Here is a 243,215-nt window from a genome sequence, read left to right on the forward strand (position 1 = left end):
GAGAGACCTGCTTGGTGTGAGGAGCATCCCAGGGAGATGCTGTCACTTTGACATATGAGCTGTTTGCACAGATTTGACATGAAAACAAGCACTGTTTTTTGGGGGTCTCACAGCTGCTGTGCCTCGATTTCTAAACACAGGTGAAGCCCAGACAAACTGCCAGGGTTTATAAAACAAAAGCCCCGCTGCTTTGAGCCCTCTCTAATGCCAGTTTGTTTCCAGGACTTTGTGTACAAAATACCACGTGGGGAACTGCAAGACCCACTACATCCCTGGGCAAGAGTCCTGCTGCCACAAGGTGACCTGGCTGAGGGGTTAGGGGCTGCAAACAGCAGTGTCAAGCCACTACCCAAGACTCAAACCAGCCCCATTTAGGGGAAATTAGCAAGAAAAGAGAAAAGGGGCAAAACTTGGGGAAAAAAGCCTGTGTGAATTATGGTCATGTTGTGAAATCAGTCAGTGATGGGAGGAGTGGCAGCTGGAGGCAGTCAGTGTCTCGGTAAAACCCTGGGCACTTTCTTTCTCTGCTTGATGGTTCTGCATGGTTGTTGCACAAAATACAGCAAAGAAATTTGGAATGAGTGGCATTACTTTTAGAATCCTGTTGTGGGAACAGTTCTTGTGCTAAATGACTCAAACTTTCAGTCACTTCAGAAAGTAGGCTCAATTGTAACAGTAAGGATCAGTTCAGGAAAGTGACAGGTTTTGCCAATGCGGTTTCAAGAAGAAATATCTAAAAGACTGTGTGGTTTCATAAAGGAATGTAATGTAGCAAATAGTTTTCTTGTCCTTTTCATCTAATAATCCTGAAATACTCAGGGATTAGGCATTCCATGTAATGCCTACCTACAATGTTCAGTTATTTCATGAAAGAACTGAGCAAAACAGCTGTTTAGTGACAACATCACTCTCTTTTCACAATGACTGTGTTTATAACATACATGCCATATTGGGTGTAATGTAGGGAAAACTGTGAAGTCTAACATGATTGTTGGCAAACCTTCCCATGATCTCAGAGCACCCAATAAATATGCCAAGGGCCATGCACAGAACACTTGCTGAAGATTGTGCAGATCAGCAAGGGATCTTACACTCCTAAGATACCTCCCAGAGTTGGCTTTGGCTGTTGGAGTAGAGGCAGATGCTGCAGTGGCAGTGCCATGCGCTCTGCATGGGTGACGCTGCAGCACGGGGGCTTACGCTGCTGCATCTGGTTCAGGGGCTGGTGGAGGGTGGCTCAAAATGGTGGAAAGAGGTGCTGGGAGGTGCTGCCCAAATCCTATCTTTGGTATTGGCATCCTCAGCTGTCTCAAACAACGTTTAATCACAGTCTTTCCGATAAAGCTTTGAGCCAAAAGGTTTGAACCCAGCCCTCAGCATCAGGCAGCTCAGGGCATTTTGTGGACAGAGGCTGCCAGGAGTACATTTGGAACAGTGCGAGGTTGTGAAGTTTTGGGGCCAGTTCTCTTCACCAAATGGGGGGAATAAAACACCTCAGCTCTTTGTACAGCTTGGATGTAAGCTTAGATTTTTTGCCAGCTCAACTCATAGCCTAAATTAAGCACACGTTGTGCCTAATTCTCATTTAGAACAGTAATGGAGGTAACAAAACAGCTCTTGATTAGAAAAGTGTAATGATATCCTTGTGTGGAGTTAATGGAATGAAAGCTGTGGTGAAGCTCTGGACCCAGGCAGAGTTGTGGGTTTTTCAGCCTGGAAAGGTTGGGTCCCAGGGCATCTATTTTCTTCTTCCCATTGTTAGATCCCTGGGCTATAGAAAATCCTTCAAAGCACTACAGTGTATCCAATGTGTATGAGAACTGTGAATGTTAATTTAGAATTTTGTTTGCTGTTGCCTTAATTTTAGTAGTATACATCAAATTATGCTTATAGTTGCGCCTACATAAACCCAGAGCTCTTCTGCTGCAGCTACTGGGCTGATTTCAGATTTTCCTCTTCTTGTTCCTCCATCCTCTGTCAGTGCAATGCCTCCATTGTTTTGCCATCGTCACTACTTCCAAAGGCCCAGCTAGCTCTGGAGGCCACTCTGGGTGGGGGGTCCTGGCTCCACACACCGTGGTGTGCCAGCTGTCCACACTGCCCAGCTGCACTCGCTGTCCTGGGAGGGCAGAGCCACGGGCTTTGCCTCCCCCGAATTCGGAGGCACTGCTGGCAACAGAGCAGGTTGCTTGGTAACTGCAGCCACATTTCAAAAATGTACCCTTTTACAGCCAGCTTCCCAAACTAATGTCTTTGAAAGGAAGAGTTGTTCTTTCAGGATCGTTTTAATTTTGTTCTTTCTTAAAAAAGGGGAAAAAAAAAAAAAAAAGAAAAGAAAAAGAGCCTTTCAGCTCCAGCTTTGCTTTTCTTCTCTCCTCTCTTTCCTCGCATCTGGTCCCACAAAGGGGAGCAGTGTCACATGCCCAGGAGCGAAACCCTTTCATCCTCCTCTCCTTAGGGTTCAGCCGTTATCATTTCTGACTTTCAGGCTGAATGGAAGGAAATGTTGAGCACTTCCCATAACGTCTGCATTTAGCATCTTCTCTTTCCTCTTCTAAGAGTTCTATCTTTCACCGTCCCCATGATTGACAGGTCAGTGTGGAAGGTGGGACTGGTGTCACAGAGGAGTTTGGTGTCTGTTCTCAGCTCTTGTGGTGGTTTGTTGGACACGCCATGTGGTCCTCAGGCCTTTCTGTCCCTGTCCCCAGAGCAGCCTGGTGACCTGGTGCTGTGCCCCGTGCCCTGCGAGCAGCCAGGCTTCAGGCAGCTCAGCCAGGGCATTTCCATCCCAACGTGGGGTGAGGCTGTCAGATCCAGCTGGGGCTGCACCTGTAAGAGTTGCATCCATGGTACACCACAGGCAACCAAAACCCTTAACTGCCCTGAGAGCAAACTGCTGCTGTTCAGCTAACGGCAGCTGTCTGTTCCTCATTAGCCTAATGAACAGTCAGTTCATCCCCACAGGATGTGGCTGGGAGTCACTGCAGCATCCACTGAGGTCAGCAGGCATGAGCCGTGGCCTTGGCTTTAATTTCCATTTTCCTGCCTGGGGAGCATCTCTACCATGAACGGTGCAAGGGCTTCGATTCAGTGGGAAGCTGAACAATCACTGTATGTCACTCACATCGCAATTATTCCCAAAGACACCGTATGGAATTGGCCTTAGAAATTAATTTCTAGACAATCTTAAGTTTTTGTGTGGCATCAGTACTGGGACATCTTCCATGTAATTGCTCTTACAGTGCTGGTAGTAAATTCCAGGAAGATGATCTCTCTGTCCTGATCCCTTGATTAGCAAGTTAGAAACTTTCCAAATTGTACACACAAGGGTACAAAATCTGACATCTTTTAAATTGCTGGGGATGGAGAAGTGGTTCTGCAAAATAATCATAGTTCACTGGTGTAATGAAATATAAACCTTTATCATCAGAGCAGTGAGAAAGTGTGTTTGGTGTTTTGATGCCAAGGCAGGTTTTTCAGGTTTTAAGGATAGTTCCACAAGCTGTAATGTTCCTTGGCTGCCCAAATGGCATTCTTCCTACCTCTGAAAACATCAAAGGCTGTTGTTTTGAATTTCAGTCCAGCCTTCAGTAGAGGTGGTCACAGAGCAGGGAGCAGCAGTTCCAGTGTCAGTGCTGTGCTGGGAGGGCTCCTGAGCAGAGATGCACAACCCCTGTGCAGCAGTACCCCAATCTCTGACTGATGGCCAGTGGAGGTAGTAGGACAAGTTAGATCATCCCTTGTGCTTTGAAGGACAGTGCCATGTCTTGGGCTCAGAGGTCAGTTCCGCCGTCGTGCTGAAGCTGTTTAGTGTGTCTGAAGAGCTGCCTTCAATTCGTGCTGGCTCTGTTTGAAAATTGAAATGACAGCGTCATAACAACACTCGATGTAGGCTGTCACTTTTTATTCACCACTGCTGCCCCATCACGTAGAAACACAAACAATTGGAAAGGAAGTGCAACATCCAGAGAAACAGGGCGCTGGCACAATGGGAGTACAGGACACAGACAGAGCCTGAGAACACGAGCTGGGCCTGCTGGGCATGACGGGCACTGTGCTAGCTGGGCAGAGAAACGGGAAAGCTAGGGTGATGAACGCGGTGTGAAAACAGAGCTGGCAGAAATCATGAGGAAAGGAGTGAGTGCTGATAAATACTGCATTAATAACAAGAAAGGATGACTCACAGCTCAAGCTGACTGTATGCTCATCTCAGCTTTCCCAGCGAGTTCGGAACCACGCACTCGTTACCGGGCTTTGTTCTGCCTGTTTGCTTTTAATTTCTGATTCTCTGTTCTGGATGGCTACAGTCATCTGAACCTTTGGATGCATTAATATTTAAGCAGGATGGGCAACAGAAGGCAGTGAAATGTCAGTTGTGTCTGAAAATCAAAAGGGATTTGGAAGTAGATGATGGGTAGGTGGCTGTCTTAATTCAGCAGTGTAACAGCAGAGCTAACACAGACTCCTTCCTCTCTCTCCTCCCCTCCCACATGCACTCACTGAAAGGAAAATAAAAGACATTTGCGTTTGTTGGCAGCTGGTGATGCATTCAAAAGGATCTTTATTGAGCAGATAAACAGTCATGTCTCTCTCCCCTTCCCCACATTCTGGGTTGATGACTAGCTTCCCTTTGTTTCTTGGATGGATAAGGTTCTTCAAAACATGAGCACTGATGTAATAAATCAGAGAAAGGAAAAAAGTGCACACTCATACTTCTGTATCTCATGATTTGCTCAGGGCTGAAGAGCTGAAGTCAAATGGCAGCTGCTCAGAGCTGGCATTTTCAGAAACCTGGAGTCAGACCTTCCAAGTCCACTGTTAGTGTCCTTTTAAGAGCTGTTCATTTATCAGGGTATTTCATATAATCTGACAGGAAATTATATTTACGATGCTTTTAGCTCCATTTGGGACATTTTTTTAACACTACTTCTGGGATGTAAATTATTTAAAAATCATCAATTTAGTTCTTCACTTGAAGAGATGAAAGCTTAACTAAAAAGCTTCCTTGTTCATGGCAGTCTTAAATTCTCCAGCAGATCTCTGGATTTTTGCTTAATTGAACACCTAAAGAATAAAAAGAGCTTGGCCTCATAGCACTTTTAGTAGAAGTAAATTTTAGATTTATTTAGCCCCATTGACTTTTGAAATACAACCACTAACAGCATCTGTTTAAGCACCGTCCTTCAGAACGGATAAAGGGTTTATCACCAGGCATTAAATTCACCGCTGGAGCACTTTATGTACCCCTCTGCCCCTTGCACAGCTCTTGTGGTTGCCCCCGCCTGCAATTCCCAAGGGATGGGTAAAGCCACAGGGAGGTGTCTGTGGCTGCTCTGGCCCATGACGGGGTGGCCACGGACCCCAACCCCTTTCTTAGACAGCTGGGCACACCAGAGCTTAGTGTCCCCAGCTCATGTCTCTGGCTGCAGCCCAGGGCTGTGCTTTGTGCCACCCCTGGGCAGGATGCCAGCAGGGCTTGTCCTCTAGTCCAGCCTGCTGCTCACAACTCCTCCTCAGGTGACACTTGTGGCTGTGTGTGATTCCTTTGTCTTGACAATACTTTCAAAGAACTAAGGTGAGCAATGACTAGGAAATACTTGAACTCCTGACAAATGTATTTCAGATGTAAACAACCTCAAAGCCCAAAAATAAATGTAAATGAAATGAAAATTGAAAATAAAAGATGTCTGTGTGGATGCCATTTTCCTCCCTGAACAGTTCCAGCCCTAAACCAGTCCTCAGGAAGATGCAGGATGAGGCCACAAAACCAACTGCTCCCAGAAAAGGGGCCACTCTAATCTCACAAGGGAACTGCAGTGAATGGTTTTGACATTCTTTTAAAACCAAAATACATCTGTCTTGCATAGGAGTGTGGAAACTTGCTAAATATTCATGAATCTGGGATTCCTTTGTTCCAGTTATGCCTGGGGAGTATGGGATGTTTCCCCCCTACCAATTACTGGCTGTTTGATCCCTGTCAGTGCAAATCGGAGGCAGAGGGACACGTTTCACTTCAAGGTACTGTGCGTGATGCTAACCTTAAAATCAATATATGAAAAGTTGGTGGTTGCAGGTGAGTGACACTACAGATGCAGTGGAGACACTGGGATTCCCTGTCGTAATTAGCATCAATTCCCCTCTGGTTTGGGAGCTTTGTTGTCTGTGAACTCATTAAATTGTGACCTGCATGTAGGACTTGCATTTCTTCCCTGGAAAAGTCAGTGGATTTGCTATTGGTTATTACACTCCTGAGGCTGCAGTTGTTTAAATGCATGCGATGAGAGGACTGTTGAGAAATATTTCAAGTAAGAACTATAAAAGCAGGTTCCAAGGGTACTTTTTTTACAGCCAGAATCTGTTCTCTTGCCTAAATGTGACACACTAAAAAAGCAGCACTCTGTTTATCAAACCAGTGTGGAATTTCAATGCCTGCAGTCATTGTTCCTGATGAATAGAGGGTGGCAACAGCACTGGTGGAGCTTACTTGGAGGCTGATTTGGCTCAGTTCTTGCTTTCTGTAGGAGGACTTGACTCTTTTTTTGTCCTGTTTTGACTTCCGAGTGAAGCTGGAAACTCCAGGTCCAGCAGGAGGTGCAACACATCAGTGGGGCTCTGCGAGATGCTTTCCCTCAACTTCCAGAAAAGAAACAGCCTTTGTAGAAGACTAAGTTATACAGTTCCCCAGCATTCCTGATATACAAAAACTGGACTGTTTTAGTCTTGAGTTTAAGCACTCAATCACCATGGCTGGTTTGATGCTGAGGCCACTGGAGTTTGCCTGCCAATCACCGTGTGGTAGCTCCAGACTGACTGAACAGACAGAGCTCTTACCAGACCTGGTGCTCCCAGCTCTCTCCATGTGCTCATGTGCACGTCAGTGTTTTGTTCTGAGTTTGGGGACTTTTTTCACTGTTGGATTCAAAGCAGAAATTTCACACAGTAAGGCCATTTATTGTCCCCATGCTTAGGCCAGTATTCTCCAGGGGGCCAATTAAAATAGTGCCGTGCTTGTTAATAATAATTCAAAGTGACTTTTTGGTTCGGTTTTGGTTTATTTCAGGATGCACGCTGGGACACAGCCAGCACTCTTCAAAGGACTGAGCATACAGACCTGGTGCAGGTCAGGATCTCCACTCCTTTAACCATGACTTATCAGGGCAGCTAAAGGTCAGTTTTACTGACTCTCAGTGGGAATACTGATAATTTAAGGAGAAATTAGCACAAAGTTTATATATTGTTTGTGTTCCACTTGACTCCTGAGCGCTGAAGTGGAATTTCAGTTAAAAACCAGTGTTCTGGTTCTTTGCAGCTCTGATGGACAGAGTCTCGGTATTAGTCAATATACCACCTAATAAAACCCTGGCATGATTTACATACTTTAGGCAGTAAATGGACACCCATCTGTAGGTCTCATAAACTAGTGAAGCTCCAGTGACTTTACTCCTACAGTTAATGAGTTGCTGGAATTAATTACAAATTTGGTTGATGATATTCATCTATATGTAGCTCTATTTAAAACTCTCCCCTCCAAAAAGTAAGCATGCACTTGCATTACTTGTCCTCAAGAAAACTTTGATGTGTGTTTTAATTTAGAGTACTGATTAAATCTCAGTGATCTCAGTGGGGTCCTTTATTGAGAAGAGGTGGCATTGTCTTAAATGTGGATGAATCTGTACTTTTGAAGTAACTGTGTCAGATCAGAAACTAAAGAGAATTTGAAGATTTAAACATTTTTCCTTTAGGCCTACTGATACAGCTGGCAAAGGCAGATGGCTTTGGGGTGCTCCAGGCCCCTCTGACCTGGAGCAGGAGCCCAAGGCACATGCTGTGTAAGTGCTGAGAAAAGGCTCTGCTGAGGCTGCCCTGCAGATTGATCAGTCTCACGGGGCTGGGGCTCGTTGGTGGCCCAGGTGGGAGCACCTGGAGCCTGAGAGGGGCTTGGCTGAGATCTGCTGTGCAGTGGAAATGGCACCTCCAGAAGGCAGGAAGCAGCACGTTTCCAAAGCTGGAGTTAGTGAGACATTTGGATGAAGTGTCAGCTTTTTGCTTCCCTGGGAACACAACCTCCCTCAGGGCTGTGACCTGGACCCCTCAGAGTCCTGTGTCCATAAGGTTTATGTGACATTTGCTCTGTGAGCTGGTGTTTAGTTACTCCGCAAGGGCACATCATAAGCTGCACCATTTTGGTACACTGATAATTTTCTTTAAAAAGTGTCTCTAAGTGTGAATTTAATCTACTTTTTTTTGATGTCCAGTGAAGCTTTAGACAGCAATTTAATCATTGTTATTGGTATTGTACAGCTGCTCCCTGGAGGTGCTTAAACCGTGTCAAAAAGGGAACCAACATAATGAGTCTGACAGAATTTCAGAGGGAGAGATTAGATTTAGGATAATGAGTTCTGCTGCATTTTTAATGTTATTGTAACAATTCACACCACTGCATCCTGTTCATCTCTGGACTCAAAACTGAAATGTGCAAATGGGAATTGGGCTGTGCAGATATGTCCTTTTTCAAGTCTTTTCCTCTTATAAAAATTAAAAACAAGACAAAAGGAACACTACATCTCTTGTGAGATGGGGTGGAATAAATTCTGTCTGCGTAGGAGCTGGAGCAGCCTCTTCTTGCTTCCCTGAACCAGATACCAACACACAGATTAACTTGAGCTTGTGAACTCCTACCTGTGGATTTTTGAAGCTCAGTGGTGACTTCAGAGCCCGGTGGCAGTGGAAGGTGCGTGCGCTCACACAGCACGAGGCAGGGGTGCCAGGGGAGCTGGCTCCTCCCACTGGGATGAGGGTGTTTGTCTATAGCCAGAGCTCCAAGCAGAGTTTGGGGCTCAGAAGAGCTGACAAAAGTCGCCTTTTACTGGTGGAGTGTTACTTCTGGAATTTTTATCCCTCACCCCTTTCTCCTGACAGGAGCAGCATCATTGTTTGGTATTGAGAACAATAATTCCCTTATCTTGGGAGTTTAAAAATGTGATATAGTTAATAGAAGTAATGACGATTTATTCACTGAATACCAATTAGTGTTCAGCTTTCTAGGGGAATGGAGATTGGGAATGGAAAACAGGTTGGATGATACCAGATAAAGAAACAATTTCTTTGATGTAAAAGACATTAAGAAGGTGTTTCATCCCCAACAGGATGAAAAATGAAGCAAGTTTTGTGGCAACTGTGAATATTTTCATCTGTCAGTGTTCACTGTTGAATGGACACACGAGCACAGCCCCACACAAGCACCTCAGTGCCCATGGCCTCTCTCAGGGTGGGCTCTGCTCTGGGGATGCCATCACTGGAACTGGATTTCTTCTGTTGAAAAAGATGCCCTGGTGACAGAATGGAGAAAGCACAAACCAACTCAAGTCTATTATGATAAAACAGAACAAGTAGCCCCAAATTACGTTGTTAGTTTGGTTTAATCAGCCCATCCCGCTGCTCCTGCCCTCACAGAACAGCAGTCACTGAACCCATCTGTGAAATGTGGCATTGGAGCTGCACTGGCTGAGAATGCATGACACAGCTAATGGTTGCTTCATCTGATGTGTATGTTTTTATGGTGTGCTGAAATGCCAGGGTGGAATCTGGAATGCCTCATTTATTAGCTCAGTATTAGGAAGAATAAGGATGCAATTAGGGTTTGAAAAAATTAAGTTAAATACCCATTTCCTGATACAGAGAGATTAAGGCTCCTCCTGTTTCATATTAGGCTCCAAACTGGAGGGCAGGCTGGACAGCAGCCCTGTAATGGGTGCAAATAGCACAGGATGTGCTTGGAAGCACCTCAGGAGTTGGACTTCAGCTCATCTGACTCCTGGAGAGTTGTAGTTGCACATCCTCAAGCTTTCACTACATTCTGGACTGCTTTGTCCTCTCTTCTGTTGTCTAAGTCCCATTTACAGTTCAGGTCTCTCCAGCTTCTTGTCAAAAGGGTTCCTGACAAATCTCGACTGCTGCCTGTCCTGCTCCTCTGGTTCTTCTCCATCCCTTTTCCCAGTCCCTCGCTTATCCCTCAGAGGTGTTCCTGTTTGGTCTCCAATGCTCTGGCACATGAAAGGAACTCGGTGCTGTTATGAGAGGCGGCATGCTGCCCCCCCTGCAGAACCATGAAACGGCTTCCAGGAGTCAGCAACCATCACTTTGCAACAAAAAAACCATCCTCTGTGAATCTCCATCGTATTTCCTCTGAAATACTGATGAGTTGGCACAGCACTGCTGCACTGATGAAGTTTCACAGTTATTTGGTCCCCAGGTAATTGGACTTTACAGTAGGACAAAGCCTTTGTCCCAGACAGCACTTTTAGAAAATATTTTTTTTCTTGAAACTACAACTATAAAAATATCCCTACTTTTCACTGTGTCCCCTGGCAAATGGAGCGTGATGTTTAATGGCTCTTTGGAAAGCATTCCTGGGATAAGATCATTAGTATATAAAAATGGTTTCTTAACAGAGGCAGCTTTTGTTGAAAAACCTTCGTTGGTGGTAGATCAGGAGTAATGTTATGTTCTGCTAAATGCAAGTGGTGGAGGTTCTACACCGAAGTGGAAAAATCAAATGAAAATGAGAAATAACCTTTCCAGTGATTTATACAGAAAGTGAATCTCCAGTGCTGGTTTGACTCCAGCCATACAGTGGCATCCCAGGGGACAGGCAGTCCTGTGGTGACTTTTGAAACCTCTTAGAGACACACAGAGATCAGAAGTTAAATTTCATGTCTCTTCTATGGCTGCTTTATAATTAATTTCTCTGAACAAGTTTGTTTTTCTGCTGCCAAACACTTCAATGATTATATGTAAATTATCAGCCGTCTTTCCTTAGAAAGAATACAAGGCAATCATCAGATAAAAGTCATTACATATTCACAGCTATTCTGCTCCACTGATAATAAAACATTCTTAGGCGAAGGTGACCTTTTTACAATAGATTTATTAATGTCAGGACTTCAGAATTGTCTTTTCTCATTACAAGTCTTACCAAAAACATTAAAAAGAGTGAAGTTTATGATCTTAAAGATGTGTCAAAGCACAGCCATTAAGGACATTTTCACAGAATGTTATTTATGTAACTCATTTTTTGTATTTTATGTGGGAAATATTGAGAGAATACAGACATTCTTGACAGAACTCTGCGTTCATGACTTCTTTGGACTTCTGATCATATTCTAGAGATTTCAGATAAGATTTCTAGCACCCATGTTTATGGCCTTGGAAATCTCCCTGGCTCCAAGAAAAAGGTATTCCCATACACATGAGAACATCAGCTCCTTTGAATGCAGAAATATTTTTGTGTTGTCCTGAGTTTGTGCTCCCAGTGGAGGGCAGCTCCATTAAAATCTAAACTATCCAAGAATTTCCATCTGCTTTTCCCGGTCTCAGTCCCACCCTGCGCAGTCGGTGATGCTCATCCTCCAGCTGCTGTGCCAGCAGGATTCAGCCCCATGTGCCTTCACTTTGGTATCTTTCCAAAATCAATATTTTAAAGAAACTTAAATTATTCCTCCTACAGGAATCATGATTCACGCAATGATAGCATCAATATTAATACAATAATCGAACTTTAAAGTCGGCTGCTAAGCAACCTGTCATGCCCACGGAGCAAACTGGACTCAAACCAGAACAACTGGAACTGGAGAAATCTTAACGTCAAAAAAAAAATATTAAAGGAGGAAAACGTCAGTCAAGTATCAGATTTTGCAGAGCCACCCTCTGGGCTCGGCTGGAGACTGAGAGCTGCTCAGTCTCATCCTGGATGATGTTCTCATCCTGTACCGTGTCCAGTGTGGAGCTCAGCCCCAGCACTGCAGGCTCTGGGCCGGCCCCGCTCCCCACACGCGGCAGTGCCGGAGCCGCTCTTGGGAAGGGCTGCATCCACTCTGCTCATGTTCTCTGGAAACAGAGAATCAAGAGGTGATCGTTAAAGAAAAAAATCTTATCCTCTTGCTTTTTTCTTCCCGCACACTTCTGAAGACCCATTCTGTGTTTTCCTTCTGGCAAACTCTTTAGTCAGAGCAGTCGCAGAGGCCTCTGTTTCTGCCCTGTGGAGGTTATCAAATGGCTTTCAGTATGGCCAGTTTAGGATGTGTCTTGATGTGCAGGGAGCTGGGATTAACAGAATAGAGGGAAATTACTTATTCCAAAAGCTTCCCAAATAAAAAAGCAAGTTCATTTGAGAGAGGAAAGCCCGTGCAAAGTGTTTCCATTATGCTGGTTTTTTCATTATCTTGAGAAGCCTGAAGAAGTCTCTGGGAAATGAGATTCTGTTTTGGTAGAAGATGCAAGTGGAGGTTGGGAAAGGGTATCAGAGCCAGCTGGTGCAGAAGGAAAAGAGAAAAGAGGTCATTCATTATGATTTTTTCCCCATGGTTGCCAGCAAAACACAGGAAGAAACAAGTCCTCTGGGATATCCCAGATGGCAAGAACATCCTTAAAGGCTGAATTCCAACCACACCAGCAAACAGAAAAAAAAAAAATTAAAAAATCCTGGAGACCTACATATTTGTGGATTCACCAGTGTATTGGCGAGCACCCTGGTTGTTTTAATCTCAAGAGTTCCATGGTGATGTAAAGTGGAAAAAGATAGGAGCTCAGCTCTAGGAACAGACCCAAATTGCTGTTGCTTTTGCATTTCAGGACTAAGCAGTGTTTCTTTGCCTTTTCTTTCTCCTTTGCTGTGCTTTCCTCCTCCTAAAAAACCTGTTGGCCCCGCACAGTCCCTGCACTGAGCACAGCTGTGGCCATGGAGGGACGCCTGGCAGGTCTGGCATGGGCAGCAGGATGTTTTTTTTCCTTTCTCAGACATCAACTACCTCACTTTCCACTGACTGTAATTTCCTTCTTGTCTCTTTAATTAGCTCACCTAATGCATTGGCTGCAAACAGTGACCCAGGCTGCTCTTTCTTCTTTTTACATATCGATACATCATCTGCTGTGACTGATAATTTATGCAGCCCCAGCTGTCCCACTCCCTTGTCTTTCCACTTGCTCCCCGAGGTTTGGAACTGCTGGATGGAAGCTGCCTGGCAGCAGGGCTGTCAGCTCGTGCTCAGCACCAAACACACGCTGAGCTGGACCTCAAACTGTACAAGTCCATTTCTGGGTCAATAGTTGCCAAAGGGCAAGAACTGTCTCTGGCACCTGTGTGTACAAAAAGCAGTTCAGGCAAGTCTCTGTCACTCCTGTGAGTCTACTGGTGCTCCTGCAGAATTGCATTAAATGGTCTTCAGTTAGTCATTGCTTGGAAACCTCAGCCTCACCGGGATGAGAGGTCAGTGTTCACCCAGATTTATTGCCACTGCAAACAAATGAGATGCTGTGGAACCCTTCCTCTCTGCCATGCTGCCACAGCTGGTGAGCATTATGGGTGGCTGTCAAATCAATGTGGATGTTTTTGTGCTAATCACCATCAGATCTCATATTATTTTTTCTGCATGTTTTTGGTCTGCTCACAAACTGTGGGTGTTGGCAGAGGTGCTCAGTGCCATCCCCTGAGTCCGACAGGAGGTCCCACAGCATGTGCGAGCCTGCCATCAAGTGAGAGCCCAGGGACCTTTCTCAGGGATATTCTCCTTCAGAGCAACCCTGGTAGGCTCCATTCTTACCTCTGCGCTCCTCAGAGGTTTCCCTGCTCTGCTGTGATTTAGTGTCTCCATGGCTCTGCCACAGCTGGAGCTCACAGGTCTCATTTCTAATCTGTATTTCTCCTTAAAGATGTGATTATGTGTTTTATCACTGCCAGCACCAGGTCCTCAGGAGCCACTTCAAGCCCACTGCCACCCTCAGGTGGCTGGCTACTGTCGTGTCTGATTTTGTCTGAGTGCTGGTTCTTGAAAATCCTAGTCCTGTTTGTGAGATTTGGTCCAAAGAAATGAGAGGGGGCTTGCAGAAATTTACTTGATTTGGAAAAAAAATAATTTTAATGTCTTAAAGTCCTGGAATTCAAATTGAAGAAGGAAGGGGATTAGATTCACTTTGTCTGGGGAGTATCCTACTAGTTCTGGTTTGGTTTTTTTCACTCGATTTGGTAATTTTTCTTCCAAAGCACAGTTCAGGAGCATTGAAGTCAGTGAAAATTCTGTTGTTGACTTCAGCCAGAGCAACATGATGCCCTTGATACAAGTTTTGGTTACTCGGGGCTGGAAACAGGGCTGCTGCAGAGAACAGGAAGGAAGGGGGAGGAAGCGTCTCACCTGTGTGCAGGTGTGGGTCTTTGGGCAGATGGACAGATCCTCTCCCTGTCAGAGAGGAGCACTGCTGCAGTCGGTGCTGCTGAGGGAGAATCCAGCCTCTGCTCCTGCTTCATGCCCAGGACTGGAGCACCCCGGCTGTCCGTGCCGGAGGGTCCCCGTCCCGCTGTGAGCGGTGCCGCTCGCCGCGGTGATGTGGCTGCGGTCAGTCCTCCCTCGCTGCGGTGCCGGGCAGTGGTGGCTGGTGATGGAGCGAGGGCAGAGCTCTGTCTGCAGCAGCCCCCGCTGAGCCACGGCGAGTTTCCTTCGTGCCCCGTGCCCCGCCCGGAGCCGCAGCCTCACGCTGCTCCCGGGGAGGGTGCGGGTCGCAGCGCCCCTCGAGCCCCTGTGTGACCCTAAGCTGTGTGCTTAGAACTGATCCAGCGTCCTGCACACCAGGCTGCTGGAGGTGTAGGAGGCAGCGAGGGCAAAGGCAGAAATTGCTATGAAGCACACAGATTTTGCTGACTTTCAATGGGTGTCAGGTCCTCCAGTGCCTCTTGTGCTTTCCCAAAAATAAAGGGTTTTGATTAAAGCAAGCACAAGAAGAGTAAGCCAGCGTTTTGTAATTGCAGGGAATCTTGACATGGTCTTCTGAACATTGAGGGCCATCCATGGGAAATAACTTTGATTGCTGCCTCCATTATTTGGCCTTAATCCTAACTTGGTACCTTCAGATAGGTAACAAATTCTCCCATTGTAAACAAATGGTAATTTTTTTACCTCTCACTGCTGAGGGGTTGGGTTGTTCTTGCCAATATGATTTTTGGAAGTGGTCTTCTCCACCTTTTCTGTCAAACAGTGTATTTTTCATGGTTCCAGTTTTTCTGCAGCTATTTATTTTTCCTTTGATGGAAGGAGAAATAATACCTAAATAATCACTTTGATTTTTATTTGAGGCAGCTGTGCTGGGACAGAACCTATTGTTCAGATCCGTTACCTTTTACACAACAGAGATAAATTAATTACAGGGCTTTCCCCTGACATCCAGGCTCTTGCCTGCAAATGTTCACATAAAAGATGAATGACAATGAGGTTCTCATTACAGCTTGATGAATTAGCCTTTTCACTTCAGTTCCAGGAAAGTCTACTTCATGGTCAACACTCTTGTTTAGGCCCTGCCATGTATTTTCTCTCACTGAATTCAAATTGTGCAGCTGCTGTCAAATCACCTTTGTTGGAGCAATCCATTATTTTGCACTGCCCTTTAGAATTCTTCAGTTTCCCAGGGAATTTGCCACATTGGTTTGCCAGGTACTCAGCAACAGCATCTTCCTAATTTTGCTTTGTGCACATCACGGACCTGGGGCCGCTGGAAGAAGTGTCAGCTTTCTGTAAAACAGTGAAAGGACCAGGAGAGCATCACCTCCTCAGTCCAGGGCATGATCCTTGTGTTCAGGGTAAGCCAAGCTGCTTCCCCACACTTCAGTGTCTCCACAGGCAAGGCAGGTGGCATAGGTGGGAGGGGAGATGACTGGGTGTGCCTGTGGTTGTTGCTGGCCCTGACACCTGGGGCCATGCCTCTGGTGTGCTTGGGCTGTCATCTTAATACTGTGCATCTCTTGCCTTCCCGAAATGTGTTTGGGAATCACCCCTCTCTGGCTTCAGGACCCAATGTCTCTTTTGTGCTCCCCACCTTTGTTCCTGCACAGTGATGTTCTCTGCCTACTGCTACCTTTTTTTTCTTCCTTTTTTTTTTTTTTTTTTTTTTTTTTTTCCTTGAGTAGCAGAAGCTTAAAATACCATAAATATTTGATTTGTCTGGGATGGATGCTTTCGTACAAACTAGGCATGTCCACACAATGATCTTGTTGGCATGTAATGCACAGTTTAATTAAAACTGGAATATATGGGACAGGAGGGAAATGTGCAGAGGTGTTTGCTAGGAGTTGCACACACGTGGATTCATTTCCAGTTTGTGAGAGGGTGGGACAAATGATGATGAAGCTCCCCTGTGTCCCCCACGTCTTGCGATGCCCGGAGCAGGGACACCCTGTGTTCAAGGGCACGAGGGCTATTTTGCCAACCCGTTCTGCTCTGAGAGGCCAAATGGATTACCTGGGTAATTTGAAGGCTGTTGTCTACATGAAGCAAAGTCGAAAGACCCATCCCTGCCAGGTGTTATTTCACAAAGAAAGAACATTGTGTTTCTTGCTCGCAGTCCTTGGCAGTTTATCATGTTCCTTTGCTTGTATCTTTAAGTGTCAACACCTTGATCAATTTTATTACACCTGCCTGCGGTCAGAATATTACTAATGGTGGCTCTGGTTGGTGTCTGGGGACAGGAATAAGTTATTTCTAATGACTGTAAGTGAAAACATCAAAATATTGGTAGAAGAATAGTTGCAGTAGCATGAAGCTATCGTTATTGAGGTAGCAACATTTACCCTTACATCTTTTCCTAAAGATTCCCAGACCACACTGACTCTTCTGGCTTCTCCCAGCTTTAAGAGGTTTGGGTGCTTTTGGAAGTGCTATCCGAACAGGATTGCAAGGCAGAGGGATGGACATGGTCACCCAGTGACTTCTGCATTGGGTGGCAGTGCCTGTTCTGACTGCGCCGCTCCCTCACTTGAGCAGGAGGGGAGGTGAGTGTCAGCAGCACTTCTTTGAGGAATTGTCCTCAGCTCCTGCACAATTCTGTGTCCTGGTATGCCACTGCTGCTCCAGAGCCCTCTCATCCTCAAGAGCCCAGCAGGAACTCTTCTCCTTGCAGTTTGCTGCTAGAACAGGAAAATACCGTGGGAATTTTGTCTGCTCTGCCTGCCAGCTCTTCAAGGAAAACTCTGATCTCTCCAACCATGAAATAAAATCGAGCAAAATATCACTGAGCCATATGGACACCAAGCAGCATAACGCCCTGGTGGAAAGTCCTCCTGCTGTCTCTGGTGCCAATTATCAATGCAGCTTAGAGCAAAGCTGAGATTTTTAATGCCCCAAGCGTGGTGCACTCCCCTGACCTTGGAAATTATTTTTATTGCTATTTTGGTTGGCTCTGTCCTTGGCAGGTTGCTGGACTATAAGCAGGTGCAACAGAAATGGTGGAGACAGCTAATTTCAAAGGTACACAGAGTCCTTTCATAGCACACAGGAAACATGTTTAATGTTTGGAAATCTCCTTCTTGTAGCATAGGTTAAATTTGGAACTGCAAATGGTACAGCAGGAATTCCTTCAGTCATCAGTTCTGACAGAAATTATACTAATGTCTCTATTTACATTGTTCTGTGGTACCCATGTTCCTGCTGCCTGGGCTTCTCTATGGGTTTTTTTCCCCAGTAGTGGTGATGGACAGAGTGTTTTGGCCAGGGGAGCACACAGCTGAGCTGGGGCTGCTTGACCTGGAACGCTTGCTCCCTGGGCTGCAGAAGCTCCAGGCCCTTACACTTCTTTATTTCCTCTTAAATAGATGTTTTCCCCAAAGACAATCTTTTTAAAGCAGTTCAGACAGGTTTTCAATTACTTTTCATCACATTAGTCTTCTGTTCTAAAAATCTCAATCTCAACATCACGTCCATTTCGAGAACTTGGGAAAGAGATTTTTTCTTCCTGTTCTATTTTTGTAAGATGAGCATTTGAACAAAGAGCTTTCCTTTCTCCTCTCTCCGCTCAGAAAACCTCAGTGAATTACTCAAAAAGAGGCCCAGTCTCTCTGCTCTAATAACAAGATGCTCTTAACTCTCCCAGTTCATGCTCTGGGTCCTTGCTGACAAATGACCTCATGTGAGAGAAGACTCAAACATTTAGGGTTAGGAAAATATTTAAATACAGGGACTTCAGAGAGGTGCCTCACATGGAGCAGGTCCTAAACCTGTGCTTATGCTGAGTTGTATCCCAGACCACATTTAAGCAGGTTTTCTGAAATCAAGGCTCACAGAGCAGGTGTGGCCCAGACGTGCGTTAATGCTTGGGTATCTGCCAGGCTGTGAGGTGGGATAATAACTTATATCCCATTGTTTTAAATCCTGAAACAATCTAGGAGTAAAGCACATTACTGAATAGTCATTAAATTTGGGACTCTATTGTGGTTGTTTACTTGCAAGCCTACAGAATTGAGTTTCAGTGGTACCAGTGTTAATTAGAGGTCAGTTCTGGCAATTGCTCCAGAAGTGTTTCTATTCCCGTCCAGACATGGAATGAAATCAACTCCATGTCACTCCAACAGCCAGTCTTGACGAAGTAATCGCCATTCTCATGCAGAATATTCAAATAATTCCCTGGAGTGCCATGTAAAGAAAAAAAACCAAAATAAAAAGAAAATTGTTATTTGCTGTTGGACTTCTCACAAATCGGAAGCTGAGCTGCTCTTCACACCCCTGTTTTGATGTGCAAGCCTTGCCCTCATGAGGGTGCAGACACTGGTGCAGTGCAGCTGTAAGAAAGAGCCCCTTGTTCAGGCACAGGCCAGAGGCCGCAAGCCCCTGGGCCAGGAGCTCACTGGGGGTCACTGACCGAAGGACACATCCCCTCTACGTCCTCACCCTGTTTTCTGAAACTTGTTACATGGTTAATATTTGCAAAGCTTCTGATTTCATTGTTTAATATAATTTTATTCAGTAAAACTGCCTCATTGCATAAAGGTCTTGGTATTTAATATTTAATAGCATAAATCCCACGTGAGTCCCAGGCAGAGGATAAAAATTACATTTTAAATTAATGTGCACTCAATGCCTGCTGCTCTTTCTGCATTTAAATGCCAACGGCCATTTCAAGCCCAGCACCAACTTCCAGGGGCAATGCCTGTGTTCTCTGCCAAAATGGCCAGTCACCATCACAGGATGTGTAGCAGTAGCTCTTTAAATGCTGAAACAGGGTGAGTGGGAGGTTTCTGGTGCCGTTGGTGGTGTGTGGGCAGGCACTTTTTTTCTCCTTTATGGGTGCTGTCAGTTGCCTTCAGCTGGGAGCCTGTGCTCCACAGTCATTTCAGCGTGGACACCTGGGATCCATCCACACAATCTTTTGTCACTCCTTCAGTCTGGCAGCTTGTGACAAAGGACACTGGAGCAGTGTCCACAGCAGAGACCTCCTGCATGGCCTCAGGTCTCCGTGGTGCTCAGCTCACTGGCACCAGTGCAGGACAACCTGGGACACACAGGGTTCAAACAACGTGTACCCCACATGTGTGGCAGTAATCATCAGGCGCTGGGCTCTGCAGTAAAGGGGTTTTGGCCAGCTAGTGCAAGGATTCAGCATGTAGCACATACCTGGAATTCCACACTCGTTTACGTGTTTGGCTCTTTATGCTGCTGCTTTCGCAGGAGCTGGACTCGGCAGGGATAATTTCTTACTTTTTCTCTGATGACTTTTAACTTTCCTTTTTCCTTCTGCTGGGAGAAGGTTTGAGATGGAAATCTGCACCTAAATTTTTGTTCTTGAGACATAGCAGCCAAAAACATGTTCAACTTGCACGTGGTTTGTAGACCGACCCTCCAGCCAGCAATACACATTGTCCCTGAGATGTAATGTCCTGTTGCCTCAGTGAAATTGATATATAAATATATAGACATATATAACATTTCAGATTATATAATGCCACCATCTGCTGCTTTACATAAACAGTGCTCAGCTTCCACCTCTGCTGCTTTATGCAACTGTGTCCCCAGCCAAGCCACTGGGGCAGAGGATGGAGGAGGGACTGTACTGTTTGTTCTCCTCTAACTAAATACCTCTCCCTTCACCTAGGGCAGAGGTGGGGAACTTGCAGCCGTAAACACCCCCTATTGCAGCAATGCCCATTGTTTCCCACTCACTGTCCTTACTCTTCCATATGCAAACCAGGCAGCTTGTGTTTACTTTGATAGGCAAAGTTACTGCAGGGTCAAGTGGAAAGAGAAGATTGGCAGGAAAGGAGCAAATCCTCCTTAAACAAAACTGTCTGCAACAATTACAAATGCTGCAAGAATGACCTGATGAACAAGCAAAAGGTAAGAAGGGAAAGGTAAGCTTCAGGGCAATTAATTAAGATGGTAAATGAAAAGCAACCTGAAATTTCTGCAAGCCTTTAGCAGATGGGAGGGTATACTGGGAGCATGGTATTTATCCAAGCAGTGAGAAAAAGCTGGAAATACAGGGATTCAGGACCATTTTTAAAGAAAGTAATTTGTTTTCCAGGAACAAGCCTCAAGGAAAGCAAGGCAACACTTGATTTCTTTGCCTGCGTTTGTATTTTTGCTGTTCAGGGAGTCCAAAGAAATGGAAGTTCCTTTGCAAAACTGAACGCCCACACCCAGCTCTGCTCTTCCAGTGCAAGTGCCAAAACAATGCTTTAATTAACCTGCAGTGCAGCACACCCGAACTGATGGGTTTGGGATGTAACCTGTATCCTGCTGTGGAGCTGAGCCCTATTGCCTGTCCACTCTTCGGGAGGTCCCTTCCTGCCCACCCGCAGCCCCAGAAGGAGCCAAGTGCTTGTGCTGGTGCCTGAGTTCCCTCTGTAACACAGAAATGTGAGAATGGGCCAAGCCCCAAACCCTCAGATGGGCTCAGTCATCCTCCACACCTGTCAGAGGAGGGGAGGGATTAGTGGGTGGATAAATGCAGGGAGGTGACTCCCCCTCTTCCTTTGTCCCTTTCTGTCCTGAAGTGATGTAGCAGGCTGAGACTACACAAGAGATTGGGGTAACTGGAATCTGGCTGGTGAAGGGGGGCTGGGCTGACACCATCATCATCTAAAGTTCTTCTGAGGACTCTTAAAAAACTCACCTCTAAACTGTCTCCAGAGCTTTCTTGCTCCTAACCCTGGGAGAAGTCTTGCTTTAATGACTATATCATCACCCCAGGTTATGTTCTTTTCATGACTGAAGCACATTTGACTTTTTGGAGTGGGCAGCTTTGTAATAGTTATTGTTAAGGAGTGTGGGGGGAAAGGGATGGGCATTGCTCCATACAGGCAGGGCTGCCTTCTGTATTTCAGTTTTGGGTGGGTTTATTTTTGATGAAGAGCAAGGGAGTGATGTATGTTATGAGGAAGTGATCAATTACCGGGCGTGTCTGGAGCACTGAGGGTTTTATCACATCAGGATGATGGTGATTGTTTTGTTGGTTTTTTTTTTTTAGATCTGCAGCAGAGCAATCTCTGGATGCCTGATTGCAGCCAACAGGTAAACTGTGGAGCCAGCTCACCAGTAACTGTGACAAGCCTCCCTATCTCCTGTCCCCACTTCTTTTCAGACTGTAATGGCTTGATGAAGACATGCTGTCAGGGTGATAGAGACCCAGAGATTATTAAATGAGGACACCTTCGACTTGCAGAATTACTTTAATCTTGCAGGAGGCTCTATTAGCTCCTACTGGCCCCCCTTTGAAGGGGTTAGAGAAGAAAGCAAAGGAGGCAGGCTGCAAAACTGCAGCAGTGTTTGTTCTCCAGAAAAGTTATGGCAGAGCCCAGGAAGAAAAGTGGGAATTGCACCTGGCTTTGTCTGTGTTGCTGGTACCATGCTGGGCAGAGGATTGATTTAATTTATCCCAGCAGGTATTGGGTTATTGGCTTTGGGGGGTTGTGAAGCACAGCACATTTGGTGTCTTGTCCCTCGCTGGTCTTGGAAATGATGGAGAAATTATTCTGCATCGGGCTGCTCTTCCCTGTACCCGGTTGTGTGGGCTCCACCCTGCTCCAAGGGAGGAGAGGGCTGTGGCATAGGGGCTGGAGTTTGTATCCAAAGCTTGAGTAGCTGTTTCTCTGAAAACAAGGCTGCAGTTGCAATTTGTATAAAACCACTCTTTGCCAAAAGGGATGATGGAGCTGGTTTGGACTAATCACAGAGCTGTTCCACTATCGTTGCTGTGACAGCGTGACGTGAAATCCTGTGTGCTCTGTTTGTGATCACCTGTAGGGTGAAGAGGGAAAGAGGCACAAAATAGCAAAGGGAGCCCAAATTAGGCAGGAAGGCACTGATAAAGGAATGAAGCCAAACAGAAGAAGGGAAAAGGTCTGTTTGAGGTGCAACCAATGCAGAAATGCTGCTATCCTCAGATGACACTCACTATGGATGGGAAGGATGTACCTGCATACCCAAAGTGAAGCAGGCAGTAGTCTGTGAGTGGTCAGTGAATTGTTACATTAGTTGGCTGCTTGCTGAATTAAGTTCTCTGTTGGTTGGATGTCACCACAGAAAGGGCAGTGGTCAGAGCTGTCATTGGACTGTGGATGTCCAAGACGTGGTTGCTCCACTCTACACTGAAGAAGTGTGCTGGAGGAGAGAAACTTCTCCTTGCCAGGTGGGACTGGCCATACAGACCGTTCACTCAGAAATGGTCCCAGCTCCCGAGACCCCTGAGTGTTTTAGGGTAAATGCTTTCTGGTGAGTGAACTTCTCAGTGTGGGTTAAAAGTGGCAGCTGAACTGAAAGAAATATTACATGTGGTTCAATCTCCCTTCCTCTTCCCTAGTGTCTATACAATTAAAAAAGCCCTAAACAAACAACCAAAAAAACCCCAAACAAACAAAACACCTACACACCACTGAATAGCCTCTGACAAGACTGGAGTTAACAAAGCTGAATTTTTAAAGAAGATCTTTGCAATGAAATGAGCTGATTGCCAGTAGGGAGAAACTTAGTTTATTATCTGATTTTTAAAAGCTTGAATAATTTTAGCCATTGGCTTTATCATCAGGTAAAAGAACTATTTCAATTATTATCTTTAATAACTTTGGAGGAAATCTTTTAAGTTCTTTTCCATGAATCCTACTTCAAATGCACCTGCAGAGATAAAAGCAGCAAACTTAACCCAATGAATAACTGATAAACCAGAAATATCACTGCCTTGCCTCAGAACATCACAGCTCCAAGCTCATCCCGTGCATGCAATCAGTGTCTGTGCTCTCATTGGCCTCTATTGGCGGCAAAGCTCTTTTATGATATTCTGTCATTTATGACAGCTCCTCCAGAGAGTTCATTAAGGTGAACATTAATGTGGCTGAATCCAGGAAACTGCTTTTCCTGACATAATGCCAACATCTATTACAATGCTGTGCAGTGCAGGGGGGAGCTTTATGGTTGTTTAATGTGCGTGTGTGTTGCAAATGGCATCACTTTTTAACTCTCTCCGTAAAGCAGTGTCTGTTTTCTGGATTGCCACCACTATAAATACATGTAATGGGGAGCCTGAGCAGCTGTTGTGTTCAGCAGTTGTCTGTGATGATTATGAATTCATGGGTTGTGGTTCCCAGTACTAGAGAGACACAATTAATCTATACCATGCTGCAGACCATCAACGTGAGTGCTTGTGTTTCCCTTCTCTATTGGTATTTCTTAGAGTTCCATGTACATAAAATCTGTATTAGGAATTGAGGCAAAAAAAAAAGCAGCAATGGCAAAGAAACACCCAAGGGCTTTCCCTTCTTCCATCTATCTCCACGCAGTTGTGTTGTGCAGGAGCAGCCACTCACAGTCTGAAGTTGGATCAGTCGTTTCAAGCATAGGCATGGTGGAGTGTGGAGGGCTGGTAGGATGGATGCTATGGACTTGCTGCTTCCGTGCAGAGCAGACCTTGGTGTGCTTGGTTTTAAAGGAAAAACAAGAAAAAGAAAAACTAAAACCCCCAAGTCCCCAGAAGAAAACAGTGCTTATGACAGCAGGAGAAACATCGGGCTGAGGATTATCATTCCTTGCATGCTTGGCTCAGATGGAGAACACTGGAGCTGTAAACTACCTCATGCTTTTTCCCACAGCCTTATTCTAATCTTCTTTCTGGGTCAATTCCCAGGTAAGAGAGCTATGCCATTCCATTTTTAATTGTTTTCAGCTCAGTCTCCTGACTGCCAGCGTGGGGCTGGCAGAGCTGCCAGGACAGGCTGTAACGCATCGTGTACAAGCATCTTATCTGCTCAGAGCTGCCGTGGCTACTGTGCTGAGGAGGCTGCCACGGATACGGGCATTCATCTTAGTCAGCTGTAATGAGCCACGGCTGCTGGGGGGAGAGGACAGCTGCAGTGGATCCAAATTGGCTCCGTCTGTTGGCTGCCTGCCCTGTGGGCTGGGATGGAGGGGTCTGAGTGGGACACTGGGCTGACAGGCAGGAGTATGACTTTGGGGAAGGAATTCAGGGCTGTGAATTGCTGCACTCAACATGAGATGAGCTTGGGAGTCTTAGTAGCCTTGTGGGATGCTGGGAACCCCAGGAATGTCCATTTGTGGTTTATCAAGTTCAGATCAAAGAAGCAGCGCATTAGGAACTGCTGATGGCTGCTGAGGAGCTGGGGCCCTGATACTTGTGTGTGGGTAGGAGACTGAGCACAGCAGGTCATGTAGGATCGCCCAGGAGATGGGACTGGGAGAGAAAGCCTGTGAATCCTGCTGCAAGATGTGAACCCGGAGCAGGATCGTCCCAGGGAGCACACAGCTTGTACGGACAACCCCTGCTTTGAAGGGGCTGTGGCTTCAAGGGAGGCGGAGCAGCTGGGAAATGGGAATGGCAACAGATGGGGAAGTGAAATCTCAAAGGAGCATGAGAAAGTCCTGTGCCTGTACCTGGGCCATGCTAGTGCCCAGCAGAACCATTTTGGCCACTGCTGCCGAGAACTGGGCTGGGGGCACAGCCAGGTGTGTCCACTGTGTTGGACTGGAAAGGAAGACCAAGCTTGGTTTTCTAACTGCCCTCTGCAGCGCTTCCAATTTTATCAAATGGATTTTATTTCCTCTTTCAAGTCTAATGATGTCAGGAAGAGGCAGCCAGGTTATAGCTCTATCTTTGATAATTAGGAAGATTGGTGCAGGACTGTGGAGAGGTTTTCAATAGCTAGTTATTTCTTTAAACAGTCTGGATTAGTATCCCATATAGCTGATGAATATACTGGAGTGACAGGATTGATTGATAGTAATTTCAGGATGTGACTGGGAGTTCAATTATCTCTTAAAAAATGATGAAACAAACAGCTTAACCTGAGTTGGTTTTACGGGGCTTCAGCAGCCTTGAGATTTTTTTCTCCATCCTGGAACAAAACAACAAAACCCTCAGATTTACTGGGCTATTAATGTTTTAAAATTATTTTGCTTTGCTGTGGAAAAATCATTTCTGTTCAGCTAAATCAATGCTTCAGTCATTTGTATTTTACATGAATATTGATATCTGCCCAGCACAGGGGTCTGGCTTGAACCTTGTGTTCTCTGGTGGTTTGAGTGATAACTAACAGCACAGTTGCCTTCAAAATAAGAAATGCTTCAAAGCCAGCCCCCTCCAAATCTCCTCTCCAATGTAATCCAAACAGAACCATTTGACAGGTTCCAGGTACTGTATTTTGAGGGTTTTTTTCTGGACAGGTGTGTTTTAACCAGCACTATCGGGAGCGCTGCTGGGTGGCTCGCGGCCCTCGCGCTTGGCAGCAGCAGCACCGGGGGGTTCTGGGGATGCACACACGAGGTGTGATGGATTCACACGCTGTCAGGGCCGGCTGCCAGGCTGGGGAGGAGGAAAGGCACAGCCCCACATGTCCCGGTGCCAGCGCTCCCACTCGGGACGCAAGCGGAGCCTGCGCTCCCCGCCCTGCTGTCCTGGAGAGCTGGGGAGAGGCAGAGAGGACAAATACCAGAATAAAGAAACACGATCAGTTAATTGGTGAAATCCTCTTTCTCTGGTTTACTGTGTTCATTCTGACAGGAGCCTCTCCTCTTTCTCTGGAGTGCTCTGGCAAGTGAGACTCTTGCAAATAAAGCAAAGGATCCGCTGAATGCACAGCCATGCATAATTTAGGATTGCTGGAGCCTTCTGCGCATCTCATCACAAAATGGCATTCAGTAAGTGCTAACACAACTCCTTTGTGGATAGGCGTTTCTGTGAATTTCTTGTTTTTCAGTAGGATTTGGACATCAGACACCTGCCAGGAATTAAAAATTGACCATCAGGAAGTACTGTAAGCAGGGCTAACACTTAACTGAGACATTTGTTCATGTGTGCCCACAGTACAAATAAAGAAATGATTGTGGATTCTTGGGTGGGTTGGCTTTGAAGAATAGTATGAATAAATGATGGAAGACTACATTTTCCTTGAATTCACACTTTTCACCCATAAGTCATAAAAACGAATTTGATGCTAGAGAAAATAGCTGGAAGGGGGAGACAAGGACACGTCTTTCATTCTAAGGGTGTGGAGGGAAAGTGTTTTATGCCTCTGGACCAGGTGTGTGAGAGCAAAGAGCCATAGCTCTTTAACTTGTGTATCTGTTCCCATCAGGTAGATGTTTCATGCAGGGAGAAAGACCAAAAAAAAAATTAAAACTGGTGTTGATATTTACTTGCACTAATAGAATGCTGTGCAACATCACCTGAATGAAAATCAAGTTTGTGATTAGTAGGTGGTTCATCCTGGTCTAACAATACAGAATGATTAATTCTTCTTTTTCATGCCACAAATAGTAATTAAAGAGAAATATTACATAGCTGCACCTGGTTTTCATTATACAGTGTGTAAACCAAATCTTTTATTGATGAGAAGAGCCATAAGTTTGAAAACTGAGTGAAGAGCATGAAAACCCCTCTGAGGCTCCCTAGAGACATGTGAGAAATCTGAAATCATTAAAACATATGGTGGCACATACTGAATACTGACAGCTCCTGCTGTGGCTGTGAGCCCTCATTTCTCTTTGACTTCCAGTTTTTCTAAGGATCCTCAGCTTGGTTGGTTATTCCCCTTCCTTTGGTAAATCTGCTCTGACAGGGAAGCTCTGCCCTGTGCCATGGACAAGTGTGGCCCAGCTGATGGACTGTCCTGCTGCAGGGACAGTTTGCTGGTGTCCATTCAGTAGCGTGCCCTAAGCCCCATCTCTGCTGGGCAATGGGCAGTTTAAAGTCCCACTTACCTGCCCAGTCCCCTGAGTCACAAGGCTTTATTCTACTGCAGCTTTAAAAAACCACTGTTGTGTATCTGATATTAAAGCTGAGTGTTTACACCTGGTATTTGGGCCCCAGGGAGGGAGGGAGTATATTTGTGTATCTGGTTGATATATTTCTACTGTTTGCCAAGTCCCTGTGTGCAAGAACGTTCACCACCACTCATTGGCCATCATCTACTGCTGTTCTTTCTTTATGCACACATATATATTTATTGATGCTGATTAATATTTATTTCTCATAAATAACAGATCACTGCGATTTTGTGTGTGCCGTTGCAAACAGTGCAGGAATATACAAAGGTAATGAATGTGGTGGTAAAGCTGCTCCATCTGGCTCCTGCCCTCACATTAGCGGCCCTGCCCACCTAGTTCTGGGTTCCAACGCAGCCAAGCAGATCCTGCTGGTGTCTGAGCCCTGCTGCTGCCTGCTTTAGGAGGAAAAACTCTTTCCTCTGCCCCAGCTAGAGCCAGCCAGGAGGGAACGTGGCAGCAGCTCACTACATCAGCTGCAGGTGGCTGGTGCCAGGCTGCAGGGACACCAGGGATGGAGTTCTGTCACTCGCACAGGCATGAGCTGGGTGCTGCCGTCCTGGTGCCTCAGTAGTGCCATGCCCTGCTGGCACACGGGAGCCAGGGCTGGAAGCATGGTGCTAACAACTACCGCTTCTCTGAACAACTCGAGTTTTTCACGTCAGTACCTTATTGCCCAGCAAAATGGGAAGATTCTCCCCAGATCTCGCAGCCCCATTGTGCCAACTGCAGCATGAGTAAACAAGATAAAAGCTGAGCCCTGGGAGAGCCCCTGGGCCCAGGTTCAGTCAGCTCTGACGGGAGGGAAGGAGGGAAACAACATTAAGAGGTGAGGGCATCAGCAGCTCCTCCACTGGGAAAAGTAGGTTATTTTGAAGCAACAAACAGCAGAAACATAAAATGAACAAACAAAAGAAGGAGAAAAAGAGATGGGATTTGGACAGAGAGTGGTTTATCAAATTCCAGCTGAACAGTGATACCAATTCTGGGAGAGCTCTGCAGGGCGTTTGGCACTGTCCCTGTGCTGGGATTGGGACCAGCCCCACTCTCCCCAGTGAGTAGCTATGTGTGCCCAGCTAGGAAATTCTGGAGAAAACTGGCTGTTCCCAATGGAATTTCAGGGGCTCACAGCTGAATCCTGGGCATCCCTGGAAGTCCTCATCTGAGTGATTACTTGCCAGAAAACCCCAGTCAGTTAAGTGCAGCCCAGTCCTCTACCCTGGTGGTTGCCATTGCTGTGCAAACTTTGGTATTTGTTGGAAAAGGCTGATGGTTTGCTTTAGGAAAAAAACCACCTCGATAAATGGCACTGTTCTGCTTTGTGTAACACGGTAGGGCTGGGGGCACAGCTGGAGCCTCTTATCGTAGCAGGGGGAAGGCTGACCTTGCTGTAGCAGAGCAGCCTTGCTGGCAGATTCTTTTTTTCCTCCCCTTTCCATTGGTGAGGATACAAAAGGATGGAGGGTTCTGTGCCAAAGCCAGGATGCTGAGCACTGGGGAGTTCTGGTTTGGCCCCTGCCCTAATCCTGCTGATCTGTTCTTAAGCGTGTGCTTTGATGATCAAAAGGCAGTTCCAATATCAAACAGCACTTTGCTGCTCCAGGTCTCCAAATGCTTTTTAAAGAGGACAGGAACATGTGTGATGCTTATGGCATGGGTTCAGGGAGCTGGTTGGTGTGGGAAGTCACTGTGCAGACCTGAGGCAGGATGGGCACTGAGGGTGTCTTTACTGCAAATGCACGAGAATGCCTTCTGCATAGCCAGGAACGTGTTTTACCAAACAGAGTGGTTCTTCCAGGCACAACCTGGGGGTTGTTAGTACATGGTTATATGCAATAAACACAGAGGACTCTATGTCCCTGCTTTTGGAAACTTGTGTAGTCTCTTTTCTTGGAAGCACCTATAAAGTCAATTATGTTACTGACAGTCACTGCCTGGTTTGTCACGTGGAGTTATCTGCCACCGCAAAGGGGCTGGGAGTTGCTTTTGCAATGATTTTCGCTGCTCCATCAAAGTTCCTGGATCTAAATCAGTTTGTATCAGCTGAATATCATCTTTTACAGATGATTTTCAGCAGAGACTGGTTTTTGCAAAACAACTACTTCAATAAAATCCATCATTTCCTCCCTTCTGGTACCGCTTTGGTCAGCCCCAGAGCTGCTGTCCCTTTATCAGACAGAGCACTTACCCCCTTCCCATACCACCCAGGCTTTCTCTTGGTCATGGACAATGGGCCCTGGATTTCTACTTAATTTAGCGCCCACTGCTTTTCTGGGTTTGTCCTTGTACATTTGTCTTATTTCTACACTTGTCCTTAGTAACCTGACCCAGTTTCCACTCTCGTGTATTTACTCCCTACGGCAAACCCCAGAGTCCCCAAGACATCAAAGATGGTACGTATCCTCTTCCAAATCTGTTGTGAAATGATTGTCTGGAGGCAAATGATAATTTCCTAAGACTGCAAAAGATTGAGAAAAGCCCTGTTTCAGATGGCAGCAGCCTCAGCTCTGCAGTAATTGCTGTCTTTGGCCACTCTGCGTAAGCTCCTGATGGTTTCTGCTGCCTTTGTTTTTCTGAACCACTGGCTAATAGTTGCAGCTTTGGCAGGTACTGTGTGATGCTCCAGCTTTGTCCCTGCCCCATGGCCACAGAGAGGTCTTCTAGGAGAGGTGACACAGAGCCCTTGGTGCTGCCTTGCCCAACGTGAAGAGAGTTTTAAGGGCTGGGTCCACAGGGGCAATGTTAAGAGTCAAATGAGTAAAAGGAGATTTTACACCAGTGGGAGTTTCTTATGTATCTGATGTTATTTAGAAAAAAATGCAGAGAGATTCTCTATCTTTAAATAGAGTTGCATATTTTATCTATCAAGTGAGCAAATCTGGTGTGTCAGAATATGTAAATATGTTGGGTAGCTCTGAGGCTGGCAAAAGAGCCAATATTTAAAAAAAAAAAAACAGATTTGAATCTCTGGCTGCCTCATATCCTCTGCTGCAGATGCCTGCCTCCTTAGGAAATAAAAGATTTTGTTTAACACACTCTGAGCTGTCACAGTTAAGTTCAATACCTCCACTGTCTAGTGCTCCTGGGTGTAACTGGGATGCTGTACATTTTCCTAGTCATTACTTGGGAATGATGCTCTACAAAGTCAAGCTGAAAATCAGTTGGAGAGCTGACTTCTTGCAACTTCCACTGCTTCTTTTCTTTTCTTGGTAGTTGAAGTATTTTCCTGCAAGAAAATTGCATTGACTGAATCACTGTGCTTCCCTGTTATGTCTTGCTTTCTGAGTTCATAGCTGCTCTATCTTATCAGAGTGGATTTCATTAGGGAACTTTTGAGGGTTTTTCTTTTAATTAAAGGAGGTATCATACTTCCTTGGTCAAACTACAGCTGCTAATTCCCAGCTGTCCTTGCGGCATTTGTTTAATTAAGAACAAAATTATCTACATGACTGGAGAACCATGAGACATGAGACAGATTTTTGAGCATTTACAGGGTGGGAGTTGTTGCTGGGGTAAATCAGCTCCATTTCAGGTCCATGGAAAAAGAGCACCTTCTACTGACTAGGGACAGACTGGAGTAGCAGGAGAGGGGAAGACAATCCCACGTCTTCCTTGGCTCTGAGCTGAGTGTTGGGCATTGCTAACAATGCTGGTACAGATGCCTTCCCAGAGACCTCTTCCAGTCCAAGATGCACCCTTCCCTTGCTCCCATTCTTCAAGGCAAATTTTTTGAAGGAAGAAATCCCCCCAAAAAACCCCACTGGTGGATGGGTGGGTGCTGCAGGGCTGCTGGGGGATGGGAGCAGGCAGCCTGGAGATGGCCCAGCTCTCCCCTGCCTCCAGCAGCTCTTCATGTTCATGGGATTCATTTGGGCACAGGCAGGACTGGCAGGTGAAGCTGGATGAAATGGGACACCAGGAGAGTCTGAGGTGTTCCTCACAGCTGTGCTAAATGGGAAATTCCTGAGTGACCCGAGGTGATGATTTCTCATAACCTTCCTCTTTTTTTTTTTTTCTTTTTACTGGATAGACAGAAAGGAAAATTGATGAGTGCAAACCACACTTTTATCCTGCTTCTGAGCAGACTGCTGAATCCACTTGATCATAGAGTTGATGTATTGAGTTTGCCCAGACCTTCATTCTCTGCTGTCAGAGTGTCTGGTTTGACTTGAAACCATCTCCAATAAATTCAAGGCTGTAAAACTATAATAGGACCCCACAGCAACCTCCAGTTCCTTGAAGTAAAAGATGTTTTAGAGATTTTTGGAAGGTATTGATCTTCAGTGTGCTTAATGATCATTATTAACCTCAGAATTATGTATGGTAAAATGAGAAACAGAAGGAAGGAGGGAGAGACAGAGAATGTTTGCACTGCTGAATGAGAAGACTGTTCTGGGAAGAGGCTCCTGTCATCTGCTACCCCATCATGTGTGGGTGTGGGGCCAGAGGGTGCAGGGACAGTGACACAGCCATGGGGCTTCTGCTGTGAGTCCCCTTGGCTGCCCTTCACTCTCTGAGGAATCATGTCCCATGTAGGGGCACAGGAATTTGGGCACAATTCTGCTTTGTGAGAGCCATTGGGATGAAAACAGCACAGCAGTGAGAGCTGGGGTGCTTGGAGGGCTGTCTCCTCCTCGCTTGAGGTGTTTTTAAAGCCTGGAAAGGTATCAACCCATTAAAAATCTCATAACAAAAGGTGAAAAATTCAGAGAAAATTTGACCTGTTAATAAAGGATTTAGCTAAATGTTTGTGTAAATATTTATACTGCTCTACACCATTAGCTTTTCCACTTAATCTGCTTTCTGTGCTAAGGGCTCTGAGTAAAATATGCTCCCAGAGTAGTGTACAATAAAAATTAGTGCTGTATCTGGCCTATTACTCTTATTCTATAAAAGATTAAAAAAAGATAGATGCAAAAGTCTATTTCTGAGGGGCCTTCCCCCCCCCCCCCCCCCAACCACTGATCATTTTTCTCTCTTATGGAAAATAAAACCACTAAAAGGCAGTGGAAAGGATCCGTTTCTGGGAAGCCTGCTTGGTTTGCTTGTCATTTTGCAAGGCAACTTCTATTTGCAAATGGAAAATTCTTAAGAATTTAAAATGTCACTTAGAGCATCTGCAATTGCCCTGTAGAAGAGTTTGTTCACCTGTCAGCCTTTATAAGCATATGAACATGAATTTCTTTTACTCCTGGGAAATCTTGTTCAATTCTAGCACTTTTCGGTGTGGTTGGTGAGGGGGTAGCCTGAAGTTAAACACAGGAATATATTAATGCATTTGACACTTTTCACAAACGTTGTGCTTAGTGTATTCTGAATATTGAATGTGGAGGACAGGACTTCAGCCCATGGATAAACCTGGTTCATGCCAGGAGTCCAGTTAGGACCAGCAGAGCAGCTTCTGGGTGAGAGGCTGCTGAGGACCAGCTCTGGGCTTCTGCCCCAGAATAGTGAGATGCTGACTCACTTGCATGAGAAGAGTTGAGCACTGGCCCCTTTGCTTCTCTCTTGCTCTGTGCTCAGCTCATGAAGCAGATACCGACGGCTCTTCTGGTGTTACAGGGCTGGGTCACAGCACCACTGAAGATTAAACCTACCAGGGCCCATGTAAAACCCTTTTGTTTTCCAGATTCTGCTCAGTCAGTCACAATTACTGGTTGAACAGGAGTATATATTTTTAGAAATGCTAAGACTTATAAAAATCCTGTGTCACAAAATCACCCAGGGATCACTGGGAAGACTTTCTTATGGCCACAGAAGCATGGGAGGTGAGTGCAGCCAAGGTGGATGAGGTGGTAGAACACATCCACGTGAGAAAGAGCACCAAGGGATCCCAAAACAAGGCATGAAGACATTTCCCCCTCCCTTGTCAGCTGGAGGGGCCGCCACTACAGACACCATAGCACTGTACAGACATGGTTGAAAGCAAAAGGTCCTGCTCAGTCTGCCTGGAGCAAGAGTGTCTGGGGAAAGGGACAAGCAGGGAAGAACAAAGGCAAGGAATTTGTGGCCCCTCAGACTTGAAATGCTCAATTTTGAAGTATCAAAGTATTCTTATAAGTGATGCCATGGCTCCAACCACAGCCCTTTGGTATCGCGGGCTCCCTTGGCATTGACTGTGCTGTTGCAGCTGAGCCTTGATTTTCCCCCCCCGGGCCCCCAAAGACAGAAAGTGGCTCCCAATTACACCTGTCTGTACTTCCGAGGTTCAGCCTGCAGACCCTAACAGCAAGAACATGAACTGAAAACAAATGCTCAGCTTGAGTCATCACTGAAAGCAAACACTGCAGCTGCACCTGCAAGAGGCACCCTGCGTTCGTTCGGTGCTGGAGGGATCTGTGTGGGGCTGGATAAACACGTAACTTAGCAACAAGGAGCAAACTGTGCGGTTGTGCAGGGAAATGTCAGAGCACAGGGTTTACATCAACTCACACCTGTGTGAGGAGATCCCTCGCTCTGCCACGGCATCCCCGCATCTGCCCCGTGCCAGAGGCTGCCCTGTGCAGGGCTCTGACTTAGCTGGCTGCTGTTTTCCTGGGCTTATTCGGTCCCTTCCACTTTTCCACGGGTCAAATAAAAAGTGATTATGTCCATTTCCTGTCAAAAGGACCCGCCATGAACAAAATCCTCCGTGTCTTTATCCACCTCTTTCTCAAAGTAATGAACAGCCCATTGAGCCAACAGCTTTGCACCATGTGTCTGCAGGAATTCTTGTAACAGATGTGCTGAGGCTTGGAAAAACTTATTTTAGATAAGCCAAATAATCTTTTCAATTATCTTTTGCTGAAAATATTGTATTTTTGTAGGCATTCAAGAGTGTTATGGCATAAAATACTGGCCTAATTATCATTATCTTCTCTATTATGTTTGCTGAAATATTTTTTGGAGTTGTCAAATATGCAGCTATTTTGTTATTTGGGAAGGAGGCTTTAGCAGCTGGATAGTTTATTTCTTGATTGTGTAATTTGAGCTACATATTTCATTTCAAGAAGATGTTATCTAAAAGGATAGCAGCAGCAGCTCATACTCGTTTATTAGGATTGTTCCACCACGGCAGGAACAGCTTCCTCAGAGGGGTCCTGCAGTTCCCAGGGCTGGCAGGTCGGGTGCTGGGGGGCCAGGGCAGTGTTACCCCTCCCTGGCACCCTGCTCAACCTCCCTGGCTGGTGACGCACAGGCGGGTCCAGCACGGATCTGGGCTCTGCTTGGAGCCAAGCCCGGAATGAGGGAGCAAGGCTGTGTCCTTGCTTCACAGTGCATGTGCACATCTCAGACTCCCTGAGCTCCTACCCAGCTCCTGGCGCACTGAGCTCCTCATGCTGAAAAACAGGTTTTTCCCACAAATTTGGTCATGATGTGCAAGGCTGATGGAAAATCCCTCCAGCTGCTGTTGCAAAACACCATTCCCCTGAAATGAAGGGAAGTTTTATTGCACCACAGAGCCAGCAGAGGGGATGCATTTACAATTCATCCTGGTTCCTCCAGGAAATTCTATTTGGCTCTGGCGTGTCAGAGCTGTGACCGCTCTGGGGCTACTGAGACCTGTGAGAGAGGTACTGCGTGTGTGGGTTCACAGGCAAGACGGGGGGTGAAGCAGTGTGCTTCGAGCACTGGTGTAGCCATTTACTTAAATTATCGCTAAACCTAATGTCACCCCATCTCCTCCATTGCCTGTTATTGAGTGCTCCAGCTGGGTAATCTCATTAGAATTTGTCTCATTCTCACCTCCGGCAGCAGCCATGTACACAGCCTCGCAAAAGGTTATTCACACAATATTGTGTGACCTTGATGAAAGGCTAATTTGATAAGAATTCAATTTAAAATTCCATTTGTACTGACAAACCAGGATTTTATTGATGTCACAAATTTTCAGCAGTGGAAGTGACATTAGGAGCGAGACTGCCTTGTTTGCAGGCCTGGAGGTGGACAAGGCGGAGGATTTATATCAAAGGGTCAACGTACCTTGCAGCAGTTTAGTCTAAACGCTTCAGTAAACTGTTCTTAAGTTTTCTTTCCTTTATTATCCTATTTTTCTTTCCCGTTTACTTAAAGAGATCTTTGCAGTGGCAGGGATGAAGCAGCTGCTGATAAGGAAGGCTGTTTCCCCGTGCATTTCAAAGCTCATTTCCTACTTGCCCTTTCATCCTTCGGTCTCTACCAGGTTGAGCCAACAGACAGAATAAATAACCAGCCCGATCTGCTCTCTGAGCGGGGTGTTGATGCTGTGGGTACAGGCGGTCCCTGCGCTGGCGGGAGCCGCGGGGTGGCTGCGGGCACACGGGGCTGAGGCGGGCGTGGGCACCGGTGTCTGTCCTGTCCTACGAGCGGATGGGGAGCCCCCTGTCCAGCCAGTGACACAGTCCTTCAGCTGCTGCCGTCCGCCAGCTTCGTCTGGTGTTGAGAACCATGTTTAACGCTTCCCAGGTGTGATCAGCAGCTGCTGATCCTGCCCGCCCTCCCGTGTCCGTCACACTGCCTGCATCCCTCGTTAACCTTTCTTGACGAGAAGGCTGCGTGAGGCATGGCAGAGTGAAGGTGGGGCTGTGGTGGCCCACTGCCAGGGGCACAGGGACGGCTGTGCCCAGAGATGGGAAGGAGGGGCGCAGAGAAGACAACAGCAGGCTGCCAGGGGCTGTGGGAGTCAGCGAATGCAGAAGCAAACAGCGACTGAAGTCGCAGCAGCCGTGACTGTGCTGCAGACCCAGCACGGCTCAGCCGCGTGGCTGGCTGGTGCTTGTATGGTGTCAGTGCGAGGCCGGGCGGGAGAGCCTGGCAGAGGCAGCTGGAAACAGCAGTGCTCCAGCACAGCCGAGACGCCTGGAGAGGAGCGGGGCCGGCACCTGGCAGGGGCTCCTCGGTCTGCGCCTCCAGCCCGGCCGGGTCAGTCCTCGGGGACAGGACACCGCTCTGTGCCGCAGCTCCAGGCGGCAGGAGGTGGCACAGAGCAGGACACAGCATGGGACTCCCACCCCAGAATGACAAGTCCTGTCACCTGCTGCCATAAGCTGCGCATCAGCACATGCTGCAGTCACAGCATCAGGAGAGTCACAGCTCTACAGCAGATCCAGTATTATAATTACTCCGAGTTAGTACCTTGGAAAACTCAAATGTGCTGTGAAAGAAACGATATCCTCAGAAAAAAAGCCCATGCAAAGTAAAAAGCCAGCCTTATCTGACTTAATTTCCTTTTGCTTTGATAGATCTTGCAATAAATTACTTATTTAATGGATAGCATGAAACATCACACAGCGATATTTCAAACATTCAGATGCCTTGATCATTTAATACTATTTTCCCTTCTTTATTATGCCATAGGCAGAATTTTAATTATAATATTTATGCAAATTATGTTTGTATAATCATATTTGAAAGACTGTGTGGATCAAATTTTCCAGCCAATTTATCTAAATACAAGCCTTAAACTTTCCCTTTATCACTGTCACAAACACTCTTCCTCCTAATTTGTCATTTTAGGCACTTCCTATTACACTATCACAGAAGGCTCAGTGTCATTTGTGGTCTCCAAAAAAATAAGAACTCGGGAATCATAGTCAGAAAACCCGAGCCCATATTTGGGTATGTGGGGGAGTAGAAGATCTGAGCTCTGTACACAAAATTACTTCATTTTGAACCACTTGGTTTTCCCTTTCCCTGCTCGCTATCTGAAAAAGCTCACTGCCCATAACAATGATATCTTTCCCCTTCTAAATCTGCTCAGTGCACCATGTAAATCCTCCCCTTGGTGTTAGTGGGTGACGGTGTTTGTCAGCAAGTGACTGTCTAAATGAGAAAAGCAATTAGGCAGATTTGTGAAGGACAAAACTTGTATCGATTAATGCAATGATGACACATGCAGAATAATTTTGGACTCGAACAGAAAGTAAAGATCAAAAGGATGGGAAAAAAAACAGGTGTCTTCCCATTAGGGCATAAATCAACAATTAGGAGCTTTCTCTGACTGCCTTTTGAAACTCCTGGCATTAATCACTGCTGCTCTGTGCATAACACTCCAAAGAAAGGAAGCAACCAATATTTTCACATAATTAAAGGAAATTATATATCCAATACCTTTTAATGTGATTAACAACGATAGGATGCAACTGTTTAAGAGCAGCAGTTAAGAGGAGTATTAGCTGCCATTATGGCTGAGCTGAATATTCAAGGTTTTATCTACCCAGCTGTGAATTTGGAAGGTTTGCCTGGGAGGTAAGATAAAACTCATTGCTCAGATAATGAAGCAAGTAGTACCTGGGAAAGATCATAATTGGTGCTGTGAAACAGGGCCATGGTGGTATTCAGTTACCACCTTTCCCTGGGGTGAGCAGTGAATGTGCACAAAATGTCAGTACATCACAAAGATGCCAATATATAAACCAGACAAGTTATTCTGCAATAAAAAATAGATCCACTTCTACATGCATTATGCAAAAGAGAGAAATGAATGTAGGACTGAACTGTTCACTTGGTCACAGCCCAGTGCTCTGCCCTGGTTTCTGAAAGTGTGTGGAATCGACAGAGAAACCAGCCCAGCAAGGGTTTTTCCCAGAGCTATTTTGGGGAGGGGCTGCTGCCCTGGGGAGGCACACCAGGGTATGCCTGAAAGCCACTGTCAGGGCACAGAGGGCTGGTGGGGAGAGAGGGCTGGTGGGGGGACAGACAGACCACCTGGACTGGGTGTCCTGTGCTTGTGCTCCTCTCTCATGACCTGTGCTCCAGGCAAGGAGTGGCCCTGCCCTGGCACCTCTGGGCTCTGCAGGCCCTGGGAATGAGAGAGGCTCACCTGTGCCCTGTGGAGCCCATGAGTCTGTGGGGGCCCTGCTGAGGGAAGCTGAGCCAGAAGAACAGGGCACTGCGAGTCCTCATTCCAGTGGCTGCCAGCAGCTCTCCTCCCTGCGGAGAGCCAGAGCATCGCCCTCTGCCCTCGGCATCTGACCCTGTGCTAAATCCCATCATCACTGCTGTCCTTGGCAGGCAGGAGAGAAAGCATGTCACTGGGTGAAAGTGGACCTCTGGATAGTACACTTATATTTTCTTCTTAACTGTCTGTATGAAGACACATCACAGAGAGGGACAGAACATGAGAATTTTTGTTGCTGTGGAGCGCACGACAGCACACACATAGATGGGTTTTCATGGGTGGGTCTATTAAATGAAACAGTTACATCCCGGCACCAGCTCAGTTTTCTGGAGGCATAATTTGTTGTATGAATGTGAGGACCTGTTAAATTAACTAAGACCCAATAGATGAAGTATAAATTAAGAACTCTTAAGTGCCCTCCTGTTCTCTGTCTCTGAGAAGGCACCAGTGACCTCACACAGAGAAGTGCTCCATTAGAGCTTGTTGTGCTTCAGTGAGGCAAGAGGACGAGAGCGCTGGTAAATCCGGGTTGGAAGATAATTGTGTTCCTGTCTCCAATGCTCAGCAGTGTTATCAAAATCCTGGGTAATGAGCTGTTCCTTGAGTGACCAGTGTGGAGAGTGTTACAGCTCGGTCTTTGGTGCCCTAAAGGGCTCAGTGAGGAGGATTCTGTCAGCTTGCAGCAGCACTGGGTAAAGCCATTAACCCCAGCCCTGGCAGGTGGGCGAGCACCTCGGCCGTGAGTTAGGAACACAGGCATGGGGCCGGGGAGGAAAGAGCAGCAGAGAGCTGCTTCATGCAGAAATGTCTGGTCATGCTGGATCCTAATGACAGCAGCCTAAATACCAGTCTTTAGTCATTTCCTGGTTTAATTTAGCAGAACCAGACAGCTGATGATTTTTATTTTAATTCAAGCAGAAATCCTTCCCCCATGCCTGAATTAATGCCAGCCCAGCGGCTGGTCGCACAGATGCTGGAGTGCTGGTTTGTTTATCTGGACACAAAGCCTCCACAGACTGGGTGTGGATGATTAGTGACTGCAAATCTTTGTTCTGAAAAATCTGCTGTGTAGTTTCCTGTTGTCCCCAGAAGTCTCTGAGTCGAGGACCAGAGTGGACAGCACTTCTGTCCGCCGGCACATGCTCCACTGGGCACTGAGCTGAGCACTGCCCCAGCAGTGTGAGCGGGGATGTACAAACTTTCTCCCTCATGCTGATGACAGGCATAAAGGAGGCAAATGCTGATGCTGCCAGGACAGTCCAATGTGACTGACAGTGTGCTCTCCAGGGCTGGAGCAGGTGCAGATGTGTCCCCGAGGTGACACTGCAGTTACAGGTTGCACCCGCAGCAATTAGGAGCAACCCTGCGGAGACCTGCTCGGCCTGGGGACAGCCCTGCACCAGGCTGCTGTAGCTCAGGGTTCCACAAAGGTCCCCAGGGTCACTGGGAGCCCCTTTTCACTTCTCAGTCTAAAATACCCTAATTGTGTGTCCTTCCAGGATCCATACCAAAAGGCAGGTGGGGAAGAGCAGGGCTGCCTTAAACCTGGAGGCTTCAAGCACCCCGAGTTTTTCTCATGTATTTTAAAACACTCTGTCACCTTAATGATGTTTTGATATGTGCCACTAAATTACCTTTGCAAACCCTCCACTAAAATTTGGTCTAAAAACATGGAAATCAATTCCTGGATAGTGAAATTTGCCCAGTCCTCTTCTTCTAAGCAGTTAAATGACTGAGTAATAGATCCATAAATGAACACCTTACTAGCCTAATCCTGAATGGAAGAATACACAAATCAGCCATTTGTTCAGTGGCTATCATTTAAACTTGCCATCCATCTTAGTCAGAGGAGGTGCCGAGTTTAATTTATCAGTGCCTGGCCAAGAACTCCCAGAGAGGGAAGGGGGGAATAGCAGCGTCCCACTGGTGCTCTCCTGCTGTGGATTAGCGTGCCTGTTGTTTAATTGCAACACACTGAAATGCAGGGTTTCCAGCAGCTGTGAGCTGTCCTGCTTCCATGGGAGGAGCAGTGGGGTAAGCAGGAATATCCAGTTGTCAAAGGGCTGGGCTTGTGCTGTGAGGGCAGCCAGGAAAGAGGAGCAAGCCCTGTTTGAGCAGGGTGAGCACAGTGGTGAATTCAGGTGGCAGAGGTGTGGGACAGAAGCTGCTCCAGACCCAGCACTCCTTCACCACCTCCCAAGGAGCAGCTTGCCTGGACTCTGTGGTGTCCTTGACAAAGCCTGAAGCTGAACAAGAGACTTGTGCTCTCTTTAAAATTGACTGATTGAGACATCATTTGGATGCAAAATTTGTCATCAGTATTAATGTCCTCAGTCTCCGATAGCTTTTACTGAGCCAGATTTGAAATGATCGGAAATCGGAAAGCGGCAGGTTCTGAGCCAAGACTTAGGAGGTCAGGCTGGACTTTGCAGAGGTCTCTGCCCAAGAGAGCCAGAGCCTGGCCATGCAGAGGATTTGTGGGTTTGTGGGTTTTTATTAAGCTATGTGGTTAATGAAAGAAGAAGCAGTTGTACAAAAGGGATGGGACGATCACCTTTGGCCAGTGTTGGTAACTCTGAGTAAAGCGTGCAGTTTTTCTCCAGAATCAGTATTTCATCAGGCGTGATTTAAATATCTCTGGTTGCAGTAAGCCCAGAACCGTGGCACAAAGCACCCCCTTGTCTCGTGACTACGGAGCCAATGTGTCTCTGCTGTGCATGAGGGCAGAGTCTGTATTGGTGGTTCCAGACAAGATCCGTGGTTCCCGCTCCTTGCACTGAGGCAGGAGCAGGGCAGAGAGCCCACGGTGCTCACAGGCATCCCAGGTGGAAGAGACCAGCCCCTCCACCAGGCGCTGCTACCAGGGCTCGATTGCAAGGCACGTTCTGGACACAACGGCTTCCATCCAGGGCAGGCAATTCTGTGACATGTGACAGGACCTGTCACCAGACTATTCCTCTGCAGCCTGCAACCTCCCTGCACCCTCCAGACCCACACATTCCTTAGCATAAACCCATTTTAAGTGTTGGAAGCTCATGACACAAGGATGTGCTCATTCCCCAAACTCACAGCATTCTACTGGGACTCTACTGAAAACAGAGCTCTGGTGTGGTTTTAAAAATACCTCTGGAGTTGGACAGTGCTGGTTGGGTTTGTTGCCCCAACAACAGGTTTTGTTAAAACCTGAGTGAGAGGAACCTGACAGCTGCGGTTTGAGGAAGAAAGCTCAACTCTCATGTGTGCGGTCTGCTGCTCCCAAACAGCCTGAATGGTTTCAGTTGTTGAAAACCGGATAAAATCCTGCCTTGGGCTGCGTGTGCTGGGATCAGAGCTGGAGCCGCAGTGTGGTTGCTGGGCTCCCGGCAAGGCCCTGCCAGCGCCGCTGGGCTTCCCTCGGTTCTCGAGTGGGTTTATCCAGATATAACTCAAATCATAAAGCAGCTCCTTAATGTTGCTAACTGTGTGATTTAGGCTTTTGATCAGCAGAATAGAGTGATCCCGAACACTTTTAATGAACTATATATTTATCTGGGGAGTCGTACCACTTTCATCCTCCACACAGCTAATAACCATAGCTCAAAAGAGCACGCTGGCTCTGCATCTCATTTTCAATTCGTGCCTTTTTAAAGGAGATAATCACACAAAGAAAAATGCAGGAGTTTGGGGAAATGGCTGTGCTGTGTCCATTAGTGGGAGAGGTGGGCAGGATGTGGTGAGAGCTGGCTGGATCCTCTGCAAACCCCACGTGGGTCTCTGCAGCCTCAGAACAGGAAGGGACGGTGGAGGCAGAGCGTGGGGGCTGCAGGTGATTGTCTGTGTCACTCCAGTTGTTCCAGGTCTGTGTGAGCCGTGGAGGGCATCAGCAGGAAAAGGAACAGAGAACCAGGGGCAGTTAATTTCCAGGTCTGAATGCTGCCAGGAGCCGCCCAAGCAGGAGGCTCCATCCTCCCCCTGCTTTCAATACCACAGTTTTCTTTTAACTTTTCCTTTCTCCATAAAAGATTTTTTAGTGCAAGTTAGAAGTTGTTCAAACCAGGCCAAGAGTTTTAAACCATAATATCAGAATCACAAAGAGGCATGGAATTACTCTCATCATTATTTTCATTCCAATACATTGTGGTGCCCAAACCCTCTGTGGAATCAGGGTAGTTCTTGGCCTCCATTTGTGACAGAGACATGACTTCATGGCAGTGCCACAGGCAGAGTGGGCTGAAATTCCTCCCTGTCCTGAGCAGCCCTGTCCCAGTGATGGTGGCACAGGTGGCTGCTGGCCACTGGCCTCCTGCAGCCCCTCTAGTCTTTCAGAATGGAACAAGAGGTCCAGAGGTGGGGGAGGCAATTGCTGCCTCAAGACCATGTCACAGAATGCTTCAGTTCTTTATGTATTAAGCTTATTTGAACAATGTGCTTTGTTCATAAATCACTGGTGACAGAAAATGTACAACAATGTGTATCACATGCTACAGAGGGTGATAAACAGGAGGTCTTAAGTATCTGAGGAAATTTCATTCCTCTGGCTGGTATTTGGGACCATTTTAAAAATTGTTCTTTGCCAGTAAGAGCTGCAAAGAAATTACCATCAATCTAAAGCATCTGGGGCCCAAGCTCAGGCTGGGGTTAGTGGCTATTTTGCATTATATTGACCTGGTAAAATGCCAGTTGGTTTTTCTGAAATAAAAACAGCAATAGCCAATAATTAATGTTCCCATAGTTAATTAAATTGGTCCAGCTGGTAAAGTGAAGCCATACACTCTGGCCTCAGAGATTTGCTGCTGTGGGTCATGTCCACCCACATGCCTCTGAGGGCTGTGTGAGGGCTCAGGCCGTGCGTGAGGTGCCCTGCTCAGCCCTTGCCATAGCAGCTCCAGTAACACCAGTGACATCCTCCAGACCACCCTGGCAACTTGCTGCTTTCCCTTTCTGGAGCAGCTGAGCATCACTGACCTCTCCCCCTCCTGTGCCAATTCATCACTCATTTGTGGGTTTATTAGCTGTTTATGAACCTGCTCTAATGTTTTAGGGAACAAAGCTGACCTTGGCTATGTGCAATTACCCTGGCTCAGTGCTGTGTGTGACAGTGCAGAGGGATGTGTGCACCTCAGGGACATGTCCCCTCCCCTCGGGGGCAGGAGGTCTTGACCAAAAGAGGTAGAAGAAATAATGACAGTAAGTTTAATGGGATGATGCTAGTAGTACATGAGTGGCTCAGCAGTTCCCTTAAAGCCCCTGTTTAAGTGCAGCAGGACAACTTCTGTTCTAGCAACAGTCTGGTGCCACTGGATTACAGTTTGGGCCATTTCTGTTTGGGTTTTAGCTTTAAATCTGTTGCATTTATTTTCTTCTTGCTGCTCATCAGGGCTATGTTCTTGTGCTGTAAGAATGGGACTTCACAGAGCCACTACAAGGCTTTCAGTTCATCAGTTTTTAATTAAATTTGAATTGAAGATTCTTTTTCCTCTAGGCTAATTTTCAAGTGACAAACAAAATCCCCTTAAGTGCCTTTTCTTTTCTGCCATAAACTAGTAAAGATGCTGTCAAATTCCCTCGGAAACCCAACTTCTCCAGCCCCATAAGAGTGCAGATTATTGTTCCATTAGAAACAGAAGAGAGCAGTTGTGCCTTTCTGTCAGGGCTGTTGGAGGGATGCAGGTCTCTTATCCAAACATCTCAAGTCCCATTTAGACACCTTTTGTGATTCTGAGTTCCCAAATAACTGCAAAACATGGTCCTGGAACTGTGGTGGGTAGCTCTGGCAGGGAGCCAAAGGATGTCAGCAGCAGAGTTCTCTGCTGGGGCTTGGCCAGGTGTCCATCCCTCTGTCCACACCCCAAGGAACTGGGAAGCTGCATCTGCCCACAGCTGCAGGGCTTTGCTGCTTATGTGTAGCTCAAATCTAAATACAGTGCTGGTATAATGATGTATTTTTACATCATTATTGTGGAATTAATCAGTGCTCTGAGTCCTCAAAGTGAGTTCATGCCATGGTCACGTCCCTCCTCAGGGGCTTTGATTCTTCTGCATCAAACACTATTTCCCCACAATAAACAAGGCAAACTGTAAGTACTCTCTTTCTTGGAATTACAATCACCTTGCAAAAAGAGGTAGAGAAGGGGCCATTTGCTCTCATTAATCCCCCCCAAAAGGTGTCAGTGAGAGGTATCGTGTCACTGGAACTCCATTTTAGTTTGCCTCTCAAATAACTTCATTTCCTATAATCTATCAAATGACCCAGAAAGTTAATCTGCAGCCCAAAAATGGAGATCATTTGTCACAGGATGTCACACAACCTCCCGATCCATCAAGGAGACAATGGTGCTGTACATCATGTTCTGGTGCCATCCTGTCTTACGGTCCATCTCAATGTCAAAAGAAGGATTTACAAAATATTTTGGGATATAATTCATGTGCTGACTCAGACTTGACATTCCCTGTTAGATTAATCAGCACAAGTAGGAGTTACAACTGAGGGCTCCTAGAATTTTGCTGTATAACTCCCCACCCTGCTTTCTAAACCCCCTCTGCTCTAGAGCTTGTTCTTTGTGGATGCTTTCCTTTTCCCCCCAGAATTATGCTTAAACACATGGATCTCCTGGATTCTTAAGCAAAAACTGCTTTTTGTTCTAAAATTGACTTGTCTGGTCACCTTTTATCTGTATCCAGGAGTTTCTAGCAGCTATGTGCATCACTGCTCCAAAACACTGGCCTTCAAGCACTGCTGTATGGATCCTGTGAGAGATAAAAAGTTTGGTTTGGATTACAAATCATGTTTGGTACCTCCTGTACCTCCTACCCACTGATGCTCAATGTTACAGCATTGATGCATCTGGTACAGTTGTGTTAAAATTGCCGATAATTACCTCCATCTCATTGTGTTTCAGTTCTCGATAACAATGAGCAACAGCTCCGTGACATTTCCTTTCTTCCCAGTACACACCAATCTGCTGGATTCATCTTTCCAGAAATACAAGCTGAAGATGATAAGGATAATTGATGATTCCCTTCTGGACCAGGGTCATTATTAATAGCTGTGCTCACTTTGGCTGTCAGCTAATCTCTGCTGCGAAGGGCTTATCTTCATGCCCGTGTGCAGAGCACGCGCTGCTTGCTGCGCTCTCTGCTGGGTGTTGGAGTGTCCAGGGGAAATGTGTGCTGTGCACAAATGACATAAATTCTTAAGCTCCCATTTGGTTATTCAAATTTGAAATTTTTGCTTCAGCCAGACAAACCCAAACTCTCAAACTCATCCCACCAGCATAGCTGGAGCTCCCGGCAGTTTCCATGCCAGAGTCCGTATTTGTTGGTTTTTATGGTGCTCGAATAACCCATGTTCCCATGGCATCCCAGTACCTCCTAGTCCTTACTCTGACACCCTTCCCAGAGTGTTGGAAGGCAGGACAACTTTGTCCCAGGTGATGCTTTTGTCCTTGAACCAACTGTAGCAACTGAGGCAGAACCAGGGTCTCTGGGGTGGGCTCCCCCCTTCAGCACCTGCCCCGTGCACCCACAGAACATGAACACCCTTCAGTTGTGTTCATGGCTGAGGGGCAGCAGTTCCAGATTTTTCACCACCCACCGTGACAAATCTCCTTCCCTCCCTCCCCTTGCACCTGCAAGAGGTTGTTCTTTTTATTTGTGAAATAGAAAAGTGATTTTTAAAAGGTGAAAGAGTATTTCTGACTTTGATAGCATGATTAGCTGGGCTCAGAATATTGTTATGGCTTATCTTGCTCTTCTGTGATAACTCAGAAAAACAATAAATGTCTTCTTACAGCAGACTGACATTCAGTATTGAAATTGGTCTCCTAATCTTTATGTGATTGCTTTCTCTGTGATAGAAATATTGCCTCTTGTAGGGTATTTATTGTCTAGTTCTTTTCAAAGTATTGACTTTATGTAACAGTTTGATATACATCAAATCCCTTAGAGATTTAATAAACTCTTCTGGTCAGTCTTCTGTTGTAAACACATTGAGATTTATGGTCATCTCAGTGGAAAGCCCTTTTTCGCTGAAATTCTCTACTTCCAGATATCAAAAGATATGAATGGGAGCATAGATCACTGTGGGAATCTTAACTCCCAGCTGTTGCATGCTAGTCAGGAGCTGTTGTTGGTTAAAGGCTGAAGTGTGTGTGTCAGATGATGGTGCAGCTTCCAGGGCTGGGGTAGAGGCTCCAGGACCCTCCTTTGCTCCCTGAGGGGGTGGCCTGGGGCTGCAGGCCAGCTGGGCTCATCTGTCCCTGGCACAGCTTGGCTCCAGCAGCATTCCCATGGAAGAGCAGAGGGAAAGTAAAAATTCACGGTTATCCAGTTACACATAGAGTTAATGTATTGGTGCTATGCTGCAGCACTCGGAATTGAAAAGAATGGAAAACTGTGAAAAGAAACATAGAAGCCACATGTGTGTCATCTCCCTGCCAGGTTCCTTGTGCTTTCCCACCCTCCCACTCTCCGGAGCCACTATTTTTTATTCTGAAACCAGACCAGAGGTATTTCAGTGTGATACTTAAATAAGTGTCCTTTGCTTTGGGCTTGGAGAGGGGAGGAACACACTTGTTTTTAAGAAGAAACTTTTCTCCATACAGGGATCAGCTTTCCAGGGACAGCCTGCAAGAATCCAGCTGAGCTCTTCAAATTCACTCATTAAATGCAAATACTCTCTTTTTCCTCTTACATTAACCTGCCTTTAATGGTGTGAAAATGTCTTTTCATTTCACAGCTCAGCATTAAAAGACTATATGGTGAGAGGTTTCTGAAGTGTTATAAATCAATAGCAGCTAGAGAACAGAGCAGGTTCCTGCTTTGCTTGCACAGGGGAGGAGCTGCCATTCCTAAAATGTCCAAATCAATCCCCTTAGGCTGGCAATGCATCCAAACCCTGCTCCTACCAGCTGCTGGAGATTGGGGTCTGGGGTCTGGCTCTAGAAAGTAAGTTCTGGATTGAGGCTTTCCTCTTATTTTGGTGATATTCAATTTCAATTTGCCTTCTGATGATGCAATTTAATGGAAAAATGCAGTTTGCAGACACCTCTCAACGGACTTTGCATTTCCTGTTGTTGTTGTTGTTGTGTTCCTGCCCTTTGTCTCCTCTCCCGGGCAGGAATGAGGGGCAGCAGTGAAGATAAAATGTTTTTTCCCACCTGCCTGTCACAGAAGGTGCCTGTAGTGCTTCTCTGGCTGCTTCATGGCTTGGGGACAGGTAATTAGCTGGGGCGGTGATGAAACCCCAGACAAATGGTGTGCTTCCATGGCTTCTCTGCTGATGGGAACACTTAATGGGAAACTTACTGGGAATGATAAAGTGATGTATTTAAACAAGCTGAAAGGAGAATTTGGGTGATGTTTTGAGGCAGCATGAAAACCACAGCTCTCTGGCAGCTCAATATTTCCCACTCTGCAAACCCAAACCTGGAACTGAAGGCTGGTGTGCACATCACCGTGCCGGGGGCTGGACCTTGGCAACAGCAGGGAGGGGGCTGTTCTTGTCCCTCATTTGTGCCCAATATTGCAAGGCTGGAATCTCCCTCAGAACTAATTTTGAGAACAACTCCCAGGGTACTGCCAGGAACCCAGTTTGCTCTTTTGCTCACCAGGTTGTTGCCAGTGGAGCAGCAAGCAGAGCATTCATTCGGAGCTGAAACCTTGCAGTGTTATTTCATCTCCATTATTTTTCCCTCCTGATCTATTGAGATATAACCACTTTCAAAGACAGGGACAGATTATGGTCATGGAGATGGCTTAGTTGGGACACAGCTAGTCATTTTTCCTTGCTGATATTTTATTAATATATGTTATTAACCTTGATTCTCCTTCCCCAAAGAGCTTTATCATCTGAACTAATTAATTCTTCTTGCAAGATGTACAGGGAAGGGATGGGCATGTAAATGAGATGCATCTCCAAGTGGCAATACATGGCACCAGCTGAGGAGGGGACCTGGCACCCAGCAAACAGAACCCGGATACATGTACCTGTAGATTGGCTGAATTCGTCCTGTCCCTTTTAACAGGCACAAACGCTGACAGAGATGATACCTGAAGGAATAACAAAGCTGGTTTTCTGGTTTTTTCATGAACATGAGATATCCAGGAAAAATAAACAGTTTATTTGGTTGGTCGCTCCCAGCCAGCACCGTGTGAGGATGTGCAGCACTGACTGGTCCTCTAGATCCCACTGTCCCCTCTCTGCTGTCCCCGAGCTGCTGTGGGTGATGCTCACCCCCAGCTCACCCCCGGAGGGCACAGCAGGATGTGAAGGGGGCTGTGGCAGAGGGTCCCCACTCCCTGTGGCCACGGGGCTCTGCCCCTCGCACCACGGTGCTGCCGGAGACTCCAGCCCCAGGAACTCACCAGCGACTCTGTGCTCCCAACAGCTGCTATTAACACTTTTCTTCCTTTTCTTTCAATTTTTTCTCCCATTTCTTGTTTTATTCTTTCCTTCTCTCACACCTCCCTGCTCCAGGGCTGACATTTGATAATAGCAGCACGTTCGTGAGAGAAGCAGTGAAAGTCTGAACGAAACTTTGTGCCTGCTATAGCCTGGCAGGGTAAACGTAATCCTGTTAGCAAGATGAAAATACCATATGCCAGGGAGAGATGGAAGGAGATCAGAAAGGATGACTGTGCTTACAGAGGGCAAAAGAAAATACGTACACAAATTCATTCTAAACTAAATAAAAATTGACTGGATTTGTAAACAATCTTAATGTCCTGAAAATGGCTCATCTGATTCATCTCACCAAGAGATCTCATTGCACTGAGTGACCTCTGTGTTCCCAGCCTGGCTTTACTGCTCTTTATCTGCAAGCTCCCTGGTGCTGGTGAGAAATGGCATTTCCAAAACGATGCATTTGCTCCTGAGCCACAGCAGGGCTGTGGTACCGGGGAGAGTCATGTGTCCCACGGTCTGAGGGGCTGTTTTTCCATTCCTGCTGGGAAATTCAGAATCTCTAAATGCTGAAGGGGAGAGAAGATTCCAGGGAGACCTTCCTGAGGCTTTTGATACTTCTTTATATTCAGCAACAAAGTCCTCACTCGGATAAGCCAATGCCATCAGTTCCGCCCATCGCTGTCCGTGCATCCCGGCCAGGGATGGGAATGCCCACGTGCCGTCACAAGCTGATGTGGGTGGGAAGAGGGAGCGGGAGCACATGTCCTTGATGCCAGGAGAGATCTGAAATCCAAATGTTGTTTCAGGGAGAGCATCTCCGAGAGCAGCCTGCAGTGTTTTACAGGCATTTGAGTGTTCTTCCCTTTGAACTAAGCTGCAATTTGTCTTTGTAGATGTCTCTAATACATTAATACAAATGGTGTAGTAGTGGAAATGCATTATAATACTGCGCAGTGTTGCTCTTAGTAATTCTCCTCCTTCAGCAAGTGAACACTTCCTCGCTCATTTGTATTCATTGTTTTGATGCTTAACTTGAAAAATGTATATTATACAACAGGCTGAAACCCATGACGAATAAAAGAAAAGAACCCAAGGGGATAATAAGCATCTCAGCACTGCTGTGATGTCTCCTGCTGCTACCATCAAAGCAACCAAAGGCAACACTGCTGTGTGCAGAGGACAGGGTGCATTCCCTGGAGTTCCATCTCACCATAGGGACGGGGACCCCGACACCAGGGAGAGCAGGGAGCACCACCAGGGCCACCACTCGCAGGGGCTGGTCCTTCCTGTCCCGCTGTCACCGCAGCTGGGTCACGGCCCTGCGGCTCCTGTGCTCTGAGCCGAGACTGCTGCCTTCCAGACAGCCACACTCTAGTCCTGGGCTTGTCCCAGCAGGACCTGGCTCTGTCCCCCACCGTGCCTGACACTGTGCCCTGCCCCTCAGCCTGGCTGTGGCCATGGGAGCTCATTGTTTGCTCTGAGTGATCTGGGCTTCGGTGCTCTCGAGGAGCAACTCTCCATGAAATCTCTGATATTTAAGGGAAGGTTTGGGCTATTCCATATATTGTTGTCTCCAGTAACCTCGTCCACATCCTGCCTTGTAATTCAGAACATGGAATCCTGGATTTAGTTTTGGGGTATTGCTGTCATGCATTTTTACCCTGTGAGTGTACCTGTAAATCCATTAATATTTAAATAACTTCACTAAATAAGCAACTATGCCAGAGTAGTTATTTATTACTATTTATGATGAGACTTACCTTACTGATTTCTCCAGCACATTTCTCCAGAGGAAATTAGATACATTGCTTAGTTAAAGCTGTGCCAGGGAGAAAATGCTTCTATAAATACTTACCAACTCATCTGGAGAGATGATAAGTGCTGGTGTGTCCTTCACAATGTCATGTTAGTTGCTGAGTCTGGTTTAAAATTCAGTTGTTTATGTTCTCTGGAGAAAGAAAACCTGATGGTTCTAAAGTGAGGAACAAAGTGTATGCACAAAAAGCAATCCTGAGCTCTGAAACCTTGAATCTAAGGACTTTTTGCTTCTTTTTTTTGTCTCTTCTGACAGAGTTGGTGGGGAATAAATTGCCAGACGGGCTAAGGCATTCTGCTTGCTTACCTGGCACTGGAGGACAAAGTGACATTGGTGCCACCAGTGCACTGATGAGAGCAATGTCTGTGCCCAGCAATGGGATGCCCTGTATCCCGTGCCCCTCTCTGAGGGTCTGCACAGGGACCATCCCAGGTGCAGCACGGGATCAGGAGCTCAGCGGGAGGAGGCACCGTCCTGCGCATGGGACTGCAGAACCCTGACAACAGGTGAGTGGGAAATTCCACTTCAGTTACACTGAAAGTTATGTTACAAAAAAGGAAGTTCAGTTGTGAATCAGGCTGAGGTGCCCCAGACCAGCTGATGGTCTCCTGCAGGTCCCCATGCTCCTCATGGACACGTCTTTGATTTACTTATTTTTTTGAGTATCTTTCCTACTGATTTGTAAAGACTCAAATATGGACACTACTTTGCTGCTGGCTCTGAGGTAATGGGGGTTTTTTGGCAGTTACCTTGTTATGCAACCTCAAATGTCAAGAAAACCACCTACCAGCCTGTCTCTGCCTTAATAGCTCTATTACCAGCTCTGGCTAGTTTCAGAATAGACTCTAAAACTATGGCTAAACACATACATTGCATCTAGCTGCAGCAGTTAAACAAGCTAATTCCCCTTCCTGTTTGGAAAATTGTTCACTCGACAGCTCTTCGGACGTGTCAGGTTATTTTTAGCCACAGTTAACACACCAACATCCAATGCTGTAGCACCCCTTCTGCTAACTGATGTGCCAGCACCTTTTTATTCAGTAAACTATAAAAAGTTTTTAATTTTTAGTATTTAAAGCCTTGAAGGAGAAACCCCCCCTAGTATTGATGCCTGATGACATTTAGTCAATGAATTAAGAAAAAAAGAGCAGTGGTGGTTCTGTCTGTCTCCCAGCTCTTCCTAGCACTAAATTACAGAATTAATAGGCTTTTAGAAGAGACTGACACACAGGTACTGTGATAAAGACAATTAAAAGTGGAAAGCCACTTTTCTCACCACATTTATTTTTAACTGGAGGCTTTGAGACTCAATAAATCTTTTTCTTGTTTCATTCTCACATTTTCCACAGGTATTCAAGTCTTTAAGGAAAGTTCCTGCTATAAACAACCCCGTTTTTTCTTTCCCTGGATCTTTTGCTTTTCTCTTTTTTCCCTTCCTCAATAAAGAGTCGAGGTGCTTTCCCATCACCAGCATGTTACTTTCTTTAGAATTGCTATTACTAAGATGTGGCTCAGGTTTTATGAAAATGCAGTAGGGCAGGAGTCCCAGTCCCTTCTGGGATTTTTCTGGCAAATCCAACTAGGGGGAAAAAAAGCACATGAAGCCACTTGTCTGTAGGAATGTCTCAGGGCAGTGGAACTGGGGTGTAGAAGATTTTTGGTTTTTTTAAGGAAACAACAGCATCACGAAAATGCAAATTTTTGTGACAGTTTTGGAAACAGACTCAGAAAATCTTTCTATTCCAAGAGCTTGGGCTTAATTAGCCTTTCCTTAAGCTAATGGTATGGAATAGAAATTTCAAGTTTGTTTAAAAACGTTTTTCTAAGAAACACTTCTTAAAGAAGTTGCTGAGAATGGATTTATCCAGCCTCAGTGGCTGTTCAGAGGAAGCTGCAATGATTCAGCGTTTCCCCCACGCGATGGCTCTCCGCAGGGTTTATTGGCACAGCCTATTCCAATGCCTCTTGGAAAGCTGTTGGCACAGCACACCGTAAGTCTCTTCACTTGCCAAAAATTGTTTTAGGCTCTTGTTCAATATCAAGGTCGTATTGTGACCTTGAGTGGATGTTGCTGCCTGTTCCGAGCTTCCCCTCCCCAAGACTCTTGCCTCTGCCATGTGTTCTGAACCCCTTTATTCCAAGCGCGGGCAAAACCAAACGTAACCCAAACTCTTCAGCAGTGTGTGACTGGCCGCTCACCCCGGGTCCGCCCCCAGTCCTCCCCTTTCCCCTTCTCCGAATAAAAAAAGGGCCCAAGAGGGGGCCCGCCCTCTTTGGCTTTGCAATGCTTGTGCGAACATCTGTGTGTTTCTGTTTCTGTTTGAAAGCTTCTAATTGCGGGAATTAGGCAAGCTCAAGGCTATATTTCTCCCACTTTGCTTCTGCTGGTGGTATCAGCTTTGCAGCTACTATTGGCCTCTTTTAGAGCTACTGAAATGCCAGATTGCCTGTGCTACCTCTCTAGGCTGCCCGAGGCTTTCTAAGGCATTGAACTACGAGCCTAGCTGGTAAAAAGCTGTGAGTATCTGCACAAGTGGAAGCACCAGGAGGCATGGTGGTGCTGCTTCGACCAGGCAGTACCAAATAGATAAGGCAATTTTTTGGGGGGAGGTCAGTCATGAGTCAGCCACAGCTCCTGGTCTCATGGCATCCTGGTCCTCCTTGATCAGATACAGAGAGTCCACACTCTGTGACCAGTCTGAGGGGTGCAGAGCTCAGCACAGGGATGTTGATGGAGATACCCCTACGTTCAGCAGTTTGAACAGAAGTTCATTCTGATGGCAGCTTTGGTAGAGGAACCAGCACTGGAAGGGAGGAGAGCTTTAACTCCTGCCCTGCTCTGGTCCTTCTGACAGGCCTCTCTTGGCAGGACCATCATAACTTGTCTTCCATCTTCCCCAACTCCCTGCCACTGCAGGTCTGCCCTGAGCTGATTCAGAGCAGCTTCCCTCGCAGTGCAGAGGCAGCAGCATTAATGTCAGGTGACATTTATACCTCCCTCCCCACTGACTTGGCCTCGTGCGAGTGGTTCAATGTCTCCACACAGATTGATGGAGCAAATTACCCTTCCGAAGGACCTGTGTCTCTCTGACTGTAGGGATCGGGCTGACTAATTTCAGCCTGACACTTCCCTTGCCAATGGCAGCAGCACTGAGACGTGTCCTGGCCATGCCCCCATTGCTGCTTCCCAGTTGACTGGTTGATGAATGGCCTGGCCTTGGCACTGGCAGGAGTGGTGATGGATGCACTCCCCGGCCCTCCGGCTGTGCCTGGCCAGGATCTGGCACAGCATGCTCTGCCTGCTGCTGCCAGCTGTTCCCCGGCCACCTCACCACGCTCAGAGCAGTCCCACATCCCTCTAGGGATCTTGTCAGGAGGCACCAGTGGCCGAGGGGTTAAAGGAGCTCCTCAGCCAGGGCCTGCAGCCGTGTGGCTCACGGTCTCCACTGTGCTATAATCAATCCCAGTATGATATTGTCAATGAGGGTGAAATGAACTTGCAGTAGCTGAAAGCAAGATAGGTTAATTAAAAACCTTGATCAAAGCATCATAAATGACATAAAAGGTTCCATCTTTTAATTATTTTCAAATGGTCTCTCAGGCAGGACGGCCAAAAAGAAGTCCCTGTTCCCAGGGCCCATGAGCTGTGAAATTGTGTCATCATGTCAGATTCAGTTATCACTTGCTGTCCAAACGAGAGAAAGGCAAAGCCCGGGACAGTCCCCTTGTTCAGGATGAAAATGAGGAATTGGTGATGACTTATTAGTGCTCCTGTGACCAGGGTCAGACCGGGGAGCTGCACATCCTCCCCAGCCGGTGGGCAGGAGCAGTGCTTGGGGCGTGCCTGGCCAAGCTGGCCTTGCAGCCTGTCAGTGTCTCGAGCTCCCAATCTCACACTTTAGGAATAAGGTTTCAGCACCTGCTGGATGTTTTTGTTCTCACAAGCACTTTCTGCTGTAGAGGGAAATCAAACCAGTCAGCCCAGCAGCTGAGCGTCCGAAGCTCCCTGTTCAACTCCCACCAGCTCCCTGTGCTTCCCAGACACATTCACTCATTCAGCAGGGAGGTGTGACCTGCTCCGGGGCTCGATGAAAGCACTGACTTCAGTGAGGGCAGAGGGGCAGAGGGCACAGAAATTATTATCCAGGGAAGATTTCAGCGGGAATTTTAGGCTACAAATGATAATTCTGCACTCTGTGTAGGATAGCTGGGAGGTGCAAATTCAAGTCCTCCCCACCACAGCATGGTATCCAAGCACAGGTATCATGGATGTCAGATCAGGAATGTGCTGTAGCAAGAACAGCAAAGATTCTTCCAAATCCCTCCTCCTGGCATGTGAAATGGGACCAGAGCAGCATGTGCTTCCTCCTGCCCTTTGGCTTTTGTACCTTTCTGTGCTGTCAGAGGCATGTATTTACCAAACATTATATACTTAGAAAATGACAGGTCTGTAATGCTGACCGAAGGCAGCTATATGGTGGTGTGAATACAAGTAAGTAGCATTTCCAGTGCAATACTGGGATAGTCTGGGCTCTCTTGGGTAGGGCACTGCAATTGCAAAGACTTCCTTTTTTATGTTAGTTTTGGATTTCATGCAATCATTATCTCTATCCTATTATTTAGCCCCTGGGATAGGATTTTTGGAATACAATGATTTCTTGTATAACAGCCTTTCATCCCAGGTTTGAATCCAGCAGTGCTCCTTTCCTTCCTATGGTTTTGCTGTGAGAGGGGGAAGAACTGCTGGAGAAAAGAGCAACACACGCACACACACAGCTAATGAGAGCAGGGTGTGAAAACGTCCTGTCTCTCCTTCCCACCCAGCAGTGATGGACTCCACAGTGAACTGCAGCACGGTGAAACGTGGGAGGTGCCACACATGGTTTATTCATCACCCCATTTACGGCGGAAACAGCTGATCACATCTCCCTGGAACAAAAGAGAAGGACAAGTTGACCTCGGATAGAGGATTTGCGCGGCCTTGGTGACCCTGGGCTGGAGCAGTGGCCACTGTGCCTCTGGGGCCAGCCAGCAGGGCTGGGGAGGCCAGGAGCATCACAGCCCCCTGGGGCAGCCCAGGACCATCAGAGCCCCACGAGGGGCCAGGGGTCGCAGCCACCCCGCTCGTGGCGCAGCTCCAAGAGCGCCCACCAGCTCACAGCTCAGCTGGGTTTGTGAGAACCCGCCCTGTGCTCTGCAGTGAGCAAGGGGGGCTGTTCACAGCATCCTGCCATGAACTGGCTTCGAGTGGCCCCTTGAGCTCTCTCAATTAATTAGTTTGATGAGGAGCTGGGTTAGTTACCAAGCACATGAGCCTCAGAAGCCAAGTTACAGAGCAGCTGTGAACCGGTTTGTGCTCCTAGGCCAGCACAAATAGGGCTGCTCTGCATCTCCCACATGCTTCAACACAGCCTCATGCCCTTTTGCCTTTCATTCCTATCAAATCCCATTCCGTGGGCTGCTCTCCCTCCTCCTCCAGTGCTGCAGAGGACAGCTTTTCCCACTTCCAGTATGGATCTGCACTCACCTCAGTGTCAGTACGATCTGTATTATAGAGACATCAAAGCACAGCATCCTCTGGGAAAAGGAGAGATAAAGGGAGGAGAAAATATTCCAGAAGCACCGACAAGCAAAAGTTGTGTTTAGCCCCTTTCTGGAACAATAATCTCCCCGAAGGTGTGCTGAGCACTCCAGCAACACGCAGCGGGAGCTGCCAGGGCTCTATGCACAGTGTAATCTGATCATGCCCTGTTTGGATAAGAAACACGGCTTCATGCTTTTCACCTTCTAGGAAAGAGATTTATTATGAAAAGCAGGTCTCTGCCTCAGAACACATCAACAACAGTTGGCTTCATAACCCTGGGAAAAAAAGATAAATAAAGAAATCCCATGAGACATGTGTGAGAACTGAGGAAGTATTAAAACATATGTTGGAGCATATTGATCCCCGAAAGCCTCCTGCAGCAGACATGAATCTTTTTCATTTCCAGCCCCACTGATACTTTAATGAGGATGGTGTGTGCTGCTCACCTGGATCAATCATTTATGCAGACTCCTGCCAAGCCCCCACCACAGGCCCTGTCTCAAGCAGGCAGAGAAGACAGTGCCATGCTTCAGCTGAGCGATACCAAACCTCTGCAGGGAGCACAGCTGCAGCCCTGGCCAGGCATCGAGGGCTCAGGCTCCAAGGGCTGCCACCTTTGTCAGGTCAGAGCGATGTCCGAGGACCTGCAATCTGCCCTGTGGATCAGCATCCCTCCTGCTAGTTCCTATGTAATGTCCCAGTAATGACACCTGGCTTGGTGTGAGCAGAGTGCCTGAAACTGACCCTTTTATTCCTATTTCAAGTACACCAGATTTTTCCTTTTTCTCCTCCCGAAGTGTATGTGTAATAAATATATCACAGGCCTGGGAGGATGAAAAGATGAATCACAGCTATGAAAATATTTGACTATATTTTAAGCAGGACTCCCAGCAGGTACAACCGTAGCCATCTACCACTGACGTGCTTCAGAGGCGTCAAAAGACTGGTTTTTCCACCACTGAGTTATCATTAATTATTCTTAAAATAAAGTGCTACCATGCAGCATTAATTCAGAAGAAACTGTAAGTTCCTTGCTATTCTCTACAGCTTGTTTTCACAATGAATTAATGGGAGTTAATTTAGCACCTCACAATAAACAGGACCACTGCAGGAATACAAACTAGCTGTTGCTTCCTGAATTCTTCCTCTCTCTTGTTAGAGCCCCTCTGACTATTATTAGATGTAGTACAAAAGGTCTTAGTCTGGCAGAGAGTAAATTTGCTGGGAAAGCAGAAATCAGGAAAAAATAATGCATGATTTCCTCCTCTTGTGAATATTAACAGTTTGGCACAGATACATTGCTCTCACAGTGGAAAAGAATGGTAAAAAAGGGCTCTAATTTTTTGTAGTATGTTAATATTAGTATCTGCGAACAGTGTGTTGTCATGTCTATGTAGCATGTCCTTCATCCAAGAGTGATCCCAGTTTTCTGGAGCAAGCACCATTTCAGCCCACAGGTGGCACTTTGACTGTCGATCACTTTCTCTAAAAATGCAAGAGATTTTAGTCCTCACTGAGATGGAAAACTAAAATAAGCAATTTGGAAAGCATTCTGTATCTTGGAGAGGCTTTCTATAATTTATTCAAACTCAGCTTGAAATAGAGAAATGGTTTTACCCCCAGAAGCATCCAAAAATACGTTGTGTCAGCATGTGCATTGTGTAGGAAAATCACCAAATCTTCAAAAGCTGGGGAACAAGGTCCCCTGTGCTATCAAAGGGCTCACTCACAGCTGCAGCTCCTGTGGGTGCCCGTGGAAGACACAGGCTCGGCAAGCACTGGGGTCCAGCTGGTGTGTGACCAAAAGGCTCTTCAAGAGTAATGTCCACACAGCCAGATATGAATCTCGGGGTCCCCCTCAGCCAGTCCAGAAGCTGTAGGGGTGCACAGAGGTTCCTTGGGCATTCCAGGAGTGTGGGGTGCTCCTGTCTCCTGACTCAGGCTCCTTCCTCCGTGGTGCCAGAGATGGGAGCTAGTTTTTACTGCAGTGGGCATCCTCTCTAGATGGTCACAAGGGATGAGAGGAAGTAGCCCCAAGCTGTGTCAGGGGAGGTTTAGATTGAATACTGGGGAAAATTTCTTCATGGAAAGGGTGTCCAGCCCTGGAACAGGCTGCCCAGAGCAGTGGTGGAGTCCCCATTCCTGGGTGGATTTAAAAGACCTGCAGGTGTGGTACTTCAGGAGAGGGTTCAGCAGTGGCCTTGGCAGTGCTGGGGAGCAGTTGGGCTCAGGGGTCTTAAGTGTCTTTCCAGCCTCATTGATTCGGTGATTCCATAAAGCTGTTGCTTGCTTGCTTGCTTGCTTTGAAGGTGCTTCTGGGAGACCATGGGTAGAGCAAGCTGGGGTTTCATTTGCATCAGGAACAAAGCAAATCAGGCCTGGAAATGCTGCCTTGTGTGGTTTTAAAGATCTGTAGCAGCAGTTGTGGAGAGAGGGGGTGGGGAAGCATGGGAGAGGAGAATGGCACACAGAGAAATTTTCATTCAAGCAATTAAGGAATCACCACACTTTTATGATTAACTTCTTGTTCCCAGGTTGAATGCAGAAACTGTTATTAGGGGCATTGCTATTCCATACCTGACACGAACAATGGGAATATTTGTTCTGCCTGTGAGGATTACACCTTCCATTAATCTAAGTTTTATTGAAAGTTTAAATAACAGACAGACAAAATTTGATCAATTAGCAGTGTAATTCCAAGGAGATGTCACAGTGAAATTAAATCTCAGGCATTTTTAATGCAAAGAAGCCTTGGAGCTCCCTCCAGTTTTCTTTCTCAGTACAGTGTTTAGATTTTAATTGAAAGTTTATTCTGCTTTGTGCATCTTCTACTAAATTTTGATTTCAGACTGTAATGAGAACAGTTTTATATTACAGTGTTTGTAGCACTTCACAGATAGATCAAAGATACCTCATAAATGAAGGAAACAAACAGGTTTGTGTAGGATCCACTAGTCATGGAAATCTCTGGGAGAAAAGAGATGTTAACAAAACGTGGGGAAAATGAGAGGGAACTGGTGCTGTGATGAGGAAGGATGCAGGGGGGGGAACCAGGCAGCTGTGATTATTGTACCCACGTGCTCAGACCCTGGGGGCTCACTCAGGGGCTCCTCCAGGTCCCCCCCAGTGCCAGACAGCTGGGGCTGTTCTCTTGCTCATTCCATCCCAGACAAAAGCTGCTCCCTGAGCCCACCTCGGCACTGCTGCTCCTCTGCTTCCCAGCTGCCACGGTCCCCTTCCTGCCATCCCACCATTTCAGCTTTCATTACCTTATATAATTTCTTTGTCCCCAGTGGAGTGTTATTGCCATCGTTACTGCTCCACGTCTTCCATTTTTCTTATCACAAATGTCATTCTCATACAGCAAATACCAGAAGTGCCACAACCTTCCTGTGAATCTGTCTCAGTGCTATCTTTGGAGACATACCTCATCTGAAAAGGAGAAATACTGAAAAAAGCTGTATATTTTTGGGTGTATATTTTTGTCTGGATGGATGTCAGGGATCAGCTTATCGGGCAGCTGAAGAAATGCAAATCCCCAGTGTGCACAGTTCTAGTTTTGTTACACAATAAGAGTTTCTGGTCAAACCTGGGCCTTGATACCCTTACAAAAAGCTTCCCAAAAGTGACAAAGACTCCTAGTTTAGCAGAAAATACTGATGAGGAAAGGTTTCTCAGCGATAGTGGCAGCACAGAACACAGCAGCAGGGACTGAGCTGCTGGGTGTGCAGCGCACGGGCTTTGATGGCAAATCACTCCAGACTGTTCCCCTGTCGCCATCAGATGAGCAAATAACAGGAGGAACTGGTGCTTGTGAAAATTAACAGATGTGGCTGCACATACCCAAGCTCTGTTATCTGTAACTGTACCTACCACCCTGATCTGTTTGTGAATCCTGGGGCACCAGGCAGCCGGTGCCCTGGCTGGGGCACACCAGCTCTCTGTGGCATAATCCTGCCTGGGAGGTGAGGATTTGGGGTTTCTCAAGAAGTCATTTTTCTTAGTAAAGGCAGTGATTAACCTTGCTTCAGTCACGAGCAGCAGTATTTAAAACAACCAAAAAAAAAAAAAAAGGCAGCTGAGAGCTGCCTGCAGCTTGGCTCAGGCAGCCGCTCCTCCATATGGCGTGTGAAATGCCAGCACATGAAATTAACTCTCATAAATAAGTAATAAGGGCTGATTTGCCCAGATCTGGATGGGCTGACTTCCTGTGGAACACAGCCCTTAACCGTGGCATCATTGTAACTGCAGGTGTTTGAGGCCGCAGAGTTCCAACAAAACATGTATTCTGGGGAGAACCTGGAAGGAAAAAAAATGCTTTGGGAAGGGGGCAGCGTTTCAGCCTCATTCCAGGGTGCTCAAGGAGGAATGCCTGTTTGTGTTTTCAGAATTTAATGTTTCAGTTTTCTGACACTTTCCACAAGTCAGGCTCAAGGAAAACTATATTTTGTTCAAACAGAGCCTTTGAAGTAACCAAAATTTTCCCTCTTCCAAAGGACTCCTTGTATGGGAATTCTTTTTCATCTCCAGAACATGAGAAAATTGAAATCATGAAACTTCCTCTGAAAAATCAGAAAGATTTTTCCCACATCACACATCTCATGTCATCTTTCACTGACACTGCAGGGGCTTCAGACTGAAAGTCCTGTTCCTGCTAGAACAGAAATTCGATATGCAAGAAGGTGGCAAGACTTTAAGTAGAACTCTAAGACTTAGAGTTGCCCATCTCTGATAAAAATGATTAAACACAAATAGTCAAATTCTCACAGACCCTGAGGACCTGAGACAGCAGTTTTTCAGCTCATCTGCAGGAAGCCTTCCCAAGTTCCTGGTGTCCACTTGCAGCAGGAGTTGGTTCAGGTATTGACCCAGCGGAAAGGGCCAAGCACCAATGTCTGAATCCCCATTTCCGGCAGCACCATGGGTTCCTGGAGGCCTGATCCTGCTGCAGGAATGACTGGGAAGCCACAAAAACAACGGAATTTTTCTTCAGTCACCCTGAGTGTACAGGAAGTGGTGTCACTGGGAGTCACAGGGACTGATGGATGGTCCCCAAAGTGCAGCGGTACCATCTGTCAGAGCTGGGGTTAATGGGGGGGAATGGAAATAGCCTGAGCCTGGACAGCTGACATCATCTGCTAAATTAACTGAAAACCAAGGCACACTGTACTCCTGCTCCTCACTTGGCTGTCATTAACCCCAGCGACAGCTGCAGCTCGGCAGTGCCCGAATCGACACGGAGCCTTGGGCAGCTGGTGGGGGCCAGTGAGCTGGGCTGGCATGGCCGGGCTCTGCTTGGACATCGCCCTGAGCACTGCTGTGGCACAGGGTGACCCCCCCTCATTTCAGTGGGACACCAGGCTTGGCTTCAGTTTGTCCCCAGCCACTCTTAGGGCACAGAGAGGGACTCACAAAGAAGGGGAAAATTCCACTCAGAATTCATTCCCATGTGTGGCACAGAGCATCTCACGGGCGAGACTGTGCATCCCTGTCACTTCTCCAGGGCCTGGTTCCTGCTCACAGCTGGTATCTCTGGTACCAGCTGGTGGCCTTCAGAACCAAGCTCGCTCTGCTGCCAACTGAGAAATGTTCCAAATGCATTTGGTGCTCGACTGCAGAGTGCCGCCTGTGCTGGAGACCAAATTAACCCACACCTGACAACGTGGAAAACCAGGCATTTAATTTTTTAATGGCTTCAAATACTTTACTTCTTAATTCCCATTTGTGGCATAAATACTGAAGGAAATTAAGTTATTTAAGAGCAAAAACAGATCCTAATTTCTGTTTGATGTCTTGTTCTCACCTTACAGGAAGAAAGGTACATTCAGAGGCTGGTTTTGGCTTGGAAGGCACCACCCGGCAATGAGAGGCTCCAGCTCTTCCTATGGGTGTGATAATTCACAGTTTTAATAAGTTTTTTCCTGTCCTGAAGGTAAAATACAACACTGAAACTGCCAGGAGCAGTTTTCTTGGTTTGTGGTTCCAGCATGGCCTTTTCTGACCTTTGGACATATGCCATGAATGCTTTAATCCCAGCAAGGGTTTTATCTTAAGCAGATACGAGGAAGGATCTGAGAAGTAGGTCAGGAGACATTAGAGGCTGTTTGATTAATTGTGAACCATGTGCACATCACGGCTTTTAAGCCTGAAATACCATTACTTGGATGCATTGAAGCTGCTGTTTTGTTTTAGAAAATAGTCAAATGGACAGCTAGTAAGAGAAAGGAGAGAGGAAGGACTGGGTTTCTGGGGACCAAACACCATTTCAAGCAGGAAACCACCCCCACAAGCAGTTCCTTGTGTTTTGAGGTGGCAGCAGCCCCAGCTGTGGCTGCAGCAGCTCTGAGGGTCCAGCAGCAGGGACCGGCAGCACCCGAAGGGCGCAGGGCGAGGCTCGGGGCTGGCGATGGTGTTACGGACAGGGGAAGAGGAGAGCTCCAGCTGTCTCCTCTGCTAGCAAAACAGTGCTTTGGGGACACTCCTTAGATCCTTTCCTAAGTATTGACAACACTTTTTTTTCCCCCCCTCACAGTGCTTTCCCAGCCTGTGTCTGTCCAGGGTGCAGAGTTTTCATTTCTTTTAATGGTTCTCAAGAAATTATTGAGAAATCAAAATACATTTCAAAGTTATCTTCAAGGCTTACTGTGGTTCAAATGGTTTCTTGAAATCCACAGTGCAGATGCTATTTTTCAAAGCTCTACTGGTCCCCAAATGATTGTAATGGTGTATTGACTGGCTTTACTGGGGTCTTGGGAGTTTAGAAAGGAAAAAAGTAACTTAGCAAGTGAAAACCCTTTAAATATATATACATGAAAGTTTTTGAAGTTCATCTAATCTGTCTCTAGTTTGAGTATTTATAAACCAGACACTGTCATTGAGGTTAACAGCACCTTCCCGTTCCCAGGAATGTTACAGCAGTCAGTTGACTGCAGCTCCTTCATGCCTCAAGGAAGAGAAACCCACCCATCTTCCAGGCTGGTGCGCCCCTCATGCTTCCGAAACTGCTGCCAGGAGTGACAGCTTGGTCTCACAGCACTTCCCTGCAATTTCTGGAGAGCCCAGGATCCTGAAATGTCCACGTAACAGCATTAAAACAAGATGAATATAGCTCCATACCCTGGATCTGTTTAACCTGATAAATAGTTTCAGTTAATGGACAGCAAAAGGAATGATGCTCAGTAAATTTGATTTTATGAGCCTTTCACTTATTTGCTGTACCCATTAGGTCGGAAGTTAGGTAATGGTAAGTGTCCATTAGTGCATTAGCTCAGTGATGAGGGAGCTGAGTTGGAAAAAAAAGAAAATGGTGGAAAACCCCCTGAAGCCATGTGCATTTATTAAGCCTGTTCGTTAGTGACGGTAATGGACACTGAGCTGGAGAGACGTCGGAGTTTGGTTCAGGTGGAAAGTACAGCAACCCCTGAATCCCCTTCTTCCTCCCCACAGCATCTGGTCCGTGTTCCTCCTGCCATGGGGAGCCTGGGAGAGCCACAGGGGCTGTAAGGCAGGGATGGGGCTGCTCGTGTTCTCCTGGGAAAGTCTCTGTGCAGTGCTGGTGGCAACCTGGGACTGCTCCTTCCAATCATGAATACATGACCCAGCTCGTAACAACCAAAATAACCATTTCATTGATAACCCTTTCTTTTACTCACTTCGTTTGAATTTTTTTCTCTGCCCAGGCAAATTAGTTTTTAAAATCTCTTTTCTCAATTTTTTTGCTACCCTGGGATTATTTACACACCCCACAAAAAGCTGTTTACTCTTCTGGGTAATTCAATGAACATTCACTTGCTTTGAATTAATATGCAGCGTTGTTCCAAGTGCAGGCAATTTACTGGTAATTGGAACATCTCCTTACCCTGGAAAAAACATCCAGCCTCCCAAGTTAGTTTTCACAAGTGGCATTAATGCAGCAAGAGAGCCAAATTCCCTTGTTTATGTGCTAGCAAGGAAAAATGGGGCTTGTTAGCAATTAGAAGGTAAATTTTCTTCCCCTCCCTTCCTGATGGTGCTTCCCCTGTAGCTGTGAGGGCTGTTCAGGGTGACTGGAGTCTGTGTCCCCCCATTGCCAGGGCTGGGTGAATTCCTGCTGTGGTGTTTAAGCAGTTTGCCCGTGATGTGTTGCAGGTGCTGGAAGGAGTTTGGTGGGTAAAAGGGGTTTGCAGCAGTGTGTGGAGGAGCAGGGTGCAAAGAACCTTTTCAGCAGCAGTTGATCTCACCTGGATGCACATCAGAGGTATGTGCTTTGAGCTATTTGTAAACCAGGTGACCACTGCAGAGAGCTTTGCTTGCAGGATGTAGTAGGAATGTGTCTGGCTGGTGCCCAGTGGATTGCACTGTCCCTCGCTCAGCTGGTGATTGAGAGTTAAATCCAAGAGCAGTGTCAGGCTCAGCAGCAGACGTGTTTCCATCTCAGTCTGCTGGGTGCACTCTGACCACAGACAGGCCACGCCGGGATAGAGACCTGTCTGTGAAGCTAATGGAACCTGATAGATAGAAAATGAAATCTGTTTTCTCTGCTCTGTTGTCTGCTCGCTTCCCTAATTTGGTTCCACTTACAAGGGCTACTTACAATGCTAACGCTTCTCCAGGGGTTTCCCCGATAATGAAAACAACTTTGTTAGGGACTGAGGACAGGGAAAGAGACAATAAGTTACATTTGTTTGACACAGTTTTGAGGTCCCAGTGGGAGCACTTTGAATCTATGCAGTCCAAAGCGAGGCTTCCTGTGCCTTTCAGAGCCTTTTTTCCCCTTAAACTTTCCACCCCGTGTATAACCTCCTGCCCAGGCAGGACACGGGGCTCAGCCAGAAGGGAAGACAAAATGTTCTGGGGTTAGTTAAACTCCCAGGTGGGGTTTGCTGCTGGATGTCGCTGTGAGAGAAGCTCCCCTGTGGAACGACAAGAGTCTTGGAGCAGCAGGGCCCTCCAACAGCCTCTCTTGCTCTCAAGACGTTCTTTCTCTCATCACATTTACTGTAGAACTGGGAATCTTCATTATACAAATATTTTTGTTGATTTTTATGCTTTGCTTTTGACCTGTGAAAATGTGTTTACAACAGAGTTTGTGTTAACACCCTGAAAATAAACAAGTGTGAATATGGCACCGATCATGTTAGGACAAAAATTAATGTTGCATATGCAACATTAAATATTGCTAAAGAATTTAATTTAATTAGGGAATCAGTCCTTATGAAAGCCAGCAAGCCGATGGCCCAGAGAGCTGAAATCTTCTGGCTGTGGCAAGAGCTGAGCACACACGATCTCGCTGGGAGCATCCCCTGTTGGCTGCTGCACGGGGCACACCTGGCCCTGCTGGCAGCGGGACAGAGCAGGGCTCCTGTGCTGCCAGCTGTGTCCTTAGCTGCATGAGCAGGGACCAGAGTTACAGCAACCATCTTTAAGGACCCAGTCTGGGACAATATTCAACTTCACTTCACAAAATCTCTGGGTGGAAATAGCTTCCAGTCACTAGAACCAACCTGGGGACAATATAAACCCACAATCGAGAGAAGAAATCCTTCACAGCCAATTAGAGGTCTCTTGAGCTAACAAGTGCACTTCAGGCTCCTTGACACCTGCTCATAGAGGCAGCAGAGCTCAGGGGCTGCACAAAAAGGTCTCCTCCATCCCCTCCTGCTCTTCACAGACCCTCTGCAAGCCCTCCAGGGGGCTCGTGGCCCGTCTGCAGCCCCCGTGCTGCTGAGACACCGGCTCTCCTGCCCGTTTGGTACCTGGCACGGGTGGCATCCCCTCAGACGTGGCAGCGGAGGGTGCCGCAGCCTTGGCTTCAGCCATGGAGAAGATGTGGGCTTGTGGACAGTCCCCACACAGCTCAGATTGGGAGCGACGTCTTCCTCACACCCAGTGCAGTCCTTACTCCCCAAGGCTGTGCACTCACAAAGGGTGATTAATGTGCTGCTTGGGAGAGGACATTAACTGAGACATCCTATTTACAAAGAGCTTCCTAGCGGTGTCCTCAGGAGAACAGGGATCCAGACAGCAGAGTGTGTGTTGTTAGTAATGTAAAAGGACACTGTTATCTGTATTGCATCACTGAACTCCATTATGTCTTTTATTCACCTTGTTTGCAGGACAAATGCAGTTCCCTGTGAAGCCATCACCAATCGGCACCTATTGGCAGGTCACCAGTTCGGGTTTTGTACCATGAAGGAAACAGATGCTGCTGTATCCTGACAATACATGGCTTACAGAGCCACTGACTCAGCAGCAACCAAATCCTCAGCTCCCACAGCACCCCCGGCTCCTGGCTGGCCACCCTGGGCACTGCCAGCAAAGCCACCTGAGCAGGCAAGGACAGGAATGCCCAAGGATGGGACCATTGGCAGGACTTTATCCTCATGCCAAGGTCTTTTTCCTCTGCCAGTTCTCAGTGGAGCTTTCCCTGCACACCCCCTTGCCCGCTTGTTGTTAGAGCTTGACACAAGCACGGGCGTCTCAGTTGGTCACTTGGTCCCTGTCTCCTCCCAGAGCAGGTCCTGGCTGTGGGACCACTGCCAGTGGCAGGGCTGGGACCAGCTCACACGCATTCCTTGCAGGTCTGAGGTCCCTTGGCAGAGCTCTGCAAGCAGCTGCTTCCCTCTCTCTCTGCATTAAGATTAATGTTTGAACAGCACTTGTCCCATCCATCTCTCTGGGAGCTTTCCTCCAAACAAATAGCAGGAGGAGGTGGCATCTATTTGAGAATGACAGGGCTTCAATCTATTTATTCCACAGGTAACCGCTCTCTCCTGAAATGTCAGATTGACTCTTCATCTTCCACGGGCTGCGGTGCGAGTGCACCGTGGCGGGTACGGGCCCGCCTCCCTTCATTTGCAAGGAAAAAGAGTCACTGAGATTGATTGCACAATTGAATATGCAGCATGGTAAACAGTTATTTGGAAATTATTGTTTGTGTTTAATTATGACATACAGAAGTTTAACAGTCATAAATTTTTCATTGGAGTTGGAATGCAAATGAAAGCATTAACATGCATCAACGAAAGACACAAATCAGCATTTCCCACAGCGAATCACAGGATCTGGGGCTGGCAGCCCCACGCTGTTCATGAGCATCCCCCTCCTCAGCATCATGGGCCAGAGCTTTCAGTGAGCTGAGAGTGGCTTAGAAACCAGGAATTAGTTGTTTCTGCTTGGTTTGTTCTCTGTATAAAGTCCTTAAGGCAGAGCAGTGGCTATAACAGGCAGCGAGGGCTTAACTCCCCCTTAGACTTTTGGGGTGCAGCCAGGGTGGAGAAGGGACTGTGGGTGTAACCTCCATCCTGGCAAAATAGGAAAACTTTCTGGTTTCATGAAAGTGCCTTGTCAGCACTTTTGCTGGTCTTTCCAACAATTGTCAGATGAATTTTCCCCATCTTTTCTCTCTTTTTATTCTTTTCTTATCTCTTTCTTCTCCTTCCCGCAGCACATGCACATGGACACATGCTGTGGCTCTTGGCAATTGAAGAAAATGAAAAATAGATGTGTAGAGGGAAAAAAGTTTAATAGCAAGAAAAGATGTGCTAGAAAAGAGGGCGGTAATAAAAGAATCTAATTAAAATGGAAAATTTCCATGGGAAAAGGAAAAGCTGTTGGGGGAGGCAGAGGTAGAACATTGTTTCCATCCAGCCTACTCATCTAGGGGAAGAAGCAGCATTTCCCAGCTGATTAAAAACTGGTATGATAATGAAAGATGAGTATTTTTCTGTCTTTGTATTTCTGAAGCAAATCTCTCATGGGACAAAACATATCACTCAGTGAGTTGCATAATGTTTAATTCTGTATTAGGCAAAGATCAAACTGTGTCTGTGTTGTACAATTCACATGTGAGCAGAAAGGTGAGCGCACGTTTTCTGAGCACCCACCTATGCCACCAGAGACAACAGTTTTGGGGAGGATTTTAGGGGGAGACAGGAGCCCAAAGGGTCTTGTGACAGTGTTTCAGGGATGAGCAGATGGGGTATGGAGATCTCAAAACAGATGTGCAGAAAGGGCTGACCTGTAGCTGAAGGATGTGTTTGAGCAGAGCTGACCTCGTCATCAAAGCCTGAGATGAAATATCTCCCCAGATGAGTTCTGTTTATGATGTTCTCAGGCTATTTTAACAACGAGATTGTACCAGTGGAGCTGTGATTTACTCCACAACGGCAGAAGTGTCCTCGGTGCCCCTGCAGACTCGTCACCCTCTGCAGGGGGAGAGCAAGGGGTCACAGCACTGGGGACATGTCCTGCGGCCAGTTTATGGCCACTTTGGTTCTGATGTCTGACCTGTGGGCAATAAGGGACTCACTTCACCTTCAACACAGAGTGGCCCAGACATATCACACCGGGGCAGGGGGTGCTGAGAAGGTGGAAAAATGGCACTTGGGTGTTTGTATTTCTGCATATTGTGGCTCTGTATAGCTGTCAGATGACCCACAGTTAATCTCACAGATTTAGGCATTTCTTTGTTCCTTGATTGAGAAGGGTGATAGGGGAGCCTGTGCCCATTGGGACACAATGAATCAGTTCTGGGAAAACAAATTCTCCAAAGAGGAAACCGGCTGTGGGAAGGGGCGATGTGGGATGTGGGATGTGGGATGTGGGATGTGGGATGTGGGATGTGGGATGTGGGATGGGGGTGCTAAACCAGAGATGTGACAGTGGCAATGGCTTTCCTGGGCTTTGTCTTAAGATTATTCCTTGCTGTCTGTCACTTCTTGGTCTTCTTCCCATGTTCTGGTTTGAAGGACACCTTTGAAATGAGGTATGAGCCATAATGAGAAAAGAAACGCAAATTAGTCAAAGATGACACTAGAAATTACGTGAAACATAATTTCCTTGGCACAGAGTTCTAACGTCAGGGGGTCTGTGTGTGTGTGTACACAGACACGTGGACACGTCACTGTTCATCGTTATAACACTCATTAAAAACTATACAAATATGAACACTAATAGCTCCCACACAGAGGTGTGGGTGACCTTCACGTGGGGCTCTGGAGCTGGATTCAGAAGCCATTGGTTTGCTTGCTGTCTGTCAATTTTCCTTTGTGGTTTCAGGTACAATCATCAGTGGCAGCAATAGCAGGGCCCCACTGAGCAGCAGAGCCTGAGGACCAGGAGGGTAATGGTGAGATAGACCTGAGGTGGGCTGGGGGCAAAGGGAAGAAGGGGGTAAATTTAATACTGCTCTTGTCTTTTTGTCATTCTGGGAGCCAAGGCAGAGGGACATCGCTGTGCTGAGCCACTGGCACCACTGAGGTCAGTCCTGCCTTTACAGCACAAGGGGCAAGGAAGCTTTACACAATGCCTCATGCTTTGTAGTAAAACTCCACGTCACCCTGAGGTCTGCCAGAGCTCAGCACAAATTGTGGCCAGCAGCAGTGTCAGAGACTGCTGCTCCCTGGCAGAGGACAGATACTGATATTTCCCTGGTGAAGCACCCAGCAAACCTCATGTCCTGGAGGTGGTTTGCAGCTCCTGTGGGCAGCCAGGGAGGGGCTGCTCCGGCAGCAGGTGGCAGTGGCAGAGATTGGAATGGAAATCCCCTGTAGCTGGGGAGTATCAATCTGTCTTCGGAAATAAGGTGGTGATTTGTTCCTGTGCTGTGAAATTAGAAAATATTGCTATTTATGAAGCACATTTATAAAAATCAATCTTTAAAGAGTTGGCTTAAGGGTATTTGCTGCAAATCATGTTTGTGAAACAGCCTACTTGTAGCTGCACTACAAACCCAGCTTTGATTCAAAACAGGTTTGAGAAGTAATGTGGTACTCAGGCTGTATAGCTCCAGTGGAAGGGAACTGTATCTGTTAAAGAACTGGGTGTGGTTCTAAAAACCCAGACTGGGGGTATTTTAGCCTGAAATGCAAATGCATTCCCATAAAATCTTTCACTGGCATGATGCTGGCTGTGGAGGTGAGCACTAGAGACCTTCTGCCCTTTGCAAAATTTGGTCAGCTTGTGAGTGAGTGAATAACCACGCAAGATCGTGTGTTCTTTGATGAGTGTTCATGCTCGACCTGTGTCCTGATAGGAAATCAGTGTTTGGGTCACAGGACAGGACAGGGCAGCGGGAACCTCAAATCCCACAGGAAATAAAAATGAAAGAAGCAGTGAGTATTGAGAACTTCCCCAGTCAGAGGTGGTGTATCACAGTTGTTCTGTGTCACAAACACCACTTTGAGCTCTTGCATGCCCAGTAAAGTAAAATGAAGACACTGTAATGGGTTAGAAAACGTTGAACAAGCCAGCTCCATCCAGCGTGAGTCTGCAACATGTCAGAACTGGCAAAATATTTCACTGTGCAAGGTATTAGAAATGAAGAAATTGTGTACAGTGTGTGATGGGGATTGATTGTGTGTGCTCAGAGCTCCGCTGGGCCAGCCCGAGCCACGGCATTAAACACGCGGTGACACGGCAGGAACCGCGGCGATCGCTAACACGCTCAAAACTGTTTTCACTCCTCTGCTAAAATAAATACCTCAGTTCTGCCAAAACATATTAAAGGTAAAATGAGTCACCACTAAGGCAAACTGAAAGAAAATCCCCTTGAAGGAAGCAAACACAAACATAACTAAAAGCAGTAGTTTAAAGATTGAAATATAAAGTTCAACTACAGATGACAGACAAACTTTTTCTTAGTGATTTTCCAGAGGAAAAGCATTTTTCCTGCCTTTTTTCACTGTGCACTCTGCCTTCCCCTTGCAGCACCACACACTGCCCTGGCAGCCTGAACCCTGAGAGCTCTGAGCCATTATTTGCCCACACTCAATCCCCACGTCCTGCAGGGTGCGGTGGCAGCTGTGTCGTGCTTTGTGCTTCTGGAGTACGTTTGTATCTTGTCAGCGTTTTGCAAACATTAATTAAACCTCTCAGAAGAGCAAGCACCAGCATTCCCTCCTGTGGGATGATTTCCTTGCTATTTAAGGCAAGTCTGAAGCTGGGAGCAGGGAGTGGCCGGTGTTGGGCAGTGTCCCATGGCTTAGTGTGGCCAGTATTGCTACCAGAAATGGCTTTTGTGTTTTCCTGTAATCATTAGTTTTCGGCAGGGGGTGGAAACCCCCACTCCACACAGCCACCGTTTAATTTCCATAGCTAATGAAGAAATTACTTTTGTTTGTATTTTAAAACTGCTCAAAGAATTATGTGTGTATTTACAACTCTGTGGCTTAAAAGCCCTTATCTATTGGGGTTTTTTCTGTACTCATTCTAAAATGTGCTGCCCATAGCAATTGACAACTTCAATTTCCCCAGGTAGATGTTCATCACACTGCACCGCTCACATTGTTACGATATATGCAGCAAAATGACTCCAGTACAATTAGCAAGATCCTGTTCCTGCAGGAGCCCCACACTCTGCCCAGGCAAAGGGCAGCCAGGGGGGCCATTTAAAATAAAAGGAAGTAAATCTCTGAGGAATCAGTGCCTTTCCCATAATATTTACTCCTTGGCAGTGCTGATCTCAAATGTTTGAAAAAACACAAGTTGGGCTTCAAAATATAATCATGAGATTTCCCTGATAACAAGGGGAGTTGGAAGAACAGAGCCCTCTGCTTCCAGGGACTTGGGCTGATTGTATCCATAAAACTGTACCCAGAACCATGTCAAATGTGTGCGCGTCTCTAGAACAGTTATATGCATCTATATAGATATGCATATCTATTTTTGGCTATATATATGCACATTGCATACAGTGGTGCCTCTCTGCAGTCAGAGGAGGTGCAGGATGTGCACGCACGGACCCTCTGCTCCTGGGGTCATGGGCAGGGATGGCACTGTCACCAGCTGCCATGGCACCATCACCAGCTGCCAAACCCGCTGCTCCTGGCAGCACAGCCCCAGGCTCCAGCTCGTTAATGCCATGCTGGCAGAGCAGCTCCGGGTGCTGAGTCACTCCTTTCTGGGTAAATATCAGGGTAAAAAGACATGACATTTTCTGGGCCGTTCTTCTGTATTAATAAGATTCCAACTACAGGGTGACCTTTCCACAAAGGATTTGTAAATGCCAAAAGCTGCATAAAAATCTCTCTTTCTCAGGCAGACAGAGGCATCATAACTTTGTGTTTATTTTTTTAAATGGTGTTTTCCTGTCTTTCCTCTTCTGATCATCTCTTTCCCCTGAATGGATGTAGTGACATCTGTACCTCCAATAAAAGCTGCGAAAAGGAATGGGAGAAAAACGGTGATTGAATCATTGCCTACTCAGGGGCTGATTCTGCTCAGGGGGCTCAATGAATGAAAACAGGACAGGGATGACGTCCCAGCAGGGAGGGATCAGCCTCTGCAGAACAGGGACCACAGGGCTTGGGCGTGGGGGAGCGCTGGGTGCCAGTCTGTGTGCAACAAGGGCTTACGCTGCTTCTTACCACTGAACCACATACACACACAGAGAACAGGAAAATCGGCACCAACCAACCACCCGAGGCTTTTACGTTACATTGCATGTAGGATATTTGATCCATCCCTGCCTTTGCAGCAGGCTTTACACCCTCTTTGGGTGTATTTCCAACAGGCCATAGGAAAAGAATAACAGCCAAACAAAAACCCAACAGAGCGAAAGGTTTGTAACTTTAACAATGGAAAGCTGAGGCTTCATCCAAGAGCAGGGCACTGGTATCCACCACCACCACCCCCATTGTGTCCAAGGCCCCAGGGCATGGACCTTGCCTGACCTCTTCAGCCAGCCTTTGAGTGAAAATCACTACATTGCCTTTATTAACACATCGTGTAAGGAAGATCTTGTGCCTTTTTGTTTCAACTCCATGGTTACCTTTTTCCTTTGTCCTCTTTCTGCATTTCTCATGTCTTTTCACCACCAAGTAACATCATTTAATTCCTTCTCCCTTTTGCAATATAGTCCAGTGCCTGCACTTGTCACTGGCAAGGGTTCAGCTTTCCTAAACTGCGGCTTAAAAAGGAAAAATTGAGGCTGGATCTGAGTCAAATGCAAGTTTCATATTTTAATGTTTTATCATCTCAAAATATCATCCTCTGTTTAATTTCCTGAGTGGTCCTTGTGCCCAGCTCAGCAAATGCTAATACATTCCCCCTGATTCCCACTCAGGTTCCTCCCAGGTTTTCTCCTTTTCCCTCCCATTTCCATGAGAAGTGTATGATCAGAAGGAGCAACAAACTGTAGGTGGGTACCTAAGGTGTCACTTCAAATATTGAGGATTGATACAAGAACAGGAAAAATATCCATGGTTGAATAGGAATATATGCCAGGAAGACATGAAAACAGCAAAAAATTATCCCTTGTACTGGTGAATTACCTGGAGTCTGCATGTCAGTTGTCTGAACTCCAGCAGGTTCTTCGGTCAAGGCCAGCACAAACATCTTCCCCTGATGATTCCTTCTGTGGTGTTACCCTCAGAACTTTCCCACCACAATCCAGGTTTCCCTTCCACAGCACACAGCTTTACTTCTTGTTCCGCTCGCACTGACTAATGAGAGTAATTGGTCTCTGTCCTCTTCATAATGTCCCCCTAAGTATTTGTAAAGAGTTATCATGGTTCCCTCCAGTCCTCTTTTCTCTTCACATAAAGATTCTCAATTCATTTTAATTTGTCCTCCCTGACCCTTCCTTGCACTCCCACTTTATATATCAAATAGTGGAGCCAAATTACTTTGCAGACATACCACATTCGGATGAGAGAATGAAGGCGGGGACAGCAAAGTGCACTGCAAATACGGTTGTGAATTCTCAAGTGACCAGCAGCTTTCACTGTGGGCGAAGCACTGCTCAGGCTCAGCAGCTCAGGTTTGGATTTGGGTGTAGGAGCTCTGCAGCAGTTCCACATTTTTCTCAGGTCCCACCACAGCAGCAGCTGAAGCCACGCCGGCACTGCTGGGCACTGCTGGGCACTGCTGGGCACTGCTGGGCACTGCTGGGCCACGCCAGGACACACAGCACTGGGGATGCAGAGACAAGAACAGAGGCCCAGAATCCCCTCCTGCACTCCGTAACATTAAGACGAGGGTTAATTTGGATTAACAAAATGGAAATGTCAAGCTTCATTTATATTCTGGCACCCAGTGTTAATTACCTTTCCCTTTTTTTAGTAACCATTCTTGTGTTCTGTTTCCTCACTTGAAGCTGATAATAAGCTGTCCATCCATGTAACCATTCTGCTGACACAAATCATGATGGATATGAAAAGAAATAAAATGCAAATCTAATGAGACATTGCTCAGAATGAGACAAAAAAATTGAACCACATTCTTTAATCATCAATGTGCAAAGCCAACCAGAATGAATTTGTTTCAAGGAGGCCTCGTTTCTATTTAAATGTAAAATACATTGAAATGTTTTAAGAACCACAGAAAACTATGGATTTCTGATAAAAGGCTAAGTATTAGCTTTGTAATCCCAGCCAAAAAAAAAGCCCCATACCAACCAACAAACAAATTCAGCCCCCTGGGGCTGCAAAGAGGCCAAGGGCTTCTCTTGCTAAGACTTCCCAGAGGGAAAAGCAGAACTCTTTAGACACAAGGTCACTGAAAACTTTAATCACTCGTTTGCTCTGTAGTAAAAAGACTCATCAAATTGCCAGCATCATCATAAAAACTGGTAGAAAAAGCCTAATTCTGACCTGAGGTTATAAATAGGAATATCATTGCATAAAGCCAATAAGAGGTCATGAGCAGTTTGAAAGGTTCACTCCTCTAACCTTCCTCCTCCTTCCTTCCCCCTCCCCATTATCGTATTTTCCCTCATTTCTGTTTGAAGCTGCATTTCTAATCACATCCAGTGTAGAGTAAGACACACTGCCTGGCTACAGCACCCACTTCACTGCCATGATCCGAGTGTTTCAGAGCATATTCCAAATGCTGTGATCCTGAGGTGAGCCCTGTATCAGGAAGAGTTAGTAAATTTAGAGTAATAAAGCCAATCTTTGAGAACAGAGAGGGTTTTTGTTTACCTTCTAAACAGAGGTTTCAGAACATACTTGGACCTCATCCCTCTTATTTGGGCATATAAAAGAAGAAAAAATTTAAAACTCATTAAGAAAAGGAAACCAGACTCCCCATCCTGTCTCCTCAGAAAATGAGGCTTTAATAAGCGTCAGATGTTGTGGAAACCCGCAGTGAGATTTGTGTAAGTGGTGTGAAGAAGGTGAGACTCTGGATGTCTGTTCCTTATGCTCAGTACAATGGGAAGGGGCGCCTCTGAAGTCCCCAGGCACTGTGTAATTAAATGGTGAGATGTGTGACGGCCAGAAGGATAAATGGGTTCAAAAAGAGATCCAATTAATTCAGAGGAGAAACCGATCTGTGGCTATTAAGCCCCTTGTTCCCAACACAACTCATGGCTCAGGAAGGCTGTAATCTGCTAATTACTAGAAACTGAGAGCCTGATTTGTAGGCACAGATCTGTCCAGCTTCTGCTGGAAACAAGGTACTGGCTGGGGGATTTTAGATGCTCCAATGTAACAGGTCTTTTGTTTGGGTCTTTTAAAATCATCTTACCAGAACCTTCATGGTGCCCTTCTTGTGTCCGCTCCCCCCAGGCTCTGTCACTGTGCTACCTCAGCCCTGTCCCTCAGTACCCTGTCACAGACCCAGGAAGGCTCCAGAAGATCCCAGCATTATTTTGTTTCCATTTCATGTTCATCTGCCCTTTAGGTTTTTGAGCGGTATTTTTTCCTTCGTGTTTCTTCAGTTATTTGGATGATATTTTATTACTGCAATAAAGTAATTGCACTGGCACAAGATGAACATTAACATTTGCAGTGTGGGTTGAGAAAAAAACACCATCTTTAAGCCTCCACAGCAAAAATGCTCCTCAGCAACAAATGAATTTGCCACAGCCCAAGTTTCCCTACAGCAGAAATCCCTACAGCTCCTCCAGGACTTTGAACACCTCCACCACCAGCAGCACTAACAAACAGCAAAGTCAAATATTTTTTTCTCAAGCAGACACCCAGTCCTTGTGATTTCAGATGTGATTTTGTTCCCTGATTTCATCTGCATGAGCAGTTTGAATGGTTTCATAATTTGCCTGTGCTTCCATTTTATCACATCTGCATCCCATCTGTTATTTTTATGGTTTACATTCCCATTCTCCTCTCCTAATGCCGGCAGCTTGCCTGTAAAGCTGATGTCACATCCTGAAACTTATCACCTCTCTCAAAAAAACGTGTCTTATGCAGGATGGCATAAGAAGCACCTGGAGAAGGATAGGTGGATCTATTATTGATTTTCCTCAGCAAGAGCCCACACAACCACTGTACTTGGTGCAGGTACATGTTCTCTTCTCCCTGCACCTTGCAAAAGTACCCCTGAATGAACAGAGACCAAATATAAACAAAAACGTAGCGATACAAGGGTGTTCGTCTGTTAGATCCCACTGCACTGGGAACAAAGCAGGAACAGAGTGAGCACTCCAGGGCTCCAAGCTCCTCCCCAAGGCTTATCCCAAAAGGCAGGGGTGGGCTGGAGCAGAAAGCTGGTCCCCAGGGATGTTCCATGAGCTGCCCATGGCTGCAGAAGGGAGGGGGCAATGAAAAGCCAGCCTCTGGACCCCCAGGCTGAGCAGCTCCCTGTCACACTCAAAAGATAACAGCAATTTGGTCACTGTATCATGACAGCATCCTCCCCCTGAGCATTGCAGTGCATCATCAGCCAGGGATCCTTCCACAAAACACTTTTGAATCAATGTTAATTCACTGCAGCTCTCACAATGTGACCTCAGGTCATGCTGGGCAGGTGGCTCTGGTCCACAGATCCCACGTGAGGAATGTGAAAGGGGCTGCAGGACTTGTGCACTGATGCCAGCTTGGCATCAGGTGGAAGAATCCATAATGTGCAAAATAAATATAGGTTTCTGTAATATTGTCTCCAGTAATCAACACTCAACCTCAGATAAACAACAGATGAGTCACGCACGTGTCACAGGTTTGGGACAGTTAAAATTTTCACTTATTTGTGGCAACACAGACTTTTTCTCCTTCTCTTATAATTTTCCAAGCAGAAGTATAATTGGCTCTGGCCTGCTACCAAGAGGTTTATTAGAGTGGCAAGGGATGAAACTAATGATTGTTAAGAAAATCTAATTCCAAGGATACCAAGTTGTTGATTACACATTTATGGCTGCTAACCAGCAGCTCTCGAATAAGGGCCTGTGGAGTTGTTTACCTTGCCAAGGCACTAAGATGCAGCCAGTCACTAAAATTCAGAGGCTGAGGCAGAAATCAATACAGAGCTGCTGAACACCCTCCTGTGCAGCTGGGAGAGACTAACTGCTGATGAACCTATGAGTCCAATAAAAATGTGCATAATTTAAATTGTATTAAAACCATAAGCTGCTAAAGCATCAATTTTTAAACACCATCCCACCATCCCCTGCAGTGTGACCAGGGATCCTACAGGAGGAACAGATATTGCTGAACATAAAAGCAACAAAGGCACAAGAATTGCCTGAAATATTTCTTTCACCAAATTCTGGATGTGGATTTGAATAAAAGTGTCTCATGGAAAAATCTGGCCCCAGGTGTCCTTCCTCTTGGTGCTAAGAATGGCTGCCAAACAGGTTTCCAGTCCCCAAGCAGGTGAAGTGGAAGCCAGAGGAACGCAGAGCTGATTCTAACACAGAGCAGCTCCACAGGGAGCAGGTGCTGCTGCTGCATGGGCAGCACTCCCACCTGTGATTTAGGGTGAGGGAGACACATTTGCAAAGGTTTGCTTGCAAAGACAGACATCTGTGGCTGGCAGAGGACTGAAATCCCCTGCTTAAAACTGCCAGCTCCAAAAACCCAGCCATGGACATGACCTGCTCGACAGCTTCCACAACACCATGCCACAAAGTTCTTCCCTGTCCTCGCCCAGCTGAGGACTGACCCTTCGACAGCAAGGTCCCATTCCCAGTCTCTTGACCATCCTGGCCAAAGCACCCACACACCAAAAATCTGCACTGTGCTGGCTAATTTGCCCATTAACTAGCTGGCTTTTTAGGAGATCCTTGCACCACTCAATCCAGAGCTCACCTGCTGAGGATAATGCATTTATCACTAAGAAAATACCCGTCTGTGCTGTGCAAGGTGTGCACGTGGCAAACCTCCATCATTTTCTCAGACACTCTGGGATATACACCATGAAATTTAACAAGGTGTGTCCTATCCAGGGCTGTAACACTGCAGCTGTGCGGACTAATTAGATAACACTCATTATTGTTCATTCAATTTGCATTTGCAGAGGCGGTGCCAGCGCTGGCTGCGCTCCGGCCCTGATTGATTGCTTCCACTTTGCATTCATTAGGAAGGTGGCCTCAGCACAGTGGTTTTACAGCGTGTTTGCTACCACTTAACGGGATATGCCAGTCAAATGCCTTGAACTGTGTCTCTTGATTAACAATATTTTGCAAATACAGTGCAGACTGTTTGAGCAACCTGACAGGCGATTGTGGGGCTGGGTGAGCACTGCTCCCACTCCCTGCAGAGCCCTCACCTTCCTGCAGGCCAGGCAGGAGAAACACCACTGTGACAGGAAGGGCTGGTGACAGCTCACCACTACCTCAGGGTCATCAGTGACCGTGTCCATTGCTCATCTCCTCCACTCAGATGTGATTTACAGAAATAAATGGGCCTGTCAGAGGGTTTGACTTTGTCAGGCAATACCAAGCCTGTGAAACTGGGGCACATATAGGTTGCAGTGACCTCTGTGATTTTTCCTTCATGTCCCCTCACAGCTGCAGAGTGGGGTTTGCTCTGGTCCATCTCATCTCCCCCTCCAGTCCAGGCAGCCACCTCGGGAGATCGGTGGAGCCAGGGACACATCTCTTGCCTGGGTTGCTGTAAGAGCAAACAACAGCCCAGAAGCGCCCATTGCCCCAGCCCAGGGGCACTGAGACCCCCTGGTCGCAGAGCCCCCCACCCTCCTGTCCTCCCCACCTCAGCCCTTTGCCACCAGTCCCTCAGGCTGCCAGAAGGAGGATGCTGGGCTTGCAGGGAACCTCCTCTCGGCACCTCCCCATGACATGGCACAGCTGCTTCCCTGCCAGAGCAAGGGCACTGCATGGTAAGATGATGCCATTCAGTGCTGGACTGATTTCGGGGGATTTTTTTCATCACTCTCAGTGTTGCTAGGCTGCTGACACACGGCAGCTCCACAGCCAGCATGTTCAGCAGATGAACTGTCCCTTCAGCTCATTCCAGGGTGAAACACTGTCACTTTTCCCTTTTGCATATGCAGCACGCACTGGGGAGTTCAGGTCTGTGCACAACAGATTTATTCAACAGTAATCGTTTCATTTCTGCAAAGGAAATATGTTCCACTGTTCCTGCAGCTGACAGGCTCTGGCATCAGTTGGAGGCTGAGGCTACAAAAGGAGGGGGAATATGTTTATGGGATGAACCACAGCTGTTTGCAGTACTCCTCTGTCCTAGCAATTATTTTAATGGAAAGAATTCCTGGAGGGTTATTTGGCTTCACACGGTGCACGTCGTGTTCACAGCCACTAGTTCAGGTATCAGGGGAAAGAACCTCTGAAGACAGTTCTGGTCCTGTAAAACACGTTTTTAAAAGGCAGCAGGTTGAATGCTGCAGCCCGCTCACACACCAGAAAATACTTGTTCCCATGGGTAGCACAAGAAATGATAGGAAAACTGGTACATTTACATAATCTGCATTATCATAAAGTTGTTTATCAGCATTGCTGAGCTGCCCAGCACTCCCAGGGTGTCAGAAGAGATGCTGCCCAATGCAGCCAATGCTGTCTAACTTGGGGATACTGAAAAGGTGAGCAAGACCTTTTCCTGCAGAAAAGGTGAATCACCTGGCTCCATACATTTTTCCCTGAGGGAGAAGAGGTAGGACCTCCCCAGCTTGTTCAGGGTGCAGTAGTTTCCATGGGTGCCTTTTCTGCCCCTGTAGGGCAGTTCCTGGAGGGAGAGTCTCAGGCCAGGCTGGCTGTAGGAGTGCAAAAGGAAGTACTTGCTCCAGTGCTGTATTTCCACAATAAACTGGAGTCTATTTAAAATTCAGCAGCATCGTGTGAATGTGTTGCTGCTTTGCCTCAAAAATAATCAGTCAAGACAGTCCTCAGACACTGCTGCTCATTAAATAAAACACCCAGATTCCTCCCTGAAGGGGGAGGCTCCTCAGGGACTGGCACTATTTTAGCCTGCTTGCCATCTGAGGGCTTTAAAATACTTCAGAAGCATTAATTAAGTCTCAGGACATGCCTATAAAATGGAAGTTTAGCGTTTACTCAGCAGTGAGCAACACTGGGGCTGCAGGCTGGGGATGCTCCAGGACTGTGGAAGTCTGGATCAGGTACTGTGAATCTCGGAGCATCAGCTGGTGCCAGCACAAGGGGAAGGAGAGTTCCCAAGCTGCAGCTCCTGCCCTGACCCGCTCGTGGGGCCAGGCTGGCCTTGCAGAGGAAGGTGTGTTCCCAGGTGGGGATGCTCTGCTCGGGAGTGCCAGCTCGGGATGGCTGCCCTGCTGCTCAGCCACAGCTGCCAGCGTGGCATTCCCAAGCCTGCACTGTTTTGATTAGCACTGGCAAACACCCGTGTCCCTCACTGAAAGCATCTCACACAGACATTGGGATCAGGTGGCTTAATGAGAAAATGAGTAAATCCCTTCCTGGATTTTTACATTCAAACCAGCTGTCCAAAACATGAGATATCTGAATTCCTTATAGCTTTGGGATGTTAGACTCTGTTTTCTCTCTGAAAATGCCCATCTTTCAGTGCTCTAGCACAGGAGAGCTCTAGCTGTTCATCCCACCATCCATCAACAGGACTTTAGTCACTCACTTATGAATGTACAAATGGAAGTTAAATGCTTTAATACTTCTGTGGAAGTAGCTTTAAGAGAGTATATAAGAGAGTATATGAGTAAATAAAATCTGCCAGGTGATGCTTCAGAAAGTTGTCCAAAAAAAAAAGAAAAACTGAACAAATATCCTGTAACTCAAAGGGGAAACAGGTAAGGATTTGTGTCACCAAACAGTGCTGTTCACATACAGAAATGCCATTTCTTACCTGGAGAATTAGATGAGAAGTTCAGTGATTTTTGTCAGTGCTTTTCATTTCTCTGCAGAGAATATTAGCACACTGCTACTGACAGAGCATCAATAATGGGGGATGTAAACACTTCTGAAGCGTTAATTCTCTCAGCATTGTGAGATCCAACATATGCATCATCACTGTGTGTCAGCAAGGGATAATGTGAGCAGGCACCACAGACTAAAATACAACAGTGGAATCTGCTTCTGAAAGAGATTTCCGTGTGGGAACAGACAAGGTTTCAGCAGTTTCCCGTAACAACACCATGGCCTGACACAGCTCCTCGTGCTGGAATCTGCCTTTGTCACAAACAGCTTTGCAATAAATGCACGTGGTGTGGATGGGCACAGCCCTGTGGGTCAAGCGGTCAGTGGCCATGGGAAGGGAAAAGGCAAATGGGGAAGTCAGTGTCATTTAACTGTCACAAACTATGCAAACTCACCCAGAGCAGCACTGGAGGCAGCTTTCCCTGACTCTCCAGGGCAGGCTTGGTTTTGACCTGTAGTCTGGATGCCCCAATCATTTGGGCCTTATGAATACTTAATTCCCCACTTAATTGCTTCAGTGGCAAGCAGCTTTCCCTTACTGCACTTCCTTCACCCCAGAATGAGGTTAAAGAAGGAAAAAATGGTCTCCTGGATCATCCTCTGGCCACAGAACACAGGCTTCTGTTTGGTATCGTACAGTGATCTCTGACTCTCTAACAAGAGCTGGGTAAGAGGGTGAACAATGTGTCTCTATCTGCCTTCCATGTGTTTATCCAGGACATTACTAGATCTGGGCAAATGATTATGCACAAACATTTCTTTTTTTTTTTTTTTTTTGAGTCTTGACCATTTTCTCACTCCTTTTGCCTGAGGTTTTAACTCCCATGACTTTATTTTACCAGCTCCGTTTACTATCAGAGAAGTCACTGAAGCAGCAAATTATACATTATTGGAGATTATTCACTGAGAGTGAAGTGATAAATGAATAATTAATTATCATTGTTAGCACTGTCGCCCTGTGGGTCTCTGTGAAATCAGGACCCCATTGCTTTAGGTACTGTACTAACAAATACAGTTCTTGCTCCCAAAGGGCTCAGCCTGGAGAGGTGACACAGCTCAGGGGAAAGGGTAAAGAGATGTGTGTTGGGCTGAGGCAGCACTTCAAAGCCCGGTGGATTCTGCCCTGAAATGCCCAGAGGTTCCCTCATTTCCTTTGTGTGTTGGGTTGGAAGGATGCTTCCCACTCTCCTGGTGAGCTCATCCTCACATTCCTGTGACGACAAACACCAACCCTCTTACTCTCCTGTCACTAACTAGCACCTCTTGCAACACTACTGATTTTTCTGTGGCCATGTCATTTCTTGGGCCTATTCTGATCTTTGGCTCAGAGGTTTTTTGAGCCTCAGCTCCGACTTCTAAGTCAGGAAGGTGAAACACAGGTGCTGAAGCTGCTAGGGAGAAGGCAGGAAGGAGCAAAAACCCCACAGTTTCCTCCCTCCTGCCAGGGTTGCAGTTTGCAGAAGGTGATCAGTATGATGTATGACTGTGGAACTCCCCCAAAGCACACACAAATAAAACAGGGAACGGGCTGTAAAATACGTTGGAGCTGGAAAATGAATGATCTCTGTCAACTATTTAAAAGCAATCCAGTAATGTGAACAATCAGAAGTGAAGGAAAATCAATACACTTTTCATGGCACAGAAATGGAAAATAAGTGGGATTTTACTCCTGCAAAATCCATGCAAACAAAACCCAACAAATTAATTCTGCTTTTCAATGAATATGGTCGTGTCTTCAGCAGCAGAACCACCTCCCAGAGTGCTTTCTTCAGCCCCAGCAGTGTGCCAGTGATGTGGCAGAAATCCCCACTGGTGTCAGTGGTACATGACAGAGAATTGTGAACAATCGTGTGCTATTCCCAACGCATTTAATTTGTTGAACAAATAATTCCTCTAGGAAAGCTTCAATGAAAGCAAACAGAGAGACAATAGAGCACAGCAGATACAGCCCAGTCCCTACTTCTGCACCCAAAATTCAGACGAAGCACCAGAGCAAAGCAAAGCATCGCGGTCCCTGTCGGACAATTGGAGGCGTGATTAGAGTGTCCCGAGGTGGCCATTCCTACGCTCCAAATTTCAGCCAGCTTCTGACTTCAGGTAACAGAGGGGAAGTGGCCTTGAGGGTAAAGGAAGAATTTCCTGTAGCAGCTCTTTAAAATGGCAGCATTGGCAAAGTTGTAAAGGAAACATTGGTGGCACTATGAACACAAACGCCTTTTGCAGCAGCTGCTCCAGCCCTAAGCAGCAGCTACTGTGGGACATGAATCTGAGCTCTCCCGCAGCATCTCCGACATTGCAAAGAAAGAAAGATTTTTTTTCCCATTTAGTCAAGCTTGTAAGCTCTAAGCTCCTACGACTGTTTGTTTATTTTTAGGTTACCTTCAGCGCCGGTGCTCCGTAGGCTCGGGTTTGTGTCTCCGCCGAGGCGATGCCGCCGCTCTGCGGTCCCGCGCGGAGCCGACACATCCCGGGGCTCCGGGGCCGCGTCCAGCGAAGCACGTCCCGTTCAACCCCTTTGCATCTCTCCTGCTGCCCACAGAGCTCAGATCAGCCAAAGAGCCCTTCCTCCTGCTACTGGTGAGCTGGACTCAGGTCCCGCACTTTCGCCGGAGGGGCTGAGACGATCGCGCATCGAGGGACCTGCACAGTGAGGAGACGGCTCTTGGTGGCTTGGCCAGGGACACGAGTGCACCCAGCAGCTCGCTCCTCGGAAAGGAGACAGCGCTGGTCAGCTCTCAGTGTTAAGGACTGTGTCTCACTATCCTGACAATTCAGATCAGACCCCATTTCATCTGTGGGGCTCAGACATTTTAAGTGTGTTCTGCGGTAACTGCGTCACCTGGTAAATCAGCCCACAGCAAGAGGCAGAACGGGACCTCATGGACTGCGAGAGAGGGAGCACTCCTGTTGCCAGGTGTTCTAACAAGGTGTTACCCAGACACAAGCCTGTTTGTAAAGGCAAGCAGATGATTACACCTCATTCCTGTATTTCCAGTGCCACCTTCTGTACAAAAGAGGAAACCTCTGAGCTCAGCAGCTCTGAGGAGTGAAACTGGAAAATTCTTCCCCCACCCACGTGGAGACTCAGTCACTATTGAAATTATACACTGAAGGATTTACATTTTCAGTAGCTCAACAGAACACTGAGTTGTGTGCTCGAGACACCCACAGGTGCCAAACCCTTCTAATTTTACAAAGAAAGTACATCAGCCTCACTTTGTCATAAATTCGTGCAGTTTCTGGGATGGGATGTAGTGGGTTAGAGAAATAAACATCCACTATTATAAAAAAAAGTAAAGCATACGTCTGGCTATAAATATCAAAACCTCATGTCAAATAAATTCACAGGGCCATGATTAAAGTATGTGATCGGGGATAGTTGTTTTTCTTCTCTGAGTCATCCTGAGCCTTTCCCAGAGATTTTCAGTCTGAGACTGCTGTGGGGTTGCAGCATCCTGGCTGTGCCATGGAACACTCACCTCATCCTTGAAGACTACGCTGCATCCAACCACAAATAACTGCAGTAAACATCTACTCTGAATAGTTTTTTTATATTGTATCAAGCGCTTGCAGGCCTAAAAAAAAAACAAAACCAAAGCCAAAACCAAGTTGGATTTTCTTGCCCCTAAGTCCAATTTCAAATACTAAGACCAAACCTGGTTTTTATCAGTTGATGCCTTGCTTGGGTAAGCCACACAGAGCCATTGTCAAAGCTGGGTCCAGACCAGTAGCTTTGCAGAGCTGCACCCCTGGAAGTGTTCAAGGCCAGACTGGATGCAGCTTTGAGCACCCGAGTCTAGTGGAAGATGTCCCTGCCCTATCAGGGGGTGAGTAGGTGATCTTTAAACTTCCCTCCTAACCCAAAGTATTCTGTGATTTCATTCTTCCTTCTACTTTCCTACTGTGCCTAGAAAATAACTTGATTACTTGATTAATTTCATTCAGGAGGTTTTCCACTAAGCACTATTCAGCACGATTATCTGGTACCTCCAGACTTTCATTAAAGAGACAGACAAGGTCTTATCATCTTCTCTAATAGCTGCCCCATGCTGCCCTGCCAGATCTGATAAGCTCCGAAGATGATTTGGAACAGCCTTAGAACCTCCAACCACTTTTAATTGGGGTCAGTGTCTTCACGTCTGCAGATGCTCCTGTGACTGAATGATCAAATTACTCTCTTGTGGGATCAGGATGAGCAGTCCGTGGCACAGTGAGCATCCCTGCAGGAGACAGAGAAGGTGCTCAGACAGCAAAGTCATCCTCCTGACCACTGGCAGGTGAGCACTGGGCAGCACCCCTGCGTCCTCAGCTCTGGTTCTGGTCACACCTGCAATTCGCTGGCAGAATCAGCCAGGGACTCTGCTCTGAAGGCTGTGGAAAGCTGGAACTGAGGAGCTGGAGAGATAAAAACCCAGTTTCCTTGTTAGCTTACCCGGGATGTCCAGAGGCAGTGGCGATGCCGGAGCCTGATGGCCTGAGGGAAGGTCAGCTGGTGTGGACAGAAGGAATTGATGATGGAACTGTGCTCCAATATTCCTCTGCTTCCACTGCCGCAGAGTTTGACTTCATGTGAGCTCTCCCAGGCTCCCACTGCCATGGCTCAGCCTGGTTCCATGCCCCTCACCTGGTTTTCAAAGGAATGTTCCCAAAAAGCTCCTCTAAAGCTGTCACTACATGGCCACACACAGAGAGTACATATATGGACACAAAATATGTTATTTATTGTGAATTTTGCAAAGACACATTTAAGCAACAAAATATACATTTGTGAACCTTTAGTTTTATACATAACAATCTGCTACCATAGCAATAAATTAAATATACATTATTTACAACAGACATAGGTCACCAGAAACTACAAAGCACCGCCTCTCTACATCAAAAATAAACTTTGTCAGATACATTTCTTCAAGATTTATTTTCACTCTATAAACTCTCTTCACATTCTCTGATATAAATCCAGCATTTCCCTTTGCAGGACATACGCAGTGCTACATTCATTGAACACGATGAAAGCATGCTGGGGGCTGGGGGCAGGGGCTGGAGCGTCAGCGGAGCAGCGAGAGCGCAGGTGGGACCTGCAGAGGGGCCGGGCTCTGCCCTGGCTTTGGGAGTGGTGCCGGCACTGAGCACCTCCCGCAGCCAAGAGATCCCAGCCCCAGGCACAGCCCATTTGTGGCAGCAACATCTCTTGGCCCCTGACCTGCCATTCCTGAAGACCCTCAAAACTCTGGAAAGAAACTGAGCTTGTGCTTAGGATCCCCTGCTTCCCTCAGAAAAAAGCACTTCTGTGTTGTGCTTAGGTGTAACCACCCTGTGCTTGGCTCTGTGGGGTTTCAAGAAGATGCAAGTATGTGCCAAGTGCTTTCCTGAATGGAAGCCCAGCCAGAGCAGCAGCTCACTGCCAGCCCTTGGCAGCTGCACACCAGCCCCTGATGGAGGGGATGCTGGTGGAGGGGATGCTGGTGGAGGGGAAAGGGTCCCAGTCCGCTCTGCACGACTCAGAGCCAGCGGCACCAGTGCTGGAGATGTGGACCTGCACCCGACCTGCCACTGCCTCTCACCAAGCCCATGGGCTGGTCTGAGCCAAGGGGCAGCTGGGGTGCAGCAGGAACAAGTGGGGGACCGAAACCCTGGCAGGAAGGGGAGCAGCCCCTTGCAAGAGAGACCTTCCCACACAGGGGGGGCTTCCCCATCATCTCCCCAAGGCGTTTCTGAGCCCCTTCTGCTCCCTCTGCAATGCCACTTCTGAGTATGGCAGAAGTTGTGTGTATGGGAACAGCGGAATCAGAAAGGAAAATGCACTGCCCAATAATTCTAGTGTCAGTTAAGGATCCTTTCTTTTATATATATAAATATATATATGTTTTATATATATATATATATCCATATATATCTCCCTTTTATGTATGTATAAATGTGTAAGTGTCACTTATAAGCACAAAACACTTTGCAAAATATATACAGGAACACCTTCACCCACTGCTGGAAGTGCAGAAGTGCCCGGGCTGTAACACAAGCACTGCTCAGTCCCAGAACCGGCACGCGACAATCGGGACCCTGCGGGATGGGAGGCGCGGGCCAGCACCGGCAGCTGCAGGGCAGCAGGGGCGGCGCTGGAGCCCGGCCGGGACCGGGGCACCCAAACCGCAGCTGCTGGTAAGGATGTACAGCAGGTTTTAGGCCTTTGGTGAGGAGTGAATGCTGCTGGATTTGTCCCCCAGAAGCCAAACCTCGTGCCAGACCCGAGGGGGTCCCGGCCCCACAGCCGCTCCAGCGGGCTGGCGCAGGAGAGACAAGTCCAGCGCACTGCAACTCTCCCTGAGGCTTCACACTGCTCTGTTAGTCCCACTTGAATAATTCCCAAATCAATCTAGGTCAAAAAAGGAAAGTCACAGTTTCAAGTGAAAAAAAAAGCAACAAAATAACCAAAAATGGCAAACCAGCTGACAGTAGCCACTGCATCGTCTGCTGAAAGATCTCACGGAGATCAACACCCACGGGAATGACAACATCTACAGAACAGAGTGACTTCTCAGAGGAAAAAGCAAACCCAGAGCAGACCCTGGGAGCAAGTCATTGCACCAGTCAGCGTTTCACTGTGCAGCCTCAGGAAATCAGACCAAAGCTTCTAAGAGGAGGATTGGGGGTGGGTTTGAAAATGCTACTGAAGCATCATCAGACAAGTGCTGAACAGCAAACTGTGTGATCCTGAGACACCTACAGCTACAGGCTGGGCTGAGCACACTGCAGGTTCCTCTTCCAAAGGAAACTCAAGGCTTAAACTCTATTGAAATGCAACTGGCTGGGAGCAGGAGGGATTGTCCCCATGGGAGTTACTGGTATTTACTAGTCCTACACAGCACTTAGGGCCAGTGAAACCGTTCCCTGCCTTTTCACAATGTGTTCTCCTTATTTAACCTGGTTCCCCTCCCATCAGAGCTACAGCCTTTCCACATGGATTAATTACAGCACGAGCGGAGCACCTATGTGAACCAGATTGTAAGGCTCTCGGAGAGCACCTCCCTGCAGGACCAAGGTGAGCAGAGCAAGTTCTGCTTGGCTTGGCTCGTCTCTGGCCTGGGGAGATGACAGGGAGAAAGGGAGGTGATGGTTGAATCCTATAAGCACTTGCCCCAGAGAGAGGGGAGCAGGAGCAGCCACAGCCACGGCGGCTGCCCAGGGCTGCTCCAGGAGCACAGTTCTGCACCCACCTGCCGAAACAGGCTGTCAGGTACTTTGTGCCTCTTGGAGCACCCGCTGTGCGAAGGTGACTTTGGCACTCAAAGTCCTGTTTTCAGTAGGAATCACAAACTCGAAGAACTGTGTTCACTTGAGACTGAGAACCTGATTTCATGAGGGTTTCCAAAGGTCACAGGCTGGGGGGGGGTGGGCAGGGGGAATATCTCTGCAGCATCACAGCCTGTCTTCCAGAAAATGGGTAAGGGAAATCTATCAGCAATGTGAAATTTGTGGACAGGCTTCAGGAAACTTCACACAAAGTTCCATAAAAGAGCAAAAGGATTTCTTGGCATGTTGAGAGAGGTATTTTCTGGGAAAGAGCATTATGGAAAAGTTACCTTGCAGAATCTATAATCCTTTCAGAATAACAAGAGCTTGCTCAAAAGCAGCAGGACAGACTCTGCAAGGGCTGGAGCAGCCTAATGCCTCCCAAATCACTGGAGTTTTATGCATTTGCTTGCCTGGTGATCCAAGCCATAGGGCAAAGCAGAGCCCACCGGGTAAATCCCCTCTAGTTCCAGTCCTAGTACTCAGAAAAACTAAAGCTGTGATACACCCCAGCTTTAGCTTTGGGTCGCCTTTCCCAGGCCTGTGCTCAGTGTCAGGCAGGGACAAAGCAGGGAAGCTGCCAAGGGAGGATGAGCTGGCTGCGGTCCCCAGCTCCACCCCCTGGGCCAAGTCACTGACCTGCCTCTTGTGCAAGAAACTGAACAAGTTTGGAGTAAGGGGCTGCCTCTGCCCCAAGAGTTTTGGCGTGTGGGTAGGAGCTGGGGGATGGCTGGAGAGACACTGCAGACCCCACTCCAGGGAGAGCTGCCCAGGACCCCCCCGGGGAGGTTTTGCCCCACTGCCCCCAGAGAAGAGCAACAGCAAACGAAGGTGGAGGGCAAACTGCCCCAGAGCCACTAACACCTAACTTTGGCCTGACCCCCCCACCCTTCAGAAAACAAACATAAACCCCTGTTTCCCCACTGATAACTGCAAATAAAGCATGGAGGGACCTGAACTGTGCAGGGGTCTCTCCTGCTGCCCCTCTGCCCAAACAGAGCTGGCAGGCAACCCAGGGATGGGGGGAATGGACAGTGCCCACCAGCTGCAGCACGTGTGGGCAACCACAGGGTGACCCAGCACAGCACCACAAGGGGACATGACCCTGGTGTGTGCAGCACAGTCAGAGACACGTCCCCCCCTGCACACAGAGCAGGGGCGCAGGGTGTGTGCTGGACAGGGGGACACCAGGTGAGAAGGTGGCTGGTCCCTGTCAGGACAGGACTGTAGCAAGGTGAGAGCTCTTTTCCGGTGTAGCGGGCAGCCGGCAGGTGAGGGCACCTCGCTGCCCACGGCTGGGGCGTGCGTGGTCCCATGGGGTGTTGAAGATTTTTCCCTTTGTCAAAACAAGAATTCTCTGCAAAGAAGAAAAGGATAAAAGTGTCAGGAGAGTGGAAGGAGAATATGCTATGAAGCACCTGTCCCAGGGAGGGAACTGAAGCCACAGCAGTGCCCTTCCCCAAAGCACCAGGCCAGGGTGGGAGAAGGAAACTCAGTGATGAGGTGAAAATCCCAGCTTTTTGAGATCCATGCTTTCAGAAATGTAAATTTCTCTCATTTCAAGTTCTGTGGGCTCTTCTGCTCAGCTTGGATCTTCCTAATGACACCCTTAATTTCATGGAACAGAAGGAACCCAGGCAAATCCCACTGAGTTCCCTTCACCTCTGCCCATGAAATCCACCTCCTGAATCTTCCGTTTCCCCTTGGGTTTTTGGAATGGGTAAGGGCCTGCACTGCCTTTCCACCCCTGTGCCCAGAGCACAACGCAGTAAACCTGGAGATGGGCACCAGTGTTTGACAAAGATTAACTGGGGAAAATGCAACCTGCTGGGCAGGGGCCCCTCACCCTGGGAGCAGGTGCAGGAGTATAGTGCTCCAGAAAGGAACAGGTAAAGCTACACGGCAGCACTGGTGGGTGCAGACCTGTCATTTACCCCTGCCCTTTCCCTCCCTCACCTACAGCAGTGTTTACGATGCTCTAAGGTGCAGTATGGATCCCATAAGCAGTAACAAGCAGTGTGAGCAGCTGCGGTTGGCTGAACACAGCTGGCCCCCAAACAGCCTTTTTGCACAAAACAAAACATACCAACACTCACCTGTGACAAGTTCATGACTTCCTCCTGCTAGTGGCTCTATGTGGAAGAACAGAACATGGAGTGGGTTGCAAACAAAGGGGCAAGAAGTCACAAAATCCCTTCCCTTCTCTCCCTCATGGTCCTCAGAGCCACCCCTAGAGCCCAGACCCCCCGTGCCAGGCACGGCTGCACAGCAACCCACCAGCGAGAGCCGTGGCACCTACCATGCTGGAGCTGCCATGGCTGAGCTTGTCGAAGCGAAACTTCAGGTTGGACCTCGGAGAATTTCTGTTCTTTAGATCTGCTAGAGGGAAGGACAAACAAAGAACAAAAATAATAAACTGTGAACAAAAATATTTGCTGTAGTGCCGGCTGCACTCGCCCAGCTAGGCACTTTAATAGACTGTCAGGAGTGCTACCAATGTTTAGTCTGCCTTGGCTGAATGTTTGGCAAAAGCTGTACATTAAGTGTTTGCAATGGAACAAATTGAGGCTTAATTACATTTCACAGTCTTTCTCCTGGAAATGCCACTGAAAAGGCTACAAGGAATGACTGATCCATATAATGTATGGGTGGATTTTTATGTTCTTGGCAGGAAAAATACAAAACAAACACTTCAAGCATTAAAAGGGGTTGGTTTAAGGGTTCAGAAAATCACTAATGAAATAAGGAGGAGGGCCTGTGGGGTGCTGAGAGACAAAAAGCCTGCCTGCACTCCATGGTCCCACTTTGCCAGCAACATTCCCAGTTACAGAGCCGTTTGGGTCTGTTTGTGCTTCCTGGCTGTTTCAAAAACAGCTCCTCAGCTGACAGTGTGTTTCCACGTGGATGGTGGTGCCTTGTGGCAGGCTCTCTGTGGCTCAAGGAATCAGAACCATGGGGATTTGTGGGAGAGGAGTGGCTGCGGCCATCCCCATCTCACTGCACCATCACCACAGGATGCACCAGCAAAGAGCTTTTCTTGCCTGTTTTGCCCTTTTGAGTTGCACCTCACTGTGCAAATCATCCAACTGAAATGGATGGAGTTGGTGAGCGGGTTGGCAGGAGAGGAATGGAGCCAAGACCACGGGAAGCTGCTTGTTGATTAAATAATTGTGAGTCATGGCTCGGCCTCTGGAGACAGAGTTTCCACAACTACTGCACATGCCTGTCAGGGGAGACAGAGGGAACAAAGCCACAGCAAGAGCCACCTCTGCGCTCTAATTGAGAAAGGAAACAAATTCCCCATGGAAGTACAGAACTACAGCACATGGGGCCATCCCTCCAGAGCAGCCCTGTCAGGATGGGGCTGCCCCGCACCCCACGGGCGCCTGTCCCGCCAGGGCGAGCACAGCTGCTGCTTCACCCTGGGACCTGGACAAGGCTGGGAGGGGGCTCCTCCATCCCAGAGCCACAGACCCCATTCCAACCCACCATTACAGGAACCCAGGGGCTTCGGGTGGCTCCAGGAGTGAAGGTAGAGCCGGTGCCCTCTGCCAGTCTGCCTGCCACCCACCTGTGGGGCTCCTGCTCATGATGACAGGGGTGGCCGTGGCCCCCACGCTGGGGCTCTCACTGCCGGGCAAAGCACTGTAGACAAACACGTCCTGCTTGAACGGCGATGCGGTGGAGGGCTGGCTTCCCTGCTCACAGAGACAGGACATGGCCTTTCCCGCAGTCAGGTCTTCCCCCACGCCCTGCTGATGCCCCACTGCACCCGTGCCCACTGGAGCCCTACCACCAGTTGCTGGTAGGAGAGCTTGTCCTGACGGAGCACCCTACTGGCCTGGGCAGACCGAGCAGTGCCCAGGGCATCCCAAGGCTCGCTGGGGTGTCACAGAATCACAGAATGGTTTGGGTTGGAACAGACCTTAAAGACCACCTAACCAGACCCTCCCTGCCATGGGCAGTGATGCCTTCCACTAGACCAGGCTGCTCCAAGCCCTGTCCAACCTGGCCTTAGACACCTCCAGGGATGGGGCAGCCACAACACCTCCGTGTCCCACCAGGCACTCCAACCCTCCTCCTCCCCACACCCAGAGATGGGCTTAAGCCTCTCCCTGTCAGCAGTGAGGAGGCACCTGGGGGCTGGTGGGCACTTCCCCCCACAGAGCCCAGGGGTCCGGAGGCAGCAGGGAGCTGAGGGGCGTGTGGAATGTCCCGCGGGGAGCGTTCGGTGCCTACCACGCTGTCGTACTCCTCCAGGGTCTCGCTCTCCCCCGCTGTGCTGCTGAAGCTGCTGGTGCTGGAGGAGGAACGGGAGATGTTCGACCGCCCGTTCTCTTTCAGCTTGATAAAAGGCCTAGGGAGAGGCGGAACGGAAGGAAGGGCGCATGGCTGTCACCAGGGAACTGTGTCCCTTGGACTGTGACAGCGGGACAGACCCTCCTGCACACCCCCGGCGCAAAGTGCTGCCGTAGGAATGAACCTTTTGGGGTGCTGCAGTACATGACCACTTCCAAAGGCGTGGGATAAGGCACTGGGTGGGTGCCCCAGCAGGGAGCCCTAGATCCAGCTGACTTCACCTTGGCAGGGAGGAACAGGCACAGCAGCCTTCTATGCCCTGGGGATGTGGGCAACCTCGGTCAAACGCTGCTTTTTGCTCTTCTTTGTAAAGACCAAAAAGGAGCTGTGCTCATGAATCACCAGACTCTTTTCTCCCTTACTATCAAACTTATGTACAGTACAATTTAGATATGGTTTTGTTTGACAAATTCCTTAATGCCTGTTGAGCTGTGGTGGAAGGAGGACAGGCTCCTTCTGGCTCACCTGTCTTTGTTGGGGCATATTTCAGGGGAGCTGGGGTTGGATGAGGTTTCAGATTTCATCTCTTGGGAAGAATGTCCCAAATCTGGTGTCTTCTGGGCTCCAGAAACACTGTCGCTGAGGGCACAAAGAGACAGGTTGCATGAGTTATACAAGAGTCTTAAAAGGATGGTCAAACTGTACTACCTAACACCAAATATAAACTGTGCGAGAGGCAGATGCTCTACAGGTACCACCACTTTGATGACAAACTTACCACCTTGTCCTGCTCTCGGCCTGGCTCTCCGATGTCGTGTGCAGGCGAGGGAACAGCCCTGACCGGCGCTTGATGGGGCTCCTGGACTGGTTCTTGGCAGCAGCAGCTGGGACAGGGGGCTGAAAGCAGAGAACAATCTGGGTTCGAGAGCACAGCTCTCTCCTGGGAGTTCAGATGCTGAACATCCTGCAAGGAACTGTGCTGCCTGCGCATCTGAAAACCACATAATGCCAGAACTTCTTTTCTATCTCCTTTTATTTTGGGGCCAAAACCCCAGGAAGCTTGTTTTCGGTTCTTCCACAAAACGAGCCCAGCTTGAACAAAGCACCCAAACTCACAGCCTGCTCAAGTCTCCACCTCGCCCTTACCCTTGCTCCCCATGCAGGGGACTGCCAGGCTGCATCAGTGGAACACAGTGCCCCACCGGGCTGTAGAGGGGTGGGCAGAGGAAGGAACAGTGGGACAGAGGGACAGTGGGACAGAGGGACATGTGGACATGCTCACCGAGAAGGTGGTCTTGGTCACCTCGCCACTGTTGTGTGCAATGCCCCCGCTGAGGCTGCCTGGGATGCCACTGCCGTGGTGCTTCTTCTGGCTGCCCACCATCGTCTCCATGGAGTGGCTGCGCACCCGGATGGCTCTCTGTGGCAGAGGGGACAGGGGACAGCAGGTCATCACCACCCGGCGGGGCGCTGTCCCCAGAACTTCTCCCCAGCTTCAGGTCTTTCCCAGGCACATGGGAGAGCAACCTGCCTATGCCTCCCCAAGAGCAAGCACACCCCAATAACAGCATGACTGGTGACATCAGCCCTGGCAGGTGTAGCTGAGCATGGGCTGTCCTTGGGGAGCCCCACAGCCACCACAGGATCAGATTTTCCCCCCACTGGTCTGTGATATCGAGGACTACAGCTACAGGACCAGGAGATACAGACACGAGCTCCAAGCCCTGCCTCCTCCCTGGCCAGCCTCACAAACCCCTCGGCAGGAGTGGGGACCACAGCCACGCCATAAGACATGGCACACCTTCCATAATTCTCCCTGGACTCAGGAAGGACAGATCATGTGGAGCCTCCTGCCTTTCTTGCACCTCTCCTGCACCTCTCCAGCCTGCCCCGAAACAGCCCCTGAGCTGGAGGCTTCACAGCCACATAAAAGTGCTTCTGTTCTTCAGCAAACTACTGCTTGAGAATACATTTAGCCTGAACTGCTGCTTCTGGTTTGGTCAATCTACTTCTGGAAGGGACTGGAGGTGAGCTGTGCAGCACTGGCCCCACGACAGGCGCGGACTCTCCTTGCTCCCTTCAATCTTCATTTCTCCCTGTCAAGCAGCCTCCTTCTCTCACTCCTCACATCAGCTACATTCCCCATTCTCTTCTCAGCTATTCCCTCAGCCATGGCTGCTGCTCCTACAGCCCCTGAATCCCAGCCCAGGCTAAAGAGTAAATGAGTCACGGCAGGCCAAATTCCTGGAGGTGCCAGCACTGCATCTGCAGCATACAGGCTGTTTGCTGCTGGCTGCGGGGTCATGGAGCCACAGGTGGACCCACACCAGGGTAAGAGGAAGCTGCAGCCCTGAGCTCTCACCAAGCCTCCAGTGCTGAAGACCACAGCCCCAACAGCCCCTCCTGCCCATCCAAAAACAAACATCAAGCAAGAGTCCATCAGACTGGATTTATTGGGGTCAGCAGCAATTCATACACAATTTGACGTTGTTCGTAGGTAAAAGTGACCAGTTGCTTTGCTGCAAAGCAGCACCCACAGGCACTCACACTCTGCAGGCTCCTGCCCTGGGCTGTGGAACTCTGCAAGGTTCCCCAACACCCCAGCCCACCTCTCAGAGAGAGGTGCCTTTGTTTGTCACTCACTCAGAGCCCAGCAGAACTGAGCTCTGCTCGCCTCTGAGAACTGGTCCCCCGGTCACCTGGCCAAGGGGCTGGGTCTGTAGGCCGGGTCGCAGGTGCAAGGCAGCAGGCAAAAAGATACCGTGGGGACCAGGTCTCAGCCCTTCGAGCCCTCCTTTACCGTCTGTCCCCCCAGTCACTCCGACAGCACACGGTGCAGGACGTAAGCCAGCAGGCAGCCCAGCAGCGCGGGCCCCAGGCGTCCGGGCAGGCGCAGCCTCACACCGACCACGGGCCTCACCTCCCACCCCAGCACTGCCTGCAATGCCAAGAGAGCACAGTCTGTCTCCTGGCACACACAAAGTGTGCCAAAACGTGACTGTTTAACCTCATTGTCGAGACCCTGACGTGAATGCTGTGATGTATGACTGACTGCACAGCAGTTCCATTCCTACACGTCTCACACTGGAACAGGACACATCTGAGCTTCTGCAGCAGGGCCTGGGGAGCTGTGCACCCCTCCTCCATGGCCCCATCCTCCAGGTACAGGATGAGGTGACTCATCCACCAGTGCTCACTTCTCCATGCTATAGGAATAACTGTGCCTGAAATAACTGCAGGAGCTGTCCCAGTACAGTCGCAGGCTGAGCAGGCAGTGGTGGCAGCAGCCCCCACCTCCTCTTGCCACCCTACCCTCAGGGGACTCCTCTTGTCCCCCAACATGTTCCTTGCCAGCCCCAGGTGCATTTTAGCTCTGCTGTTGGCAAGGGCAGGGCTTTACCTTGAAAGACTCCAGAAAGCCTCCATGACCCCCATTCTCCAGCTTGTCCTCCTCGGGCCCCAGCCCCAGCATGGTCTGTGTGTGCCCATGGAGCTCATCATGAAGGTTGTCCAACAAGGCTGCCCGTGTCCGGTCCTGCAGGAGAGACAAGGCACTCAGCCAGGGGCTCCAAGGGAGGAGCAGTGGCACCGATCCACGTGACAGCCAGCTCATCCATCCTCGAGGGCAGTGCTTGCCCCGTGGTCACCATGCTCTCTCGTCCCTGCCAGCACTGACCCAGTTCAACAGGGAAAGGTGGCTTTGAGGAGGAATAGGAGAGCTCCCCAAACCTGCCGCTGCTCCAGGCAGGGACACGTGGGCAGCGTTACCTCCAGCTTCGCAAACTTGTCGGACTTGCAGCAGGCGTTCTCAGCATTGATGAGCTTGGTCAGCAGGAACTCCCGGAACTCAGGGCTCTGCAGGGAGACAACCAAGGTGGAAAACACACCATTTTTGTAAGACTCTCTGTATCTCTGGTACCACAGCTGTACCAATCCAAAACCCAAGCTCACAGCACCCGGCAGCCCCTACAGGTGTGGAAGCATTGGTGGAAAACCCCAGATGGGTTTGAGGCGCCCTCCTGCACCAACACAGGTGCCTCAGCACCAGAGCCACTGCTGCCACCTGGCACAAGTAATACCATGCAGTGGTGTATGGCCACTCACCCTACCATAAACACCAGGGGCCTCATTGGAAACCAAAATCAATGCAGATCAATCCCAGAAGTCTTGTTTTCCCCAAGCTGGTGTGCTTGGAAACATCTCGGACATGCACATCTACTTTTTTTACAGCTTGGAACATGCCTCCCTCTTCAGCTCCTACCTTCTGGAACACCGGCGGGCTTGGCAGGGGTGGGCCAAAGGAGGGAACGTCTTCCCGGGCTGTGACTGATACCTGAGGAGTCAAGAGACACGTTATTCCCACGGGTGCAGCAGGATAACAGGGTTTATGCTACCCAGGTGATACATCAGACAGGCGTGAACTGTTCCAAGGCACATTCAAACACTGAGGACCACCAAAACTCATTAACAAATGAGCTGTTATACAAACATGTACTTTATGCACTGATGTCTGTATGCACACAAGGTGTGTAACAGTGCACACGTAATACACCTGTGTGCACACGTGTGTGTGTTCAGCACTCAGATACGAGTCCCCACGAGGCCTAACACTGACTGCATCACTGAGCACAGGGTGGGTGCTGGGCAGCTGCCTCCAGACCTCGGTCTGGGATCGTCAAATTATGGAATGGTTTGGGTTGGATGGGACATTAAGGGTCATTCAGTCACACCACTCTTGCCATAGGCAGGGACACCTCCCACTATCCCAGACTGCTCCAAGCCCTGCCCAACCTGGCCTTGAACACTTCCAGGGATCCAGGGGCAGCCACAGCTTCTCTGGGCAACCTGTGCCAGGGCCTCACCACCCTCACAGGGAAGAACTTCCTCCTAATCTCTAATCTAACCCTTCCTGGTGGGAAGTCATTCCCCCTTGTCCTGTCACTCCATGCCCTTGTCAAAAGATGCTGAAGCAAAAATGGGTACGTGCACATTGGGGCTGCCCTCACCTTGTACGCCGTATTATCTGCCTCGGGGTTTTCCACCTGCACCACAATGTAGGCATGCAGGAAGTTGGAGGCAATCATGTCAGGGACAAATGGTGTGTTCTCCTCTTGGAAGATAATTGCCACAATGTCATTGCCAATGTGCCTCTTCCTCTGGAGCTAAGCGGAAAGGGAGAACACTGGTCAGTAAAACCAGGCAGTTCTGCTCCTGCAGCAAGCGTCAGTCCCAGGCTGGGGAGCCAAGCAGCCACTTCCCACGGTGCCAGGACTTGGCAGTGCCCATGGCATCAGGCAGGGCAGTGTCAGTGCATCCCCACTCAGACCCTTCTGTGCAAGCAACTTCATCTCTCTTACTTGTTGTGTGTCTCCTTCAGTAAAAGGCAGCTTTGTAGAGACATGAAACATTATCTCCCTGTCCCTGAACACCGTGTACACAGACTCCGCTCCCGTCTGCCCATGGCTGACATCCAGGCCTCCTCGAAAACTGGAGATCAAGGGAAAGGCGGAGAGAAACGAAGAGATATTAATTGAAAGCTTCACAGAGAGCACCAGCAGCTGTCAGGGGACAGGCTGATAGAACAGCCCAGTTCATTTATCCTTATCTAGAAGCAAGCAAATGGGAAAGAACAAACCATGCGTCATGTGTTGTAACCAACTATTGCTGCCACCAGCCTGAAATATAGGGTGCACATAAAGCAGAGCTGGTCAGCCAGGGCTGACCACAGCCGTGGGCACTGGCCATGGCCTCATCGTCCCTCACCAGCAGTGGGGGTCTCCCCCCACACTGTGGCCACTGCAGCGACCACCCCGGAGGCACCCGCGGCTGAGCCACGACACCGGGCACAGCACATTTCCACAGACTTCCTTCCATCTATGGCTGAATATAGCCAGATTTTATCACAACCTCAAATCTGCAGAAAAAGAAGTTTTTCTCTCTTGGCAGCTCTGCTTTTTTTTTTTAACTCCCCCAGCCTTGAAAAACAAGCCAAAGCTATATTTGCTTCTGCTCTGCACATCCCGCTCATGAGCAAGATGACTTCTGTTCTCGCACGTAGATATTTTTACATATGACATGGTCTCTTGTTAATGTATTTGTAAAATCATCCTTTTTATCTAACTTACCCTTTGAAGTCCTGGAGAGTTATGGTGTCTCCCAGAAAACTTAGGAAGTTCTTGAAGGCAGTGCTCTCTTCATTATTGCCAAACAGCTCCTCCTCTTGGGTCTGCAAAACACAGGGTGCATCTGCTGACAGCCCCAATTTTCCCTGCCTGTCCAATCCCCTGCCACCCCCAGCTCCATCCATGGAGTCCCTGGGGTCTGACCAGCACCTTGTTCCATGGTGTCCCGCACAGCCTCAGGCTGCTCCCCACCTCTGCTCCCCACCTCTGTTCCCCAGCTGGCACCACCACACCCGCCACCAGCACCATCCATGGGCTGTCACAGCCCGCTCAGCCCGCAGGACAGCCCAGGGTAAAGCTGCTGAGAGCCACTTCTGAGCCCCAGCAAGGGCCTAAGGATATTATCCAGGAAATACCAAATCAGAAGTGAATCCTCTATTGGAAAATCCAAGCCCTAATCATCCCCTGCTTTCTGTATTTCAAAACAATGAGACCCTAATTACGGCCTTGCATGAGTCACTCAATCCAACCCAAAATGCAATATGTAAGATAATTAAAGTGCCTGTCAGAATAATTCTCAGTGAGTTCTGAGGCTGAGCTCTGCACTCCCCATCCGGAGTCCCCGGCTAATGACAGCATTTTCAGCAAGTGCCTGTCTTCAGAGCCCACAGTCCCTCCAGACAAACGTAGCTGTTTTGCTGTCTAAACATATATCTGATTAAAATACCACGCCTGCTAAAATGCATTTTCACATCCGCTTTTCCCTACAGCAGCTTGTGGGCTGATTTCCATACTGAGATTTTTCAGTCATATCATTTTTTAATGAGTGGGGAAAACATCTGAGCAATGAGAAACACAGTCAGTGAGGACACCCAGTGACATGAGGTGCTGCACATGGCAAAATTAACATCAGAGTTGAGTCTGTGCTCATGAACGTGGATCTCTGGTGCACAGGGACATGCTCCATGAAAGCAGCATGGGGACAACTCACCTGCCTGAACTTCTGATAGATCACACCAAACTTGAACGTGTTGTTGACCTCATGTTCATCATAAGACACTATCATCTGGGATGCCTGCAGGAAAGCAAAATGCCAATTGTTTCATCTGGTAGTTCAAAATGTGATGGCCAAAAGATCCATGGTGAGGGGTGAGGAGAGCCCACCGGAGCTGCAGCAGGGTGCAACAACAACTGGGCAGCACCAAGGGAGCGGAAGGGGGAAAGAAGCCAAATTTCCACATAATTAGGCTAAAAGTTTTCAACAGTGGCCCTGGGTGTGGTTCTCAGCATTGTTGCAGAACACACAACCAACTTGGGCAGGTTACCTCACCTTGGGGTAGAGAACTGGGTTAAACTTTAGCCCGGAGGCATCGTCACAGAAGGCCTGTGGGCAAGGGGAAAGAGCAGTCAGTGTCAGGTCCTTGGCCAAAACTTCAGGCTGTGAATGTCTTATAAAGAAGCCAAATACAGCGTCCGATTGCAGGAGCTCCCACTTCGCATCCTCTCATTGGGATGCCCCATGGCCGGGCTGGCACCCGACTGAGGATGCAGCAAGCCAAGTCCCAGGTCTCTCCATGTCAAATGAGTGCCATTTTCTCTCCCTGCCTGGGATCAGCAGGGAACCAACAGCAGGGCCAGCACACAGCACCATCTAAGTGCCCCTTGACCTGAGAGCCCAGGCACTCATTGTAAAATTGAAACTGCTGCCCAACACTGTCCAATGCTGCACAACACATCCCAGTGATGCCCAACGCCACCCAGCACTGCCAAACACTGCCCAACACATTCTGACACCACCCAACACTTCCCAACACTGCCTGATGTGCACTGGCACAGGCTTTGCTGCATGTGTTCCAGCCAAGCCAGGCAATTCACCTTTGCAATCTGGGGGATGCTTGGGAGTTTGCTGAATCCTGCCAATGGAATCCTTTCATGCAATGTCTTCACTCTGGACCTAGCAAAGAAACAACAATGAGCAGACAGACGTCAGAGAGTGTCTACAGCAAAGAGGCACCCTCTGTTGGGAAACACTGTTGTGCTGCATTTGTTGGGCCTGGTTAGAGAGCAAAGGCTCGATTTGTCTTCTCATCTCTGCAGCTCTTAAAATATTCATAGTTTGGAGATGACACAATGGTTCAGACATGCTGGGTCCTGTCAGCTTATGGAGGGATGGCGAGAGAAGTGACTGGTGTTATCCCAGGGAGGATTAAACACGCAGAGGTTTACATTCAGTTCCAGCGGGTTTAGCAACAGATCAAAGTCTCACATTCATTATCAGGTTTAGGCAGTCCCAGCACAGAAACACAAGGATGCTGCCACTGCCTCCCATCCCACCCAGACGCCCTCCACGTGCTGCCAGTCCAGCTTGAGCACTTGCTGTAGAAACAGAACCAGGGACTCCCAAAGAGAGAATATTTTGTTAAACAAAGCTTTTTTTCTTCCATACCTGAGTATAACCCTTAAATATTCTGTGCCATCTGTCTCCTCACATTTAACAGAAAGGATCAGATTTCCAAGGCTGCTGGCTGTACAGTAAAAATTTAAATGATCCTAAAAATAGAAAACAGCACATTAGCAGCCGGGAAGCCACTTGCCAATGGCAAGGACACTGCCTGGACACTCACCTGCCACCCCAACACCCTCCCATTACTCACACACTTGCACCCCCTTGCCAGGACCAGGGCTGTAAACCCTCTGCCCATGGACTTTAGCACCCAGGTCTCGGTGTGTTCAGAGGGCCAAAGAGGATTACGGGGCTGTGAGCAAGAGGGCAGGGGCTGCCACGCAGGCCCCCATGCCTGGCATGAGCCCTGGGTCCCCAGGGACAGAAGGCTCAGAGCTGATGTCCCCATCGGTGTCACAGGAGACCTGTGGCTGTGGGACTGGGGCAAAGGCTGCACGTGTGGCCTTCACTGCTACACTGGGAACCCACCAGCGCCTCCATTCCTTGCAAAGAGGGAAATTGTAAAATTTGCCCACTTTGCTCACAATTGGAGAGTTTTTCTTGGGCAAGGGTGTGCAACTTTGAGCCCCATGGGGCGGAGGAACCCACCTTCCCCAGGAAATGCTTGCGGTAGGCTCTGGCCTCTCCCTTGCACTCCAGCTTGTAGCCGTAGGTGCTGGGGCTGAGGTTTTCCTCCTCCTCTTCGCAGATGCTGCTGTCAGATGAGGTGGGCGTGCCGAGGTTTTCTGGGTCTTCTATCCAGTACCCCCCAAACTGGGGCAGGATGATCAGCGGGTATGGGCTACCCTTCTCTAGGATCTGCAGAGACATGTGCCATGAGGGGTCAGGCAGGACAGGGGTGTGGACGTGGGATGCAGAGCTCATTGCCCCATGATTTGCCCTCCCTACTGCAGCAGACCCCAGCCCTGGTGCCGGGGAGGATGAGTCCAGCCCCTCTCCGAAACTTCTGTCACATAAGAGGGCACATGGTACTGAGGAAAAGCCGAAAACCACAAAGGTAGGGAGGGGAAATATGCTTTATGCAGCTCCTCTCAGAATCTCCACCAATTCCCCTGCCATCAGCAATTTTGGAAACGTGTTCACCGGAGGGTGTTCAGGGGAGTTCAGGGCACCCACCTCATCGATGCTGGGGTATGGGATGTAGTCTTCCTGGAAAAAGGAACCAAAACACCATCTATGACCATCTGTTCCCCACCAGCTGTCCCTTAACACCCCAGCCCTGCACACCCAACCCAGGGAGTGCCTCCAACACCTGCTGGTCCCTTGCAGGAAGGCATCAATGCAGGCTAAGTCCTGCCTAAAGGGAGTTCCTCTATTGGTGCAACTTCCCAGTACCGTGGCAAACCCCAACCCTTTTGCACAGCTGGAAGCTGAAATGCACCAGTCTGGACATAAAGCTGGATTAGGGATTTACAGGCACCATGCTCCCATCTCTGCAATTCAATCAGTGCCTTGTTTTTAGATCTAAATCCTTTCCAGACCTTTGAGTGACTATGACGATCACATTAAACCTCTGAGATGAGGGTGGGACACTTGAAGAGATCCCCTCAAGAAACAAAAATCAACCAACCTTGTGTTTTTGGCTTCCAGACTTCTGTTCTTCCAGTTTTGGTGCCTGTTTGGAACAAAATGAATGCATCAAATTATGTACATGCTTTCACCAACACAGGGGGTCGGTCCACCAACACCAGGGTATTTTGCTACATGGAGATCACTCCAACCCAAGCGGCTGGAAGGTGGGGTCTGTTCCTGGGACAGGCCTCCCAGCACAGTAACGAAGGAGGTGCTGTGGGGCCTCTGCCCTCAGGGGCTCTGCTGGGGGAAACATCCCGCGTTACTGGCATGCACACTGCTGCTCACCTGCATTTTTTCCAGCATTTCGAAGAATTCTGCCGACTGAAAAGAAAAGAAGGAAATCTCCTGTTCGATAAAAGCAGACACAAGGCAAGCCAGTCCAAGCCACATCATGGCAGGGACAGTGGACCCCCACCCTGGAGCACTTGTCCTGCTCCCTGAATATGAGCAGGCAGCTGTGACACCAGGAGCTGCCATCCAGCCCAACTCGGAGCTCAGCATCACTGCTGCAGCTCTCCTTGCCAGAAGCCCTCGACCCCCACAAATGCCCAGCGTTGTGTGGAGTTTAATCAGGGATCTTGAGTAATTTCTTTTCTTAACCACAGCAGCATTGGTGAAGCTGCTGCCAGTGGTGCTGGACTGCCCAGCGCAGGGTTAATCCCCACTTGCCAAAGGAACTGAAGAGATTACTGAGCTGCTCCAATTAGAAACCCTGTTTCTGCTGCCTGGCTCAAGGGCCAGGGCGCCCTGCCCAGCCCGTGCCGGGGACAGGACCTGCAGCCATCGCACACACAGGGGCCCTGCACCCCCGGCAACACAGAGTGAGAGGGCTCAGGGACAAGACCCCCACCAGAGCGGGCACAGGCCACCATCACCTCACCGGGAGAGCTGCCAAGACCACGCTGATCGCTCTCCCTCGGCGACGGGAACTCCAGGTAACCGTGTTCCCACCCTGATCTACCTGCGCTGCCCGGCAGAGCCCCGGTCCTGGTGGCAGCCTGTGCTCCGTGGAGCTGCTCTGAAGCTGCTCCCTTTAGCACAGCACCCGCAGAAGCTGGACTTGCTGGACAGTCCTGATCCCTCTCCCAGCTTTTCCTGCTGTCAGGTACACACAAATAAATTACCCAGCCAAACTACGGCTGTAAATGGGGCACTCCCAGTAAGTGGCTTTTCTGGAGGCGTGGCGCACCCGCCCCGTCCCTTCTCCCAGCCCTCCTTTCCTCTAGCCCAGGTTTGCTCCAGCCGCAGCTCCCAGCGCACACCGAGGAGCGGCTGGGCCACGGCAGATGCTGCCAGCCCGGGTGGAGAGTGAAAAGCGGGATCAGCAGCTCCCATCCTACCGCCTGTCGGAAACGGCTTGCGGGAGAGACATGCGTGATTTGGGGCAAAAAAAGGGGTCATGGTAACAAGGGGAAGGGCACGGGGGATGATTTTTAGTGAGCTCTTAGAACAGACTGAATTTCTCAAAACACAAAAAAATAGAGGAAAAAAACAGAGGAGGGGATGAAGAAATGAAAATCAAAGGACAAAGGAAAATCTGAGAGAGATTTTTTTTCCTTTAATACCTGTGGTGTTCAAAGGTTGGATTTACAGCACAAGCAGTCTACGGCTGCCAGCACAGGTGGGGCAGCTGTGGCTTGGACACAGCCCTGGCTGTGTTTCCAGCTTTAGACTACGCCTGGTCCTTACCCACCACCCCTGCAGGAGTCTAAAAGAACCCCAGGCTCAGACAGCTCTATGCCCACAGCTGGACACTCATTAAAAAGTCTTTTCCTCAGTTTGAGATTGGTTTGGATTCTGTTTATCTCCAGATACAAATGTTCTTGGATAGTTTCAGGTCCTGCTCTACCAGCAGCCAGAGCCAAGACCTGACCCCACCACGGCATGGGACCCACCTGATACAGCGAGTCCCACAGAAAATGCCCACACGTACTGAACAAAGCATGCAGCAGCCTGAGCCCTTCAGAGGGATGTGCACACTCAGAGACAGCTTTACTGGGCCACAAACATTCTGGTAATTACAGTATGTGTATAATGACACGTTCGTGGCACTGGCAGAAAGTCGTGTCACCCACCAAGGGCACGGCCAGCAAGAGGGGTGACAGTCACTTCATGGGTGCTCAGGCTTTTGCTCCAAGCCAAACTTGCACTGGCATCTGCATCAGGGTACTCCACCAAAGGCAACCCAGAGCGGGCAGCACTGCCCTGCCATCTCTGCAGGACACACCTTGTCCTGGGCAGTGTGTTTGGTGGCCGGTCTCCACGGACAGGGAGCACTTGGAGAAGTTTCAGCATGGCCAGTAAGTGCCTGCTTCAGAGGTTTACAAAGGAAGTGACCAGAAAGAAAACCCTGCACCAGGCGGGAGCTGCCACAAATGGAGGGCAGCAAGCAGAGCTGTGCCAGCGCCCCTCCCCAGCACTCTTCCCCACATGTCACAGCACTCACCAGCAAGCCCCAGAAGAAATCCATTACTTCCTTGGCATCACTCCCCATCTGCATCAGCCACACAGCCAGACCTCCTCACAGGCACCCACCAAGAGCAGCTGAGCACCAGCCCAGCCATCCCTGCCCAGCCCCACACCTCCCTTGGTCAATGTTTCCTCAAGCCAGAGGCACGGCAGGACAGCTGTCTTGTTATTTCAAAGGGTGGCTCCCCTGGGAGGCAAAGTGTCCGGAACAGGTTGGGCAGGAAGCAGGTGAGGGTTTGCAGGGGACAGGCAGGTGCCTGCTGGGATGCACAGCTTCACGGGCAAGATGTAAAGCCTCACGACAGGATGTCCAGCCCCATGGCAGGACTCATGCCCCTGCAGTGGGGTGCACTGTGCCCCTCAGGTGGGCACTCTCCTAAGAGAGCTGCAGCAGAAACTGGGTGCTGGGCAGGAGATAGAAAATCCCTCTCCAGCTGGAAATCTGTATGCACAAAAAAGCCACAGCCCTTCCAAAGAAGCTGAACAAATCCCAATTGTAAATCCTCTTGGAGTCATGCTCAGGACAACCCAAGCTGCTGGCTCAGGAGCTGCAGAATGGGCACGAGCACCAAGAGGGCCTTCCTGTCCCAGCAGTGCCAGGGGACGGCAGGACACGCCTCCCTTGGCCAGAACACCTGCACAGCTCTGACGAAGCACAGGCCAGGGACTTGCTCCCGCGTCTGTTCCAATGCCCATGCCTGATCCCTGACATCCCCTGTCCCAGGCAGCTCGAAGTTCATCTCTTCAATGTCAGCAGATACATCCCAGCCTCTACCTGTCCCAAGCCGATGGCAGCAATATCAAAGTGGCAGTGGGGCCACTGGGAACCTCCAAACAAGGAAACACAAACAAATCCAGAGGCTCACAGGCAAATTTCAGCCCGGAAGATGCATGGATTTAGTTTCGTTTGATACCTCTGGAATTGCCCATGCCTGGCACAGCCTGGCAGTGGCCAAGTTTCCCTGGCATGAGGGAACAGTAGGTCGGCCCCTGCATCAGTGCCCACCTGCCAGGGACACGGTGTCTGCCTCATGCTGACACAGAGCCACCACGGTGCTGGGGGAGGGCTACTGGAAGGAAAGCAGCACCGGGACTCAGCACCCTGCTTGGCATCACTGCTCGTGATTGCATAATGTGAGTGCCAGAGCGGGACAGGCCGCCGGCACGCAGGCCCCGCCACCACGGATGGAGAGACGGATGGCGTTGGAACAGGCTGCCAGCTGAATTCCAGAAACCACCTCCTGCTGCTCCTGTGGGAACAGCCCTGATCCGTGCAGCCGCTGTGTTGGAAGTGCCGCTCCCACCAACTTGGCTTTCCAAACCCGGGCCCTTGGCCCGGCCCAGTGCCCGCACACTCACCTTCATGGTCGGCGGGGCCGTGAGGGGGGGTGACAGGGGCCGCTCCGGGACGGTCACATCCGTGCTGTTCAGTAGCTCCTGCTTCCTGGAAAACCAAACACAGGCATGTCAGCTCTCCCCGCCCGAGCCAGCACACGAGGCAGGAGATGAGGGTTATCTCCCTTGGCAAAGCCGTGGCGTGCAGCTGCCTGTACAGTAATATCTGGAATCTGAGAAAAAACCCAACCGACAGTGTGAGAAGGTGATAAAAGTCATCAGAGGAGCCCGTGCCCAGTGTGGGCTGCGAGTCCTCATGTGTGGTGTTGGTGCTGCAGGGACAGCAAAGCTGGATTCCTATGACAGCCCATCCCCATGGGTGCCCTCCCTCCGGCATCCTCCTCACCAGAGCAGGACCTGCGGCTGAGCAGCCTTCTGGCAGCAAAGGAGGCTCGGGAACACCCAGGGACACCCCAGCATGGGTCTGGAGTGACCCAGCCGAGGGCCCCTTTGCCAACACAGCACCTGGCACAGGCACTGGATTTAGAAGTACCAAGAGCCATCATGAAGATGCAGGGCCCCAGGAAAGCAGAAAGCAGCCCCTGTACCACGGAGCTGCCAAGACAGCCCCCCACAAAAGTCCCCTAAGCTTTGGAAAAGTACGGCCTCAGCCCTCCACTGAACAAAATTCCCATCCCTCTCGCCCGGCGGTTCCCGGGCAGGCAGCCATGCCGTCACGCAGCAGCACTGCCAGATGCTCCTCCGGGAGTCAGAAAATCTGAGATTTAATTTAGTTTCCTCTTGTCCCTGCCAGGTTAGTCCTGCAGAAACCGGGCCAAAATGTCCAACTGTTTATCTCGCCGTAACGAGGTTTGGTTCCCATGGCAGCGCGCCCCGGGATGGCTCCACACAGCGCAGCGTGCAGGCAACGGGCACCAATGCCGCCGGGGCCCTCTCCAGAACACAGCTCCTGCTAGAAGGGGCACACTGACCTCTGGAAACACCTGCCCTCACCACAGCCCCACCACCCCAGGCCCTGCTCTCCCACCCACGCTGCCCCCTCCTCCCAAGCCCCAGTATTTGTGACAGCAGGTGACAATCACTTGCCGGTCACGGGAAAGCTCGGTGCCTGCAGCCCCTCCTCAGCAGGACCTGCGCCATGGAGATGCTGAGGGGATGAAGTGGGAGGCACCAAGGAGACAGCGGGGGGGCAGCAGGGAGGCTGGGAAGGCAAAGTGGGACCAGCAGCATCATCCCACTCACAGCCAGGGGAGGCACGGCACCACCTGGGCTGTGCCAGCAACATGGACGTAGTCAGAGGCACTGGGGGAAATGCCCATTGCATTGTGTCCAAAAATTAATCCAGACCAAGAACTGACATTTCACATTACATTAAACCAAAATAAATCTTCTCTCTTTTTCATATCAGAGCAAGGTTAAATTTACATTGTTACACCTCATTTGAGCTCCTGGTATCTTCCAGTTTTTCAATGCAAGAAATGAATTGGAGCAATGTGGGGCAATAGCAGAATTCCTGTCCTGCCCACCCATACTGTTTATCAAGCTCCTTCCCTCTCTGCTCTCCACAACCTCGCCATGTCTCTACTGCTCAAAAATGCCGAGGATGACAGATTTTCCTTGTTTGCTCTTTGACTTTCTAGGACACTAAAGCACAGCCTGATCTGGAGCAAACTACTCATCCTCTGCTCTCCTTGCTTTGAACCCTGAGCTCTGCCTGATTGCACTCAGCTGCACAGTGGCCTCAAAGGCATAAAACAGATACGACTTTGAAAAGATTAAAGTTACAGGGATGCGCACAAATAATTTGATTTGATCTGGGATTTGTAGTGGGTTGCCATAGCATCATATTCTAAGTATTATAAAATCACCCAACTTAACAACATGTTCCTCTGTCACATGCTGGCTGCTTCTTTGGGGCCAAACTGCTGGAACTGCTCCTGCAGTTCCGGGAGAGCAAAACAAGCCCATCCCCAACGACTGCTTGGAACGGGTCTCTGCGTTGGGAATCTGTTATGTTGAAGTCCAGCCACAGACGCCAATGATTCAGTTCGCCATCAGCGCTGGGGTCAAGGGCCAGCGGCCCATTTCCCAAACTGATGACCCTCAAGGGATGATAAATGAACCATGAGGCAGATTAGCACATCTTTGTCTGTGCACTGGGGTGCAGCCCTCAGGGATTCCCCTGAAGCGACCCCAGAGCCTGCGGGGGCTCACAGCAGCCCAACACCGTGACCCAGTCCCCAGCTGACACTGAGGGTACAAGTCTCTGCAGAGCCTAAAGCACAGCAGAGGTGGCAGTGCCCACACCAGCGAGGATGGGCACTGGGGATGCTGGGCAGCTCCCCACGCACTCGCCTCTCCCTGGCACCACAGGAGTCACACAGCTCCAGCACCAACAACGTAACCAAAGGTCCCAGTGCTGTGTTCGCTCCCTGAGGGGGCACCTGGCAGGTGCCAGGGGGGTCTGTCTGCCCCCAATGCCTGTGTGCCCACCCTGGCCACGGCTACAGCCAGGCACCAGCGCACAGAATGGGCCAGAGCATCCTCCGGAGCTGCGCGGCCAGACACCAGCCTCTCCAGAAGGAAACACGGGCATCAGCTTTGTAATTTTATTTTGTTGTTTTTCTCATTAGGCAAATTAAGAGAGAAGGAAAAGAGAGAATTAGAATCCTGCATACTTAGTAAATGTAATTAAGGAAATACCTTAATGTGGTTATGGCAGGGCCGACTGCAGCGTTTCTGAATGGAGACTGAGATCACCCCTGCCATCCCAGCCCCCTCCTGGGACTGTGCTCAGGGGCACCTGTTGCCAGCTCCCAGGGAGGCAGAGCCCACAAAGTAAGGGCTGCTCTCCTGGCTCCTTCCAAAGGAGGAGAAAATAGGGATTTTTTTCCCCCCATTTTGGGTACATGGGCACTGGTGAGCTCCCAACACAGCAAGGGCAGGTGAGGTCTTTCTCTTTAAAGCGTCCCTGATCACAATCCTAAAGCACCTTCAAATACATATCCTGCATTCGGTAAACCCCACCAACATACTGAAATTCTGATTAAAAAGTCCTGTTCAGCACAGAGCCAAGGCTGCATGGACCCCCCGACTGTTCCCATCTGGACCCTGACTCCGAATGCACACTTCTCTCATGCTCTCTCAACCCAAAGCCTAATGAAAAACCCCTAATGCATCGCACCTCCTCATTTTCTCCATCTGATTTATTTCCCAGACAGGCTCTAAGTCAACACAGTACATTCAGATAAATCACAGCTGGGGAGGGGAGATGTCAACATATTACCTGAAACGGTGAAGTGCTCCACAACACGTGGTTGGCTCTACATCTGTCACCATGTGCAAATGAGATAGGAGCATCCCAGGTTACCCATATGCCTATGCTTAACTCCACAGATCAAACCTGGCCTAAGGAGGCACCAAACTCCTGCAGCAACAAGTTCTGCCTGTCAGATGCTGCATCCCTGAGAAGGTCAGCAATGACTCTCCTGTAAATTAACAGCCTCTATTTTTGGACTCATCATTTTTTATCCATGATGGGCATCACCTTGCCAGCTGCTTCCTTTTTAGTTTATTTAATATGCCATGCCCAGTCTCGTAAGTTTTCAGAGGGGACTGTGCTTCCATATCACTTTCCATCCTCCCCCTGCCCGGGCTCAGCCCTGGCCATGGCGGGTGGTGGGAGCAGGGCACAGGCTGCTCGTCCTCCCTCTGGGGGGGCTCCTCTCCATCCCCCACACAGCTGGGTCTGACCGCTGGCTCCAGGGACACAAGCACCTGCTGACACACCAGGCAGAGCAGCAGTGGCCAGGAGCCCTTGGCAGCTGCTCACAAGTTGCAAAAAAAAACCTCAACCAAAAGTGTGGGTTTTTTGCAACACAGACAAGGGTACCTTGCTGTGAGTTTACACCTGGAAATCTGCAGTGAGTGGCTGAATGAAGCACCTTGCCCTGACTTTGAGCAGCTCTCCACCCAATCCCAGGATGCCAGGCAAGCAAGATCTCGCTGCATCATCACTCATCCCAGGGAGGACATCAGCAGAGGACACGCACTGCTGCAGGCTCCCACTGATGTCAGACAGCCGTGGGGCTCCAGAATCCCCCCCAGACGTGGGGTCCAGCCCAGGTATTCAACACTGCAGAGCTTCCAGACCCCTGGGCAGAGCCCCTGCCATGGAACATCTTCCCTAAAAACTGATTTACCTTGTTATGTCCTGGCTCAGCCTAGCCCTACCCAGCAATGTTACCCTTCTCACATCTCACATTGCCTGAGACAGCAAAAAAGAAAGTGCAGCATTTTCTCATCTACATTTCTTGCAATAAATTACGTATTTGCAAACTGCCAGCCTGCACCTGCACACACACAGCGTCCCCGGCGCACTGTCCTCGGAGCGGGACCGCAGCCCTGCTCAGAGCAAGGTGACATTTAACTGCCAGTGGGGCTGGCCCTAATTGCCCCTCTGAACAGGGAATAACCATTGTTGAACAGTTCAGAGCATCCCGCACTTGAGCAGGCAGGATCCCAGCTGCCTGCGCTGGCCGTGGGGTCCCTGCTGTGCCACACATTGCCCATCCTGCCTGGGGAGGGGAGGCCAGCGAGAAGCTGACTCCTGCTTTGCCTACACCTCTACAGATGCTGGAATCTTTCCAACTGGCCAAGGGCTTTCCACTGGGCCAGGCCGGGACAGTGAGGCTCAATATGCAAGTAATGGTGAGAAGAAGTTTTTATCTTTTACAAAATGTGCTGCCTGCTCTCCCTTGCAGGAACAGAGAAAGTGGTAATTTCCTGCAGATCTGGGTAAATCAGCCAAGGCACTTGCAGACATTTTCAGACCAGAAGGCTTGTCTGATCCTATTCCTGCCAAACCCGAGCCAGGAGCCTCGGGCAGCCGTTTCTGAGCTGATTCAGTAATTTGCAAATTGCAGAGAACAGCTCCCAGAAACCTGCATCCCCAAAGGCCATGGGACTGATGCCAAAGGGCAAGGGGAGGCTGTGAGTGGAGAGGTGCCCCACACCAAGGCACCCACCCACCAGCTCTCCCCTGTGAGAGGAGAGCCACCACCACATCACCTCACTTGCATGTGGGACATTCAGGGAAATTCATTTAGATAGAAATACAGCTCCAAATGCCAGGCTTTCAGAGCAAAACAGGAGCAAGGAGGAGCCCCCAGCAGCAGCCACCCCCCAGGCCTCCCCGCTCCTCCCCTCCAGCTCAGGTGCGCAGGGGAGGCACAGGTGAGAAGGCTGCAGGTGGAGGGGCAGGTAAGCATCACCCAGCTCTGCAAGGGAGCCTGCTGTGTTGCACTGCACTTTGCTGCGTTGCTAACAAGGAAGGGACATGGGCCACCACAGACTCTGCAGCTGCCACTGATCTTGCCAGGCTTGCATATGGCTCATGGAAGCAAAATTCAATTGCAAATGCAGAACAAAGACCGAATGTAGGAGGGAAAAAAGCAAATAGGAGCAGGTGGAGGAACAGAGTCCCTTTTGACGATGCCGCTAGCAGTCCCTTCCTTTTCCTGCAGATTATGTCACTTTGATGGCCCTGGCAGCTTGCATAAGATGAAACAACCACCGTAAAGCACTGCTTGAATTCTTGCAATCACTCCCATGGAGGCTCCTCAGTCCACGGCAGACAGAAAAAAACCTCCTCAGGGTCTTGTTCTCCCCTTGAGCTGTCTGTGTGACTCTTGTTGTACTCAGTAAACCCCGCAGCAAGAGGCACACTGAGACGTTTTGTGCACAACAAGATGCTGGGGAAAAAAATAAAACCAGACTCACACATCACGGGGCAGATTCCTGTGCAAGTTCAGAGCCAGTTTTTTTCTAAGCACTCCAGTGTCATGCTGGGCTCACTTATAGAAACCTGGTACCTGGGGGAAAGAAAACTCTTTGGCAAAGTCTTGCTTGGTGTGACTAGTAAAGCACTCCCTGCCCTTGAGGCAAATGCAGGATTGGCCAATGAGTTTCAGTGGGTACAACATCCCGAGGATCACCTGGGCCCCCACCAGCATCCCTCTGCACTTGGATAGTTCCCACACATGGGGGGTCCTCTACCACAGGTGAAAGCAGGAGAAGAGACTTCAGGTCACCCCCCCAGCCAGCCAGCCCCTCCAACACTTGCTAGCCAGTATCTGAAGCTCATGGTCCAAGGGCAGAGCTATGGCTGGAATGGGCCTGGGCTAAACAAGACAAAATCCAAGGAGCAACAGCAGGGGCAGGAACAGCCAAGCCCACCTGGGAGCCCCAGTTCAGACCCCACACCCGGCATTCCAGCCAGGGAGTGTGGTACAGGGCACCCAGCCATGGCTCAGCTCAGGTGAGCATCCGTTACTCATTCGGGACCTGGGGGTTGGTTTTTCCAACTGTTCCACTTTGATGATCTACCTAATACCCCAGCAAGGGAGAAGAAAATATCCCAAAACAACAACAGTGACATATGAACTCCCCAGGAACGCCAGTGTTCAGTCTTTAGCGCATCACTGAAATCCTGCTCTCAATGGCACCAGCTGTCCAAGGCAAAGTCCCTATGCCAGCAGCACCGAAAAATGGGGTACAAACCCACAATCCACAACTGGTGGTGGACAAAAAGGTTCATTCTCAGTCACCTCACTCTGATTTTTTCATGCTTACAGATTAGGGAGTGGGAGAATATTTTACAATAAAGATTCCAAATAACCAATTCTTCATTCATTTGAGTTTGGTACAAAGTCACAACCTGAACCAAGAAAAAAGAAACAAAAAAACCCTCAGTCTGCAGCAGTGCCCATATTCTTTCCACCCTGAACCAGAGGTACACACACACTGTGAGGTTCGGATGCATATTTCTGAATATTTTTAACACCGAAGTTGCCAGAGCAGCAGAGTTCTGGAGGAGAAAACTCCCTGCCCGGGGCAGCCCGCATAGATCAGCGCGGGGTCAACCTCTGAAGCCAAGAGCAACTCCCGTGCGGAGCGGGGGGAGCGGCGCCCGCGGAGCAGATGCCAGCTCGCACAGCACTGCAAACAGGCCATTTCCTACGGCACAAAGTTGAACACGAAGTACAGCCCATGGTTTCGGCAATGAAAGATGAAACCATTTGTCAGCTGTTCCCGGCGCAGACAAAGCTGCGGAGCCAAGTTACAGCGGTTCTGCCTGCACGGGAGCCCGAGGGGGCCCTGAGAATCGCGCTGGTCCCGCCGGCTCTGCAGCAGCCGCGGCGTCGGGGCTCACCTGGCCCGGGGAGCGCGGCCCCTGCACACACGGGCACCGACACGCGCTCTGAGCGGCCGCGGTTACTCCGGTGCCCGGCTCCCGGCAGCGCTGCCAGCGCACAGCGCTCAGCGCAAGCGGGTCACGGTTATGCCGGTGCCTACTGCCTGGTCCCCGGTACCGCTGCCGGCACACAGCGCGCACCGCGAGCGGGTCACGATTATCCCGGTGCCTATTTTCCAGCTCCCGGTACCGCCGCCGGCACCCCCCGCCCAGTAATTCCATCCGCCGCTCCCGCCGCTGGCCCCGAGTCCCCCCCGCAGCCCCCGGGCTCTGCCCAGCCGACGGTACCGAGCGCTACCCGGCTCCCCGCGGCGTCACCTTCTCTCGCTGCTCTGCCGGGAGCGGTGCAGGAGCCCGATCAGCACCACGGCCGCCCGCACCCCTGCGCGCCGGGACCGCGTCCTGCCGCCCGCCCGGGACATCGCCGCTGCCGCCGCCACGGAGCGCCGGCACCGGCGGGGGCGGCGGCGCGTCCACGGCCGCGACCGCCCCCGCCCCGCACCGCCCCGCGCGCGCCCCGCGCGCTCCCCGCGCCGCCGGTAACGAGCGCGGGGCCGGTAACGGAGTCCCGCGGGAGCGGCCGCGGAATGGCGGCAGCTCTGCCCCCCTTCCCCTCCGGCCGGGGAGGCGTGGGTGTGTCCGCAGACCCCCGAACACCCCCGGGCCGGCTCTGCGGGCGGGCGGGGCTCTGAGCACGTCAAGGCCCCGGGGACCCGACTGTCCGCGGCAGAGCGCCCGGGTCACCCCGGTACGGAGGCTTTCCCGGCAGCCACGGCCCGGGCTCCTTAAGGGGCGAAGTGCCAGCACAGACCCTTCAACCCCGCAGAGGGAGGACTCGCTCCTGCCCCACAGACCGGCTCCTTCCCGCAGCAAACCCCCGCGGGACCTCCCAGCTGGTCCCAGCCTGGCCCTGCCATCCCTCTGCCAGGCCCGAGCATCCCTCCCCCCTGAGCCCAGGCTGCAGCAGCGGGACAGCACGAGGCCTCGAGCCTGTCCCTCACACCGGGAGCTGACACACAGCTCCCTCCAGGAAATAAGAGTACTTTTTTTTATTAAGTAAATTATCTACTGTAAATTATCTACTTCTCACCTCAGCACCTTTCCCTGGAAATCCTTGTTGCCGTGGTGATAAAACACCCAGGTCCCTGTGCCCCCCTTATCTCACCTTTCTCCTCTGCCAGTTTAATTTTCACAGGAATTAGACACAGGACAAGCTGCAGCACTTTGAGCAACTTCCTAGTCCGAGGGATGAAAGCACCATCCATGCTGCCTGCAGGTGTGGGAACATATATGAGAACATCCACCCAGCACAGGACAGGACACGGGCACCTGCCCACAGCCTACTGGTTCTCTGTATCCCTGTAGGCATTAGGAATAGTCGAAACAACCCTCCTGCATCTGGTCAAGCCCACTGCCCTGGGTGGGTTTAACCAGCCTGACCTTAGAGCAGGGAGGGCAGAACCCCTCTGGCAGTGGGTTGCAGGGCCCCTGGAGCAGCTGCCCCACAAAGTGTCACAGCCAGGTCAGGGTTTTGGGGGGACCCTGCCACAAACAGGAATCTGCTGGAGGGCACACACAGGCTGCAGGCAACCACGTGCACCGTGCACTCAAGTGGGACCTGAGCAACTCCCAGGGAAAGATGGAGAGAAACGCCCCCTGCTCCCCAGCCACAGAGCAAGAGCCCAGCATGGAACAAGAGCTGCCTGGAAACCCCCGGCTGGGGCAGTCAATCATTAACAATGCATGGGGCTCCCCTGGCAAAGTCTGTAATAAATGTGTTTGCTCAGGAGAAACAGCTTGCAGAGGCCACAGACCACATCTGGCAGGGAACAGCCGCTCCTGCAGCCTCGTCCTGCCTGTCACCCTCCTGCTTCACCCACTTCCCCTGCCTGTCACCCTCTTGTCTACCATCCTTAAGGAAATCAACATAACCTCAGTTCTGGCCTTCTCTATCTAAATGTTTCAGCAGAATCTCTAATCAGATGGATTCTTTAAATTCAACAACAACAAAACCCCTATCATTGCTGTAATCTCTTTCTGTATCCTACTGTAAGTCAGATAAAACCAGGCGTGATGTTACTTTTGTCAACACACCACATAAATTCACCCCAGATGAACCAGACAGCGTTTCGGTGTCACCACAGCACCCATCCCGACCTACACCGTGCACATGGATCACTCCAGAGAGTCAAGACCCAAACTTAAACCCAAGATCAGTATTTTTGTATTTCGCCAGATCTCGAGGTCCCTGGGGAGACTGAGACAGCAGCAATTCCAGCAGACAAGTGTCGAGGTACCCACTTCCCCACAGGAAAAAGCCCAACTCATTCTCCAAAAATACTGAAATGCATTTGTGCCTCCTCAAAACATCAGATGATGCCAAACTCTGAATGGTAGTGAGTGAATGTAACTGGGTAAGAGGAACTAATCCTGCAAAACCTGGGTGCTACCTGCACTGCCAAGCCTTTCAATAAAGTTTTTGGTGGATCAACAGAGCTCCTCCTGCAGAAAATACCTGTCTGCTTTCCTTCAAGCTGAAGCTATGAGTCTGGCAAATTTCTCAGGCATAGGAAACAAACAAACAAACAAACAAACAAAAAAGGAGAAAGAGAAAGAAATTAGATCCTGTTTCTGTGCCAAATTACACTAATTCTCCAGCACCTCAGTAGTTTCCAGTTAATGAAGGGGGAGGGGAGTTAATTTTAAATCTTTTACCTCTCGCATTAAACAGGCAGATTCGAATTTCATTGAGTCTCCTTCTCTGGAGACATTTTCCACATCTCCCCTCCCCTTTTCCAGACAAGTTAAGTATTAATCTCCTCTTGGTTTATGCTGAAGTGGCTTTGTATTGATTTTTAAAGATGTTCAATTCTCTCCTATTTGGAAATAAACCAACACTTTGAGCAGAAACTCAGTCAGGTTCCCTCTCCACCCAAACATGGCCCAGCCCACAATGGAAGTAACTGCTTCTGGACTCATTGCAACTGATTTGTAATTTATAGGCTGAGGGCAAGATAATAGATGGTGAGGGGCTGGCGGGCTATGGGTTCTCCTAGGAGGGCTGGATCCTCACACAGCTAAAAGAAACCAGGACCTCCTGCTCCACAGGACATCACCTGTGGCTGTGACGGGCCCTGCAGAACCTGCCCTGTATTTCTTAGGTTCTGCTGTCTGGTATCTGCTCCAGGATGGAGCGGGGCAGGATGACAGGGATGCCTAGGGAGGCAAACAAGGTGGCAGGGCTGGTGCATCTGAAAGCTCCTGCCCCTGCCTGTTTTCCCCATGCTGTGCCCCCTCCAGCTCCATCCAACCTCCTGTTCTTGCAGTGATGCCACCAAAGCACCCATCACCTTCGTGAATGTTTGCAATAGGGATGCACTGTCAGGGTCAGCACCCCCAGAAGCTCTCCAGATGTCCCAAAGGGCATCTCCTAAGACAGAACGCTGCAGTTCGAGACTCCAAGTCTCCATCCTTCCTTTAAAACCTCACTATCACCCCTTCAGTGACTAAATTACCTCCAGGGTAAGCAGCTGCCCCTGTTTTATGAAGAAATAAATATCTCTTGAAAAATGCCCTGACATTTTTGCTTCAGAGAAAGCAGTTGGCAAGGAACTAGGAAGCCCGAGGGGCTGGAGGGAGCACACGACAGGTCAGGACAATTACACGCTGTGATCAATACATCACCTGGAGGCCGTCTGGACACTCTGCTGAGAAAGAGGATCTGAAAACACCAGACTGGGACAAGACTAAGCCTTTATCCCTAGGAGTGCTGAAACTGCCATGAATAAATGACACTATTAATATTATTATGAATCCATTAATTTATGTAGTAACTTTGGCTTTTGTATTGATGCTGCAATGGGATGAAACCCCCCACGGGTGAGAGCCCATCAGTCTTCCTCAGCCACCTGCAGGGGCCTTTCCACCTGCAGAGGACCCAACCCCATGCTCACACCTGAGCTGCAAGCACAGCTGAGCCCAGCTCCAGTGACTCAGGGCCTCTCCGGCCAGAGCCGTGGTGCTGCCGCATCAGGCAGTGCAGGACATGTCCCTGTCACCCTCAGTGCCTCCCAAGGCAGGAGATATTTCTGGTTCCCTCACTCATGAGGGACAGCGCCAGAAATACACGAGCTATGCCAGGCATTTGCCACAGCCGGGCTGGAGGCATGGCCAGCCCATCCCTGCAGCACCGTGCCGGGGCTGCAGCAGCTGACGGGGAGCCCAGAGATCCACCCGGGGCCCATCCCCACCGCCTTGGGACCCTTCACCACTGCCCCAGGCACTCACCCAGAGTCCCTCTGGGCACTGCTTCCCACCTGAGCACAGGCACCCGCACTGCCCAGGAGGGAGAGCTGGGATGGGGCAGCTGTGCCAGCACCGGGAACTGGGTGCCAGAGAGGAACAAAAGGAGACAATGCAACACGGCCCGAAACCCAAAAATAGTAACTGTTTCCCTGCAAAGGAGCAGTCACATCCCAATTTCCCTGGCATGGCAGAAACAGATTTGGGAGCTTGCAAACCAGGGAGAAAGTGATTACAGTATTTCAATTGGTGCTGCAGGAAGAGGATAAGAGGGCATCCACTTTTAGAGAAGTATCACAAGAAATAGGGCTTTAGATTACATTACATCCAGCCCCAAGTAATCTGATTAGAAATTTATTTTATGGCTTCAGTTAGAAAGACATGAAGGAAATCCCAGGAAAGCACAGAGCCAGCTATTCCATGCAGGCAATAGGAGACAGAGCACAGTGAGATTATCTCCCCAGAAATGGTGCGAGACGGGTGTGGCACGCCACCAGCCACCCGACACCACGTCAGTGCTGAGAGACTGGATCAATGTGTGCCAAGGCACGGGGCAGCCCCAGCTCCCCAGCTCCCACCCCACATGCTGGCAAGGCTCCCCCAGCACAGCAGTGCCCCAGCCCTGAGGGCTCCCTGTGCCCCGGCACTGTGGCTCTGGTACAGAGCAACAGGGTTGAAGTGCAAGAAAAGAGCAATTTACCTGCTGAGCTCAAGCAGGAGCACACAGGCTGCGGGCTTGCCCTGTCCAGAGCCCATCCCTGTGATAAGTGCAGCCAAGCATCGACCTTCTGCCTGTGGCCAAGCAGGGCCTGTGATGGTCCATCTCCCCAGCACAGTTTCCAGCCCTCCCCAGCAATACGCAGGGACAGTGGTCAAAGCCACAATGAAAGAACAAAAACGAAAGAACTCTCGCTGCAGAAAGAAGCTGAGGTCAGGTGGGTCTTGTCACCCTCCCCTGGGCAGAGAGGATGCTGAGGAGCACAGCTAAGGAAGGTGCTGGAAGCAGCTCCTCCCTGTGCAGCCCAGGCTGCCCCTGCTCGAGGGCACACGGCCTGTGGAGCATCCCAGTGAAATGGCCCGTGGCTGCAGCGTGTGCAGGTGATGCCAAGCACCACACATGACAGACACACTCAACCAGACCAGCTCCAAAGGAGGTAAGGCCTGGGCCGTAGCCAGGCCAAGAACTTCAAGAAAGCCACCAAGGAGCGGTGGCCACCACAAGAGCATCAGTGACAGGAGCCTGGAATGCTGACCATGCAATCAACACATGAATAGAGAGTGGTTTTCCAAGACTCATTTATCAAGGAACAAAGCAAGCCCTGGGTACAAGGAGTCTCTTGCACACCTCTCCCATCCATTGTGTGCCATCTGGCTATGAGCCAAACACGATGCTGTCATTGGCAGCCCAAGTGAGTCACCTTTGGGCTCTCCCTGCCCAGCAGAGTGGCTGTGTGGTGGCATTGGGGGCAGCATCAGCCGCAGCACGGCTGACACAGAACAAGGTAGTTGTGGCCACGACAGCAGCACAATTACATGGAAATTGTATTCCTGATAATTTGGGGTATTTCTCCCTGTGAACACAGGCCTCCTGAAGAGATGAGCTCCAAGATTTCAGCATCCAATTAAATTAGATCAAATCAACAGAGGAAATTAGTCTTTACAGCATGAACAGATCCTCTGAATTTCACTAGCAAATCAGTGAGCTAAATGTCACCATTCATCAGTAACATCACTAATAAAGCCAGATTTGGAATGTACAGCCACTAACATGTGTCACTTACCCAATGCTTCCACCACCACCAGCACCCTGCTCAGCCCCTGGTCCTTCCTCCACTGCCCATATAGAGCAAAGGCCATCCCTGAAGCCATTATGCCAATCAATCACTACTGGAATCCAGCTGGGAAGCTCAGGATTAGGCCCAAACTTTAACCTCAATGGAGCAATGCCCTTCCTGAGGATGCTGCAAGGGATGTGGGAGAAGGGGGTGACCCTAGGCAGAGGCGGGGAGGAGCAGGGTGTGCCTGGGCAGGAGGCTCAGAAGGTACTGCTTGCTGAGCCCAGTGTTCCAGGGAGAGCTGCCCCTCACCCTGCACAGGTTCTTATTGGCCATGGGCAAGGGAATGCCAGGAGAGGTGCAGGGCCAGCAGCTGCAGGAGATGCTGACCCGTGTCTCCAAGCCCCACTGCTGGGGAAAGGCACCACTGCAGCCCCACCTCTGCAGCAGCCAGTCTCAGAATAACCATCCCAAAGCACTCAGTGACAGCACTGGATGCAGCACAGCGGCAGCAGTCCCACACTGCCCAGCCAAAACCCAGGCTCGCATTTTGCTAACCCAGCCCCAGGGGCCGTGGCACTGAGGGGCAGGTGGGTGCTGCGCAGGGCTCCAGCACGGGTGGGCTGCCCCAGGCTGGGAGCAGGTCCTCGCCTGCGCAGAGCAAGCAGGAGAGCTGGTGGCTGCAAAGGCAGGTCCTGGTGGCAATGCTGGACACACAGCTGGCTCCAGAGGGCTGCTCCTGCTCCAGAGAAGCGCTAATCCCATGTGCAGAGGAGCTCAGCCAAGTGGAGCGCGTGCCTGGGCCTCTCTAAGCCCCCTCCCCGGTGGCTCCACTGTCGCTCCCTCCCCTGAGCCCCCGCTGCTGCAGTGGCACACCCAGCCCACCGCAGATGGAGCACCTTCTACCGCCAGAAACCCCCGAGGGACCGCTGCCCCAGGGCTGTGCTCATCGGCGGTGGGCAGCGAGGGGGTCATGGAACAGGTCCCGGTGCCACAGGGGGTGGCAGCAGAGCAGCAGCGCCTGGGCCCCAGCCGCTCTCCCGGAGATGACACCGTCTCAATTACCCACCTCCCTCACACACCTTGTTTGATGTGAAAGCATTAAAAGACATATAATTTGTGGAGCTAAAACACAGGTATTATCTCTGACACATCCATACTACAGGGAACGTGCTGAAGTCAATCACATCCAGAGGTTTCTGTTGCTCTACAGCTTTTAACTTGCCTCTTGCTCCAAATAACAAAAGATGGAAAATGAAGCAGCTTTTAGTTGCAGATCCACCATCTTCCTCTTCAAATCACCTCACACTGTGCAACCTCATCAATGATCAGGAACAAGAGACCCAGATCAGCTTGTCAGGGCTTTAGAAAGCGGACTCTGCATTCTGAACTGGAAAGGATTAACACTATACTGCTTGTAGGAGAAAGGAGCTGTTGCAGTCCCTGGTGTGACACCAGTACCATTTGAGAGGATTGAGGCAGGACAGTGCCTGAAAGGACTGACCTTTGAGACTTCACAGAGACTCAGAATATAGCTCTGACCTATTCAACTACCTGTCAAGCCTCTTCACGTCTCTTCCGGGTGGGAGCCTGAGATGAGCCATGTTTTCACAACAGGCTTTGGAAGATGTGAGTTCCTTGGATATTGTATGGGCCACTGAGTGCAAACCCAGCATCACAAGCCCCAGTGGAAATAAAATAGCAGAGATGGAGAGAGCCATTTCCAGTCTAGGACCATGGCCCTGCTAGCATCGAGCCTTCCCATGGCACGGGAATGCCGCTGGGTGCCAGTGGCTGCCCATCCCTGCCAGACCGTGGGGCTTGCCGGCGCCGGCCAGCAGCAGGAGGCCAGGACCCTGCCAGCTCGCAGGAAAGGCAACAGCCGGCGGGAGCGGTACAGTAATTAACAAAATTATCATCAGGAACAAACCACAGGCTTTGGCAGAATGCCCACACTGCCACGCCGGCACTGCCTACCCTGCTCCGGGCTCCTTGGCTTGGCAGAGATGGGGCTGCTCATGGTCCCCAAATCACACCCACCCTGGCGGCGAGTGGGCACATGTCCACGGCCGAGGGGAGGCCAGTGGGCACATGGCCAGGGCCGAGGGGAAGCCAGCAGCCACGCCGAGTGGGGCAAGAGTCCCTCCAGACCCTGACTGGGTGATCCCTGTGACTCCTGCAGACAGGGAGCGAACCCGCAGGCAGATGGTGCCTCCATCACCGCAGCCATCATGGCTCCCTCCACCCATCACGACAGTATTTGCTCTCAGAAGGTGGCTGTTCTCCGAACAACCGCCCTCCGACTGCAAACAGCCCCCAGCCTGACAGGCTATAAATATGGCAGGAGGAAAAACCAGCACAGTTTATTAGTTCTGAGACAGAGCTAAAAATAGACCCACGTGGGGCTGCTCAGTCCTCTGGGCAGATGTAATTGTGGATAATCTAGCTTTAAATAGGGGAAGGCTGTCTGACAGCAACAACAACATTTTAACATATGGACGGGGCGGCACTCACGAGGACGCGCCGCTGTGCCACCTCCAACATCACCGCCAGGTCCCAGCCCACCTCTTCCGCTCCATGGCCGGGATTTCTGCAGGAATAAACCCTCACATAAACCCAAATATCTACAGCAGGCCACTAAGAGGAAAGCATAGAGTCAACTACTGAGGGGGAGCGTGAGCGGAGCTGTGCCAGTACCCATTCCCCCACTCTGAAATCTTATATAGCTGAGGCTTACCAGATTAAATGGCTGAAACACTCCAAGTCCTCAGAGCTGACAGCACCTTCCTCCTCCTGTGAAAGCTTCCTCTGTCCCAGGCAGGCTGTGAGACGTGCTGGGAGGATGCTGTGTGGGTGCAGGGCTGGGTGTGGGCAGGCGGCCAGGGCGATAACTGCCCTTCCACGAAGAGGGAAGCACTCCTGCCTGCTTGCCAGAGATAGCAGGGAGACGTTGGGACAGGCTGGATTTTGTAAATCTCCCACCAGTCCTCGGGCTGGCTGGGGAAGGACAGACCACGGCCCTGCCACCATCCTGGCAGGCAACTCAAGCAGCTGATGGCGAGCAGGGACGGCAGCAGCCACCACCCGCGGCAGCAACAGGGACCTGTCACCATCCCTGGGCACACACCTGCAGTTCCCTGGCACTGCAAGGGGCTTCGTCCCAGCAGGAACCCAGCACAAGACCCGCTGCCAACACAAGGACTCATTTTGCCTGGCATGCCATGCCCAGCCATGACTCTCTGACCTGCCATGGCCCTGCACCGCTGGGTGCACAACTACACCCATCCAGCACTGACCCACTGAGAGACTCAGCCTGGCCTCACTCTGACCCTCCAGCCCAGCACTGGTTTTAACTGAATTTAAAGTTTTCTGCAAGTCCAGGGCATTCCTTGCACCCTGGCCCTGCACACTCAGTCCTTCCCAGTCATTTCTGCACCAGAGCCAGGATAACCATCCCCAGGCATACTGGTGGAAAGGGGTCACTGCCAGGGGTTCTGCCAGGCTCCAGAATCGGGATAACTATCCCAGGCATGTTGGCTGGTGGGGGTCATTGCTGGGGTTACACTGGGCAGGCTCCAGGCTCGGCAGCTATGGAGAGGAGCAGCTCCAAGGCACGGGAGATGGGAAGCCTCCCTGTGCGCTGCAGCTGGCTGCTTTGCAGTAGTTTTGACAGCATTTCCTTTGCATGTGCTTCTCTGGCTAAATATAATTGCAAAACATACATTTGCATGCAATTATCCATTTATGAAGTGCTAATAAGTCAAAGGAATTTACTTAGATGCAATCTGCTTGACAGACCTTGTCCTCACAGAACCCAAGCACAAACCTCCAAGGTTAGTGCAATAGTCAGTGCAGCCATCTCCAAGACACTAAATCATTCCCACATCTTCCCATTAACTCAGCTCCAGACCATCAAATATTAAAGAGCCTCAAGCCTGGACACAGCTCTTTTTACAAAGGTCGAGTAAATCTTTCATCTTTTCCCACCTTCATCCTCCTGCTGCCATCGGCAGAGGAGCATCACATGCTCTTTCATGTGAGTTCTGGCTGCACACACACTGACTCCCAGTAATTGCTGTACATGGCTCCTCCATTCCACAGAGACACGACAATTTTGGTGCTATTTCTGCTTCATAAGGCTAAAAGAAGAGGTGACTCTGCCTAAAGGAGGAGCTTTTTTTACTGGTTTTTTTGTTGTTGTTGTTTAATATTCTGTGGTTTCTCAGTACACCCCATCAATACCAATGAGCAAATAACCAGAGCACAAAGGCTGAGGAGCTGTCAGTAGGTAAAGGGCTGGTGAACTCCCCGTGGGACACCACCCTACCAGTTTGTTCCAGAGAGGAGGAGGAAGGGCCCCATGAATTCATCCTCATGAGAGGAAAGTCCCCATCCCACTTTTCCACCTCCAGCATCCCCAGTACAAGGACTTCATAAGGCCAAGGGGGCTCAAGGGTCTCTGCCTGTTTTCTTGGGGACCCCTGTGTTTGCTGGGCTGTGAGAGGCAGATAAACCCAGGTGGCTGGCTCACCCGGCCAGAACTGCCGTTTGACATGCAAAGACCTTTTGCAGGCCGATGTTTTCCTCCAGGCTGACCTTCCCACTTGGGAAGAGGCTTAGCTGCCATCTGGCTCAGGTCTTCCCAAACTCGCCAGAGCTTCCTGGGCCTTCACAGAGGCCGAGCAGCAAGTGTGGCTGTTTGACAGCAGCTGCCCGGGAATGCTCGAGTCCTGTGCAACACCTTTCCTGCCCACCTGCAGCCCTGGCACCTTTGCCAGCACCTGTCACCAGAGGGGTCAGCTGAGCCCTGCCCGTGATGCCAGGGCTCCCCACCCATCACGTCTCCCAATACTCCCACTCTGCAGTGCCTCCTCATGCTCTCCAGTCCCTCAGACACATTCATGGTTACCATAGGAACTAATGAAACCCGAACTGAAGAAGAAAAAGGAGAGACAGGGAGAGGGAAAACTGCTTTGATGCCCCAGTGCCACCTGCGTGGGTGAGTTTATCCTGACCCTGTGTGGGCGAGTTTATCCCCGGGGAGGACAGGCAGGGATTGCCCTGCATCACTCAGCCCTCCCACTGCCATGCTCCATCCCTCCAAACGCCAGCTCTGAGGGGCCACATCCACCACCGTGTGCTGCTGCTCCCCTGCCAGGGTTCTGCAAGTCAGAGCTGATGTCTGCAGCAGCACGAGGCTCCCTGAGGTGCTCCAGGACATGCGGAGAGCAGCTCAGATTTTCGGTAATAACTTACACAGGGAAAGAAAGCTTCCAGTGCCTGGTGCCTCTGTGCCGCGGGTTAAACCAGGACACTCAGAAGCTGCAGCAGTAACAAGAGGGCGCTAAAACCCCAAAAGTTTGGGTTTGTCGTATTTTTATAATTTTAAAAGCTTTTACAAACACGAAACGTGGGTCTGGCTGAGCCCCAATTATAGAACCACTTAATGAAGCAGCCTACCCACAGACCAGAAGCACCACAGGGCTGTGGGAAGCATTAGCTGCAAGCAGCAGTGGATGTTCATCAAAAGCTCCAAGGAAACTCCCTCCTCTGGCCAGTGCAGGAGGGGGAGAGAGAGAGAGACGGGGAAACGTGGCCCCAGACCCTCACCCTACCCAGGCAGGAGCACGGCAGCGTGCCCACAGCACTGGCACGGCACTCCAAGCACGGCGTTAGTTGCCTGGCACGGGGGAGAGAGGAGGGTGCAGGGGACTGCTGCTGCACCAGCCTTAGAAAAACATCAGAGCACAGTGTAGGCAGAATACAAGGAGCAGCTCAGTCCTTCTCGGCTTCACGGGAAAAGGAAAGTCTGCAGAGAATTCCCTCCGCTCCCCAAAGTGGTAAACATTGATTTAAACTTCTCATTAGTTCAGCACAACCTGAGCAATGAGCATAGCACCGGCGATTGTGCTGTGCCATTTACAGAGGGCATTTGCCGGCTCGTTCAGGCAGCAGCTCCCCCAGGCTTTCCGGATACTTTTCCATTAATGAATAATTTGCACAGCGATTATAGAGGGAAACCGAATGAGCCATCACCCTGTGCATTGCCTGGAGCCCAGGGAAGGCCTGGCCAGAGTATTTCTGTATCAGCACAGGGGGTAGCTGATGGTGCTGGAGCTGTGTGCTCACAATGGGGAACCCCCGACCCGGGGAGCTTATCTGGGATGCAGGAGAGGGGAGGACGCACCACAGTGGGAGAGAAGAGATCAGTACCCAGGATGTCCAGCCAGGAGGACAAAGCTGGTGGGAACAGGAGGCAGGTCCCAGACAGCCACGAGTGCTGGGGGAGCAAGAGAGCATCGGTGCCACCACTGACAGACCTTCACCACCTTCTCTTCCCCATCAGCCAAGGACATATCCCAGCAGGGGGGGTGTCCTCACACAACTCGCTCCATCACAGCATGGGACGTGGCCCAGCAACCACCTTGCCAGAGCCACACAACCCACACCACCCAGCAGTGTCCAGCAAGTCTGTGGCAAATCCAAGATGGACCCACCGAGCAACACTGCCAGTCCACAGACCCTCCGGGGCCCCAGTAGCATCTTCACCCCTTCCAGAGCAGTGCCCAGGGCCCCTCAGCAGCACAGGAGAGGAGCTGGGTCACAGGCACCCACTGTCCCACTGACACTCACCACCTCTCCAGACTGCAAGACTGACAAACAAAATACAAAACCTCCAGACTTCACTGGATTTACACCCAGAATCTCAGCGCCAGCCTGGCCTGCTGATTCCCACCCGTTACCCCCAAGGCAGAGCTGGTGCCCTGTGAGCTGCCCCATGCACACCTCAGCCCCCTGATCTCACAGCGAGCGCGTCACCGTGTTTGTTGTGATCTCCCAGTGCCTGATTCACTTGAGGCTTTCAGGAGAACAGACTGTGGGACACGCACAAACGCACGTCCTGCAGTGGGTGGACATGGCTGCACTCCACTGCACCAGCTGGAGCCCAGCTCCCAGGAAAGCATCCTCCCCACACAGAGCCAGCTCCCAGCACCATGCAGCCCACGGCAAATCACTACATGAAAGAAGAGCCAGGTACTCACTTGATCTTCAGGCTAGCCAGCATTGTCTTGTCGATCCTGGGGAGAGAGCAGAGGAGGGTGTTACTGCAGGGGCTCCAGATGTAGCTGGGAGGGGGTTGGGTACTGGGGGCTGCTGCCAAACACGACCTCAGTATATCCTCTGGAGGTGCCAGCGCTCCAGCTGACACGACAACCACCACAGAAAGACTTCATCGGAAAACAAAATCAATCAAGATTTAACCAAAATGAAGCCTGGCAGCAAGTAAGAAAAAATCCCCCTAGTTCTTTCCTGGTAGTGACCAGAGCAGAACTGCTGCCTCCCAATCTGGAATGCCAGAGGTGAGCTGGGCAGGAGAGGAGGGCATCACCTGTGTCCCAGCTCTCTCCAAAGCACAGCTTCCACAAAACATTTACAGATAATGGACCTGTGACAGCCCTGATGTGCTGGGAAGATCCCATCAAACCCTACAAATGCAACCCGGCCCCAGGCAGACAAAACACAGAGCAGTCCCGTCGCTCCCAGCCCCAGCTGGCTCATGTGGGACTGGCAGCCCCAGTTGCTTCACTCATTTCCCTGGCACTGATAATGAGTGTTCATCTCCTCAGAATCATTGTGGTTACAGTCATATTAATTAATGAAAATCATAGTAATGTCTCAAAATGCAAAACAATATCTTTTGGCAGAAAATGCTCTGTTATCTGCCACATGGAATCAATTTCACATCTCAAAAAAAGACCAAACAGCAGAATAATACCCCCAACGCCCTCTTGTTTTGCACTGTGATCGCAGAGGACACGGCATGGCCACAGAAGTACAGCTTCCCCCCCACTTGCAGCTTTACCTTCTCCACTCCCCGGCTGGGCTCTGCTGCCGCGGGGTGGCTGCACCCGCGGGCGGTGCAGCGGGGCCGGGCCCCTGCGCTCCGTGCCACGGGCTGAGCCTGGCAGGCACTGAGGCAGAGGCACCATTACCTTCCCCAGGGTCCCGCTCTTGCAGCAACATCACACTCACAGAACCCCATGGCCAGGGGAGCTCTGTTCCAGGCATTTCCTCAAACATCAGCTTCCATGCTCTGCTCTGGAGAGTCAGCCCACTGCTGCTCCTAAAAATAAACCTAGGGCACCTGCTATTGTGACTTAATACCTTACAAGCCTGCCCAGACCTTGTTGATCATTAAATCACGTTGAACATCAGAGCATGCTGGGGAGCAGAGTTGTTTCCAAACTCAGTGACAGAGGCAAAGCAGCTCAGGGACAATGGGTGGCTGGGGCAGCTCCCGAGGGACCTGTCCCTGAGTAGAGGCTGTACACGTGGCTCCATCCAGAACCACGGGAAGAAAAAACAGTTGTTGTTATTTGGCCTCTTAAGAGTGAGAAGGGGGAAAAAAGAAACAAACGAAAAAAACCACACAGGAAAGAAACTCCCATGTTTGGGAAACCGCAGTTGCAGTGTGACTATGAGAGCCGTTTGTCGGCCCTGCCCTGCCCTGCTCCGCTCCGGAGAAGGCAAAATGAAACACCCCACAGCCCTGGGGCTCTCCGGCCCTGGGCAGCACCAGCTCCGGGGGCAGCACTCACCATGTGCATCCCCACAGCCAAACTGGGGGCACCACATCTGCCCCCCAAGGTGAACACACTGCTCCGGGACCTCGCTGGCAGCAGATGCAGCTGCTAGAGAGGGAAATAATAGCAATTTCCAGCCCAGCAGAGGCTGGAAATAGCGAGTGCAGCCACAGCAGGAGGCGGCTGGGTGTGCCCAGGCACCTCACACGCAGCCCCACAGGAAGGGTGGGTCGGCCGGGACCGTGAGAAAATGCAGGTGCAGGTACGGGGCTGTGGCAGGTCCCTTCTTTTGCAGTAAACGCCCGGGGCAGGCTCTCCCGGCAGCGCGCAGGGCTTTCCAGGCAGCGTCTTCCCCAGGGACCCGGGGAAAGTGCACGGACCCCTTGGGAGCAACCCCCACAGCTCACGGAGAACGGGGCTCCCCCCGCAGCTCTCACCGTGCAGATACTGACACGGTGTCTAAAGCCCATGTCTTGTTCCCCCAGCCCCAGCTGCAACGGTGGCACAGCCCCCCAAAAGCCAGCAGAGCCACCAGCAGCCGGCACAGCCCCCCCAGCCAGTGCAGCCCCCATTTTCCTGAGTGACTCTCCGGCTCGTGGTTTTCTTTCCCCTGCAACTGCCAAAGCACAGCAAGAAAAAAGCAGAGCAAAGCCCAGCTGGCCCTGAGTGCCCCTGCCAAGGAGGGTCACGGCTCTGCTCCACCGCAGCGGGAAGCCCCTGGGATGCCCCCGGGCAGTCAGGGCCCCAGAGCCACTGCTCACAACTGCGACTGTGGGGCAGACCTGTCCAAGAGCTGCCGTTTGGCCACCACAAAATGAGCCCACATATCATAAAACTTATTTGTACAGAAGTCTATCCACGTGCTCCCTTCCCCTTTCTATGTAAAGAGAACGCAATCCAGCCAAGGCAGCTCTCTTGGCTTCAGCGAGGCGTGCGCTCCATCCCAGGGGACCCTGCCGAAAGCCTCGGCACGCCAGCTGCCCCCCTACAGCCCTCACAGTTACTCAGCATTTCCCCCAGCCAGTCTCAAGCAGCTCCAAGTCCACAGCACCACATTCTCCTCAAAGCCCGGGGGCTGCCATTGTCCAGTCCCAGCCCCCACAGCCACTGTGGAACGAGGAGGGGGCAGAGCAACCTTCGGCCCCAAACACCCAACACCAGCACAGCATCACAGCCCTACAGCACAGACTTGGAACAGGTATAAAACACCTCGGGGAGGAGACCTGAGGGGAGGGCAGAGGGAGAACGGTGTCGTTTTCTTAAGCTGTTTCCCTATAGATCAGCACCTGTCAGAGGAAAGGGACAGGAGCAAACAGTCCCGCTGAACTCGGGGTGCAGGCAGCAGCCGTGGTGCTCTGCTGAGGACAAAGCAGGGGTGACTCATGGAGGTGCCAGTGGTGCTGGGAACCTGCCCTGGACCAGGAGGGAGCTTGCTGCACCCCAAGGTGCCAAAGGTGGCTGTAAGCATCGCTGTCTGAGTGCAAGAGGAGCAGGCAGCAGGGCCTCAGCAGCGATAGAAAGGGGCAGGGACAGACACTCTCGCAGGTAATGCGCCCACAGGAGCCCACCAGGAGCCCCCAGGGAGGTCCCCTCGCTGCCCATCACCTGCGGGGCTCACGAGGTTTCGCTGGGCTGAAGTTGTGCCAGGCTTCCTGCGGGCACAGGGGCAAGAAGGTCGTTCCCGACACGCGCATGCTGCGGCTGGCACGGTGGGACGGGCTCTGCCGGGAGGGCACCGCGCCACAGCGCGGGTGATTCCGGCTCTGAGCCGCGGAGGGAAGGAAAGCTCCTCACACGGCAGCGAGGGAGGGAGGGAAGGGGAAGGCACCCACCAGCCGTAGCCGCCGAAGGAGACGCTGCGCTTCCTCTGGAACATGTTGGTGGCTCGGGGCTGCCGGGGGCAGCGGCGGTGGGACAGCGGCAGCCGTGTGGGGACGGCCACGGCGGCGCTTCCTGCCGGCGTCGGGCGCTGTGCCGGGGCGGGGGGACCCCAGCAGCTCCCGGTCAGCCGCCCCCGGCGCAGCAGCGCATGCACACGCGTGCACGCAAACACCACTAAAAAAGTCATTTCCTTTTCTTTTCGTGGCCACAGGCTTTTCGCAACCTCACGCTGCAAATATCGTATTTCTCCTAATGGCAGGACCACCGGCAGTGCCGCATGGGCAGCGGGGCTGAGCCATGGACACGGTCTCGCCCACAAACATCGTGGCCTGCGGCTGCCCAGCCACTAAGGTCCGATCCCGAGGGTCACTGGTGGCAGCGTGGTGCTCTGCTTCTTCTTCTCTGTCCCCGAAATGGTAGCGCTGCAGCCACAGCACCAGGCTGGCCCCCTGGTAGGGGAACCTCCACCCACCCCTCCAGTGCCCCTCAGGGGACATCCCACTAAAGGCATCAACCCTCAGCAAGCAAAAACCCCATCACTTCATCTTTCATGGCAAACAGATCCCACCATCCCAGAGCCCAGCAAGGCATCTCACACTAGCTCCCATGCAGCTGCCTGTGGCACACGGGTTTTCCATCCTCTGGTTCCCCAGCAGCTCTGTAATGCATCTGCAGCCTGACCACCCCCCAAACGCCCCCGTCCTTTAACAGCCAGACTTCAGAAATCCCATGGAAATGGAAATGCTGACCTCTAGCTGGGTATGAGCTCCCATCCATCACAAATGCCAAGAAAGCAGATGCTGTTCCGTGCACCATGCTTTGGGCATTGTAGGGCACAGCAGAGCCGTGGGGAGGTGAGCCCGGTTGCAGGAGTGGGCACGGTGCCCAGAGGCTGAGTGTGGTGCCCAGGGGCTGAGTGTGGTGCCCAGGGGCTGCACCTGGTGCCCAGGTACCCTCACACCTTTCACCTCCCCAAACCAACCACCTGCACCCACCTGCACCCGCTCAGAGGTGGGCTACACCAGGGGATCACCTCTGCCGGTCCAAGTGAGGAGGAAGGGTGGGAACGCCGAGCACCTCTCGGCAGTGGGGAGGCAGGAGGAGCTGTGCTGTGCTGGGGCCACAGCGCGACACCAGAGCGGAGCCGTGCGCCGCAGCCAGCACGGGAGGAGCTGCCCAGCCACGCGTCCTTTGCCGTGTCCACGGGGTCCAGGAGCCCCTGTCCCAGAGCCACTGCAGTTCAAAGGCCAGAAAAAGCCTCTGACTGCCAAGGTCCGACCAGATTGGCTACAGAACACTCACCTCCTACCCCAGGGATCCAAGCCAACGCCTGCTGCAGATGCACAGCATCTCCTCGCCCTGGCACTCCAGGCAGTGCTGGCTCCTGGGTCAGAGGCAGCTCTAGCCCAGAGTTCTCATCCAAGCACCCAAAAGCTTTAAATTGAGAGACATTTTAATTCTGTCTGATGCATGAAAGAAAGAGGTGGGGGGAGAGAGGGTATAGGGAGCTGGAGACAGAAATCACCCAACTCCAGGGAAAAAACTTGGACTGAAATCCAGCTATTTCAACTCCTACTTTTCTGCCCACAGCCTTAAAGGGATGAAACGATGGAAATTCTTTGAATTTTAGAGCTCTTAAGGACATTATTTAAAAAAACCCCCACATGCTCCAGGCTTTGAAGCCATAATTCAGGTGCTACAAAATATCTGGAGCAGACATTTGCTTGGAGCACATTTGTTCTGGCCTGCACGATCCATGTCAAAGCTCTGCATCAACAGCAGTGTGACGTTATCTTCTCGCTTCATCTTCCCCCAGGCCATGTCTTCCTTACACTCCTCCCAGCTGATTTCTGCCCAGCTCTGCTGAGCTGCTCACAATTAACGTCTGAAAATAAACGCTTCAGGTATGGCCAGGCTCTGCTGCACATTTGGAATGAGACCCAGTGCGGCTGCTCCTGCACAGCCCTGCCTGCAGAGCTGTGGGACAGGGAGGGATAGTGGCTGTGGGAAGCACTGGCCTTAGCTGGTACTATGTCAGGAAAAACTTGGAGACCCCAGAGAAACGGCCAGCTTTGGACCTTTCCCCTTGCAGCACCATCTACTGCATCTCGTGCTGCTTCGGCCCTGCATGAACTCGCAGCTGCCGGAGGTGACACGGAAGCAGGAAGGGTGATGGGGACACGCACAGCACAGCAGGACCTGACTGCCCTTTGCTGAGTGGTCACCCCAGTCAGTAGGTCATAACCACTCCTGCAGCTCTTCCTCATGTCCTGTCTGTGCTAAAGCACAGGGTAGCCCCACACATGCCCCAGGATTTCAGAGCACAAGAGGGCAGGACCCTGGGATGGCCATAGGGAAACATCTCCATTTCCTGCTGCCCAGGAGCGTGCGGGGCAGCCCCCACACAAGCCCACCTCACCCTGCACCAGCACCTGGGGATACCCGTGGCTGGCAGTGGTGGAAGTGGAGCTCTTCCTGCTCCCCATCCCCACACATCTGGCAGCCCCCCAGGGCCACACCAGCCACCACAGATACAGGTGACAAACTGCATTTGAGCCAGGCAAAGGTTAAAAATACACCAAGGACCAACACCAGCTGCCCCGAGGCCACCAGCCGCCCTCGCTCCCGGGTACCACACCACGCCTGCCCAGCACCATCTCACCCGCAAGGGAGTGCCTCCAGAAATAGTCTCTGCAATGACATTTTCTCACTTCCCCTCTTCCCTCCGAGGTATTTCACACAGGCTCAAAAACAAAAGGGAAAAAAAACCCTCCTCTTTCCAGAGCAGGCACAGGCAAATCATAACTGAGCAGCCAAAATTAGGGAACAACACCCTGGGGGAGGACGACTCCTCAGTACCATCTGCACCAGTCTAAATTAACATCTCCCAGGGGCCTCAGCCAGAACCAGGATCCCATTGCTCCGACCCAACCTGGTGAGCAGCCCCTGCTACTGGGAACAGAGCAGCCGCACTGCTGGTGACACCTCAGAGCAGGATTGTGCCCAGCAAGGGCAGCATAATTCTTCCCTTTCTTACTGGGGTAAGAGACTGATTGCATCATTAGTGCTTTAATATTGCCTGCGGCACTCTGAGGGCATTCAGCTTCCTATTATGATTCTAAAGAAGGTTGTGGGCACAGAAATATTAGATTTTGTCCTGGCAGGAAGAACATGCCGTGCACATCATCAGCTTGACCTACAGAGCAAAGGAAAACAGTGTCCAAATTACCTCTGACTCAGTTCGTGGAATATTTTAAACACTGTTTTCTCCCCTTTATGGTACTGCTGAAGTGAAGAGAGAAACTCGATGTCTTAAATGCAGCTTCCCACAAACCCCAGCTTGCTCTCAGGGGTGGCTCTTTACTGCTCAACAGCCTCAGGCCAGAAGGACTGAGAGGGCTCCCTCAGCCACCACGCTGGGGAGGGGAGGCTGTGTCACCCAAGAGGAGAGCTTCAGACAAAGGACAGCAATGACAGAGACCTTCCCGAGACCAAGGCCATGCACAGCTCAAGCTGCAAACCACGCTGCAGCTCCTCTTCCACATTGTCGAGGAACCACTGATGGCTCATGGACTCATCCCTATGTCCAAAGTGCTCTGATCACTCCAGCTCATTTCTGTGGAAATGGCTGAAAAACAGATCCTGGAGGAAGCCACCACACGACCTGCAAAACATCGCCTCTCAGGTAGTGGTACAGAGGGATACTTACACCCAGATTTGGCAGCACCAGCTTTCCCAACAGCCCAGGAAGCACCCAGAACGGAGGAGGTCCCCACGCCCTGGAGACCACAGCGCAGAGGAGAGAAACCCAGGAAACCAACAGGTGCTGGCTGACAGCCTGGCCCCCGTGCTGGCCAGGTGCCTGTGTCCCCCAAAGCCCCACTGGTCTCCCACCATCACACGAACCAGCTCTTTGCTGCAGGGAGCACAGATCATGTCTCATCACAGCCCTGTATGCAGAAACTCATCACATGGGCTTCCAGGCTCACTGAATTCTTCTCAGCCAACTATGAATTTAAGGTACAGAATTGCTTGTCTTCTCAAGTCCACACATTTTAGAGACCTACCTTGCTAGCAAGGGCATGAAATTCCCCAAAGAGGCTCTCTCTAGGAAAAGCCTGTTCAAGCACACAGATTTTCTGTGCCTGTTTTCTCCACCTTTTCCAACCACCCCCTTCCCATGCAAGTGGAGCCTGAGGGAGGATGCTTCAGGAAAGCAGCAGAGGCTCACATCCATATGCACTCTGCCTCCCCAGGATCCAGCAGGAAGGTTGCTCTGTGCATCCATACAGTGCCCACGTGGGTGCCTTGCACAGGATGCTCCAGAGACAGGGCAGGCATCTCTGCCCCCACCGTGCTCCCCTCTCTGCCTGGTGACATCCCTGCTGCAGGCAGGCGAGCAGCTGCCATGCCAGCACCAGGTCCCTGGGCACTGTCACCATGGCTACCTGCTCATCCACTGCACATCCCACACCACGGTTCCCAGTCCCCGCTGCATGGACAAGCAGGAGCTCATCACCCGTTTGCCCAGGCAATGCAGGGGCTGATGGAGGGAGGATGCACTGGGGCAAACCTCCCACAGAAACCTGTTCCCAGTGGCAGGCTGGCACTGGCAGCTGCGCCAGGAACTGGAGAGCGCTTGGCCCAATTCACACAACAAACACACGGGGGGGGCGATTGCAGCCAATGAAGAAATTGTGGAGAGACAGAAAAAGAACAGCTTAAACTGAAAAACCAGGGCTGGGAAAATGTGGGGGCGGGATGAAAGCATGGGAATGAGAGAGACCTGAACATGCTTTGGCTGGAAATTAGGATGTTTCTAATCTTCAATACAATGAATCTCTGGAACAGTTTCCTAATAACTGAAATAAAGGAACCAAAAAAAATCCCAAGCCCCTAACTGAGGCTCAGAACATTTGTGGAGATGTTACACAAGATGGTAAAGTCTAGTGGAAGGTGTCCCTGTCCATAGGAGGGGCTTTGGAACTGGATGACCTTTACAGTCCCTCCAGCCCAAACCATTCTGTGGTTCTGTGATTCTGTGATGCCCGCAGCAGCAGGGTGCTGGGCTCGCTGACCCAGCAGGTGTCCTTGCCCCTTCCCCTGGTTCCTCCCAGACCCCTTGCCCTGCAGCCCGGCCTCAGCAGCAGACAGGGAATCGGTGGCCGCCCAAGGCTGAGCTGCGCTGGCACAAGGTCAGACCTCAGGGCTCAGGTTTGAAGCCAAACCTGTGCATGGACCTTCTGAATGCTGCAAACAAGGCACACAGGGCTTGGACTTGAGCTTTTCCAAATCTTGCTACCTCTTGCCAGCATCACCTGTATTTTTCAATCATTTTGGGCGGGTTTTGCAAGAGCCGGGCTAAAATCAAATCAGTCAAGAAACAGTATTTCTGGCATCCAACTTGGAGGCAGATGTTAACTCCAAGCAGGGATTCATCTACCCCCACAAAACTGCAAAATGTGGACAACGAGCTGTTTTTAGCTCCTGGAAAAAATGTCTCTCCTCCTGTTGCTGCTGAAGTCCTGTTCCTGTTTCCACAGCAGCAGCTAACAACCACCAGAGCATCTGACCAGGTACACAACAGGCAGCAGCAGCAGAGGGCCTCTTTGAGCAGCCCAGCACCCTGCTACCATACAGCTATGCTTAGGGATGAAGGGAAGGAAGGATGATAAAACAAACAAGCAAGCAAAGAAAAAGACATTTTTGCTGCTATGGTTATCGTCCCTAGTAGGAAGAACCAGCAGCAGAGAGAGAACGCAGTATCTGTGAAATGTGGTGTGTGCGAGCGCGAGCCTGCTGCCTGCAATCACACTGCGTGTTGGATCTGAATTTAAACTCTTTGGCATGATTCCAACCCTCAATAAATCGTGCCTTGTGGACAGGTATTATGTCTCTTCTGCTACTAAAACAACAAGCAGTCTTAAACAAAACAGCAGAGCCTAGAGCGTGCAGAAAACGGCAGAACCTGGCAGGATCCATCTCACACCCTGCATTCGCCAGGGATGCAGGCGACATCTCACACAGCCCTCACAGGCTCTGTGGAGCTCCACACCAGGCACACCGGTGCTCTGCCTGTGGGAACGAGCAGGATGAAGGGAAATGCTCAGCCTGGTGAGCAGACATTGCGCTGCTTCCCTGTCAGGGATGAGCTGCAGCCTCGCACAAGGACAGTGGTGGGGAGGATCACCCCAGCAGACTGGCGTGGGGCAGGCTCAGACATCCCTTTTCTGTGCAAACACCTGGGGCTCCCCAGCCAAGAAGGGACAAGCAGGACAAAGCCCCTCGCATCCCACCGGGCCCCACCACCCCGACCCCCGGGAACAGCAGGCAGAGCCCCACACGGACTGCTGGAAATCGCCTCCTTGAATGGTCAATATTTAAGAGCGGTGCTGGAGACCTCTTCACCGTCCTCCCATACACGGGTCCCGGTCCACGGGTCCCTAGCCCTAAGCCCCGTACAGCCCCCGGTTCCCGGTCCCGGCCCCAAGCCCCTGGCCCGGCACCGCGGCTCCGAGCGCAGACGGAGGAGCCGAGAGCCGTGGAGGCGCCTCCGCTGCGGGTCCGCCCGCGCTCGGCCGAGTCCCCGCGGGGCTCCCCAGCCAGGAGCACGTACGTACCGAGGATGGAGCCCGCAGCCCCGCGCCGTGCCCGCCGCTCGCCGCCTGCGGATCCCGCCGCGGTGGCGGAGCCGGCCCCGCGCGGGGCGGTGCGGGGCGGTGCGGGGCGGAGTGGGAAAGTGCGGAGCCGTGCGGGGCGGTGCGAGGAGGTGGAGAGCGGTGCGGGGCGGTGCGGGGCGGTGCGAGGCTGTGCGAAGAGGTGCTGGGAGGTGTGGGGCGGTGCGGGGCTGTGCGGGGCTGTGCGAAGAGGTGCGGGGAGGTGTGGGGCGGTGCGGGGCTGTGCGAAGAGGTGCGGGGAGGTGTGGGGCGGTGCGGGGAGGTGCGGGACGGTGCGAGGAGGTGGGGAGCGGTGCGGGGCGGTTCGGGGAGGTGGGGAGCGGTGCGGGGCGGTTCGGGGAGGTGCGGGGCGGTGCGGGGAGGTGCGGAGCGGTGCGGGGCGGTGCGAGGAGGTGGAGAGCGGTGCGAGGAGGTGGAGAGCGGTGCGGGGCGGTGCGGGGCGGTGCGAGGCTGTGCGAAGAGGTGCTGGGAGGTGTGGGGCGGTGCGGGGCTGTGCGGGGCTGTGCGAAGAGGTGCGGGGAGGTGTGGGGCGGTGCGGGGCTGTGCGGGGCTGTGCGAAGAGGTGCGGGGCGGTGCGGGGCGGTGCGGGGAGGTGCGGGACGGTGCGAGGAGGTGGGGAGCGGTGCGGGGCGGTTCGGGGAGGTGGGGAGCGGTGCGGGGCGGTTCGGGGAGGTGCGGGGCGGTGCGGGGAGGTGCGGAGCGGTGCGGGGCGGTGCGGGGAGGTGCGGGGCTGTGCGGAGAGGTGCGGGGCGGTGCGGGGCTGTGCGGGGAGGTGCGGAGCGGGGAGGTGCGGAGCGGTGCGGGGAGGTGCGGAGCGGTGCGGGGAGGTGCGGAGCGGGGAGGTGCGGGGCGGTGCGGGGCTGTGCGGAGCGGTGCGGGGCTGTGCGGGGAGGTGCGGGGAGGTGCGGAGCGGTTCGGGGAGGTGCGGGGCTGTGCGGGGCGGAGCGGTGCGGGGCGGTGCGGGGAGGTGCGGGGAGGTGCGGAGAGGTGCGGGGCGGTGCGGAGCGGTGCGGGGAGGTGCGGGGAGGTGCGGGGCTGTGCGGGGAGGTGCGGGGCGGTGCGCACCGGTCCCGCGGCCCCGGGGGCTCCTGCCGCCCTGCCCTGCCCGCAGCCGTGCCCTGCCTGCAGGGGCCTAAAGGCGGTAACACGCCCTCGCCGTGGCTCTCTCCTCATTCCCGTCCCACCGAGCAGGAGCTGGAGCAGCGGCCCGGCCCTCAGCAGCGCCCCGCGGCTGCTCTTGCCCAGACAGAGTTTGCACTTGGGCTGCCTTGGGAGACAAACATTTCATCCCAATAAGAGAGATACAGACACTGCTCATAACTGGCCGCTGGTGTCCCACAGACTCTCCAGACGGCTCCAGGTAACTTCCCAGGGGGAAACTTCCAGGTAACTTTCCCTCTGGAAAATCAAACGAACCCAGTGAAATTACCCCCTCGGAAAATCAAATTAATCTAGTGAAATTAACCCCAACAGCACTTAACATTAATTATAAATGATGTTACACGCATTTCAGCTGCATGTGCCAAATGAAGCATGTGCATCAGGGGTGAGGCTAACACAACCTCTGAAAGCAATTTGCAAAAATTAGTTAAAATCAATAAACAGCACAGTCATTCCAGTTTCTGGAAAGCCTCTCCAGCGGCAGGCAGAGGAATTCTATCGCAGGAAGCAGATGGCAGCAGTAAGCATGTATGCCATGGCTCCTGCTGAGAACAGCTGGCACCTCCCTCACACTCCTAGAAGTCTCTTCCAGGTGTGAATGTCACCTCCCTCCATCCCCATCCTGCTTGCCCTGCATGAAGAGTACCCACAGCCCTTCCTGTCCCTGGAAATCCAAGTCTTTTGGGCACCCCCTTCCTCTGCAGCCACCCTCCCACTGTTCTCATCTATGCAATTCCAGGCAGGTAAATACTTCGGGGCTTTAAGGGCTCTTGGAGCAAAACTGCTCCTGAAATGGAGAGGGAAAAGCTTTTAGTGTCACAGCCACTCAGGGACCCAGCATGTTCCAGAGCTCTTCGCAGGCCGGGGAACAGATGCTGCGCTCTGTGTGTCTGGAGGCCCACGGGGCTTTCATGTTAATGGTGTTTTATCATCAAACACGGGATGGGAACTGACAGCAATGCATATGCATCAGCAGGGAGAGCCCCGGCACATGCCTGGGATGTGGCTCCCAAGGGGAGAGTTTAAGCACCGAACAAAATCGGGGGATCAGAACAGATATTTTCCAATGATCACTGATGGCTGGGGGAAACACAGCCCCTGGCTCCCATCTGGTTTTTAAGTAAATCTCAAGCGTGCTGCACACATAAAGCAGATCCTCAACCAAAATCATGGGGGGGATTACCAGAAAAGTTTGGGTCGGCAGGCGGTAATTTGTCCTTTCCACTGCTTTAAACTAAACAGCATTTAATGTGGTGTTTGCAGCCCCTGGTGCAACCACTGTGCCTGGAACTTTATTTTAAAGCAAAGCCCAAAATGTTCATGTATCACAGAGCTCCCAGACAGGCTAGGGCTCAGGAGGCCTGTGTCAAAATCATGAGGGCTTGTGAAAGAGCAAGCAGCAGGGGATGTGCCAGTGCTGCCCACAGTCCCCAGCCCTGCACCCAGCAGCCCCCTTACCTGCTGGGGGAGCCCAGGTCTGCACGGCTGACGATGCGGTGCTGGTGGGGCGAGTAGAGCCACTGGAAAGCCGTCAGCGTCCTCTCCTCAATGCGAAAGCGGCCTTCTCGCACGTACCTAAAAATAACATCAAGAGAGACTGAAATATTCATCAGCACTGGATTGCGGGGAGGGAGCAGCAGGATGCAGGCAGCGGCTGGCTCGGCAGTGCCGCTCAGAGCCGCACATCCTACACCACCACGTTCCTCGGTGGGAGCAGAAAATTACTTTACAGCCCATCTGCCTGCATCCCTGTGCCACCCCCGTCCCTCAGTGCTCACCAGCCGCTGAGCCCACGGGCACACGGCCATGCCTGGGACAGGGCATCCCTTGAGATCGACCCCCAGAGACAGTCGCTGCACCCTCCGGATGGGTACCTGTGGGGCCACTGCCAGCTGCAGCCCCCGTACAGCCCCCGGCCCACGCAGGGCCCTCAGACCAGACCCACGGGCACCCGTAAGCACCATGTGAAGGAAAGCAAAGAACAAACGTTTCCAAAGCAGCACAGGACATTCCCCTGTAAAGCCCCAGGGGACACAGGTACAGCAGCCCCTGCTCAGCACCAGCATCTTGGAGTACAGCCTGCCCCCAACACCCCCCCACCCCCATCTCAGCCCTGTCCTCAGACTATCAGTGGCTCCAAGGCCAAGCTAATGCCTTTCTAGCATCACTTCAAATGTCAGGCCAGAGGTTGAGGCTTATCAAGCAATATTCAAGTGAATTGATGGTTATGAATTTGATTAGAAGAGTATGGGTTCCCTGTTAAGTGAGCAAATTTCTGGTAACTGCAGTTGTTTCCATCTTTTGGAACAAAATCCTGCTGCCTGCTTCCATCCCAGCAGCCAGCTGCACTTCATACACACTCCTCTGAACATGAAATTTCATCAGCAAGTAATTAATAAGTTAAAGCCCCTGTGGTACTGAAGACACACGCACACACAGCTGCAGCATCCATGAACCTCAGCCACGGCTGGGGAGAGCTCATGTCCCTTCCTCTGCATATGGGTGCTCCAGGAGGTTCATTCTCAACATGAACTGCAGGGGTCTGCCCACACTGCCTGGATGGGGCCAAGGGCATGTACCACAGTGCCATGAGCTCCCCGCTTGCTGCTGCTGGGCTCTGCCACCTGCCAGAACCCACTCAGCCCAGCACAGCACTGTGGGGTCCTGTGGAGCTGGGGGCAGTGGCGGTGCAGGAACTGTGACTTCCCCCTGCAGCTAAAGGAAACCTGAAAGGCTCCCTGAGCATCCCCAGCACAGAGTGACCTGCCAATTTTCTAGTTAAAAGTAACCAAGCATGGTGCAATGCCAATGCTCCCTGCAGCTCTGGTATATGATAACCCTGCACAGAGCAGAGGCAGGGAAGCCAGCATGACCCTTGGGAAGTGGGGAGTGAGCCAGTGGGGACACAGAACAGCCAGGCCAAGCTGTTCAGGCCAAGCTATAACAGTTTGGGTCTAAGTGTGTGAGGGAAAAAAGTGTCCTTGGCTGCAAGGAAGGGGGGAAAGGGAGGGAAAGAGGAAACGAAAAAGCTTCAGTGACTCCCACTCTGCCTACTTGCCCGGGTTTGTGGGGTTCCCTCCCACAGCTGGGGCTCTGGCACCCAGCACCGGCCTGGCTCGGGCTCTGCTCCTGCCCAGGGGCTGCCGGGGCCAGCCCGGGCCCCGTCCCAGCGCTTCCATCTGCATCCCCACGGAGTCATCCAGCCCCAGCCTGGCACCGCCGCAGCGCCCTGCTCAAAAGTCACAAGCTTCGGACGTCACAAACTGCACAATTCAACATAAAAGAACACAGACAAAGCTTGTTCCCAATGTCAGCCCGTCCCGGCTGCTCCGGGCACAGACAGTGGCCTCTTCCAAGCCCCGTCCCCGCACGCCACAGATCGGAGAAGCCTCAGCACTCCACGCGTGCCGCGGGGACTCCCCCGGAGTGAGGGGACCCCGGCATCCCCGGCACGCTGCCGCTCCCACGCTTCCTCCTAAGCGGGCAGGACCCTTTCCCAAGCGCAAAAAGTCTTGGGGATCCGACTCTTCTACCTCTGCCAGCGATGCCCCCTCCCAGCACGGACCCGCCCCCTTCCTGCACCCCCGTGTGTCCCCCCGGCTGGAGCAGCCGCCCCGCCGGGAGCCCCCAGCCGGAACCCCCGCTCCAGCCCGGACCTCGGAGCGCCCCTCGGAGCGCCCCGCAGCGTCCCGGATCCAGGGCGAGCTCCCGTGTCCCCTCAGCCCTACCCGGGGTCCCCCAGCCCGGAGTGTCCTCCTCTCCCGGGCTGGGACCATCCCCCACGCCAGAGTCCAGACCCCCTCGCAAGCCGAGCCTCTGCCGGTCTCCCGCTCGGGTCCCCCTTCCCGAGAAAGCCGGGACCCCCCGGACCTGCCGCACTCACCAGCGCACCAGCTCCCACCGCCGCTCCCCCGCCGCCTTGCCCGAGGCCATCCCGGGGGTCCCGCCGGGCGGGGGGGCCGCAGACCCCGCTCGGAGCCGGCGGCGGCTCCTCGGCTGCGGCCGCGGGGCTGGGGCGGCTGCGCCGGTTCTGCGCTCCCGCCCCCTCCGGCGCCCGGGGGGACCCGGCGGGGGCCTGGCCCGGGCAGGTGCGGGGGGGCCGCACCGCTCTGCCCGCTTATGTAAAGCGTTATGCAATGCCCCCACCGGGGCAGCCCCGAGGGGCACACAACGCCCCCGGTACCCCTCCGCGGACCCCGACTCTCCCACCGACCAGCTGGATCCCATCCCGGGCTCCGGGGAAATGCGCGTTTTCCAGCCTTTTAAACACCTCGAGCGAGTCCGCGGGGAGCATCCCAAAGTGCCTCGGGAACAGCCACCGGGGGAAAGAAACCCCGAAACGGGGCCCTGACATCCTGGCCCCCCCAAGGCCCCCACTCACCCAATCCCTCACAAGTGCACAGAGGTGAAGTGGAGGCCACACCTGCACAGTCTGGGGGCTGGACCCCCCACCGGGTCTGTCACGGTCCTTGCTCGCTCTAAGAGCATCCACCCAACCCACCTGGCAGAACTGTTCTCCCATAAATTCACAGTAAAACCTGCCTGAGCTGGAGCTTCCCTCCCAGAGCCCCTGGGCACTGCAGGGGGCACAGGAAGCAAACCAGACGTGCAGCCCGGTGTTACTTCAAGGAGCTTTAGACCACACTGAAAGCCCTTTTCAAAAAGTGGTGTTCTGGCCCTAAATTCTCACTTCTCTGATCTTTGAGAACTTAATTTCACAGCTCAGCAAACCCAAGTTCTGCATCCACAATCCAACAACTTTTTAAAAGCAAATAGCATTAATTACTCGAGTAAATTCCTATTATTGGTAATTCTGAAGTCCTGCTGTTGTTGGGTGCAAACACATCTGAAGGGCTTTGGTGCTTCCTCGCAGCTGGGGAGCAGAGGTTGCTTAGCCATGCTAGCTGGAGAGGCTGGGCCTTGCCTGGGCCACAGAAAAGGAATTCAGACAAGGATCTCCCAAATCTGGGCAGTGACCTGCCCTCCAGAGGAGCTCTCATCTCTACAAGTTATGGGCTGAAGGCTGGAAAGAACAACCTGCCCAGAGAGAACCTGTCCACGTGCCAGATGGGCAGCTGGCAGACAGGATCCCCCCCACGGCAGCCCAGCAGCTTGGCCCTCAGCTGGGTGTGTCGGCTGAAACGGTGGCCAGGAAATCCCTGGTACATTGTATTGGATGGTCAGGCAGCAGCGGGCTCAGAGAGGCCCCGCTCCGCAGAGCCTGACAGCCGCAGTGAAAGGACAGAGAGCTCACGGGGACAGCCGAGCTGGTGCCGCTGCTCCCACCACTCACACTGCCCTGAGCAGAGCGTGGCTGACCCTTCACTGGCACTCACCCCAGCCTTAGCTTCTCTCCAGCCCCTGCACCTGCTGCAGGAGGTCACGGGCAGGGAAGCAGTGATGGGATGGACTTGTGGGATGACAGAGGGGCCAAGGAGGGGGCATGGAAGAGGCCAAAACTCGGCCTCCTCCCCCTGGAGCCCAGGAGCTGACCCACTCCTGCTTCAGCACAACAATTTTTACAGACCTGGGAGATTTTAAAAAAAAAAAGCAACTTTCATTGAAAAAAAGTTTTAAAACCATGAGAAAAATTAAAAATTGGACTGTTCACATATCACATAAACACTAATGCAGAGGAACAAGTTGCATTGCTTAGCTCAAACAAATATCCCTATGAGTAGATATTTTCCAATCCCAGTGGAAATATTAAGCTAATGTGAAATTTATTAAAACCCTCCAGCTTTTAGTCTTTAGACTTTAAGGAGCTTCTTATTAGGTTCTTCAAAGCAATTAGAAGACACATATACACTACATTTCAATTAGGTTGAAAAATAATATCTGAGGCAAAGTTAAACTCATTTTAAAATTAAATGCAAAAATCCCCCTAATAGTTAACTCGGGGGTGGGGGAGGAAAGCTCTGGTCTCAAAGCACTCCCGTAGCCACCCTGGAATGGCACAGAATTCAGATTAACTCCAGTGCACATGGGATGCAGCTCCCATTGGGAATCGGCTGTTTGGTCCAGGAATCTGTCACCACTGAAGGGATCTGGTCTTACCGAGCACAGACCCTTGGCCACATCCAGACCTGCAGGCAGAGGCTCCATCCCTCACTCCTCTGGCAGCCCCAGGAAGGAGGGATGCGTGGGCAGAAGCAGCCCCAGGTGCTGCTCGGGGCCTGTCTCTGCCCACTGACTGTGGCACGGTGTGGGATGTCCTCACCTGCCCTCCCGGGACGGGGATCTCGGCTAAGACGGGATCAACCAGACCTGAGCGTCAGAGCGAGACTCGGCGACCTCTGAGGGCAGAACGAGGCCGTGGTGCACAGCACACCTTCCCCCCGCAGCAGGGCAGCACGGCCCTGGCCCTGCCCAGCCCTCCCTCAGCCGCGTCCCGCCCGCCCAGCACCGAGTGCGGCGTGTCCAGCTCGGCCACAGCGGGAATGCCGCCTGGCAGGGCTGGGAACGCAGCCTGGCAGGGCCGTGCTCCAGTGCCACCCACACACCCCCCCTACCCAGACACACACTCACACGTGCACACAAACACACACGCAAGCACATATACATACACACACCCCACACACACACAAAAGCACACCCCTGTCCAGACACACATATACACACAAGCACACACACAAGCACACACACACACATACAAAAGCACACACACATATACACACACACAGACACGCACGGCCGCACGGGTGCTGCCTATGCCGGTGCTGGTGCCGGTACCGGTATCCTTACCGCAGTCGGTACCGCTGCGCACACCGGTGCCGCTGCCGCTGCCGCTGCCGGTGCCGGTGCCGGTGCCGGTGCCGCTGCCGGTGCCACTAGAGGTCAGTGCCGGTGCCAGTGCCGGTGCCGGTGCCGCTGCCGGTGCCACTAGAGGTCAGTGCCGGCACGGAGCAGCAGCAGCGGCAGCGCCGGAGCCCAGCCCCGCTCGGAAGAGCTGCCGCCCGCAGCCCCATCCGCAGTGTCCGCATCTCTCATCCCGCGTCTCCCCATCCCGCACGCTTCACCCCTACATCCTCACATCCCCACATTTCACATCCCGCACCCCCGCAATCTCCACCAGCCTCGGACCAGGGGAAAAACCCCGTTGCTGCAGTAGAACCCGGAGATGAGGCACTTGGTGGGTCTCCCCATGTCTGCTGTCCCCACTGCCACCCCGCTGCACGCCAGGGTCACCGTGAGCAGGGGCTGCCAGCGCTCTAACTGAGGCACATGGCACTGATATGTCTCCCAAATGGGGTATAACAGGCAAGGAGCTGCCTGCCTCTGCCCAAGAGCCTCTGGAGCTCAGTCACGCATCTGAGCCGGCAGCAGGGACCCCCCCAATTCTTCCTGAATTGGTACTCCTGCCATTTTTGCCTCATTATGTTGCAATCTCAGACTTGTTTGAGATGCAGCTCCTGTCTCTCAGAGCAAGCAGGGAGTGGGGAAGAGTTGCAGCATAATTGCAGTGCAGGACATCACAGTGGCTGGAAGCATCAACAAAGGACTGCCAGGTCATGTCCTGCTCAGAAAAGCTGCCAGTGAAACCAGTTAATTGTGGAACTGGTGATGTGAAACATGAGCAGCCTGAGTGCACCAGAGTGAGCCCAGGTTGCCAGGCGATCGCTGTGGAGGCAGCCGACATTTTCCTGTGCCATGCTGGGTGCAGAGGATGCTCTGCGCTCTGCTGCTGTCCCGCCCGGCAGGCTGCATCCCGGAGCGATGACCTCATTTACAGAGCAGCTCTCTGTCCCTGAGTGCCTGACCTTGACTGTTTGCAGGCTTGTCTTTTATCCAGTGGAAAATCAATGAAAATTGTACAAACCCTGTGAAACATGATGCACTCAGACGTTCGCCCTCTCTCCTCCCCCCACCTCCCATCTGTAGCTCACTGCTATTCAAGTTAGCACACGAGTTAGGGGAAGACACAGGGAGACATTAAAAACATCCACACACCCCAGACATGGCACACTGCCCTGAGAGGGACAAGTGACACCTTGGCAAGCGTTGACCTGAGGGTCACAAATGGGTGAGAGGGGCTCCACATGAGACAGCGCTGCTCTGAACAAGAAAGGCTGCACGCTCCCCCTTCACACAGGCATCTGTCACCTCTTAACTTCTCATTTCAAGAAGAACTTATTTTTCAGAGAACACAAGTTGAGAGGAGGCCCACGCAGGAGTTGGCATGACTGGGTGAGTATTGGGAGGCCCTGAAGCTCTCGGTTGCACTGGCTGGGGCTGCAAGCAGATCTCTCTGAATAACTTACTGCAAATGAACTTCTTGTGTGTGCATGTAGAGACCTTCAGACCACACTGCCAATCTTTTCTTCTGATTTAATGATTTCTCCCTTTGTGTGAACTAAACTTAGTCTCCATAGATGAGCCATAACACCAAGCCTGGCCTTCCTCTGCTACCAGAAACAACAGGCCAGGCTGGACCCCACCACTGTGCATCAGGTGAGGGTCCAGTCCTTGCCATTATTGTGCAGAGATGTCACAAACTTTCTGTATCACACCTGGAGCATGCACTTTGCTGCAGGCACAGGGCAGTCTGTCGGCCACAGCACACCCTCGGTGGATCTGTGGAGCACAGACACTCACTCAGAGCCTGGAAGCATTCAAGGGGAGGGAAGGATGTGGGATGGCAGAATGATACCACAAGCCGTACTCTGTGGGCTCCCCTACAGCTCCTCTGTGTGGTGGTTGTACAATGGGATATGCAGGATTGCAGCAGTTTTATTGTGAAGACGGCAGCACAATTCAGGTGAGCATCAGAGCAAGAACACTGCACTCTCTGGGCACATTTGGGTTTAAGGGAACGGGAATCAGCAGACTGTCAGCTGACGGGGAGGACGCTACCATTCTCCTGTGCCGTCACTGCCGTGCAGCATGGAACAGGCCACCGCATCCCAGCCTCCCTGCTGGAACAGAGGCGCAAAGGATTGAGTCATCCTTGAACGAGGGGCCCCAGCTGGTCTGGGTACCACAAACAAAAGGCATGAAAAATCAGTAAGCACTTGAATAAACAAATTCTTCTCACCGTCTCTCTGACCACAGCTTTGCTGGTTTGACCCACTGGTTTCCGGGCTGCAGCCGGTACCGGCCCGCATTTGCCTCGCAAACCCCCGAGCGGCGGTGACATTGCAACCCCCGCAGGAGCACAGCGCTGCTGCTTCCCCCACAGACCCAGAGCCCCCGCTCGGGCCGCCCGGGGCTGCGGCTTCAGCACCGCGGACAGCGGCGGGGAGCGGCGGGGAGCGGCGACCCGAGAGTCCCCGGGGAGGGAGAGCGAGACCACGAGGGTCCCCGGGGAGCGGAGCCCCGGCCGCACCGAAGGTCCGGGGGAGCGGGACCCCGAGAGTCCCGGGAAGCTGAGCCCCCGCTTCAGCGAGGGTCGCGGGGAGCGGCGCCCCGGCCCCGATGCGGCCACCCCGGCAGCGGCTGGCCGCGGCCCGGCCCCGGGGCAGAGTCCCCGGCGCGGGGGTCTGTCCCCGCGCCCGCCGCCGCCCGCCCCGGCGGAGCTCCCCAGTTCCGGTCACGTTGCCGCCTGTTTACGGGCGGCGGGGCCGGGCCGGGCGAGGCGGGGCCGCCGCAGGCAGCGCGGGCAGCGCGGGAGCCGGCGCGGCCCCGGCCCCGGCCCCGGCCCCGGCCCCGGCCCCGCCGCCCCATGACGCCCAGCGGGCGCCCCTTGGGGCCCCGCCGCTCACCCCAGGTAAGGGACCGGCCGCGGGGCGGGGCGGGCCGGCGGCGCGGGGCCGGGGCCGTGGGGCCGGGCTGCGGGGCGGGCGGGGTCCACGGGCTGCGGGGCGGCCCCGCAGAAGTTGCCCGCAGCCCCGCTGTGCCGGTTCTAGAAGTTGCTTCTCCCGGTACGTGACCCCGCCGGCGCTGTCGCTGCCCCCGCCGCAGCGCCGGTGCCCATCCCGCCGACGGTCTGTCCCCCTGCCCCCCCGAGCCCTGCCGGGCTCTGCCGCCCGCGCCGGCCGCTGCGCAGCTCGGCGCCGGGACCGGGCAGTGTCGCTCCCGAGCCCCCGGCCTGCGAGCGGCACCGCGGGTTCCCCCGCCGGGGAGGAGGACTGGCCCGGAGCGGCGGTGACGGGCCCGGTTCCGCTCCCGGAGCAGAGCTGGATCCATAGTGAATTCCCTCGGAGCCGAGAGGAGAAAGCACGGCCTTGCCTTCAGCATCCGCAGCCCCCTGACAAGCCTCACTGGGGCTGTTCCTCAGGCGGTTGTGCTCAGAGAATTGCGCGAAAACACAATAATGTATAATCAACATCTGTATTGGTTTTATCTGTAAATAGATACTGACAGATAATGAATAGCAAACAGCACTCCAAGTGTAATTCTGCCTCTGCTGAGATCAGGGAAGGTTTCCCAGTGACTTTTCCAAGGCCGGGATTTCACCTCTGGTTTCTATTCCTGGCATTGCCACTGCCTCTGTGACCTTCTGCAAGTTTCTGAGCTTCCTGCTGCCTGATTTCCCTACATTTAAAGATACACTGGCTTAGTGGCATGGCTGCAAAGTTTATCTTTATATTCTTCGAGCTGTAAATACCAAGCACTATGGATTTCTAATGTGTATCAGTGTTTATTCCTGCATATGTTTTAATGTGGTGGAGAAGGGGCTGCTGGCAACCACAGCAGGAGAAATTATCGACCTGTTCCTGCAAACCTCATGCCCTCTGAGTCCCAGCTAATTTGCCATTTATAGGGAATAATAATCACACAGATAAGGGCCAGACCACAGTGTGACGGTGTGTGTACAGAGGTACGTGGATATGCAATACTGCATCTCCCTTTCAGGTGCATCACTGGGATGGAGGGTTTTTCTTGGGTCAAAGTTTTGGGATTCTGATTTACATTGAACAGCAGACTTAATAGAGTTTTGCCCTGGAAGCAAATTCTCAACCAATCTGTCTATGCAAAGGAAATCAGCTCTTGGTAGACTTGCAACTGAACTGGTCATTGTAGCTGCTCCAAGAAGCTGCTTCAGTCATTTTGGTTTGTGAAATACGAATTTGATAAATTGGGATGAAATTGTAAATCTCACTGGGGTTTTCCAACAGTACTTTGAAAGAAGCAGCTGAGATGAGGAGTCCCAATATGCTTGTCCCGAAGGCCATGGTTGCATAGTTAAATGACAAGGAGTGCGGAAAAAAATGTGGTTTAGAGGCAGGCACACAGGAAGGCTCAGCAGTCAAGACCATGCCCATGGTCACTCCATGTGGGAAATTGGAGGGGGCTGAGCCCAGTGCTGCCTCATCAGTTCTGTGCTCAAAATCTGGGAGGATCAGCAAGGGAACCCTGTGCCTGGAAAGCTCTCAGTGGTGGAGGAAACCCCCGTGGATGTCCAGTCTCCCAAGCTGGAGAGAACTGTTCAGCCAGAGCTCTTCAGGGAGCAGGGGCCAGCTCAGGCTGTAGGTGTCACCTTTGAACAGGGGCAAACCACACTGCTCAGCCGATTGCTGCCTCCTTTGCTGCTGTGTGTGCACATGGACAACTCTCGGAAGCACAAAGGCACAGAGCATCCTTCAAACCAAAGAGGACTATCACTTACTCTTGGCTTTTATTAAGAATGACATTGTTTTCTAGAGTTGTAACCTCACACATAACTTGTCAAAATCACAGAGTACATGGTCACTGTGACAGCTTCCACCACCAGCTGCCTTGGCATCTTAGAACTAGTCTGGAAAGGAGAAGTAACAGCTACAGCAGCAAGGGAGGGATCGGAGTGGGGGCACCCAAGCCCGTCCCTACTTGCTGCAGTACAACCATCCTTTTGGGAGCCACACTCACCCAGCCGGGCAGGAGGAAGGACAGCCCCAGTCACCAAGCTTTGGCTCTCGTGTCTGTGGCACAGGGTGAAAGTTCCTGCCATGGTTCACTGTGGGTGTTGTGAAGCCCTCGGCACAGGGAGTTTTGGTGTTACCAGCTGGGAGCTGTGTGACCCTGTAAGTGTTAAACCAGCCAGCAGCAGCAGCTAATCCTTATTAACTCCCAACACTGCCTAAGGATCGAGCTGTGTGAAATGACAGAAGGCACACATCAAACTAAAGGCTCAGGATGCTGCTGCAATCCCACTTGCCTTCAGAAGCCTGGAAGAAAGATACCAGCTGTTGAGTTTGGTTCTGAACCCCTTTGGAGTGGACACTGCCTTGGTGACGCAAATGCTTATCTGCTGCCCTCTGGTCAAGTTAGGGACACTCCAACACTGATGCTACCGAAGCCTCAGGATGAGATTGCAGCTTCCTTGACAGCTTTGGCTCTTGCATCATCACCTGTGAGGCAGAGCTGTGAGACCTGCAGAGGGCACAACATGGATCTCTCATCACCCTTGGAGCTGCAAATGGTGAACAGCAGCAGCCTCAGGTCCCTGGAATCCCCGGAGAGCTCTTCCCATCATTGTTCTTGGGCAACAGCACGACTGTTTCCAGCACTGTCCTCATTTCCAATGAAGGCAGCTCCTGCCCTGCTTGCCTCTGTGTCGTTCCCCTGTCTGCCTTTGTGTCCTGCCCCCATGTCCTGCCCTTGCCTCCCTCCGTGCCCTTAGTACTGGTGGGAGGTTCACGGCTAAACAAAACAAGGTGCTCGCTCCCTGATGTGGGCCCTCAGATGTTCCTGCCACAAGCTGAGAGCTGTTTCTCAAGGGAAAACATGAAAGTCATGTTGGACAGGCGAAGCTGATTCAAACCCACTATGGATTTCCCATTGCAGTTCTGGAGACAGACTTTTTTTCCCGCATACACAGGTAAATTATGAAGGCTCTTTGCTTCCAAATCAGAGACAACAAATAGATCTCAATTCCAGATTTTTTTCCTTTGACTTTCTTTGCAGCTTGATATCTATCAGCTATTTATTTTTGAAGGAAAACATTTTCATTGGTAAAAAAAGAAGTTATTTCCCACTTAAGGGGAGAAGGGAAAGTTCAATGGAAAATTTGCAGCCATTTCTACTAAAGACGTTTCAACTAGACGGAACAAAGTGCTTGAAAATAGCACTACGTGTCCCCTGAGCTTTGGCCAACCTACTTTCTGATGTTTCCTGAGATGAGGTACCACAACTCCCATCAAGAAGCTCAGCCCACCATGGCCAGGGCTGGCAGGAGGGTGTACCCATGGTGTGGTTTGCATTCCTGGTCTCTGGCAGATGCCAGGTAACTCCTATAACTCTTGCACTGGCACCAGGACATACGGCCCTCCAAGGAGGATGGCTAGGCCAGCCCCAGCCCCCTGGCACAGCTGGGTTTGACACCTTCCATAAGGACAGCTACAGGAGAATGCACTTTGGATCATTTCTTTACCAGCAGGTTGGGTGCTCAGCTGTCCCCAGCTAGCTTGCACCCCCCATCTCATCAAATACAGGAACATGGAGACCTGACTGTAGAGTCGTCACAAACCCGCAGAGCCTTTGGCAGGAACTAAGCTTTGACCTTGGGGCACTGCCAAGACCCCTTACTGTGGGATTGAGCTTAAATGCATTCTGGTTGCAGGAGTTGCAAAATGCTCTATATGACCATGCCAGGGGTTCTAGAACAGTGAGCCACAGAGCTTGTTTGGTTCTGCAGTTTCTGTAGAAAGAAAACTGGAGTCAGATATGGGAAGCAGCTGCCTGGGGACAGGATGATGCACTCCATCCCTCAGGCTTGTGGCACAACATCTCCCCATAAAATCATTTCGGCTGGAAAAACCTCTCAGGTCATTGAGTCCAGCCACTCACCCAACACTTCCAGGTTACCTCAATTTGCTGCAGCTTCCCTCCTTCTGGGCTGTGTGTGGGGAGCAAGGACAGATTCCACACACCGCAAAATGGTATTTCCTGGGATGAAGGGTTCTTTCAGGGTTATTTTTATCTCCCTGTGCAGTACAGGTGGGTGGCTTTTGCAGCTGCTTTGCCGAGGCCATTGATGATGTGGTGATGGACCCCCAGCCCAGCTCCGCTGCCTGGCACAACCTGCCAGCAGCTCTTGTCTGCCAGGCAAATTACCAGGGAAGATGTTTCTTCTCCTGGAAGACGAAATGACTCTCCTTGCCATGCAGTGCTGATCGGGTTAGACAGAGCATATTGTATTTTTCATGTGCTGGATCGCTTGCTGCAGTTGCTGCTGTGTAATGTGGAGCTTGTCAAGTGAGAGCTAAAATCGTCCCACCTGGGGACAACGGGGAGCAATCCTGTCCCAGATGCATCCTACTCAGTGATAAAATATTTCCTAGGGCCAATTTCAGAACAGACATGGATGTTACGTTGCCAGGGTTCATGCAGCAGGATTTTCTGCCTGTGCAGTGTCTGAGCAGGCAGGACAGGAGCCAGCGCCTCTGGGGCCGGAAGGAAGGTGAGAGGGCTGAGGCCATTCCCTGGGGATCAGCTGAGGCCATTCCCTGGGGATCAGCTGCTTTTCCCACAGCATCGAGGAGAGCAGGCACCACCCTGCATCACAGGCTCTGCCCCTCACAAGGGCTCCGGGGCTGGGGCTTGCAAATCCAGCGCACTGCTGCACGTTTCATCACCAGCCATCTCCACTCCCCACAGGCCTGGACTGTGAATTTGGTTGCGATGGAGACCGTGTCCCTGGAGCACCAGATCCAGAGCGTGCAGCGGCACATCGCTTTCCTGAAGAAGGAGCAGATGGAGCTGCTCCATGACCTGCACCTGGAGATCCTCCGCTTGCAGAAGCACTGCTCAGGTGAGCATTGGGGTGGCCACAACGCGTGGGAGCTGACCGCTCACGGAGCACCTTGGGCAGGAAAGCTCCTGCTGGCACCCCAGGGTGCTCACGCTGGTGCTCGGCAGGACGCAGAGGAGGCGAGTGCCGGGCTGCAGCGCGAGGCTCAGGGCCCTGCCTGGCTGTGCCTGTGGCTGTGGGGTGCCCAGCTGCTGGCCCCCCACCCACAGCCCCGCTGCAGCAGTGTCACGGTCCCCTCGAGCCATCCCTGCAGGAGTGACAGTTCTCCAGCCTTCTGCCACCACTGAACTCATTCCAACTTGTGCTGCTGCTCTCATCAATAATTCAGCCATAGCTAATTACTCCTTGTCTTCCAGCCTCTCATTCTCCCAGATTCCTGGGAAACAAAGAAATGTCTGCACTGATAAATTGGCAATTTTCCCCCATCCCTTCTGAGCTTTTGCTGTTCTGTTTCATTGTTTTAACAGTTTAATCTATGCCTCTTCAGACAGGCAAGACAGTGGGGTTCTCCTGCCTAAATCAAGCTTGGGGGGTCTGTCCTCAGGGGCTTGAAATGAGCCCATTGCACAGGTGGTTATCAGTGATCTCCCCTTTCCAGTGTGACTCAAGGACAGCCCTGTCTGACTAAAGGGGTCCTTTCCTCCTGGGTGAGGTGTGTGGTTCTGCCAGCAGTGATGGGGGCAACCCCTGGGTAGTTTTAAGGACATTTGAATGTCGTTATCTGGCATTTGAATGTCATTGTCTGGGGGGCTGTTTGCAGGAGAGTGGCATCGATAAATCAGTTTTTCCCCACTGTGGCCCTGTGGAGCCTTGCCTACTGCCCTGCCGCTGCTGTTTCTGACTTTTTCACTATCCCCTTGGTCTCTCTGAGGTATCCCTGTGGGAAAGGCTCTCCTCCCCACAGAGATGGTTCTCAGCTGCCCCTCAGGGATCATGGGGATGGTACTGAAGCAGATCCCCACCAGCCCCCTGGCTCCAGCACAGAAACTGGGACCCCAGACTGTGCATCATCCCTGCACCTGCTCAGCAGGATGATGTCTTTGGAAATAGGCAACTGCTTTGGATTTCCTTTGAAATATATCTGAGACTCCAAACCTATTATTTTAGCTTCAGAAAAATAGCACAATGGCCATTGATTCCCACCGGGCCAGTCAGGAGTGCTGAACGCTTTCCAGAAACTGCATTACGTTCTCAGGTACTTCTGCCTTCTCACTGCAGATTTGTTTTCCAAGACAGACAGGCAGAGCAGGCTGAGCCAAGCGTTCAGTTTCAGGAGGATGGCAGTGATGAGGATTAGAGTCAACATGAAAGCAGATTAAAACAAAAATGTAGGGCAAAGATTAACCCTTTGAACTCGTTTTCAGTGAAAAAATAGCCCCTAAACAGCTGAATGCTGCTGCTGCCACTTTCTTCCTCTGCTCAGGGCTCTCAGTGGTTGGGTGGGCTGTGATAATTAATTCAAAAGGGACTGTCTGTAAGAGTGCAGGGTAAAGTGACCTCCAGAAGGTCCCTGAGCTGCCCTTTGTGAGCTGGTGCTGTAGCCTGGGGCTAGACAGCAAGCAGCCAAAGAGCAGCAGAGAGGAGGTAGCATGTTGGGGCTGAGCAGGCAGGCAGGTGCTGCAGCCCCTGAGATTTGGAAGCTCCATGTTGCCCTGGAGCAGGGCAGCATCCTTCTGCAGGCACATCGTGCTGGGATGAGGCCGTCCCCACTTGCGTCACGTGCAGAGGCAGCGATCAGCCTGGAGCAGTAAATTATGAAATGCTTTGGGTGGCAGCTTACACTTTGGTCTATTTTCAATCCATTGCTCTGCTCTTTGTCCTGGTTTAAAGCACTGAAAATGGTTCAGCAACTCTCTTAGAAAAAGGAAAGGCATTGTCAGAGGGGCAGAGCCATGAGGCTGCTTAATAACATATAAATTGCCAGAATTGCCTATTTTTAGCTCAGCCTGTGGCTGGTGCTCCGAGATGGCCACACTCCCATGTGGGCTGGGCAGAGAGAGCACTGCAGCCACAGTGATGTCCAGTGCCCCAAAGGGAGCAGGGGAAGACATGGGGAGCACAGAACGGGTGGGATGCTCCTCCTCAGTGCTGTTGGATTTCTCTTCCAGAGCTCACCCATGACCTGGAAATGAAAGAGCTGGAGGCCCGCCAGCAAGGTAAGAGCACAGCTTTGGGCACGAGACAAGGGCGAGCGTGTGCGGAGGCCACCCCAAGAGCCTGCGGCCAGAGGCGGCCCATCAGGGCTGCAGGGAGGGGACATGGACCTTGCCTGAGGGGGCAGTGGGGCTGCGGGTAGCACTGGGAAGGCAGCGTGCACAGCCTGCTGGCAGCCCATAAATGCTGGTGATGCCCGGGAACCCCGCGGCCGGCAGAGGATGCTCTGGGAGCAGCCTGGCTCCTTTCCCTCCTCGGTCCCGGAGATGAAGCTGAAACTCCTCCCTGGTGCTGCCTGGGCACGGTCCCTGGCACCAAGCCCGAGGCTGTGCTGTGTGCTCAGTGCCAGGGCAGCCGGTCCCAGGGTGGGTGCGGGCTGCTCTCACTGGGGCCAGCGAGGTCCTCACCCTTGGCACCCTCACGCAGTGCCATGGCTGGTTCCCGGGAATTTCGAACTCCCAGCCCCTCCCATGGAGCCAGGGGTCCCTTCTCTGCACCAGGGGGCTTTGCTGGCAGAGGGCCTGGTGCCCAACGCACCAGGTGCCATCGGGGTGTCACCAGCCACAGGGCAACGAGTCTCATCCATGGTGCCTGCCCATCCTTCAGCCTTTTAGAGCTGCACAATCACTTTGCCACGTTTATGGGGCAGCACCTCATTTACGATGCCATCAAATGATTGCTCTTCTGATGCCACTCATGCAATAATTAGTGCCTGCAACTGCCTCCCTAAGACCTCATTATAAAGCTGCAGAAACACTGAGGAGCTGAGGCTGTAAGTGGCTGCCAATCACATCATAAAAAGCAGATTATTGCAGAGGATGGGAGCAGGCCTGGGCAGGCCAGGGAGCGCAGGCAGGTGCCAGCCTGCACCCTGCCAAGGGCTGGGTGCCAGAGCAGGCTGGACTCCTGACCCCAGCCCAGCCCTCCTGCTGCCCACCAGGTTTGGCTCCAGAACTCCAAGCTGCGAATTCCCTGAGCTGCCTGGCCATCCTGCCCCAGGACAGTGTTCCCCAGAACCCGCTCCCCCCTCCCAGGATGGAAGCTCCTTCCCTGCTGAGCGCAGCCCAGTTCCTCCATAATCTTGGATTAGCATCTCCATCCTCACTAACCAGGCTTTGGAGTCCCGGGGCTTGATGCCAAAAGTCCATCCAAAGCTGGGCTGATGGCTTCCCTGCACCATTTCCTTTTCTCTCCCAGCCCATGTGCTCCCCCACACCCTCTGCACACATTCAAAGTCACTTACAGGGTGAAAAACTAGTTACCTAGGGAAATTTTAAAACTGCAGCAAGGTAGAGGCAGTAGGTTCCATGGCAACAACATCCTCCACTGAAACTGCCTTTTGCTTTCACCCTGCCTTTGGGTGTTACACATGGCACCGAGCCGGCAGCCTGTGCCGGGGTTCCTGTGCCTGCGCTGGCAGTGAGCCCATGCTGGGGCAGCTCACAGGCAGTTTTGGATCCCAGCTTCAAGGAGCACCCGAGCAGCCTCAATGGCACTGCTGGGACATGCTGGCACCATGGAGTGGTCAGCAGCCACGTCCACGTTGGGAGCGCGTGGGGACCTGCCAGGAGCAGTGGGGCTGAGCCCCTGCTCCCCCTCCTGACCCCTCTGTGCCTTGACCCACAGATGTCCTGGACCGCGAGCTGGAGGAGAAGTGCCGGGCGATGGAGGCCCAGCTGCAGGAGAAGGAGAAGGACAACCTAGAGCTGCGCAAGGAGCTGCAGCACAAGGAGACTCTGGTGGCTGCGCTGCGGTCCAGCCTCCGCAGCAAGGAGCGCCGGTTCTTGGAGGAGCTGAAGCGTCGGAGCCACCGCGTCACCATCCTCGACACCGAGCTGCAGAAGCAGACGGAGGCGGCCGCCTACCTCTCCCTGCAGCTGCACGCCACGGCCCAGCGGCTGCCGGGCCCCCGGGCAGGCGGGCGGCCGCCCCCCGAGCAGCCCCCGGCCGAGGGCCGGCCCCGGCGCCGCGGGCACAGGGCGCCCGCCCGGCGCCCGCCCGGGGACGGCGGCCGGCCCAGGGACCCCGCGCAGGAGGAGCACGACGCCATGCCCGACCCCGCGCTGTTCCTGTACACGGCGCGGCCGCACGGCCCGCAGCGCCCGCCGCCGGAGCTCCCCGGGCCGCCCCGAGCCTCGGCCGCCGCCGCCGCGGGCCCCCGGGGGCAGAGGCCCCCCCGGCAGCCCCCGCAGGAGCCCGCGGCCAGGGCCAGGTCGGCCAAGGGCGAGCCCAGCAAGAGGCAGGGGTCCGGTGCCCACGGTGCCCACGGTGCCCCCCGGGCCCAGGAGTAGGCGGCGAGGGGACGGCACGGCCCGAACCGGCCGGAAAGGCCTGAGCCCGGCGGCACCGGGGCGGGCCCCGGCCGAGGTTCTTTCCCCCATCCCCTTGGAGGGGAAGGGGCAACCGAAAGTGGAGCCCTGCACGCACCTCCCACCCACCGGCAGCCAGGGAGGACCCCTCTGCCCGAAAGGTTTGAGCCAGGGATGTTGCCGGCAATGCTGCGGGACAGGGGAGCATCCAGCACCCGGGCTGTGAAGGGGACACGTCTGAGCGCCTGTCCGGAGCTTCCAAGGAAAGAAAGAGAGACGGAAAGAAGAAGCATTTCTGGAATGAGATTTTCCTGCTGCTGTGGCCCTCAAAGTGGGCGCCGGGTTGCTTTCCCTGGCCCGGGGTGTTGGGAGGTGGGTGTGCAGCAGCAGCAGGCTGTGCAGCACAGGGCTTGGCACTGCGGGATGAGCTCAGCCAGGCCTTCAGCCCTGGCCATCACCAGCACCGGGCACTGGAGAGGGCCCAGGACATCACCAGGAAGGTTCTCCAGAACACAGGCAGCTGAACAAGGTCGATCCTGTGGGTGACGGAGGGATCCCCTTCCACAAGGACAGTGCTGCTGTGCTGGCCAGGCCCTATCCCACTCTCCCCTGTGCAGTGGTTTGGCTGTCTCCAACACGAACTTCCCCCTCATCACATTTGCACGCAGGACTCAGACGAGGCAGCTGGACAAGAGCCGAGATTGGCAGTCCTGCTGGACACCTTGTGGCTCCTCGGCCGCTGCAGCCGGGCTCCATGTGCTGCTGGAGCAGGGCAGCACCCTGTGCCCCCTGCACAGGGCTCACCTTGGCACCAGCATTTTGGTTCTCAGTCACATCCACAGCCAGGTCTGGGTTTGCTGCTGAGGGCTGAGCAGCCCCCCGGTCCTCCCCCATCACCTCCCGTCCTTCCCAGCACAGCGGCCATACACAGCTGCCTTCGCCCCGCTGGGGCAGCCTTGCCCCATTTCCAACCAAACTGTCAGCTTTAAAATCCACTCCCTGGGTGTTGTGAAACACCATTAGGAGAGGACACCATTAAGGGAGGGCTCTGGCGGCCAGGCAGGGCGAAGGTCTCTCTGCTCCAGTGCTGCTGGACCTGTGCTGCTCAGGGCAAGCCAGGGGGCCGGTTTCACCCTGGCATGTGGGCTGCCAGCCCTGGGTGGCCCAGCCGGGACTCGGCCCCTGCCTGCAGCCAGCGCCTGCCAGGCTGGTGGGCAGCAGCCTCCCACAGGACCCTCGCTGCCTCCGTGGCTGGCGTGGGCAGGAGGGAGCTGCAGGGTGAGATCAGACCCTATTTTCTTCCAATTCAGTTTGAAACCTCTTGAAAGACATCATCCTCACAGACTAGTGTGGCTTGGCCTGCCCGCACTCACCCTCAGTGTGCCCGTGCAGTCAGAGCTGTCTATTTTTGTAGTTCAATATTTATATACTCTATTAAAATGCTTTTATGAGATTCACAGCAGCAGTTGCCAAGCCAGCTCTTTGGTAAAAACGAACCCCAAAGTGTACAAGCTGCACTAGCAGGGCAGAATTTAGCAGCCTTTGTATCTTTTCTTTGCTGTTGTGTGACAGTCAGGCTTTGCAGGCCAAGACCCCTCCTGCTCTCCCAGGGCACCCGTGAGGGTTGGGACTCCCCAGCAGCTCCCATGGTCCCTAACACACCCCTGGGTTTGGGACAGAGCCCAGCAAAGTCACGCTGGGCAGGGCCCCCTCACAACTCTCAGGCAGCAGCCTGGCTTGAAGTCTGGCTGAGGTGTGCAGCTCCTGGGGCACGAAAGCTCTAATGGGAAATTTTTGAAGCCTCTGAAGTATCTGGAGCTGCTGCCTCAGGAGCGCAGAGCCCCCACAAGCCCCCAGCTGTCCTCCCAGACTGTCACCGCCGTGGGAGGCTGCAGGGAGCCCGGGCAGGTGCTCACAGGCCGTGGCTGCAGAGCCCCACATGCCCAGGGTGCCCGCGCAGGTTCGGTGGGTGCAGGGCAGCACGAGGGGCTCTGGTAATGCCCCGCCGGGCTCTGAGCACCGGCAACAGCTGCATGAGGGAGAAAAGCCCTGAGCTCCCGGCAAGGCTGCAGAATGCTTCCCGCGTGTTCCCCCTGCACCGTGATCCAGGCAGGCTCTGCCAGGCCCCAGCTCTGGGGTGAGCTGGGTGTGCTGGGGCCCTGCTGTCACTCACCCACGGGGGCAGCGAGGGGAACTTTGTCCGGTGTTGCACGAGCAGCCCCAGGGCTTCAGCGGCGCAGTTCCGGGAGTGTCTGTTGGCCTCTGGAAATCGCTGTTTCTCTCAGGTTCTGAGAGGTTCTGCTGCGGATTTGTCTCTCCTCTGTTAGGGTGAAAGAGGCGATGCCTGTCCCTGCGTGCTTGGCTGTTCCCGCAGCTGTGGTGTGCACGGCTGTTTCCCATCCTTCCTAGACAATCCCGATAGACACAGTATGTCGCATTTTTATTACAAACTCCTTCATGAGATCATGGTGTTTATGACTGACCGGAGCATTGAAAAGTGGAGGGAGAGGTATGATCCTTCTCCTGTGTAAATACCTTCCTAGCAATCATCATCCGTAGTGCCTAGTATGTAAATGAAGCAACCCTGTCGGAGCTGCAGGGTCCTTTCCTCTCCACCAGTAATTAGCAGCTTGCTCAAGGAGTTGATCTCATTCCTAGTCCCCCATGCCTCCCCCTCCCCGCGGTGCTCCCCGGTGCTGGGCAGGTCTGGAGCCCTGCAGCCGGCCAGGCAGAGCGCCTGCAGCCAGGGGGGCTCCCAAAGGGACGGAGAGGGAGCTCCCCAGTTCCCCCCTTCAAGCCAATGTAATGTGCTTGGGAATGAGGTGTCAGGGTGAGCCCTGCGCTTTTCCTTGGGCACATTTGCCTTGGAGCAGGAAGGATCAGCTCCTGCGTGCTGTACCTGCTTCAGTCACTGCTGCTTTTCTTGGGGGGGAGGGAAGCTCTAGAGATACTATATATACACTTACATATATATATATATATATATATACACACACACATACGTGCACTTGTTTTGAAGGGAAAACGCTGTATGATTGTAATAGAAATAATGATGAGATAAATTATTTTAATCTTTGTATTTATATAAAATTATCAAAGAGATCAAAATGATCAAAAAAAAAAATCGAAAAGACAGTATTCCTATTTTTTACTGAGAAGGCTGCTGGAGCCACCAGGAGCCTGAGAGCCACTGGGGCCCAGGCAGGGCCTGTCCTCCCCTCCTCGGGTGGGGAGCTCTCACAGACTCCCCCCATCGCACTGTAAGTTAGCCTTTAGCCTGTAAGGTGTAACAGGGACCTGTAGGTGCATTCAGTCTGTGCTCTGCACTCCTCAGGGGTCCAAAGGGCGCACACAGCTTCGACCTGCGCCGTGCACCTGAAAGCACGGGCTGAGGAGCGCAACCGCCGACACCGACGTGCTCTGTGTGGAACGGGCAGTGTTTGATGTTGACTTGTAAAGCTTAATGATTAGACTGGAAATGGAAGCATAGCAATAACGCTCGGTTGTTAAACAACGTCTTGTGTGTGTAAACCCCCACGTGCTGAGAGCTGTCTACAGACTAATAGCCGGGCTCCTCTCCTCTGCACCCCCTTTCACTCTGTAGCTCTGCAGAGGCTTATGGATTTGATGTGTTTGGTTTGCTAATCTCTCTTTTCATTATTATTATTATTATATTACTATTACTATTATTATTTTTCCTAATGCTGTCTGAGAAAGTGATGTCTCAAATGCACCTTGCAGCAGGTGTGGGGTGAGCAGTGGATGGGAAAGATGCACCTGCTGCACTCGCTGCAGCAGAGCCAGTCCTGGCAATGGGGTGCACACTCCCCTGGACTTCCTTTAACCCTGGGCAGATTGGTCAGGAGGTTCTTCTTCTTGACCCTGTTAACTAAAAAGCCATATTTTCTGAATGTGTTTGCTGGGGCTAATCTACATGCTCCCAGCCATGTCCTTCCCATCCCCACTAGGCTCCCAGCCCTCCCACTGCTGCATGGCTGTGTGCTGAGACAGTTTGAACTGGGGCCAGGCCCTGCTGGCTTCCCAGGGGCAAGCTTTCTGTGAATCACCTTACGGCAAGCAAAGCCAGGTTCATGGCCCAGCTGGTGGGTGCTCTGGAGGGACTGAGGGGTGCTCTTTCCTGGGTGCCCAGGAGAGGTGGCAGTGACACAGCACGAGACATCCTGCCTGAAGCAGCTGGAGCCAGCAATGTGAAGGGATTGCTCTGCTTTTCCCAAGTTCTCCCCAAGCTCTCCACACCAGGAAGGTAAATCAGCAGCAGAACGAGGGACTTTGATTTTTGGGGCTTAGGTGAACCTCTCGGAGTCCTTGTGCACCGCCTTGTGAACTGGCTCCTGCTGCCCCAGTGAAGCCACACCACCCTGCTGTTTTCCTAGAACACCAGCCCTCACATCCCAGCAGCCCTGATGAGCCAGTCTAGCTGTAGTGATGCCGCAGCCGCCTCGGTGCACGCCTGTTCTTGTCACCCTCTTGCACTGTCGGCGCCTGGCTGCCAAGTCCTACAGGGAATGCAACAGGAGGGGAGAGAACTCCCTTACGCCTGTGGGTTGCCTCATGCAGGCATCTGAGATCTGCGGATAAGATCAGCAGTGCCGGAGTGCCGGGCTGGGTGAGCAGGAGGAGCTCAGGATCGATGAGCACAGCGGCTGTGGAGGAGCCACCAGACACCGCAGCCTGTTAAAGCACAAGGATCAAAGCACCGTGTCCCCTCGCCATCAGAGCTGCCCTTTGCTCCCCAGGCCCCCATTTCTGCCTTTGTGTCCTCCTTGCCAGCTCTGGCCCTGCAGGGACGCTGCTGTCCCAGCCCCATGAAGGGATGGTGCCTCTGGGCAGGAGGACACGGAGGGTGACACTCGTACTGCCACCACATCTGATCCCTTCATCTCACCCTCTCTCTCCTCACACCTTCGGGCAGGAACAGGGCAGTAAAGCTGCCGGTGTGAGAGAGGAGCACCCAACCCACACCCAAGTGGTGCCTGGTCCTCCCTGGCCAGGGTGTGGTTATGCCTCCTGGCTCTTCCCAATAGATTTCAGTGATCTTGCAGCTTCCAAAAAAGCTCCCGTTTCCTGTTGTTGCAATTATCGCAGGGATTAGATTATCAGGCCCTGGGAATCCCTCAAATCTTTGCATGTCTGAAGCAGCAAACTCTTTCTGCCCGGGGGCTGTGGGTATGGCGCTGAGCTGCAGCCCCTTGGCCCTGCAGGGACAAGCACTGTCTGTATGTTTCAAGGTCAGTGTCACCCCAGTGGGCTGAGAACATCACCTCTGCCTGGCCAGAGCTGTGCTGGGACCCCTGGGAGGGCTCTGGCAGAGGGATGAGGAGGGCAGCACTTCTGGTCTCAGCTCCCCTGGTCCCAGAGCAGCTGCGGTTTTGTTGGAGCAAAAATATTGTCCTTGGCTGAGTGTGCGAAGCTCAGTGAGAACAATAAACGCCTGTGCCTCGTGCTGGGGAGCGCTGCCACAGAGGGACAGATGCCAAAGGTTTGACACTGCTCTGCTTTATTTGAATGTTCATTTTGCTACGTCACCATTATTTGCCAGGATGATATTCATGTTGACTTTGCTTTTTAACCAAGTGCTTTTCAAAATGTGTTAACACCCAGAGACTAGAGTATGGAGCTGTACTTTAGAAGCTGTTGTAATATGCCTTTTTCTTAATAAAGAGATTGAAATCTGCAGAGGGTTGTACTGTCCTACCCCAGAGCTCAGGACCTCCAGCCACAAATCATAAGCATCTCTGCCTCCGTCCCAGGACTGGCTCCTACCTCACCCCCCCAGAGCTCTTCCACAGCTCCGGGGAATCCTCAGAGTGACCTGCAGTCCTTACAGGGGGCCTGCAGGTAGATGGGGGGGATCATTATCAGAATCTGGAGCACCAGAACAAGGGGGAATGGCTTCCCGCTGCCAGAGGGCACAGTTAGATGGGATATTGGGAAGATTCTTCCCTGTGAGGGTGGGGAGGCCCTGGCACAGGTTGCCCAGAGAAGCTGTGGCTGCCCCTGGATCCCTGGCAGTGCCCAAGGCCAGATTGGACGGTGACACCGAGAAATGGGAAATAAATTCTCCAATCAGTTTGTTTGGTTAGAAAATCAACATTATTCAGCACTGGGTACGTGTGGGATTGTTCCACCTAACATGTATGGCAATTATCAAAACTTTTAACAATTTATATATTTTACCAAACAATGGAATTAGTGTTCATTGGCTAGAAGTTACATAGTTCTCTTATTAATTAGTATTCTCTCTTCTGTTGGTTAATGATACTCTCACTTCTCATGCTAATTAGTCTTTCTCTTCTTTTGGGTTAGTTAGTTTCTTGCATCAGTGGTCTGTGGGTTGATGGCCACAGATCCCCCCCCCGCCAGAATTACCTTTTACCCATTTGGAGCTGATTTCAGCACAGTCACTGAGCTGGTTTTATTAGTTATTCCTTATCCTGGGAGTCCTGCCAGATGTCCTTGTGGCCCATAAATTCTGCATTCTTTGTGTCCATTATTAGTGATACATCCTTCTTCCCAAGCTAGGTTAACCTCCTCCCTCAGGTCTTAGATCACTGAATCATGTTTTTTCTAACTCATGGACAGGACTTAGAGCTTGCTTGTTAGCTGCTATCTGTTTCATGGATTAAATATCCCTTCTTGTTGATTAGGCTTGAAAGTTACAAAGATCAAACATTAAAGAACATCCTTTTTAAATTAAGTTTATTTGGTTTGGTTTTTTTTTTTTTTTCTTTTGTTCTTACATATCACCAAACACTGTTTGTTATAATTAAACATTTTCCCAACATTTCCCCCACGGCTGCAGAGACTCTTCTTTAAATAAATGTAACTACTTCGGTAACAACGGCGCCTGGAGCGACCTACACTAGCGGGAAGTGTCCCTGCCCGTGGCAGGGGGAGCAGAACTGGGGGGTCCCTTCCAACCCGAACCCTTCAGGGGGAGCAGAACTGGGGGGTCCCTTCCAACCCGAACCCTTCCGCGCTCTCTTCTGCTCCGTGAACGCCCGGGCCTCAGTGCGGGGCAGGCCCTGCGCCCCCTCCCGCCCAGGGCCTGTGTCCCCGTCCGCCCGCCCCGCCGGGCCCCGGCCCGGGCCCGCTGCTCCGGGGCAGCCGAGGCCGGCACCGGCCGCTCCCGGCTCTGCCAGCGCGGCTCCCCGGACACGGCGTCCCCCGGTGCCCCCCGGCGCTGCACAGTGACCTTGCGGCCTCCAGGAAGGACGCAGGCAGCCGGGGGCCTTCACCGGGGCTTGGGGGTCTCCCTGGGCCGTACCGCCCGGGGCCGTGCGGGGTCCGTGCGGGCCGGGCCCGGCGCGGCGGGCGCGGCCCCTTTAAGGCGCTGCCGGCGCGCGGGGGTTGGGCCCTGGCGGGCGCCGTAGCGGCGGCGGGGCCGCACCACGTGGGGCGGGCGGACGGCGCTGTCCTTCGGCGGGCCCATGGTCATCCGAGCGGGCGAGATGCCGCCGGCCGCCGTGCCGGGCGCCGAGCAGCAGCAGCCGGCACCCCGCGCCAGCCGGCCCGCGGAGACGCAGCAGCGCCCCGGTAAGGGACCGGGCTGGGCCCTGCGGCGGGAGCGCGGGCCGGCCGTGCGGGGCCGGGGATGCCCGTCCCGAGGGTGCCCGTCCCAGCGGTGCAAACCCACCGCTCCCTCTCCGGTGCCGGGGCTCTTGGGGCCTGCCGGAAAGCTCGCGGGGGTCTGCGGGAGCGGGGCCGGGGCCGCGGTGGGGACCCGGGGCGGTTCTGGCAACTCGGGCGGCTCGTCCCACCCGGGGACAGCCCGGCGGAGCGGCCCGGGCGCGCCCCGCCGCGGGGCCGGGCTCCCGCGCCCACGGCCCGGGGGGCTCCGTTCCTGCGGGGAAGTCGTGCTGGGGCCCGGTGCCCCCGCCGTGCCTCGGGAAGGCTTCTCGCAGCGCCGAGGCTGCGCTGGCTGCCGAGGCCGGAGGCCGTGGCGGGGCCGGGCCGCGCGATTTCGGGTGCCCGCCCGTGCCGCAGCAGGGCCGAGCCGGGGCTGGGGCCCAGGGGAGCCGCGGGGTCAGGCTGCGCCCCAGGCCTGGGCGGGCCCGTCCCGGCGGAGCGGGAGCCCCGGGCCCGGTGAAGGTCACCTTCATGGGGCCGCTCCACCGCGCGGCCGCGGGGGGGCCCGGGCCGGGAGCGCCCGTGCTCGGCCCGCGGGGAGCGGCCCCGTCCCCGTGGGGCCGCTCCGGGGAGCGGGTGGGCGGCGGCGGGCGCTCCCGGCCCGGGGTGCGGGAGCGGAGTTCGTTCCGGGCACCGCGTGCTGCTGCCCACGCACGAACATGGGTGTCCCGGGGCTGGTGGGCAGCAGACGGCTGGATCCTCCTGGAAGTCTGGGCTGCGGGCGCCACTGACATGTTAAAAAATACTCAGGAGCAAGAGCTTTCCTAGAAAGGGCAGAGGCTTGTTCGATATCTCAGATGGAAATTGCAGGTTTTAACTAGTTATTTGCTGGCTGTTCTTGCTCTATGTCGGAACCTGAGTGGCTTAGCCGGGAACAAAGTGCAGCTCCTGACTGTTCTCAGTGCCAGCTCCCGGGCCGGCACCGACCCTGAGATGTTTCCACCTGCCCCGGGTTTGCTCAGTTTCATGCTTCCTATCTTAAAGAACTTAAAAGCCTAAGCTCCCATCTCAGCCTCAGCTTTTTTGTGATCTCTAAAGTACAAGCAAGAGCGGTAGAAGCAGCGTGCCTTGTGGCTGATCTTCATCCTGAGGCACACAAATCCCCTGATTGACCCACATGTCGCTTCCATCCCCCCCAATTTTATGGTGTCGAGGTGGATTTTTGAAGTTTGTTACCTAAAGCAAAGTTCACTGGCATTTGGTAGTGGAGCAGGTTGGATGCAGTTCAAGAGTGGGAAACTCAGTGCTGATAGTCTCCCCCTCTCAGCCACGTGCTGGATTTTGAAGCAAGAACACGCCTGCAGTGCCAGCAACTGGGTTAAAAAGTGATGAAGTGTAATCCCTGCCTCTCTGGCCACAATTGATTGCTGAGGGAGGATGGAAGGTAGAAAAATCCTTCATGTGTTTCGGCAGTGCACAATTGCTCACGTGGGATCTGGGGAGGAGCAGAGGAAGGTCTCATCAGGGAGCCAGGTTCCACGGGAGCGGGATCAGCCTGGCCACCTTGGCATCGGCCTCACGAGCTCTGGTTCGTGGGCCAGGGGCAGTCGGGCCCCACTCTGGTGCTCCCACCGCTGTGTGTGGCCTGCAGAGCACCCGTGTAGGCACTGGCTGTGTCTGAAGGCAGCTGTCAGTACCTGGAGCCATGGGCAGGCTGCGAGTGGGCTCCTCGCTGCAGAAACCCACCCCTGAGCTGTGCCAGGCACCCAGACTGGGGTGCTGGGCTCTGTGCCAGGTGAGAGGGCTGATGGCTGCTGCTCTCTACCCCCAGCTAGAAACTGTTGAGACTACTCTGTCCTGAGTGCAGAAACACAAAAGCATGGACAATTGGGGTTCCTATAAAGATTTCTGATGGGTGCAGTTTTGGGTTAAGTTACCTTTCCTGTCAGCTAGTGTGAGATCAGAGACAGCCATTGTGTGCAGCGTTTCTTGGATTATTTTTATTCCTACAGTCTTCATGGCCTTAGAACAAGTTTCCCACATACAAGTTTAGCAGTGCTTCTAGCAACCATAAAATGCCTTTCAACCTTGCCTTGCCCAGGTCTGTTTTTTCCTAGCTCAATCCCTCTGTCCCTGAGCTCCCCAGCCACCCCTGCACTCAGCCACATCTTCTGTTAGAGCAGCGGAGAATGCAGGTGTTAATGGCAAACTGCTGTGGAGGCAAGTGTAGCTGTGCGTTAGCAACAAGGTCAGAAGGCTGATTCTTAATCTGGGAATCTGCTATCACTATCTGTTGCCCGACCTTGGAGGTTTGCCGGTGTTTTGGAAAGGGCTGAATTGCTGGCAGTCGGGGTTTTAATATGCAGCTCTAACAGGCTTGTGGGGGGACAGTTGGAGAAAAGTTGTGCAAGAGAAGTCTGATCACTGCTACAAGGTTAAGAAGAGGAAAAGAGTGTGATAACACAGCATCTGTATGGCCAGATGAGGGATGGGAACCGGAGGGGATCACGTTCGGGGCGGTTCTGTCAGTGGGTAAGAGCTGAGCTCCCACTGGAAGCTCTCTTGCTCTGCCTGAGCAGCCTTGCTCCTGGGTTTCCCAGCTGAAAAGTGGAAGTAAGTAGGTCAGGAACATGCACTGGGATAAATCCACCTGCAGACTCAGAACTGCCTCGTGCACGGTAAAACCAGCACCGTGTTGCAGAGTCCTGTGTTTACCTTCATTGTCTGTACATGACTAAACTTGGCAGCACACCCCTCTCCTGGCGCAGCTTCCCAGCACTTGCTTTACTTTCCTGCATTGTGCTCCATTGGTTGTGCTGGAAAGTTATTTCTAGAAGCTTTACAGGTCTGAAGTTCATGCATTTTTTTATTTGCATTTGAGAAACAATGACAGTCCTTGGGGCAGTGCTTGGACAGCGTGCCAAAGATGAAAACCAACATGTGGTTACTCCTGTGGTGGCAGCGGCTGTCACTCTTGGCAGTAGGTCAGGTTTTTGCCATAGTAGCAAGGCTATCTCGGGATTAGCTTTTTGCTAATGCATGGTTGATTGCAGAGCTCGCACATGCCCCTTTGCCAGTGGAGCTTTCTGTTGCATTCTGCCTTTCTAAGGTTATTGAGTCTGGGACGGGCAGTTATCTGCTATTTTCCTGACAGGCTGGCATAAAGGCACTTGCACAGTGGACAAACCTTCCCTCTTTGGTTGGGGAAGCAGATCTATGCTTGCAGAAGTGCATGTTCTTTCCTCCAGCTAAAGAAATAACTGCTGTGGTGCTCAGCAGCCACTTGACCAGTTTAAAGGGAAAAATCCCATGAAATGGACCACTGAAGCAAGGTTCCCTATAAGTGGTATTGGAGTAACGACATATTTTCATAAAAAGCATTTCCTTAGTTTGTCTTTCACTTTAAAGAGAAAATCTCTACTGCAAGCTGTTGAAGAGGCTGCAGGCTCAGAGAAGTTGTATGTAGTTACATCCAAAGATGTAAAACTGCAGGATCATTAATCTTGCCCAGTGCTCCAGCGGGTCAGATCAGCCTGACACCAGCCCTGCTTCCCAGGTTCCCCACTAGCCACCCTCCTGCCCTTGGGGCTGGATGAGACTGGGAATGGTAACGTGGATCCTGGCTGTTAGCAAGCTGTGCCGTGCTGAGTGTCCTGCGTGCTCTGTCTTTGCTGTTGGTGTCCCTGGAGCCTGCGAAGTCTCCACAGCCTGGAAGCTCAGCTGCAGGTTGGGCTGGGGCTGAGGTGGGCTGTGGTCAGCTCGGGTTAGGGCACTGTGCGAGGAGGTAGGGTGGGATCACTCCATGTCCCTGGCAGAGGGGTTCCTATGGGACAGGCAGGTTTCCCAGGCTGCTGCTGGCAGCACACTCTTGCAGGAGCAGGCACCCAGCCATGTCCCCAGAGCTGTGTGTGGCCTGGGCAGCCGGCGTGGGGTGGCCAGGGCGGCTGTGGCCGATGGGCACAGCTGCACCGCGGGGCACAGGAAGGCAGCCGGAGCTGCTGAGGACATCACAGCTGTCAGATCTCCCTTGCAAACCCTCCCCAGAGACCAACAGGTTAGTTCTCTGCTCTTGCTGTCCCAGTAGCTTTCTGGAACTTAGGTATGTGCAAGAGTAAGGCACAGAGATTTGGAGAATCATCGGCGGGTTCTTGGTTTCTGTCTGAAATACAATTCCTTCCTTCAGTTCTCCTGAAATTTGAGAAACATGCTTCTCCTGACACCATTAATGTTTTTGTTGGTGCTGATCTTTGCACTTTGCATTAGTTCTACTCTTAGCACCTGATTTCTGTGATGTTTGAATTGCATGTTATTGTAGCAGGGTCACCCAGACAGTCAGCTTCAAGGCTAGGATCCTGAAAAGCTTTGACCAGACAGAAAGTTTACAAATGAATTTAAATGTAGTTACCAGATGTGGAGAATGCAGGGTGGGTAACTCAGGGTGCCAGATGCAAAGCACAAAGCATATAAGCACCTGTAAGTGCTTGAGCCAGCAACTGTGAGACCCCATGGATATCCTGGGGCTCGGCCCTGCCGAGAGCACCGCAGACTGCAGCTTCACCATGCTCTGCTCTCTCTGTGAGCCGGTCCCAGTGGTGTGAAGCTGCTGAGAAATAAATGCAGAGCTTGTACCTTTGCCCACAGATGGTCTGAGAATCAATTTGAGTTTGATGATGGCGGTAGAGCAACTCTAATGTTTCACTTATTAAAAGAAGTCCTTGTTGTACCTAAAGTGCTGGAAGTTCCTGGGAAGCTGTGGTTTCCTCAGAGGAGGCAGAGGGAGGCAACTCCACGTCTCCCACCTCCCCGACGGGTTATCCTGCAGAAATGTTTTCATTAGGGCCATCTCTGGCCTATTCATTTAGTCAATTTATTTGGATTCATTAAAGTATTAATTTAGTTTCATTTATTATTCAGCTAAAATTAAATTTGCATTTGTTGTACTGACACCAGCCTTCACAGGTTAGAGCTGACACGTACACACTGCTGTGAGCTTGCTTTGGCTGGAGTCGAAGAAGTGCAGCTCAGCTTCATGAGACCTGACCAGGTGCTTCTCAGAGATTTCTCCTCTTCCCAGAGGTCTCTTGGTAAGGAGGAAGAGTTGAAGCTGTCAGTGCATGTGAACTCCTTCAAAAATCACAAATCACAAGAAAAACATGATACTCGTGATCTGAAAGTGCTGGCTCATGGGACTGAGGGGTACCCGATCGTGGGGCTCCAAGGCCTGTCCTGTGCCGGAGGAGTGACTGTGGTGGTCCTGAGGGTTCCTTGCTTACTGGGACAGGAGCTCAAATGAGTTGGAGTGGGAGAGACTTCTCTTCCAATTCCTTTTCCCTTTAAAAGGACAGCAGAAGCTGGCCAGGGTTTCTGTGGAGAGCTGCTGGTCTGTTTCTCAGTTTCTCCTGGAAAGGGGCTGGCTGACTCCAGGGGCTGCTCCTGGGCCTTACTGGGGCTGCTGTTGGAGAGGGGGTTGCCCTGTCTCTGCATGTGCTGTGTTGGCCTTGAGCAGGGACCACATGAGCTATGTGGTCCTGACTTTGTTGTGGTTCTGATGTTTTTGTGCTAGGGATGTAGCATGTAATTTTCTTCTGCTTGGTGCAGAGTTGTGTCCCTTCCCGCCCATGAAGCCGTGCTGAGTGCTCACGAAAGCTTTCCCAGGCGGGTCCAAGGCTGGTCTGTTTAGGCTGCAGCTCTTACACATCACATCATGTTTGAAAGATCTGGCTCTTCGTGTGTGTCCCACGAAACAGGGACCACCAAAGGGCCCATGTGGCTGAGAGTGGAGCAGCATGCGTGCCAGCACACGGGATGCACACAGGTGTGCAGAGGGGCTCTGAGGCCTGGATGATGCTGCTGATGGAGGGTGAGGAGCAGGCGGCTGTGGCACAGCCTCACTGGAGGTGAGCAATGCCCTATTTGGCTGCAGCCTCCCCTGGTGCTTGGAGAAAGCTCCAGTTCCATAATAAAACTGCTTCAGTTGCCATGATTTTCTTAAAGTAGCATGGAGAGAGGAGAGGTGTTAGGGGATTGTATGTGTGGTTTTGTGGTTTGTTTGTGTTTGATATGGCAGAGCAGCGTGAGAAGAGAGAAAATGCGTCTAGAAACTACTTACTGGTTCACTGCCTGAATGCTTTGTGCTCGCCTGCTTAGTATGGATGGCTGTGCTGGGCCTGGGCGTGCCATAGTAACTGCCCTCGCCTTGTAATTCAATGCATCTCACTTGCTCAGGTTTGGCACAGCACTCGTCCCAGGCTGCACTGGTGTGGCACTCGAGATCGGGCTATTTATAACCACTCCAACCCCAGCCAGCATCCCCCTGTGAGTGCCTGGGAACCTGTCAGAGCCCGGCTGTGCTGCGGCACGGCAGGAGAGGAGAGGAGAGCTGCAGCTGCGGGAGCTGCTCCAGGCCTGGCGGGTGTTGTGGCAGCTGGGGACAGGGGCGAAGGCGTGCGGTGGATGAAGGTCTCCAGGCAACGTTCTGGGGGAGCTGCTGCAAGCCCAGCATTCAGTTCTGGTGAGCACACGGGACGTGGGATCCTGTGCGGAGGCAGCTGCTGGTCCTCTTGTGTCCTGCCATCCTGGGGCCAAGTAGGCATTCTTTTTGGAGAAGGCATCTGACTGCAAGAAGGCAGCGGAGGGCACGGGCTGCGCGTGGGAGTGTGCCTTGTGGGGACTTCCGTGTATGTGTGAAACACAGCTGACTGCTCTGATCCACGCTGCATGAGCCAGGCATGGGAAACAGCCTTTTTGCAAACTGCTGCAGGCAAGTCACCGATCTCCTCTTCCAGCCACGCAGCTCTGGCTCACCTGACGAGAGGTCGCCCCTCTTGCCAAAGTCTCCCACAAGCTGCACTGTCTTCTCGGAGATGCCAGAAGCTGCCCAGTGTGCTGGGCTGTATCCAGACATCATCCCCAGTGAGGCGGTGACTGGAAACCTGCAGAAGGGCACCAAATACATTCAAGACCTATCTGAGACCAAGGACAAAGAAGGAATGGTGACAGTTTGTGATAAGAGCAGTTTGAGCCCTGGCGTTGGCACAGTTGGCCTGCTCCAGCGGACAGAGGCATCCCATGCAGTGACTGTCCTTCCAGCCGACCTTGGGGACAGGCCGGCAGGGCTGGTTGATCATGCTCAGTCACTTGAGGCCTGCCAGAGCTGTGTGAAACTTAAGGACAGAGGCTTAGCCCACAGATCCTGCCGCCGGGAGGAGCACGTGGCAGCAGCTGACAGCGACGCGGGCTCTGGAGCGCATTCCGCTGGCCAGGGCCACGGCGAGGGGCGAGCGGCCGTGCGCTTAGACACAACCCCAGTGGCTCCAGACGGTGTGCTGGAGTGCAGAGGTCCTGCACCTTCCCCAGGGAGCCCTGGGATGCTGTCCTCTGCTCTGCCAGCAAGTGCGGGGAAAACCCTGCCGGCTCCAAGTGCAGTTGTGCTGCCTGTCCCCCCCGGTGAGGTGTCACCTAAGGCTCGGGACACAAGTGCTGGTTTTGTGACAGAGCCTACCACCTGCCCCAGCAGAAGGTCAAGCTGCCCTCTTGATTCCCAGGCACAGGTTCTGCCCTCAAAGCAGCAGCAGCAGAAGAAGAAGAGGGGGAAAAAGAAGCTCCTTCTCCCAGGTGCTCAGCTCAGTCCCAAGGGCTCTGTCCTGCTGCATGGAGCCAAAATACTGTATGCCCTTAACGGGGGTGGGTGGCTGTGTGTGCCCATGGGATGGGGCAGCACAAAGGAGAGGGGAGGGGAGCAGAGGTGACACTTTAACTTCACGGCAGAAGGAGGAGGAGGGAGGTGGCGAGGTATCCCACCTGGGTGTGTACCACAGAGGCACCTGTCTGTGCCCTGTCCATGTCAGCAAAGGAAACTTAAGGACGTTTTGCTTATCTTTTTCTCAATTCATAAGGCAAATCCCTCTTTTGTTTGTGACTGCAAACATGGTCCTTGTAAAGGATGGGAGCACATCTGCCCAGCCCAGCTTGCAGCAGCTTGGGTGGGAGTGTGCAGCTGTGAGGGGCCACACTCGGCTGCATCTGGCTTTCCTCCTTCCCCACTTCTCCACAAACTGGCACAGCACGGCTGGTGTCCACACCAGCTTTTCTTGGGGGATACCAAATGGTAACTCAGAGAGGCTTTTGTCCTCACCAGGACTTTGAGGAGATGAGGAACAGTTTATTTTTTAATCACGAGGTCAAATTTTGCCTCTCACTATATTTTTTGTTCAATTTGTGTGCAGTGGCTGAATTTTGGTCTCAAATGCTGTCTTGTGGTGTACCTGGTGGCATGAGGGGATGTGTAGTGTGACTGACCTGTGGCTTAGTTTGTGGTTTAGCAACCTGTTTGCTTTCCCTGTGCCCATTGGCACACCAGTGGCAGGTGTTCAGGCTACAGCTGCTTGGGGGACTGCAGAAACTGTGTTACACTGCTTGGAATTCGAAATACCTTTGAGGAGGGAAAGGCAGGAATTGGCCCCTCAAAATGGCACTGGAGCTGATAATAAGAAATGCATTCCAAAAGTTGGTGCTGGAAAAGGTAGGGGGTTTAATTTTTAGTTTCGTCCCTCTAACAATTTCTAGTAGTAGGGAAGGAAACTCCTCATTGACAGAACAGTCCCTGCAGACCAGGCTAGCTGCCAGCAACGTAATGTCGCTGACTTCTTGATCTGATAATCTTCGAAAAGGATTTGTGTCTGACTTTGGTTTAGAAGATTTGTTTGAACATAAATTAGTTATTAACTAGCTGTTCCCAGGATCTGTGCTGTCTATCATGGTGTGCAGCCAGCAGGTTTCGGGTTCAGGTGTGTGCCCTCCCCCACACCGGGATCTGAGCACTCAGGGTCACCAGGTGCCTGCCACTGCAGCCTGGCTGTAAATAGGAAGCGTGATTAAAGCAGGCCCTGTCACCTTGGCGTGTGAACTCCTTGTCGAGACACAGAGATGAAACCTAATCCTCAGTGTGATCCTTTGTGCCAGGTGTGACCGCAGACGGGCGAGCGTGGCCCCGGTGCAGTGCCCGGCTGCCTCCTGCTCTGCTCTGCTCTGCAGGGACTGCTCGCGCTGTGCCCAGGGCAGCAATGAGAGCATCGTGTCACAGCTCGGCCGCCAGCCAGCACGGGCCAGAGCCCAGCAGCCTCCACCACACCTGCGGGTACAAACTGCAGGTGGAGTGCAGGAGGAGGGTCCTTGCTGGGACACAGGCGCATCCCTTGGAATGACAGGGGAGACCAGAGGTCACAGCCTTGGGTCGAGACCACAAACGTGCATCTCGAAGCCGACGTGCTCCGGCAGGGATCTCGGTCTGCAGCAGTGAGCAGGGCGGTGAGCGGGAGGAGCGGCCGGGTTTGCCCCCGGAGCGGGTGGAACTGCTTCCCTGTGACTCAGACACCTTCCCTGAGCCATCGGGGTGCAGCGCATGGCAGCGAGAGCCGGCAGCCAGACACAGCTCTTCAAGTGAGAGCAAGGAACAGGAGAGAGGTCTCTGCAGGTATCTCTAAGGTCTTCCTGTGCCTCCTCCTACCATCTGGAGTAGGCTGAAATCCTGTGAAATCCACGAGTGCCCCATGATGTGCCTCCCTCTGCACCGGCACTACTGAGGCTGCGGCACAGTCAGGCTGCGGTGGGTGGGAGGAACCGGTGACCCACTTTAAGGCAGGTGGGTGCAGCTCTGCTTCCCTCGGGGAGCACATGTGGTGAGTCAGCACCCGGCAGGCAGCACAGCCTCCTGGCCAGCTTCTGGAAAGCCTTGCCTGGCTCACATCCGAGGGTTAACCTGCTGCACAGCAGATCTTTCTCAGTCTAGACTTAACTTCTGTTTCTAAACGTAAGACTCTGCTGGTTGGAGCTGGATCCTCTGGCATAAGGAGGCATGAAGGTGTTGCCTCTACGTGTCTCTTGTCACAAAGTGCAGAGCTGTGCCTTCATTCAAGTAAGGGAAAGAAGGCGTGAGCATCTTGTATTTCTGCAGACTAGGAACAGTCTTCTGATTTCTGAAACACTTGGTAGTTTGTGGATCTGACACCACTGAGCAGTGAAAAGCAGAAGTGTGGTCCTGATTGGTGACTTTCCCTTGCTGCATTCAGATTTTCCTGTCTTGCTTTGCTTTGCTGCTGAAGGTGTTTGCTGTGCTCCAGACTGGCGTGTGCATGGGTTGCAATGCCTGTCTTCCTTTCAGCCAAATTCTGCCTCCTTTCTGGCTGCCACAGCAGGAACAGAAGTTCAGTGATCCTGCCCTGCTTGGGTGGGCAGGGGCTGGGCCAAGCCTGGCTCGGGCACCTGGCAGGTCATCCTGTCTGCAGTACCAGTAGCCCCAGGTGTAGCATTTCCGTGGTGGCTTGTCTGCACTCCCTCCAGATCCCCACATGTTCAGGCAGTCCAGGAGTATGGCTGTGCTGGCTGTAGGGTGTGACAAGGGGCTCTCCCCAGCCCTTTGGGCATGGTGTGGTTTTTCTGAAACCACATCTCTTGAGGCACTCTTGCATGGAGCTTTTCTTCCTCCTTTCTAGCATGACAGCAGCTTGCTGGAGCCAGGGCCAGGCCTCTTGTCTGACTCGCCCGTGGCTTCATCTGTCAAAGAAATGAGCAGCGAGTGCTGGGGACATATGCACAGTGACAGGCACTGTGAGCAGCAGCCACTGAGCTGCTGAAGGCAGCTGAGGCTGCATGAGGTAGCTCTGCTACCTCCTGCCTTTTAGAATGGGTGTGCTCTCGTTGCATTTTCTGCCCTTTCACGATGTCCTAAGTCAGCCCTGACAGTCATCTCTGAGGGTTTGCTGTTGGCAGTTGTAGTCTGGAGCCAGGGGCATGACCTTCCAGGGATGCTTTTGCAGGGCCTGTTGCTGCAGCCTCATGCTGTGCTCCAGAGGTGTGCAGGGGGATATGGTGATGCCATCCCTGTTCTGGATTATGGTGAAGTGAAGGCTGCATGACTTCTTTGGGCTACAGGAGGAGTTGGGGCTGATGGGGAAGAACTGGCTGTGACAGCTGTAGCTCCTCAAGCCACAGTGCCAGTCGGTGAGGTGAGAGAGGCTGAGCTGCCATTTCCCCTGAAGTGGGGAACTGGTGCCTTGCTGGGAGGTGAGGATGAGGAGAGAGACCTGCCAGGTGGAGATGGCTGCAGGGCTGCAGCCTGGAGGCATTAGCCTGACTTGGAGCTGTCCTGAGCCTGTGCAGCCTTTCAGAAAGGCTGTTTCTGCTGCCTGGGAGAGCGCCCCATCTGCTCCATCTGTGCTGCCTGCAAGTGGGTGCCTGAGAGCACGGAGCTGGAACTGCTGCGTGTGACCTTGGGGGTCCAGCGGAGGATGCGGCCATGCTGGGCCAGCCCTGCTGGGAGCACAGCCTGAGGGACATGATGCCTGCTGTGCTCCAGCACCCACTGCCCCGGGTGTGTGGGGCGGTGTGGTGCCCCTGGGGCACCAGCCTGGCGGGTTGGGGGCAAGGGGTACTCTGCCCTTTCCCAGAGTTGCTATCAGCGGCTCTTTCTACAACTTCTCCTGGAAGCCCCTTAGTCCTCTTTAGTGTGGTCCCCAGCCTGGTTCAGAGGATGTAGGCTGCTCTAGGAGACTGGCAGCTTCCTAGATCTTATCAGCTCTCTGACACTATCCACTGTATTGGAAAAGAAAACAAACCATTGTGGATCGGTGAGGTAGGTGCAGAGAGCTCCCAGCCCTGTGACGCACCTGTCTAAATGAGCACTTAAAATGTCGTCACCATTTTCTTTAATAAAATTGCTCAGGCAAAGCCTCGCCCTGGCACCATGGGATCTCTGCAAAGTATTTGGAAATGCAGAGGGTGGCCAGATGTGGGCAGGGGTGTGGGAGCTGTTTGTGTGCCTGTGGAGTAAGTGGGCTGCCACGTGACGCAGCGGTGCCGGCAGCTGCTCGCCTCCTCTCCCTCTCTGCTCTTTAACTTGTCAGTGCAGAGGTTACAGCTGCCTCCAGGCCGCAAAGCACCACACACCCTTTTTTTCTTTAATTAAGAGGCTTTTTAAGACAGCTCAGTGTGGTGTACACTGACCCATCCTTTCTGCTCTCCTTCCCTCCCCTCTCTGCACATGGTTTGTGGAAGATGCAAACACCACAGGCGAGCGAGAGCACCTTAATAATGCTGTGAGGAAAGAAGGGGAAGGGCCTGGCACACCTCTGTCTAGTAAACAGCAAGTGCAGAATAAAACCCTTCCTGCCTTTTAGCCCCTGGCTGATGTCCGAGCCAGCCTCTGCAGTGCCTCGGAGAGGACCCTGTCTAAACCCTTCTCTTCTTGCCCAGAGCACCCGTCTGGCGTGGCACTGATGAATGGCAGCGGCCTGCATGACAGCCTCAAGGGCGAGAAGGATGCCAGGCAGAATGGCCATGAGGAGGCTGACCCGGGAGACGATGGGAATGACCAGGAGGTCATCGTCATACAAGATACAGGATTTACTGTCAAGATCTGTGCACCAGGGATAGAGCCCTTTTCCCTGCAGGTACCTGCCCTCACCACCTGGGGAAGGGAAAAGAGGTGGTGGGAAGTATTTGAGCTGGATCCGTGCAGCCAGGCAGGCAGGGAAGGAGGCAGTGCCTGGGAAGGCCCCTGTTAGCCCCCACAGTCTGGACAGTACCTTCAGGCTGCTCACAGCTCCCTGACCTGTCTACCTTCTGACCAGGACTAAGTGGAGAAGGGTGCAGCAAAGGGTGGAGGGTGCAGGAGAGAGAGTGCCTGGCCAGTGCCTTTGAGAGAAACGAAGGAAGAAGAGACGTGAGCAAGAGGTTGCCTAGCCCAGGCCTGCCTGGGCATTGCAAGGATAGGGAGGGTGTTTCATTCTGGATCCCAGGTGTGGAGCAAGGGAAAGGAGAACTCACTGAGGTGTAGCTCTTAGTCCGTCAGAGGGGCTTGGGCGTGGAGCTGAGCACAGGGAAAACGGCCTTCCCACTTCTGGGCTGTTTTAAAGAAGTGTTGTGAAAACATGATTTCTGGGCCTGACTAAGGAAGGGAAAATCCCTTGCTTGCTCAGCAGTTATGACATGATGCTCCTGCAGGCCAGCCTGGGTTTGGTGCAGTGACAGGTGCTAACACAGCTCAGGGAGCTCAAGCACCGGCCTGAAGACCAAGGGAACGATGCAGTCTCCACTTCCCTCTGCATGGAGAGCTCTGCCTCATGTCATATGGGCAGTGACGTGCCACCAGATCGGGATGGGCTCTGACCGGCCTGGTTCATGGTCCCATTTAGCTTGATACTTCGCCAAAAACTATTTGAATGAAGTATCTCTAATTTTGGAGAGAGGCATCTGGAATCTAAACCCAGTGGGAAGTTCTGATCTCCCCAAGACCAGGAGAGAGTGCAGCAAAATCCCATCCCCTGTGGAAGTAGCTGTGTCTCAGACTGGCTTTTTGTCTCCTTAAAATCCCCCCGGCTGTTAGTTTTAATAGGCTAATAATAGCAGGCCGTGTTGTTTACAGCAGCTTATGTAAACTACCCCGAGTCCTCCAGGTTTTGGAGCAGTGTCAGCAGTGCTGGAGCAGAGCAGGGAGGTGGGGGAGCAGCCCCAGTGTTCCAGCCAGGGCGGCTCCGGCCTCAGCTGGGCTGTGTGGCACTGGCACAGACACGCCACACAGGGAGGAGGAAATGGGCTGTTTTCCATGTGCCTCATTCAAGGCCTCACCACAAATGTGGTGTCAATGGACTAAGGAAGAACCCTCTGTTTCCCCCACCACCTTCTATTCCTTCACTGCCCTCTGTCACCTCTGTCCCATGCCGCGTGCTCGGTGCAGTGCCTGGCTGTTACATCTCTGGGTGCCAAGCCCTGCGGGGTGGAACTCAGGGGGCTGACCCTGCTAGAGGTGACAGTGCCCTCCCAGCAGGAGCAGAAGTGATCTTCCTGGAAAGGGAGGTAGAGTCTGCCTTTCCAAGCCTGGAGAGGTCTGAGAGGCTCTTGATACAGCAGCTGAGGGGCAAAGTTTGGCAAGAACATGGGGGAGGGTAAAGGATAATTGTCTGGGTTCTTACCTTCTTAAGGTTTCTCCTCAAGAGATGGTGCAAGAAATCCATCAAGTTTTGATGGACCGGGAGGATACCTGCCATCGGACCTGCTTCTCCCTGCAGCTGGATGGCAACGTCCTGGATAACTTTGCTGAGCTGAAGACAATTGAAGGGCTGCAGGAGGGCTCGCTGCTGAAAGTGGTGGAAGGCAAGTTCCTTCAGACTTGGGAGGGAATGAGTGAGGGTTTTCTTAGGGAGTGATTTTGGCCACCTGTCAGCCCTTTCCTGTGGTTCTGTTTTGAGACCTGTGTACCAAAGGGGTGAGCAACTGTGTAATTCCAGTTTCTTTCCTCACCTTTTGCTCATCAGAGCCATACACAGTGCGAGAAGCCAGGATACACGTGCGCCACATTCGGGACCTTCTGAAGAGTCTCGACCCATCAGATGCTTTCAATGGTGTGGACTGTAACTCATTGTCCTTCCTGAGTGTCTTCACTGAAGGAGACCTGGGAGGTATGGGTCAAAAAGACTTCTCTGGTGTGGTCAGGGGTTTCATTCCCTCACTCCTTGCTTAGTTAAACACACAGTATCAGCTGTCCCGTGTCATTTGGGAGTGCAGAGAACACTTGGAGCACTTCTGCATCCCTCCTTGAGTGCTGACTGGAGGAGGGAATGCTGCACTTTTCAGAACTGACTTTATGTCTCTGTCTGTTCTAGACAGTGGAAAACGGAAGAAGAAAGGTACCGAAATGGAACAAATTGACTGCACCCCTCCTGAACATATCCTGCCAGGTAGCAAAGAGAGGCCCCTGTGTGCCCTTCAGCCCCAGAACAGAGACTGGAAGGTAGAGTTCTCCTGTGTCATTGAAACAGCTGTTGGCACATTCCTCACAGCAAACTGGTGGTCAGGGATTGAAACCTGAGTTGAAGTGGACTTTGGGATTTGCTCTGCTTGGTGCTTAACGAGTGCTGGGATAGCCAAAAGAATAAAGTCCAGGAGGCTGGTGTGCAAAACACTGGACATGGAGTCTGGACATCTGCAGAGTGTGGAAGGGCCAGACTTGCTGGGATGGGTGGCAGAGAAGGGAAAGCAGCGTTCCACTGCAAAGTCCTGGAGGCAGGATCTGCAGATCACTACAGATTGCCCTTAGCTGCCATTTGAAAACAAGTACAGCAAGAAATCCATACCCTGTGCAGCCCAAAGGCCCAGGGTGTCTGTTTTCACCCATGTCTTGCGGTGTGAAAGGCAAACTAGTGGACTGCAGAGGGCTCAGGAAGCTGTGCTCTGGAGACCAGGTGCGTTTGTAAGCTCTGTTTCTGGAATCAAGCAAGGGCAGCAGGTAAAAGGGATCTGGCGTGTACGTTGAATGACTTAAATTAATTCCTGCTGACAGGAGTTGCTTCTGTTGTGTTCTACTGTAGCCTTTGCAGTGCCTAAAGGTATTGACAATGAGTGGCTGGAACCCTCCCCCCGGTAACCGGAAGATGCACGGGGACCTCATGTATTTGTACGTCATCACGGTGGAGGATCGGCACGTCAGTATCACTGCCTCCACTCGGGGATTTTACTTGAATCAGTGAGTAACTGAGATTCTTCCTGTCCTGCCCTGCAGCAGCCAACTGGAAAACAACTCACTAACAAACAGTTGCAGCTTTTTTTTTTTTTTTGTCTTTGGCAGAAACAGCCTATTTTAATTTGCTGCTCACATGGGTTGTGGGAGCTGCTATACTGGATTGGGCTGTTCAGTTATGCCTGGTGCCACTTCTCCGCAGTGGCTAAATGCCTGATGCTTTAGGGAAAGTTTAAACATCCCATAATGTCATCAGCTACTTAGAGCATTTTGAGTTGGGAGGAAATTCCTTCCTGACTATTGCAACTATCCCATTTTGCCCTAAAGCAAATGCACAGCCTGTCAGAACTCCCTGAGCTGGGTGCAGATTTGACTAGAAATAATTTCTTTTTTTTTTTTTTAATGGTAACTGAGAGAGGCTGTTGTGGCTGTGCCTGTTGGAGCGGCTGTGCTGAGGGGGTTCTCTGTTAAGCAAAAGCACCTTTGGTGTGTTTGGGAAGTTCTGTGAAATGAGTCCTTCCCAGCTATAAAAATAGAAGCCTCTCTTGATCCTGGGGATGCTGAAGAAGGTCTAAATTAGAAAATCATCAGGGCCAGGTACAGGGTTACTGGCTGTTCCATGCGGGGAGCCTGGATAGTGTCCTTGCTGCCCATCTGCCTCTTTGCCCCATGGTCTCCCATTTTGCAGGCAAAGGCACATGGTGCAGCCTTTGATACCGTGCAGTATGAAGAGCTCTCAGTCATGTTCCTAGGGTGTGGGAAGTCTCAGGTATCACAATGGCTTGTGACTTTCTTTTTTTTCTCTTGCAGGTCTACTGCATACAACTTCAATCCCAAACCTGCAAATCCCAGTTTTCTCAGTCATTCCTTGGTGGAACTACTTAACCAGATCAGCCCTACCTTCAAAAAAAACTTCTCTGCCCTGCAGAAGAAACGGTAGCGGTGCTTCTTCCTCTCCAGTTCCTTGAGCAGCACGGAGCTGTCAGAGCTGCTGTGCCTGTCTGTGGTGTTCAGCACAGCAGTGACAGGGGCCAGTGGAATCCCAGAGTCCCAACCAGTATCCACTGCATGATTCCTCTTGGCTGTAGCTCCCCAGTGACTCCTGCTTACAGCATGTAGATTTACTGTTTCAGTTCTGCCTGAAGCAAAGGGGGGATATGACAGCATTCTGCTGCCATGGGAGTCTCAGTTCTGGGGCTTACCTGGAATGCAGGTGTTCTGTCTGTGCTGCAGACTGAACACGTGGGACAATTTGCACAGTGGGAGAGCGAGCCTGGAGCTGGGCTACAACGTTTGTGCAAAGGGATGCTGTGGGTGCACTGCCCAGCTCCCTGGGCAGCAGAGTTGTCGTGGAGCATGGCCACGAGCTGCAGCAGCACTGGTAACCTGAGCAGTCCATACTTCTCCCCAGTCCACAAAAGAGACTGAAGCATAAATATCAGTGAAAGTAACACATGAGGGCTTTGTGTAGGCTTCCTGTGGAGAGAGGTTGGTTATTCTAAACATGTCTGTGCATGTTAATATTCTGTAATTTCCTCTAGCTCCTATAATAATAACACAACAATAAGGCATTGTTTGATTCTCCCGTCCTTGCTGCAGGAACCATTTGTTCTGCTGCAGGACAGTGGGTCCTGTGCAAAAGCCTGTCATTCTTCAGAGTCACTTAATGAACTGCCTCGGCTCAGCAGGGTGTGGATTGACAGGTACATTGTGTGGCTTTCGGGAGCTCTGCTCCTGCTTCATTAAGGAGATGAAAGTGACATTAGACAAGGGCTGAAATTAGCAGTGGCCTCCAGCCACCACTGTGACTATCTGGCCATTTAAAAATTACTGTACTATATTGCTTCTTTGACCAGAAGTAACTGCAGATGAGCCCCCAGCCCCTGCTGAGAGCAGATTACACGAGAGACCCTTTGGCAGTGCTTGGGTTTCCACTGTAGGGCCTGTGAGGACCTGTGTGAAAGCACAGGGAAAATTCTCTTGGAATAGAAAGGATTCTTCCTTTGGAAAGTGTGTAATTGTTGTTTCTCCCAAACTAGGGTTCAGAGACACCCTTTTGAGAGGATAGCCACTCCTTTCCAAGTGTACAGCTGGACGGCTCCGCAAGCAGAGCACGCCATGGACTGCGTCCGGGCAGAGGATGCTTACACTTCTAGACTGGGCTACGAGGAGCACATACCTGGACAGGTATTGGTCTTGCTTTGCCCGACAACACTGGCAAGGGTCTTGCTGCCAGCTGTGCCAAGAACAAGCTAACTTCCAACAAGTAATCTCTGGTATTTGTGGGAGGCTTTTGCTCATCAAGGGAAAACTTGCAGGAGTCCTTGTTCTTCACAGGGCCCTTGACTACAGGGCCTGTGCTGCTCAGGCTGCAGCTCCACGAGCACAGAAACAACTGAGAGGAGCAGCTTCTGCTCGGATGTTTATAAATTCCGTGTCCTTTCTCTGAAGAGTGCCACTGCGCAGGAGGCAGACTGCTCCCTCGTGCCAGTCAAGCCTGGAATGGCTCTTGTGTCTCCGAGCAGAATGTTCCAAATGCTTCAGCTGCAGCTTTGTAGCACAAAGTGGTCCAGGGCAAGAATGGCCGGCTGTAGGCAGGACATGCCTGCAGTGTGACCACAGCACTGGCTAATGACACCTGCACCGTGCTGCCCCTTCAGTGACACTGCCCTGCACTGGCTGGGCTGATGCAAGATCTGTCCCAAACTGCTGTTGAATAAAGTCCACTCTCGAGGTTTGTTAGTTCCTGCTGCTAAGTCACTTCCTCTGAGCTCCACAGCAGCCTGAATTCTTGCCCCTTCCTCTCCCTTCTCTCCCAAAATGCCTAGTGAAGCAGGAATTCTGCCTTGCCAGCCCCTTCCCACACAATGCGTTGCATCCCACAAGGCTTTCCCTCCCTCTTTCAGACCAGAGACTGGAACGAGGAGCTGCAGACGACACGGGAGCTGCCACGCAAGAACCTGCCTGAGAGGCTGCTGAGAGAACGAGCCATTTTCAAGGTAACTTTGGGATATGCAGGGAGCTCCTCACACAGCCCCTTCTCTGCTGCCTGTGTTCCAGCTCCTGGGGCTTGTATCCAAGCCACTAGCCAGGCTCACAGAAGTAAAAGTCAGTGGACCTTCCTGCATGCTGGAAGGCTATTAGGAGGAGAGGAGCAAAGGAAAAATTTGCAGGGAGCTTTGAGAGCGGGGTGCTGGGAGCGTGGGGGCCCATCCTGACCCAGCTTTGTCTCCACGTGTCTCCAGGTTCACAGCGACTTCACTGCAGCAGCAACACGAGGTGCTATGGCCGTCATCGATGGCAACGTCATGGCCATCAATCCCAGCGAGGAGACCAAGATGCAGATGTTCATCTGGAACAACATTTTCTTCAGCCTGGGCTTTGACGTCCGTGACCACTACAAGGACTTTGGTGGAGACGTTGCTGCTTATGTAGCTCCTACCAATGACCTCAATGGTGTGCGGACCTACAATGCTGTGGATGTGGAAGGGCTGTACACGCTGGGGACTGTCGTGGTGGATTACAGAGGTTACAGGGTGACGGCTCAGTCTATTATTCCTGGCATCTTGGAGCGGGAGCAGGAACAGAGTGTCATCTATGGGTCAATAGACTTTGGCAAGACAGTTGTATCACACCCCAAGTACCTGGAGCTGCTGGAGAAGACCAGCAGGCCGCTGAAGATCCAGAAGCACAAAGTTCTCAACGACAAGAATGAGGAGGTGGAGCTGTGCTCCTCGGTGGAGTGCAAAGGCATTATTGGCAATGATGGGCGTCACTACATCCTGGACCTGCTACGCACTTTCCCTCCAGATCTAAACTTCCTGCCTGTTGAAGGGGAGGAGATGCCAGAGGAATGTAAGAAAATGGGGTTCCCCAAGCAGCACAGACACAAGCTTTGCTGTCTCCGGCAAGAGCTTGTTGATGCCTTTGTAGAACACAGGTGAGCAGAGCTCCCCCCTTCCTCCACCCGCAGCTGGTGATGGTTCCAGTCAGGACCTTGCTGCACTGTCCTGGGAACAGCCCAGCAGAGCTCCCAGAAGTGAGCAGCTAATTGCCCCATTTCTTGGCTGTGTAAATGCAGTTATAGGAACTTAATTAACAAGAGGTGAGAACAGTAGGGATTCAGACAGGGAGCCAGGGAAAGAGATGGTTTGTGTTTTGGTCTCCAGATCTGTTTTGTTGATTCCTGTCCAAACATTTAGAAGTTCTTCTTTCCCTGCAGGTAACCTGTCCACTTGATGGCTAGGGAATGGGAAGAATTTATGCTTCTTTTTAAGGCTTTCCCGATGTCCTGAAAGTTGCCTTTGTTTCTAGAGGCTGAAAAAAATCCTGTGGGAACTGCTGTAGGCATATTTGTGGTGGGATGTTTGGGTCACTTGGTGCTGTCGAGGCAGTGGGAGCTGGAGGACTGGGACACGTTGCAGTCGTGTGGTGCTCCCGCCGGGGCTGCCCTGCTGTCACAGGTGGCCAGAGCCTGTGCTTTGCCTGCCGGGAGGATGAGCCCTCCTGCTGCTGAGGGAGGAGCCCTGCCTGCCGAGCAGCCCGTGCTGCAGCCAGCGCCGCCTCAGCTCTGCCCCTGCCCTCGGGCTCTGGGACAGCTCCCAGCCCAGCAGCAGGACCGTGGCTGCAGGGCGCTGCTCTGAGCCTGGCAGAGCCTGGGCCTCTCTCTGCTGAGCTCTCCTGGCCAAGCTGCTGCTGAGCTGTGTGTGACTGGTCCCGTGCATCTGGCACCGAGTCTTTCTGAGCTGGCTGCAGATGCTGCCTGTGGGAAGCAATTGCTGCAGGGAGATGGGTAATGAAAACCCACTGTTTTGCTTCCTTCCATAATGTGCACTCCTTGGATTTTTGGAAAGCTCGTGGGAAAAGGGTGTATACCCTTCCTTTCCACAGGGAAACTGTAGGGTCTGTAATGCTAACTTGGTGAGATTTTTCCCTGCAGAGCAGAGGTGATCCTCTGGGATTCTGCTGTGCTGAATTGCCCTTTCCCTCTGCTGCAGGTATCTCTTATTCATGAAGCTGGCTGCGCTGCAGCTGATGCAGCAGAAAGCCAACAAGCAGGAGAGCTCCATTGCACTGGAAAATGGTGCCTCTCCGGAGAACGGTGCCGCAGACAGCAAGAGGCCTGAGTCAGAGGATGGCAAAATAGACGATAGCGTGACTGGGCTTGATCAGGTGAAGGAGCTCGCTGAGACCATCGCGTCTGACGAGGGAACAGGTATTTCATCCTCAGCACCAGCCCAGCGCAGGCCTGGTGGGCTGTCACTGGTGGGAGCAGCGCCAGGCTGGGGGTGGTTGGGGTGATGGATGGTGGTTAAACAGGGCAAGCACTGGCTGCCTGTCAGTGTTGCCTGGCCTCTTTGTTAGAGCTGCTCACACCCTGATGAATGACTCCCCCGGGGGCTGGCTGGGTGGGTGTGTCTGAGCCCAGCAAGGCCACCAGCCCCTCAGCTCTTCCCTGGGAGCAAGAGCCTGGCCAGGCTGGCCCGTGGAGTGCAGGGGAGTGGGGCTGGGCAGGAGGCGAGCAGTGCACAGGCACCTTTGGGAACCCCAGGCTTGGATTTCTGAGTGCCTGGAGTTGGGGACGTCCATGGGGCTTTTTGGGTCATCTTGCATGCTCTTATTCAGACTTTGCAGCCATTCTCCTTTACAGTTGATTGTTTTTATAATGTAATTTCTTCAGAATGTGCTATCATTGCTCTTTTTAGTAACAAAACTTTATCTTAATTTAATAGCTAGATCTGTCATTTCCTGAACTCCACATTCATTTGTATTCTGTTTTTCTTCCTGCTCCAGTGGATCCCAAAAGCAGAGAAGTGATTCGAAATGCTTGCAAGGCTGTAGGCTCCATTAGTGACACATCATTTGATATTCGGTTTAACCCAGATATTTTCTCACCAGGTACGTGTACCCAGAGCTGTGTCCAGCCAGCTGCAGAGAAAAACTGTGTTCTGTAGCCAAGACTGTTGCTGGGTTTTCTTTTGCTGGGCATGGTGCAGGGCTCTGTGAAGCACAGAGATACAGAAGAGGGAAGCAGTAATGGATTTTAGTGCTGGGGCTGCCAAGAGTGGGCAGGGAGCGTCTCCCACCGCGCTCGAGGGAGGGCTGCAGGTTGCTGCCAAGAATCTTCCTGTGATTCTCCGGCATCCCAGCTGCGAGACCACATGAAAAGAAGCAGAGGGAGGAAAAAAATCAAATTTGATCCTCATGTAGTAGTTTACACAAAAAATAACAGCTGTAGTTGAATGACTGATGTTGGGCCCTCAGTGAAGGGCTGGGTTTGTTTTAGTAACATTTCAGTGAGCAGTCACGGTGCCCTTTCACATGCACACATCAGACACAGGCATCACACGTGACTTTCCATGGCTCGGAGCAGTATTTTTTATTGGGAAATTGAGAAGAAGCTCCCAGAGTGTTACTGGGGCAGTGTGCAGGCATGTTGCAGGGGAATGGGCAAACCATTGAGTTTGAACAGCCCAGCCACTGCCTGAACACAGCAGCCAATGCTCTTCCCATCAAAACACGTATAGTTTGAGGTAAGTTTTTGAAGCATCTGTAATTCCAGGCAGACAATTACTATTAACTTCTTACCTGCTCTTACTATGTACTTTGTGTAGAGGACTTGTTTCTGTGAGTTGCTGCGGTTGACGTTTTTTCTCTGTTCCTCTCCCAGGAGTTCGCTTCCCTGAGTCGAGCAAAGAGGAGGTGCAGGATCAGAAGCAGCTGCTGAAGGATGCTGCTGCGTTCCTGCTGTCGTGCCAGATCCCAGGCTTGGTGAGGAGCCGAGGGCCAGCAGTGATGTTGCCCTCAGAGCTTGGTGGTGCAAGCAGTGGCACTGGTGACCTCTGGGACACCAGCTTGGCCTGAGCAGCTGCAGGCTCTGGCACCAGTGGGGGAGCACAGGGAACAGCACGAGCATCGTGGGCAAGGGCACAAGGGGTTTTCCATTTCCCATCTTACATCGGGGCACAATTTTCTCACCTAAATCCAACAAAAAAAATTTGGCACTGGTAATTAAAGCTATTGCTAAGAGTTTGGGACAATAGAGAACCACACAAGCCATCCTCCCTAGCCCTGGGCATCCTTCACAGCTTATTGTTTTAGCTGACCCTGGCTATGACTCAGTCGATGACTAATAATTTGAAGTGAACTGGGAAATTGTTTTTACTAATAGCAGTCATTAGAAACTCCCTCTGTAAGTCTTAAGCATTTTGGATGTTACCCATGCACCTGGCCAGATAAGAAATCCCAGTCCCTTCCTGGGACACTTGCTGAATTCATGGCTAATGCAGCTGTCAGACCAGGCACTGGAACTGGCGGGGGAGAACTCATGAGCTCTACTCCAAGAGGTCCAGGAGTTGTTGGTCTTGTGTAGGAAAGGGTTTTCCTTGTTGGAAAGTTTCTTCTGCACTCTAAATCCACTAGTTCTGTAGTCAGCACAACCTTCAGAACCAGCTATTCAGTCTTTAAATAAAAAAGGAGGGGAGTGAGTCAGAAAAGGGCTTGGTGATTGTTGATTACAGAGTTGATACTGCAGTATATAAACCCAAAACACTGCACGGGCCTGTGTGAGAGCAGGTTGAAGAGCAGCTGCTGTAGGAGGTAGTCCTGTGCATATCAGAGAGGAGCTGGTGTTACTCCATGACGTGAATTAAACTGTTTATCAGCACTGCAGCACAAAGTGCATGTGCCATTTCTCCTTATCAGCTATGTGTGCACAGCTCCACGTACTCTTTTAATTGGAAATGTGTTTAGTTAGTGACTGTGAGGCCTCTAAAGAAGGGTCAGCCTGCTACTTGCACAAGTAGGAGTTGTTTTGCCTCTGCCTCAAGAGAATGTAGTGCTGCTCCTTCCCTGCTGAGACAGAGCGAAACTGTCCCCAGTGGCAAGGACCTGGCCCAGACTGGGCTGGCTACTGCAGGTGTCCCCCTGCCTGTGTACCATGATGGTCCCTGGTGGTAGAACAGGTGTTGCCCACCAGAAGAGTCTTGTTTGGGGTCAGTGCCTGCCTTCAGGGCGACCCTCAGCCCCCAGTAACGAGGTGTCTGCAGTGGCATCAGGGAACCCCTGTGCTGCCTCCTGGTGTGGTTTTTTAAATTTTGTTTTTAAATGGAAGTTATTTCCTTCATGTTTGTCCTCAGTAAGCAAAGTCTGTACATACCCTGCAGGTCAAGGACTGCCTGGATCACACGGTGCTCCCGATGGATGGGGCGACCTTGGCTGAGGCCATGCACCAGAGGGGCATCAACATGCGTTACCTGGGCAAAGTGATCAACTTCATCACCAAGACCCCTGGCCGTGCACAGCTGGATCACATCTTTGTAAGCATCAGGCTTAACATCAGACAGTTCAAACCGCTCTGGCATCATTTGTCCCGAGGAGATTCCCACTTGGCCAGTTGTTCTCTCTGTGTAAAAATAGCTTCAAAAATAGGGGAGGAGGGAGAAGGGCCTGTAAGTGGTGGCTGGGGAGGTTTTTTTTTCAAATCCATAATGGCTTTCATAATGTTAGGGACTGTGAGTATCTTTTGAGGTAGAGAACTGCTTCAGGGATTTCCAAATGCAACAGTGAGTAACACAGTTGGATTTTCAGCCATGCATTTTTTAAGTCTCTAAGATGCAGCTGGGCTTTGGATCAAACTCTGAGGTGGTGTGAGTGTGGCTGCCCAGCAGCAGACAAGGGCTGAGCTGCAGCAGCCCCTGGAGCACTGTTGGAGCTGCGCTGAGCCGCACTGGTGGCTTGTGGTCACCAGGCACAGAGGTGCCAGGGGCTCCTCACTGGCTCCAGGAGAGCTGTCAAACGCTTTTGCAGTTCTGTGCTGCAGGGAGAATAGTGTGTCTCCTGCAGATCTCGATAAAAGACCATTTCAAAAGCCCAGTGTATTTTTCCATTTTCTTGCCAATGGACTCAGTCTGTTCTTTATTCCTTTGGGTAGAAAATTGGAATCAGCGAATTGATCACTCGATCAGCCAAGCACATCTTCAAGACGTACCTCCAGGTATGACCTGCACTCTGACCTCTTGCCTCATGTGTCCTCCCTAATGACTTTTTTCCACAAACAGAGCTGTTCGGGGTTCTCCTCCCATTAGGCAGTTCCTGGGGGTTGCGTGGCAACAAGAAGTACAAGCTCATTAGCACTGAAATAGGTACAGGCCTGTAAGTAAGGGAGAACAAGTTCCCACTTGAAGAAAGCTTTCCCGGAGAGCAATCATTCATGCTTTTCCTCCCCAGATCCTCACTCATTATGTTGGAGGCTTTTAGAAGTGAAATCCCAGCTTGTTTTCCTTGTAATACCTTTTCCTCTTAAACAGTGTTGCTTTTGCCCTTCTAAGAAGCCTTTTTAATTGGCTCAACACTACATATCCTTGTACCTGTTCACACACAGCACAGCAATACACCTGGCTTGGTTCCAGTGCCAAAATCATCTTTGCACTCTCTGCTTTCTCTGTCCCAGGTAGCAGCCCGAAATGTAACTCCACATTTCTGTGTGTAGGCATACACCTAATCCTACATCGACATAACTCCATCTGTGCTAGTGCCATCTGGAAACACTGCCTTCCTGTCCCCCTCGTGGAAGATCTCCCTGTTTCTGCAGGACTGGATGTGTGTGAGGCTCGGGGTCAGAGCAGTGCTGTGTGATGTGGGTGTCTCTCCCGACTCACTCTGCTGTCTCTCTGTAGGGTGTGGAGCTGTCAGGTTTATCCGCCGCCATCAGCCACTTCCTCAATTGTTTTCTGAGCTCCTTCCCAAATCCCATTGCCCATCTTCCAGCTGATGAGCTGGTCTCCAAGAAGAAGAATAAGAAAAGGAAAAACAGGAACCTTGGAAATGCTGATAACACTGCATGGGCCAGCATGACCCCTCAGGAGCTATGGAAGAATATTTGTTCAGAAGCAAAGAACTATTTTGATTTCAGTCTTGAATGGTAAGTGGAGCAGGTGACCCCAGCTTCTGCCTGGACTCACCAAATTTCTGTAGCTCTTGTTCTTTAACAGGACCCCCCTTTTTGATTTGTTTCCTGTTTGAAAAAAATTTGTACCCTTGAGGGACTTACACAGATTTTTAATGGAAAGAAATTGGGCAAAGAGTAGGAAGTGAAATTTTGAATCGGGAGAAACCTATGATGCAAAGGCAGCCAGGAGAAGCAGAGGAGGAAGGGAAACCTTTCCTAAGGGTACAGAGGGGACCAGAAGTTGAGAAGCAGAAGTAGTGTAGTCAAAAGTAGTATAGTCTATATCAACAATGATTTAGGCTGAAGGGAGGTTCTGTTCCAAAAAAAAAGGACAGCTGCTCCTGCACATGAGCAGAGATGGGGAATAAAGAAGGGGCACATTGTGAGTGCTAAACTGGAAGTACCAATGAAGTGGCCCAAGAGAAAAGCCATGGCTAGTTGGATAAACCAACTCTGGGTAGCTGGACAGTGATCACCCCTTCATGTCAGGAACTGCTCGCTCCTGACCAAGAGCTGAAGGCGTTCAGCCCAAACGCTGCAGTGGGCTTTGAGAACACATGTAGGATTTCTGTAAAAGCACTGCTGTGCTCTGTAGGCTTTCACAGACCATGGGCAAACTCTGCAGTGTTAGTCTTTGGTTTGAGTTAGCACCTGGCTGTACAGGGACCTGTGCCTCAGGTACCCACAATGGAGCGATGTCCTTGAGCAGAAACTCCCCTGAGAGCTGAAGCTTCTGTGTGCTTTCTGCAGTGAGAATGCTGACCAAGCAGCTGAAGTGTATAATCTACAGAAAATCACCCTGCTCCGTGAAATCTCCCTCAAAACTGGAGTCCAGGTAAGATCCACATCCTCCTTCCCTTGCCATCATGTTCTGTGCTGAGGAGCATGAAGAGTAAGTGCAATGTGTTTTGCAGGCACAATGTGAGCCCCAAAAGGTCTTCGTGGTGTTCATGTTGGAATACAGGTCCCAGCTCTGAGAAAGGGATTTCTAATCCAGCTTCCTCTTAGGGTAAAGTTTCTGGCATGTCCCTTGGAAGAGCAGCTAGCCTCAGTACAATTGCACTGCCTTCTCGCTCCTCTGTGGGCTGTGGGACAACAACAGGATGAGCTCTCCTGTCAAGGGTTCAGTGTTGGCACTGCGGTGCCATTTTGCCATGTGCACACCTACATCTGACCACCTTGCAGAGTTCTGCCCCAGGTCATGGTACAGGAGATGTTTTGACTGTGAATCCACGTTTAGAATTTTGCCCCTTTTCTTGCCAAGTGCCTATGGAAGTGGTAACTGCCCTCCACTCTTTTTGGTCCCTCCAGATCCTGCTGAAGGAGTACAACTTTGACAACAGGCACAAGCCCACTTTCACAGAAGAGGATATTCTTAACATCTTTCCTGTAGTGAAGCATGTAAACCCCAAAGCTTCTGATGCTTTCCACTTCTTCCAGAGCGGGCAAGCAAAAGTTCAGCAAGGTACAGACCCCACATGCCTCTGCCTCTCAGGGTGATCACTGATAATGGGAAGAGCAGGGTGGGGCATGGGTACTGTGACACCCCTTCTCCCCCCACAGTTTGGTAGAGAATCCTGGTCTCCAAGACCATCTGGAACACTCCTGCCATAAAGCCACCAGCAGTGAGCAAGGATGGGTCAGGGCAGTGATGTCCTTCCCCCAGGGCAGTGACCTGTGTCTGTGCATCCCACTGCTGGTCTCGCTTCCTGTCTCCAGCAGTGTTAGGGGGTATTTTGTGCATATATATGGATATACTGTCTTTTCAGGTTTCTTGAAGGAGGGCTGCGAGCTCATCAATGAAGCCTTAAACCTGTTCAACAATGTGTATGGTGCTATGCATGTAGAAATCTGTGCCTGCCTGAGGCTGCTAGCTCGGCTCAACTATATCATGGGAGATTACTCAGAGGTAAGCAGGGGCTCCGAGGGGGTCTCCTCAGTGCCCTGATTCCTTCCCCATGCTTGCTGAAGCTCACAGCATGATGTGACTTGCTCTGGGTTCTGTTCTCTCCAGGCCTTAAGCAATCAGCAGAAAGCGGTGCTAATGAGCGAGAGGGTCCTGGGCATCGAACACCCCAACACCATCCAAGAATATGTGAGTATGGGGAGCTGGGGGAGCAGCAGCACCTCAGGGGTCTGGCTGCAGTCTGTGAGCCTTAGTTCATGCCTGCAGCTGGAAAACAGCTGCATTTTCCTCTCTTCTGCAGCTTTCTTTCCAGAATCCTCCATCACCTCTTATGATCCTGCAAAGTGAAAAGCTGAGTGTGTGCACTGTAAATGTCCTGCATGCTCTCTATTTGTCCTGCTTAGCCTAGGTGTCTAGTGTTTGTCGGCTGCATCTTTATTTAGATATATTAATTCTCTTGGCTTTGGACCTGGGCTTATGTCAAAAACAAAAAGAGGAAAGAATCCCCCCCCCAAAACATAGCCAGAGTATGACATATACATGCAAGTCAGGTTAGAAATATTCTGTGAGGGGTCTTAAGAGAAACTGAAATAAAACACTCAGCTTCTTCAGTGCTGTGTCCTCTGGGACACCTCAGTGGGGCTGTTCATTAGCCAGCAGACTTGGGCTTTTCAAAGTGGCTGAAGTCCTTCTTTAACCATTAAGGAAGACTTTATTCATGTGCAGCTGAGGAAAGGAGCGGAGAGATTAGTTTTCTTTACATTAATGCTGAGTCCTTTCTCTTGTCCTAGATGCACCTGGCTCTGTACTGCTTTGCAAACAGCCAACTCTCGACAGCACTGAACCTGCTGTACCGTGCACGCTACCTCATGCTGTTGGTATTTGGGGAGGATCACCCAGAAATGGCACTCTTAGATGTAAGTAACCTGTTCAAGAGTCTTCAAATTCTTAATCTCTAAGAAACCTCTTGGCCTTTAAGATGCCCACATGATGGCTGTTGAAAACAAACACTCAGGCAGTGCTTTTCCTCCCTGGGTTGTTACTGGTTGGTGCCATCAGATGAAGGAAAAAAGGAGTTTGACCCTTTTAGCTGGGAGGGTCAGCCTCCGTGCTGAGCTCTGCGCTAGAGTACTGCAGGTGGGGTTTGAGCACCCGTAATCCTTAGGAAAACTCCTTCATTTGTTATGTTCTTGCTGCACTGCATGAACTGGAGAGTTCCTTACCTCCCTCGTGCCTGGCGTGTTTGGGCCGAGCCCCCACGGGGGTGGTCCCTGTGATGGGTCAGGGCTGCAGGGACATCGCCAGGGCTGCAGCGCTCCCGGCAGTGACACACCTGTGGGATCCCGCTGTCCACAGAGCAGGAACTGTAGTGTCAGTGTGTCTTTCTCAGCGCCTGCTTGGCTTCTCTGTACAGAACAACATTGGCCTGGTGCTCCACGGGGTCATGGAGTATGACCTGTCCCTCCGGTTCCTGGAGAACGCGCTGGCCATCAGTTCCAAGTACCATGGCTCCAAGTCTTTGAAGGTTGCACTCAGGTGAGGCAGGGTGGGGTGCTGGGCTGGGTCACTGCTGTCAGAGCGAGCACAGTCATCGAGCACTCACATGGGAGGCTCTGGTCTTGTGAACTGGAGATTTCATCTTGTCCCAGAGCCAAGGTCATGGTGCAGTATCCAAGTTTGTTATTTCAAAAGATGGCGATCCCTTGTTCTTAAGGTTAATTGTGGGATCTACTGTGATGCTGCTTGCTCAGAAAGTCTGTCAAGATGACCCTGGTCCCTGTGGACTCTCAATAGAAAAATGTATGTGGGGAGTAGAGGTTGGAGAGCCTGTAAGGGAATTACACTGGGAGCCAGGGACAATATGTTAAATATTCATGTTTAATGGTTCCAGCCCTCGGGGAGGGATCTTTGAGAATCATTTAATGCGCTTTTGTCCTTTGCCGTGAAGTCCTGTATTTGAATAAAAACCCTGAAGTGGCTTCTGCGTGTTCCCAAGCGAGCTGGGACTGGTGACACCTGTAGTAGGATCTGCTCCCAGTGCCCACTGCTGCAGTGCTGGAAGCCCTCTGTCCTTCAGTGCAGAACTGGCTCTGTCAGCCAGGCATGGCCCACTCCCAGTTCTTGCTGCCACATCGCAGCCATCTGTTCTCCATCGGGGTGCAAATAACCTGATTAAACACCTGCAAGGGCCTGCCTTGTTTTCCAGTGGCTGATGAATGTGCAGGCTGCAGAGAGTCTTCTGCTGTTGCTCAGTAGCACCCCAATGCACTGCGATGTTTGGAGAGACCCAGCCCCTCCCACAGAGAAACTCTGCCAAACCCAGCGATTTCTTTTTCATTCCAGAAGGGCCAAGACCAACAGTCCAAGCCAAGTCAGTTCTCCCAGCTGGCGAGAGCCCAGGGGACGCACACCTGGCTCTGCCTGAGGGCTTAGGGCTGCAGCCTTCCTCTCCAGTTAATAAATCCAGCCCTGAGGTATTCCCATGGATGTGCCTCTCCCTTTGGTTCACTGCTGTGGCCTTCAGCTTTCCTGGATGAAGGAGGAAAGATGCCCAGTTCAGTCTTTACCTCTGTTGGTCACTTCTCAGCATTCCAACAAAAATCCAACCCAAATTAAGTGTAGTATTTGAATTCTCAGCTGGGCTGGGAAGAAGTAACTCCCAGAGTGCTGCATTCAGTCTCCTTTCACAGTCATGTTAAGACTTTCAGCCCAAACACTGATGCCACAGTCACACTCGCTGCAGCACAGAAATGTTTCTTCTTCAGAGAAGTGACTCAGCCCTTTTCCTTCCCTCAGCCACCACTTGGTTGCCCGAGTGTACGAGAGCAAAGCAGAATTCCGGTCGGCTCTGCAGCATGAGAAGGAAGGCTACACCATCTACAAGAACCAGGTGATGAGTGGCCACGCTGTGCACTTGTGTGCTGTCACTGCGGGGCCAGAACTGAGCAGTTCCACTGCAACCCAGTGCCCAGCCTGGGCCTTGGGGAGGCCTTTCCTATAAACAGCTCTGAGGGGATGCCAGGGAGTCCTTGTAGGGCCAGGGCAGAACTGCTGCTCTGTGCAGTAACTGCCCACCATGCCAGGAATCTTTGTTCAGCTTCCTGCAAATGTGTCCGTACTCTACCCATGGCTGGACAAGCACTTCTGTCGTGGCATGGCCCCATGTTCTGGTGGGGCTTGGAAAAAACTGGTCTCCCCATGTTTTGCACCACTAGTCTTTAAATACCAGCTCCAAACTGGTTTGGTAGTGAGCTCGCAGCCCAGCTGTTGCTCAGCGAAACTCCTGCCCCAGCCCGGGGCTGTCTGAGCATGTCTGCGGCTGCACGCGGTGACTCAGTGCCGCTGAGCTGGCTGAAGGCATGGCCCACTGCAGGGAATGCTGGAATGCTGCTCCTGGAGGAAGAGCCCAGTGCAGGGAATGCTGCTCACCCAGCAAATGCACTCCCACTTGATGAAAATGTGAAATGTTGATAATAAGGCTCCCAGAGGAGCTCTTTTATTGGTTTTTGAATGCCAAGGCAGGTAAAATCCATTCTACCGAGTTCCTCTGGGGATGCTGAGCTGGCAGCACCCAGGTGTGTGCCCTGGGTTGGGTCCTGTTCTCACTCGTGGTGGTGAACCTTTTTCTTTCCCATTTCCTATCAGCTCGGTGAGCACCACGAAAAGACCAAAGAGAGCTCTGAGTACTTGAAATACCTGACGCAGCAAGCGGTCGCTCTGCAGCGCACAATGAACGAGATCTACAAGAACGGCTCCAATGCCAACATCATGCCGCTGAAGGTAACCCGGAGCAGCGGGGAGCGTGCTGTGCCAGCAGCAGGTTGTGTCAGCTGTTCCTGAGGGACATGGACTGTCAGGAGAGGGTAGCAGTTATGCCAGGTCAGACCCTTCCTGGGCAGAAGCCCCTGCCAGGGCAGTGGCTCAGACACAGTGTGGTGTCATCGGTGTGGATGGAGCACAGCGTTGCAGGGTGCCTGGGGAAGCAGTGGGGTGCAGGGACAGCTCCTGGGGTGAGAGCCTGGCACACCTCCACCCAACCCTGCCCTGCTGCTGACTCACTGCCAGGGGGCAGGTTGCTCAACCCAGAACAACTTTAGTTTCCTCATCCTCAGAAATGCTGTCATCTTTTACCAGGTGCTTTGTTCTCCTTCCAGGGATGTTGTAGTTGGGGAGGCTGGGTGGGGAGCGCAGAGGGGCTGTCTTACCTTACATGGAGCAGGAATGACTGGCCCTCCTGGGCCAAACCCAGCTGCTCCTGCCTGCCTCCACACCTGGCACAGCACCCGGCCTGAGCGATGGGCACTCTCCCTGCCAGGCTGTACCCCAGCAGACTGGGAAAGAGGGTTCCAGCTGCAGGGAGGACAGAGTGGGACAGTGCTCTGTGCATGGGTGTCCTTCTCCCTGTGCAGAACTGGCAACAGACCTGAGGGGTTCATGGCAATGAAGGGAGCACAAGGACCTTGAATCTAGTAAACCCATAAAAACAGCCCTAAAAGATTTACTCTTGTTACAATATTTGAAGGAGGGTAGAAAACACATTTTGGAACTGGCACTGTGATGTATTTAACTGAAGTCCTGCAGGATTCAGCAGGAGGCTCCCTTAGGGACTGGTGGGGAGCTCCAGATTATGCTTTCCAGCTTATGGATATACAGAGGTAGATAATGTAAATGATTCAATTTTCTCAGCTGTTGGTAAATGGACGTGCTTAGCACTTGAGTCCTCTCTAGGTTCTGACTCCTAAAACTTTTTTTCCCTTGCAATGTAGTTCACAGCTCCCAGTATGGCCAGTGTCCTGGAACAGCTGAACATTATCAATGGAATTCTCTTCATTCCACTAAGGTACAGTGATTCTTCTGGTTATGCCTTTAGAAATCAAGTCTGTATTGTCTTAGTTTGCAAGAGAGCAGAAACCAGCTCCCCAGCATTTGTTTGTTTTAGCCAAGATCCCAATTCAGGCCCTGGTTAGCATCATCAAGCCACTATAAACAGCAGGACTCTTAAGATTCTTTTTTTTTTTAATTATTGTGAATTGTCTTTTAAACTTCTAGTTGAAAATTTGATTGGGATAATGGTGGAAATAGATGACCTGAGCCAAGACTGTGTTGTTCTAAGGCTGTAAATAATCACTGGTGGTAAAATGCAGCAGCAGCAGCTGGAGGCTGCCTGGACATCATCGAGATGAACCCCTGCTCTGCCCCAGCCCACTGAGGGAGCAGATCCTGGTGCCTCTTTTTTCAAACCGAACCAGCAAACTGGGTGTGGCTGAGCTGTGGGGGAGGGAGGTGCAAGGAGTGTTCCTTCTGTTGAACACAACCTTGTCCTGGTGCTTCACCAATCCCACAGCCAGTCTAATGTCTGCTCCCCTCCCTGCTTTCCCCTTCAGCCAAAAAGACTTGGAGAACCTTAAAGCCGAGGTGCAGCGACGCCAGCAGCTCCAGGAAAGCATGAAAAGTGGGGAACAGGTGGAAGCAGAGGACAAAGCTGTGGAGGAGAAAGAGGCTGAGCCGAGCATGCCTTCTGCTGCCATCCCCTTAACACAGAGCTCTGCTTAACGTGTACCTCGCTTTAAAAAAAAAAAAAAAAAAGTTTAAACCACCCTTTTCTGAATCTGGCCCAGGGCCTTGGCCGCCCTTGGAGCAGCTCCTCCTTTTTGACAATGTTATTGCACTGGTACAATTAATACACAATGCAAAGAACTAATCTGAGCAATGTAATCTGTCTGCCTGAGCTTGTGTCTGCCATGCGAGGGGAAGTGGCCGGAGGCAGCACAGACCCGTCCTGGCGCGCGGGGCCCTCCTGCCGTGTGTGCGTCCGTGTCGTGTGTGTGCGCAACAGTTATTTCTACTTTGTACATATGAATTCCAAATGAACTGTCTGGAGGAATGTAACATTTCTCAGGTCATTTTTATGTTGACTAAGGACACTGCTTTGCTAAACCAGTACAGAACCAGCCCCATCACTGCTCCGCGTTCTTGTAAAACGTGGATTCCAAGCCAAAAGATTGATTTCCCCCTAGTCGCTATTCAAGACTGTGCTAAGAACAGCCATATTTGTGTCGCTCAGATGACTGAAGCCTGTGACGTGTGGAAGTGGGGGATGTACAGCATTTTCTACATCAGGATATAGCCATGGGATTCCTTTAACCATTTTTTTCTATGTTTGGTTGGCAGTTTGGCAATTCAGTGGGGTTTTGTAACATTCACATTCTAATTTTCAAGGTAAAGATATAGATATATATAGATATATATATAGATATATATATAGAGATATATATATAGATATATATATGATATTCACCGTTCCACCTCTGCTCTGCCTGCAGCTGAGTAACTTGGGATACTGTATCCAAAGAGTGAGGGCTTGATCTTTAAAAAAGCGCACAAACTTCTATTGCAGTGGAAACCCCAGTGCCTCAGAGAGGTGGGAATGCAGCAAATGAGGGCTGAGCTAAGGGGAGTGAGGAGGGAATCACAGCCCTATTGGGGGGGGAGGGGGGGAGGAAGATTCAGAAATAAGAGACCTGATGTCATTTGCAACAGCAGCTGTGACACAGAGCTGAGGGCCCTGAACCTGACGGAATCACAACCAGAAAGTACCAGGTTCTGGGGAGGGGATTTAAATAAAAACCGAAGTTCCCTCAGCACCGAAACCTCTGCCAAATACCTTCTTCTCTGGCGTTTTTGCACACTGGTTTTGGGACTGGTGCTGGGAGCTGCCATTGCTGGCAATGGACGGTACTGAAGGGCAAGTGCCACTAAAGAAATCCTCCTGTCCCCTCCCCTCCCGTGCACATCCTGTAGGGTTGTCACTGTCCTCAAGCAGGTGAGATGTGGCTGCTGCAGGCCCTGGGATGCCGACAGAGTTGAATGTCCTGTTTTCCAAGCAGATCAAGCTGTAGAAGAACAGTGGGCTGGCTGCAGCCCCGTGCTGCCGGCGCCCAGCCTCTCCCTCCCTCGCGTTGTCTGTCATGGATCGTGCCCCGTGCTAACCCGCGCTGCTTCTTTTACTGACCCTTGGAGCCAAGTGCTGTTCCTGTGCTCTGTACCCTCGGTTTCCTGTCTGACCTTACAGGTATTTGTAACTCGGGGCTGGGCAGGGGGGAAGGAGGGAGCAGCCTCTGAGGTGTTGGAGGCAACAAAGCAGAGTCTTCACTGCGAAGGAACTTGCTCCTATTTGAAAAATTCTGAATTTCCTGGAAAGCAATCAATAAATGACTACAGTGCATCTTTCCTACAAGATTTTTCTTTTACTAGTGTCTTACAGTCCATTAAAAGCTTTTTAAACTCTTGCAGGTACTTTTTTGGTTTCTTTACTGTTTGGTGCAAAGTGTTGGTAGCAGCACTGGAACCACCACTCCTGTTCCTTTGAGCAGAAGCAAGGGGAGAGAACAGAACCAGGTGACCTGGACACTTTAAAATCTATAAACCAGTACCAGAGTCACAACCCCAGCCCAGAAGGGCCAGAACTCACAAGCTCTGCTGTCAGGATCCATTTGTGCTCAGGGAGAGGAGTCACTTTGCCCTCTCATCCCAGGGGTGATGTGGGAGCAGGGGCACAGCTTTGGGGATGGTGTACCCAGGTGAAAGAGCCTGCATGTGTCACCTCATACTCGACCCATCCACTGAGAAATGTTTCAGTGCCCATCAGTGCTGTATTGGGACTGGAAACAGCTGGTCCAAACCAGGCTCACACCTAAAGAGCTGCTGTCAGAGCAGCACTTACTGCATGAGCAACAACTCACTGAGCTAACGGGGAAATTAAATTCAACTGCCCGTACTGTTCTTGGCAACTCACACCTGAACCTGCTTTGCACTCCCCGTGAGCAGCTCACTGCTTGTGGACATACGAGGCTTTCCTTTCAACCCTCACCCCAAAAACTGCCTCTGTGCCACCCCTTCACCCCAGCTGGGATAGCCCTGGCAGAGCCCAGATTCAGTTTTTTTTCCCAAATGCAAGTGGGTCTCCTCCAAATGTCCATCCCAGGTCTGTTCCCGCTGCCAAGTACCACCCTACCAGCTGCTTCCACAGACCTCAGCTGGCAGGAGTGCCCCTTCATTCTCTCCCCACGTCAAGCTCAAGGGCACATCCATGCTCTTCCATTACGAAGATGTGCCCATTCCAGTTCTGGCCACCGACCCATCTCTAAACAGTACTCAAGGCAATTAGGGCCAAATCACAGGGGAAAGTCAAACCAAAGCACGCAAGACCCTAATACCAGAACAGATGTTGCCAGAACCACCCAGTGCCTCAGCTTTCCCCTGTGCTGCCTCAAAGCCAAGAGCAATTACTCCGAGGACTCATGGCCGCACTCAACCCCCACCCTCAACAGCTCTTAACACCGAGCGACGAGCAGTGAAAGGCAGCTCCTGTCAGGGCTGCGGTAAAGAGAAGGTCAACCAAGGGAAAAATCCAACCAAACCCAACCAGGGGAGGCCTGTGCCACGCACAGGGACAAGGCTCTCCTGCCCACACGTGAGCCCAGCTTAGCCCACCAGAGCATTTCCTGCACCACCTCATTGCACCGGATCAACCAACAAAACCTCTCACTACTCCAGCTGCCATGAACCACCTCAAAACCACTTCCTGCAGCCTCAGGTGAGCACAAGTTAAATTAAAATCAGAGCAAGGGCAAAGCAGGTGGGAGCAAAATCTGAGGGTGAAACACCAATAGCTTTTTTCAAAATAGTTTTAATTCTTGCATCCAAGGAAACAAAACCACATCTAGTTTTATATGCATTTAATAGTTTACCAATTGGTACAATAAGATTTTTTTAATATGCAGAAAACATGAATAAATTTTGTTTTACACAGTCTGAGAGCAACAAATCTTACTGTAAAACACAGAGCAGTATTATATACATTCCTTTACCGATTTTGCTTTAATTGTGTCAATAGCTTCAGTTAACTCCTACAGCCTGGGAACTGTTCTCTCCAATTGCAACCTCTAACAGCGCTCAAACATCTGACATTTGCCCTCACGTCGATGTCAGGATCGACTCTAAAGCATGAGGATTTTGCTAACTTCTCTTCAGAATGAACTCGGGGAAGCCTGAGGGACAGGCAGGACAGGAAAGCAGCTACTTACATGACACAGTGGAAAGATAAAAAGGCCAGTTAATGCCAGTTGTGACTTGCAAATCCAACGCGACCCCCCCCCGCTCCCCCCCGTCCATCCCACCCCTCTATGCATGTGCTCTTGCTACAGGACTCTCGGTATTGATTTAATACACGGACGTTATATACAGCTGGACACAACAGCTCACTCCAAGGGTGCTTTTCCTTCACTCAACTCAGCATTTGCAATATTCAAATCATTAAAGGATTACCAAGCCACCACTGTCTACAAAAACAAAGTATTTTTCCTTTTAAACAGCTCTCAGGGGAGTCAGGAGCTGTCTAAGAGTGATTTCTCAGGCAGTTCACATGGACAGGAAGAGGCACAGGAGAGGCAGGGACCACATGCCCACAGTCCTCACTCACTACCAACCAGGGGTTGTTTTCCTTTCCTCAGTGCCCCGGGCACACATTGGTCACACCACACACAAAAGCAGGACGGGTTTGCTTCACCTTCTAAAGTGCAAGATGGTATAAAACATCAACTTCCAGCTTCTATCTAAACCACAACAAACGTTGCACTTTCTGGCCCGTGTGGCATGGCCCAGGCTAGGCTAAGCCCAGGGATCTGCAGTGGCTCTGCTAACAGGCCAGAGGCGGGTCCTGGCAAGTGCTGCCAGTTTCAGTCAGAAGTGCCAAAGCAGCAGTGAACCTCTCGACCCCTCCAATATGTTTAGTTCATTATTGACCCAGTAACCTCATAGTTGCAGTTCTGATCACAGCAAAAGCACAGCAGGAGCTGACAGAAACAGTGGGGACAGTTCCCCAGCACGCCCCAGAGTGTCCCCCTCACTCCCACACCTGTGGTGTGGCTCCCTTCCAACCAGGGCTTCCGCTTTGGTCCGGTCGGGACCATCCCTGAGATCATTCCCTGCTGCCCCAGAAGGCTCACTCTGCACAGCAGCAGTGTGGAGTCTCACACAGCAGCGATGCTGCTGCCAGCACTGGGGCCGGGTGTCCTGTTCTTTGCTACAGGGAAAAAATGCAGTAGACAACTTCCACATCACAGGTACCTTTAATTTCTCATTCAGGTTTCAGTTATGTACATGAGGGTGGTTTACTTTAGACTTAAATAAAGTTTCTAGGTCCTACCAGGAATTAAACAGATGTTATTACTTTACAGTTGCAGATGCATGGAGGGATTTAAGATGCACTACTTGTGTATCTGGAATTCTCCAATAGGACAAAAAGCAGCAATTTTTTCCAGTCCAAGCAGCTAACGAACAAAACAGACTTTATTCGTGCATGCTTAACTGCAGCAACACACACCGAGAATGACAGAAACCACTGGATTTAAGAGATTAGCCTGGATCTTAAACTGGCTCTGAAAGCCCCCCCATCAGAACCCCACTTTCTCCACCGCTTCCCAGAGGATCCCACACCCCAATCCAGCTCTTCCCACACAAAAACAGGTTCTTCTGGGGTGTCTGTGGAAGTTTCCCCCTCACCAGTGCAGTGTGTTCACCCTCCAGCCCACCCTATGCTGGTCAGGGACTCTCAGCTTTAAAAGGGACATTTTAAAAGCCATGGATTAAACCAAAGGAGTAAAATAAAGCATAAATTCACCTGTTAAAACATCAGCCTGGTACTTCATTGTATTGTCAATTTTAAAGGTGATTTTTAAAAAGACCTGGTTAGTTTGATAAGTACTGTAATTCTTGGTTATCTGAAATGGAATCTGTCACAAAAATGCTGATTAAAATATTAATTTATAATATTTTCATTCATTTCAGATCAAAATATGTAACTTTAGGGAAATGCAAATTAAAAATTGTGTACACCAAACAACATAAATACTAATAACTGAGCTGGGCTGGTTTTGCTGATAGGATTTGGGTTTGGTTTTAATGTTTAGCATAATTCCCACAGATGGGTATGGGTTTTTGTTCATGGCATTTTTCTTTTAGAAGCCTGTGTGGATCTGACCTGCCATTGTCAGCTGATTCTCAAGATACTTAGTGCTTCCTTTAAAGCATTTCAATGCTGCAGCCCAAGGTTCTTCTCCACTTGCAAGCCCCAGGACATTTTTATTGGAGCCACATTGCCAAGGTGAGGATCACCTCATTGTCAAAGGGTTTCCAAGGAGGCACTAAGGAAACCAAGAAACTTTTGTATACCCCAATTTCCTGCCAGTGAATGAGGGAAGTGTCCTTTGATCCTGCTGTGTAATAGGAATTGCACATCTCTAACAAACATGGAAAGCTAACAGCAAGTTGGACCATGGCAGTCATTTGGGAGAGGAAGCTCTACTGGAAACTGGATCACTAAACTCTAGTGGGACGGACAACTCCTCCTGGAAGTTTGTCTAGCATAAAAAAAACCAAACAAAAAAACCATTTAAACTTAGTTTAACAGCACAGCTTAACCATTGAATGACCAAATAAAAAATAAATACATTTATCACATCAGCTGCGACTAAGATTTGTTGTCTTATTTCAGGTTTACAGTCAGTTCTATAAATATACCAACCCTTGCGTGATAGGAGGCCAAAACAAGTGTTTTCTGTTGATTTGGCAAATGTTTCATGACAAATATTCCAGAGTTTAATTAATTTCCATTAATTACATATAAGGTTCAGAAGATTCTGAATTGCAGCCTTATTATCTAGTATTCTTAGAGAAGATTTATTAAGCACACTTAAGTGATGTTACATAGATACACATTTCTGAAAGAGCCCTACAAAACTTTTCTCAAATGAGGTCACCAATTCAGGCACCAACAGACAGCAGAAAGAAAAACAGGTATAATTATCCGACATAACGACACTGTCAACTATTCAGTTAAGTGCCCTATTCCAATCATCCCACTTCTGCCTTCTCAGGTCTGATGTGACCAATGCCAGCCCATGTTCTTAAACCTATGGTACTTCTAGACAACGTATGTAAATTTACAGTATACAATTTGGATTCACCATGCATGAATACTTTGTGTGTAACATTTAATAAGCTCAATCTACATCCAGAATAATTTACATGAAAGGACAATATTTATTTAAACAGAGCTCAATGGGTAACCATGGTATCTGAGTGCATCCAGAGGAAAAGGGGTCACTGTGAACTCCATCAGCGGCACTCCCACACTTTTACTGTTTGATCTACACTCCCAGTCACCACGTACGGGGCTGTCTTGTGGAAATCTGCCAGGAGACAAAAGCTCACGTTACCAATGAACCCAGAACTTCAGCATTTCCTACTCTCACTGAATGGCACTGCTTTTTCAAAACAATTCTACCAGCTCAAAGGCTAAATTCCAAAGCTCCTGGCTGTACTTTTGTAGCCAAATTCTCTCATGCTGTAATATTGTAGAGCATGAAAATCTACCTTCAATTCAGCTATAAAGGAACTTTTATGGAAAAGAAATCAGGAAGACTTACAAAACATCTCACACAGATAAAACCCTTCAATGCCACCAGGAGACAGAACTTCATGTATTTAATAAGAGGTGTCCAAGAATGAGGGAACTCGACTTTTTGCTGTAGATAGTACAGTCTGTGAATCTGTATTTAAAAATGTACCGTGTACTGTTCTTCAGGAGATCCCCAAATATTTGGCATATACAAATCAATTTGGGGCTGGCTCAGAGACAGGATGGGGAAGTTCAACCAAGAGGAATCAGTCTCACCATAGGAAGAGGGATCAACAAAGCCAGCTGTAACTGAGGTAGCCCATTCTGGGGTTAACCAGGCCCTGCTCCGGGTCTGATGTTCTTCAACTCTCACTGTTTCTCCTCAGCCATTTCAGGGGGAAGCTAAAGCCTGCTTTTAATTAGCCCTGCCAGTTTGGTCAGGGAACTCCAGAAGCCAACTCCAGGCTCCTTGCTCCAAACTCACACAGCTTTGCTGAAGGAGCAATAGACTGCCAGAGGAACACAGAGAACAAAAACAATGGAGGAGACTCCAGAGCAAAGCCCAGCCTTGCTGAACAAGGAGTGGTTGGTTTGTTCTGGCCTTGCCAGAGCAGGGGGGAACTAACATCTCCCAAGATCTGGACATTCCTGGTTGGTGTTACCAGGAATTCAAAGTAACTCTTTTCTGACTGTTGTGCACACCCTTCTTGTTTTCCTTTTGCTAGGCAAGCACTGACACTAGAGCACTTCCCAGATGCCTGCATCCTCTGGTGACAAGTTCCAGAACTCCCTGTCAGTTAATGTCCTTAACCATGTGCAACACTGGCAGCAGAAGTGGAAAAATCCAGCACGCTCCAACTCTACAACTCACATGAGTGGGGGGGTTTGACTAGAAACTGGAGTTAACTTCTAGTTCATTTCTTGTACATAGAGAGCATAAGGTGCCACTAGAGCCTGAATGCCAGCCTGATGCTCAGCTGCAGCCGGTGAGGAAGCAGCAGCTCTGGCACGGGGAGCAATACGTACCCAAAGAGGTAACAAAGTGTTCGTGCGCGTTGAGGGTTTTCATGCATCGCTTGTTCTTGAAGTCCCAGACACGGAGAGTCTTGTCATCAGCACAGCTCAAAATAAACTTTCCCCCAGAATGGAACAGGACGCCACGTACCCAGTTATCATGGCCCACCTTGTGCACAAGGAGAGATCAGTGAGCAGGTGCAGGCTGTGAGCTGAGCATCCCACACCTCACACTATGGCACACTGAGGGACCCCTGCCTGGCTCCGCAAGGACAGCCTTGAGCTCCTGAAACCCGTCAGAACTCACAGCTTATCTCCAGTTTCTATTATTACACCTCTACCAGTTCTCCCAACAATGCAAGTTCCTGTCCTTGAAGGCAAACAAACAGCAGTCCTCATGTGATCTGCACCAAATCTGCTCTCCACCCCCAGCACCACCACCCAGTCCAGCCAGAATCTGAGCTGTGAACAGCAGGCTATGGCCCACGGGAAGTCCCACACGAGGGAACAACATGACATTTCACAGAAGACAAAATTCAGATCATTACAAGCATTTCTGTAAACCAACCAAGCTACTCATTACAGAACCTACACCACAGTACTGCATTCACACTATGGTTGTAGAGATTCTCAGTAATTCTTAGCAACAACAAGATCTGAACTATAGAAGCAATTAAAACTGTATTTCTAGCATTTATATTATGACGACTCTGGTTTCTCTTGAAAACATGACATGCAAGATAATGCATTCCATTAAAACTGGTTGTACATATGCAGCTATGACTGCCAGAAAAACACCAATGGACTTACAAGTGTCATAAGGCACATGCCAGTGCTAATGTCCCACATCTTAATGGTCTTGTCTCTGGATCCAGACAGCAGAAAAGGCCCAGGCTTGCCACTCTTCTTAGTCTACAGAAAGTTATGGTATACATAAGATGAAGGCGGGTAGAGGAGAAACAAAGCCGATCCCTTCCCAGTGATATTGCTGAGTACCAAAATCAGATCATACGATAGCTTACAGTGAGTAAATCCACACTGACAAAGCTGGGTCACAGGCATTGGTACTAATGCTAAGAGAATTAAACAATCTGTTACAAGAAACGGTTGTTTGTCCTGCTGATTCCACAAGCCAAGTAACGCTCTGAATAAACACTTGCCTACTGCAAGACATCCTCTGCTAGCAGTAGACAGCTCAAGTGCCACATCTCAGGATTAATGAGGATGCAGCTCACACATACCTTTGTGCTCACATTCTTCAAAAAATGCAATGAAGCAGGGTTAGGAATTTCTGAAAACTTCCTACTCTGAAGTGATTTCTGTGTGTGCCCATGCACGGCGTGACCGCTGGCCAAGCTCCCACCTGCCCCAGGCGCTCCCGTGCGGGCTGTGCCCGATCCCACCGGCAGGGGGCAGGGGAGGCACCACCGCAGAGCCCGCCCGGCCACAGGAAGGGACACACGGAATTTTCGTTTTAATTACTTATAATTGAAAGATTAGAAGGATCTTTTAATGATTCAAGTAAAATTTGACTGAAATAATCTGTAAAAGCCATCACTAGACAAGTCCCTATGTTCAGTGTGGCTACTTTTCCCCTGGGGTGTCCATGTCCTTTGGAGGCAGAGAGCAAAACAGCAATGCCGGGTGGGGGGTTTGACTAGAAACTGGAGTTAATTTATAGTTCCTTTCTTCTACACTTTAACATCCTTAGAATGAAATTTATTCTGGCCTTTAGCAAGCCTTTCTTGAGGCTCACTAGAAGAGGTACCTGTGATCACACAATCTGGATTTATTTTAGTTAAGGAATGCTTTCTCCCATCAGTAGCTGTACAGTAAAACACAGCAGCAGTTGGTGCTTGACTCCAGTGCAGTGAACACTGCATCCAAGACAGCTTCATTCTGCATTCCTGACTGGCTCCTTCTCCCCTCTACCTTCCAATTGCTAAGCATCCTTATAATGTTCACATTGTGCCAGAGAAGCTGCTTTACACATTTCTTTGCTACAAGACAGTGGTCCCACTCTCACCTGTCCCTAAACAGCATCTCTCCGCAGTTCTTGTTTCACTAGAGCAAAGGTAGGTCCTACTGATAAACGCAAAAGCTGGATCCTGCGAAGCCAAGATGGGACTTAACTGCATAGCAAGACACTCAGACAGAAGTACTCATACACCTGCTGTACCTGCCAGGCCCTTTGAGCCCCAAGCTCAGTCGCTGTCAGTGCTACACAGAGCACGGACAAAGATCTCCCCATGCATGCTTGTGTAACAGCCCAGGAACGTAACGTTACCTCTGATCCTGTCGCTTCTGATATGGTGGAGTAGGAGCTCTCAGGAGCCCAGGAAATGCACTCTACCACATGCTCATGCTCTCGGAGCTCGGCTTTGCATTCCTTTGTCGCTACCACCCACACGCGCACCGTCTGGTCGTTGGAACAGCTGGCAATCAAGGTGCCGTCCTGGTTGGGCCGCACCATGCGCACCCATTCTCTGTGCCCCGTGAAAGTCTTCACGCAGTAACTGTACAAAAAACCACAGCGGGACTCAACCACCTTTGCAATAACCCACTGCACGTGCTTGGAAATTTGAGGACACTTAACCTACTCTTAGTGGTTAAGATAAAATATTTTAGAGCACACATGTTCATCCTGGCAGGTGAGGGACCATGCCATAAACAGTTTGTGGAAAGGACGCTGACCTGAGAAAGCAGTGATAACTAAGAGCTAGCAAAAACTTGTTAAGGCAGAAAGCAGGAAACTTGGGGGAAAACGAAACTGACGTGACTACTTGAATTAAATAGGTATTTTAAGAACAAGTAGAAATTTACGGGGCACTTAGGTATTAGAGAGACAACTGACAAATTAAACAAGCAAGAAGACAAAAAAAAAAAAAATCAGGAGACACCTTAATCTGTGTCAAGAAAGGTAGCAGATACTCCCTTTAAACTCATGGTTAACCAGTGAATTTATTTTCCTAATTGGTCATGAGCTAGAGATCTACCCTCATAGCTTCCAGGAAGACAAAAACAGTTAGTTTTAATCAATCAGTATTAACATCTAAACCCCTCTGCCTAATGACTGAGGCAGAATTCTTCAGTGAATTACTCTAAAGGGCACAACATCATTTCTCAATTCAAATAGTGCCTGCTGACATTCAGATTCCTGCGTCCCATTTCTACACACAGTGGTTTCTGCTCGCTTTTGTTCTGGTGCTGTTTGCTCACAAGTGCACTTACCCTGTCTGGACTTCCCACATTTTGATAGTTTTATCCCTTGAGGCAGAAACTATATGATCTCCGTTGGGCATGATGGCTACCGAAGAAACGTTATGATCATGACCTAAAAACAAAATAAAACCTTTATTAAGTGGCACTGGCAGAGTTTTCACAGAGCACACAGGACTTGCTGTTTTTTTTATCTTGGTCAAGTAGCAACAGCAGCAGTGCATGTTTTATGGAATAATCTTTACATGTAAATTTGAGGTTTTATGAAATAATCATCCATATTTTTAGAACCCAATGGTCCAGACACTGAGCATCCTTAAAGGTGCTTTCTGTTTACTGATGCATATCTGTGGGTAGGAGTTTATTTTTTTGAAGTCTCAAACATTCTCTAGTCCTACTCGCCGCTTCTGCAAGATGATACTAAAAGCAAGAAAAAAAGCTTTTACATAAAGACTATAAAAAATATTTGCTGTCAATACTGGAATCTTATAGCTGTGGTTGTTGCACTTTCTCATTTTTCCTATGGCTTTCAAACCCAGTGCAAAGGGAACATTCCCCTTCATGTGATCAAGCACACGCAGCCAAACCCCGCATGGAGCAGCCACAGCTCCTCTGGCACTGATTGCTCCCTTCCTGCAGCCCTGCATCAGGAACACAGAGGGCTGAAGGAAGGAATCCTTCACTGATTTGAAGGCAGTTTCACTGTCTTGCAAGCATTTAATATTTAAAGCTAAAATCCCTTTAACTGTCATTTTATTTCAGTATCATTAAGGGATGCTTCCCACACCATCATGCACAGTAGATTTGAGATGCTATTTCATTCCATAAACACTACATGTATCCCCTATTTACAGAGCACTCAAAGCATCAAATTATGTCCCCCCTTTTTCTTTTGGAAAATACTCTGGTCTATAACCCCTTTCCACATCAGCAGTTTTCCTGGATTAAAAAAAAAAAAAAATCTCTTCACTTTACAGACTGCTAAATCAATCCCTTTATACCTTACCATGCATAGTTCTGATGCACTCAAAGCCCTGGAAATCCCATAGCTTAATGGTCATATCAGCAGAACAGGAGGCCAAGAGTTTGCCAGTGTGGTCAAAGGAAATATCTTGCACAGAGTCTGTGTGCCCCTTCAGGGTTCGCTCAAAGTCTCCTGTCTCATAATCCCACACCTGACAAGTGAACAGACAAACTGTTAGCAGCAGCCCATTACTCTTTGTATTCTCCAGCCTCACATTTGCACTCTGCAGGCCAGTCTGGCACCCTGTTCAATAATTAATCGAGCAAGAGACAGACAGCCCTAAAAATCTTAACAGCAGAGAAAAATAAACTTCTTTTTATGTGATTTTGTTACTTATAAATTAACTGAATTCATGCATTTTGAAAACTGCTTTTCAGCTAACTTTAAGCATTATAAACCCAGCAGGAGAACAAGTTTCATTGTATCTGGAAGTCTTGACACCCAATGCCCTTAAAGAAGGAAGATCAATTCAGAAAATACTTGACAGAACAAATCCACTTCGTACAGACCATTTTCCTCCATCCATTTCTGTGCCAGCTGCCTAACTTCAGCAATACAGCCCACTTTCAATAACAGGGAAAGGATCATCTTTAATATCGCACTCACCTTTCCCAAGCTTTACTGTGGCTCCAGAATTTACCTGCTTGCTTCAGAACCAACCAGCAAATATTCTGCATACCACAGAGAATACTCAGAATGCTTTGGGTTAAGGCTGATAATCCAAACCCCTCTGAAGAGTTTGATACACATTCAGACATTCACAGATTACAGAACTGCTCAAGTTAAACAAACGTTTGCTGTTAATAACTGCAGGACAGCTTGAAGTCCCATTCTCACATCCTAATTAAGTCAGTCTCCTATCATCTAACCACAAAGCTTTTAAAACTAAACTGGCTCCTACAGATTTTATTGTGTCTCTCTCAAGCACAAAATTGGACAATTAATTTAAAATTATATTCTAAACAAAAAACAAAGCATCAAAAAACACCCAACAAAGAATCCACTATCCCAATAGATTGCAATCATTGGGATGGCAATAGTCAAATGGAGCTACACAGCTAGACTTCAAGAATAAGGAAATTCATCCAGAGTACCCCTAAGAGAGGGAAAACAAAACTGACTGGGGCCATCCATAACATCCAGAACACTTGGAGCTGTCACTGTTCCAGCTGACCCTGTCTGTCTGCTGCAGAAACAGGTTAAATGTCTCTAAATCCACAGCTTCGTTATTTTTAACTCAACCCAAAGGATAATAAAATACTCCGAGACATTAAATGGACCAGCATAAAACTAAAATCTGTAGATTACACACGGCATCACATTGGAAAGATCTGTCCCTCAAGAGGCTGAAGCAGAACCAGGAAGAACAAACCTTCCACCAGTTCAACATGTCCAGCCTGAAGCACTGATGTCACCTATTCCACAGCCAACTGTCTGGAGCACACACATACCTTTATTGTGGCATCCTCTGAAGCAGAGACCATAACACTGAAAACTGGATGGAAAATGACTCGAGTGACAGGACTCCTGTGCCCACTCAACGCATACTTCTCTGGAGGACGAGGAATCCACTCCTTAGGGTCTCGTTTCTGACCAAGAGGTCCACCTGATGTAAATTCTTCCTTAGCTTCATTCAGCTTCGATTCTAATTCCATTACCTAAGTGTATGAATTTTAAAGAGATCTTTCATCTCCAGTTTTATACAAGATCTAATTCACCTTCTTGCATTAGTAATCCAAGTAAAAACTGACTCCTAAATTCACAGGCATGGACCAAAACTGATTACCAATATTCAGTAGCACTGGTTTTAAAAATCAAACCTAAATTAATAATTTATAGTTTATTCTTTAATAATTGATAGTTAATTCTTAATAATTTAATCATTAATCATTTATTATTTTCAAATTCCCAAATATTTTCACAGGAAAAAAAAAGTTCTACAAAATTCCCTTCACTCACACACTGTACAAATACATCTGAATTACTATTGTGCCAAACTACCAAAGAAGGTCGTGCTAACAAAAGGGAATGCTACTGCTGCAGGAATTCCGTGTCCTGCTGGAGCTAGCACACACATTAACCAACAACAGAAACACTGGAGGGCTAATAAATCCTCGTTGTATTAACCTGCACAAGGGATAGGACTTCATTGTTAACACACTGATTTTAGGGGTTTTTTTGCTTTTAATACACTCTTGAGCCACTGAAGCATGACTAAGAAGAGTTTTGTACTCTCCACTTGCAGCACAATCCCCCACTGGAATGCACTGGAGCTAATGGCTCCTTCCCTCTAGGGCCATGGCCAAAGACAACGGGCAGCACTGATTTTCCCTCCGTTCTAACCCAGCCTGACCCTCTGCACACAGCAATTCCATCTCCCCACTCACCAACTGCCTCAAGGCACCTCCTGCCTCTCCAGCTTCAGGACTGCACATGCATGTTCAGTGCTGAATGCTTTCTGTGCTTTTTATACGTGTACATCCAGCAGATCTCTACTTACCTTCTTTTGTAATCTTATAACAGATGTCCATTTTTTTTCCAGAAGTCCAGCATACTTCTTATCTAACTCTTCATTCTGAGGAGAAGCATTTAAAGAAAGAGGAAGAAAAGCACACAGAAGAACAAACATCAGAGACACAGAAGTATAACTAAATGCTGCATTTTCTTTCTATTACAAGATTACAGTCTCATGCTACAATAATCCTAAATTAGATGCAGATAACACAGACATCAGAAAATAGCCATGCCATGGCTTACTCCATGGAAGATAAAAGCTCTGAGGACTGGCTACCTTGGTCAGAGACAGATGTTAATCTACTACTATAGGGCACTTGTAAAAGCTGGAGTTATCTGCATGAATAATCCATACAAAAATTAAATCTCTTTGTAGAGATACACATCAATCCTTCCAATTTACTCAAATAATTTCAGCCTTTACCTTTCTTTTTCCATTTTAGTATAGCCCACTCCAATTCAGATTTTCTTGCATAGAAGTCATGAAACTTTTAGCAACTGCATTTTCTCTTTCCCTCAGGACCATCTAACCTATTTAGATTGCTTTCCTAAGCTTTGGGAAGAGGAGACTAAATTAGGTTGATAGATAAGGCAGATAGGGCAATGATACTAGAATTTTCAATTATAAGTATAGTGTTTCAATTTGTCATTTCTACTTATTTATTCAATACTAGTAGCAAATTGGAGAAATTAAGTCAAATTTTAACCAAGCATTTTGGAAAAAGAACAATGCAAGATATGTAATAAAGAAAAGGCAAGGATTTATCCAGAGGATTTATCCAGCACACGGAAGTTTATTACTTAATCCAGCTGTAGCCATATAAAATGCACACCTCCTATGCTAATAGGTGGCAAAGTTAAAAATTATACCAAATCATCTGTGACAAAGGCAAATCAACAGAATGAAGTTGAAAGAAATGACTGGTCTGAGTCATTGGCATCTGTACAGTCTAAGCAAACAGAGCTGCTTACCAGAGCTGGTCACACAATCACAGAATCACAGATTTGGGCTGGAAGGGACCTAGAATCTCATTTTGTTCTACACCCCTGCCATGGTGGGGGACACCTTCCACTAACTGCTCCAAGCCCCATCCAACCTGGCCTTACTGGATGATGAACTCCTGTGAACTGTTTCAGCCTGCCCTCGTACTACTTGGTTACCCAGGAGACCCAACAACAGACTAAGGCAATGACTTAACTCCTGACCCACCTCAAATCTCAAAAGAATCTTCCAACATTGGCTCTGTATGATAAAGCAGAGGACGAAAGTAATCCAGTTTTGTCTTCCTGTTTCTTAAAGATTCCCACTGAAGTCAGTCTCCAAAGCTGCACAGTCTCAGACCATTTCAAATCTGGTTATAAAACCATTTGCTCAGAAATGGTCAACTCGCCCAACAATTACTTTTCCCTTTTCTGGCAAGGCAATAAGCTGTGTGAGTTCATCACCTCCAGTTCTGAAACTGTCTGAGCTAACAGGCAGGTAGTAGACACACAGGTTCAGAACAGATCCAAGTGCCATAAAACTGACAGACTTGTACATTAAAATATAGACGAAGAATCTTGTTTGAACTCACCACATCTAATTCAGCTTCCTTTTTAAAAACCGAATATGCCTCCTCATAGCCATTGGAACGGAGGTAATCTGCTATCGCTCGATTTCTACAAAGCAACATTTTAAATACAATTTAAGGAATCAAAGAAAGATTGTCATCACAACATAGCGCATTCTGATCAGATCCTTGTCTACGTTCCAAAGTAAAAGAGCAAAAAATTGCCAGACTTTACTCAAGATAAATGTAGAATTCACGGATTGCAGCTTATATTGCAATGTGCTTACTGCAAATTGAAGAATCCATTTTTTATGCCATCAGTAATCTTGGAATTATATTTTCATCATTTCCCAATTCTAGTTTCAAATACCAGCAGTTCTATCAAAAATAAAGAGTAGAGAGATCCAAACCACAACACACAGTACTTAAAGGGCATATGAACGGAACCACTCTAAAATCTATTTGGAAACAAATGCTAATAATTTAAGCTTAATGAAAATGCAACACGAACTTAAAAACTGATTCCTTACAGTTCATCTCGTTGCCTTTGTGACAGCACCATCGTGGCTGAGATGTCAGGTTAACGTGATCGAGCAGTGGCTTCTCCTCAAGAGCTAAAGTCTTGGGAACCCAGGATCCACAATTCAGTCTGCCACAGTGGCTTAAATCACAAGTATTTCTCCAGATGTGAAATCCAATAGGAAATCCAGAGGCATTCAACACAGAAGATTCAATCCATCTACAAGGAGGAGAAAGAAACATCATTTGTTTCATTGAAACAAGCATTCCTCTGGCAGCTTTCTTAGATTTATCCAAACAGCATCTTTAAAGACTCCGGCTCTACCCCAGCATGGGGCCCTTGCAGCTACAGTGCTGCACAACTGTAGCACACAAATGACTTCTCCCACTCCAGTACCACCACCTGAGGAAGTTCCGAAGAGGCATGGATCAAGAGACAATACTGGTTTTCTTTTCAGTCATGTGTTGATGCAGTTTACCTATAGCTAATATTTCATCTTGCCCACATTTAGGGCACAGCAAATTTTTAAACAGTTCTTCAATCTTATCAGAGTGGCATCATTACCACGGGGAGAGCTGCCACAGGCCCGTTACTGCAGCTGGGCTCAGGGAATGGTGTGATCACAACACCTCTGGCAACGCCAGCCAATTCGGGATACGGCTGGAACCCAACATGCTTGAGATAGTTGGGTGCAGCCGAGCTGTGCCTTTGCAAAACACACACTCGTTAGTATCCTTTGATGCAGAAACACGAACTGCAGCATTCTCAGTGCACAACCTGCTTCAACCGGGCAGCTTTAACCTCTGCCACACTGACATCACCAAACCCATGTTGGCAGTGCTGCCTCTGCTTTCTGCACTGCAGGGACCTTGTGAGCACCATGACCATGGGAAGTGCTGAAATGGCACTTCTTGCACACCTGGCAGGTTCTGTACAGAACTCATCATTCACTCAAGCTGTTCAGCAAGTCTGACCGAACAACCAGCTTTCAGCACCGAGATAAACTGAGGCAACATACAGAGGCTCACAGACAGCAGGTGGGTTTGCAAACGTTCTACTAACTGCTTGAGGACGTGCATTCTCCCGCTCCTTCACCTCTGCCCCTCCCTAGACACACAGGTATGCCGAGTTCAGTATCACAGCTCAATAACAATTTTAGTAAGGAGCCTCTTTTAAACAATAGTCTGCTATGAAAAAAGTCAAGAAAATACTAAGCTCGTATCATTAATGGCTACTTATTCATCACAGGGGATCAGAGGCTTCTTTCTAAACCTATCTAGGCCCTGCTGTCTGCTTCAAAATGAGCTTAAGCTGCAAGTTGCTTGCATTCCACCCTGCTGGTGGATCTTCTACGTCAAATGCTGCACACCATAATACTGCCCTACAAGCCAGTTAGAACAGGAACACTCTGAACAGGCGGTACCGCATTTAATTAGTCTAACCTCTTCCTCAATAGCTATTTCAGAAACAATTCAGCTGAAAACTAACAGCACAGGCTGCATCCTTCAGAGAACAGAAGCAAACATTTCACTTACTCTTGTCAATACCTAATTCATGCCAGGTAAAGAGAGAGTTGGGTTTCAAGAGATGTCCCGTGCTCAGCCCAGAGTCAGAATATCACATGCAAATCAATGGAAATTCAGTGAATATCAAAAATAACGTCCTGCAGTGCTGAGAGGCGCCCTGCAGAGGGCGCCGCGGCGGGACAGCCCGCGCTGAACCAGGCTCGGGCTCGGGCAGGGGCAGCGCAACGAGACCGGGCACCTCCGAACGCACGGCAGCACTTCTGGAAGCGCCCAACAGCACAACGCAAAGACACAAACGTCCAACATCTGCCTCTAGGACTGCCAGGGTGAAAATCTGAAGGTCGGGTTTGTATTATGAACCTCCACTAGCAGTGAATGTCTAGTAAATCCAGTGCCAGCATACTGGCTCCAGTAAAAATCCCAGTATCTCATCAATTTTGTTGCGGCATCTGGGAGATGCAATTATAGCACTTGTCTAAGAATAACAGCAACTGTGTTTGTAAGGCCATCCTTCACATATCACCTATTTAGAAATTCATTTTCCCTGTCAAATATAAAGTAACCCCAAACTTCTCCCATATCCACCTCCCAACACCTGGGCTGCTCCACAGTCTAACTCTGAATTGTTAGTGAGAAACAGATCCTAGTACTAGATAAATTCCAACAGCTACAGGGCAAAACAGCTACTCCTGCTATAAGCAAATTACAGCTGAGCCAAAGCCACCAACCAACTGATCTACAGTATCTCGCTCCTCCAGAAAGGGTCTGTTCCAAGCACCCTGCTCAGCATTCCTAATTTTTTAACTACAAAGCCACCTAAATAGCAGGCAAAGTATTTTTAGGGCTGCCTCCTTCATAGACAAAAACAGAACAAACAAACCAAAACCAAAGCCCACCACAAACAAACAAAAACCCCCATACAAATAACCCACTCAAGCAAAACCATCCAAACCCAAAAAGCCCAAAAGGACCAACATTCATTATACACCTGTGCCACTATGTGCACTGCATTTTTTTTAGCTGGAGCAGACTTTGTGACATACAGGCTTCAGCGAAGCAAGACTAACCAGTCCTCCTCCATCACCTATCAGTCACCACCATGTTACCCGCAAACAACTCAGCCATGAGAGGCAGCCAGGACTCTGGGGGAACACAGGGGAACAAAAACAACCCACAAAAACCCGCCACCTGCTCATTACATCTTGCCTGAATCTGGTCACTTTGTATCAGCATCTTACTGTGACCAAGGCAGTGTCAAGACAAGAGTTAGATCTTCTTTTGAAAGCAAAGGTGTCTTTGCATGAGAATTTTACTTTGCTCTCTATTAAATACAGGAAAAAGCACAATGAACTTAGAGAGCCACCCATGGAGTAACAGCTACTAATCAAGTGTGAACCAGGATGTGCCTTTTATTAATACCCACTTACACTCCTCCAAGTTGTAGTTTCTAACTTAAAACCTATCTGATTCCCTATCAATAGTCTGCAAATATAAAACCACTAAGTGGCAAACCTCTGCACAAAGACAATAACAGAGGGCTACAGGTGTTCTCAGCAAGATCTGGTGTCTTTGTAAAGTAAGCCTTTTAAAACTGGGAACTGGCAGAACACCTGTCACTGGCACAGGTACGACACATGCAACGGTCACCTCTCACTCCTCCTGGCAGCGCAGGACCTGCACGGTTTTCTAGAACAACACAAACCATTCCTTACCTATACACAACATACTCCTCAGCTCCACTAACAGCAGCAGATACTCAGCAGGCAACTTGCACCTCATCCCAAGTGCCCACCTTTCTACTCAGCTACAGATCAGCTTTTATACTTAGGACTGGCAGAAACATCAGAGCAGTAAGCATAGCAGACCTACTTCAACCCTTCAGTGCTGCAGGACTACAGAGTGGCACACTGAAGCACAATCTTTAAAAAGAAATTAAATTAAGAGACAGCCAAGAATCGTCACAGGCCGGAATTTTTCCCTGCACAAGCTTCTAAAACACAGAATTATTGATGAAGAGCAACAAACTGAGCAGAAATACCTGAAAAGCAGAAGAATCCTCTCCTGTAAGGGAAGGTGGAAACAGGATAGTGCAGGTTCCTCTCATTTGAAAAAAAATAAATGGGACCTTCTGTCTCTTCACATCTGACCATCCCCCTTCTTCCTAAACCAGGGTTCAGAGATTGCTGAGCTTCACCACACCAGGCTGTTGCTGCAGCCAGCTGCCCTGGCCACGAGCCTGCCCCCGCTGCACTAAGGACATGCTCACGGCCACTGCAGCGGCTCCGAGGCCCCGGCTGTGCCCAGCCGGTGCCACCTGGGCAGCACACGCCCCTGTGCAAGCGGCTGCGAGCAGGGCACCCAGCCAGCCCCACGCCACGCTGGCACCGGGCACCACCGACCTGGCACGGACAGGAACACCCTCTTCCCCAGGGCGACTAAGAGGATTCAACAGACAGCTGCTGCTTCCTGGCTTCAAACACTGGGTTCTTACACTGATGGGTATCAGTGTGGTTCAAATGCTTCCTAGATTACTGGAAAACTTCACAATAACTTAATGAGAGACCTGCACATGATTCATAAATGCACCAACAGCAAAATGAAACAAGTTCAGCTCCATTTGTTAGCTGAGACAGCTCTACAGGAGGTATCCAAGCACAATAGCTACACGCTCAGTCACAGCAGTGAGGTAGGGAAAAAATAATCACTTTCAGGCAAGAGATTCCCCTCAGTTCATTATATGTCATGCCAATAAATGATACACCTTGGCTTGTAGGTATTTCTATGACTGTGTTCATACTTGCTTCAGGAGACACTTAAGTATTTTCCATAAGTATTCTCCAAATAAGACTGAGAAACAGATTATGGATCCAAATTAATTAACCAGCATTTTAGTCTCAACCTGCCAAAAATACTTACTTATTTACCAGAACTAGCATCAAGCAAGAGCAAAGTTACCAGAATTAAAATTCCTAAAAGTGCCTATTCCGTACACACAAAAAATCAAATCTAGTCTCTAAATTTCTTCAGAGTTCACTAAGATTTTGTTTAGCAGAGTATACTGGATACTAAACAGTACTAAAATTTGGGTTATATACCTAAGCCCTTCCAAATCCACATTTTCATAAATGTATCCTGAGGTACCAAACTACACTATCACAACAAACCTCAGCATCTTCCGCAGGATTTTGTCACTAAGTTCCGTTCAAGGTTCTCCACTGTCTTTCTCTGCTCCTATCAAGCGTATCAAAAACACTTTTAAGGACCAACACCATAAACAAACCCCTAAAATGGTTCAACTGACTAACAATGCCCATTTCTGCCATTCAGAAAAAGTCACAGTAGAAGTCACTCCCAACTGAGCTGTGATCCATCTCACCCACAGTGAGATCCACACTCCCCTCTCCCAGGAGCGATGGCACAGCAAACCCAGCTGTGTCAGTGCCTCTATCACTGGCTACTACAGCGAGGGGTCAGAAAACCAACACAAGAACCATGCAGTGACATACAGAGAACACCAAGCCCCTCCAAGTTCATGGTGAACCAGTGTTCCTCACAGACATGTGCAGGTCCTAACCACAGTTTTAAGGTCACCTCAATAAAGCTGCAGAGTAATCTGAAGATGTATTACATTATAATGTAATACATTCTAACCATCAAAAGTTCAATTTCCCAGACTTCTCATGGCCTGAGTTACTTAGATTACTTAAACCAGGACTCCTTTCACCAAGAGAATCCTCATCAGCACCACAGTGTCTTGTCACACCACAAGAACTCCTGGCTCTTCATCATTCTGGTAATTTCAGGCCTCAAACTTACAGAAACATTTGTTTACCAGCTACTAAAAAAAGCTGTCACTCAGCCTTATTATGTTCTTAAGCACTTCTCCTAACTCCCATAATTCCCACAGGCACATTTGTCCCTCATGTATTTTATTATTTCTCTCTTACCTTTTTAATTTTTATAAGTTAAACCGAGAAAAATCAGCTTTAACTTAATTCCTTGGTTCACAACTCTGGCAGCAGCAGTGAACTGTTCCATACACCAGCACCACCACCCCGGGTTCACTCTGCTGCTGCTGTCCAGCAATCTCATCTGGTAGTGCATATCCCAAACATACGTTCATGGCTCCTCCAGGAACTTAACAGTAAATTAATTCAATTTCTGCAGTTTTTATGACTGTTGCTCAGGCTCCATAAACAGTCTTCCCCACAAAAAAAACAAGCTATGTACACTAAACACATAACTGTAGCTCATTACATTAAAAATTAGAAAAGATACGTGGCATCAATTACAGAGCTAAAGCATCAGCAGATACAGAACAGACCAGCAGAGTGCAGCTCTGAAAGCTCAACAAAGCTTTAGCTCAGCACTGCTGTGCTTTAGGAATTGTACTTTTTTGCCTTTTTTTGCAGAATCCTAATACTTTAATTAACTCACCTACAAGACCACTTTGTCCGTAAGTATTACTATGACAACATTTTTAATAATATTCTACAAGAACATTTATTGAAGGAAACAAAATCTGAGGTCCCATTCTCAGATTGCCAGCTCAGGCACACCTAATACAAAGCATTTGGGTGTTAAAAAGGCACACGCGCCATCATCAACATCAGGAACACAAACTGAGTTCACATTGTGAAATCAATTAAGAGTTTTCCATTACTCACATTCAGGTTCAAATTTAAATCTTAATTTATAATTTAAAATGTCAATAACCTGTATAAGAAGTAAAACATTTTGGAGTGTTAATCTACATACTACCAACTTTCAAGTAGTTTCTCTAACGCATTCTATCATTCTTAAAATGTTTTTTTACCTCAAAGAAAACTCCTGGAGTTTACTTCTAAATTGTTAATATAGCCAAAATCCTACTTCAGTTAGCTCTGTCTCTTCAGCTAATTTTACAACTCCAGTGAAAAGGCTAGTCACTTATGAAAACCAAAGGCCATCAAAAAGAGTAACTGAATTGATATAATCGGAATAAATTCCACAATTCTTTAACGTTAAAGGAGCCATTTGTGCATTAGTAAAAGAGAAACTCTTGTTGCATTGTCTCTTGCTACATGGCTGGCACAGGAGATCCTTGAAAGGTTCTTCGACAGTGTATCCTGTTTCACAACATTAACAAGAGAACTTAAAGTGGTTATTTGGGAGTATTCCCAGCAATTAGAGCTACAGTCCTTATGGAAGAACTAGACTGCATGAATTGTTCTCCTACACCTCTGGATTATGTTGCTAAATTCTACCAAGTACATAAGAACACTTCCTTTTAAGTTAAACTAATGTTTAATGGGTCTGATTTTCTTTTAAAGCCCATAAGCAAAAAGCTGCTTTATCAGACTCAAGCCACAGAATAGGACAACTCTTTCCACAAATGAACTCAAAGCCAGATTCCATAGAAGTGAAGTAATATCCACGTTTCCTGGGCATAACTATTAGGACCTGAAAAGGGTTCCTAGATACCTCTCTATCTGTTGATAGGAAAGAAAAACACTAACAAGTAAAATAATCCAATTCCTCTCCTGCCTCCACCTTGCCCCCTGTTACTGCAGGAAAGCTCATCCACAGTAGAATCACCCAGGCACAGCCATGCAGCCGCTCCTAGTGTGGCAAACAGACCTTATCCTAGAAAACGTTGGTATCCATCACCTGCTAAGCTGGCAGGGATGAGTCAGGGAATATGAGAAAGCTACTCGTTTATGAGCTGGATTAATCTTTTTTTTTTTTTTTCCCCCACTTTTCAGCCTACATCTGTAAAGCTGGCTGAGGGACTACGACGAAGTGAGCTCCAACAACTATCTGATTTGGGAAAAACAAAACAAGAACCAAATCTGATCTGAATTACAACTCTGAGCCTTATTTTTAATTCATATGTTTAGTAAGCCTGTTATTCTGCAATTAAGGGAAGTCTCAAAATGCCCGTAGGTCAACACTTTGCTTGATATATCAATGTAATATCCACAGAGTACAGCATTCTGTGCAGTCTTTGTAATAATTCACAAAAAACATTTTCTGTTTCAGTTCAGTTACAGGTTTATCAAAGGAAATAGATTTTAACATGAAAAAAGTGAAAAATTTTATGTCTGTTTTCTTCCCCATTTCACCTACACGTACAGTTTTTGCTAAAAACCTGATACAGTAGTTTAGTTCTGAAAATAATTCAACACCGAATCCATGGGGAACGAGAAAGCAATCTGTAGCAGATCAGATATAATGCCTATGTTCCAAAGACTTGGAATGCAGGTTGCAATTACATCTGAAAAATAAAGCTAAGGAATGTCATCAAGATGCTATAAAACAAGAGCAAGTTGGCTGCTCCTTGCAGCATGCTGCCTAAAGAAACGCCTGTGCATTTTGAAATCAACTCCTATGCCCGTCTGCTTTCCCATATTATCTCAAGCTAAGTTTTTAACACATCACTGGCAGTCACTACCCACCTTTAGGCCTGTAAAACAACAAAACACATTTTTGGCCTCGTTACCTTCCCAGGCACCAATGCTAAATGACTTTGAGGAATCTGGACCAAATTTGCTTGGAAAATACTTTTTTTTAAAAGAAGACTTTAAATTAATTCAAACTTGACATTTTTTCTACATGTATCACTTCAGTTTTGCAATTCTGATAGAAGCATGATACAAGTAATTCTCAAGAGAAACATCTTGAGCACTGTCACATCATCTAATTTTAGAGCCTTTGAGCTTCCTCCAGGTCAGAGCTCCAGCCTGAGGTCTGTGTATAGGCTTTGGGGGAAAACATCCTTCTTCTAACCTGCCTGTTCAGTTCTATGTGAAAATGCAGGTAAATTTAGCTACCAATAAATGAACAACCTGGAAAAACTCAGGCTGCAGTAGAAAACCAAGCTTTAACATGCGTGAAAACGTTTCTGACATAGCACTCTCCACATTGCTCTCAGTGTGTTGTGACAGTGGTAGGACAGCAAGCAGGGGTAGTGTTATGGGGCTCGATATTACATGTTGCTACTCAACACTTGCTCAGAGCGAAGCACGTAAGGGTCAGCTGGATGACTTAAGCAGGATATTTTTCAGTATCATTACTGCTAGGTCAAACAACACATACATATTTTGGGATAGCAATTCTAGACCACCAAGAGAAGAGTGCTGCACTCAGATGTGTCTGTCAGCAGGCATGCAACTGGATTTGAACTTTATTGTTTTCAATTTTTCCTCCCATACTTCTCTGGCTTGAAAAATTAAGTAACAGATTTATAACTGTAAAGGAGGTCACAGGACTATATTCAAATTTAAATAATTCAATCATTAAACTGCCTGTTATACTGGAAATGTGATATTAACAAAAATGACTGTGAATTGATTAAATTTATATAGAAAAATATCTGGAAGGAAACTTAAAAGGAACACCTAAGTTAATACTTTAGAAACAGGAGAAGGTGTAAACCACAAAGAAATCCAAACAAGAACTTAAGACAGACCTTCCACTCTTCAATCATGAGAACACTGTTGGTCCTTTACCCATTTTCGAAGCTCGTTGGCCAAAAATGGCTTCACTTGCCCAGACGGGGAGGGGGAAAAAAATACCAAAACCAAAAAGCTCATCAAAATTGTCTATCTTCTTCCATTACAGGCAACAGTGTTCAACCTCTCATGACACTAGTACCAAAAATAATGAAATCAGGGTTCTGGTAGAAGGTGTCTCATCTTTCTTATCACCCACCTTCACCTACTACCCTCCTGCCTCTAAAACAGAGCTGAAGGTGAAAGAATCAGAAACTTCTACCATTACTGATTTAATAGACACCATCTGTTTAAAATACATACACACACTCATTAATGACATCATCCCCTTAATAGATTACAAGGATATGAGCATTTAAACAAACCAAATTGTTTATGCAATCTCTTTCTTTACCACAAAAAGCAGGTGAATCCAGCACAAGACAAGCTGCCAGTGTCGTTTCTTTATGGAAGAAACAGTCATTTATCTGCAGCAAACAGCCTAGATGCTTCCAGCTGATTTTCCTCTAGTCTTAAAGAAGGATAAACTTAACACCTTTGCTTTAGCATTAAGCAGAAAAACAAGGCAGAGGCAATCTCGGGGCGAGGTGAGGGGGGGAGGAACACCTGTCTAATTAAACCAAAAGAACTTAAGGTTTGTGGAGCACAACAGGAACAATTAACATGGATACAAGAGGCAAGGTATAAATAATCCCAGTCATGAATGCCCCTGTGCTATCCCAGATGCAAACCAGTAGAGCACCACCCCACAGAGCCACAGAGCCTGTCACCTACCTCACAAGAGGTGTGACAGCTGAGTCACCAACCAGCCCCAGAACAAGAGGTGCCTCCGAACAGCCTTCGACCAACTCCCTCAGCAGGGACCTACTTAACAACGGATGCAAGGAAATTACAGGACAGACACTGCTGCTGCACCACCTACAAACCTCAACCACGGATGGTCCCATCTCTGGAAATACCTTCCCAAGGCTGCAGCAAGTAGATACTAGTTAAAAATATCAGATAAGCCTTCCAGAATCAACACAATCACAACCACAAAGATGTATTTATTACATTCATTAAATTACAATCCTTATCCAAAGTCCACAAGCAGCCAAGCCAAGCTGCAGGGCTCACTCAGAAGCAGTACCATTAAGAAGGAAATGGCGAAAATAATTCCAAATGTATTAACTAGCAGGTACTCTGAATTAATAACGCTGATATTTTTACAGTTATACATGCATCAGTGCTCTTGGTATTTATTGGTCAATGTGACAATGCTGTGCACAGCAATAATTTTGGAAGGACTGTATGCTTACAGGCCCAAGGAAATGGAGTTCAGCATACACTTACTTCTTAAGTAACATTTTTCTTTGAAATTTCCTGACAGTACATGCCAGCAGGAAGCTAAATGATAGGTGGCTTCCAAGATGGTGAACTAAAAGCAAGAGAGCCTAAGTCACACCTACCTAATCCCTTAAGGAGAGAGCAGGAGGTTTAAAAAAAAGAAAACAGAATGAGCTTTTAAACATTATGAATGAGACAAACATTGCCTCATCTAAGGTCCTGCCTCAACTGAGAGGAAAAGGCCCTTCTTTAAACAACCGAGATAAGATACAGGTTAGCAATACACGTCTGTTGGGCTAACCCGCAGCAGCTGGCATCTCCAGGGTAAAACTGGAACTCTATTCTTCATCAGACAAAATCCTGGTTATCGCCAATGTTTCTAACATGTACTGTTCATCAGTTGGTCTTAGAACATGGCAGGAATGAAGAAAAGTTTTGTTCTAAAATAACTAATATGTGAAAACCAGACATTTAACCCAACCTCGGCTCAGGACCCCATCATTAAGCTGACAAAACAGAGCTACAGCTCCCATCACACCTCTGCACCCCAGTGGTGGCACAATCCTGCCCAAAGAGCATGGCCATTCATGCTCCCCTAGCATGGAAAGCATTCAGAGCAAGAATTCTGAGGAAACAGCTTTATGTACTTAAAATTAAATTTAAACAGGTCAGGATTGTATCTTAGTGTAAATGCTTATTTTTAAAAACTTGAAGTGTAGCCTACTCTGTCAGGCAGATCAAAAGACAAAGCAACATCACCCATGAATCCCCATTTCCCTTGTGTCAGGCAATGAAGTAGCTCCTGAGAAAGCCCCTGAACCCAGGCAAGGCTTCACCAGCGCAATACATTTTTAGTAGTCAGGTTGTCCTGCCGGTGATACTTACGCTCTTACAAAAAGGAGAAAGAGGAGGCAGTTGTAATGTCACTGACAGATCTGCAAGTATGGACAGTGCATAGCCTACTGCTTCTCTACAACAAACCTCACAGGAGAGTCCCAGAACCATTCTATCAACACACATGGCTCTGATCCTTAGGAAAGATCTTCAGTTGCCATCACAAATTACATGTTAGAGGCTGGAAACTCCCCCGCACCCCATAGGAAATCTGAAATTATTCTCTATTAATAATAATTACTGATTTCTATTGTCCTCTTGATTTCCTGAATTTAGGCCTACACAGCTCTTATTTTCAGCCTGACAAGTATTTCAGTGCCCACTTCATGGACACTTCAGCTGCTCTCCCAGTCTTTGCCTTTAGTTTAGAAAATGGGCCTGAAGCTCACCAAAGCAGGAGAGAGCTGACCTGAACTGAACTATTCCAATGTCACTCTCCTTCTTACTATGGTAATTCCAACCCCTCTAGTTCAGGAATATAGGGCAGCTACAGAGGGTTGTAAAAAAAACTTACAAACATATGCAGTCTGTACCTGAGCTACCCTGAGGCAGACAGGTCCAGCTATTGTTTGCTCAGAATATTCCACAAGAGGTACAAATACATTATAATTAAAGATGGACATTGGCTGTGGAGTTCTTCATGGAAGACAAGGTTGGAGTGCTGAACAAGGCAGTCAGCAGATGTTGATTCTGGAGCTGTCCCATTCATAGCAAGTTGGATAGACAGCAAGCTGAGAGCAAAGACACAACCTGAGTCCCCAGGCTGGGAGGAGCACAGGAGCCAGGACAGGCACAGGAATCAGCAGGACAGGCAAGACAGAGCTCATGTGCAGGCAGAAAGGAACTACTGATGCCTTTTGCTTCTGTAGAACCCAAATGAACAAGTTACTCCTGTAGAAAAAGTGACTGCCATCATTTCAAGGGCAAAAATCAACCAAAGCTGTTAAGATGGCAAGTGTTTTACTGGGTTCTTCATCGGCCTTAGCCTGGATATGCATTAGACTCAGGTACTGAGCTCATGCAGCCACTGAATCCTGGAAGATCTACTCCAAGTGAACGAACTAGAAATAATGCAGAAGCCACTGTCCCTTATTTTAATTTTGGGCATACTAAGAGAAACACAGTCTCTTGTGTGCCCATCTCCTGTCACAAACTGCACTCCAGAACTGAGACCCCCATGAAAAAGCAAAATCTCAGTCTGCTTCAGAATCATCCGTGTTCAATGCTGTACTTGCTCCAATCAACACTGAAATCAGATGGGAATGCCATGAGGTACATGTGGAACAGGAGAGCACTTCCACAAGCAGCCCTTCCTAGGTGCTTCCTCCAACCCCTATTGTACTCCCCAAATCCTTTGTTCTAACGCCTTTCCTACACAACTTTAAGCAATAGTACCCAAGGGGGACAGCAATGCTCTTACAGAGCTACAGTGCTCAAAAGGGCTTCGAAAATCTTGAGATGTTATTTTACAAGAACTCGGCACATGACGAAGGGCAATGCAATCTAGTCTGTACACTGACAGCAGTCACTCCACTGTGGTCACCAGAGAAACCAGGGATTGTCTTTTCCTGTGTGCCCACCCATAATCCGGTCTAACCAAGAAGTTCCATGAACAAATAACAGCATGAAGCCACAATACAGGGGCTTCTCCAGATTCCAGAGAATCTTGTGTGTGAAACACCAGCGCAAAAATTGTAATTCTTATCTAAAGTGTAAATAAAATCAATTCAACAAGTGAATATCTAAGTGGATAAATTGAAGCGGTTATCAGACAAAAAAAATCCGGCTTTGCAACAGTGACTGGTCACTTCTCACTGCCAGACAAATCAAAATCCATCCTGCAGAAAAAACCAGCCTCAGAACAGAATGTGAGATTTGTTTCATTTCCGAAGCTTCCTGCACCATTAGATTCTTCCCTAAAGAAGAGACTTCATTGTTACGGCAATTAGTATTCCTCCACCCCGGCAAAGGGAGAAAAAAAAAGCTCTGAAAGGGTAATCGAGCCATTTCGCAGCTTTGCCTCCTTACTCCACCCAGTCTCTTCCCTGCTCAATGGCTGCTCACAGCATCCACAAACATGGGAACAGCAACAGAAACACACAAAAACGAGATGCCTAAGAACAAGCCGGATATTTGCAATGCATCTTACAGTTTAAAAATATTTTCTTTGTTTAGCTCCCCAACATAATTTTCCTATTTAACAAAATCACTCTAAGGGCAAATAACATTCTGACAGCAGACCCTCCCTCTCCCGAAAACCAGCCAAATGCTGCACAATCATTTACAAAATGATCATGAGTGAACGGAGGTTCTTTAACCACCACCTCCTAATGCCATGAACAATACTGTCAAAGGAACATGCACTTAAAAGAATCACCACAAAAATACGTATTTTAGCCAGGTCAATATGCCCAAACATTTAATTATATTAAAATAGTGTTTATTAAAGATTTTTAATATAGCTTAGATTAACCTTCTCCCATCCCTAGTAGGTAATTCATTATGAAAGGACTTGACCTGCACCAACCAAGCCCACTACTGCAGCACTATAGGCAAGGAAATGGTTCGAGTGATACCATGGCAAAGAAAGGGAAGGTGTCACATTATTATTGGTATTAAAGGTCAATTTAATTGCATCCACCTTAAACAAAAAAAAAACCAAAACAAAACAAAAAAAGAAAGAAAAACAAAAAAAATCTCACGCCCACAGAACTGAACAAACCCTAAACTTTTCAAGGGAGGCACCACTCCCACCCCCCAACTTCCATCAAAAGCTTTGCCTGCGTATAACCTCCTGCTGAAACAAAACCTCGGGAGCAGCAATTAATACAGGATTTTAGCAAACTCGATTGCTATTATAAGATTTTCAGGGGAAGCCTGTGCACCTGCAGCCATCCAGGCAGTGATATGACCCCCAGAAGGAGAGATTAGACCTCCCTCCCCCGTTTTACTGCAGCTGGTTCTGAAGGTCTGAGCCACCTCCTATCGCTGCTGCCCTGCTGAGCACTGCAGGAAAACTGGGGATGCGAGACAAATTCTGAAACAACACCTACTCCTTTCCCTGGATTATTAATTCTCGTCTTGTTTTCGGTGCCGCGGCCGCGCTGGCGATTTGGGCCATCGCCCGACGCCCGGCCCTGCCCGGGGAGAGGGTGACAGGGGGAAACCCCCGGCAGGAACCGGGGAGGGATGCTCGGGGTCCCCTCCGCGCACGCACCGGGCCCATCGCCCCTGAAAGCTTTTTTATCGCTATTAACCCTGGCCCATCGCCTCCTCCAGGTATTTGCTAAGTCACGGACGGAGCGGCGCGGCCCGCGGGGGGGGGGGACACGGGCCCGGCGGCGGCTCCGCGCCCGCCCCGCCGCTCCCGCCGGGCCCTGTTTTCCTGCAGAGTCACCGCGGGAGCGGGGCCGGGGGCCGCGGGGAGCGGGGGAGCCGCGCCCCGGCCCCCAGAACCCCCCCACACCGACCCGGGGGGAGGACACCGGGCCGGCCCCCCCGCCGCCCCCCGCCCCGCCCGGTCCCTCCTCACCAACGGGCGCGGCCGCCATTTTGAGAGCGAGGAGAGAAGGGGGGGGAGCGGGGCGAGGGCGGGGAGCGGGAGAGGAGGGGGAGAGCGGAGAGGAAAGCGGCGGCCGCTCGGGCCCCGGGCCGGGACAACCCGCGGGCCGTTGGGGCGGCGGGCCCCAGGCTTACCGAGCCCCGCCAGCACCGCCGCCTCGCTGTGCTGCGCGGGGCCGGCGCCACCCGCCCGTCCCACTCACCGGCGCGGCGTCCCGGTGCGGGGTCGGGGTCCCGGTGCGGGGTCGGGGTCCCGGTGCGGGGTCCCGGCGCTCGGGGACGCTCCGCTCGCTCCGCGCTGTCAGAGGCGCCGCGGCCGCCGGGAGGGAGGGCGGGAGCGGCGCGGCCGCCGCGGCGCTGCGCATGCGCGGCCGGGGGCGGGGACGGCCGCCCTCCGCCATCTTGGGCGGCCGAGGCGCGGGGTGCGTGTCCCGGCGTGCCGCGCGCTCCTCCCGGCGTGCACTGCGCGCCTGCCCGCCTGAGGGGGCGGCGCGGGGACACCGGGAGCCCCCGGAATAAGGGGCGCTTCCCGGGAACACACCGCGAGTACCGGGCACATGCCACGAAGATCAGGCACACCGGGAAAACACCGGGCACGGCAGCAGTGACACTGGGCACGCCGGCACCGGGCATGCCGAGTGCCACCGAGCACCGGGAAGACGAGGCACAGCGGATACACCCACATCGATCTCGGCCTCCCACAGGCACCGGGCGCTCTAGTGCCTTCCGAGTGTCCCTTCCTAGGAATCCCGTCCCGGGACAGCTTTGTTTTGTTGAGTGACCTTGTCCCGCAGATCTGGAGTCACCAGAGTTGAGAGAAACGTTCAGATCTTTTGTGTCCATCACCTCCTTGTGACGGGAGCAGTGGGAACTGAATGTTTGCATAGTTAAATCTCAAAATGTCCTTTGTTTAATATCTCAAAATGGTGGTTCGTGGTGGTAAACTGAGGCACAGACCACTGCTGCTTTGACCCATGCGCTCACAAGAGGTGGCACAGGAGAGTCCCGGAGAGTCTTGGCACCGCCTCTCTCAGCTCCTGCTTGACCAACACAGCCAGGCAGCTCTGTCAGCAGAGTTCTCCCACCAGTTTGTTGTTTTGAATCCCAGTGGTCGCAGTGTCAGGGACAGCAGTGCTTGCCCAGGAGCTCTGCACAGCCCATCGTGGTGAGCACTACAGCTGCGCTGGTAGAGGCCACAGGCAGGGAACCTGCTGCTGGCCGGGAATCCCAGAGCCCCGCAGCCCCAGGGAGAGTGACCACAGCCACCTCCAGCACAGGCAGCGTGGCAGCAATGCAGCAAGACTGGGGCCACGCAGCTGACTGAAATGCTGACCCGAGGGAAGAGGTAATTCCACGTGGAAAATTATCTAGACAGCAAAAAAATGGAGAAAACTTCAAGGGACACTAAAAATTGTGTAATCAAAAGCTGTACAGCCTTATCTGTTACTCCTGCGAGTAGCAGTGAAGATTACTAATGTAACAGTTGCATAATGCACCTCTGTGTTTGTACCCAGGGCACCTGAGGGTGCTGGTGTCAGTGTTGCCTGTGCTGGGCCTTGGGCCCTCACTTGCTCTTGTTTATTTTGTACAGCAATGGAAAGGGCTGTGCAAACCCCATACACCACACAGGCACTTGTCAGGGCTATTTCACGGACAACATAAGAAACACAGGGGACTGGAATTTAGGGAAAGGCTTTCAAATAGTTGCCCAAATTACCCTGGCTTTACTTCCACCTGCTTGCAAAGCAGGCAAAACTGCTTTGACAGCCTCAGAATTCTAATATTTCAAGTATTTTGGGTGCATATTCAAGTGCATCTACACAAAAAATTATATCTGGTTTGCAGGGATTAAGGAATTTTCCAAAGATGTTTAGGACACTGGTATTTTATTCTCCTTTTACAGCTGGCCTTCCTTGTAATATCGTTGCTTGATACTAGAATGGAAAAGAAGTCCCAGCTGCCAGCACAGCTGAACCATGAGGAGTCTCAGAGCCCATTTTTCTTGACCATTTCCTTGATGGCCACCATGTACCTCGATAATAGCAAACACGGACCCTGCGCCTCAGTGGGGACAGGCAGATCCAAATTACACAGCTCCTTCTGATCCCAACTTCAGTTTTTCTTCAGACTATTTCTAAAGGCATTGTTTGCCGCTTGCACAGCTCTGCTGCAGTGTGAGCCAGGCTTCTCCAGGGGAGTTTTTGCCATCTGGGGTGGCACACACAGCAACGGCTACTACAGCTGAGATTAGGATCCCAAACATTCCATCAACCCTTTCCACACACTTCCTGCTAAACATGGAAACTGGATTCATTGATAATTCATATGTTGCCTCTGAATGAAAGTTGTCATTAATATTCTATGCGTGTACATATTTGTGTAGCAAAGCACCTGCAGTGACTGTACCACTGCAACCAGCTCATGTACATGTTTCACGTCCGTCGCGGTGCCTGACCTACAAAAGATGTGAGCTGTTACAGCCACAGAGCTCTGGAAAAGAAAGAGTTGCATGAAAATGCCTCCACAGATTTGAACTGAAAGATCAGTGCAGTTTTAGGTCGGGACTGAATTCCAGTGACATAAATACAGTCGTTACAAGGTGCCTAAGCACATACCAAAGGAAAATTAACTTCTAGCTGTGTCTTGCAATTCAATTTAATGAGTCAATGGGCATGTCTACCTGTGTCATTAACCCTGTCACTGGGATAAATCACAAGAAATGAGCATTTTTTCTTCTTTTTGTTCACTAGTGAATAGTGACTTCTCTGTGATTCAAGCAAGACTCTAGAACTGCAAATTTTCCACTTTATTGTTTTTATAGGTGCAAAAGTTTTAGAAATTCCGCTCCCAGTACTCATGTGGCCTTTCCTCTACATTATAAACATAAGGAAGAGGGCAGTCTGTAAGTGTGTCCCTCTCTACATGACATTCTCAATAGCATTAAAAAGAAGATAATCAAGTCATGTCTCTGAGGTATCTGCATTGGGAACCTTGGCCCTGTGCAAAGTCTTCCTCTGTCGCAGTAAAATTTTTCACTGAAGTGAGCCCCTTTTCTAATTTAGTATAAAGGAAATGAAAACTGAATTTTCAGCAAGTGTTCCTGTTTTACTGCTAAAAGTCGCCATGCCTGTTTTTATTCCATTCTGCATCTCACCTGGACTGCTGATCGCATAGAGCTTATGAAGAGTTTATGCTACTGTTGATGACCATGTGTTTCTGTATCTTGATTCAATAGTCTTTGATGGTCCAATACTATTCCGATGGACATTGCTTTCACATGGTTCCTTCTTTAAACTCACGTGTTAGTTCAGCGACTGCTTTTCCTAGAGCCAAAGGATGAAAGTCCAGGTACAAGAGGCATTTCAGCCACTTATCAGTTCTGTTTCCACTGGTGTCCCCTGACAGGCCCTTATCCAAACCTGACTGCTCACTCTGGAGGTGCAGCGTTCCCTGGCAGCTGTGGGCCTGGTCCCTTGGTGTTCCCAGGTTATCTGCTGGTTCCTCCGTGTTTTTGTGAGGTTGTAATTGGTGTCTGCTCAGCCTCACGTTCACCTTCTCCGTCCCCATACAGTGAGTGGGATGTTAAAAATAACCTTTTTCTGTGAGACCGTAAAAACAAGTGTTGCCTATAATAACTTTGTTAAAGTTTTTAACATAGGAGTATCAATTGCAGGTATTTATTGCCAAACAATAAGATGTTTTCTGTTCCCAAAATTTTAAAATTTATGAGGATTATATTATTCAAGGATAAATATCCTTACTTAAAAACTTTTATTCAATAGCTTCAGGAAATTACTCCTTATATCTTCAAAATGCTTTTATGGGCTTACAGTGAGGGCCAGTAACATGCACATTTCAGTTAAAAGGATGGTAAAGTAGTGCAGAGATAATAAAGCATCCACCTTTATATCTAATTGGAGCATTCACTTTTGCCTGCAAAAGCTGCACACAGTTCTCATGCTAATGCTGCAGCTGAACATGCAGATTAGGTCATTTTAGGCTCCTGTAGCTAACCAGGATAATTTGCACATAAGTACCTGATATGCATAGAGCACTGCTGCAAAGGTCCGTGCAGGTATTTGGGATCGGATGCGTTTCTCCTGGCTCTCCCAGATGTGCTGCACAGCTGCAGCTGAGCTGCAGTTCAGCAGTTTGATGGACTCCAGTGTAAGCCTTGTTGTACTCAGCATCCCTTGTCCACTCAAACTTGTAACCTGTAAGAGTCACACTTCGGGTGAAACAAAAGGAACCACCATTGTTCGATAGAAGCAGTGATACCAGGTTGCTTTCCAAATTTGTATCGAAGTAAAACAAGCAGATATAACCTAAAAGCTGGGGAAAATAGGCCGAAGCAAACAAGCATGAGGCAGGAGTATTGAAAGAGGGGAGCACAAACTAACATCAGTGTATTCTTAATCCACAATTATCCCAGATTTGGATTAAACTGCCTTCTGGAGGGGCTTCCAGGACCCTTTTTGCATTGAAGTGTTTACCCCTGGTCACAGCATTTCTCCTTCTAATGGGTTTGTATTTTAAAAGGCATGAGATGAACTTTTCTGCCCTGTGTATCATGGACAGTGCTGCTGAGTCAAAAGCACAGTTAAAAACAAAGCAAATGTGTTGCTTTTTTAGTTCTTCAAATTCCATTGCTAATTATAGTGATGTGTATGTTGTTACTGCTGACACTATCCACCCGCCTTCTAAATTCCCTTCACTATACTCCTTTGCTAAGTGACATTGCTTGCATTTTATAGAATCATCATAGGGTATAGAGATTATATGTAGATTTTTCTATAATCATCATCAAGGGGTGTTTTTATTGCACTCAGCCTAATGTTAAAAGATGTTCTTGTGTTATTCTTTGTGCTTTCTAATTTTATTGTTTCTATATAACGCACAGAAATCTAGAATTTGCTTCTAGTTTGCTCTTCTTTCCTCTGAGTCATTTTAGCCATAGGTATGGCTTGGTTCTTGCAGAGTCACTAGAAGCTCTTTAAATTCTGCTTTTAAGGCACAAATCTGTTGTTCAAGATACTGTAAAACATCGGGGATGTGTGGCCTCTGCCCCATGGGTGCTGCAGCATTCCAAACACAACTTTATGGGATAAATTATCTTTATTTAGATAATCCATGAATACTGGAGAAGGATGTTATTCGTTATGTGATTGCTTTATAGATGTGGGAAATGGGAAAAGTCGTGCAGGGACTGTAGCTGGGGCTGTGCCAAAGGAAGGAGTGCAGCCACTGACTGCACTCATGTCGTGGTGACACAGCCTCTGTCCGTGCTCCGCAGGTGCGGCGGGGGTGGAGCTGACTCCGGCCCGAGGTGCTGCTTCTCCCGCGGGGTGGTGGACTTTGCTGCTGAAGTTATGCACATGCTGCACGGGAGATTTGCAACTACAGGCTGAGGTATGCAGGGAGCCTGATCAGTACCTACGGGGAAGATGGCTTTTAATCTTACATGTGTTCTAAACAACACTATATTGCTGAACAGAAATACTTCCTTTTAAAGCAAAATGAACGCTCTTTTCCTAAAGAACAATCCGTTCAGCTGACAAACCTGCACCAGCTTTAGTAAACTGACAGTGTATCCCCCCATTAAAAACAGCAACATTTTACAACAAATAGAACTATTCAGAGATGTAAATGCCATACCGATGCTTTATTTTTTACATTTTAGAATATTTGTTATTACCAGAAAATATAAATTCTCTATTAGATTAGAAACTCTTGTTTCTCAGCAACATCTTGAATATTACTGGTCTAACTAGAAGGCTGAGAAGTTGAAACAGATGTGTGCTGAGAGCCCCATCAACTTCTAGAAAGCTAGTCCAGGTTTCTTTCCAACAGGACAGAATATTGCAGCTTCCCTACAAGGAGGAGGTAGGTGGCTCAAATGCCGTGTGATTCACGGCCATAAGAATGCACCACCACCAGCCCATGCATGGATACTCACACGCCCTGATCAAATTATATGTTTGACACATTCTTAAACTGAACCTTTCTGCAAGCAATTACACATGTTAGTGATGCTGTGATTCAGTGTGGTGCTGGCTGATGATGAAACACTGCAGGGCTGCTCCTCATGGCACATGGCACCAGGAAACAGGAACCTTAGCTTGCCTTTTTACCACTGGCTTCTCTCTGGAGAACAGCTACAATGAATATTGCCTTAAATGGTTGTGAAGGAGGACAACGTAGAGACATCACCTGTTGCAGTAGGTATTTTCTAGTAAATGTACTGAAAATTGTAAATGGAAGAAAAAACCTGAGATTTAAAACTTTTGTCAGACAGTGAAGACAGACACAGCATGGGACAGAGCTCGTTGTGGCTCTCGGGGCACTGCAGCCGCTGCCCAGGGAAGTGCAGCTTTGGAAGCTGTAAAGGACAGAGGCAGTGAAAGGGTTCGTTCAGTGGTATATGAACATGAACACTGCTGCAGTCAATCCCTTCTGGGTGCAACTGTAAGTCCAAAGAGGGAGGGAAAGGGAAGGAAGAAGGAATATCTGTCCATTTTTGGAAAAGTTACAAATTCTTAACACTGGTACACTGTGATGTCCTGTGCTTTGTCCTCTCAGGAACTCCTCTTCTTTGGGGCAAATCATTTCATGTCTCTTGAATACTTCTTAGAACATTTCCAATGCCAGCATTATTCATTCATGTTTATGAAGTCTGTTTATATTTGTGCTTCAGTAAATGTCACCATAAAAATAATATTATCAAGTATTGGAAAAAATCTTTTCCCAAACCAGTGGCAAATCTCTTGGTGACTGTGATGGAATTAATCATCCAACTGGTCTGCAATGTTTGTAGAAAACAATGGATGTGCCTCCACACTCTGTTGGCTGAAAAGCTCTCTCAGACATTTGGTGTAGTTCTGTTATTTGTTCTAAGCATCATTTAGTGCCCTCAGTGACCTTATTATGTTTATATATATAATTAGAAAAAGATACATTTTAGGATGTGACATTTTTGGCCAGGTTAAAAAATGCACGTAATTGAAATTGCTTCAGAAAGGATCAATTGTTCCTGGCTCTCCACTGGATTTTCTGTATTTCTTCCAAACAGGAAATTCTAAACAAATTTCATTAAATTAATGTGTATTACCTAAAAAGTTTATAAAAGACAGAGTTCTGTGGTTTTAAGAGCTCTCTATGAAAAAAGGGAGCAGAACTTTATCTCAAGGTAAAAAATCAGCACCCAACCGTGACATAAGAGTTTGCAGGCAAGACTTCCACTGGTGCCAGTTAGAGCTGCACTGAAAGGAGATCACAGTTATGTAATAGAATGTTTTAGTGAATAGTTTCATAGTTCAATAAATTTTCTATGACTGGGAGAGACATGGGGCAGAGTGGGCTCTGAAGAAGACAGGATGATTTTCACAGTGTTTACCCTTTATTTCACACCAGTACTTCCTCTGACTTAGCCAGGAGTGATCCACAACTCTGACTAGGAACAAGGTGTCAGACTTGAATTATAAAAATTATAGTTGTGAGGTTCAGTTTGTTCTCATTTTAATCCATAGTGATATCTTTGGTTAGAAATGGTGTTAATAATGACAATCCTTATTTGGAATTGAGAAGGATTTCTAATTGAGAATGATTTACTAATTCTTAAAAACATAGGAACAAACTCCTCTTTGCTTCATTTAGAATCCCAGTAGATTTCCATTTGGCCTGGAGAGTTTTCTCTGTCCCCATTTTCAGGCTTCATTGCGTTATCTGTATTCACTGCTTTATCCTATGGCATCTTCTTCATTATTAAGCAGGGTCTGAGAGGGAGAGATTGGATTAGAACAATTTTGTCATTTTACGGCACAAGACAATATAAAGTATCTCGTAACATTTTTGATATACTGATAAAGCAGATTTTTTGATATGAACTTTGTCTAACTGTTGGGGTTTTAGTTTAGTCTGTTTTTTTTTCCTGTTAAAGGAATTTTCTCCCATATGCATGTTGCTAGGGGACAAATAGCTGTACTTAAGAAAGACAAAAAGGGGAGTGGGGCGGACCTGGCTACTCCTTTGTCTACACCTGGGTGTGGAGTCAGTTCGCTCTGAGCGTCCGGAGAGAGAAGCTGCAGAGAAAGGAGCTGCTGCTTCTTTCTTTTTGGCCGTTCTTTCTTTCTGCTGGAAACAACGCCGGGACCCCAAAAGCCGCTTTCCCTGCCCTGCTGGAGACCGAGCTGTGGCTGCCCTGCTCCGCTGCTGCTTCGAGCTTTCGCTACGCTGTAGCCCTGCTCGCCCTGCCTGCCTGGGCCTCCGTGGGGTTCTCCCATCTGGATACATCTCGCCTGCCACCCGGGATTTGCGTCCGTCTCTGCCGTTTCAGCCTGCTGCTCCTGAGAGTCCGGGATCGGCTGCCCAGGGGTTTGTGAAGCCTTTGTCCCATCCCTTCCCGGGATCCCGGGGCACCAGTGCCGCGTGCTCCCCGAGCTCGCTCCGGAGCGCCCCCTGCAGCCGCGGGGGAACCATCGCACCTGCCCTGCTCACCGGGAGCCGCCAGCGCCCCTGCCGGCTGCGAGCGGAACTGCACGCGAGGGGAAAGGGCCTGACAGCCGAGAAGGCTGGGACTGGGTTTGTGATTGCTGTCACTGCCAGAGCTGTTGCTGTTTTGTTTGACTGGTTATATACACATATATATATAGAGTAAAGAACTGTTATTCCTATTTCCCACATCTTTGCCTAAAGGCCCTTGATTTCAAAATATAATAACTTGGAGGGAAAAGGGGTTATATCTGCCACTTCAAGGGGGGGCCTCTGCCTTCCTTAGCAGACACCTGTCTTTCAAAACCGAGACACTAACACATCTGATCTGTACAGTCTTCTGATATGTTGTATTTGCAGAGCTACTCTGTGATTTTTCAAAAACCTACCCACCAACAAATTTGCCTCTTTTAAGGACTCGTGAAGGGGGATGTAACACAGCCAGGGATGCTGATCTGTCCGTAAAAACTGAGAACTGCATAAATAAGGAGCTTGAGTTTGCAAAGTTGTTTTTCCCCTAGCAATATTTCCTAGGATTCTTTTTTCTCAGGACTTAGAATTAATCAGCCTGGTGGTACATAACACAGCTGAAAGAAATACCCTTTCTTTTAAGTTGCCAATGTAACCATGATTTAAAAAACCCCAACAAAAACAAAACCAAACCAGACAGTGTTGGGGAGGGCAACTGATTGAAAATGTGCCAGAATAATGGAGTTAGGTAAGGCTGTTAGAGAGCAATGGAATTATGGTAAGGCAGTAATAACTACTGTGGGAGTCTGGACTGTAAAATTTTCAGCCGTAATACCTCAACAGACAGTTCTTAAAAATTGACCTTTGTGTCATTTGCAAGCCTGTAGGAACAGGCACGTCCACTGCTGGTGAGTAACAGGGTAGGAGCTCAGTTCTGGAGCAGTTGTGTGTGCAGTTCCCATTGATCACAGAGCTTCTGTTTCAGAAGCAGAAAGAAATTAAGCTAAGAGTTACTGTAGTGAGTTAAAAAAAAAAAAAAAAAGTAAGTTATGAGGAAAAAAAAGGGACTCGTTTGGGAAAAATGGTTTCATTTTTGGAGGGCCTGGTGTTCCTGTACAGACGGCTACATTCTCCATCTCCTACCTTGTCCGTTTGCTGATCCTCAGGAGACCTTCATCTTTTATTTTCAGGTGAGCAGAGCTGGGCTCTGTGTGCCAGCAGAGCTTTCAGAAGCATTCTTTGAATGCAGAGAGATACCTGTAGGCAATTCTAGCAACACAGCTTTTATTTTCATTTTCTTGACAGAAGACGACCAAACACTGAAAACGGTGGTGATTGCATTTGAACAACCAAGAAATCAAGTAAGTTTCAAATGGCTAAGAACAAATTCTCTGGGGAAAATAAACCAAAAATATTTCCACCTTCAACCTGAGAGATCAGCCTTCAGAGTGTGTAACCTGCCAGGTTCTGTGTTCACCATTAGGTATTTTGTACAAAACACCTTTTTTAATTCAGGGTGGTTTTCCCACAAGGGAATCTTTCCATGCTCCAAGTTAATTATGTTTCTCTCTTCTCATGTTTCTTTACTACCTAGAATTTTAAGCTAATGTAGTCTATTTTAGGTTTTTAAAAGTGCTCAGTGCTATGATATCTATGTAGTCATCTAAAAAAAGATTATTAAAATTTGAATACATGGAAGTAGAGGACAGCTAGGGATCATCCTAGTTCTCACAGAACATAGTATCTTTGGGCTGGCTAAAATAGTTGTCCTCAAGTAGTCCTGATATGCATAATGTGTACGTTTTAATGAGGTGAGTTAATCCCTATGTTCCAGGAACAGACTTTGATAGTATTATCTGCCATTACTTACAATACTGTGTGAAATAGAGGGCACAGAGCTATTCTGGCACTGCCAGACCAGTTAAGGAAAAACAGTGTTTTACAGGACACTAAAATTGAGCTGCTTGCAGGCACTCAGCTCCAGTTGGGGTCAATGTCAGCAGAGACTGCTGTAACAGAGAGAGGGCATGTACTCTCCTAAGATAATGCCAGATGCTGAGGTTTTGCAATAAATCCCTTGCCCCACAATTTCCATCAGCCTTGTCCCCACCTGGAAGTCTTCAAAGCCTCTTAGCAAACAGCAACAAGTGTTCTACTGACACCTAAGATGGGGAAAATAAAACACCAGCAGTGCTAAATGTCACACTTGGAAATGGCAATCGTACATGTTCAGCAGCCCGTTACCCACTGAAGATTAAAAAATAATGTGAGTCCTTGCTGGGGGGATGCATCACCAGTCAGAAAAATGGAAAGCACTGAGCTCAGAGAGAGTGGAGCCTGCTGAATGCGCTGGCAGGAGCCTGTGCCAGTGAGCTGTTACCTAATAACTTGGTAATTCAAGCTCTGACACAGAGTTAGGGAGCACAAGGGAGCCTCTTGTAGCCTAGCATTTAGAGACCTGAAACCGAAAATCAACTAAAATGACTTAAGTTTTTATTTTTTTAATATTAGCAGTCCAGTGTTTATGTAAGCTCTGAGACATAAGGGGGAGCAAAGTGGAGTTAAACGTGGCTGTAAAGCCAGAATGGAGAAGTGGGGTCAGATAAGCAAGCAGGAATCTTTTTAACATCAGTCTTGAGCTGTGAGGGTTCTGTAGTCCAGTAGTGGTGGGCCACTGTTCCCAGGAGCAGGTACCAACACTACATGGAAGGTGCTGGAAATACAGGCAGATCAGCAGGTGCATGGCAATGTCTTTTGTCCCCATGTCCCAAGGGAGCACTGGAGTGACCTGAGAGACAGCTGAAGTGGTGGCTGCAGAGGGGAGTGATGCTGCTCTGTGGGAAGAGGCTTCTGGAAGGCAGGGCAGTTCCTTCAGTGGCTGGTGGTGGTTGTGGTTTGACGTGTGTGTTCCTGACTCACTCATAGATTTGTGTGAAGATTGTCAGTAATTTGATTGGTAGGGGCTCACCAGGTAAAGGACAGTAAAGGTTGCTCAGGGGTAGTCAGAGATGATGCTCATACTGGTAAGGGCTCCCTAAAAGGCAGTAAGAGTTTCCTGAAATCTTCTCCAGCATGTTGTCCAGCTGAAAAAAAAGTTTAAAATGATGTGAAGACATCAACTTGATTAGTTTGACATTAATGCTTGCCTTAATATCTAAAATGCTTTCTTCCACCTTCTATAACCTTATGGAAGGCCTCCACTGAATTCACTCAGAGCAGGTCCTTCAAGGTGCAGAAGAATCTTTGGTTTAAAGAAGGAAGTAACACCAATGAATACAGCCCAGTTCCAACCAGTGACTGCATTTCTGTGCAATTGTTTGATTAGAAAAATACATTATTTTCAGATCATTTGTAATGGATGTAAGAGCTTGACATTAGCTACTTACTGTACCCCAAGACCAGCTTAAAACCACTGTGGAACCTCCTTATGGTACGTTGGAAATGGAGTAGAAAATGTGAGAACTTGTAGTCAGTCCTTTAAGATCTTGTAGTAAAATTAATTTTCATAGAACTTGGGTTGTTTCACAGAGTGACACAAACAGCACTCTAGATCTGTACTGATTTATTTTTGTGCACTTCACTCTTCATTTCAACTGCCTTGCTTCTTGTGGAGTAATTTACATATATGCAAAATAAATGTTAAAAAAAATCAAAATTGTGGCCTTTCTCACTATGATTTTGCAAGTACTAATAATAGAACAGGGTGCAAGACAAGTGGAGAATCTTGCCTTCAGGCATGAGTCTAATTTCACAGCATTTTTGTCCAGTTCATTGTTTTGATGTTATTCTTAATTTATCAGTATTTTTACTAATTAGAAAAATACTCAACAAATTGCACCATTCAAAAAATTGTTGTGCAGTTCAACAGCTAATACACATTTTAATCTGGAGTGTTGAGAATGATGGCGAGAAGCAAGACAGGATAGAGTGGGGGTAGGGAACTTGGAATAATTCAAAGAAATTGGAGAGAAGGCAAGTAGCTCATTTTATTCCCATTTATCAATTAAGGCAGGATTCTGTGTTTATCCATTGTGGCAGACAGAGGGAAGGAAAGAGAGGAGGGGGTCATGAGTTGGGTGTTTGTCTGTGAGCACACCAGTTGTGGTGGGAGAGGTGAACACAGCAAAAGAGAGAAGTTGCTGTTGGTATTCACAATCAAAGAAATGTCTGAGCAGGGCAGTGATCGGCTCGGCCGAGTCTGTAGCCCCCATAGTAGCCAGGTGGCCAGTTCCCCACTTAGTCTGCCAAGTGAGTTGATCATGAGCTCGGAGCCAGACAGAGTGCCAGGTGGCCAGATCCATCACTCAGCATCCAATTAACAATGACACTGGTTTGGAGCCAAGCGAGAAAGGGGCTCTGCGATGGGGAGAGGGACCATCACCACACCACCAGTCCGGTCCCTATGGCAGGTCCAGCTGCTTTCCATTTCCCTAGAAAGCTTGGGCTTCTTGAGACTTTGCTTTGAGTCATTTTGGTTGGTTGGTTTTGGGGTGTTTTTTAAGACTTAGAGCTGTCTAAATCTTTTGGGTATCTCAGTGTTATTCTTTTCCAGCACTATATCCATGGCTCAGAGCAGAGCTGTGCTGCACTGTGAGTACTGAGTCTGTCCACACAAGAAAGGAGCTACCCAGGTCATTTAACTTCCAAACGGCGTTGGAGTACTGATCCAATTTAGGGAATGTTAGCCTGTGTCTGGTACTGGGATCATGGCACAGGTGGAACACACCTGATTATACCTGAATTACTTGGCAAGAAATAACCCTCCACTTAGATCTCATCAAGAATTTTAGACATAAGGGCAGTTTTCAAATTCTGCATTTCACACTGATTCAACGTTCAGTAACAGGCAATTGCTCTTCAAAGGCTTTTTCACCTCAGTGGGTTATGCAAGATGCTCTTCATTATCTACACATTATTTAATGCGTCTGGTTTTCCCACTCTTTACATCTGTCACAAATTTTCAATAGGTTTAAATGGAAGTATAAAATTCAAAGTTTATTGTGATTATGTGGGTATAATCATGGATTTTCTGAGAAAGCTTTGAAAGACAACCAGGATTTGGGAGATGGAGTGGCCCAGTGAGGTTGTTGTTCAAATGATCCTGTTTGTTGGGACAGTCGTTGTCCACACTAGTGGCTCTCTGGAGGCAGTGCACATGGTCTCTTCTCAAGCCTTACTGGTCTGCCATAGGGGCAAAGCCAAAAATTTTTGAAGTCTTTTCCATTCCCTAGAAACCAGGTTGAGACATGTAAGTAGAGAAAAATTGTCAGTTTTATTCATATGTTGTGAATACATAGAGGTCTTCCTTTTGTAGCATCTTGCATAAGTACTAGGGTATAAAAAAAAATACAGGAAAGGGGAGTATTTTAAAATTTATCTCTCTTTAAGCTTCTCATAGGCTGAAAATAGCATTCCACCTTTAGGCTGGCAGTTAGGGCAAGATAAACATTTCAGAATCAGGCAAATGGACTGGCTGAAGTGAGATAATAGTTTATAGGAATGGAGCTATTTATAGCCTGGAGGATACAGTGGTTCAGCGACAGCCCCATGACTCACGGTCAGCACGGGGAAGGTGCTCTCAGGGGAGAGGCCTGGCCA

The 243,215-nt window shown here is 50.1% G+C and overlaps 4 protein-coding genes and 3 long non-coding RNA genes across 23 annotated transcripts; 5 read left to right on the plus strand and 2 right to left on the minus strand.

Moving 5' to 3' along the window:
• The first annotated feature begins 61,531 nt into the window (after positions 1 to 61,531).
• Positions 61,532 to 67,493, plus strand: LOC116453881. Its single transcript, XR_004243958.1, has 3 exons — positions 61,532 to 61,651; positions 62,624 to 63,955; positions 65,814 to 67,493. It is a non-coding gene; the product is annotated as an uncharacterized LOC116453881 (long non-coding RNA).
• Positions 67,494 to 85,456: 17,963 nt separating this feature from the next.
• On the minus strand, positions 85,457 to 144,792 carry RAP1GAP2 (RAP1 GTPase activating protein 2). Of its 14 annotated transcripts, none has more exons than XM_032129832.1 (26): positions 144,714 to 144,792; positions 139,428 to 139,544; positions 126,709 to 126,744; positions 106,337 to 106,421; positions 102,794 to 102,829; positions 102,504 to 102,548; positions 102,050 to 102,082; positions 101,522 to 101,731; positions 100,916 to 101,019; positions 100,345 to 100,423; positions 99,800 to 99,853; positions 99,461 to 99,544; positions 98,473 to 98,573; positions 97,705 to 97,834; positions 97,354 to 97,509; positions 96,609 to 96,680; positions 96,116 to 96,202; positions 95,748 to 95,882; positions 93,630 to 93,767; positions 93,126 to 93,244; positions 92,873 to 92,986; positions 92,288 to 92,405; positions 91,620 to 91,746; positions 90,348 to 90,427; positions 90,145 to 90,180; positions 85,457 to 89,405 (listed from the first exon to the last, which is right to left on the minus strand). In XM_032129832.1, the coding sequence occupies exons 3-25, from the start codon at positions 126,729 to 126,731 to the stop codon at positions 90,172 to 90,174; spliced, it is 2,139 nt and encodes a 712-aa protein (XP_031985723.1). In that variant the 5' UTR covers positions 126,732 to 126,744; positions 139,428 to 139,544; positions 144,714 to 144,792; the 3' UTR covers positions 85,457 to 89,405; positions 90,145 to 90,171. The 14 variants fall into 14 exon arrangements, with proteins under 14 accessions (XP_031985723.1, XP_031985720.1, XP_031985724.1 ...); XM_032129829.1 differs by lacking the exon at positions 144,714 to 144,792 and adding an exon at positions 141,853 to 141,969; XM_032129833.1 differs by lacking the exons at positions 139,428 to 139,544; positions 144,714 to 144,792 and adding an exon at positions 136,752 to 136,821.
• Positions 103,240 to 107,735, plus strand: LOC116453882. The gene is made up of 2 exons (XR_004243959.1): positions 103,240 to 103,443; positions 107,127 to 107,735. It is a non-coding gene; the product is annotated as an uncharacterized LOC116453882 (long non-coding RNA).
• A 2,813-nt stretch (positions 144,793 to 147,605) lies between the features above and the next one.
• Positions 147,606 to 162,800, plus strand: CCDC92B (coiled-coil domain containing 92B). The gene is made up of 4 exons (XM_032130140.1): positions 147,606 to 147,675; positions 152,487 to 152,640; positions 154,749 to 154,796; positions 156,421 to 162,800. The coding sequence occupies exons 1-4, from the start codon at positions 147,631 to 147,633 to the stop codon at positions 157,083 to 157,085; spliced, it is 912 nt and encodes a 303-aa protein (XP_031986031.1). The 5' UTR covers positions 147,606 to 147,630; the 3' UTR covers positions 157,086 to 162,800.
• Positions 162,801 to 164,517: 1,717 nt separating this feature from the next.
• CLUH (clustered mitochondria homolog) lies at positions 164,518 to 199,348 on the plus strand. Of its 3 annotated transcripts, none has more exons than XM_032130173.1 (26): positions 164,518 to 164,660; positions 176,943 to 177,139; positions 178,670 to 178,841; positions 179,003 to 179,146; positions 179,351 to 179,478; positions 180,056 to 180,210; positions 181,015 to 181,140; positions 182,244 to 182,391; positions 183,111 to 183,203; positions 183,450 to 184,144; positions 185,202 to 185,419; positions 185,998 to 186,102; positions 186,875 to 186,975; positions 188,370 to 188,522; positions 189,137 to 189,199; positions 189,882 to 190,126; positions 190,904 to 190,988; positions 191,465 to 191,618; positions 191,923 to 192,062; positions 192,168 to 192,248; positions 192,851 to 192,976; positions 193,474 to 193,595; positions 194,856 to 194,949; positions 195,705 to 195,839; positions 196,826 to 196,899; positions 197,444 to 197,645. In XM_032130173.1, the coding sequence occupies exons 1-26, from the start codon at positions 164,555 to 164,557 to the stop codon at positions 197,610 to 197,612; spliced, it is 4,029 nt and encodes a 1,342-aa protein (XP_031986064.1). In that variant the 5' UTR covers positions 164,518 to 164,554; the 3' UTR covers positions 197,613 to 197,645. The 3 variants fall into 3 exon arrangements, with proteins under 3 accessions (XP_031986064.1, XP_031986065.1, XP_031986066.1); XM_032130174.1 differs by lacking the exon at positions 164,518 to 164,660 and adding an exon at positions 169,708 to 169,777; XM_032130175.1 differs by lacking the exon at positions 164,518 to 164,660 and adding an exon at positions 171,407 to 172,307 and having other exon boundaries at positions 197,444 to 199,348.
• Positions 199,349 to 200,782: 1,434 nt separating this feature from the next.
• On the minus strand, positions 200,783 to 229,497 carry PAFAH1B1 (platelet activating factor acetylhydrolase 1b regulatory subunit 1). 2 transcript variants are annotated; one of them, XM_032130176.1, is made up of 11 exons: positions 229,364 to 229,497; positions 214,371 to 214,579; positions 213,865 to 213,949; positions 212,277 to 212,351; positions 211,228 to 211,434; positions 209,759 to 209,927; positions 208,765 to 208,867; positions 207,821 to 208,049; positions 206,344 to 206,445; positions 205,546 to 205,702; positions 200,783 to 204,310 (listed from the first exon to the last, which is right to left on the minus strand). In XM_032130176.1, the coding sequence occupies exons 2-11, from the start codon at positions 214,400 to 214,402 to the stop codon at positions 204,237 to 204,239; spliced, it is 1,233 nt and encodes a 410-aa protein (XP_031986067.1). In that variant the 5' UTR covers positions 214,403 to 214,579; positions 229,364 to 229,497; the 3' UTR covers positions 200,783 to 204,236. The 2 variants fall into 2 exon arrangements, with proteins under 2 accessions (XP_031986067.1, XP_031986068.1); XM_032130177.1 differs by lacking the exon at positions 229,364 to 229,497 and adding an exon at positions 229,132 to 229,150 and having other exon boundaries at positions 203,780 to 204,310.
• Positions 229,498 to 229,599: 102 nt separating this feature from the next.
• LOC116454051 lies at positions 229,600 to 241,331 on the plus strand. Its single transcript, XR_004244001.1, has 3 exons — positions 229,600 to 230,505; positions 234,454 to 234,569; positions 238,923 to 241,331. It is a non-coding gene; the product is annotated as an uncharacterized LOC116454051 (long non-coding RNA).
• Positions 241,332 to 243,215: the final 1,884 nt, after the last annotated feature.

Source organism: Corvus moneduloides, chromosome 20, assembly GCF_009650955.1.
Source record: "Corvus moneduloides isolate bCorMon1 chromosome 20, bCorMon1.pri, whole genome shotgun sequence".
Classification (NCBI taxonomy): Eukaryota; Metazoa; Chordata; class Aves; order Passeriformes; family Corvidae; genus Corvus; species Corvus moneduloides.

Coding starts and splice junctions, on each gene's coding strand:
- RAP1GAP2 (XM_032129822.1), bottom strand. CDS start 122,695: ATGGTGGCAGGGCCGTGGTCTGTCCTTCCCCAGCCAGCCCGAGGACTG. Junction 92,406..92,872: donor ATATGCCCCAACAAAGACAG/GTGAGCCAGAAG, acceptor GCCTCTCCCTAG/GCCTTTTATCAAGCTGAAAG. Junction 91,747..92,287: donor TGGAGGAGTACGACAGCGTG/GTAGGCACCGAA, acceptor CTCTGTGAGCAG/GGAAGCCAGCCCTCCACCGC.
- CCDC92B (XM_032130140.1), top strand. CDS start 147,631: ATGACGCCCAGCGGGCGCCCCTTGGGGCCCCGCCGCTCACCCCAG. Junction 152,641..154,748: donor CTTGCAGAAGCACTGCTCAG/GTGAGCATTGGG, acceptor TTTCTCTTCCAG/AGCTCACCCATGACCTGGAA. Junction 154,797..156,420: donor GCTGGAGGCCCGCCAGCAAG/GTAAGAGCACAG, acceptor CTTGACCCACAG/ATGTCCTGGACCGCGAGCTG.
- CLUH (XM_032130175.1), top strand. CDS start 171,422: ATGGGAAACAGCCTTTTTGCAAACTGCTGCAGGCAAGTCACCGATCTC. Junction 192,249..192,850: donor CCAACACCATCCAAGAATAT/GTGAGTATGGGG, acceptor CTCTTGTCCTAG/ATGCACCTGGCTCTGTACTG. Junction 192,977..193,473: donor CAGAAATGGCACTCTTAGAT/GTAAGTAACCTG, acceptor TTCTCTGTACAG/AACAACATTGGCCTGGTGCT.
- PAFAH1B1 (XM_032130176.1), bottom strand. CDS start 214,402: ATGGTGCTGTCACAAAGGCAACGAGATGAACT. Junction 212,352..213,864: donor AGGAAGCTGAATTAGATGTG/GTGAGTTCAAAC, acceptor GCTTCTCCTCAG/AATGAAGAGTTAGATAAGAA. Junction 206,446..207,820: donor CAGAAGCGACAGGATCAGAG/GTAACGTTACGT, acceptor AACTTTCTGTAG/ACTAAGAAGAGTGGCAAGCC.